The sequence below is a fragment of the Lates calcarifer genome, linkage group LG24 (assembly GCF_001640805.2).
Source record: "Lates calcarifer isolate ASB-BC8 linkage group LG24, TLL_Latcal_v3, whole genome shotgun sequence".
NCBI lineage: Eukaryota > Metazoa > Chordata > Actinopteri > Centropomidae > Lates > Lates calcarifer.
Window position 1 is genome coordinate 9860376 of NC_066856.1, and position 288358 is coordinate 10148733.

Consider the following 288358-nt stretch of genomic DNA (forward strand, 5'->3'; position numbering starts at 1 on the left):
TGGAGTGAACTATCTTGTCGTTACTACAAAATCTTTGTAAACAAACCGGACAGGTATTTTTACTGCAGCACTGTTCGTAGGACAGAATCATACCCGGATGTCTAAGTAACAATTGATTCATTAAAATTCACCGCTAATGTAGTTACACTGTGTGTTCCAGATTTTAAACGGCGTACATTTAACAAAAAATATCATTTTGAAGCAGGAATGTAAGGATACGCTAAGTGTTAATGTGCGCATTGAGCGTCAGAGTGTGTTACCTTTGTGTTACCTGCGGACAGGGTACAAAGTAACAAATTCCATTCAAAGTCAAAATATTCCGAAGTCACTCCACTTTTTATTTATTTATTTATTTTTAACAAAACAGCACTTGAATTACGTTTTGTCTGTAGTTGTATCTTTTAAAATAATGTATGTGAAAACGAGTTGAGTATAGTAGTGGGAAATAATATAGTAGTAGTCCACTGTTATAGTAGTCCATTAGTAGTGTAGTATAGTAGTCTAGTAATATGGTAGTGTAATATAGTAGTCTAGTATAGTAGTAGATTAATATATCTAGTAATATAGTAGTCTGTTGTTATGTATTATATTTAATATTGTTATTTTTTAAAATATAAAATTAATACAAATTTCAGTTGTTATTTTTTTCCTGTTTCATAACCCCTTGTTCATAACTCTCTGTTCCAGGCCCTGGTACTGCATGGGACTTGAACCAGACGCTGTACGTTCACATGTCAGTATGTGATTTGGGACTTACTGTCTCCGCTTATCTCATCACGCCACCAGAACCCTTCGCACTTGGAGAAGCTTTCAGAGAGCCTTTAAACCTTCACTTTGGTTGTTGTGCTTCAGAATTCTTCCTGTCTCAGGTAAGATTTGAACTTGTGTTTCCAGTCTGCCAAGTCGACATCTATCGGCTTGAACTAATCAGCTGGATGTTTTTTTTTTTGAGTATTTTCGCTTCTTTGTGTAACCTCAAAATTTACTACTAGAGGCAAGATTTGATGTTGCAGTCTCCAGTCTGCCAGGCCAACACCGATCAGCTTGAGCTAATCAGATAGCTGCACTTTCCTAATTTTTTAAAACTTTTGATTGTTTGGATTTGATTGTATAACCTCAAAATTTACTGCTGGAGGTTAAGTTTCAAACCTGTGGTCTTCTGTCTACCAAGCCGATAGACATTGGGCTAATTGACTATATGTAAATTCACTGAGTTTTTTAACATTTGACTGTTTGCTGCTGAACTGAATACTTCTTTACCACTGCTCAGAACAAAAGAAAAAACAAAACAATAATTTTAATGTTACACAAGGAAGGAAACGGTTACATAAACAGGGTTTGTTACCATGATCAAAGTGGTCATTACAAGCATTTGCATCTAACTGCAAATAAACTTTGGAAGCCATTTTGGACAGTGTTTTTTGGTCAATATCTTGCATTTTCAACCATATTAAGGACAACTTTTGGTACTTGACAAAAGCTTCTCTTGATCTGATCGATTTGTAGCATTTTGACAGGTTGTGATGGAACATCCCACGTTAATAAAATCACTTTCCTCTTTCCAGCTGCATTTCACAGACTTCATACACAAACAAAATATTGACTTTGAATCTGTAAACAAGATTATTTTAAATATTTTAGTGTTTTGTGAAATGTTTGGCCTTCAGGGCTATGCTAGAGAGCAGGTAAATCTCATACTGTGCCCTAAACAACATAAACAGATGATTCATAACAACACTGAAGAACTGCTTTTCCTTTTGAGGATGACAATAAATGGGATCCTGACTTTGTGGACGCAGAAATAATATCCACAGCGGTTTGCAGGCTCCTTTCCTACTTCACAACTGTCAGCTCTGTAGTGGGAAACAAGTCATTTGGATGTAAGAGCTCAAACAAACAGTTTCCACAAAGTCAATCTTTTGGTTTGTTTGAAATTTGGTTTAAAGGTATCTATTTTTATGTCTTCCATTGCTGTTTAGTTAAAAAAATGATTCCAATTTCCAATTTTTCAGGCATAAATTTTTGTTCAGGGCTATATTGTATATTTTCATTTCATCACCATCATTCATTTGATTTTGATACTTCTTACAACAGGTTGGATATTGTTGTGTATGTTGAATGGATCTGTAGAATGCATATTGGCAGCCTGTGTTTTTTCCTTCTTTGTAATTGTAATGCTATCAGCAACTGCCAGGTGTTGGACAGAAAGTGACAAAGACCTGGACAATCAGAGCAAAGAAGAGGCCACTCAAAGAGCAGCGCTGAGTACCACTGAGACTCAAGTGCAGCTCCATAAGATAATTGCTGAGGACCTAGAGAAAGCAAAAACAAGTGGCTTACCAAGAATTATCTCTGAAGCACATAATTTATTCCACTCCGAATGATTGACGATGCCTTAAGTTTCAGGTTAGATAATTACAAAATACCACCATAATTTTCTTATGACCAATGGGAGTTACATATTTCAAATTATATTACAGTATCTTACCAGATGAATTAAATCTTTGAATCTTGCTTTCATCAAAAAGCTCATTCTAACACAAACTTTCTGAACATTTCAGTTCTTCACTCATAAAGACTAAACTGCAAAACCTGCCAAACTTGTTTCTTTAAAATGAATGAATGAGAGATTCAGTGTGATCTTCATAATCTGTAAATCACTGTATTCATATTTGTTACAAATTAAAAAAGATCTATGTCTCCATGCTCAGAGAAGAAAGAAAAGAAGAAACCAGACTGAATGTTGAGGACTTGAGCCAATAAAAAAAAAAGAAGTATGTCACTCTAGTATCAAGCCAGACTTAGTCAGCATGGTGAGCTTGCAATATGGTGCCCAATAAAACCACACTGACAAACTAGCATTTTTTCTGTTCCTGTCAGCATTGTTGTTATACAAAAAATTGACATCTTTGCAGTGGTGATGCACTACATATGCAAAACACAGAGTCACAGTATACTGTAGTATGCAATTAGAACACATACTAATGAAGCAAAGCTAGATCAGGCAGAGGACTTGATGCTGTGATATTCTCTTCTCATTGCAGCATATATCCAGTTCACCTTGGTGACAAACTGAGGCTGCCACTGACACTCTTTTGTTTTACTGGACCTACTGCTGCACTGGTCATCTGAAAGCTATACTGTAACTGCTGCTGTTCATATATATTTCATAAATCCCACCTCTACCCCATGCTGGTGGGTTTTTCACCAGACAAAAAGTCTAGGTGAAAGGTGGTTATGGTTTAATCTGAGTTGTATGAACTACAAGTTAATTGAATTGAAAAGATTCCAATCTTGTTTATGAAGCACAATCTCATAGGAAAGCAATAAACAATGCTTTAATTAGTAGCAAATGGATACCTAAAGTCATCAGGATATATCGTCTGGGGTCCATGAATGTCTCCACAAATCCATAGTGGTGGACCAGCTGACAGACAGACATTGTCATCCCTAGAGACAGACTGCGAGTGTGCCTAAAAATGAATGAAAGTGCAGGTTACGCTGGTTATTATTGTTGTGCAGTTCACAGTAACATACAACTGCTCCAGTGATTAGTTGATAGACATACAATTGATAATCATTTTACTTTTTCCTAAATATTTGTTGGTTCTTCAGGTGGTGATGACAGTCAACTGTCCATTTTCTGAAACAGCCCTCTGATGTTTGTTAAATGTTGTGGTTCAGCTGTAATGTTGAATATTTCTCTGTGTTTTCATGGTGAAAGTGTTGATGAGGAATAGGTAGTAGTGTATTGATCATTTTCCTTTGAATTTTTCTCTGTGATTTCCTCCAGGTGTCAGCACTTCATCCACGACATCGTCCACGATCGCAGAGACATGGTCCATGATCGGAGAGACATTGTTGAGGATGAGGGAGACATCGTCCTCGATCAGAGACATTGTCCACGATCGCTGGAGACCTTGTCAAAGACGAGAGAGACGTTGTCCCATGATCAGAGACATTGTCCCATGCTTCGTAGAGACCTTGCGATAGAATCGGCGGAGACGGGGTCACCGATTTGACGGCATTGCCCGCGATCATGGAGACATTGTTGATGATCATAGAGGCGGCGTCTATGATCTCAGAGACATCGTCCACGATTGCAAAGACAGTGGCTAGGATCACGGAGACTTTGTCCATAATCTCAGAGACATTGTCCGCGATCACAGAGACGTAGTCCACGATCACAGAGTGTCTTCGTACAATGAAGAAGTCCTTTGAGACCAGGACAGAGGCCTCCAGGTAATTCACAAACACCTTTGCATCAACTGTAATGGTAAAAGTACTCTAATATTAGAGGTAACAGTAAAAAGTAATCTGTATGTAAAAATGTCACATTATATTAAGGTGTCAAAAATGTCAACTGTTATTGTTACGGATCAGTCAAAGTGGGACTGATAAATATCTTAACTTCAGTTTGATTGTACATGATCAGAAATTCTTAATTATGTGTATGTGCTAGGCACATTAGACTACAGTGTACAAAACAATGTCAAGTCGACAAATAAAATATTGGAGTGAGTTATTCATTAGTGTGTATTGTAAGTGTTGGTCAGAGAGGGATTTTAAAAATATCTTTACAGTTTATAACGACCAGTTCTACACTTAGTTACTCAAACGTTTTCACATAAGCTGCTGTTAAGACCTTTGTAAATTTGGTTGTTATTCATTAAATGAAAACAACACAAAACAAAGACATTTTAAATATGTGTTCATAAGAAGAAGGTTGAAATAATGATTCTGTATGTGACCATCTGTGGTGGAAGAAATACTCAGACTTTTTACTGAAGTATAATAAACAACACAAGTTAAAATCCTGCATTCTAAAATTGACTTAACTGTAGTGTTTATTATTGTTGTGCAGTTCACAGTAACATACAACTGCTTCAGTGATTAGTTGATGGACACACAATTAATAATCATTTTACTTTTTCCTAAACGTTTGTTGTTGTTGGTTCTTCAGGTGGTGATGACAGTCAACTGTCCATTTTCTGAAACAGCCCTCTAATGTTTGTTAAATGCTGTGGTTCAGTTGTAATGTTGAATATTTCTCTGTGTTTTCATGGTGAAAGTGTTGATGAGGAATAGGTAGTAGTGTATTGATCATTTTCCTTTGAATTTTTCCTCCAGGGGTCACCACTTCATCCACGACATCGTCCACGATCGCAGAGACATGGTCCATGATCGGAGAGACATTGTTGAGGATGAGGGAGACATCGTCCTCGATCAGAGACATTGTCCACGATCGCTGAGACCTTGTCAAAGACGAGAGAGACGTTGTCCATGATCAGAGACATTGTCCCATGCTTCGTAGAGACCTTGGCGATAGAATCGGCGGAGACGGGGGTCACCGATTTGACGGCATTGCCCGCGATCATGGAGACATTGTTGATGATCATAGAGGCGGCGTCTATGATCTCAGAGACATCGTCCACGATTGCAAAGACAGTGGCCAGGATCACGGAGACTTTGTCCATAATCTCAGAGACATTGTCCGCGATCACAGAGACGTAGTCCACGATCACAGAGTGTCTTTCGTACAATGAAGAAGTCCTTTGAGACCAGGACAGAGGCCTCCAGGTAATTCACAAACGCCTTTGCATCAAACTGTAATGGTAAAAGTACTCTAATATTAGAGGTAACAGTAAAAAGTAATCTGTATGTAAAAATGTCACATTATATTAAGGTGTCAAAAATGTCAACTGTTATTGTTAGGATCAGTCAAAGTGGGACTGATAAATATCTTAACTTCAGTTTGATTGTACATGATCAGAAATTCTTAATTATGTGTATGTGCTAGGCACATTAGACTACAGTGTACAAAACAATGTCAAGTCGACAAATAAAATATTGGAGTGAGTTATTCATTAGTGTGTTATTGTAAGTGTTGGTCAGAGAGGGATTTTAAAAATATCTTTACAGTTTATAACGACCAGTTCTACACTTAGTTACTCAAAAGTTTTCACATAAGCTGCTGTTAAGACCTTTGTAAATTTGGTTGTTATTCATTAAATGAAAACAACACAAAACAAAGACATTTTAAATATGTGTTCATAAGAAGAAGGTTGAAATAATGATTCTGTATGTGACCATCTGTGGTGGAAGAAATACTCAGACTTTTTACTGAAGTATAATACAACACAAGTTAAAATCCTGCATTCTAAAATTGACTTAACTGGTAGTGTTTATTATTGTTGTGCAGTTCACAGTAACATACAACTGCTTCAGTGATTAGTTGATGGACACACAATTAATAATCATTTTACTTTTTCCTAAACGTTTGTTGTTGTTGGTTCTTCAGGTGGTGATGACAGTCAACTGTCCATTTTCTGAAACAGCCCTCTAATGTTTGTTAAATGCTGTGGTTCAGTTGTAATGTTGAATATTTTCTCTGTGTTTTCATGGTGAAAGTGTTGATGAGGAATAGGTAGTAGTGTATTGATCATTTTCCTTTGAATTTTCCTCCAGGGGTCACCACTTCATCCACGACATCGTCCACGATCGCAGAGACATGGTCCATGATCGGAGAGACATTGTTGAGGATGAGGGAGACATCGTCCTCGATCAGAGACATTGTCCACGATCGCTGAGACCTTGTCAAAGACGAGAGAGACGTTGTCCATGATCAGAGACATTGTCCCATGCTTCGTAGAGACCTTGCGATAGAATCGGCGGAGACGGGGTCACCGATTTGACGGCATTGCCGCGATCATGGAGACATTGTTGATGATGATCATAGAGGCGGCGTCTATGATCTCAGAGACATCGTCCACGATTGCAAAGACAGTGGCCAGGATCACGGAGACTTTGTCCATAATCTCAGAGACATTGTCCGCGATCACAGAGACGTAGTCCACGATCACAGAGTGTCTTCGTACAATGAAGAAGTCCTTTGAGACCAGGACAGAGGCCTCCAGGTAATTCACAAACACCTTTGCATCAACTGTAATGGTAAAAGTACTCTAATATTAGAGGTAACAGTAAAAAGTAATCTGTATGTAAAAATGTCACATTATATTAAGGTGTCAAAAATGTCAACTGTTATGTTACGGATCAGTCAAAGTGGGACTGATAAATATCTTAACTTCAGTTTGATTGTACATGATCAGAAATTCTTAATTATGTGTATGTGCTAGGCACATTAGACTACAGTGTACAAAACAATGTCAAGTCGACAAATAAAATATTGGAGTGAGTTATTCATTAGTGTGTTATGGTAAGTGTTGGTCAGAGAGGGATTTTAAAAATATCTTTAGTTTATAACGACCAGTTCTACATTTAGTTACTCAAAAGTTTTCACATAAGCTGCTGTTAAGACCTTTGTAAATTTGGTTGTTATTCATTAAATGAAAACAACACAAAACAAAGATATTTTAAATGTGTGTTCATAAGAAGAAGGTTGAAATAATGATTCTGTATGTGACCATCTGTGGTGGAAGAAATACTCAGACTTTTTACTGAAGTATAATAAACAACACAAGTTAAAATCCTGCATTCTAAAATTGACTTAACTGGTAGCGTTTATTATTGTTGTGCAGTTCACAGTAACATACAACTGCTTCAGTGATTAGTTGATAGACACACAATTAATAATCATTTTACTTTTTCCTAAACGTTTGTTGTTGTTGGTTCTTCAGGTGGTGATGACAGTCAACTGTCCATTTTCTGAAACAGCCCTCTAATGTTTGTTAAATGCTGTGGTTCAGTTGTAATGTTGAATATTTCTCTGTGTTTTCATGGTGAAAGTGTTGATGAGGAATAGGTAGTAGTGTATTGATCATTTTCCTTTGAATTTTTCTCTGTGATTTCCTCCAGGTGTCAGCACTTCATCCACGACATGGTCCACGATCGGAGAGACATTGTTGAGGATGAGGGAGACATCGTCCTCGATCAGAGACATTGTCCACGATCGCTGAGACCTTGTCAAAGACGAGAGAGACGTTGTCCATGATCAGAGACATTGTCCCATGCTTCGTAGAGACCTTGCGATAGAATCGGCGGAGACGGGGGTCACCGATTTGACGGCATTGCCCGCGATCATGGAGACATTGTTGATGATCATAGAGGCGGCGTCTATGATCTCAGAGACATCGTCCACGATTGCAAAGACAGTGGCTAGGATCACGGAGACTTTGTCCATAATCTCAGAGACATTGTCCGCGATCACAGAGACGTAGTCCACGATCATAGAGGGTCTTCGTACAATGAAGAAGTTCTTTATGACCAGGACAGGGGCCTCCAGGTAATTCACAACAGATGTAAAAAATGTCAAAAAATCATGGTTGAGTATGGTATCAAAAATCATAAAAGTCATAAAACTATGATTGTATGGTAAAACATAAACATGTTTTAGAATATTAGGGATAATAGCATCTTAGTAAGACATTAAATATTGTAGTATAGTAATGCATAAAAATGTCAAAAGATGCCATAATATAATAAGGCGTCAGAAAGATGCAAAAAAGGTCACAGTAAATTGAGGCATAAACACGTCAAAAAATGTCAGTGTAGTAAAGTGTCAGAAATTGTCAAAAAATATCATAGCATAGTAAGGGGTCAAAATGGTCAAAAAATGTCATCTTATAGTATGGCATCAAAAACTGTTAAAAAATGTCATAGTAAGGGATCAAAAACTGTTAAAAAATGTCATAGTATAGTAAGGGGTCAAAAACCACCAAAAAGTCTTATAGTATAGTAAGGGGTCAAAATGGTCAAAAAATGTCATAGTATAGTATGCTGTCAAAAACAGTTAAAAAATCTCATAGTATAGTATGGCGTCAAAAACAGTTAAAAAATGTCATAGTTTAGTAAGGCATAAAAAATGTCATAATATAGTAAGGGGTCAAAAACCACCAAAAAATGTCATCTTATAGTATGGGGTCAAAAACCACCAAAAAATGTCATAGTATAGTAAGGGGTCAAAATGGTCAAAAAATGTCATCTTATAGTATGGCGTCAAAAACAGTTAAAAAATGTCATAGTATAGTAAGGGGTCAAAAACCACCAAAAAATGTCATAGTATAGTAAGGGGTCAAAATAGTCAAAAAATGTCATAGTATAGTATGCTGTCAAAAACAGTTAAAAAATCTCATAGTATAGTATGGCGTCAAAAACCACCAAAAAATGTCATCTTATAGTATGGGGTCAAAAACCAGCAAAAAATGTCATAGTATAGTAAGGGGTCAAAATAGTCAAAAAATGTCATAGTATAGTAAGGGGTCAAAAAATGTCATCTTATAGTATGGCGTCAAAAACTGTTAAAAAATGTCATAGTATAGTAAGGGGTCAAAATGGTCAAAAAATGTCATAGTATAGTATGGGGTCAAAAACCACCAAAAAAGGTCATAGTATAGTAAGGGGTCAAAATGGTCAAAAAATGTCATCTTATAGTATGGCGTCAAAAACTGTTAAAAAATGTCATAGTATAGTAAGGGGTCAAAAACCACGAAAAAATGTCATAGTATAGTATGGCGTCAAAAACAGTTAAAAAATGTCATAGTATAGTAAGGGGTCAAAATGGTCAAAAAATGTCATAGTATAGTAAGGGGTCAAAATAGTCAAAAAATGTCATAGTATAGTATGGGGTCAAAAATCACCAAAAAATGTCATAGTATAGTAAGGGGTCAAAATGGTCAAAAAATGTCATCTTATAGTATGGCGTCAAAAACCACCAAAAAATGTCATAGTATAGTAAGGGGTCAAAATAGTCAAAAAATGTCATAGTATAGTAAGGGGTCAAAATGGTCAAAAAATGTCATCTTATAGTATGGCGTCAAAAACTGTTAAAAAATGTCATAGTATAGTAAGGGGTCAAAAACCACGAAAAAATGTCATAGTATAGTAAGGGGTCAAAATGGTCAAAAAATGTCATCTTATAGTATGGGGTCAAAAACCACCAAAAAATGTCATAGTATAGTAAGGGGTCAAAAACCACGAAAAAATGTCATAGTATAGTATGGCGTCAAAAACAGTTAAAAAATGTCATAGTATAGTAAGGGGTCAAAATGGTCAAAAAATGTCATCTTATAGTATGGCGTCAAAAACAGTTAAAAAATGTCATAGTATAGTAAGGGGTCAAAATAGTCAAAAAATGTCATAGTATAGTATGGGGTCAAAAATCACCAAAAAATGTCATAGTATAGTAAGGGGTCAAAAACCACCAAAAAATGTCATCTTATAGTATGGGGTCAAAAACCACCAAAAAATGTCATAGTATAGTAAGGGGTCAAAATGGTCAAAAAATGTCATCTTATAGTATGGCGTCAAAAACAGTTAAAAAATGTCATAGTATAGTAAGGGGTCAAAATGGTCAAAAAATGTCATAGTATAGTAAGGGGTCAAAATAGTCAAAAAATGTCATAGTATAGTATGCTGTCAAAAACAGTTAAAAAATCTCATAGTATAGTATGGCGTCAAAAACAGTTAAAAAATGTCATAGTTTAGTAAAGCATAAAAAATGTCATAATATAGTAAGGGGTCAAAAACCACCAAAAAATGTCATCTTATAGTATGGGGTCAAAAACCACCAAAAAATGTCATAGTATAGTAAGGGGTCAAAATGGTCAAAAAATGTCATCTTATAGTATGGCGTCAAAAACAGTTAAAAAATGTCATAGTATAGTAAGGGGTCAAAAACCACCAAAAAATGTCATAGTATAGTAAGGGGTCAAAATGGTCAAAAAATGTCATAGTATAGTAAGGGGTCAAAATAGTCAAAAAATGTCATAGTATAGTATGCTGTCAAAAACAGTTAAAAAATCTCATAGTATAGTATGGCGTCAAAAACCACCAAAAAATGTCATCTTATACTATGGGGTCAAAAACCAGCAAAAAATGTCATAGTATAGTAAGGGGTCAAAATAGTCAAAAAATGTCATAGTATAGTAAGGGGTCAAAAAATGTCATCTTATAGTATGGCGTCAAAACTGTTAAAAATGTCATAGTATAGTAAGGGGTCAAAATGGTCAAAAAATGTCATAGTATAGTAGGGGTCAAAATGGTCAAAAAATGTCATCTTATAGTATGGCGTCAAAAACTGTTAAAAAAATGTCATAGTATAGTAAGGGGTCAAAAACTGTTAAAAAATGTCATAGTATAGTATGGCGTCAAAAACAGTTAAAAAATGTCATAGTATAGTAAGGGGTCAAAATGGTCAAAAAATGTCATAGTATAGTAAGGGGTCAAAATAGTCAAAAAATGTCATAGTATAGTATGGGGTCAAAAATCACCAAAAAATGTCATAGTATAGTAAGGGGTCAAAATGGTCAAAAAATGTCATCTTATAGTATGGCGTCAAAAACCACCAAAAAATGTCATAGTATAGTAAGGGTCAAAATGGTCAAAAAATGTCATCTTATAGTATGGTGTCAAAAACAGTTAAAAAATCTCATAGTATAGTATATGGGTCAAAATGTCAAAAAAGTCACATGTCAAAAAAATGTCATCTTATAGTATGGCGTCAAAAACCAGCAAAAAATGTCATAGTATAGTAAGGGGTCAAAATAGTCAAAAAATGTCATAGTATAGTAAGGGGGTCAATAAAAATGTCATCTTATAGTATGGCGTCAAAAACTGTTAAAAAATGTCATAGTATAGTAAGGGGTCAAAAACCACCAAAAAAATGTCATAGTATAGTATGGGCGTCAAAAACAGTTTAAAAAATGTCATAGTATAGTAAGGGGTCAAAATGGTCAAAAAATGTCATAGTATAGTAAGGGGTCAAAAACCACCAAAAAATCTCATAGTATAGTAAGAGGTCAAAATGGTCAAAAAATGTCATCTTATAGTATGGTGTCAAAAACAGTTAAAAAATGTCATAGTATAGTAAGGGGTCAAAAACCACCAAAAAATGTCATCTTATAGTATGGGGTCAAAAACCACCAAAAAATGTCATAGTTTCATGAAATGTCATAGGCATGAAAAATGTCATAGTATAGTAAGGGGTCAAAAACCACCAAAAAAACCATCATAAAATGTCATAGTAAGGCATCAAAAACTTTAACTTTTGAAATGAGTTTCTCCATTTTCAAATTAATGTCACAAAAGTGATTTTCTAATGCAGAAATGCCAAATATTCTCTACTTACAGCTTGCAATTAAAATGTAGAATTTAGGCTAAAAACTGTAATCTCTGGCTAAAAGTGATAACCCTAACACTGACCTCTGGTTAAAAAAATATTCCCTTTCATACAATATTAAACAGACCAGCAAAATAGTCAGTGTTCAGAAGTATTTATTTGAGTAAGATAATCCTTTATCTGTCCCACAACAGGGAAGTTCAGTATTGCAACAGTAAAAAAGGGCATTATATCTCCAAGACATAAAACAAGCTAATATACAACAATATATAAAAATGATGCACAGAATGAACAGGTTTACGTACAGAATAATAGATTGGATTTTGAGTACTGATATTGCACTGTTTGAAATAGCAAAATACAAAAATGAAAATCTGACCTAACCCACAAACACTGTGTAGAGGTGTGTGTGTGGAAAATGAAGGTAAGATGGCTACATTAGGATAAGAAGTTGTAAGGCATAAAAACTGTCAAAAAATGTCAGAATAGTATGTCATAAAAATATTTTGGTTTTCTTGTCTCTGCAGGAGGAGAAGACGACAGCAGCTGAAAACAAAAGTGTTACAAAGCTGTTAATTAGCTAAAAGACTCCCACCATCTAACTGCTGTCAACAGTGCTGGTTTCCTGGTTTTCAAGTGAACACTGTTTTTCTCTACCATCTGTAATGTAGTCATGGGCACATTTTCCAAAAACTTTATAAAGTACGTTTGAGAACATTCAACGGCTTATGATACAACTATTTATTAACCGTATCACAAAGATGCTTCGTAGACGTGTTTATCTTTGGAAAATGTGCAACACAACTACATTAACCCTAACCCTAACCAGCTCTAACAGTTGTTTCCTTGTGGTCAAATATCTGTCATTATCTTTGTTAAATGTTGTCTGGAATAAAATTATTAAGTGTCTTAATAAACTTTTGAGTTGCATTTCTCTAGTTTCTAACTAAAATTATAAAAATCATTTTATTCCCTTTTTAATTTTCAGACCTATTTTACCTATTTAAACTTTTAAACTTGAAAATATATTTCTTTAGGTTTTATATTTCACTTTTAAAAGGTTTTACACTCATTGTTCAGACATATATTTTTTAGACTTATTGCTTAAGGTTTTATTTATAGACATACTCTTAAAAGGTTATATATTTTCATATATATATATATAAATAAATAAAAATGTAAAAGTGGTGTGACTGCTACTTTACAGCAGCTTTAATTTGTTGCTATTCGTCAAACTGCAGCTGAGATAATGACTGAGTCAGACTGAAAAGAATAAACTAACACTGACCTTCTGAAAATGTCTTCGAGTCTGTGTCTCTGTGCTTTAATGGTTGTTTGAATCCTGTGGAGAAAAATGCAACAAACATTAATTCAAAGATGTGACTTTTAACACATCAAAATAAAAGCAGTGTTTCTGGGTACTGAACTTTAAACTTTCAAAAGATAGAGAAGTAAAAGACACAAAAAAAGCTAGTGTGTGGACCAACTGGTTCTGGAATAATCAGAATTTAGAGTTAAATTTGCTTTATACACAAAGACAGAAGAAGCTGCTCTGATATTCTCCTGATATTCACACAACAGCAGTGGATGGAAATGTTTTTTCTCCAAAGTCAGTTAAAATTTGAACTGAATTTGGTTGATAGAAGCCAAAATGAAGCAAAATGACAGTTTGTAATGTGACTCTGAACTGAATAAGTTCACATTTTTATGATTTAGTGTTCTAATGAGAAAGATATAAAACGTGTTCAATATTTATGATCGAAAATGCGGGGAGTACACAGAGGAAAGCTGAGCACACACTCTGTGGACTGTCACATGGAACAGGGCATTAGACAATCAGGTAGCAAACTGACTGAAGACAGAAACACAACAAACAAGAAACATCATTGTCTGCCATGTTTGAGAGTCCAGACTCTGGTTGCTGGTGGTGAATCTGTTAGTGTGCGGTGTGCTGTGTTGGTGTTGCACATCAAGCAATTATAAGAACAAAACTCTGAAATCTGACATTATTTTTTGTTGTGTGTGTGGTCTCTCACATTTTCTAAATCAGGTAAGACTTTGAAAATCTTATAGTCTGTGCCAGGCTTAAGAGGGCAAGGGAGAAAGAAAGAGACAGAGAGAGGGAGAGAGTGAGCTGATTAAATTCTTCATTTTCTTTGAACTGTACATTCATGAACTATGTAAATAAACTTTAATAATAAATGAAGTCTTTTTGTGACAAATCAAACTATTCAGACTTCAGATCAAATACTGAAGATATTTAGTCAGTGCTCTGTGTTGGTCAGCTTATGTAAAGGTGTTTGTGAATTACCTGGAGGCCTCAGTCCTGGTCTCAAAGAACTTCGCTGTACAAAGAGACTCTGTGATCATGGATGAAGTGGTGACACCTCTCACAAAAAAAGAAACATACAAAGGAAAATGATCAGTACACTGTGATCTATTATACAACAAGTAGTTCCGACTAAGCAATCTGATTGGTCAACAAGACATTTAGAATGTGCTCATATCATCATCATCATATGATGAACTGACTTGACTGGATGTAGTCTGAAGGCTCAAATTCAACAGAATTTGAATTAAATGTGGTTGTTTTAACCAAGATTATGCTGCAAGATGCAAATACATTTTAAGTTCCCTGTTACAGGTTAACCTGCAATTCAGCAAATTTCCAGTTTATTCACATTAATTCCCGTTAATTCCCATGGAAAGTTTCCAACTTTGAAAATTCACAGAATTTTGCAACCCTAGGCATTTTAAATTAGACTTCAGTCCACAGACAGAAAATTAACTGAGAACTATTTTGAGTTTTTAAAAATTATTACAACTAGTACTATTTTCTGACAATTTGTAGACACAGTTAATTAGTTGGTATTATAATACAAAACTCATTAAATACCAAGGATTTAAAAAATAGCACTGTTACTAACATTAATAATTCAGGTCATCAACACATTTTTTCAGACTGGGTAAATCTTTAGGACACATACCTGTTTGGTTTTTAAGGTGAGAGCTGGTGTTTCTGTCCAGGCCGCAGCAGCTGACCGAGTAAACCTGGAAAACACAAGTACAATGCTTGAAAAACAAATAACTTCATAGTTCACCTTTCACATTTGAACAGTGTAGAAGAGTAGGGATAGACTGATTATCTGTGCCGATACTTGGCATATTGATGCATATCAGCATCTGCCCTTTTTTTTTTTTTTTTTTTAAATCCGACAGCCGATAATAGATCAATTTAAAACTGGGTTATTTTGGCTCTGATGCAGCTGTGCCTCTGTCTGCAGTCACTACTCTGTCTCCAGCATTGTCCCACCCACAGCACTGATTGGTTACATGCAGAGCCACAGCACGGGTAACAGCCAATCAGCAGTGAACTGAATTTGGTTGATAGAAGCCAAAATGAAGCAAAATGACAGTTTGTAATGTGACTCTGAACTGAATAAGTTGTTCACATTTTTATGATTTAGTGTTCTAATGAGAAAGATATTAAACATGTTCAATATTTATGATCGAAAATGTGGGGAGTACACAGAGGAAAGCTGAGCACGCACAATGCTCATGCACACAGCGGAGAGGAGAAAAAGTTTTGCTGGGTGGAGAAGCTCCCGAGAGCAGATATATAAAATAACATTTCAGTAAACTTTATTTACTGTAGAAAATTTTAGGGAGCTATTTATTTGTATAAGTTTTCATTTAACTTCATAAGACATGCTGCTGAGCCTGGGAGCTCCCTGCACTTTTTGTTAGAATTTTAAAACAAAGATGTCTATTGTCTAAGATAAATAAAACCTTTAACTTGTTGCAAATCTGAAAAAGCTGTTTAATAAACATATGCTTAAAGGCATTTAAATTAAGTGTTGGAGTTTGTATTAATCAAAATTTTGATGCCAATATTTTTACTTTTACTGCATCTTATCGGCTCCAAATATCGGTTATTGGCCTCCTTGACTACTAATAATCGGTATCGGCCCTGAAAAACCATATCGGTCTATCTCTAGTTACTATGAAAATATGAAAAATACAGAAAGGTTAATTTACATAACAATATTACAAATAAAAAAAGAAGAACAGCAAGGTTAATCAGTGTCACTACGTTCTAAATGTTACAGATGTCTTTCAAATTTCGTTTTTTGGTTTTTTCACATGTCAACAGAAAAACACACTTGATTGCACCAAACATCATTATTGCAGATGGCTATAATGTTCTTCAGATGTTGAATGATCACAAATTTGGAAGAGAATATCTTTTTAAATCTGTTTTCATACTTCTATAATCATAGTAATCATAATCACCATGCTATTAAAAAATCTGATTACATCTCTGTGCTGGCTTATTGGACACGAGGAGCTGACACTTACATTGCACTTTGAGAAACACCTTCCCACTGTTGATAAGACTTTCTGTACGAAACGCCGCAGCAGTCATCAATAGCCCTTGTGAGTGAATCTAGCACTGACAGAGCCCTTCTGTTCTGAAAGGTCTCCCCCTGTACAGATATTGAGGAAGCGGAGCAGCGCCAGAGCAGCTGGGCACGCTGAGGAGAATCAGGGCTTGTGGGGATGCTGGCAAGGAAAGATGGAGGAGACATAGTGGGTAATTGGAGTGCAGTGATATCCGCCATCTTGGCTCGTTACCTAAATAACAGCTTTGATTGAGGTGAATAGGCCCATAAAGGGTTGTGGTGGAGCTGATAAGCTTCAGTGTGGCTTGGCTGGTGTTGCGAGGCTCTTGGCATCCACAAGGAGTCTTGGCTTCCTGCAGCTGAGACCTGGATCAGCAGGACGGGCACCTGGGATTCCAGATGTCTTGGGGTAGAATCTATGGTGGCATCTCTCAACTGGTATTAGCGCCTACGGTGACATTCATCCTTCAGTCTGGCATGTCGGAACTGGCAGCGTCGTGCCAGCTTCCTATCTACCCACACATATCTGTCTGAGGGAGCGCTGCTGGAAGTTGTGCTTCCTTCTGTCTGGGCTGAAGAAATAGCAGAGTTAGTGCAGGAAACAGAGACAACTGGACTGCTGTGCTATGTGGAAACTTGGAAAGTTACACTAACAGCAGATGCTAATGTAATGAGTATAGGAGTCATAGAAGAGTGGAAAAAACACAATTTTCCTCGAAGATGTCACTGAAATGAAAAATATTTTTCTTTAAGCACTGCAGCAAGGGCATTATGGAGATTAGAGGTGCTTTGAAAAATCTCTCTCATCTGTTTGCTTTGAATACATAGTAACGTTAATCTGGACTGAAGCTGCATTAAGGAATGTTTGCTTCCAAACATACAAGCTCAGAGAAAAAAATATACTTAAGGGGATGCTTAAACACACAGGGGAATAGTCAAAGAATCTTCTGTCTGAGTTGGTCTACTTAGAAAGTAACAACTAATAAAGTGCTAAATCCACAGAGCATCACCTTGGCCTCAGGTGGAAACAGATACAGAGTGAGGGTAAGGTGAAAAGTATCTAATTTAAAGTGTCTGTGTGTGTGTGTACAGATAAACCTGTACTAACTGTAAACCACCCCCCCACTCAAGGATTCCACTGCATGACAGGCGTTGGTAATCACTGTTATTTGCCCACTGCAAAAAACACAACATTTCATGACAGCTCATAAATTGTTCAGTAGTCTTCAGTCTTCCCTGGGGTTGTTTAGTCAACATCTACTTCCATCACTTCTCCCAGCTCATACAAACATAACGCAGCAGCATACATTCGTCACTGGGTTTTCTCCCTCAAAGCATTTTTCAGAATGTACTGTGCTGACTGCATGGGGTCTCGTCCCAGACTTAGATATAACTTCTTCTGATTCTCTTCACAGTAATAAATGACTAGACAGTTTTGGCTGAATTATCCACTGGCACAGAACGACATCAGCCACTGCACTTGTGCCCACTTGTAGTCTGGGGAGGTAATTTTGGGGCATTTGTATACTTAGTCCTGCTGATATTGCAGTGCCGACGGGGTGGTGGATCTGCTTGAGGAGGTGCTGAAAGGCCAGCATAAAGCACAGCGATCCATGTGAATGAGAGAAAATGTGGCCTCGAGAGGAAAAAGAGGTGTTTAATGGGATGTTCACGCTCTGTTACCTGCCTGACAGGAACAATCTCACTCACTCACCTTGTTTGCCACTCAGAGGCCTCTGTATACTGGCTGCTAATTAACACAACTCCTGAATGCCTCATGAGCAAAATAGTAACATGCACAGAGAAAAAAATATTTGGAAAAAGCTATTTATAGTAAATGTGTTTTGTATTCAAGTTCAAACATCGTATGGGCATCTATCAAACAGATATTAAGAAAATGGCCATAGCGGCAGAGCTCTCACACTAGACAGGATGATTATGAATTTAAAAATCTGGCTGTATTGTCATAGACTAAGAATAAATATTTGCACTTATTAAAATTACGGCTGTAGCACAGCAGTGCATTGAGCTACATGCTAACATAAGCATGTAAACAAGCTCTATGTTTAGCATGTACACGCTTACACTTATGTGGCCTACTGTGTCTAAAACAATAATATATGTAACTAATAAGAGAGTAACACTTCAATTTTGCAACGTTTATATTGTTAAATTGAGCCAATAAGTTTTGTTTGTGTTGAACAGCAGAGGGACATAATGCTATTAATACTATCCTGGATTCAGTGGACAGTACCTGCTCTTCTTCTCCTCTCAAATCCATCATCTTGTGTTTCTTTTTCTCTCAGTCTCCTTATCTTGTCCTGTGTCTCTTCCCTTCCCAAAGCTGAGCTTTGATTGATTCAGTCTTCTCAGTTTCCTCTGTGTCACTGAAGGAAGAAAACAGGGGACCAGTTGATAGATGTTGCCTGCCTCCACTAGAGAAGTCTTACAAAAATAAAAATGTATAGGGTAGCTCATTTTAACATGCATGTCAAATCTTTACATAAACTGAACTGAAACAAAAGCATTTCAACTGTAGTTGAAAGTTTATCAGTCTGACATTTGACGGACGGAATTAGTGTTAGCTAGCTAGCTAACGAGCTAATTAGCTCCCTCAAGTCATCATGACACCGGCTAGTTAGCCTGCTAGTGAAGTTTATTACAGTTAGCCTGCTAGTAAAGTTTACTATAGTGAGCCTGATGGTAAAGTTAACTATAGTGAGCGTGATGGTAAAGTTTACTAGTTACCTGTATCACGCTGAAACCTTCAGCTGCCTGAGCTTCCTGTCCGGTTTGTTAACATATTCAGAGAACCGCCATATTGAATAAAGATTTAGCACTGACGACAAGAAAGTTCACTCCACTCACCGACACACAAGCATCGACACTGGTGGTCAACAGTGCAGGGAGTCGGTGATCTTGGCGTTGTATAATATCTTTGCAGGGCCAAAGTAGAGTCATCTTCGCGATGTTTATTTTGTACACCTCGGAAAAATACAGAAGTTCAAATCTCGGTAACATGCGTACGGACACGTGTAAACGTAGGGGCGTGGTAATCTTCTCATCCTTCCTCAAATCACCTACTGCTGACGCATTTCACTCAAAACCACAGATGTGAACCTGGTGGTGGCGCTAGAGGAAAAAGCATATATTTCTGCATGGGCCAAAGTTGTGGGCAGACCAACATTGCCATTTTCATCCTGATAAAATGTTCACCATACACACTCACATAAACAATATGCAGACTGTGGTTCATCTAATCCTGTGTGTGACATCTCATGACACTTTGACTTCTTTATATACAGTACAAACACGCGCTCACAGTCAGTTTCTCTTGATGGCCAAAAGCCCTGCTCTTGTGACCTTTAGCTGTGACCTTTAGCGGTCCCTAAATGCCACTTTGAAAAAGTCATTTATTGTCCTCGGCCGTGCTGTCAGTGTAATGTCACATGTATCTGAGTGACTATGAGCTGCATAGCTCATGTTGCTGGCAAATTTATGGAAAGATGAAAGTGCTGAAGAGAGGTTTTTCACTACTCTACTTGGCCGTGGATGTGTGCATGTGGGCAGGAAATATATGTACATTATGTGCGCATCCGGTAATGATTCATCGATCAACATTTGGTGGGGTCAATGTGGAACAAATGGCTGTTTTATATCTCATGCACGTAGTCTAAAAATGCATTTTGAGGCGAACCAATATTGAAAGAAAAATGCACATACTTTCAGCTGCTCAAACTACTTTCCTAACCTCTAAAACACACTTACAAACACACTTTCACATACAGCAGCCTGAATCCTGAGGCAAACTGTGTGTCTGTTGCTGCATTTCTAAGCTAGTAAGAATGAAGTCAAGGTAAAGAGGAATTGATTCTATGGCGTCAGACAGAACTGGGGCTGTACTTTGGGCTGGATCCCCCCCCCCAACCTCACCCAACCAAACAGCGGAGTGATTAATAACACCCCCTCCATTACCCTCTGCACACAGATGGGATGTCAGGTTGAAGGTTGATGGAGAACAGCACGGTGTGTGGTGTTACACCCCATCATACAGATTAGAGTTTGGACATCAGACAGCGCCCCCTCCACCTTTACCCCGCCGCCTCGCGCGATTTGTATCCTTCAGGTATCCTTCCACCGCGGCCGATGCCATTTGTCACCGCGGGGCCCAGCTGAAGACTCCTTTAAAAATGGGTGGAGGGGAGTCTCTCATTCTGGTTCTGAGTGATTTATGAAGTGCTGGTGTGTGCTTACGGTGCTGTGGTTTTACAGTGTTGTGCTCGAGGAATATCAAAGTCTCCAAAGGTGTCAGAGAAAGCCACACTGGACAGAAGTGTCTCACAGTTACATCAAAGTGTGTCATATCACTTTCTGTTTTCATTCAAGTCTTCAGGTCATTCAGAAAAGCCAGAGACAAAATTAAAGTTTGTAATTCACACTCATTTGTGTACGAAGCAGTTTTTAATTTATGCACAGTAACACAAGCAAACATGTAAAAAGAGTTAGTTGCAACTGAACCATTGAATAACCTAATATTTGGTTATACACTCTGAACAGAAATATCTCAACTTGATGAATGGATTTCATCTTAGTAGTATATGGGTAGCACTCCAATTGGGGTTCAGGAGAATAGTGTTTGCTACGCTCCATCTGTACAGTAAATGCCTTTAACATCCTGCTCTCACAAATACATATATAACTCAGAAGCCAAAGGAATAGCGAACACTATCAAAATTCAAAAACATTATTTTTTTTTTTTTTACAAAAAATATAAAAAGTACGGTGACAAAGACTGAACTTGATGCAGGCTGATATGAGTACTCCTGATTACTTGCCAGAATTCACATGAACTTTTTTTTTCTTTTCAAAAGAAAATTTTTAATTCTTTAAACACTTGAGACATTGAATAAATGTATTTAGAAAAACTACAGACATAAGCTTTGAACTTAACTTTCTGTACAAAAAACATATGTACCTTTAAAAGCAAAAAAGAAAAAAAGCTCAGAAAACAACAAAAGGGTTTACACTGAGTTCAATCACTGCTAGCTGCTAGACCCTGCAAGAGCCTGTAACTGAAAAAAACAAAACAAAAGGAAAAAAAAAAAAAGGCAAACTTGACCACAGACTTCAAATATCTACATCCTGATTCAAGGACTGGAGGTGGATATTGATCCATCTGGAGATTGCTGCAGCAGTAAATGGTAAAAGCTGACAGGCACCACCGCAGCCTTTGTTTTTACATCTTCCAAGACCAGTCCCGAACCTATGACCAGCAAAGATGCTGTTCGCAAGTCCCCAAACCCTGGAATGCGATCACTCATGCAAAACAAAAAACAGAACGGCAGCGAAAACACGTCAGATGAAGTCATGCAAAGCGTTTTTTGTGGTTATTTCCCTCATTACAAATACAGGTCTGTTTTAGAGGTGTCACAGGAAAGTTAAAAGGGATTGCGTTTTTTCCCCCGCAGTCTCTTCGAGTTGAGTTCCTATTTTTCCCTTTTTGTCCATGTTGGGGAAATCCAGTTGTCCGTTTCTCAGCGAGAGTCAAGGCAAGATTGGCCCCCCCAAAAAATTTGAGCTTTCCAAGTGTACCCCAAGGCACCTGAGAGAAAGTGGGCATTTCCCTCTGTTAGCAACACTGTGTGTCTGTGTTTTCATTACATACCAGCTGCCATAGAGTCTCAGAGTGGGACTACCCCACGCATGGTGTCACGAATCTCAATACAAAGCACAAAGAAAAGAATACAGTCAAAATGGATGATAGGGTTGGTGTCCTCACTATGATATGGAGTGTGAAGTGCCGAATCAAAGGTTAATAGTCATCGTAGGTGTTGAGGTCGGCGAAGTATGCATTGGTATAGGTCTTCCCGGCAAGCTGTGGGTTGAAGTACTTATTTCTTTCCTCCAGAATCAGATTGTTTTTGTTGAAGGCCTGTGGATAAAAAAGGTAGAATAGGAGGGAAAGAGGAGAGAGGAGAGAGGAGAGAGGGATAGGAGTCAGCATGGACTTGTTTGCAACACATGGATCAAGTGATTATTCAGCCTAGATGGCAAGGTAAAAGCAAATCCATCTAGCCCCCCAAAAAAAGAAAAAGAAAGAGCAACACAAATCAATGGGAGGCCACTCAGTGAATGAAACATACATTTCACAGAGCAAGGTCAAAGCATTTGCAAACAGGCTGGAAAAAAAATGATAAGCCACCACAGGGCTAAATTATTTTGATGCAAGTCCGTATGTCCACCTCTGTCATCTCTAATACCCAGCATCAGCAGTTTTTATGGCCCTCGGCTTGTTGGTCCTCTAGGACAATCTAAGCCATAAAAATCGATCAGAATAGAGTCACTTTTCTGTTAAATAATAAGGAATTGCCATGGGGGCATCTTCTCTGTCCCTGCGTGACATGGTAAACATGGAATGAGCTTCTGATGTGGTGCTCAATACAACATCAGCAATTTGGCAAATGGCTGCATTCACATCCAGTCTGTTGTACAGAGTGAGTGTGTGTGTGTGTGCGCTCAGAGTCCCTTGGGGCAGCGTAATTGAACACTTGATGATGCTGCATTTGCAGTTGATGGATGTTTCCGACTGACACTGATAGGGAACGAGTGTGCTGGACAAAAAAAAATCATATATTTGCTTGTTTCCCATTATGTGATTTGCACACAAAGGGAATGTAATCAACACTCCCACAGCCCTGGAGACGGTTATGTGTCTCTGCAGGTGGCCCCATGGCTGCTTTTAAACAGATGTGCTACGCTACTTGTTTGCATCATCTACTTTGTCTTTTTGCCTTAAACCTCGTTAATTGGATGAAGAATGATTACTTTTGAGTTTTTGGAGCTATAAACAAAATTTGCTTAAACTATAAAGTGGCATTAGTGACAGAGAGGTGACAGAAGAGCATAATAAAAAGAGAATCGTACTGAATTTTCTTTATCAACCCATCAAATCAAGTAAAAATGTGGGACAAAACAAGAAAGACAAACATTAAAAAAAAACATGCGAATGGAGGCACTTGTTGAAAGAGAAAAACAAGGGAGGGATACACTGCCTTCTCACAAGCTGGGAGGGGGGAGGGAGTGGGGGTGGGGGGTGTCGAGATGGAGGGATGAAGGGATCTGAGCAGAGAAAGACAAACTCGAGTACTGTACTCCAACCTGCCACACACAGGAAGTGCCACAGGAAGTGGAAGGGCGGGGCACGGTGGGGAAGAGGAAGTAGTGGTGGTTGGGGGGGTCAAAGAGTTGTTGGGAAGGGGGGTCAAGAGGCGGGATGTTGTAGAGGTCAGAGGTCAGTGGTTAGTAGAAAATCTCCAGGCCACGCATGGACACCCCCATGTTAGCAGAGAGAGGCTGGTGCATGGCGGGGTCGTCCAAGGGCAAGAGTACCGACACGTCTGGCTGCAAGGAGGAGAGGAATGGGCAAAAGTCATCCTCAAAGAAACCCTACAGCCATATTCTGTCTTACAGGCCTGGTAATAAAGTGAACATAAAACTACAGCTAAATGTTGACTTGGGTTTATGATTATAAACTAGACTGCTGCAAATACCAGTATGAAGAGTATCTATGATACATTGTGCATAATAATAATGACTAATGTGTCATCAACATCAGGATTTCAGCCAAAACAGTCTAAAATATGGCATCAGGTGTTCATCATTCTTTCCTATAAACACTCAAAAGAGGCATATTATGGTTCTGCATGCTTAATGGTTGAAATTCACTGCAACATCAGAACCGTTTAGGCTCTGTGAGTGAGGGTTGGAGGCAGAATGTGCTTTAGGAAAATTAGATAGTGTTCATTTGTCATCCGGCTCCTTTTGTATTTTCACGTGGACTGTCTATTTTCATATCTGCCTCTATCTGCAACAGAGCTAACCGAATTATGCTCTATGTTCCTGACTCTAATTGCATGACAGATGAACGCTCCTCACACCTTTATTCTGCAATGAAATTACATTCTGAGAAATTTGCTCAGAGCCAAAGCCAAAGATCTGTTCTCCCTATGTCGCAGTTTTACAAAACACTTTCATATCTGTGAAGTAGTTCTGCAAACAGAGATCCAGGTATTCACTTCATTTATGATATATGTCTGACATGTAAGATTTCCTCTGACACTTTACAACAAAATGAAAAGAAAACCTGGATAAAAATGCTGATTCATCACCATTACCAAGCTGAGTGTGAGTTTTGTTGTAAAACTTGGAACTTTACTAACTGACTGCGTGCTTAATTTCCCTCCTGTGCAAAAGTGTAAGGAATGGTTTAAATAGTGCGCTTGTCTGCTCTAAAATAAGCTGCAAGTTTTAGCATGTCCGACTAACACGTAACCAAGTGTTATTTACTAGGCAAAGAGTTAGCATATTTAGACTGTCACATCCACTGTGTAGTATTTCCTAAGTGTTTGGAAACCTAATGAATGCTGTCAGAGTTAAGGGTATAATTAACATTAATGGTTCTGTCCTACCCTCAATTGGATTTGGTCAACTTTACACTTCAGTAACCCCAACTGGCGTTAACTCAAAATAGCGCTGCATTTGCCAGTCTCATTGCTTCTTATTCTAAGCCTTTTCTCATGTCAAGTTAAAAGTGAAATTAAATTATCTTGGGAAATATGAACAAGTAAGTAAGCAGCTAAACAGGGTTCTGGTGGATATAATAACCATCATATTACGTTTTTCCATACTATACTCATAATAATACCAGGACTTGCTGTGCACCGCAAACAAGAGGGTGTGTCTTTAGTTGACGAGGATGCTGGACTTTTTTGCCTCGGACATGTTAGCTTTTGCCTCAGTCTTGCACAATAGCCGTACAAACAACACATGAAGTCAAAGTTAGGTTAAATACTAGCTCCCTACAGCCACTAAAATCTACCAGTAATAGTTTTCATTTCAGTCAGTAAACTCAGTTGCCAGCTAGAAATGAGAAGCTTTTTTAGTCCACCTCTGTCTGAAAACATGGAGCTATTATTTCAAAACATACAATACAATACAGATCTGCCACTGTTGTCAGTGTAAAATGCATATAGAGCAAACATGGAAAGCTTGACAGGCATAGCAACAGTAAGTAGCTAGTTACTGTAAGCTAATGCTAATGCTAGAACTGGAAGTTGTTTAAAAACTGTAAAACTCTAAACTTTAATGTTTCCAGATGTTTTATTTAATGGGAACAAAAAAGGGTCTTTAATATGCATGATTCCTAAATATTTGACACCATGCTAAACAAGGCTAAAACTGCATAAAATGTCAGCATCCTCAGCAGGCGATCCATAAAGAAGATGTATATAAAGAAACAGCACTGAAAGATATGAGATTGTAAAACATATGTGACAGCAGCTAAGGGGGGCTGTGCTTAGCAGTTATTTTTATCTCCTCTAGGACTGTGAGTTAAACCAATGTCCTTGCATAGCATCTTCTAAAAAGTAAGGCTAATGGGTGCCACAGCTAATAATTTGCCAACTAGTGCCAGACTATCTTACAAATGTAATTTGTAAAAATATGTTGTGCAAATCTTGTCCTTAGTATAAAAACTACTAAATTCATTGCATCCAAACCTCCTTTTTCAGGGTAAAAAATGCACAGGGTGTTAAAGTGGATGAAACACCCTTTAATACAGAGCACTGGGAATCCTTGAAAAAAGCCCAGCTGGAGCATGGAGTAGCTGTGGACAAGCACTAATCACCAGCTCAGTCTGGCACTAAAGGCCTGATATATCGGTGGATAAGAGGCTGTTTGTATCATGAGAGTAGCTGGATCACTGTCATCAGATCTGGTGCATCCAACTATTTGCACTTTAGGATGCAATAATGACACGAAGACCCTGTCTAAGCAGGGAAATGTGCAGACGCAGAGCTGTTTAGCTGATTACCTACCCACACACCGATAAGTAATTGCATTAGTATGTTATGAGAAAGCAGTGTATGACCACTGACACAGAACAAAGTCACACACTGAGACACACAGCAGAGGAGCACACGGAGAGAGGATGTACGTACGCACAACTGCCTATCCGTTACATGACTAGAGTGTCAGTGCACGACAGGAGGTGGTGTGACAGTGAGACTCATGCAGAAAGAAGTGTATTTAATCACGACTGACACTGGAGGAAGAGGCAAACCGTTGCTCACTGACTCGGGAGTGGGAGTGTGACATCAATTGATTAAGTCAAACAGCAAGGAAATGTTATAAACTGCTGCTTTGCCTCTACACATCCCAGATATCTCTCAGGCGTGACCCGCAATGAACCCAGAACAAACCTATCCACAGACCTTAATGGCTTCCACGGAGTCGTATTTGTCTAGTTTGTTGATGTGGTTGGTGATGCTGGTGTTGAGCGGCGCGGCTGAGATGGGGTGGATGACGGTGGCATCGTGCGACTGCTGCTGGTAGCGCTGACAGTACGAGTAGACCAGCAGGGTAACCAGACAGCCGAGGATGGAGCTGCTGAGCCCCACGGCGATCATGTGGAAGAGGTTGAAGTCTGGAAGAAGAGAGAGAGGAGGACAGAGCGGGATGAGAGAGAAGCTGGGGGTGATTCTCTGTCAATTCATACAAGTGGAAGTGGTAATTCAATCTGCAATTCATATGGTAATGATAGAGTGTTCTGTAATAAAAAAGACCCTTCTGGACTGTTGAGGAAAATAAAAAATACTTGTCTCTTCTTCTTTCAGTCTTGTTCTTATTTTCATCTTACTCTGTCTTTCCTTCTGTTTGTTGTGTGCTATCACAGATCGAAATTTTGGAATCGTTCCAAAACCAGTCTTATACAAAATTTATGCCCAGTTTGTATCTGGTACAAGTGCACAATTTGGCTGTAATTACAGAAAGAATGGGTTTTCAGCCATCAAATATGCATTAATGTGTATGAATGATATGCACATATCATAATATGATTATTAGATTGAAAAAAATGAAACAAATGCATTAAAGCAAAGAATGTTATTGGTTGTATTTCTATATACATCAACATCAAGCAATTAATTCTATTAATTAACACATTATTCTTTAATTGTTTTTGTGCTTTTCTCTATTCTTCTATAATAATACTGTGGTGGCCTAACAAGAACGTATACTCTGCATTCATTAAACATAGATGATGTTTTATTTATTACTACAAGCATAAGACTAAACTAAAAGTAAAGACTTTAACCAAAGGCTATAAACATAGTTTGACCGGCTACAAACTCTTAATTACTGTTCTGTATCAAGAGAACTGTTCTCCACTGACTTAGCATCGAAAACATGTATAGGAGAGAGTGATAGTTTGGGTTTTATTGCTGTGAGCAGTGTGAGCATGCTGCACAGCTCTTTGCAGGCTGCATATAGCCTCCAACAAGCTAAATAATAATAGTAAGAGCACTCTGTAGCCTGTGTAAGAGGCAAACACTCAGGGCACAAAAGGTCCCTAAAGCCTTGCTTCTCCTTATGTAGCTTATTGCTTTGAGTGCAGCGCACCAGTCGAAGCAACTTACTGTAGATGAGTCTATCTGCAATTTTATCAACTCAGGGCATTCTTGTATCAGGATTGCTGCAGCTGGGCAGCAAGAGGAGACTGTTAAAAGTAATTTTATTGATTCAGTCAAACTCAGACTGTAACTGTTTAAATTACAGTGTTAAGTTTTCCAGCACTTAGATTTTACTGTTTAGATGAAGTAAATGAAAGTTGGACATAAATCATCCGCAGCACTACTTACAATCTAAAAGCTGGCAGAATAGGCAGAGCCACACCGCATTTCAGATGGCATTATTTCGAAATGAAAGCTGGTATTTATGGCTCGAAAGAGTGATACATTTTTAAAAAATTGATAAATTTCATACAATGCATCTTATACTTTCGCCAGATATGACTGAGTTATTGGGTCACTATTTTTCTTTAATGTGCCTTAGGATTGGGGAGCTATCTTACTGCTCAAGAGACTGTACATGTGCAGTACCAGGTGCTGTAATGCCCATGCCCATCTCTCTCTCTCTCTCTCTCTCTCTCTCTCTCTCTCTCTCACACACACACACACACACACACACACACACACACACACATAAATTACCTCCACAGCGCCTCTCCTCCTGACTGGAGCGTGCAATCGAGACTTCTGACAAAGGGAAGGAAATAGCAAAAGGCAGCGGAATTAGGGCCAAAAACCATACACCCTCCTGTTAGCATGACAAATTGTACCCTTGAAGGTGAGTGTGGAGATGAAAGCTGTACTCAATACAACCCAGATTATCGTACAAACTCTGTGAGCTAATCACGGCCGTGGCACCTGGAGTGGTTTATGAAAAGTATCAGCTCTCATTATAGGAAATGAAGTACAAGACGTTGCTAATGAACCTTAATGGACTACCTTTCCCATTAAAGGGGATGGATGATAAGGTATAAAGGCAAATGGGTAATTCTATAAAGACCTGTGAAGGGTTTTCATGAGTATTATATCCTGTCTAATTAAGACAGAAAGGTTACAAATTTATGTTTCAATCAAGTGTTTATTCTATCTCATAATGAATGATTCTTGAAGTTTAACAACTCCAGGACTCTGCCTTATAATATGCATAGGGTAGGCTAACATATACATACATACACAAGCACATACAAACATTTATAGTAGTTGCAGTGTTTGCAGTGATACAATGTGAATAACATAAGCATCCTTTGTTAAAGGTTTTAATGATCTCTGTGAAGCAGAGATCAATGCTCTTGGGTGTCTCGCATTACTGCCTGTCAATAGGGAGATGCCTGTCTAAGCAGATATCAATACTAATGGTGTGTGTGTGAGATATATATGTGTGTGCGCATGAATATTTAGGTTTTAGGACTTTCTCAACTTTCAGTCTTTCAAGAATAAGCAATTTTAAACAACTGTTCATTCATGGAGCTTTAGCCTCAGTCTTTTTACAAGGTTCTTGTTTTAAAACTGCAGCCTGAAACATTAAAAAGTCAGCTGAAGACGGAGCTAATGTCGCTTAATTAGCTAGATAGTTACAGCTCTGCCAGTAACAGTTGTCATCTTAGCTGGCAAAATTGAAGGTTATTGGCTAGAGATGAAAAGCCTGCTGACATTTAAGAATTTGTTGGGTTTGCCCTGTTAACAATTAACAGAAGTGTCCTAGATGCTATCTATTTAACACTGCAATAATCTTGTAGAAATAAAGTTTCATTATTAAAGGGGAAAACTGTAATTGAAACATAGATGCAAGAAAAAGTCAAAATGCTCGAATGAGCAGCTCCAGAAAACAGCATACAAAAGCCATTTCTCCCTCCAACATTTGAAAAAAGTGAAACTGCTGGCATAAGTGCTTTTTGCATGGCCTGACAAGACTATGAGACTCATAATGAAACTAATATAGCAGCAGGATTGCTGGAATGACTAGGGAGACTGCCCTTAAGTGTAGCACCTGGGTTCACGCCCCCGTGTAATCACCTGCTGCACTCAGGAGTCCTTGAGCAAGACACTAATATCAACCATCCCCAAAAGAGCTGCCCTGTCGCTGAACCTGACCCCTGACCTGAGACGAGTCCCTCCGAGGGATCAATAGTGTATTTCATTATCACAGGATTCTTGGAAATGAACCGAATTACCGCTGTGGGCATATGGTGGTGGGTGGTGCAGAATGTATATGTACTCAAACTTGTGTGTTGAGTCATGCATGAGTGAACAAGATATTACTAAAGAGAAGAGGCTTGCGTGTATGCACATAAGCAACAATATAAGTGTGTGTGTAATCACCTGGTATAAAATTGGAGTCAGGAGAGCACGGCCTGGTTTCGCTGCTGTTTCCTGAACACTGGTTTCCAGTGGGAAACAGGACATCACAGTGACGCACACGCAGCTGGGCTCCGTTGGAATCACAGTGGGACCACTCTGACCAGCTGGACCAGCTCTCTGGAAACAGCAATGACAGCACATCTCACAGCCTATCCAGTGTGTATCCATAATGTGTGTGTGTGTGTGTGTGCTGTATGAGTTTGTGTGTGCCCTCAGCTGCATATTAGTCATGCATGAGTGTCCTCCGAAGGGGCCAAGAGAGACTAAAGAAAATAAGCAATGAACCTGTGATGGATTGGTGGCCGAGTCGGGGACCTAAGCTGCTTATCACTGAGGTGTGTGTGTGTGTACCTGGACAGGGCTGTGTGTTGCACAGCGCCTCCTCAGTGTGCAGACCCAGGCATATGTCCCCTCCATAAGCTGGCGGGGGGTTGCTGCAGGTTCGTGTCCTCATGTAGTGTCCCCCTCCGCACGTCACAGAGCACTTGGACCATGAAGACCAGCACGACCAGCTGCCGTCCACTAAACATATCAATTGTAAAATAGTTAATGCTAATGCTAAAAAACCTGCATGATTATATTAGTATTAACTATTCAAATTTTTTAATTTAATAGTTCTTAGTTTTTAGAATATACCCCAAAATTTGTGCTTTCATGTTTTCTAGGATTTAGGTTCCAGGTCATATAAAAAGACAATTTTTTCTGAACATCAAGTGATTGAAATGGCTTGGAATGACTTCCAAACATGATGCATGACACAGAAATATGAGGCACTTTAAATATGTTTGTCTGTGTGTCTGTATGTGTGTGTGTGTGTGAAAGAGTATTGAAGTGACAGGAAGTGTGCTTCATCCAGCTGTTACAGCAAATGCCCGCCCCCCACCCCAACTCAATAGTTTCTTCTCTGATTAATAAAGATAAATGAAGCATTGCAATGTGCTGCTGTTGTTCCTCCCTTCATGTTGTGCCAAGTGGCAAACAATTGACAGTTAAAAACACGTGAAAATTCACGACAGTATTGGCGCACAAAGAAAACATAAATACATGAAACAGAGGGAGGGAGGGAGATGGGGGCGAAATAAAAAGAGAGGAGGAAAAGGAGCAATAAAATGGGGCAATCTTTGGCTGTGAATCACAACAGAGGTAAATACCTTTTGCCAATCATCTGGATAAAACCTCACTTCATTGTGGCACAGAGAAATTCCCTTTTCGGAACCACTTGAGAATTGCTTTTAAAGACCTGAGAATGGCTGGCAGCACTGTGCAGGTAATTGAAGTTGCCGATGCTTTTTGTCATCTCTATGTAATTTCTCTATCACAAAGTGACACATAAGTCGATTCCTGGCCCTCAATGACGGATCGTCTCATCTCAGGCACAGACGCAAGAAAAACACGGATTCATTTGTTTCCAAACCAGATGGATGGTAGGCACAACACCTTTTCTCTCATTCTCCTACACCAACGCTTTTAAAAAGCACTGGATTAGCCATAGGAGGATTACAATTGGTGTACCGGCACGGTCTGCATCCCTCGAAATAACATCTCACTTTCACAGGGCTGCTAATTGTGTATGCATTAGTTTTCATTGCTACTCAGGCTGGGTTTAGTCGGTTCCTTTGGGGGACAGGAGTGCAGAGTTGTTCATCAACCTACTGTATCTATGGTATTATTATAGTCAACATTCCCGAATGGGTGTACTACATGTATTAGCATAGTGATGCGGCACAGGAAAATCAAAGTGCATTCACTCAACATTTTACTCAAGGAGAACACTTCTGGCGCCCATACAGGCAGAGGCCTCTAGGATAAAGCAGATCTGATGCTCTCAGATCCATCCAAAGTCTTCATCTGAGCTCACAGCTGATAACAGCTTACCCTATTAGCGGCCGCGCTCAAGCTGCTGGGGAGCAGAATGGTGTGCTCTTTTCACTGAACGAATTAACAGGCTGTAAAAATAGTATTGATGGCTGTTCACTCTCTTGTCTCTTTCGCTTGCTTACAGCGTGGCACCATTTATGAAGATAGATCGCAGGGCGCTGAAGACAACGTGCAGATCCAGGGCTTTTAGAGAGATACCTAAGCCCTCCAGGGGGCTTGATTAATAATCATCTGAGACAACGTCCTGCTTGTCTGCTTGGCGTCTGTGCTGGATACCAGGTGTGCTTTATGCCAAACTAAGCACTGGATTTCCATTTAGACGGCTTACTTCCCCTGTCAGACAGAGTATTCTTTTAATTAGAAAGCTTCCTCTCGCCATCTTCCACTAGAGGAGTGTTGAAAATGCATTGTCTCAGGGCTTTTCACAACAGAATAAGGCCTCCCATAGCTGGCAGCATAATTACCCAGCAATGTAATTACATACTGGAGCACCACAGGGATTTTGTCTTTGATTCCTGGTGTAAATTGGGGTCTTTGTCACACCTCTTATCTGCAACTGATTTCTTTTGTGATTCCTGATGATTTGGTAAGTTATCTTGTCACTGTAATTCTTGGAGTAGCGTGTATTTATCTGTGTGTGTGTGTGAGTAAAAAAGAGAGCTGGTTGAGTAATCGACTCCTGGTCTTGTAAATGCTCTTATCTTGGTGTGTCATCGGTTTATTGTACAAATGGTGTTTGTAGACAGTAGGTGTATGTGTGTGCATTTCCTACCTGGACAAGGGGTGATGTTACACTCCTGATACTCCTGTGCTGGCCCCAGGCAGGTCTGACCTCCATACTTGGGCTCTGGGTTACTGCAGGTCCTCTTCCGGCTGCGGATTCCACGGCTGCAGTCTCGGCTGCACTGGGACCAGGAGCTCCAGGATGACCAGCCGCCGTTCACCGTGTGGCCTGAGATCCTCCCGAGCCGAAGCACCTCACCTGTTAGGTACAGAAGGAACAGACAATGCTAATAATGACACTCCACTCCTACGAACTCTGATGTGAATGCCTTTAGTCTTGCAGCTGGAAGATAACTCTAGAAGCCTCTTATTTTGTGTTGTTTTTAAACTATTTTGTGCTGTAAAGCAATTTGACATATCTAATTAAAAATGGTGTAACACTATCTGCATATAGTATACAGCTCATAGGCGCTGTCAATCTTTGAATAGATAAACAGACAGACATAGATACCACACTGATGGCGTCAGAAATCAGCTGCACAAATGCAATTCATCATTTAACTCTTCACAGACCTCTTGTCATTTTCTACAGATGGATTCAGTGAGAGCTGAGTGTGTCCTGTCAATACGCGAACATGCCCGCTCATCAAACAACATCAGTTGACTAATCTGTGTACCCTCATCTGGAATCAGTCGAATAGAGGATTCGTAATGAAATATGAAACCGTAATTTCTATTAAACTCTAATTACCGCATACATTAATCAGCAGTGTGGAAATGTGCCTTGTGGTGAGAGATAGAGAGCAGAATGAGCAGAGAGAGAAAAGCTTCTGGCCTTTCTGAATGAAAAGAATGAACTCATCTGTTTGAGAGAATAATAATCACCTCCAATGAAATTACAGTCACTGTCCAAGCACTTCTCTGATAATTCACTCATTCAACAAACTGGGCTATTATCTACTTTTTCTGATAACAGTGGAAGTCTTAATTTTGTGTCTGTGCTGTTTCTGCTTTGCGTCATCCTGCACTGTCTCATCCTGCTCTTTGTTGAAACAGACAGCAGAGGCACATCTGGATCCTGAGTCTTAACCACTCAACCATGTCACAGTAACCTTCCACTTTTGTCAACACTCCTGTTAATCTCCTGATTTTTTTTTTTTATCATTGTCACATCTCATCTACTTTGCTCACTGCCTCTTCCTATCCTTCTCTTCCTCTCTCTCTATCTCTCACATTAACCTTCTCTTGCTTTTTGTTTTGCTCCCTCTCTCTCTCCCTCTGTCCTCCAACCTGGCCTCGTTGTTTTGTCAGCGTACTCTTTTCACTGACAGTTATCGCGGCGTTGCTGCTTTGTATTCTCGGGGAGAGGACAGTGTGTTTACCTGGCGCAAATCCTCGACCTCTTCATAACTACGGCCGACCTTGGTGGTGCACAGGCCGACTTTACCCGGGCATCAAGCTGGCGTGAGCACTGACAGGCCCGTTGAGGCCCCTGCTCTTTATCGATTCTGAGCAGGCAAGTGGCGCGGACAGTCCCGCCTGCCACTGTGCACCGTACTCTTTATCAAGCCCTCTGTAAGCCCAGGAGACTGGACCTCTCCACTCTGACAGCAATGGAGATCCTCATAATCTTACTTCTCACACATGCAAACACAAACACATTACAAGAACCTTACACACACACATATGCTCAAATGTCCATGCTCACCCCAGTACAGATATGTACAAATGAAAACATCTACAGTTAATTAAGCTAGTTCCCACAATACACATACAACACTTTGCGCACTTTGCTTGCTCAAAGCTCTGGCCAGAGAGCGCTCTGATGTATTGTCCGTATTGTTAATGCTGCTTCACGGGGGCTGCCCTCCCGTCGCCAAAACAAACAGCATGGTACCCTCCCTCTGAAATAGGTAGCGAGTGGATCTATCGATCTGCGCAAGAACCACACGCAGCCGGAGAGAATTAATCCTCGCTCTCCCAATGAGACAGGGCCCAGCCAAAACTAAGAAGGACACAGCGCGACATCCAATAGTCCCCGCTGCAAAAGAAACTAGGACATGAAAAAGTTCCCTCCTTCCTTCCCCTTGCTCAACCCCACACCCTGCTCAAAGGCAAAACACACAGTAAACAAACTTATGAACTTTTGTGAGTGTGTGTGTGTGTTTGAGAGAGAGAGAGAGAGAGAGAATAAAGATGTATGAATGTGTGGGAAAGAGATGACTGGGGACTCAGACACGCAATGCTGTGCAATCTAATATACTGTAACGGCAAATGTAAAGTACTCGAAACAGTGAAAGAAATGAGAAGAGAGGACATAAGAGAGAGGAGGAGGCAGAGATGGAAACGAGATGACATCTGCAACCCGGAGAGATAACTCCGCTTTCAGACATACAGACGTGAGAGACAGAAAACTGCTAACCTTCAGCAGTGAGGAGAGATGCACTGTCATGTGTGAACAAAGTTTTATCGACACAAGAGGAATGCCGGACCACACTGAGAGAAAAGTGGAGAAGCGCCTCTGCAAGCCTGTCCTAGATTCTGAACTGCACATTTACTCCCCATTAATCTTCCTCCTCCCTCCTCCCTCTCCTTTACTTTTCTCTATCAGATCAGCAATGTCTCCCTGAGGAGGGACTGGTTTCTCTGAATGTGTGTGCGTTCACTCGTAAACTGCGTATGTGTATCTAAAAATGTATGGCTGTTTTTGCATATTGTACATAATACTCTATGAAGCTGCAAAATGAGGGGCTCTGGTTGCTTATAGGCATGATATGATAGTATTCCCTGAGCTGTCCTGAGGTCTGCCAAGCGATGGTTGACCCAGAAACCCTCCAGAGGGATGTTCTTTGGAAGAGCAGACTAAAAGTTTGTAAGGGTGCAATTAAAACCACATGGACAAAGAGCATGAGGGATCAATGCATGTACAGAAACACAGATGCACAAATAGCCAAGAAAAAGGATATACTGTACATGCTAACCTCATATGAGTACAGAGTGTTACTGAATGTTATGGGATGTTCTTGAATTCACTTAAAGTAAAGCTCGCAATTTTTGCAAAGAAGGGTTAACCCTCCTACTATGATGTCCTCTGCTGAAACACTGTCATTTCCCACTAACAGGTATGACTGCGGAGAGATTTACTGGACTGAAAGGGTTTTATTCGCTGTCTGTTGGTAATGTTTTGACTTAATAGGATACAAGGACTGAAAGCATTATATTAGACATACTGCTAGCAAGAGGCATATTTGTTTACTTCGCGGTGTTTACTGGTTGAATGATAAAATCGATTTCAACTAGGTAAACTCCACTTTACAGTTGTATTTCTACACAATTAACTTCAAATGACATACTGTTTCCATCACTGCCAACATCTGATGTCTAAAATTTCTGAGTCAGCTACCAAACACCAACCTTTCAAAGCAATAAACAGCCAAACTCCTGCTACTATCTCCACAACATCCGTTTACTTATTGTTTATCTTTGAGTTTGATTTTTGACAACATAACTCAACATCGCATGGTATGATTTTCAGCTTCCGACTGATAATTTCTCCTTGAATGCACCACCAAGCAGAGTGTAGAAAATGGTCCCCACTGCTCCAAACTGCAACAATAACACAGTTTTGACAAGAAAATTAAAGCAACTGAATGTTTACTCTGATGGATTGCTTTCCTCATGCAGGTTTCAAGTCTCTGTGACTTGATTTTTATACTGTGGAGAAAATGAACTGAAACCAGCAGCTGGTTGGAAAGAAAATCAGTCAGAAAGTTAATGGTATGCTTTAGAAAACTGTTGCGAACAATGTAAGTTACATGCAGTTTGACATTAATGGTTCTAAATATGCAAAGTAATTTAAGTAATTTATTAAACCAAATAACTTTAACAGGTACTTTTCTTATTCTATTCAAAATTCCTCAGTATGAACTGGCTGATGTTTAACTTGACCTTTGTAAACTTACATAAACTCTTGTCACCAGCTATTGGTGGATTTTGTTAAGGTGAACTCAGGAGAAAAAGTAAATATCAAGCAGGGAAATTCAAGACCAGTTTCTCTCCATTTATTCCTCTTGCCAATACAATCACAGGTAACACAAAATACCAGCTGGTACTGCTGGCTGTAGTGGTGGGCTTCAAGTGCATGTTTGTCGTAATTGTGGGTGCTTTCACGAGAATGAGCCAACTCCAACAACCTGAAATTGCCAACAAACAGTACAAACAGGATTGATTTTTTTCCACCTAAGGAAACTTGCCTCCATCAAAGTAACAGCCCTTTCCTTCTCCCTGGTAATTTGAAGTACCACAGAACAGCTCTCTACTCCGAGGTAGCATCCAGTCTGATTGGTCGAGAAAAAGCAACAAAGCGGAAAGCAAACCAATGTCAGAGAAGACAGGCGAAGACAAGTTCATAACATGTATGACCAGACACCTTTCTTGGGTATTGTTAATCTTTGTTGTTGAGACCTGATTAGGAGACAAAACCTTCACATGTCAAGACCTTCTATTATGATATTTTTAGGAGCTCAGAGCCATGATTTCATGCTGGCATGCTGAGCAAGGAGTGGCTTTGTGCCAATAAAAAGGATTTTCTCTGACCAGCGGTGTTGTTATTTTCATCGCCTACGCTGCCTTGCTAATTTGTTGACTCTATGTCACCAAAATCTGTGCCACTCTGTGAGTGTTTTACTGAGGGCGGAGGTGAAACAGGCAGTGTGTCATTGACATTGCAATGGTATCCTACAAATCTAGTGTCAAGGATAATTGCTATAAGGTTGTGAACTCCATCTGACAGTAATCTGAGAGAGGCCGTGGGTTATGTACTTAACTGAGGCATAACAGGCAGAGAGACACACATAGGTAAAGATCTTCTCATCAACAACTTAGTAAGAGGTACTATTCTATAAAAGATCCGGTAATATCACCATTTAAGCCATTCAACATCAAAAAGACTGGGTGACCGCGTGGGAACGAGTAATTAGATAAAAGAGACACACAGGCAGAGAGAGAAAAGAGGAGAATGACTCAACACATTCGACCTACTGTTCTTAATTCACTGTAATTATTACAATTTATATGGTTATTGGGTACATTATTATTTTATAAAAAAAAATCCACACCCTAACATGCACCCACTATTATGAAGATTTGGCAGAAGTTCAAAAAGTTTTTTTTTCTTTTTTTTGTCTGAGTCTGTCTGTCAGACTTACAATTACACAACACACCACCACCCCCTCTATCACTATGATCCTCAGATTTTTGGGAGATTCTCCTGACAGTTTCCATTTTCCACCTGCTGGTGATGCTCCACCTTCACCATTACCAGCATCTATCTATCTTCTAACTTCATGGGAGTTTATTTTAAGAGCAGGCTTCACAGTAATTGAGTCTTATCACCAAGGCCCCTCTCTAGCTCAGTAAATAATGTTAAATAACACTGTTGTGCATTACTCCTCCAGTTGATCTCTTCTTAAATACATAATGTGTGATAATGGAGTTCTCCAAATTCCTAAGTTTGGAAAAAGTACCTTTATGCTCTAAGCTTGATGCCAAAATAAAATACATATCAATCTCTTAATGTAAATATGTGTATAACCCCAACAATTTAGATGGCCAAAGCAACTCCAGAAAATTGCATATACATTTATTATTTTGTAACTGTACCAGACATGTGTTGAATAACTGAAATAAACTCAACTAGTTCTGCTTCTTTCTTGATAAACAGTCAGAGAGTGCTGACTATAGGGAGAGAGAGCGAGGCAGAAAAAGAGAAAGACAATAAGGATACTGGAATGGCTGTCATTCGTCAGAGGCATCCCTCAGCACTGTCCTGTGTCTACTCAGTGTCTGCTCATGACATCCACGCAGGAGAAACTAATCTGTAGCCCATGAGAAGGCCCTGGCCTTGATACCAGATCAGCTGAAGTGAAACACATCAGGCTGCTGACACGCCACCGTTTCTCCCTGGGAAAAAATGAAGCCATCACTCACCAGTAAAATTCCAAACTCACAACCCTCTACAGAAATGTTGTTCATCTTTCCAGTGCTTTGTTTTCTCTCAGTGTGTCTGCTTCTGTCTTTGTGAGATGCAAATGAAAAAAAAAAACAAACTGTGATGAATGCCTAATTTCAAAACCTTTTTAAGCTCAATGTTACTACTGCTGAATCATAAAACTAGTGTGGCTGAACTTTTAGCTTCTTCACATTATGTAGAGATATTGATTAAATCAGGCAGGCATATCTGTTTCATTGACATGTGGCTTTTCAGAAAATATAACTGAAATGGTCTATTGGTGCAGTGGGCTGGCCTATGGCAGCAGAAGGAGTGACTAATAACAGAGGTTTTTTGTTGCAGGCTGACTAATGATAGACAGGTAGCTGGTGTGAAGCCTGGAAGGTGGGTGAACTCCATCTATATTCAGGCTACAGCAGGCTGGTTAATACTTGACAATCCCTAAAACCAGTACCCCAAACAATGATTTTCCAGTCATAGCCTAGCAGTGATGTGCTGGGAGTCTGGGTTGGTAGTTTCAGCAGCTCTAACCCTCCAGCTCCCATCCTTAACAACATAACTTGTTTAATTTGAAGGTAATGTGGAATGTAACTATGTACACAAAGTATTGTACTTATATATAAATTAAATGTACTTGTACCTTACTTGGTTGGCTACAATTTAGTCATCTTTATACTTCAACAATTAAGATGGAAATAATATACTTTTTACTCCACTGTATTTATTTGACAGTTAAATAATATGCTATTGATTGCACTGCAGCAGCAACTGGCTCCAAGTTCGACCAACTACTACAACAGTAACAGTCATGGGGGGCACTTGTCTGAATTATGAGAAGCCTACTTTTATGTGTGTATTGCAAAACTGAAACTTTCAGGATCTAAATAAGCATTACTCCTGTGGTGCTGTGGTTAATACATTATTGAACCTTATGTTCGTCTCATTGTCTTCTTCTGGAGAAGCTTCTCCTTCCAGCTCTTAACTGTCATCGATGTAATCACTGCTAGCCAGTTTTCACTTGTTCGTTTCATATTTGTAGTTGTCTGAGCTGTGAAACTTGCGGATTATGGAATGTAAGGAGACAAATCATTTGTTCCCCAGGCAGAGCTTTTCCTCAGGCTTGGTGGAGATTTATCAGGGTACTTAGGTTGCCTGTGGGGAGGCTCTGCCCTTAAGGCTAAAGTTGGTGAACAAAAGTCTCCTGTTTGCAGTTAACACCACTGATTTTAGATTACTGTAATAAAAGACTATGATTGCCTGTAGTATGCAAGATGTGCACTGATATGTATCTACTTTTGGGCAGATATGTAGTAAATGCCTTATGCTGGCATATATGTGTGACACTGAAACTTAAACAGTCGTTAACATGATACCATGTACAGCATGAAGTCATAAAGTGCATATTTAAGATACCTTTGCAAGGTCATGAGTTAGCTAGAAGCATTAAAAATCAGCAGAAGATAGCACTTTCAACTATTTCATGGAGTGAACGTTGGTTTAATTAGCTATCTAATAATTAGCTAATAGCTAGCAATGGCTGATAAAAGCTTTCAGACAACAAAATTGCAGGTGACTGGCTAGAAATGAGAAGGCTGCTTTTGTCTACTTATGTGGGAAATCAGGGACCAGTTGTTTAAAAAATTAATTTCCAATGGTAAATCATCTTCTACAGTGATCACTGTGAAATGTGTATGTGCTGCTCGACAGGCATAGCAATTGTATCTAAGGGGGACAGGGTTTAACACAGCCATTTGCATTTATGATATGATTATTTCTGTTAAGGACTTAGGACTGTGCCACCATCTGCAGAGAAAGACATAAGTGAACAGGGCAGTGCGCAGTAGTGGAGAATATGCAAACACCAGTTGCCTTGTGTAAACTACCTTGTAATATTAATTGTGTATTAATGCATCAATAATTTATAAAGACATACTGTATTATTGAACGAAGAGAAGATACCGGTAAAAAAAGGAAAGGCCATGTTTTATAAATTGTCTATAAGATTTTGCTTCATGGACATTTAAAAATTCATGGCTGTACAGGCCAATTATGCAAATGATCAAATGTTTGGTTTTTCATTCAGGCATGTGAATTATGATAAAAAGGAAAAATGGCTACAACAGCTACAAGACTAATCACTGGGCATACATGACAAGGGAGGTCTTTAAATCACTACAGATCTTAGTAATTAACGCATCGCTATCATTAAGCCATGATCACTGAAACGAAACAAGTCAGTATGTTATTTAAAAGCTCGTTGTAAATGCTTGGTTAAATCATATATTCATAATTTATCTCTCATAATAAAGACAGATAGAGATCTTAATATGAGAGACACTGAAACGCAAAGAAAGAGAGAGGCTGGGGAGAGGTCTGGAAACTCACTAGTGTGTCTCAAACATCTATTTACTCTCCTCATTGATGGGGGATTAATTCTCTAAATCTCTGTGTCACAGATGAGGCTTCCAGGTGTGTGTCAATAGCATGTGCTGTGTCTCTGAATGCAATCCAAATTGTCAAATGTCAGGTATATCTGATCGCTCTGATGCTCAAAGCCACAAACATGTTGACATTCTGCCCGATCAGGGAGAAATGAAAAAGATCTCAGACAACGCGGCAGGATAGGCTTTTTACTGAGTAGCAGGGAGGCGACATCAGTGAGACAGGAAGACAGCAAAAGATTCTTTCAAAGTTCATGCACTGGTTTTAAATGAGAAAACAAAAAGAAAGACAGTTTAGGCTGAAGGAAGACTGTAATTTCACTTGAAACCCTCCTGATAGCTAGAGGTGTTTGGTGTTGGCATACAGAATCTCTGCACATATTTTTCCTTAATAATTTGTTGTATCTCATTGAGACATGAAAATACATACACACATGCACAGGAAATATACAGTACGGTGATAGCTTTGCCTGTATCCAGTCAGTAAGCCTTTAGTTGTGGATGAGACTTTTTTTCTACATGTGTTAATTACAGAAAATGTGACATGTGGATGTGGAGGATCTGCTGTGTGAGATGGGCTGAGTAGGTAAAGTAACAAATAATATACTAATTACATTTGCTGTTGAGTAATTAGCAAGGTGATGTTAATTACTTTTTCAGTTTGTAATATGCAATGAGTATCTGATTCAGATTTCCAGGTAGCTTCCCAACATTATTCATTTGGCAACCTGTTTTATAGTGGCTCTCCCAGGAAAAACCCTTGTTGCGCATGGAGCTCTGATCAATACTAAGCCGCCTGATGCAAATAGTAAATCTTTATCGGGTGACACACCATTCCTTTTTGGTCGCCCATCATCTCAGAGGGATCTTGGTGTCCTTTGCCCTGGTTATGGGCATCAATACACACCACCACTGTGGTGGTAATTATCCTGCAATGGCCTCTTGCTTTAAGAAAAGTTAAGTGTTGTCCCCCGGGCTCAGGAACCCCATGCATCTATGAGAGGTGGACAGTGGGAGGAGGATATATTGGAAAAATGTCATGTACACAAACACCTACGCGCGTGCACACACGCAAACAGACGCGCATATCCACCCACCAACAAAACTGGCAAACATGCACATCAACCCGCCCCCACACACACGCCCACAGATACACACACCAGTGCTCTCCAGATGGATGGCAAGTTTGATAATGGTTGAAATGAAGAAGTGGATCACTGGAGTCAGTCCTCTTTTTCGACAGTTATGACTTAAAACTCCTCCGAGAAGTGAATCATATTGAAGTCTGGAGATGAACAATCAACCTGGGACAACAGGAGGGTAGCACACAGAGGCCACGCACACCTCAATAGCTCTTGTTTTCATTCAAACTGTACACTACAACTGGAGGGAAACTGTCTTTTCTTTTTTTTCAGAGGATGAAGAAATTGACGTTTCTTCCCTCAAACGTGCACTGTTGAGCTTCTGATGAAAAGAAAAACCATGACTTTGAGTAAACCAGTTTTGATGTTGAAAAGAAATTTGTTTCACTGAACATTTACAAAAAGTGAATGGAGAAATACATTTTGATTTCATATTCAGTTTTATTTGCAAGGCCATGCTTTGAGGGAATATGGATCAGCAATATTGCCTGCAGTGATGCTTATTACTTATCTAGTTAAAACATCAATGTAAGTGGAATATAAAGTGCAATAGCATGATGACAAATTGTTGCTGTTGATAACCTTTGGCACTGAGTGTATAATGAAGTCTGTCTCTATTAACAGGCAAATTATAACCTCCAAAAAAGGGTCTAAATGTAACCTGCAGCACTGACAGTACATCATTTACACCTCAATAAGCTTAGTTAACAGTGTTTCCCATTTTCCCTCATAGCAGATTTGAGAAAACAACACCCATGTTTGTACACCGGCTGCTGAATGGATTTGAAGCTTGCACTGTGCAACTCATACATCATCATCTGCCTTCTGTAGCCTATAGGCTGCTTACACCCCACAACACAGATTGACAAGTTGCCAAAAGTAACTGCTGAAACCCCAGCCTATGCTTTTCAATTGGTGTAATTAACGCTGAAGCTAATCTGATGTCAGGCTTCTGGTGACAACCTCTAATGAAACACGTTGCGTCTGTTACTTCCTCCCACTAATCAGAAACAAGACAGACCTATTAAAGCTCAAGTCTTTGTTCGCTAATGTCTTGGATGTGTAGCTGTCATTCTCTTAAGGCTTTGAGTCTGCAGTCAGGTTTTCCTCTGCGCCTGCCAGCGCTCATTTAAAACCCTCCAGGAACATTTAAGCGTCGGCTTCAAAGTGTGAAGAGAACAACTTGTGCCAGCGACAGCACTGAAGGAAAAGACAGAGATTAATAATCAGAAATGAGGGAGAAGGGAGAGATCAAAAGAGAGAAAACCCCAGTGATAGTGTACATTAAGGCTAGCCTCTGTGATTACCGCAGCATGTGGCTTGTGAGTGGTGTAGCGACAGACCACCCAGAGACACAGATGAACTCAAAGTGATGGGAGGCCGCCACAGCTTAGCTGGGCGCTAACTCTAAAGCTCTACAAAATATCTGCTTTTCCCTCTGAGGCGGCGAGCTACGCCATAAACAAACATTAACTGATGCATGTGTATCTGAAGCCTGTTTGCTGTGGTGTGGTGCCACCTCGCCTGTCTCCCCTCTAATATGGATCCTTCCACTTGACAACATAAACAACTTGACAATTAGCAGCCTGCTCGTACAGACGTTTACAGCATTTAATTCACCAGGGGTGTGGCTGACTGAGACTGTGTGGTGCTGTGTAGTGAATAGCTGGGATCATGGATAAAGAGTGTGTGCTTGTGCTTCTTTGCAAAACTCTAATTGAACTTTGTGCATTCATCTGTGTGTTTGTGTATTCGCGTGTATGACTGTAGATAGCATGGAGAAGCTAAAAATAGCTGTAAACTGCTGATCGGCTTTGTGGATTGGAAGTTCATTAACATGTCTGATGCTTTGATCCACTGATAAAGTCAAGGAGGAGGATGGGACCATAAACACCAGAGCTGATTAAATAGTGCTTCTTTAACTTTTGCAGGACAGAGAGGGGAAAAGTTTGAGGAGGCAAGAAGAAAAGATCTAATGAACAACAGACACAGAGAAAGAAGGAATGGCTTGAGGCGAGGAGCCCAATAACTAGCCTGCAGAGATGCAGAAAGCCAGTTGGAGTGAGATAACAGAAACATCCAGAGGCTCTGAGATAGCTGGAAAAGACACCATCTGTCTCTTCCACTCTGCACTCACCGTCAGTGGAGCAGCCGGTGGATCCGTCGCTGGAACAGTAGCGCATTTCGATCCTCTGCCTGCCCACCTCTAGCAGGCTGGGGTCCGGGATGCGAGCTTTGCAAGTGTAGCGGAAACGCTGCTCGTAGTGGCCGCCGTTGTCAGAGATGTTGACGGGTGTCCAGGGAGTCCACGGCGTGGTCTTCTTCAGGTCGGGGCAGGGCAGGGTGTTGCATGACTGGTACTCCTGTGGACACGGAAACATTTCACTGCATTATTGTGAAGCTTCTGGTCTATTTAATTGCAAGCACGTTTGCAGACAGGTGAGATTTGCCACGTCTAGCGTAGGAAGAGATAATCACAAATCATTAAAGCAATAATTAAGCATGACAAGCTCAGACAGAAATTTCTGGTGTATTTCCCAAGCATAATAATGGACAGGACAATAGCTTTTGAAATTCTCAGCAGTGACTAATATGAAATGAAACTGCTTATTTTATGGGGAAATAAAAAACCCTTTTCAAAGCTTTCATTGCCGCTCATCCTTGAAAGCCTCTTGATTCCAGTTCTGGCTGGTTTACTGCATGTTGCCGAGTCCAGTACCACTCACCTCCCTCCTTCCAAACCAACCCGGCCCTGTTTGCCTGTCCCCAACATAGCCTGCCATTCTGCCAGCGCACACTGACTAAGGATAGATTCCCATTAGACCACTTGCTGAACATGGCAAGCAGCAAACAAGCCAGGCAGAAAAGGTCATTGGTCAAGTTTAATTTATTACCAAGGGGAAAGGATGGGGGAGGGGGGAGAGAGGGGGTGATGGTGGAGGGTGATGCCAGGGAGAAGTTAATAGAGAGAGGGGTGAAGAAGTGGAGGGGAAAGAAGAAAGAAAGTAATAATGGCAACTCTTTCTCCCATCTGCATCTGGCTTTGGGAGCCGGGCAGTAAAAATGAAAAACACAGCTCTGAAGCTCTAACAGTATGATATGTGAGTCTCATTCAGAAGTGCCATAAGTATATATTTTCCGTCCACTTCCCCCAGCCAATTTGGACTACAGTTCAAAAAAAAATATTCTGCTTCTTCTGTGGTGCTATATTTGATGATAGGATTCATGAAGATAATAGGTGGGTAATAGGCAGTCCGGACTTCTATTGTGCCCAGCTAAATAAATAAGGAGGTGGAGGTAGTGATACGTATGGAGAAAATGACACCACAGAAGAGAAGGTGAGATGGCTGCCATTTTCCTCACCACTTGTTTATTTATGCTGAATAGGCCTTGAGTGACTGCCAGACCTTGACAAAATAAGATAAGAGTTCCTTTCTGCACATCCGTCAGCCTGTCACATGGGATAGTCTGACAGGTCAGCTGAGGAAAGTACTATACATTATACAGTATGCAGGTCTATTTTTCACCATCTTGCTTCGTCTTTTACGCTCACTCTTGGTCTCACTTTCCATTCATCTATCTATCTTTATATTTCTTTCTCTGTCTTTTTCATGCACTGTTTATAACTTGGTGTCAGCTCCCTTTCTCCCTCTCCTTGTTTCTTTTTCCCTCTGCATCTCTGCACCATCTCTCTCTGTCTCTCTCTATACACCTTCTTTTCTGTCTCCTCCCCTCCCTCACTCTCTCTGCCTCTCTTCCCTGGGGTACCAAGGTTAAAAACACAGGGAGGATTTAGATTCTGTTAGGGCCCTGTGATGAATGAGGGTGTCACCGCTGCCGCACTTCCTGCCTCTCTCCATCTAGCTCTGTAATCATCTCCAGACATTAATATTTAACATCATCACGCATCACAGACCAGCCCCCAATCTATGATTATCAGCCAATAACAAAAAGGAAGAAGAAGGAAAAAAAAAGTCCACTTCAGTCTCTCGCTGCCGTCTACAGCGACAGAAAAGCAACACATGGCATGAATGGGGGGGGGAGGCAAACGATCTGTGGGTGTTTGTTGTGTGAGTTGTTGATGGTGGCCAAACACAGTAAATATTTAATGAGGCTTGTCTGGTAAGCGTTTCTGCCTGTACTCTCTGAGGATTAGTGTCGATGCAGAGGGCTAAGGAGATAATTACTGGGTTTAAAACTAAACCTCATTCAAGGTCTCAGAAGGCATCCACATCAACTACAGCATAAAGTATACGCAGCAAGGTGGTCAATGTATGTGTAATAAAGACGTATCACTGACTAAACAACCATCAAAATATCTGTGACTTATTTTGACAGAGAGGAGGGTGGGGTGGGGGCACTGATCCCATTTTATTTTCCTTGGTTAAATTTTTGCTTTTCGTACCTCAAAAATCCTTCAGATTAAACATTCTGAAAAGGAAAAATGGCCCTTTGGTTGACATGTTCAAAACTCATGTCAACACTGAGGCCATAACCTGTGATATGAAGCAACAAGTGGATGTTATTTCATTTTAAGGGGTCACAAGCTAAAAATGTTGGGAACTGCTGCCCTTAACAGGAATTGTCTGTCTTGTCTCTGAAGTGTTTGTTAAATCACAAAATTGAAATTAGTAATAGCATCAAATTTTCAGACTGCAGTTTATAATAAAAAGAAGAACACAATTATTTTATTATATAGTAAAATGAAGGATTTTTACCACATCATTCTGTCTGTCCATGCTGACTGGCAACCAATTTTTTAATAACCAGACAGTATAACCGTGAAGCTATCATCTATGTTTTTGTTCACAATTGTAAATCAGTGCATCAGTATGAAACCCTGGATAAGGACGCGAGCAGTGAAGTTTCGCTAAAGCTCTTCAACTAAGGAATATTTGTGCAACCAAGGAAAAAAACATCAGGCAGCAAGAACCATATAAATTTAATCTCAGACATGTTTGATCTTTGCAGGAATCTGGACATCCAAATCAATCATGGTAGGAGAAGGAAAAGACAATGGCAGGGGAGATAGGATGGGAACAGACATGTGACTGTGTTGGTTGAAATTATTTATATGAAAGGTTAGTTTGATGACTTCTATTTTGAAAATTAACTGAAAATAATTAAATAACAATAATAATTATGCTGGTTGCTGAGCTAATAGTCCAAATGTGTAAAATGGGATGGTGAGAATATAATATGGTGAGGTCCCCAGTATCAGCCCTGTACCACCTGGAGGTCCATGATATGAAAAAAAGACTGCAGACCCCTACTGTTGACTATATTACATTCAGTAACAATGTTGAAGGACGGTGGAGAGTTTATTGTCTTTTATTGCAATAATAACAGCCTTGTTATGGAAGCTACGCATGTGAATACAAAATCTGGACTAATAATAAAAACAAAAACAGTCCCCCCTGCTTTAAGAGTGGCAATTTTTATAACATGTTTTGAATAATGCATTAAAAATGGACCCACGGATGTGAAATAAACATTAAGTCCAGCTCTACCAAGAAAAATCCATAACCCCACACATACACCCACAAGCAAATGAAATAACTCCATTCAAATGACATTCAGTGAGCCAGAGCAGCGAATAGGTCATCTTAGGCATACATTACTTGTTGTCTGTGTAAATGTGGCTGTCTGAACAAAAGGAAGGAGCCATATTTGAATTAAACTTTGATTTGGTGTTGAAACATTTAGGCAAAATAAGCTGAGCAAAATGAGCTATTTAAATGTTCCATCTAATTTTTTCCAGTTGATATGGCGAGCTAATAAAAATACAAAAAAACAAACAAACAAAAAAAAAGAGGAAACATTTCCTGCACTCTTCACTCAGCCACATTCACACTTTACTCAATTTCAGAGAAATTAACCAAAAGTGAAAACACGGCGGAAAGCAGTCAAATGTGACAAGAGGCATGTGGAACACAAAATTGGATTCAATTAGTCCGCTGATTTCAACTCATATCTGCACCCCCCAGCAATATGCATTATGGGCAAATGGAGAGGAGCGATTTTATGCTGTGCAACACCTTTAACAGGCAGCTGCTCTGAGACTGGCAGCACTGTAATGTGTTTCTGGCTAGAGCTCAGGAGAGCTGGGTGGGAGGACGCTTGATAGCATCTTTACAGCCTCGCACAAACAAGCTGCCCGGATGGTCAGTTTAGGAGTGGTGGTCAGGCTGTTTGTGTGTTTATATGCAAGTGTGTGTGTGTATGTGTCAACCTGACAATGAGTGAAAGTTTGACTCTAGGCTGGCACTTTGGCACTGATTTGTGTATGTGTGTGTGTGTACAGAGTGTGCATGTTTATAAGTCTATGCATTTTATGCATGGCTGAGTTATGGATTCAGGCAGCTCCTATCTCATTCAGTCTCCAGCCACAGACCTTACTGCTTATTTTTTAGGTGTTATATGCTGAGGGGATACAAGTTGAGAGGGAAGAAGGGCATAAAAAAGGAAGAGGAAGAGAAAGAGAAAGAGAGAGAGAGAGAAAGAGAGGGAGGGAGAGAGAGAGAGAGAGTGTGTCAGCATAGTGTCTGAGTGTTGGGTGTTGAGAGGCAAAGTATAAACCCTTTGCCTCTCTCCTTTTATTGAAGAATGTATGAATGTGGAGTGGAAATGCATTGTATGTCTTTATTTCCGTGAGTGTGTGGATGTAAAGGAGAGTGTGTGTGTACGTGTGTGTAGGTACAAAAGGCTCTCTGTGGTGTCTGGCCAGCTGTGGGAGGTGAATAATAAGGAACCATGCCTCTCCAGCCTCCTACTATCATTACACTCATTATACTTCTTATTGGACTGGGCTAGCTGTGGGTGTGTGTGTGTGTGACATAGAGAAAGTGCGAGAGGAAAGGAAAGCATATGTGTGTTTGTGTATATACAGATGACTCTATATACACACAGCAGTATCCTGATGCTTAAATAAGTGGTCCAGATGTAAGATGTGAGAACGACTAGTCCTCTCCTGTGCCTACATCTTTATCTATTGTGGCTGAGTCTGTGGAGATTGAGGCCTAATGTTCCACAAGTCTCCATGACACATCAGTTCAATTAGCAGCGCCGACCAAACACACTTTGTCAAACACTGACTCCTCTCTCTCTCTGTCTCCCAACCAGTCTGACTCCATAATGAAGCCTGCTGTCGGCCAAGAGCAGGTCTCCTGGCTACACACCAGTGCACACACGCGCACACAGACACACACACACACACACATACACACTGAATAATAATACAAAAATACACAACTATGTTCACACATCAGTCTGCCTCCACAAACAGTGGGTTCTTAACTTTCATTTCACAGCCTGGCTGTACAACTGAACCCCACACAGGTAAATAGAACAGCTCTCAAAATCATTAAGCAGCTCTGTGCATCATCAGTTCTGCATGGCCCATATTTGACTTTTATTTAACTCTGAGAGGCAGAGTCAAGATGTGCCGTTCAACAGAGAAGAATGGTTCCTTTTCATGCCTGGATGTGAAAGATACTTGATGTACTTTACTATATAAAGTAGGAATTACCACAGTGAATGATATCCTCTTGAAGACTGCACATCTCTGAAGTGAGTCTTCTTTCATCTAATACTAAGAATTAAAAAAGGGTACCAGTGTGGCATTTTCAGTGCAGTTGTAGCTTTTACTTTTGGCCAGACTTAGTTTAAAGTTCTCTCTCAGATATTTTTACAATATATACTGTACTGTATTATTTAAACATAACATAAACAAACGTTTTATAATTTTTTGATGCATTTACTCAAAACTAAGTGCCTAAACCATTAGCAGATATCCAAAACATTAGGAAGATATGTCACACATATGACATTCAGTTTCACAGCTTAATGGTTTAATACATTGTTTCTGTCCAACCTCCACAGTCTGGATGTTAAGATGCTGTGTGGAGTAGCTAATTACATGGAGCAGGAACCACTTGCTAACTTATGTTTAAAAAAAAAAAAAAAAAACTCAGAACAAACTTCATGATTTATTGCATTGCAACCATCAGAAACCTGGTATCATGCTATGTAACTGCTCTGTATTTACTGCTCTCCGGTTGGTCCAGTGTCGGCATACTGCTCAGAATATGATAAAAACTTTTAGTGGAGATTTCTGAGTAAAACTTCATACAGCAGAGGCTTGTGGCTTAACTTTCTATTACTTAAGTTGGGGTTTACTGTTGAGGCAGCTGATAATGGCACAGAGCATAAAAATGTGTTAATAAATAGAATTAATTACAGAGGATTTTAAAAGTGTCATTCAACTGGCTGATTTTAAACTTTTCACTTCAAATCTATTCACTGATGTTCAGCTGCCACTGATGCTGTGATGTTTGTTTTTCTTCTCATTTCTGCTGTACTCAGGTCTGCCTTGCAATAGAGATCTTTATCTCAATGAGATTACCTGATTAAACAAAGATTATATATAAGGGATGTCTAGCTGCCTGTCTCTAATATCTGATAATTATATCAAGTGTACTATAAAAAACAAAAGTAAATTTACTTTTTCTTTTTTAATTCCTCGGTCAGACCTCAACATGATGTGTGAACTGCATCAAAAGGGTTGATATTTTAGCGACACTACAATTTGTTTTGTAATGTAATGAGTAATGTTTGTATTAATAGCCTCCCAGAATAACTAACTGTTAATGCTTGCTCAGTGCTTCAGGGTTTGGGGAAAAAGAAAGATCCAGTTTATCCATGTTTGTCCCCTGTGTCATCACACAGGGGAAGAGCACTGTAAGTACTGCGCTCGTGGTACAGTACTGTACATCACTGCTGGGCCACTGGAGCCTCGCTTGTTTATTTCCAGCCCAGGTTTTGACAATTTCTTGGGGGGATTCAAACCTGTAATGCAGATACAGTGAAACGAGAGAGACGGGGCAGAGCAGCCCTACGTGGACCAGAGCTCAGACTGATGAGGTTGCAGTCATGTGGCCTTTTACATCAGCAAAATGTGGCACCAAGCACCTCAGGACTAAATACTTCCCTGATGATAAGACTGTTGAGGCTTAAGGCAATGACACACAGGGCAACATTATAGCAGGTTTGATGGAATTAAAGCACCTTGAGAGTTAGTCCCTTTAATCACGCATGTGGCAACATTTTGTTTTCAGGGTAGCAGAGTTGCACAGTGAGTAGAGACACTTGTGTTTAAATTAAAGTGTCCTTGACCTGAATCCCTACCAGCTTCACTTTAGCTATTCTGTCCCTGGCTCTGCAGTGAGCTCCCTGTGGAGGGGTTTAAGTGTAAAAAATTTAGCTTAAGGGATCAATAGAGAATCACAAAAAAAGTGACAGAATAGATTTTTTACTCAGCGATTCACTTTACAGCATGTTAGGAATGTTGACCATCGACATTGCTGCAAGAGGCTTATATCACCAACTTTAGTGGATCTTCTGCACTTATTAAATTAAGTTCCAAAAGTTAGGATTTCTTGTGAATTCTCTCCCTGACATCTCTGTAAAACACCAAGCAGATGTTAGCTCATCGATGTCGATTAATGTCTGGCAAATGCCTGGAGCTGACCACAGGTGGCTGCTGCAATATCAGTCCTGACAGGTAAACATGAATGCACACGCGTATACACACACCTACATCTAAGACATACACAGCGTTCATCTCCTCAGATCTTGGTAGGGCGTCTGAGCTAAAAAAGTAGCTGTGATGACAGAAGCTGCAATGTGTGTGTTATTGTGTGTGTGTGGTCTCCTTCTGTTTAATTAAACATGGATCTGTCCGGGGGAAGAGAACACAGACAGATGGCACATAAAAAACAACCTCCATCACACTTTTCACTTTTCTGGGGGAGGGGTGTGTGATGAAATTAAAAGAACATATTCCCATCTTCCTTGATCCTTACATGTGAAATACAAATTAACTATTTAACTGGAAAGGAGGATGTCATTTGGAATTTTAAAGTTCCATCCCAAACACTTAAGCTGTACCTCTTAAGGAGCTTTAAGTGCATTGAGGCACTTGTTATACATTAACAGCTGTGCAATTAAGCACCTTATCAGAGCTGTAAATGAAAGGCGGCAAATGTTTCTTTGATCTGAGTAAATATGCAGCTATAATACAAGTTAGCCAAGCTGTCCAAATAAAGTCTTCCCCCGGAAAAAAGAGAAGGTGTCCGTGAAGTCTGCATATAATTACAACTCCGGTGGCTGAGATGAACCCAATTAAGTCCGTGTCACAATTCTGGAAGACAAGGAGCCGATGAGGAAACAAAACAAAGCAAAAAAGGGACAAAAAGTTTAACTCAGAGAGCACCAGTGAAAAGAGGGGTGTCAAAAAGGAGGAGGACAGGGATTGGGTGAAACAGATAGCGAGAGTACTGAGTTTACACGAGAGCCTCTTTTAACCTTTCCCACTGACCTGATTCAGCTCTCTCTAGAGTGTCACCTCCTTGTCTGTAATCACTACCAGACTGTCCCTTCCCCTGACACTAATAAAAAACTCTCTCTGTCATCTCCTGCTCACTCAGCCCTAGATTGTCTCCAAACTGAGGATAAATCAAAAATACCCACAGCTACAGACAGTCAAAGAGGGGCTTCCTCTTTTGGAAACGGGATTGACAAGACACTGAGATTCCCCTGTCCACACCGTCAGTTGCCTTGCGTGAACTGAGTTCCTCTAGGAATGCTGCTGTATTCCTGGGATGCTTCAGTGAGGATAATGGTCGCTGCACAGTGACAGAAATAAGACAGCTGCCATCTGATGGGCATGCGTGTCTATGTGTGTAAACTTAAACTGCTACTTAATGGGAGGTCAGTCTTTTCATTTGGGTGTTCAGCAGCTACCAATGTGTCATGGGCAATTACAACTATATATGCTCTTGAGGTTGCGAGGCCTCGTGTGGGATGTTTCATAATGCTGGCAGTGTTTTATTTGGCTTTATAACGGACCATTACACAACCTGTAGGATGTGCTTTTTCAGTTAAAACTGATTTGGGTAGCTGAATGCTTTTTCAGAATTTGGCAGAATTTATAAAAAAAACAAAAAAACAAAAATTAAACATCACTTAATTTAACACACTGAATGCCTGTGTCTAATCATTTATTCTATATGCATAAAGATACTGTGAGAATGCACATTTACATAAATGCACAGTATCAGAGACAATTTACGTATGTTTGATTCAGATTATAATTAATAACCCTAAATATAAACCAGCCATTTAAAAAGATGATGTAAAATATTCATCAATATTCATCTAATATTCATTGTCTTTAAGCTGTCCGGAGCTCAAATTCTGTCCAAATGGTAAAGAAAACTCATAAACAAACAAGCAAACAGACAATAAAAACACACTTCAAGGACCCTATGTATCCACAAGTCTCTGCCCCATATTCTTTAATCCATTTCCAAGAGGGACATAAGAAGCTACAGCTATCATGTTCATTCTCTTTTATTTTTACCAGAACCAGTGGATGAGAGAGTGTGAGTGTGAGTGTGAGTGTGTGAGTGTGTGTGTGTGTGTGTGTGTGTGTGTGTGAGAATAGCACCAGAAATAACAGGAGCATCACATCATTCTGTCAACAAGGAGAACGCTCGTATTTCAACACTTCCTTGCATCATCCTTGCTTTGGAGAGAGCTTTGTGGCAGAAAATAAGCCTATTCATATGTGGAGTGATTACTGTATGTGTGTGTGTGGTATTAAATAGGTCTTGGTAATAAATCTGATGGCTGCTGCCACTGTATAAATATAGCCAGGGGATTTGGTCATGTTAAGATGTTCCAATTTCATCACCACTGACTGCTCATCGCATCAAATGGCTTAGTCTGAGTTTCAACACAATGAAGAGACTGAGGGAAAGACGGATAGAAGGATGGTGCATGTTAGAGCTATTGTTTGTGTGACATACCTGACCACACCCGGGACAGTCATCGCCGTTCTCACAGGTTCTGCGTCGTGACTGAATGCCTCCGCCACAAGGCACAGTGCAGCGTTCCCATGCCGACCAGGCCGACCAGTAGACGTGAGGCGGGCAGGGCAGGTGTTCATTACAGTACCTGGGAAGGAAGAGCAATGACCACAGGGGATGAGTATGTAACTTTATTTAATCAGGTAGTCTTATTTTGATCAGGAGAAGAGAGAACTGAGAGCAAAAAACAAAAACAAAAACACAACCAACAGATAAGACAGACAGCTAAAAGTCTAGAGAGAAGGCAAAATAATGAAAACAACTACAAAAGTGATGAAGAGCATCAGATAATAAAGTTTTCAAATCTCTAAGAGAAATTAAAAACAGGTCCCAAGCTATTTGAAATGTATTCCAATTAGATGTTCTTTTGTATCTAAATGCATGGAGACTTACAGGAAATAGTTAAACATTTTGGGAAACACAATAGCCGGCTGCTGGCTGTAGCTTCATGTTTACTGTACAGACATGAGAGTAGTAAGAAAGCAAGCAAATAAGGGTATTTCCCAAAGTGTTGAACATTTTCTTAAACTTGTATTAACTGGTTATTTGGGTGATGACACAATAATAACATATCATTATATTATACAGTTGTTATAGGGGAACATGTCAGCAAACAGTCTGCGTATTTACATACCCAGCTTTGTTTTAGTGTCTCATGAGGGGGAATATCTGGCTCTGCTAAATGCTCCACTGTGTTCACCAGCTAGCAGCTAAATTTGTCTACCTGCTATTTGGTGCTAAGCAGGTGAGGTACAGTGGGTTTATTAGAGCCTTTTGGGTAAAAATAGGTGAAAGGTGGTTAATGAGAGCTGTGAGACTCAACCAACACGTTAAAGCTGTGAGATTAAAAACCAAAATAATGAGCTGAAAGGTGCTAAAAATACTTGCAAAGCTGAAGGGAGCTGTGGAGTTAGGTGATAATTACCTGTGGATTCATGACTATGAGTGACAACTTTCACATAACACATTGTCATCTGATATATTGGTAATTAAATAAATGATCAGTGCAGTTTTATGTAATTATTGGATCATGTCAGTAGAGTTTCACTTATACTGGGTACATAGTACAGTATAAGTCATTTATGACAGTATCTTTTGAGCTGCCATCGGACAGAACACTAAAATTATATGTGAAGAGCACTGAAGACGTCACCACACTTTTGAAACCTTGCCACTGGACTGAAATAGCTACAAAGAGCCTATACCACAAGACAAGGTCTGCAAAACCATGTAAACTTAACTTTAAGCAAACTTTTACAAACCCAACATATCTCTTTGATGTGGCCTTGGAGTGCAGAGAACACGGTGTACTGTGAGCTTGAACATCTGACTGAATCATGCCACCAGAGACAGGTCTGTGGTATATGTTTGTGCATTGTGTAATGGCCAGTATTGCATAAAAGCTACATCTAAGAAAATTCCCTCTCAAATCGTAATGAACGTGCATATGCATTTTGCATAATTCATTGACACAGCCTATTAAAAAAGCCACAAAGACGCATGCATCATCTCTAATTACATCGTTTTACAAGACAGGATTACTGCGATGTCTAAAATACTTAATTACTCCGTCCTCATTATACAATAACGGCAGACGATTGCCGGCCTTATTAGAGCCATATAATTTATTTTATAACTTTTACGCATACTATAAAATTGCTTTTATTGCTGTTTTGTTGTGCTTTGGCACATGACTGTCTTTTGAGGAAAACTCAGTCTTCTTGAGCTAAAATAGCTTTATCTTTAAACCCTTCCTCCGGAGGCTCAAACTGGATATTTCCATTGTACTATTTCCAAATACTCTACCATTGTTCATCGCAAATCAAAAGCTACATTCTGTATACCCTGGTTGTAAAAATCCTTAGAGTAGTGTGCTCTTTTCCACTTTTACTAATCTGCATGCTTGTAGTGGGATGTGGGGGGGGGCGGGAGTGTGGAGGTGAGGAAGAGTGTGGATTACAATCAAGCCAATGCCTAAGAGAAGGAGAAAGATGTATAAACACACTAATACAGACATTCATGAGCGCTGAATTGCATGCAGACACAAAATACCCCTGCTGCACCAAAGCTCAATAAAAAAACTGCTGTGATCAATATGGAGCAGATTTAGAGCTTCAAAATCATCATCGTATAGGCTGTAATCATTTCAGACAAGTCGGTGGCTTTGCTCCATCTTATCTTATCCTTTTCTCCTCTCGCTAAAAAGCACACAGAGCTGATCAGACTAAAACGCTGCTAATTACTCACTATAGGCTGACTAAGCAGTGTGGACCATGTCAATGTGCTGAGGGAAATACCAACAGAAGGTTCATAAATGCAGGCATTAACCAGCCAGATTTAAGCCCATAGCACTGCTGCGCACGGTCGGTTTCAGAACATTTGCTTTATCTTTAAAAGCCCTGCCTGCTGCAAACAATCAAGGCCAAACTTATGGGAAGCCTGTTGGCTAAAAAGGAAGAGGTGAGAGAGGAGGTTTAGTCTGGTCTTAGAATCTTTGTAAATGTGTGTCTGTGTACATGTGAGCTCACACCATAAGTATACATGTTTGAACATAAGGCCTGTGCATTGAGCTGAATAGGGTACTTGAGGCAACATAGGAAGAACAAAGTGTGTAGTGAGGCTTGCTGCAGACACCTAACACCTCTGAAAGGAGGCCTGTGCCCCATAAAATAAAAGCCTTTCACGGCATTAAAAGAATTATTCAGTGTGCGAAAGTTGATAAAGAGCCAGTCCTTTTCACGCCATGCGGATTAAAGCTCGCAGAAAATACTTTACCTATTTCACACATGGGCAACTATAAACAACAGATGTGGCAGAATGTTTTGGACACCGTTACACGAGCTGAACATCCAACAATAAGTTTTCTCCTATTTTTCAGTGGCGATAGACATTCCTGACACACCTGGATCTGCTCATATTGAACACACAAACATTTTGTAGCATCTCCATCTTATCTTTTTCTCCCTCAGGCAGGCTCAAACTGACATAGCATAATTCATCTGTTAACACATTTTTCTTTCTCTCTCTGCCTTACTGTTCAACTGACTCTCTATGTCTCTCCCTCTCTCTCACACTCACACACACACATAGACTCCTCTCCTCTCACTCCTCCCTCACAAAGATCCTTTTCCAGCCCTCACAGCTGGCCCCTAACTGGCCTAAGGTGTTTTAAATAGCTGAACAGAGCAAGTACTGAGAGCAGGAAGGGGAGATGAAACAAAGGAGATTAAAGCTCGGAGAGAGAAAAAAGAGGGGGTGGCAAAACCTGCTTCTGGCCTCCTGTGGTCTTTAGAACCAGCCAGCTTTTTTTTTTTTTTTTTTTTGGTGCAGCTCATGAGTAACTGTGCTGTGCCGGTCACTCCATATATTTCTCCTCAGAGCTCCTGGTGGAGTCCTTCTTTTTTCCAAGCATTGCTCCACCCGGAGCATCAGTGAGTAAAAGGGAAGGTGGGAGGTTAGAGGATGGAGAGAGGAAATGAAAACGTGCAGAGAAAGGAGGAAGGGAAAAAAAAGAATACAATATAAGGTTCATCCTTGAAGGCCGTATCCAATTACTTGTCTATTGCGTTGCTGTTACTGTTGCCGTGGTAACGATTGGTAACAATTTATTTCTCTCCTTGCCTTTCCTGTGCTCTTTGAACTGTATTTATTTGCACTTTTCCTGCCTCCATCCCTGGTTAATGGCAGTGGTTGGATGAAAAACAGCAGCATGGGTAGGAATGAGGAATGTCTGACTTCATTAGGAAACCCCAGTCTTTATTAAGAGGGAACTGAAATAATGTAATAGAATCATTGACACTGAGAGACGAATAAAACCTTAACTTTAAGATCACCAATTTCTTGACCGTTTCTACATGGACAGCTTTGTACAGTGCACCTCATAGTGCTTCTTCACATATTTTCTCCTTGAGAAACTGACTTTTTTTTTTTTTTTTTTTTTTTAGGCCTTGAAGGTTGCTTAGAAACCACACAAACATCTTTAAAAAGGCGATTATTCTACGCTAAAGCCTCCAAAGCTTCAAACCGTAGACTCAGTCTGTGTGTGAAAGCCAGATAATTACCCAAGCACAGGCCTATCCCACTCATTCCTTAATTGGCTGTCACAAAGTTGGACAGATGTGAGGAAAAAAAAAAGAAAAGAAAAAGTCACAGTCAAAGTCATACTTCCTAACTGCAGGTTGCATATTATGGAGCAAAATTTCGTTTTTCCCTTGTCTCTCACATGCACAGAAATCCAAACACACATGTACAGGATGTATTTGCTTTAATGAATACATGTGAATACATGTATAAAAATGGAGGTTGCGTAGGTGCATGTGTGTATACCTCTCTTCACGGTTCTGGCCCACACATACTCGTCCTCCATGGCGAGGGGTTGGGTTGCTGCAGGAGCGCTGACGGACCTGGAAGCCAATGCCGCAACTGGTGCTGCAGGGAGACCAGGCGGTCCAGGGAGTCCATGCTCCGTTTCTATGGAGACACAAAGTGCATCATCAGTTTAGGTTACTTAAGCCATTGATGGAGAGGTGGCCAGAAAACCACAACATCACAACAAGATTATAGCTGGAAGATACTCCATGCTCTCACTCCCTGATAAAAGTTTTAGTTTCTTTTTTAGAAGACTTTAATATGCTTTCAATTTAAGTTTTGGGAGATGAACCATGTCACATGTTTTTTAGAATTTGAGAGTATAAATTAATCTAATTAAAAGAAGAAGAAGAACATATAACTAGACTGAGGAAATACCATGCATCTTTAGAGTCAGAGAAGATGGTTTTGGTCTGTTTTCTGCCAGATCGGTATTGTTTGAGAATAAAGGCATGGGCTAAAACCCAGTCCTGACCTTCGTTACACACAGAAGGGGCAAGAACTCTAGATACTAGCAGTTGAAATCAAATTAGAAATGGTAAAAAAAAGTAGTCATAAAGAATAAGCTTTTAGGTCTTTAATTTGGTAACTTTCTAACTAATCAGTTGCTTCCGCTTACTAACAAAGCTTATCACTCAGGAAAGGAAACAGTCACATGCCCTGTTAAGCAAGCAAAAGACTGATGCACAGCATCAGCAGCTCAGTTAATTTTAACTTTGAGAGTGTTAAAATTAGTAATATGTCAGCTGAGGTAGTGAAAAAAACAACACCCAATCAACACTTGTTAGCCCCAAACAACTGACACTTACACAGAATGATTCACTGTGCGTGTATTTCTAATGAATAGCTGTGAGGATGCAGGAAATTACAAACAAATTTCCCTTTAAATCCCTTTAACACTTTATCTCTCCATCTGAACATACAGATGTATGATCACAGACCACTGATAAAGACAGAAGAAAGATTCACAGATGTGTGCTGGTGTATTACTGGTTTACCTTGAGCAGTTGGCAACCTCCACGCTGATCCCATGGCACTGCTGGCCACCACACTGAGGGGTGGGGTTATCGCAGGCTCGTGTCCGACACAGACACGAGCCCGCGCTGCCCCCATCATTATGACTACACGTGGACCAGCCTGACCAGGCTCCAAAGCCTCCATCGACCGTCACATTACGGACCTGTTGGGAACAAAAAGAGGCCAGAAATAAAACATTTGAGAGTAATAGCTTTTCTCCAAAACTCCCTATTGCATTAGACTGATGCTCTCAGGGATGTGTTGCTCTGGGAAACGCAGCCCATGGCTACGGTGGATGCAAACAGAAATCAATTTTCCTCAAATAGATGCAAAAATAACTGCATTGCATCATTTATAGCACATCCAAAATGGTGCAGTTATAGGGACAAAAATATGCTGTAAACACGAGGAAGATATATGAAAATTGTCTGTGGATATGATGAGATACCAGAGATTCAGAAAGGCAAATGAAAGCTGTGAATGGACACATTCAAATGACAAAATACGAGGAAATAAAAGTGGCCGCATAAATAGATATTTGAAGCAAAACAGAATGAAACAGGAGGGCTCCAATATTACAGGAGCTATGAATTACGAGTGATGTCCTGGGCATACGAGCTAAATACAAAAAAGCACTGGTGTGAGATTCCGAGCTGCAGATGATATGAGCCATGTCGCGACTATATTTCAGGGTGATTTAAAAATGCAAAGAACACTTTCACACGAGGAGAAGAGAGAGCGTGATCATCAGCTGCTTTGGCAGAAGCAGAAATAAAATCTACCCTCTGCTCTTATTGGCAATTGAACTCTGCCATGCGCCTAAATGGGGGACGCTTGGGCTGAGACAGACAACATTTGCATCAATGGGCTGTCTGGAGAGCAAACAACTTGAAAGAGACAGCTTACGTCACATCCCTTTCACTATCATCATAACTGAGACTATAAATTATATGGTACATGTAAATATTATCAATTTTATGCTGTGTATTTATTCCTAAAAAATAAAATATATTAATCATTTTACCAGTGAGCAAGGTAAATGCATGATTTATTTCACTGAAATGGAAGGACAGAAAGGAGAGGACATCAGAAACAGGATGATAGATCTGAAGTCTGAAGGATGATGAAAACCACTCATGTTTTCTGTGGATCATAAGAGAAATCATTTCTTTTTCACAGACGTAAAAATACAACAGCAGTGTCTTTTTTATTCTAAAGAGTTCTGTAACATCATGTTCTTAGAGTGGAGTTTGATTTAAATTACTTTGAGGCAAGCTGAGCCCCTTCCAAAAACATTTGAAACAGACAGACATTTGACTAGTTTAGCCTTTTTTTGCAAACTGTTAATAGACTCACGGGGAGTGAAACTGTAACTGTGATAAAGGACAACTTCTTCTTTTTCAGTTTTCACGTCTTGGCATCAGATTGCTGCAAAGCAGACAATTTTCCCATTCTGGTCTGGCTACAGAACTTGTACTGTACGGCCATTTCTCTCTGTCAGCATACAAAGTTATTACTGCCAAAGTTAATTCATGCTCACTCTAAATGGATGGACCTGGTTAGACCAAGGTTAAGTGAATAAATACATATTCCATCAGTGGTGTGGGCAGTGGTATGTGGCCACCTGAAAAATACATCAAAACTGAAGGATTAGTGGCTATACTGCTGCTGGAAACATGGATATCTTTGATCAGATCCTGCATTTAAAGTAATAGTTTGACATTTTTGGAGATGAACAGTTTTTGAGTTGGATCTCATATTTGTCTGTTCAACATAGACCCAGGAGATGGTTAATATAGTTAGAGGTGCTGGTAGGTGGATTTTCGTCGTCTTTATGCTAAGCTAAGCTAACAATTTCCTGCCTCCAGCTTCATATTTTCCTTACAGACACAAGTGGTATCATAACTTTAGTCAAGAATGTAAGTAAGTGCATTTTACAAAAATCTTTTAATATTCCTTTAAAATATGTACCATACGCAGTCAAACTAAGCTAATTAGTTTCAGGTTGAGATAGCTTAGATGAAAGTATGGCTGTGAATGATAACTGCTCTGACTGGCCGAAGGAGTTTTAGCCTCCAACATAAGACAATAAATGTTGAGTTGCAGCCAACAGTGACTTGACAAAATGATCATGTGTGTGTCTGTTTATGCACATATGCATAAACATGATTGTTTATGTTCATGTATATGTCTGAATGCATATGTGGATGCAGCATTGGCGAAGTTTCTGCCACGGCTCTGCTAACAGATGCCACTGGGTGCTCACTGGCTTCAGTGCCAAATATTCCTCTGAACATGAAGGCACATAAAAGGCTATGGCGGCACACAGCACTCTCTGCTGTGACTGGCTTGAAAATGACTTGTAAAACACTGAAAAAAAAGCTGAGCCATGCTGAAATTGATAGGCTCACCACCCCCTAATACTGCTCCCAAATTTGGTGCACATTAAAATAAATGGAAGAGCTGTTTTGCTAATGAACAAGCAGTCAGAGGTGAATGATTGAGGCAGCGTTCTTGATCATTCCCGGGGTACACGCCGCTCCCTTTAAGTCAAGTTGTTCAGTCCCAAGATGCTTTTCTCTGGCAAGGATGTGTTTCCAAGGCTGTTTTTAGGGGTTGGTGCTTGTAAGTTGTGAGTGTATGGAGAGAATACAGAGCAGGCTTTTGGAGGAGAGAAGCACAGATGAATGTCAGTATTAAATTCATATGGCGAGTACAGAGAGCATGGAGGCAGAGTGAGGATAATTGTGTTTTCTACCAAATTTAAAGTTTGAAAGCAGGGACAAAGAGGGAAGTGAGAGTAGTAACAAGAAAGTGAACTACAATGAACTACAATGTACAGATTAGGGAGCGGCTCAGTGATACTCACAGGGCATTTGCTGATGCTCTGCTCCCATTGGCTCATTCTGACACTTTCCTCCAGGGTGGTGCATTTCTTCAGCAACAGATCCCAGCCACAGTACGGGTCCCTGGCCCCCACACAGGCTCTGGAAAGAGAGAATAGAAATGTGTTTTTAATGGGCTTTTATTAACCTGTCATGTGTGAATGGAGATAGCTCTGCATTGTGGCAGATTGTGAAATCAAACATCAGGTTGAGGAGGGAGATTATGGAGAAAGGTAAACGATAAGGTGGTGGGACAAATGATAGATGGAAAAATAGGAAATGGGAGTGATAAGATGGGAGAGAAAGGTAGAGGAGAAAGTGGCAAAGGAGTGGAGAAGAGGAAAAGAAGGAACAGAGAAGCTACTTAAATGACAGAAGGGGAGAGAAATAAGAAAGGCGGGAGGAAAATGTTAATTTTGTTTACTTAGGAACATGGAGCACTGGGATGTTCTACAATGCTTAAATTGCATCAGCATAGTAAAATTATGTCTTAACACAATATGCTGACTGATTTTTCAGGTAATCTTCAGTGAAGCACCAGGATTACAGTCTTGCGTTTGCATACACACACATTCATTTCTGATTCAAAAAGCTTATCAGCCCAACAAATATTCACTGCGAGGATACTGTAGCAAAGATAGCCGTATCTGTCTTTGCCGTATCTGCCTCAGGTGGTTTATTGAGTGCAATAAAAAGCCTGATGTTACTCTTTTCATGCAAATACGAGTCTGCGGTGACAGCACAATGACATATCTCTGAGCCACAGGCATCAATGCGGCCTGACATGCCCCGAGTGAAATGTAACCAAAATTGTCTGTGGGTTTCATCACAATGAACCGCGCGGCAGACACAAACACAAGCACACTTATGCAAAGACACATGATCATATGTGTTCATCCATATGAAAATGTAGAAAGGAAACTGCTCCTGCATGCCTGCACAGAGAAAGTGGCTGACGTAGCGTCTGGGTGGCTAAGAGAAAGAGTTATGGTCTCTATCTACACGGTAAAGGATAGCAGAGGTGACGACAGTAGTACAAAACGAATAGGAGAAGAAACAGGCTAATACCTGTCTTCCACAGGGCCTTAAGAGCCTTGCAGATAGTACACCACCCATCAGTGAGCGGCACAGCCAAACAAAGACAGACAGCCTTCTAATATTTCAAACAGGTAAACCTCAAAGAAATGTCAATGATGAACTCAGCAACTCTCTCTGTAGCTGCCAGTCCCTGTGCATGGTTTTATTTCTTCTGTCTGTTGTTCCAAGTTTTTCTGACTCTCCTGCACTCTCTTAAAAAAAGAGTTGATGAAGGGCCATAACAGCTGCCACATATATCACAGACCCACCGCTGTAATATGAAGCCTTAACTCTTCTGCGTATTCCAATAACAGCTCATTGTGCGCGAGATAAGGAATGCAGGTGTGATTCCTTCCCTGTGTGTGAGATGATAGACAGGATCCCAATCTTGTGGTGAGTCTTCACACCTTGGCCTCTGTCTTGGGTTTTCTTTGGCAATATTTATGCCTTGACTGAGCATCTTCCAGACAGACAGAAACTCAATATATCTGATAAACACACACACAGCTGCAGCAGAACTGTGCGTGGGGCAGAAAATGCACGGTTTTGTGGATGGGTCAATGACAACTAGAGGAAGACAGTGAGACAGACAGAGGGCAGCCATGGGCACCTCCAGTGGCTCAGACAAAAGCTGATTTACAGGGTTTTAAATCTCAGCAAAGGCCCCTGACCAACAACACAGGCCTGGCCCTCTCAGATAAAAAGCATCTTATGAAAGAGGGAGCTTTAAAACTTCGTTGTGTGCATATTTGCTTTTGACAGTTTCCATTGAGATTAATGGTATTTGTGTGTGCAAGTACTCACTCTCTGCTCTTGTGGTAGCTGCATCTCTTGAGTGGGATCTTGATGACCTGGTCTCTTACACCCACATAAAGCTCGCTGCGGCTGTGCAGGATCAGCAGGCTTCGGATCGGCTGCCTCTTCCTGGGCGGGAACAGCTCGATCTCCTCCAATAGGCAGCTCCCCGTGGATTGATTAAGAGGTGAAAGCACTTTTCTGATAGTACCGTAATCTGGAAAAGAAAGAAGGGGGAAGAGAGGATTTGGTCACAAAGAGTTAGGAGAGTGTTTATCTGCACAAGAAAAGGTAAAGCAGAGGTGGAAGGAACAAAGGAGAGTTAGGTAAGAATAGCAGCGAGTTTGAAGGGGAGAAAAACAATAAAAATATGTCCTGGATGAGCAAAATTGAACACAAGCTGACATGAACTCATTGTGAACCACACAACAATCACTCCCTAACAGAGAGCCTCTGAAATAAGACTGTCAAAAAGACTGGTGGCGGCTTGTGCCAAGCTTGGTTATTCCATCAACATGCAGTGCTGTTAATGCAACCAGGGAATTGGTATGACACCTGAATACATGATTTCTGGCCTACTTTTCTTAAAGGGGATATTCCAAGGAAAGAGACCACTTTGTGGTTCTGATAGAGAAGTACGTGGAAATCCATGTCACTGTGAGTACGTCCTGACCTTTATTTTATGTAAGGTAGGCCCCGTGAGATAAAGTAAGTGGCAGATTTTCTTTTGGGAGAGCTAAAACAAACATCATCCATTATACATGCAGTCCCTTGGGTGAAGAAAAAGTAATTAGGTGCACAGTGATGCCAAAGGAAGAAGAGTGAATTGCTAATAAGTAGTTTCAAGGTAGGGAATGTAAAAGTTAAGTATTGCCCCAAGCAGTGTTGGGCAGTAACTCATTACATTACAAAGTACTTACTTACTCTGACTTTCAGAAATTATACAGTTACTAATGCCTGTTCGTTACCTCGACATTGTTGGGGTAGTTCTCTTTCCAAGAGTTATGGAGGGCTGATATCAAAACTCTCCGCATTCACTGAATAGACTGATCCATGACATACTAGCTTGGTGCAGGGACTGGAAGCATGGAGAGGCAACTAGATGCTAACAAACTTAACAGGCAAACTCTGATCCAGATCTGGACTAGAATTTAATTTGGAACCGGACTTGGACCACTTGCAAGTGACACATGACTATCATGTGGCCTCACTATCATACTACATTAATTCACTTGCTTCAAAACAGTACAGCGCTATTATTATTTTACCCCTGGCTATAGGTAGTATTAAGTGCCTTGCTTACCTTGTAATTTTGACCTGAGTTGCTCTTGTATTGCTATAGTTATTTCTATTATCATCATTTTATTTTACTTCTTATTTATTTATTATTTATTTTCTCTATTTATCTGTATTTTCTTCTCTGTCTTTGTACTGCTGCAACATCTAAATTTCCTCTCTGGGGATCAATAAAGGCTTTTTATATCTTATATTGTCTCCTTTTCCAATTCTCCTCTTTCTGTGTTCTTTTTTAAGACCTTTGGTGGGTTGAGTAACAAAAGAAACAAGAAATGTAATCACTAAAGTAATTACTTTTTCAATGAGGAATGTAAAAGATTTTTTTCCTTTACTAAGACTCAATTCTGCAACTACTTGACAATTTGATTCTTTGGTGAATCAGGATATTTTAAAATCTTTTGCTTTTAACTGAATTCTGTTCATGCTGACTGAAGGAGTAAAATGATGCTGCAGGACTAAAATTACTAACGAGGGCAGAATAACCTTTTAGATGAAACTATTGCATGTGTTCATAAGAACACTACACCTTGACTTCTGTGGACCCCCGAGTTGGTGCTATCAAGTTCTCCACAGCGACCCCAATCAGCAGGGTGCGTTTAAGCGTTAATAATAGCATATGATTAGGTACAGTACGTATGCTACCCAATGGCCTTGGCAGTGTTTCAGATGTTTTCATTAGTGTCTGGTTAGTGTCTAGGGAACTTGCAGCGTGGGCAGCTCTGGTCTGACGCTACATTGATCACAGTCCCATGCAAACAATGAGAGGGGAGGTTTTGAGGGGGGTGCCGAGCACAGAGGCACTGAACTGGAACAGGTTGTGTGTGTGAGTGTGTGTGCTTGTACTGCATGTGATATATCCTAAAATAACACTGATGCTATGACAGGAAGATCATGTTGACATTTCCCAGTGGGCCTATGGTACATTAACAAAACGAAGTGGGTCACTATGTTCAAATTCTGCTTGGTACATCCGTTCATAATCCATACAGTGTGTTGCACTATAATACTGAACAGACACCAGTGTGTATCTGGCATCTTGCTGATACTGTGTCCAGCGCTTTGCCAAGTCTAACAGCACATACTGTCACACCAATATGATCAAACAGTCTACTGATAAGGAGGCAGTGCCATGCAGTTCAGACAGGGAAAACGTGTATGGGTTAAATCAGAGCTGTGTGTGTGTATTATTAATTACCCGTCTGTCTGCTTTCGACACATGAATGTTGGTTGTTTCACGCTGTTTATGATCTCTTTGTGAACGACTGCATAAGAGTGATATGTGGTGTGATATATGAGAGTGTTCTGTCAGTGCATATGGAGAACATATGGAGGTCGAGTGATCAAACTTGTGTCAGTAGACTAAGCTTTGATGTCTCCTTGGAACTACAGATCTCTTGGTTTCATTATTATTCTTGCAGGCTTCATTTCATGTGCAGCGTGCATTTCAAGGGCTTAAAGCCCCTGAAGTATTTATCTATAACAATCAATATTCATGAATGTATAAGCAACAACCAATGCACATGTTTGTAAAAAAACATCCTTAAGTATCATTCACTAAGAGCTTCACACAAAAAACTCAGCTACTCTGCCTCACTCAAGGTGTGTGTTTTTATCGGCTTTGTTAACAGCAAACAACTATCATCATATTTTGATCCAATTTTTGCCAAATCCTGATTGGTATACAAAGTTTGTGACATCAGCTTTTTCCAACCATGATCCAACTAAACCCACGAGCACAGACAGACAAAAAAGGACTCGTGCGAAACAACCAAAACTGTTCTGACTTGAGCAGAAAATTGTGTGTTTATGTAGGAACACACTGCTCATATTAAGAAGCTGATTGAAAAAATATGTTTCTGGGTGCGTTTAAGAACAGTAATATGTACAATATGTGGACACAAACTACTATACATGCATGAAAAAAGTCCAAATTTTGCAAACCATACAGCGATGCCAGAAAAAATAAATCTAAAAAGTGGCAAACACACATATACACGCACACGCACAGAGAGATAGGAACCCACCAGTAGCCAAGTAAATGATGTGAAACAGCATGTCTTTCCCCTGCACCACATCCACTGCCACATGAGTGAAGCGCACATTGTCCTCCATGAAGTAGGGCACAGGAACCACGGGTTGGACCACCTCATGCATCAGCAAAAACTTCTGGGCGTCCTGCAGGTTTCTTTCGGTCAGGTTCACATAGGAGCCAGAGTCGATGGTGCCACACTGTGAAGGTGGAGAAGCCAGAAAGCAAAAGGTTTGACTGACTACATTAATAAAAGCTAAGCTCTTTAGGATATTAATAAGCTTATGATTATGTGGCTGAGAGTACGACCATAGATGGAAAATGTGAGGGATTGAATGATTAAATGAACAAGGCTTTAAAGTCAGTTGCTGCCTCTTTGCAATGGTTTGCTGTCCTCACAACCTTAAGGCTTTGTAGTCAATATGCTGCAGCTTATGGAGGGAGAATGAATGAATGTTTGACTGAGCAAGTAGTTATCTCTTTTATTAGATTCTTCCTCATATGCATATATATTGCTGGTGTGTTTTATTAGTAGCCCAATAATGATGTGTCTTGATTATTCTTTTTTTTTTTTTTTACCTCAAAAATAAGCTAAGATCTTAAAAAGGGTTTCATCTTTAGAGCTTTATTACTGCTGTTCATAACACTTCTGAAAAAATGCTCTCTCTATAAATGCAGCAATATCATTCAAACAAGGGAGTTCTCAAAAAATAAAGTATCAGAATGACTTTCACCCAAGATTTTAGGACCCTAGAAAGCACTACAGTTGCAATAACAGAAGAATCTCACATAAATAGGTAGATTTCATCGCATCATATTAATTTGGTTTTATCAGTTATTGTTGACTCCAAGTTCTCCATCTATGCCCCAGTAGAGTTTTGCTTCCGCAGCAGAGTCAGTATCATGGCACTTAGTTATAATGTGAAATATCTGGCATGATATATCTCCCATTGTTCATTTATTAAAAGGAGTTCAATAAAGTGAACTGTTTCCAAATGGGAGTTAAAAGAAGAGAATATTAAGGAGTTCAAAGTGTAGTTTATATTGTTGTGCTAGTGCAGGTTGAAAAGGTTCATATGTTTTTTAACACTAAAATGTTTTTTTTAACACTTAAATCACATTATTTTAACAGTATTTTGTTTTTCTAGGAGGCAAGATAACAAATGATCTTTGACATTTTGAAATATTGCTTTCCAAGTTGAGAGACGTTCCAACCAGCACTGTCTAGAACATAGTCTATTACATTTTACACTGCTATCAGAGGCAGGCTGTATTATCATGAGCCACTGTAGCACTAATAGCATACTAAAACTAACTGCAAGGAATATACAATATAAATCTTTGTAGCATATTGTCGCTGTCCAATGAAAACCATGCACCCCTGAAGATTATATGCTGACACCTGATTTTCACAGGACAGTGACAATTTAGTGTAGAGTAGAAATGTAATGCCTTTTTTCCACCAAGCAGAGCGGGACAAGGTGAAGCTTAAAGCCCTTCCAGCTGAGGCAGAGCCGGATGAGTAAAGCTAACCATGCATGTCCTTTTCAGTAAAAGAGGTCCCTGGCTGGGGTCAGGATTGTGGATTGAGGCCCTGTCCACAAAGAATAGGCCTACTCTAAGGCACAGAGCAGAGAAAGCAAAAATAAGCTGCGCTTGACAATTATACAAACCCAAATGACTGGTACTGTTTTCATTTTGAGCACAGTAAGCTCAGATGGACTGCAAAAATTCGCTCCAGGCTAATCATTCACAGCCTCGTCAAACAAGACTAGAAACTGGGCCTTGGATGGTGATTAGTTCCTGCTGACTAGCTACAGCAGCAACAGCACTGAGACTTTATACAGATCAATCCTTGGCCTTCCCTGGAATGACAGATGAGAAACATGGAGGACTTCCCCGGGATGGGCAACGGATCAGTGCCCTCGCCACATCAGGAGATGGGAAATTAAAGCCCTGAAGGACAGAGAAATGCAACACTGTGTGTGTCTGTGCTTGTGTGCCTTGAATGTGCCTCTTGCTTATGGCATAAATGTGTTGCGTGTGTGTATGGTGTGGGCTACATAATAACATATGTCTAAGGTTTCCTTTTGTGGTTTGTCCTTGCCATTGCATGTGAGCATATGACTCCTAAAGTGTCTGCTTGATCGTATTTCTGCCACAGCGAGACAAAGTTAGGCGCTGACCATTGAGGGTCTACGACATCTGTGAATGTACAGAGAGATGGATGTTGTGATTTCCACGGTACAGTCAAGGTGAGGGACATCATTTGGCTGAGGGCCCATCCAACACTCAGCTGTCCCGCTCATCATCAGCGCCCTGTGCTCTGCTAGGATGATAAGTGCCACTGAGAAATATGGTTGTTTTACAGCATGTTTTTAGCAAAATGGGCTAATTCAAAATTCGCGATAAGATCTGATAATAATATTTTGTCAGCGTTGGCTCCACATCTTATCAAATCGTTCATAATGTTGAAAGGTAAGCATGGAAAACTGATACCCCTTTAGTTCCTCTTGAAATGTATTAGATAACAAAACTTTCCATCAGCATGTGGCTCAGAGTCTTACTTAACATATTTTCCTACACATGGAGCTTAACAATGAATGCATTTTTACAGTAAGTAATTACAGTGTGACAGAAAACCTATACAACACAGAGACGGTATTAGCTCCTAATTCACAACGAACATGACTCATAGCCTGAATAAACCCAGCTGGATCAATCCGTGTGGTTCAAATAAATGGGGGGATTTTCTCTGCAGACAGACGGGGAATTAAGCTCTCAATCAATGACCAGTGTGTGTGTTGAGTGATGAGTTCACAGTCATAATTATCCCTATTTGGCAGCAATCTATAACCCTCTATTTTTGCGTGTGTATATGTGTACATAAGATACGGACGTGGTCAGTGGGTTTTATTGGCGCTGGTTTCCTGTAGGTTTATGTTTGTGCATGTACATGTGTGCTGGTGTGTGCGCACAAAAGGGATGAAAACAGACAGGCCATAAATCCTGAGCTCGTAAATCTAATCCCCCAACATTGACAAATGCTTGATGAAGATGTCACTGAAACCTAGATAAAGTGTGCATCGGTCCAGAGGTGAGGAGCAGCTATTGTACCGAGGCTTAAGCGGAGAGATGGGGATGGAGAGGAAGAACTGATCCTGGTTTATCCTTGAGGAACATAGTGTTATGAAAGCCTATGGTATATGGAAACCCCTCTGTGATGTACCTACAGTATGCTGAGCAGGATAAATCTGTGGTCAGTGTTGACCAGATAGAGAAAATTGGTTTTCTTGAAGCTAAGTGAATTTTACTCTGCCAGCTGCTGACATGTAGATATGTGAATGCACGACGGATGTGAGACGCTTCATATGTTACAGATTTGTATGTTTTTTAAGTAAACTGTCACAGCTAGCTCTTCCTCTGCATGAGCATTTCATCCACTTTTTCTGCACGAACATGCCATTATAGATAATGCGTGTGTAAGTTCTTGATAGCAGGCAATGCAACTGCTCATGCATCTGCCTGTTTGACGGAAAAATGATTGAGGACCCATGATTGGGAAACGTGTGGAAGTGAGGTGCGCATCAGCCATTGGCAACCAGACCTCAGAGGGAATTCAATCCCTTTCCTCTGTCTCATCAGTATCGAGCAGTTCCCCAGTGTTGCTTGGTTTGTCCCTATGGGTTTTAGGACGGCATATAAACATAAAGTGGCCACTTGTGCAAAACAAGGACAGTTTATTAAGAAGGACTACAGTTCAAACAACTAGGCTATGAGACATCTTAAAGGAACGACAGTGCCATTGTAAAAATCACTGGATTTTATAACGAGCGGTCGTAAAGTGTGTATTCATGAGCAGAGAGAGGGGTGATTGAAAGAGAGCAGAAATTAATGAGAGTGAAGCACTCATTGGGACTCTGAGGCAGGCTCATCAGGATGAACACACATTTATGAGGATACACACATACATACCACGTGCATAAATTTCCTAAGGCATGCACCCAGCTGCGAATATTGTTTAGCTGATTGGGCAGTGTGCTGGGTATAAATTACCTCAAGCTTGAGCAAATAATAATTTAAGATTAGCACTTAATTTAATAAACCACCTTATTTAGCATGTTTCAGCCATACAAGTAGCATGGCTCTAAAGAAGGAAATGTCTATCTGTCTGTCTATCTGTCTGGTTGGTCAGTTGGTCCAACAATATCTAACTATTAAATAACTATTAGATGGATTGCCATAGAATTTTGTACATTCATGTAGACTCTTTGTCCTGTGTCACAAAACTATTCTTCTGTATGATTTTGTTACCTGAAAGTCGGGGTTGGGGTTGGGGTAGGGCAGCCAAGCCGACCGTGAGTTCTCCTGATACTTGAAGGGCCCGTTAAAAACCTGTGATATGGCACTGAGGTTGAAGGCACACACCGCAGATGCAGCAATGCTGTTTCTGAATGTCAGGAAAGAAGGGAAGAGAGACCCAACAAAGGGGAATGAGAGAGAAGTATTTAAGGAAAGGAATTTAGAAAGGGACACCAAAGCACAAGCAGGAAACTATGTTCACAGACGTTCCTGGTATTTGTAAAGCTGACCTCTGTATGTTTGTATTACACTCAGCCAACAACACAAATCAAATGCTGGACAGTCGGACTCAGACGCTGGCGTAAGTGTTTGTCATTATTGAATTATAAATCCAGCAATGGGACACAATTAAACTGCTCAGCTTGTCTGATTAATTGTACAGATCTCAAGCCTGAAATACAGCTTTGACTTTTTGAGCTGTCAGTCTCAACAAGTACTGGTCTCCTCCCTCCGAAGAGAAAGTAAAGAATGAGAGTATTAACTCTCAACTCAAACTGTGAGACTTCAGCAATGTGAATTATAATCCAATGCGGCTGTTCATTAAACTCTGTGCCTGCAGGGGGAAATGTTTCCAATACCCTTCAAAAGACTTCTTTTTCAGCAATGTGAAGGCATTGACCATAAAGAATAGATTACTCAGCTTTTAATAATGGTGTGTTTGTGTGTGTGTGTTTGTGAGTATGAGAGAGAAAGATGGCGAGACAAAAAGAGGAAAAGGTTGTGATGTTTGTGAAAATAGAACATAATAGTTTTTTATCCATGGATACATCCCATCTCTTATATCCTCCATATGCGTGATACAGTATAGACTTTTAATAAGTGATAACAGGCTTCTTTCATGAGATGTAAATGTCAGATAGCTGCTGGAATACAAAATCATGTTTGTAGATGGCTTGGGTGTATGTGGAAGAAGATCTCTACTTTAAATTTAATTTACGATACACTTGGCCATGTAAACAACATTGTAATATGTCATTCAGTTTATATACTCTGTATACAGTACAAAAAGGTCACATGCCAAGTTAATGCAGATGCAGTCGAGGTGTGTACACTAACAAAGTAAACACTGAATGAAGCTATTCTCTGGCCGCATCACAAAAGAATAAAAGAATAGAAGAAAAAAAAGATGATAAGCGTTGGTATTTTTCACCTGATATCAGCACGCTGTGAGCTGTATCTCAATTTGATTCATCCTTCACAGAACAAATTCTACAGACAATCAAATACACCAACGGAACTAGAGTGATTGCAGAAAACAACTCTAAACTTAAACTTTTAAAAATTTGAATCAAACAACTTGATAATTGACTAAACATTATCATTTACAAAAGCTGGATTTCCTTCAAAGAAACTGTATGCAAATTACAACACAAAACAGCAAATAATAAAGACTAAGGAAAACAGAACAATTTGCGAAAAATAAAAGAAAAAGAAATCACTCATGCGGGGGGAGATAAAGCAATTTGTAAACAAAGAAATTATGTAAATGAAAAATGGAATGAAACTGAAAATGCATTTGTTGAACAACTAATAAAGTATGTAAAATCAAAACATACATACTGTTTAAAAGTTCGAACAAATAAATTTAACATATAAAATGCCTGACACTAAGTAGTCAACCTTCTTAGTTCTTAATTCTTACTTCTTACACTAAGTAAGAATAGACGCTTATATCACTAGGACCAACTAGGTTTACATTGCATGACTATGATCTTTCTTTATTTCTGCGTCCTCTACATGAATAATCACCTGCTGGTCTTTCTGACAGGGACACGTAGCTTTGGCCTCAAGTTTTTAGCATGATAAATGTTAAAATGCATGTAGCCATCATGTATATATTTGAGACAACTTTTCCAAATTCTTGTTTTAAAACTTCAGCTGAGAAAAGTCAGATACAGACAGTGTGAACTGCAGCTTATGTTGACTTAGTTTGCTAGCTAGCTATGGCTGATAAAATGTGCGAGGAACAGTTGGCATTTCAGCTGACAAAACTGATATTTAGCCAGCTAGAAATGAGAAGCTCTGTTGGAAATAAAGGACCAATATTATTGTTAAGTCAAGTTATTGATTTTGTAAAAATATTAAGAAATAAGTTATTTGTTGTCACTGTATTTTAGAATGTCTCATGTTACTCACACGTTGGTTGTAAAAATGCCATAGAGCAGCTCCAGCTCTGGCAGGTAAAATGTTCCCTGCAGCTCATTGTAGTTGAAGGGGATTTCTCCGGGTCGGGAGCAGTTCAACCTGGCCTTCATGAAGGTGGTCCACGTGTCCTCCAGGAGGAAGCGACCGCCAATGTCATTCTTACAGACACGCCCGGCACGAGAAAACACAGTGCGGCCGCAGTCGTGCTCCACTGCATTTTCCCGGAAGAAAAAGTAGGTGAAGTTGCCGATATCGTAGGAGGAGACAAAGTTTGGTTCTGTTGAAGGAGAGGAAATGGGAGAGGAGGAAAATGAGTGGGAGAAAGGATATCAGAAAGCGAGAGAATACACAGAAATAAAAAGTGAAGACAGCCAAGAGAGAGATGAAGTGCAGAGAGAGGAAGAAAAAATATCAAAAGAAAAATATTTAAAGTTGTGGGAGTAGAGAGTGGGAGAGTGAATGGGTATGTGCTATGACTGATTGACTCGCAGTGTGTGTGAGCATGCAGCCCACACAACAGCAGGTGATCAGGATTAATAACTACAGGCCATGTTATTAATGGCGTTATGTTGTAATAAGAAAACTAATTTTTCATTCCCCGAACCTAAAGGTTAGGATGAGAAATGACCAAAACAGGTGTAGCGTAATAACTCTCACCCTATCTGAAACATGCGACCTCCACGACACTGTCACGACTACGGCGTTCATCTTTATGTATGACATTATTGGATCTAAACCGCACACTTTATTCTCGCTGACAGTGATTTAATTCACCTTTAAATGAAAGTGTTTCCCCCCTCCTCCTCATTTCAACCCTCTTCTCCTCCGCACCTTTGCAGGGTAGTGCAAGGGGGGAGACAGAGGAGGAAAAAAATCAATTCGCCATAAAATTAGTTATTAAACCTTTTCCCAGAAGGTTGCTGCAAAGCAATGTATGTGGTGGCTTTTAATTTATTTTTTCAATTTGGCTTAAATGTGAATCAGATAAAAGTCACTTGCTGACAAGATACTGATTGACCTGCTCCTCTGTAGGCTGGACACCTTAAGCTGTCTGAAGTTCTCCAACATGCGCTGAGGAGGTTAGCGCTTGAAGTGGGTCTGAGCTTTCAGGGAAAAAGACATCGATTTCTGAAAAATTCACAATTTTATGCTCCTCAGCAAAAGGGTGAGATGAATGTAAAGATTTTCTGGTTGCTCAATAACTCAAGAAGTAATTGTTTTTACTGATAAAAGGCAACAGCCCAATTATGAAGAGAGGATCTTTTTTTCCCACCAATCGCTATACTACTTTGTGCAGCACACTGGTGATTTGAGAAGGAATACAATCCTTCAACCAAGAGAGGCAGATTCCAACTCCCATGTCAGATAAGCATCTGCTGTGCTTAAGTATCCTTGAGTAAATCATTGAATCTCCATCAGCACAGCTGCAGCCTTGACGTTCAATAGCTGTGCAAAAATAAAAGCATTGTGCTTCTTTCTATATGCCAAATGTAACAACTTGTACATACATTCATGAACACTAGATCATCTAACTGCATGGCAGCTCCCTACCGTTGAGCCACTTGGAGTTGTACTGGGCGGTGCGCAGCGGTGGAAGGCCGCCCAAGCTGCGGTAGATGGCGGGGTCTCGCCCAGAGAAGTCCATGGCCGTGGCGGCATAAAGCTCCCCGCTGGAGGTGATGAGAGCGGTGGAGTTGTGGAGGGGGTTGTAGGGACACCGAGCCATCCCGCTGATCTGATCGTGGATCTCTGTCAGATTGGTCAGCTGTAACACACAGAGAGAAGTAGACTGTTTATAATGATCACTTACAGGACCCAGGCACTGCCACAAAAAGAAAATGATTTTGATAGTTTGTAGAGGAAGTATCCCCTGAGTTACGAAACTGAAACAATAAGATGCAATATCCACGGGAATAAGATGCATTTTCTAAATAATGGATGATTGTGGAAAAGTTGCACAAAAATATAGGACAGAGTATCAAAGGGCAGCATTAAAATTCAAATCAGAGAAGTCTGGTAATGTTTTGTTTGCTCCTGCCAATATGCAAATGGTGCCGACTCAAAATAATACCTCATCTCATTATGTTTTGTTTGGTTTACATCTACTGCGAAACACACACAAAGATATATATATGAGCAACACCTTCAGGAGCAGGAAACATAATCAGAGAACACATTTAGAATCATTAGAGGCGTAAAACACACAAACAAAGCAGCTGCCTCAAGTCTATTGTTAAGAAACCACCTGTTAAGAAAGCAATAAAATTCCTAAAACAGGCTCCTTAAATCAAGTTACTCTTGACTGTAGTGTTTCCTTGGTTTGGTTTCTGATGTCTACGCAGGACAACCAGCTGCTACCCTGGGTATAACATTATTATACCACATCTTTAAGCAGCCTCTCTGAATTCAAAAGAGGCTTGATGTGAGATGCAGTCTTCCCTCGCATTCTGCCTTTGAATATGAAGCCAAATCCAGCTCCCCGCTTTTTAAAAATACTTTACAGCATGACCCAGGCTTAGTCCTGACACACTGCACTGGTTACTCCTTAGAAAAAAATACAGGCCATAGCTCAGTGACTCAGCTCTGAATACTAAAAAGGAGGAATGCATTTTTTAAATCCAAGATGTAATTATATTTTATGGTGCAAAAGTAAACACAGTATATAGGGATTAGCTCATGGTTTGTGCTTCCATCCAAGTTCATCTACGTTCTGTGGGCAAATGCATGATGCAAAGTAAAAAGATTTCACTAATCTCAGGTTTTTAAATCTGCAAAAGGTAATTAAAATGATTCCATTGGCAAATTTTCAGTCAGCCGGATTCCACGTTTTTGACTTGGTTGGAGAAGACCTCAGGTGACTCGCCGTTGCTCCTTGCACATTTTCAAATTTTACACTGACTGAATAATCTGTGGACGGCTCTTTCCACACAGGAGGCCAGACTCCATTCAGGGAATGGTGTTGGGGTGGGGGGGTGTTGTGGGCAGGCAACTTCTTTAGCCAATTTCCTGGAGCCGGGTCGATTTGGATCAAGGGTTCTGTTAACTCCTGCCACTCTCTGCTCCACCCAAACCACAACAAAACAGAGCAGCCCTGTCTGAGCTCTGCCGGCCTGAGATGAAAGCCTGGTATTGACTGGACTTGTTCTGTGGGCCGGAATAGCCCATTTGAGGTCAATTGGGTCATTTAGAAAAACAAGAGGAGGAGTGATAAATAGATAGACTGCAGCGCATCCGCTGCATTTTGAGGAAGTGGAGTGAAAGTCATCTCTATGTTGGCCCCAGCAGCTGTGCAAGTAGGATGCTGAAGTGACTGTGAATGCCTCTGATAGAGACTTTTTGGAAAGAGACAGCTCACCGTTTAGAAAGACAGCTGTGAGAGCCAACTGGATGCTATGTATAGTGCTACTGAGACGCTGTTGTGGCTATTGAGAGAATTTTGAGCTCCCCACTATGACAGGAAATCTAGCCACAAGCCCTATGTGTGACTAGCGTACAGGATTTTCACTGATATCCCATATCCCCGATGTAGATGACACAGCCTAGCATCCAGGTGTCATACACAATTTCCCTAATTGAGCCTACTCCTATTCCTGATTACAAATTACAACATTAACATGTGTAATGAAACAGGCAAATTGATATCTTGAGGATACCCTTTAATAGCAATAAGCACTATTACAAAACTAGACCAAATATAGTTCAAATTATTTTGTTCCATTATTTTGTTCCATCCTCGCAAATATTAGGAGTTGGTTCATTGAGATAAACAGTTGGTGTTACTAATTCTTCAGCTGGGTGCCATTAAACCACTGCAGACCAAGATGACAGTGCTGCAGTACTTCTGATGAACTAGTGTGTGTTGCATTTTATTTAATTGCCTAATTAATGCATGCATGTACAGAATGCGAGTATGTGCATGTAATGCTATTTTTACTGTTGTTTGTTGTGTTTAAATAAGTACATTCAATTGCTGTGGTATTTTTTCATGTTGCTGGTGATAGCTAATGAGAATTCAAACACATAAATAAACACTTATCAGCTTTATCATCACAAGATCCACTATCACTATCATCAGTGCTTTTTAAAACTATACATTAGTTTTCTCTGGCAAACCATTTTGAAGTCAAAGAATGGCCTCTGTGTAGATTGACCAAGTTGATTTTGATATCTTCCTTATTCTTACCACGGAAAGACATAATAAGAGGCATAACTCATGACATATTCTTTGAGCTTAAGCTGTATTTTTTATGTACTTTTTAGTTTAGACAACTGCAAAATACCATATCCACATATCCCATTATGTACTGTAAATTCGAAGCATTTATTGTTATTACTCTGATATCCCCTGACTAAGTCATCCCTGAATGACTTGTCATTACAACTAAGATCCCCGCCTGAAAAACTTTTCTCATCACAATGATCATTATAATTATCATCATCATGGTCATCCTCTTCAGTAACAAATGGCTAAAAGGCAGAGAAATTAACAGCTGTTTAATCTATAACCTCCAGCACTTATTAAACTAATAGAATATTCTGCTCCCTCTCTGTTCATCCATCACAGCTGATAGTAAATCTGTTTGAGCGTGATTCTTTTGCTGTTGCTGTGGCCGACCAGTGTTTCACATTAACAGACGTTCAGTGGGTAAATATGACAGCGCCTGATGAAATACTGCTATAATAATGTCATGACATTTCAACTATATGTATTTCCACAGTGGTAAACAGTCATTATGAGCCTGTGACCTTTGGATGCAGTGCTTTTGGACAAAAACAAATGTCATCATATTAGTAAGGTCCTCCTCCCTCCTCCTCTGAAATCCCACAGCACGGGACGCAGGTATATTTGATATGGCCCGATCACTGTTCTAAGGTAAGCACAAGACTCTGACATTTCAAATGTTGGTCTACACTTAACTTCAGTGGGTACTTGTCACCAACAATAGTGTGTAAAAAGTTAGCTGACACTTCAGTTCCAGAGAAACATGGTTTTTAGCACTGTGTGCTTTTGTAATAAAAATTAAGGAGTAGTAGCAAGTTAATAAGCAGTCGTTAATTTAAAAAGATCTTTCCTCACCGTGTCAAGAGCCTGCTGAAACACAATAGCAGCTTCAACTGAAAAGTCTGACTAAACATACCTTTAAAACATGGGATTAAGAGCTGCAGGGAATTTGTAGAAGCAAGAAATAGAGGAGTGAAAACATCATACAGCACTAATATTAAATATATAAGAAAAGGCTACGTGATTTGATAAAACAAAAAAAAAAAAAACTAAACTAAAAAAAAAACAGAAGCTTAAAAATTGCAATGACTCATGAAGGAGGGCAAGGCAGCACAGATGAGACAAGGAATGTGTTTACTTGTAGGCCAATGATAACCATGATTATTGGGAGTAATGAGCTTAAGGCAATATTTTGATTGCGGCGTTTAACAAGTTTGAGGTGACATGACTTCTCAAATAACCGAGCTTAATAAGATTCGTCTTATAATTAGTCTACATCCCTGACTGCACACCAGGAGGCAAGAACAGCTATGAGAGATTATACAGCAAATCCTGTGATATCAGGATCATGTCTCAATTACACCTTGATTAAATCTGTTGATCAACCTTGACCTTTCCTTCTGACATTGTCACTCCAATCAAAACACTTCAATCTTCATACCTGCAGTGTTATCAGACGTATCCTGCATAAAATCACTGTTATTCATGGATAATGACTTATTAAGGTGAGTAACAAGTGTTTATAGATTTTCAGCAAACACTGACTAATATCTGTGACGCATATTACAGAATATAAACGCACAGGGCAAAGGTCACATCACTAACATAAAACTAGTTTATGTCTATTTTTCTAGCTTGTGCTAATTGTGCTGTAAGAGGTTGATAAAAGAACACATTAATGTGTTTCTTTACTCTTTTTAATTTTGACAAAGCATTACCTTATCACTGTGATTTCATCATCTCAGAATTCTCCTTCTCTTTAAAGTGATACTATAACTTATGTTAAACAGCAACCACTCTGTGCCTACAAGTGCCCATAATGAGATCATGGTGAATTTTGCATGACAGTAGCACAACAGTATTCAATTCAGTAAAACGACTCAATGCCCATTCTAAAGGAATATCTATATGAGGTTTGCAAACATAAGCTACTGCTGATACCACACCAAGTAAGGCTGCACTGGCAAAGCTGCATTTTATTTCTCATAAGTTTACTAACTTTCATTTGTAAAATAAGATAACATAAGATAACATTACAGTAATAGCTTGCATGACTGGCAGCTAGCAGGTTAGCTTGCTAGCCCAGACATAACAGGTTGCAGGTTTCACAGTGACTTGATGACTTTACTTGGATCAAGACACAAGGTCAAAGCAAGATCAGGCAAGGGAGCTCACATAGTAATTTAAATAGTATAGTAACACTATTATAAACAAGAAACTTAGCTGTTGTTCATACCGTTCGGTTGGTGCAGATGGGGGTGAAGGCGTTGGTTCCACAGGTAAACAGCCTGTTCCCATTAACCAGCAGCACCCTGATGTAGTTCTGGCATTCCTCCTGTGGAAACACACCAGCAAACACACACATCATAGTTAGCAGTTAGCAGCAGCGCCATTATCTATCTATTGACAAGCAGCAGAGGGACAAAATTACACTTTATTCCAATAAATGAGACAAACACCTGCAACTGCGGGAGAGCTGCTCTAAAACGTGGCCAAGCTTGACAGAGTCAAATCAAGGCTAATGCCTGCACAGCTTAGCCATGTCACATCTTAATTCAACAGGGACCAGATTTGGAGAGAGATCTGAACGAGGTGGAGAACAGATAAATGCAGCAGGCGTAGGAGAGGACCACTCAGGATTAGTTTAGAAAATTGCCTTGGCTTTGTTGACTGGTCAAAAAGTGAAATGAAAGTGTAGCCTCATATACTTCATTCAATCATGTTTCTTTTTAGCCTGCTCTCTACATTAATCAATTCAAACCACTTTTCTCTAAATTATGGTGAAGTACATACTCACCACTCTTTTCTTGGCTCACTCTTCCTTTGAGGTTTTGGGTTTCTAGCAAACCACTCAACACTTGGTTAAAAGCGCCCGACAAATAAAGCGGGAGTGACGGAGTGAATGACTGACTGAATGAATGATTGATTGCCACTGAACGTCGTGAACTCTCAACATTGCCGTGAGGCTTTCATGCAGGTTTGCTGGGGATTTCCATCAACAAAACTCATAGTAAATGTAACAACAGCAGTCAGAATTCATGTCAGAGAGCAGCATTTGTTTTCGTCCCAGGACAAGGAAATAAACTTAGGGTCCCCTTCCATCTGAAAAGGGCCACGGCTAGGTTGACGAGGGGCCCTCGTAGAAATTTAAAACCTTGTAAATCTGCTATTGTCTGAGCCACTGGAGGTGCCCAGGGCGAACCCCCCAGCCCATCCACCCTCCTCCTCCTCACCCTCTCAAGGGTCTGATTTAGGAGTGGAGGGCACTGCAGCAGAGATGGCGGGAAGAGGAAAGGGAAGGGCTTTTATTTCCCCCTATCAAGATGGAGGTTGACTCGTAAAACAACTCGTTTCCTGGTGCTAAGCACATCCTAAGTATGTGTTCATGTGTATGCGGGTTCAAAACAGGAGGGGCATGAGTGTGTGTGTAGTTACACTTGTTATGTATGCCTATATATCTGCACTATGTATACAGCTTGTTATGTGCTGTATGCCTGTATATGTGTGTGTGTGTGTGTGTGTGCGTGGGTGCAGGAGAGGGGCTCTGTTGTGACGGAATCTGCATAGATCAATTCTTCTTTGCAGTTTGTTTCTACGGTGAATAACGGCATATTCAATATTTGCCCATCCTCACAGCCTTGACTTGTTTATGAAAACTTCCTGACAAATGTTCCACGTCCGTACTGTAATACAGAGGCTGTTAGGCTTGGCTCACGCATTATAAAACAAAACAGAGGCAGCAATCAAGTCCTGTCAAGTCAATTTAACTCTCCTTTCTTCTCCTGGTTTAAATAAATCAAATACACAAGAGAAAAGCGGATGCGTGCATTTGGAAAAAAAAACAAAAAAACAATCACTTGTAAATTCACTCAAAGTAGAGGCAAGGTATCTGTGTAATAGCTTAAGCGATGGTATATTGCTGCGTGCTGAGCTAGGTAATAAACCATCGAAAGTCCTGTCAACTGCAGGAGAATGAAGTCTTTTAATGCTATTCTTAGTGAACAGGAGCTGATCCTCAGAAGGGAACAGCGAACTAAACAATTCGACTCCACCAGACAGCAGTGACTCTCAAGGACTGAGGTAGCTTTGGTCTGTAATTCACAACTGCTATCTTGCGCTGGCCAGCCTGTGTATGCCTATTATGGGTCCCTAACCACCTTTCACAGGAGGATAAATACACAGCGGTGCACACTCACACACAGTGATCAAGGCTGGGCAGTTCACCTACAAGTCAAATTCAGCTCTAGACCAGCTGTTTGGTAGAAAGACCATGCCAGCTAACCACATACAAAAACATACACTTGAGTACAAAAAGAAACTACAAAAACAATAGGAACTCCCTCTAAACAGGGTCTATAAATAAGAGTTAAGGTGTGGTTGGGAATCTTTTTACTTCACAACAAGTTGATTTAAATCCTCTTTGAGGTCAATCCCACAGACAAAGCAGGGATTCCCAGTAAGTCTATATGTTAAGGCCGAATAAAGAGCTGCATGTTGCTTTCGGGCTTCATGATGTTTCATCATAACCTGACATTTTTTGATTTCAGTGAGCTAATTTGGTTGTGATGTGTTCTCTGGACACTGCCTGTAAAAAGGATTTAATTTTCTTTCTTCTCTCTTACTGTTATACAGTACTGATGTGCTGGTGAGAAAGTCCAACATCCGGGGCATCTTCAGTTCTACTGGTAAACACCATTCATCCGTGTGATATTTTTGAGGATAACCAAAGCCACAAGAAAACGCTAAACAATCGTCAGCTGTCTTGTCTGTGGTGGTGGTGGGAGGTGGTTATATTATTGCTTTACTATCAAAGGAAAATGGCATCAACTTTACACATGAATATCAGTTTATTAGTTGTCTTCTGGGGCTCTGGATCATGCTTTGTCAAGTCTGAGAAAATAACCCTTGTGATGTTATCAAGGTATTCCCTGGGTTAAGCTTGGACATTAAATATTTAGTCACACTAGTGGCATAGCTTGAAGAATGTCACCTCTGGATCTAAATACAGTCTCAACGAGCCACTAACATTGACTGTAGATTCTTGCATCCCAAACAGTGTGTGATGTTTGAAATATGTTGGCATTTATCGGACATGAGGGGTCTGATGAAGAGATGTTATTGAACTGCATCTGTCACACATCCACAAATGTAATGGCATGCAGTGTGTGGCATGCAAGTAGTTTTTTTCTTTACAATACCAGAACTGAAACTTGTTTTTCTCAACATAGTGACAAGTGTCTGATAAAGCAATATAACAGTGTGACATTTCTTCACATCATTTTAAACTCACCTCAGATTTTCCACGGCTGAAGCAGGCTCCCTTGGTGAACTCATCGCAGTGCCACTCAGCCTCCTGCGGGGAGAGAGAAAAACAGGGTAAGTCTCCCAATAAACCATCAAGAAGAAGCAAACATCAGAATCATTTGGCGCCATGTCACCATGAACCACTTTGAAAACCACTCAGGGAACCCAAACAAAACAATGCCTGGCTCTCACAAACTGTGGCAAAATTCCCACCTTTCTGAAGTCAATTTGATGTCTGGTGACTGTCTGAGATAGCCTGGCAATAAAAATGCCACAGAAGACATGAAAACACAGTTAGAAAACCATAACTGTGATGAGTTTGATAGGCTGGCTGCAGCACAGATTTGTTTTTTTGGGAGTCGACTATTCTTTGACTCGGGTGGGAGGAACAGATTAAGACAGAAGGGAACAGTAAATGAGTCTGACATTACATCTTCACTGTACTCTCAATCTTACCCATACACACTCACACATTCGTGCTTACAGTACACACAAGTTTATAAGCCATGTTAAATACAGACACAGAATCCAATTAAGGTGCATACCAAGCAGAGACCTAAAGGAACGAGAGGCAAGCGTGCACAGAGCTGAATGCCAATTTGATTTATGTTTGAGGGAAAAGGAGGGATCTGAAGACATAACAGGCAAGTCCCCAGAGTAGGATGTCAACGTGATTTACATGTGAGGAAGAAACAGATGGACGCCTTTTACATTTTTACTACAGCAGAGAGAGGAATAAGAAGATAAAACCTTGTCTCATCTCATCCCAGGGTGAAGACACCAGCATGCTCCAGTTTAATTTTCTCGTGACCCCTGGGGAGGGGAGGGGGAGGGTTGGCTTCCTCATTGATAAAACTCCTCTATTTATGAAATGAGTCTTGGCCTCGGGACAGCACCGGGCCACTAAGACAGTCGCGCTTGTGACAAGCAGAATTAGCCGTCACTCCCACAAGCTCTGTGTGACTGGCAGAGAGAGGAATACTTAACAGAAAAAACTGGCTGGTGCAATAATACGCTTAACGCCAAGTCACGAAAAGTCTCCAAAAGTAAAAACTATCCAACTTCTTTTCTGGCCACAGAGATACGACTTTCCGACAGCAATAACCTGGCCGGTGGCCAGAGGCAGGGGACTTCACTCAGTGGGAATATAGTAAATATCGCTAACTGAAAGAGAATATTAGATTCCACCTTGGTATCAGGACTGTTTTATGCCAGGACAAGAGGGGGAAAGAAAGCTGAACCCCCCTTAGCACTTAGGAGAACTTCTTTCATTTCCTCTTTGAGAAAGCTCTGGGAGTTTCCTCTGTGTGTTTTATGACAAGGCCTTTGCTTTTCGCCTCAGTAGCCTTTCTACTGGGAGGCATAGAAACACCCATATGTACACACTCACACATAAATGCACACATAGGCAGTAACAGGAGAGAGCTTAGAGAGAAGAGAGAGCTCAGGGTGTGTGGTTCTATTCAGGGAGGATAAGATATGGAGTATTAATGGGAGCTGGATTCTCTCTTTCCCTTCTGTGTGTGTGTGTCAGTTCACATTCCAGGCCAAAGCAGGCTATTCTGGGACCATGTGGCCACCACAGACATAAACCACACACATCAGCACAAGCAGCACAGCCCTGCACACACAGCACCACAGCCGGTCCCAGATGAATTGAATGTAGGCGCTGAAAAGTGCTTTCACTGATCTCATGGGGTGGGAGGATGGGGTGGGGGGGACCTGTTAATGGCCCAAATACTTACTCACTCATGTTCAGTGTAAAAATCAATCATAACGCAATGTGAAATTACAAGTTGAGATCACATTAATGGGAGCAAAGTGGTTGCTTTTATCGTTATGGGGCCGATTATGTTATTTATTCATCATTCAACCTAGTTTTAAGCGGATTTTCAGATTACTGCATATTCTTGTTACATCTCTACTTTACGGCTAGTGGAAAAGGTGATGCTCTGTAAGTGGGGGGATGTGCTGGCATCATTGACCACTAAAGCCTCCCTGTCTTGACTGCCCTGTCTCAAATGGTCCAGAGTAAAGAACAGAATCACAGCCATGCAAAGGCAAGCACCAGTGTCATTAAGAAACATTAAAACCTCATTAACATGCTATTGTTCAGCCACCGTGCTCCTGCGATGAATCTGCCTCGAACTGATGTCTGGAATGTGCTGTCTTTAATAATCGTTCTTGGCTTTATCAGAGGAAGCTGCGTTACAAAAACCTTTTTACTGTGGCTTTGTCACCTAGAAGAGACTGAAGCAGAGACTTGGAGGGGAAACAAAGATGATGAGAGACTAAGAGAGGACTGGGATCACATTCAGTGAGCCAATCACTGTGGTGAGTGTGTTGAATTGGCCCCAAAGAAAAAGAAAATATTCATAATAGCACTAGAATTGTAGAAAATCATCTACTGAAAATTGCTGAAAATGATAGTTGTTCATTACTAACTATTTATTTTCATGGTTTTGGCATCACCTCTTATCAGATATGACAAAATTGTACTCAATAAATAAATGCTGAAATCTGGGAGCACAGGAACCTTTTTCCAACATACACCACTTCACATGATGGCCATTTTACATGCAGGCATTATATATGAATAAGTGGCACTTTTACATAAAAGTAGCGACAACAGTTGTAAGTTGAACCTAGTAACATTTCCATAACATGTCAGAGCTCTGATTTGAATGCCATCAGATTAACATTAAAGTGGCAGAAGCAGCAGAGAAGCAGATTTAATGCACACCTTATTAGGAGCACTTCAATAAATGTGTCAGGTAAATACCATCTTTTACGCTCAAAGAAAATAAAATCTGTTTAATAAACTATGAAACTCTGAATGAGCCAATTTTACCTTGTTCAGGACATTATTCTCATGTCAGATCAGCCTATAAAAATCATTTTCTGTGACTGCCAGACTTTATAAAGCAGGCAGTAGAATTCTCTAATCTAATAAATGATGAAACTGATGAGAGCATTTATTTGAGGATCCACTGGGGAGAGGTGGTGGAGGGGGAGCGCAGCCTAATATTTCATGTCGCTAAATGATCAGGAATGATTGTGCGTACAACTACAGTAAGTAGAGTAGATCAAAACTGAACCAGGAAATTATTGTATAGACTGTGATGAATGTTTACAACTGACAGTGTCGGAAATAATCTCATCAATCGTCTCTGTTTTCTGTTTCAAATAATTTTGGCTAACCTGGCATTTTGTTTAGTTGATTGTCTAATTGCTCATGTTTTTTTTTTTTTTTTGCCCCGTAACACAACTTCTGAGTGATGCTCTTGATAGTCAGAATGTTAAAAACTACAAATATAAACCGCAAGTTGTAATACACCAGAATAGTCCTTTCAGCAGGATTAAGTGTGATTAAGATGCAGAAATGCAGAGAGAGGCAGAGGGAATTTGGCACAGTTGATAACAGTCATTTGTTGCTTCAGGGGAGCTGAAGAAAAAATCCAGAGATTTCTTATGTTCTGTGTGCCCGCCCTCCCTGCTGTCCCCTGCAATGAGGGGCAATCCTCAGAGATGAACCATTGTGCTCCAGCCTCTTGTCAGCCCTCACACTGAGGGGCTATTGTCAACATGAGGGTGGGTGTAGGAGAGATACCAAGGGAACCCGTGGGCAGGGAAGGAGATGGACAGAGACAGAAGAAAGGACAGAAAAGGGAAAATTAGGGACAAACAGACAAAAAAAAACAACAAAGAGAAAACAGAGTCCAACTGAGGAGTCAGCCAGAACAAGGGAGACAGTGTGGGCAGAGCGAAGTAGTCAGTAAGATGGAGAATGGAGTGAGGAGCTGAATTCCAAAACAGCACTGTTTCCAGACATGATATTGAATATATTTTGCATAAAGAGGGTCCAGAGAACACACGCGCTGCTGGCAGCTGTCTAGCTTTGTGAAACGACTGGCTGTGTGTCTCATTACAAGGGGACAGCGGGTTGAAAGTGAGACCTGGACAAATCCTGCCGGGGAAATCTAATCTGTCTTCTGAATAGCTGATATTACCTTTTGATGTGCTGGCACAATATTTACTATTTATGTGGACTGGTGTCTGCTGATGTAAGCTGCTGAAAGATTTACATTTGAAATTGGCCTTGATGTCATGTCTGAGCAAGTGTGTAGGTCTGAGTCACCACACATATCATCATAACACCATAAAAAGATAAGTCAGTGTTGAAGTGACCCTTTGCTATGCATCATATTACTTAAATTCACAACCCACTTGCTTAAACATGCCATCAAACTCCATGATATCATTGAGCAGGCTGATATCTGTATCTCCAATCCCATTGATGCTTTTTATTCTATGCATTTAAATGGCCAAGTTAGTGAGCTCTAGTAATTGAATTAGCAATGCTTCCAGAGCTATGGAGGACAGTTTCTGTGAGCTACTGATTAGCAGGGCTAATTGTCTGTCTGACGAAGTGTAATTGCAAGAGACAGGCCCATGAAATACAACATGTGAGACTTGAGGAAGCCTTTTGTTTTCTTTGGTGTCCCCCTCCTTCTTAACGACATGACAATACGAGGGGAGGAGAAGAAAAATGGAGGGACAATATACATCTCAACACCATACAGTGTCTGTTGCCAGGGGGAGCTGTTATGGATAGTGTTTTCATGTGCCAGTGCAGGAGGAGAGAGAGTGGCTGGAGTGAATATCCACCATTTTCTCCTCCTCTGGTGCTGCATTGAATGGTGAACAATACCACTGATCCTCCTCATCCCAGTGCTTATTGACTAATGCTGGGCCACAGTGTTTCTGTTGAAACTCGGCCCTATCATCTGCATCCTGTCTCGATTTAGCATGGAAACAGCAGGCTAATGCTGGATTCTTAAAGGGGGTGTTCATTTCTCTAACTTTCAGTGAATTCAACCAGCTCTTATCATGAATGTGCGTAGCCTATTATTAGACCAGGCCCATTGTTAGTTCCAAGACAGAGCTAAAAATGACGGTAAGGATCACTGTATTTGAATGTTCAACATCATCAAAGGACATTATTTGGGAAGCTCTCAGGCAGACAGAAACACAACAAGGTATATCGAGCCGACTTGGCCATTCATCAGCCCTGGCAACACAATGGGAAATTGAATACAATGCAAATGCAGAAGGGTCCAATTCATCAGTGTTTGTCCCCTCTCCACAACAGGGCCATGGAAGGTGGATAATGGCAATGGCAGTGTTGATTCGCCTGCCCAAGGTTGGCAGCAGCTGAAGGCAGAGAGCTGAATGAGGGACAGAGGGGGCAGGAGGACAATACTGAACAGATGTGAGATATAAAGTGGGATTCACCTGTAGATGGACGAAGGATATTGTGCTTTGTGGCTGCTGGTTTTTATAGCTAATTCTTTGGTTGCGGTAGCTCTGTATGTCTCATAAGTTGTCCATGCTGCAGAGTTAAGTCTTCCTTTTATTTCTATTTGAACTGCACAAGTTTGAAAGTGGAGCAAGGAGAAAAGCATCCACCTTTTTGTTCTTGACAGTGTTTTCCAGATCAGTGAGGATGAGGGTAGAGGTTGACAGGGAGAGGAAAGCCCTGTCAGGCTGTTGAGACACTGCAGAAAAAAAACCTTAAGTACCAGATATTAACTCCAATCAAGGCCATAGGGAGGGCTGACTCATCCCACTTCGAACCCCCAATTACCATTCAAGTCCATGTAATGTGGAGGATTTTCCACTTCTAGTGAGATTCTAGATTCTGAGAGTGTTGCCCTGTTGTGTAAACAGTTCATCAAACAAACCTTTATATCTCTCTTCAGTGACTGAACCTTTCTTCCCATAGGACACACTGAAAACCAAATCTGAGGGGTGTCCTCGAAAGGCAATGAAAACCAAAAATTTCTCAGATGTCTTAACACCAACTCTTTAAACAAAGGTCCTCTTTCTCTCCAACTTCTGGTGTTCATGGCTTTTTCTGTTTTTTATTACTTCCAAGCAAGGAAGGCATTTACTGAGGAGACTATGGTTGCTGGGGCTCAGACTCTATCGATCTCTGAGTCTCAACTCGATATGTGCAATACAGTGGGTTAGACCAGCGGTCTTTAGCTACCACCATAAGTGTCACCACTCTCTAAACCCTCCATAATACAACACTAAGACTACCCGGTATTTAGAGTCCATTTACTGCCTTGTAGAATGCTGCTTCATACTGCAACCAAGGGCAGAAAACGTAAGAGGGATTTATTTTTGCTTTCATGCAGCAGAAGACCATGGTGGTAGTTTTTTTTTCCATAAATGTTTCATGTATGTACATAAAAGATGAGATCAGTTCTTCATCGATCATATGGTAATTATAATCCACCTCTTTAGTGTATTATAGGCTGTTTGTATTACACCAGCTCTAAGCCTTGTGCTCTGTCAAACCATACACAGCCTTCCTCTAAGTGCTGCAAGCCATGCAAGAACAAATCACTGCCATCAGGCATTATCTGACAGGGCTGATGCATGGGGATGGGGTAAAATCACAAAGACAAGCGTAGGTGTAGATTTTAGCTTGTTTTCCTTCTGCGGGGAAAAAAAAAAAAAAAAAAGAAAAATCTTGGGCAACTCTTTTGAACATCGGTGCAATCGAAATAAAATGCACTGGACTACTAATGACAGTTTGTGCTCAAATTTTCTTTGTTTACTCTGACACTCTCCTCACCATATCCCTTTGATCAATCAGCAATTCATGTAATGTGAGAGGAGCAACAGTGCCACAGGGAAAATTCATTCAAGTCTTTCATATCCAACAACAATAAGAATGACAAATATATGTAAACCCAGCTACAGTGGCAACTGAATCTCCGTGTAATTTATCTGCTGAATGAATAAGGAGGAGGGAAAGAGAGATTTCAGAGGAAGGTGAATGGAAGAATAGCACTTATACTCCTCAAACTTCAGCAGTTGAACTTAGCCTTCCCCTTGACTCTATAGCCCTGGTCCAGTCAAATGCAAAGCAGGGACTAGTGCACAGGTCAGCTCAAATTGGCCCCAGGCCTTGGCAGGGATTACCAGGTCCTATTCTCTCAACAGACGATGTCTTGGAGATGAGGGGTTGACTGGGTTGGTGGAATCTCCTCGCTGATTCTGCAGCGCCAGCCGAGCACAGGATGAATTAAAGAAAGAGGGATGATTGGGTGCATGCATGGCACAGAGCATCTTTAAAAAGCATCTGTGTCCCAGTGAGCGGCAACAAAAGGCTGGCTTTGCATGAATCCTCATCTCTCTCCGTGGGGGGTTTCTCTGCTTTCTTCACTCTGTCTGTGTTGTCTCACTGCTCCCTGAATCCCTTTGTGTGTGCCGCCCTCCGCTCCTTCCTATCCAACAAATTCAGTCTCGCTTCTTATTTCATCTGACCATTTTTCTCATTTTCCCTTTACAGGCGGATTTATATCAACACCGTTCCCTCCATTCTCCCTTTTGTTCCATCCAGTCACTCTCCTCTTTCTCTCCCTCCTCATCCTCTCCCCTGGTTTTCCAGTGGTGTAAATGGCAAACATCAAGAGCTGTCTAACCATCAAAGAAGTCTTGCTGCTACCACCTAGAAATAAATCCCTCAATGTGTCAATGTTTGTATGGTAACTCAGCAGGTCGCAAAATGCTTAGCTCTACAGGGGAAGTGGGCTTGTACAAGAATCAAAAAAAGAAAAACTAGCATTACTGCCTCTCAGTCGTATACCTCTGCCAATGAGCCAAGTTGCAGTTTGCATCCATACCTGTCCAGACTCATACAATATATTTAGTGAAGACTTTGAAGGAAGATGGTAAAAGATATTAAGTGTATTTTTATTCCCTACATGTGTTCACATGCCTGGCCAATAAAGCTAATTCTGAACACAAAGTTATAGCAGTGAGAGTAAACAATGCTTAAAAAATGGATGTTGCTACAAAGCTCTAAATTCTAAAATACACATGCTTCACACACATCTTCAACCCAGCAGCACAAAAGCTGGCCACAATCTTCACTTCTGCCCCCGAGTTGTGGCATTGAATAAGAAAGGTGTTTTTGCAGAAGACTATGATGTCACAGTGAAGCTGACTTTTGACCTTTTGAATAATAAAGTGCCATCACTTAATCATTTTATCCTATTAAGTCATTTACGTTAAATTTTTGTCATAACTGATGTATGAGTTGTGGCCAAAAATGTGTTTTGTGAGGTCACAGTGACCTTGACTTTTGACCACCAGTGTCTAATCAACTCAACCTTGAGTTCAAGTGAATGTTTGTGCCAAATTTGAAGATGTTCCTTCAAGGCACTCCTGAGATATTGCATTCGCGAGAATGAGAAGGACAGATGGACGAGTTTACTGCAATTTATGTGCATTCTTGTGAATTTTACATGGCACCACAGGCAGACGGAAAATCCCTGAAGTTAGCGTACTTTCATTTCAGAACATTTGATTCTCTGTGTGTGGATTATTTGACCTTGCTACCTTGAGACGAGCAGAAGAGTTTAACCAAAATAGTGGCATCATATTAAAGAAATTGCAAGAGGCGTTAATACCCTGTGGAAAGGTAAGAACGCAGTATAGCTGCAGAGTATGTCATATACAGTTTCAAATTGGATTTAAACACGAAGGGTATTAACACTGACTAGACTTTACATAAACACACTTTCCCTCCCTCTGCGTATCAAACCATGATGCTGTCGACCAAACCCACTGTCACTCCACTGGATCGGAAGTTGTTGTGACATGTGATAGGCTAAACCATTTTACTGTAACAGCTTTAAGTTGTGGGAGCTGGCAGAACCGCGCTACAACTATAGCGTTGTGTTTGTTGGAGACAGGCAGCAGTCTGGGCGCCTGTGCCAGTGTGTGCCTGTGAGAGTCGTCTTGAGCAGACAGAGCGAGCACATATTCTCCCAGAACGGTGGGTGAGTCAGACTGAAGGAGAATCAGAAAGACAGACCAAGTAAGAACACTCACCTGGATCAGTGTCAGGTCTTCCAGATTGAGCCTGAAGAGGTGATTCCTGTAAAAAAAAAAAAAAAAAAAAAGAAGAAGGCAACATGTCAGGCGATGGAGCCATTTTCTGCAAATAAACAAAGGCAAAGATTTGTGGCTGTTACAGCATACTTGGTCCAATGCCAAAGCTGTGTACAGTGCTTATCTGTGTTCTCTCTATAGCTTTTTCATCTTCACTTTCCCTAGCCATAGAGGTACCAGTAAAATGTGATTTGCACCTTCAAAAATAGAGCACACAGACGTAAAGCTGCTGCTCTAATGACATTGTCTGACTCATGGACACTAAAAAAGAAACAGCAATAACACACATTCTTTTTCCCTGTCAAAAGCTGGTGTCTACAATACCCACAATGCAACTGTGAGTGTGTTATGACTAACGGCTACCTCAAGCCACAAGTCTCAAGCAGAGATGAGAAGCAGGCTACAGAGGTCAACTAACCTTCCTTTTTTCTAACCCCACAGCCCCAGATTTCTTTCATTTTCAAACCTGTAGACCTGTAGACAGACTTTGATTTGTATAATCTTTGGAGTTCCCATTTAAAACGGCTGCATCTGAAGCTTCTAAAGTTTTTCCCCTCTTAGAAGTTAAAGTAACCTTTCCATTGGTGGCATGAGGAGCTGTAAGAGTTAAATCAGGCTATTTTTTGGAACCGAATTCTATGGATAGTTGGATTCAGCCATTTCAGCAAATGATGGACCTCTAGGTTTCTCCAACCCATAATTAGGAGGCAAAAAAGATTTGATAAAGCAATGCTACTGTAAAAGGTTTATGCTTCTATCTAGTCTTGTGTGTATGAGAGACAGTGAGAGTAAGAGAGATTGAAAGAAATTCAAAACCTGGCGGTGAAACCTAACTCTAATAAGTACCTATCCTGTATTGCCTGAAGCTTCTCAAATTTGCAATGCCCAAACAAAACTGTTATATTGGCATTTCCAACTTTTCAAGAAACATTAACTTCTAATGAATGCCCTCTCAAGAGGAATATTCTGTCTATTGACTAACGATGTCTCAGACTGTCTACTGAAACCATTATGTACCATTACCAGAATGAGATCACATGAAACCTGACAATTAGGACTAAAAGCATTATTTATTTTGATTTTTTTCCCTTTGAGATTTTTGTATTACTGTATTTTATAGTTTTTGTTCCATGGACTATTAACAATCAAAGAATTGTCCATGCCACCAAACGGTCTTAAACATTTGCTAAATTTAGTGCAATTTCACAGCAAAATAATAAAAAAAACCTTTAGAGATTGACCTAAAATATATTTTAAACTAGTAATAGCTTTAACAATAACCCATATTGACCCTTTCTTTCATGTGAACAATCATTTTTAAAGAGCAAGCATTAAGTTGATATCTCATTTAAAGTCTTCAAAAATGATCACATACACACAAACACTTGTACCCACATACACACACATACAAAACACATCGGCAGAGATCTATCAATCTTCTGAAGAGTGGCTATCAGCCAGGTCTCGGTGTGGCCGCGGCCCCCCCTTTTACTGTATTGATATTTGCATCGATCCCTCTTTCCTTCCATTATCACTCATACTTCTAACCCAGCCTGCAGCCATCCATCCACCCACATCACCTTTCACAGTTAGACACTCAACACACGTTGACTTGGCACAGAGAATTGAACTAAATCTCTTATTTGATCTTTTGAGTGCTGCAAATACCATGTGTTGATAGGATTGGCTCAGTAGTTGTAGCTAAAAATAAGACATGGCCAACAAAAACACTATGTGCATAATATAATATAATGTAATGACAATTTTGCCATTATTTCAGATGAAATTTGCTAATCTTTTGACTTTGCTCTTAATCTGTCCACACACACTTCCTGATTAGCGTTTTCCATCTAAGTTCCTACAGTGCATTAGTAAAGTCCCTGGGCTCACTTTGTCTCTGTTTGTTTTGCCTCTCTCCTTCCTGCTGTTATCTCCTGCTCATGTTGTAGTCAGTGTTTCTTTCTATTGACAGCTGAAGCCATTAAGAGAAGTGCAGAGCACACTTCATCTGGAATCAGTCGGGGACTTGTACAGCACGAACATATACACGCATTCCCAACACACACATGTACATGAAACACACACAGAGAAGACATACGCATGGTTTCATTTTTACTCATGTATGCATGCACATAAACAAAAGCATACTGTGTAAAGAAGTGTGAGCAATCCCATTCACATTCAGTGTCTTTGAGAGAAATTGTACACACACACACACACACACACACACACACACACACCACACACACACACACACCACACACACACACTTGGCTGGGCTTGACAAAGACAATGGATTTGGAAACAATCTCCAAAGTAATTTTTCTCTGGCTTTTGAAGACATCTATAGAGAAACTGATCATTACTCATGCAATGCACCAACAAACACTGGGAAAAAAAGGAGAATAAAAGACAGGACAATAAAAGGACAGACAACAGAAGAAAAGAGACGGGAGGGAGGACAGAGAGAAAGAGAAGGAGAGTAAACAAACTCAGATATGAGATACCTGGCACCGACGATCAGTTCGTTCTGGCCCGGGTCAAAGGTCAGCTGTGAGTAATCCACCGTGCCCTCTGCCTTGAACCTGAAGATCCACGGCTCCATCTCTGCCAACGACACCACAGGACACAACAACAGTGAGCCAATCAGAGCAGAGAGTTTACGAACTGCAGATGACAGCTGTGCTGATGAATTAGCTGTGTTCAAAGGGCTGTTGTAACTTTTCTCAAGACACTCCAAGTGTGGGTTCTTTGTAGGTCAGATGTGTTATAGAGGCTAAAGGTTTGCTACTACTGATGTTAAGATACTTATTCATTAACTGAAGGTGTTTTTTTCTAGCTTTATTAACAAATCAAAGCAGGGTATGTTCACTCAATACTCAAAATTTATAAGACACAAAATGCTAATTCCAGTTAAAGACAAGGCAAGGAAGCAGTAGAGGTGTTTCAGACTACAAATGAGATTTTGGCCCATAGTTATAGGGCATGAGAGCTAAACATAATGTGCAGCTGGCTGTTGACACACATCAGCAAAGCCTGCAATAATGGACTGAAGAGGTGGAGCTAATTAAAAATAATTAGTTGCGTGGGGTGTCTGTGTGCTTGCCGTATACAGTAAGTTACTGATATCATGAGCCTTTAACGCAGCATGACATTCCATTATTTCAGATGTGTAAAGCTTCCGTTCACCATCAAGAACCAGGCGCCTTCAGACAAAGACAAATCACACCCGAGATAGTTGCAGGACATTAAATCTGAGAGGGAACACTGGGACCAACAGCGGCGGAGGGTAAGTTCATTTACTCAAGTGCTTAAGTACAATTTCAGAATACCTGTATTTCCATTTTACGCTACTTACAGTAATACTTCTCATCTATATCTCTGAAGGAAAAACTGCAATACATTTTTAATAGCTTTAGTCACTATAGGCACATTGCAGATTAAGATTTTACATATTTTAAATATTATAAATATCTAAAAATACTGTAAAATATGACGCATTGCTACAGATTAAACTACCTAACAGTATATAAAGTATATAAAAATGAGCTGCATGACATCAAATGCTGCTTTCACTTGAATATATCAGTAACAATAATTTAATACTATCATATATAATAATATAACATTCACAGGAGCCATTTTTCTGCATAATGAATACTTTTATGCATCATCTAATATCATCTTTAAAGAAAAAACATGTCTACTTCCCTTTTACAGTCTTATATATTGTAGTGAACCTGACTTGACTTGTCTCATTTGTAGTATTTTGTTTCTAGGGTGAAAAACATACACATGATTTCCTTTTGCTTAAGCTGGAGATCATTATATTTCAGTGTTTTGGAGGACACATTTGCCATTGTTGTGTAATGACAGTTCTGCAAATTTTGTTATCACGGTGCCTTAACAAATTTGTCAGGTCAAAGTCAAAGTCTTACCAGGGCCTTCCTAGTGAAGGAAATGAAGAGGAGATTAAATAAAGAACAAAAAAGCCTTAGAGCTGTCCTTGGTTGATAAGGTCACTCGTTCAAAAAATCATTTTGCACGGATCAGAGTACTCAGACGTTAGTGGTTCTCTGGCTCCTTGTCTTAAAACTCACAGAGAGACCAGAGCCAGGATGTCCATTCATGAGTAGAAGTTTACAAAATAGTGAAATATAGATGTGTTAAGACTCAGTGGGAAGTCTTTTGATTTCTAAATACTATTAAAAACTCCTGTTGATTGAGTGGCTTCATGGAAATATATACTCTGCATGGACCATGAAGATGGATTAAATTCTGTCCGACCTTGTCTCCTCTAGCATGGTATGGTGAACACATACATACACACATAAAGAGAGAGAGAGATTCCAGACAGACACTGACATCTTATCCACAACATGCCTGTTCTCGTGGCGCCCAACACATTAACCCCTGACCAATCGAATCACAGGCCCAGAGTGGTTGCCGAGTGATGAGGACGGCCTGTCTACCGTCTGGTTACCCGATAGGTTTAGTCAAGGGTGGTCAATCAGTCATTGTGGTGACGCGTGTTCTCCATCCCTCGTCACGTGCCTGATCCGTGGTCATAATAATTTATCTCAGTCATACTGTATACACAGGTTGGATTACACTTCAGCACCATATATGGGACATTTTCTCCAGATAGCCATAAACTTAAATTTTTGAGCAAGGTCCTAGAACTCCAGCAAGGCTGAGCTTTTAGCAGTGGTTGCTACAGTGATTTAAAATCATTCATCACTACATCTGTGAGCTATTTTCTGACAAAAAATTTTCAAAGGGACTTTTTTAATTTACCAGAGAGCTTTCCATCAGGGCCGGAACAGAGGGAAGGGACAGCTTGAATACCCTCCTCGAAACACATTATCTGCTTCTTCAGGCACACCTGTCAGACAGCGTTTCAAATGAAAGCACGTTCTCCCTTGACTGCATCAAAAGCAAGTGCTTCGAGTTTCTGTGACAAACGTGGGATTTCAGAATCATTCAAAAGGAAGACAAACAGAGCAGGAAAATGGGAGCTTCCAAAGAACATCTGCCTCCTCCGGCTCATGTAGAGGGACCAAACTCTGGCTCTTCTAACAAAACAATATCATCTGCTGCGAGACAGTGCCACTGTATGCAAAGACACTTTCCCTTGTTCTCTTTCAAGTCTCCAGTGATGAGTACAAGAGTTACGAGAGAAAAAGCAGCCTGGCTTCAGGTTTCACGGCGCTAATACATTTTCATTAGAAGCTGAGAAATAAATATCTCAGAGATCATGACCAACTTCACCCCAAAGATTTCATTTTGCTTAATGGCTGCTGCTGCTGCTTATTCTGCAGGGGTACAAAGTTTTGGATGTGCCAAGCCTTTGGCTCCACTGGGCTTGTTTTCTACGCCATCGAGAGGATCCCTGGCATACAAATGTGGCTGTGACACCCCCTGGGGGAGAAGATGGTGCTTGACGAACCCAGCTTCTCCCCATAAATCTCCCTGACTCACCAGGGGAGGCTCACTAACGGGGCGATAGAGTATATGTGAAACAGAAAGAGAGGGTATTTGTTGGAGTGTGCAAAAGGAGGCTAAAGGTTCTAATTGAACACAACAGCACTCAAAGGATTTATGGCCTTTTACGACGAGGCCAAGGACTATTCATAAACATTCATAACCAGCATAGATGGGCTTCCCAAGGCTGTACAGCTAAATATATAGAGCTTCCAAAAGTCAAACTCATGGGGGTTAGTAGATCATAGTTTGATGATGCAAGACTGTGGCACAGACTTTAAAAACAACTGCAGGGGTTAGCTTCACCATGGAGACTAATCAAAGTGATTTGAACCCTGATCTATTCTGTTATATTTATTTGTGCTTGGATGGGTTGTAATAGCTAATTTTAGGGGCACCCAGGGAGGTTTTTATGATCCCATATAGAGCCAACAAATCACCCTTATCGTTAACCTGGCAGAATAGGAAGCAGTGGGACAACCCCCAGCTAATAAATATTCTCTAAAAAAAAAAAACAAAACAAATCTTATCCCTCCATCTTACTTCCTAGATTTCAGTTCTGCTTCGCATGTTACATGGGCTCATATCGGCTGCACTTTAAACGCATGTGATAATGTAATCACATCACAGCCATGCTTGTTCAGCAGCTGCCTGAATCAGGAGACTGGCTGCCGATGACACAAAGGCGTAATCACACACACAAACACACTCACACACACTTGCATGGATTGGGATGAAAATTCAGAGCGTAGCCAGAGCTCTGAGCCAAGATGAAGCCAACAAACACACACACACACACACACACACACTTATACAACCCTCCCCCTCCTCTTCTACTCGGTCCCATCTTATCCCCTTAACCCCTGTCTCCCTCCTCCTCAAAATAGAACAGCCCATCACTCACATCCCGTTTGTTATTCCCCGCTCTGACACGGCGTAGTTGACACAAAGACAAAATGACAGGATATATAAATATTTACACCCAGCATCAGAGGCCACGCCAGTCTTGCCAGTGCTCAAACTTACTGCTCTACAGTATAGCGAGGCCAGCAACAATAGCAACATGTGGAACCAATTCTGAAACATGAATGGTTTTTCTGTGAGGGGTGTAAATAGAGGGTGGCAGTAGGCGCTCACATAAATGAAGCGGCAATTCACTCTAAAAGCCACCCTGCGGTAATGGGCAGCACAAGAATGGCAACTATTTGGTCAAGTCGCGATGTGAGGAAATGATTTGCACCGAGCAGTCGATAAACAAACACCTGCTGAGTTTGAGAAAACCTAAAGACAAAGGCAAGGTCAGTTAAGACCTTGGCACACAACTCTGTGCTCCAAGGTTTCTCTCTATTATGTTATTTGGAGCAAGAAAAACAAACACATTTTACAGCTGAAAGTCCTACAACTTAAATTACCGCGGCTGTGCTGCGGCCCCAGGGCAACGAGTGAATCATGCAAAACAAACCACCGTGAAGCCACAAATAAGTGTGCAATAAAATATTTAAATCTAATGTGTATTTAGGGGTGCAGGAAAAGGGACAACCTTTTAACACGATGACCAAGTCTCTCAGGCCACTTAAAGGATTAAAATATATTTATGTAGGGAAATAACATAGGACGGATAAATGAAAGACAGACAAATCCAAAAATATGGACAGGCTCTTCTTCATTTCAATGGCAGCTTGTCAGCCATTAAAATAAAACATGGCTAGTACATAGCTGACCTTAGACATGAATAGAGCGGAGTTAATGTTTTGGAATTTCAGCCTCAAAGACCATGGAGGGCTCTAAATTTGAAAGAATCAACCCCAAATGGCCAATTAAAAGATCTCTGATACTACTTGTAGCCTGTTCCATTTATGAATGCTATGAGGCCATTTGTTTATTTTCCTGCTTTCACTCCCCCTCTCTCTAACGATGTGTTAGCCGTTCAGGGATGATAAAAAACTGAGTTTGGTCTGTGGCTGTAAAACAAGTCTGCTGGTTCCACTCCTCTGAGACATGGCCCTCAGCTTGGCCTGTGAAGGCATTGTTTACACCACAGTTTATAACCTTTAAAAGCCTTCAAGCCTACACACAGGAACACTTGTTAAATACAACACTTTATTAATACAGTATATCTCTGGGGCTTTGAGCCACAATAACACTACAAATGCTCAATCAGAAGACTTCTGCTAAAACATATCCTCTGGAAATGGGGATAAAGTCTAAAAACACCCTCCTAAAATAATCCTATACATGGCACACATTTACATTGGACCTCTGCTGAAGCTATATTCAGACCTGTTTTTGTGAAAGCATAGCGAGAGTACCTTTTGGCTAAACATTTGGAGCACTGCCGCTGAACTGTACAGCGTACTTTCTTTCTGAAACCCTACATTTCTGAAACCACTGTACAAAGCAGAAAGCAGTCTTTAGACTATAGCATCCTTGCACCACAGTAGCAGTTCTGTCAGCCAAGTGTTGTGCCAAGTCAGAAAACCACTATCCCTTGTGGGGTCAGACCCATGTGGGGCACACCCTTCCACAGTCAGGCCACAATCACACAGAGAGAAAGAAACACTGTCACTGGAACGCTCTCAGTCAAACCTTGACCTTGGCTTCTCGTGACGGGTCATAACCGCTCTTTGGACTCTGTATTGTTTAACTCCTTCCTTACCAGACCAGCTGAGTCTGTGGGCTGTATCAGTGAGCTCAACAGCCTTGACAGAGCAGCTCAACTGGCTCTAGCTGCTAAAGGAAAGCAGGCTATCCAAATACCCTTTCATAACCTTCACCCTTCTGTTTCCCAACCTTGACCTGAAAAAAAAACAAACAAATTTCTTACCTTTGGATTCCCCCTGGTCCCAGTCTTTATGCTAAGATAAGCTAACCAGCTGCTTGCTGTAATTTCATATTTAGAGTACAGACAATCTTCTCATATTACTTTTGACAAGAAAATGAATAAGCATATTTCCCAAAATGTTAAACTATACCCTTAAACAACTGTACAACTGGAGCCTAGCTGTGAGACAAAGCTCCAAATGCATGTCTGTGTATGACCAAAGGGATAAGGTTTGCCCTGAGTAGAGTGGGTGTGTTGGGTTGTTGTGATCCACAGGGGTATATCTAATGTGTTTGTAGTCCTCCCAGCTTGGCTGAAGATGACATTCACATTCTCAACAACCAGGGATTACACTACATTACATGGAGCACAATGACTCACAAAAGAGAATGATAATAGGTTTAACGGGAGGTTTCTCTTCCCTCACACATGGTTTGTGTGTATATGTGACTGCATAGTCTGCAATGACTCATAGCTTTTTTGTGTTCATTGCAAAAAAAAGAAAAAAGAAAAAAAGCAAGGGCTATAATTTGGCAGTGTCTGAAAAAGCTTTGTATACTGTACAACTCTAAACAATTAGATGTGTTTGAACTGCACAAAGACTATCATCAGGCCATGACAGAAAAGTTATTTAAAAACTGAGCGAGAAACTCTTCATGAGACCATGGGAATTAGCACCTGCTCTGCAAAGGTGCTGATTGTTGCACAATGTGAGAAAAGACTAGGATGTAACTAAGTAAACAGTGTAATGATAAAAACATGGGGAAACTGAAACACAGTTGTTTTCTTCCCATTTTTAACATTAACAAGATACCAAGAAAGTTTTCTTCAGTATTAGGGAATCCAGTGGCAGCTGTCTGCACATCCATGGCTACACTGATAGCAACTGCTTGTGCAAGTTTGTGACCTAGGCAGTATTTGATTTTTGATGCACCCCTTTTAATTTCTTCAAATACATGCATATACTCATTTTAAGAAATCTGTCGAGTGGTCTATGAGTCTTTTCCCTTTGTGTCTCCTGTGCACTTTCTCCCAGCTTCTTTTCTGTCTCTACTTTTCATAACCTGCTCCTCTCTCACCTCCTCTTGCCTCTTTGTCTACAACACTACATTCCTTCTGCTCATTCCTCTCTCTGTCCTCTACTCTTTGTTCTCTCTCTCTTCCTCTGTATTGACTGTCCGTCTCTTTTGCAGTGACTCCTCACTTCTCTTCCACCAAAGTGTGTTAAAAATAATTTAGTAAAAATGATTACCCTTTCTGTATTTTCCTGTATTTAATCTGTGTTTGAGTTTGTGTCATTTTGGATTTGAATTATATAAATGTGCCTCAAACTGTATAATAACATATTATTGGATAAAATGAATTTTATTCAATAATGTGTTGTTGTTAAATTGAACCTACAGTTGCCACCTTGTGTACGTGGCAGGTTAACAAGGGGGATGGCATCCCCCCCCCCTCAAATCATCTACTGGGCCTGTGGTAGAAACAACTCTCATTACATGTATTTGCAGTCTAACTCTTAGAGTGATTATGCAGAAAGTGTGAAGTTAATAACTTTTGTGGTATTTCTGTTTCTGGTATTTGAAAGTTGCAACTCAGCACTGTCTGAGACAATGGTCCACAGCAACAATGACATCATTATCACAGTCAAAATGGCGACCACTGAGCTTTCTTCATTTTGGAGTGAACTGGGGGAATAGGGAGGGTATTGGAGGAGTTCAAATCCACATTTTGGCGGATGACTGCATGGAGACCAGTATTGTCAGCTTTTACAGACAGTGCTGACTCATAATTTTCAATTACCCGAAACAGAAATATAGAAGTTATTAACTTCAAACTTCCTGCATAATCACTCACAGAGTTGAGCTATACGTGCGAGTAACAAGAGCTGTTTAACTCATCTCCATCTACTTTAGCAGTGTCAGACTTTGAAAACCCATGCTCTAGGAAATGAATGACTTTGTCATGTGTTGGTATTGTAGCAACAGGAGAAAATAACTGCTATATCAGTATGTAAATTAGCTCGATGCTGAACGCACCCTCAAGCTTTACGTCTTCAGGAGACGTTAATGAAGACTTTTTCATTGTGGTGAGCACCACCAGTAAAATTTAGAGTACTTACCATATCATAATATTTCTTTATTGAAGCCACAGTCTCTCATGCACCTCTCTGCAGTAAGTAACCAGTATCTCACAGATGATCACTCAGACCAAAGACAATGAACCACAGACAGTGAAGCCTTTAAGTTCCTCTCTCTTTCTTTTCTTCCGTACAGTAGCCTTTGTGTTAGTGAACCATGTCTGATTGCTTACTGAAATGTCGACCCTCTTTATTAATGCTCCTATATTTCAACCAAAGCATTAAGCCACTGGAGCTTAATGGGCCATTCTGGTACATTAGGGAACACAAATGCATTGACCACAGCTGACCCAGTGGCTAGTGTGTGATCCCCCTCACGCAGAAAGCACAAGGCGGGAACGTAATACGTTAGCTGGGCAGTTAGTCATCATCATTGCACTCAATTGGCACAGAGGGAGGAGTGCCACCTCTACTAACAATGAAGTGACAAAGACAGGGAAGAATGACGGAGTAAGAGGGAGAGAGAGAGAGAGAGTTGTAGAGGAAGAGTGCTTTTGTCTGTGCTGGGCGGTTATAATGAAGATGAGGTTTTGAATGCACATGGATCTTTGTACACACGCAGTGACCTTGGTCCTGCAGTTAATTTTGTCTTAGACAGAATGCTATGTGATTATCTGACTCGGACTGGACTGAAAACAGCTCAATGACATTTGGCTGCTTCGCAGTGGGTAGACAGAACTGCATTGATTGCTATTGATACTTTCTTTCAAGCAAATTTCACAGCATCTCATTACAGTTGAGTTGTTCAATAGCAATGTAAGATAGAGGGTAAGGACAATGAAATCGGATGCAGTGTATACTGTATCTAAAAACTGCAGAGCCATAAAGGAATACAAAGAAGGCTGTGTCTGCTTTGTGTCTTGAGGGGAGGAACAAAGATGTGAAAAGGGAAAAGAAGGGATTAAAGGAAGGGAGGACAAAGTCTTTTATAGACAGCTTTAATTTAGATTTTTTTTTGGCAATAAAGAAGTAACCAGGAAAGTCTACAACTGATCATTTGAAAAGTTACTGTTACCATACCTGTCAATCTTCCAATTCTCTCACACCATATTTGCAGTTCAGGTTTTGCAGATTTTATCCCATGATTCCTACCCGCATCAGATGTTAAAACAATTGTTTCCAGAGGGTGACACTTTTACTCCAGATTAATGTAGTAACTTTTTACAAAATAAACTCATGACAATACTTAATTTTCATTTTGTACACAACAGCATGCAGTCCCTACATTCCAATCTGTAGCCACTGCTAGAGGTAATTTCATTAGTGATCCAAAAAACAGCTAACTAGCTACTCTATAAATACATCAAGGTTTTACTGCAGTACTTTTTTAAATTGGTCATCAATTTGCTTACAGCTAAAAATTGACAACATGTATCCAAGATTGTTTATGTCTCCTAGCAACAGTATAACGTCCTGATAAAACAGTCCAGACACTGTCCATATATGGTCTAAAAATCTAACCTTGTGAAGAGTAAGGGTACATGTTGATGGAGGAAAGAAGGTAATTAAGGTTAAAGTGAAGGACCAGATGGCGGGAGAAATGGATGGAGAATGAAAGGTTATAAATAACTACAAATAGCATGCAAACATGTTCACATAACTACGGAGGCAAATAAAAACTTGAAAATGACCTGTAGTGATGATCTCCAGATGAACTCCAGTGGATGCATGTGTGTTTGTGTGTATTTGTTTGAACACTTACCTGAGTGTGGAATAAGTGGGTGCTCTGTCTTGTGACAGGGTGATTCAGGCAGCAGCACTGGCCCTCTCCTACTGGCCACACCTGCAGGCCGCAGGACCAGCATGCACTGCAGCAGCAGCAGTGCATGCTGGGTAACAGGGCGTCCCATGGGGGCCTGAGCTTGGCTCACTTCTCCTCAGGCCTCAGGGGCCAAGTGCATTGGAAAGACACACCTGGAGAGATGGAAAGAGAAAGAGACAGATCTGGGTTTAAACAAAGGCTAATTTCACATTTGATTTAATCCAAGTGCTGAAAATCTTGATACACTGTAGCACCTCTATATCGCTACAATCACGAAGCGTTCATTCCTGGAGGTGAAAAGCAGCAAAAAATAAATCCTCACCAAAAGGAAACGAGGGAGAGAGGTGCAAAGAAAAGAGAGTGTGACAGATTGGGGGAAAAAAGTGTGGGGAGTTTTGCTGAGCAACAGCAGCATGTGTGTTCTTCACAGGCACCCAGAGACCTCACACCTCTCACCTCTGACACCCACTGCATGAATCAGACATACACCTAAAGTGTGTGTCAGCGCGTATGTGCCCTCTAATAACTGAGATTATGCGTCTTCGACTGTGTCTTTGTTCCCACTGTGAGGGGCTTTGCTGTATTTAATGATGAAGGGAGGTAATTGTTGCATGTGCTCTGTGCATTCATGTGTTTTTCATTATTAAGAAGCTGTTTCTTTATGGGTGACTGATATATGTATGCAGCTCTACAGCACTCCTCACAGGTCAATTAAATCCTATAGCTGCTGTAAATCTGATATGTTTTTATTCACACCCATACCCTCAAATTGCTGGATGTTATTATATAATGCTTACGGCAGATTCATTCTTCCCAGAAAAGTCATTCGCAGCAAGAAAAACAAAGCAGTTTGCACGACTCAATTGTTCATGATTCCTGTTCTTTTTTTGTGGGGGTGAATTGATGAGAAGTCTAGACCATCTACATCATTACTTTTTAATAATTTATGTCATGCTATTACCAGAAATGATTCACACTGAGCACAACAGCAGAATAAGCCTCCCTGACTGTATACCACATTACGGGCAGCATGTGTGGTAGAGTGAGCACAGATTCTGAAGATCTTATCTGCAAAGGGCTAGTAAATTTTGCTTTTGCTAAAGTGTTTTCACATTTGAAAATGTATTCTGTAGCTGAACCTGTGGAGCATTCTTATTATTTTATTGCATGTGAAATGGGCTTTTCATCTGTTGTCTGCCTGGTGTGAAAAAAATGAATTTTGTAGAGCAAGAACAAAGCAGTTCCCCTCCATGACAGAGTTGATTTAGTGTGAATGGTAGGTTGCAAATAAGCAAAAACTATTAATACCACATTTGTTGTGGGAAGACAGCAAATATAGAAAAATCAGCACACTGCAAAAACAGAAAAAAAGACAAACTGAACTACAAGAGAGAGAAGTGAACATTTGTTCTCCTCAGACAAACCTTGTCTCCACTTCTCTCTGAAGTATGAAAGCTCGGAGTGGCTCTGGGGTTGAATGTGAAGCACCTGGAATGGGAAGTTTACTCTGCCTTTAGTGTGCATGAATAAGCTTCATGACCTTGAGGCCTTTATGGAATTCATTCAAAGTCCAATGTATAAATGCAGAGGCAACGGGGATATGTGGTTCGCCTTCACCCACAGAGTAATGTAAAACACCTGTCATCCGCAGCATGGAAAGCAAGTGACAGCCACTGCCAGCTGCCTCTCTCTGTTCCTTTTCCCTTTCGTCTCGACGGTTCGCACGTCAGCTTCTATACTCTTTCGCATTTTCACTTTAGTCATTCTGTCGTTTTACATGTCACTTTTCTTTGTCTGCTAGTTTCCTTGACAGTTTTTTAACCTTTTTTCACACCAAAAAGCTATTTTACCTGTTACAGCTCAAAGCAAGCGATACATTTTCCCCAGGTAGTCTGTTAGCTAGGACGTTCTTCTTGTCATTTTTCATACAGTCTTATAAACTTTTATGTCTGCATTCACTTAGGGAAATATTTCATAATCTGCTGGGCACAGAGGTGAACTTGACATAGGAAATGAGATTATTGATGTTTTTACAGTTGTGTGTGTGTGTGTGTGTGTGTGTGTGCGCGCGCATGTGGTCAGAGATTTAAAAGGGCTCCAAAACACACAGACATTCCCACTTACACCCACACAAGTACATGCAGAGGGTTAGCTGACAGGAGCAGGAGCCGAGGCCAGTGAGTTGAGCGCTCTTTGCTGACCTCGCTCCCTCTGTTACAGCTCTGCACACGACCTCCTGTCAGCTCACACATGCCTCCACACGCATGTGCATACACACACACATGCATATTCAGAAAACAAAGTTTCATCCTTGTATATGTACAATATGTAATGCTATTTCAAGTTGCAGAGTGCTCATTTCTTATCATTATCCGTTTATGAATAACTCCTGCTCTCTCCTTGTTTCACAGATACATGTGGAATTTAAAGGGGCTGTTAGTTCATTTTCTCTGCCACCAATGTGGTTTCTTGCCAGGACTGAGCTGCGTTTACAATACAAGGGGTTAGAATATGCCCTCTGAGCAGCACTACCTTTTCAGGAAACTCATGTAGGAAACTAAATTATGTACAATAAGATTTTTAATTTTTCAAATGTAATTTCTTTTTTGTAACATAGCACTTTGCATATTTAATGTCAGAATCAAATTGCAAGCGAATCCTTGCTGCGTTTGCCTTACTTCAACATCTGGATTGAATGAATCTTAAAATGCTTCCAAAATGAACCCTAATGAAAACCTGTCACAACACAGTGAAACAATTAAGACCTCTACAATCTAAGACACTGTAAATATTTATAAGCTATAAATTTAAAAAATGCATGTGTCACTCTAAAGACCCACGGATAACCTGATTCATGCCCACACATGCATTTGCATCATCCTTTTTAATGTAAGTAACAGACAGCCATGACTTGATTTAAACCGAACCATCTGAGTTGTTTCATTCCCCTGAAGTGATCTCTGGTGGATCCTATTTTCTCTTTAACTCACCACAAGCCACCGACTGGTCCTGTGGGAGAAAACTGGAAGAGCTTTCTGTGCTGTTCGGTGGTCTGAACTCTAAATCATCTCCAGGGCATTAGTACAAGCCTCCACCACTACCTCTATCTCCTCCTCCTCTTGCTCCCACTCCTACTCCTTTCTCTGTTTCTCTCACACCTCCACAAATATGGACACACAAGAACTCTCGCACAGCACCAGTGCATTTAGAGCACATACACACACTGAAATCACCTTGGGACCAGGTGATGGATAACACCCCAGTACATTCAGGGCATGGTGCAGTGGGAGCCCAAGCCACACAAAAACTAAACATGGTGTAAACGATGTTGACATTTGAAATGCATGTACAGAGCAGATAATATGGTGTAATACAGTGTGCAGCCCAGGATAGTGTTAAGCTCTGATGTACTTTTCTGAACACACACAGACCATCATCAGTATACCTTGCCTATCGTGACTTCATCAGGGTCTTATCTCCTTTACACACAGCCAATCAGTCATATGACCTTCTAAGAGAAATATACATGACTGTGGATACAAGACATATAAAACAACCATCTTTTAAATTTCAAGAACAAATATGCACTATAACTGTCACAGAAACAGGTAAAAAAAAAAGAGAAGAGATTGAATTTTACTTCCAAATTCTATAGGCAACACTTTAAAGGTCTCCCTATTTAGCATTCATAGACAGTATGTAACATTTCATAAATAATTTCTAACACACCATAATGTAGTTGTAAGCACATTTTACTATTTGTCCATAACCATAACTCATCCTGCAGGTACCTGTAAGTGGAGGCTGGTGTATAAACAGATAACGAATGACAATATGGAGAAACATGTAGTAATATAAAATATATTTTATAAGTTGTATAAATATACACATTAATAAACACATTAAATTTGGTTTTATAGCTGCATGCTTTCATATTATAGTGCATTATAAAGCATTTATTTAATGTTTGCACACTGCTTATATATGCTAAATATGGGAACTTAATGTTAAGTGTTACCATTCAATACTTTTAATTCTATACTTTAGTTACAGGATATTCGACATTATCGGAAATGCATATTATTCTTGTTTTATGACAAATCTAATCGACTCAAATCTTATGCTGCTTGTTTAATTTTGAGGGTCTGATGTTCTCACAAAACCTACTGTTAACGACAGTATGTTATTTGTCAAACTCCCAAAAAAAACAGTAGAGGAATAATTATGCTAATGTATAGCCCACTTTCAGCAAAATGTATGCAGTTGAATAATAAATTGGCTCAGACAGTCAGTAGTTGTTTGCTTCATAGTTTTGGAAAGGTATATAACGATACATTCAGCTGTGTAGAGACAGTATTATACACAAACACACACGTGCACACACACACCTCTGCATCTTTGCATTTAGGGAGTTGAGGTGTCAGCTAACTAATCAATTCAAGACTTCCTGCAGTAACGAGTGGAGAGAGGATCATATTAACACCACTATTGATTTTGTCTGGGGGGGGACTTCATGATGGTTAAATTACACCATACATAATGAATAGACTCCCAAATAAACGCTGGCTATGTATTTGTCACGCTGACACATACATGCACACACACACACACACAGGCTCACATATAAATGCATTTGTCAAATGTGAGTGGTGCAGTGATGATCCATCTGTCCAAACACAGTCAGGGAAGTGTGAGATCGGGGTCACACCACAGTGCTGATAGATGCTTCTCTCTCACTGCTCTCTTGTTCTCTCTCTCTCTCTCTCTCTCTCTCTCTCTGGCCAGACAGGACACACACCAGTAAAATCAGCCCAGACTTTGCTTTACACCAGAGCACACAAAGACACTACTGAGCTGCTTTATATAGCTGTATGCTTGCAAGGCAGAACGCTTGGATGCGATTGACTGGGTGTTTGCCCGTTTATCACTCTGTCTATCAGGCGGGTTATTGCCAGTTTTTGTTTGTTGTTCTGTGTCTCTGTCTGCCAATTGTTATCTGTGATTTTGTTTTTAGACCAAAGCACACACAGAAATGATGGAGATGTTTGCTTTTTACTTTGCTGTCGGTCTGTCTGTAAAGGACAGCTGACTATCTGATTTTCTAAATGTCAGACTGACTCATTAGTTTCTGATTGAACTGAATTATTGATTGATAAAAGAATAAAATGATATCTGGCTCTACAAATGACTATCCAACAACAAATGCGTAGCCACAACTTACCAAATGGCTGACTGACTGGCCAAATGAACAACTGATTCACAGAGTGAGTGACCAGCAAACTAGATGACCGACTAACTGTAAGGCTGGCCGACTGAGTGACAGGTGATCTGACAAAATAATGACCTAGGTGACTGACTGACAGAGAGGACTGATGAGGCGCCTGACTGAGTGAATGACTGCTGCGTAAAACACAACATGACTGACAGACAAAGTGGCCAACTGACTTTTCCTCTTTTCTGGCTGTAATGAGGTTTTTTTTTTTTTTTACTGCCATCTGTCGGATTTTTCAAACTTCTATCATTTCCGTCCCCCGCCCCTCTCTGTCTCTGCCTTTCGTTGACCTTTTCCCTCACTGTTTATGCTCTCCATCCACCTTAGTCCGCTGTGTGTCTCATGGACTCAGCGGAGGATGACAGAGAGAATGACGGAGTGATGATATCGCCATCAAAGGCTCATTGCCGCACAGCAGGGTCCTTTCCGCTCGGTGACCCCTCCAGATCAGACGGCAGATTAATTCCATGTGAAGAAATGTCCTCTCTCTCTCTCTCTCTCTCCAAGAGTGGGATTGAAAAGCAAACTTGGATCAGATGCCTTGTTTGTCTCAAAACCTTATCTCTGGTTCACAGTGTGGCTTTTGAAGCACAAATCTAATGTGCACATGTGCAGCTTGTCTTTTTTGCTCTTTCACATTCTCTCTTTCTCTGTGTGTCACACACACACATACACACACTGCTGAATAAACAGCCTTTCCAGGTCTTTCTCCAGCCCAGAATGCATTTCACACTCCAGCTTCCTTATTCTGAACCAAAATTTCTCTGCAGTTAGATTGAATAAGTCATCCTTCTTGTGTGTGTATGAGAGGGAAAAAACCCACACATTAGGGCCTACTCAAGCATGTTACTGTGTTTTATATGCTATATATTTTATATATTCCCTTGCTATTAGAATCCTGAACTCTTATTTTCATTTTTCTACCACTGTTTCACCACATAACTGGCCCAAAATTTAGGAAGGTCATACATAAAAAAACTACATCAAATCAAAGGCCGCCATTAGAACACGTGTTATGCATTTTAACATCGTAATGATAATCGCTCAATGTTTTTTCCCCCCAAAAATGTGGATATCTCACGTTTTCTCTTTCCATATCTCGAATACTATACATGCTAAAAACATCAAATTTAAAACTCGGGTTCCCTAATTATAAACCCTTAACCTATTCAAAGAAACTGGCAGCAATAGTGCCACCATAGGCCAGGTGACTGTGAGGCTGTCAGGGTGCAAAATGGATGAAAACTGCTGCTGTGTCACCACACTAAATCCAAGAGCATCTTCGTTAGCTTCACTGAAAAGTGACTCTTGGGATGGTTTATAGCTGACAGTGACAGGGTATTCTTGTGCCTGTTTGCACCTGCGTATTTCTTTAGCGTAATGTTATATCTTTGCCTGTGCATAATCTGCCTCAGGCTGAATTTCAATCTGTTCCACAAACAGCTCAAAATTGGAATAAACATTAAATCGAACAAACAGTGGATCAGTTTTTCCCCTGTTGGAACAACGCTCTGAGATTCCAATCTGTTGTTGGATTTGGAAAGATTTGGAAAACAGAAAGGTGCGATTTTCTGTGTATAAAGAAGGGACACAGCTGATGAAACACAGGCGCTGGAGACAAGGAATAGGAGAGTTTTTTGTGGCGGCAGGCTGAAACACCGCAGGTACTCAACTTATTTCAAAGTTTGTTTCGACAAACTTTTGCAGGAACTTTTACAGTAGGTAGCCTCGGGGTCAATTTAAGATAATGTCACCTTCCCCTGCTCCTGAGTAATGGTTGTACACACCTATACCTCTGAGATTTTTTTTTTTTTTTTTTTTGTACAAGCTGAAAAACACTATGAATCTTAAACACACCAAAGGTTGTGTACTGTACTGAGGTGGAATGCTTTTTTTGACCAGCCCTGATGACTTGCCTGACCACAACCATAGCTTTGGTCCAGTTAAATCTGGGACGTACAGTACATCACACACATCTGCACATACTCGTCGAGCCACAGAGGCACACACACACACACACACACTGACTCTCTCCACTGTCTTGCTCAAAAACACACCCAGCAATTTGATCTGAGTCCCACCCTAACTCTCCAGAGGTTCCCAAATCCTGCTGTTATTTTTACTGAACTCGCTTATCCTCTAGCACTCGTGCTGATGCATTACCACGTGCCTGAGTGTGGTCTGTGTGAGTGTCTGCGCAACACAACTCCAGACTAGGGGAGGCTTCAACAACATGCAATATGTGGCAAAGAAGGTGACATCATTCCTGAAAAGAAAGAAACATCTGCATGAAAAGCTCTCACACGCCACTAGACAGCAATTACCAGCATGACCTGGCCAAGTTGTCCTGCTTCCATGATTGCTGGAGGTGGTTCAATATGACCTGTGACTTCAAACCATTACAGAAAGCTTGGCAGGGTAGCCCTTTGAATGGAGAGCAGAGCTTTCAAAACTGTTCACTTCCAAATTTAGGTCAAGGTACGGCAGAGTCAGGACTTGTAGCCTACATAGCCACCTTTATAATTACAGAGAATTAATCATCTCTGACGCTGTTTGGTTTCTTCTCAGCTTTTAGCAGCAGTCCAATAAAAATAGAGACACTGAGTAATCTTTTCTTTTACTATTCATTTCTTTTAGGAAGTACGTATTTTCTTTCTTGCACTGTAAATATGAAGATATGTCCAACAGCCAGCTAATTTAGCTCAGGTAACACAAAGTCTGAAAACAAATATGTTTGCAGTGTCCCAAGGTCACAAAACACAACCACCGCCTCTAAAGCTAAAGCTAATTAGCACATTAAAAGTACAAACTGTCATATTTACACATCAGGCTAAGCTAACCGACTGCTGGCAGTGGCAGCATTTTGCATGACAGAGGTATTGATCTGCTCATCTAACTCTCAGGAGGAAAGTTAATTATTCCTCTAAAGACAATGCTGATTTAACGATTAGCCAAATTACATAAATAATTCTGTTAAATATACTAAACAAATATGTGATGAAAAAAAATTGGTCCTAGTTTCTCAAATGTGAGGATTTTTCCTCTAAATCTCACAAATTAACACATACAACACATATCTCCTTTGTTTAATCCGTACAAAAACCAGTGTAAAAGGGTGTTACAGGGTGTTACGGGTCATTCTATTTCTTGGCTCTGAGCAGCTGCCAGACAAATAGCAGAGACTCCAGGAAGTAACTGGTCCCAAACAAGAAATTGTTCTACATATAAGTCCACGTAAAATCTAATTTTACATACATACAACGTGTTAATCATTGTCCTTCAAAGGTACTGGCAGGCTGATTTTGTTTGACTAGCTGTTACCACACTTGTGCTAAGCTAAGTTAGCTGGCTACTGGAAAAAGCTTTACATTTAGCATTTATCATGAGAGAGGTATCAATCATTTCATCTAATTCTCAGCAAATAAGCAAAGATATGTATTTCCATAAATGTTGAACTTTTCCTTTAAGGGTTTCTTAGAGAGAAAATCCCTGAAGAATTTCAACACATAAACAAACATGCAGTGCAGACAGGGGAATGACACTATCAGTTTCATCAGGATCGGTAGACAGCACACACTCTGCCTTTCAGTGCCAATTAACATTACTCCACGAGCTCTATCTCTTCCTCTAAAGCCAGGCGGCTGCTGATGCTGTTGAGGGATGTCTGTATAACAAAATGTCAACTTGTTAAAAAAAAAAAAAAAAATCCTGTGGCCGACCCAGGCACTGATCAGCTGTTGAGACAGCAGCTCTGACACGTAGTCCAGGCCCTCAGGCTACTGTCTGAGCTGCTCTCAGTGTCAAGAAAGCTCTGTTCACAGAGAGCAAGTTGTCACAACAACCTTGAACGCTGGAGTGGCTTAAATCTCAGAGAAGAAAACAAGAGTTTGTCACTGCTGTCCCAAAAACTACATCTCACTGAGAGACGATATTTCCATAACAACCTCAGCAAGGTACTACAAAGTTACCTCTCTGACAGGAAAGCAAATGTTTGCTTGCTGCCAGCCCCCTTATATAAAGTTTTGGGGGTACTTCTTCGGTTGCAAAGTCATCACTGATTTTGAGGTAGCACTGACATTAACACAGACCCCAAAAACCCTAAACTGATTTGCAAGCATTTTTTTTCACCCTAGAGATGATCAAAACAATCACCCCGTGGATGTTTGAAGAATTTTCTGTCATTTTCTCAACAGTTAACTGCTTGAGTAATGCACTGGCATCAAAGATTTCTTCAGCTTCAAAGCTTTTGTTCTCTGTGTGGTTTAATAGCAGGGCCAATCCACACTAGAGGAAAGATGTCATCTGACTGCCTGATCAAGACAGCGGATGACCCAAGACTTACAAGAAAATAACTACACACACGAAGGAAACACAAACATTAAACTCATGCACTCATACAGGCACATGCACACTCACCTGGGACTGCAGCGATAAGGGGCATAAAGCCCAGCACTGAGGAATGGTGACATTTTTAAAGCTTTAATTACATGCTTGGCTAACGGGTAGCCGACTGTCTCACTGGGAGCAAAATTACACTGTCACTGTCTACAGCTGTGCACAGACAAAGTCTGAAACTGACTTGCCATTCACACAAATACACAAGCACCTCTGAGGTGAAGAGAGCAGTGAGGGCACTTGCTGTTTTGCCAATATCAAGGGTAACTACTAACTATAGGGCCAGCTCATTGATCTGTGCTTCCAAAAGGGCACACACACGCCTCACAGAAGAATGAAATTCTACCTTGATGCTAACCAGACTCTAAATGAAAAGAAAATTACAGTCATCCAAGGGTAAATTCCTCTCATTCAGCTGACAATGTGAAATCAGTCAGTGGAGACTTTTTTTTTTTTTTAGTTCCACACAGAATCCTGCAGTTTTGATCCATCCAATTACTAATACCATAATCAATCATATCAACTTTAGTGGGGACAGAAGATGACTCAGGGAATGATGGATGAAATCTCTTACAGATAGATTCCACTGCAGGGGAGGTCAAGCCTTTTTGGTTACACTTGCTGTAAACGTACAGCGGTTTCGACAGTACAGTATGTACTGTTGAATCTACAACAGCAGAGACTGCAAGTTAAAAATGTACTTTTACTTATGACTGTACTTCAGCATAAATTCTGAATGCATTTTAATAGTTTTGTCCTTCACGACATTCAAAGGTAAATATTGTACATTTTACTATTGCACTCTTCATAGCCCAGTTACTTTAAAGCTACTATAATCAGTATTTTTGAACAATGGATCACAAGTATCCAAGAAATCAGTTATTGCAGGTTTAAGGCTTTTCATGCAATACATAAAATAAGCTGGTACCAAAGGATGATGGTTTATAGTTAAAGCAGACAGATAACTTTCTGGCTCCAAACAAATGTCAAGTTTACATTTGCAAATCTTTATTTTTCTATATATCTTGTGCTCAACGTGTACTGATCCCTTGAAAATCACGTAATTTGTAATGCTGTGGACTTCCATAGAAGGAAAAAAATATGGCAACCTTTCCTTATTCATAGTACTTGAGGACAGGTACTGTGTCTGCTTCTTGTCACTATGTTTTCCTTTTTAAAAGTGTATAACTCTTTTAAAGCACTGCAGAAAATACTCTAAGACACAAGTTCAGGACAGAAATATTATACATTTGTGTGCTGTAAAGCACTTTGCATCAACTGTGTTGTGTGTTTAGTGCTATATAATAAACTGAGGAAAAAGTTTAATTCAGCAGTTTTTCTCTAACGGAGTATTATTAAATGTGGATTTTATACTTTTACTTTACTAAAAGTGTTGATTACTTTCTTAACCAGTGGTCTTGATCTGACAATGTTGCTGACCTTCATAGTGAAACAGTTTTTTCAGCATTTCTTGTCCAATCTCCATGACAACATAAAGAGCTGCAGAAAACACATTTTATCACCTTTCTTCCCTCTTTTAAACTCCGGTCCATCACTGACAAAAGTCCCCATCGGTCAAAGCCAAAGGAAGGCAGGAGGCAGGGAGAAGTGTACTATAATCAATCTTCCTACGTTTCTTGCAATCAACATATCCAAGATAACAAGCCTAACAGACTGCCAACTCCTACAGCTCAGTAATTATATGCCTGAAAAACAACAACACACATATACTACACACATAAAGGACCTACAGATGGGGAGGGAGCCATAAGGAAGCTGCCTTGAGAAGACTCGTCTTACTGTATCTGAAGAAATGTGGCAGGAGGGATAGTAAATTAGCTCTCGGCTCCACTGGAACCAATTAATTACCCGGGCATGTGCATGTGTGCGTGTCTGCGTGTCTGGTGTGTGTCTGTTGAGTGCCTGGCCTTTGTAATTTGTCCCGTTAACACCAGAGACAGTCACAATAGCAGAATGTTATAGCATTAATGATAGGAAGAGATGGGTTTGGTTAACGGCAGCTGTTTTAACACAGAAAGGATGCAGCAGAAGTGGTCTTTGCGTGTGTGTGTGCATGTGTGTGCCTGCCTGAGTCTCCATCTCCCCTGAAGATGTCTCCCAAGGGTAAACTGGAACAACAGAGGAGCAGAGTCAGAGACGGAGCCCGCAGGCATCCGATGTGATCGTGTCTCTGCTAGACCAAGCAAACAGATGTAGGCCCATCTCCCTCTGTCTCGCCACTCTCTCTCTCTCTCTCTTTCTGTCTGTCACCCTCTTTTTCTTTTTCTGTGTGCTAGTGAGGAGTCTGAAGGATTGTGTTTCACCAAGAGCTGAATGGACTAGTCCACTCTGACAGGCTCCTCAAAAATAGAGACACCAGAGACTTGTAGCCACTTTCAGAACCAACCTGCACTCCTTAGCCCAAGGCAACTTGTGTCTCTGGATCTATTAAGGCCATGTTAAGGCAGCTAACACTAACTTCTGTCTAACTATGGAATGTACCACTTCAGTGATTCTTCTCCTGCAGCTGGAGTGCGGAAGAAAGGATTTATTAGTCAGTGGTACAATTAAGAGGTGTAGCACTTGTATTGAGTCTACATTCATATATATATTACCCACACTGTGAATATTTTATGTATAATAACAGATAGTGGCATTTAACAAGCACCTATGCATTAAGTAATATGTTGTGTCAACATTAAACCTAAAGTTTTAGGGTGCTGAGTTGGATAAGTTTGATGTTTGTTCAGGTGCACCGTGAAAACACACCCACACATACTCCAACCTGCTATCCACAATTGCACACCAACAGAATTTCTCACATTTTCTAAAAAAAAGTGTTGAATAAACACATTCACTCTAAATACATTAATTTCACTGGTGAGTCCTGCGAGACCTTATTTGAACGAAGTCAGTTGCTCCACATGAGGTCATAGGATGCACATATTAAAAATGGCTGGTTAATAAGCTTATTTACATCCTCTGAAGATGGGAGTGAGTAAATCAAATGATTTGTGCTGCGTCTTTGAAATTCAACACATTAAAGAGGCTAACTTTTAACATCAGGGCTCGGTGATTAGGATTCTGCTGGGAGCCGGTAATTGCATTTCCTTCTGTGTGATCCAGTGTATTTTCCCCATGAGAGAGGCCAGGCTGTTTTTGAAGAAGCACAACAACATACCCATCTCGCACAACACACCCTCGGAGGGGTAAAACCGCGAAAGCAGAGGAAGAGGAGGGGCAGTAATATTAATAGATGGGGAGATGTCCAGCATTACAGAGCTGCATCGTGAAGTCTGTGTAATGAGTTTTTCACTTGACGGTCATAACTGTCCCTTATGATATCCAACAAAATGGTGATAATGTCAATCAAACACATTCTCTTCATCACGGTCTCTACAGAGTGCCACACAAACTCTGCTTGGTGGCTTAAGCTCACATCTCTTATTAAGTTTTTTTTTGGTTGAAAATAGCGTACTAACCTTAATGCTGTCCTCTACTGTGCAGCATGAATATTCACCACTCACAATCTATTTATAAAACACTGCAGCTGATAGCTAGCTGAAGGCATTATCAACCCCTAGTTTCCCCCTGAACTCATTTAAGTCAACACAACTGTGTTACTGTAGGGTAAAGGCTTAAGATCACATCACGTAAGACCCCATCATTATCTCACCCACATCAATAGATGTCATTATCTACATGCTTAGGACCAAAGGTTTAATGACCAGGTTGTCCTTCACCATGTGCTCATTAACCACTGTGACAAAGCCTTTTGTGCAGGTAGATTTCCTCGGTAAATGCCAGTTGGAAGGTCATGAGAAGAAGTGAATTAGAGCACAAGTTGACAACATGCCAGGGAAGAAAAGCTGGTTAAATGAGGGCTTTTCCCTCATATAAGGAAATGCTCGTGGTGATATAAGTTGTAGTAGCGAACGTTAACCAAACTAAATGATAACTGCTAACATCGGTGTAGCTGTCAAATTTAAATTTGTCTTTGTAGCATTCATACAGGAAGCCATAAAATTCAGATTGTATGACGCAGTTTCATAGCAGCATTGAGGGGGGGGCTGATGCATTTGAGAAGCACTTGGTAGACAAGGACAGGAGGGGGGACATCAAACTTCTGAGGGAAATTTAAAAAAAACTAAGACTCGCACAGATTTTCTTCGGGTGTCATTATTGATGTTGATCCCTCGGCGCGTCACGCTACACTCTTACTAATCATGTCTCACTGTAATGTTTCCACACTGTCTCTCTCTCCCTGATCAATGACACTCTGCCCTCCTTCAAAAGCATGAAACTTCAGACAGAAAGCGTGAACGGCACAGTTAATCCACTCCACCAGTGTACTGCTAAATCATCAACATGCCACAATAGATGGACAGAGGGGCGAGAGGAATGTAAAGTAGGGAAAAAATTAAATCACAGGCACATGGACCATACACAGGTAAGTAAAGACACACACACACACACACACACACACATACAAGAGGGTTTGAGCAATTGTCTTTAGGCCTGATTCATGGGATCAATATTTGCCCAGATCCTGACCATACTAAACAGATCAAGTATCAGCTAGAAATGACAACTCCACATTACAGTAAATACAGTTTCAGCAAATCCTCTCTTCCTGAATGTGCTTTACAATACATGCATTTTAATATGAAAGTAATGGTAAGTCTTCACTGTGAAAGCAGAAGTGCTGACAATGCTATCTGGCAGAGCTAATGGAACAAATAATTGATTTTGTATTGTTTGTCTAAAAGTAGAATTTCATTTTGTCATAAAGTCATTTTGAAAGTAAATACAAGTGAAAACTTTGACCCGCAGGTGGCGCTACAGGAAATTTAGACAGGTTAGTTTTGGTTTATGAAGAGAAGGAAGAAGGCCATACATGGCTGTGCACAGGTGAATTGGTTCAATGAAGAAGCATGTGATTAAGATAAACAATGCATTTTCACATATTTTGCCAGATGTTGAATGCAGCATCAATTTAGTACTGTTTGGAAGGTCTACAGCACCAGTAATCCCACAGCATAAAGTGCATGTGTTATGTATACTAGACGAGGTGAAGGTGATGGTGTGCCTGCCCTCAGGTCAGGCTGTTGTAAATATTTATCCAAGGTTGATCCATTACAACAACATCATCTCACTGCAAGTGTGTTTCATGCAGTGAGGATACAGATTTTAGATTTGTGAAGAAGAGAGGACTGGTATCACAGGCACTGCAATCGATACTTGGAGAGAACATTTTGGATTTGTGCAAACCTTTTCAAAATTATGTATTCTGTTTCTATCAAAACAATTCAAGGCCACTAACTCATGTTTTTTACTTAGAAGTTATTTCCAGTTATAAGTCATATTTCACCAGCACAGAAAAGTGCTACGTACAAAATTTTAACATTTGTATTGAGACACTATCATTATTAGATCTGAGAAGATTAGTCGATTAATCCAGTAGCTGACAGACGGAAAATAACTGCTATTTTGATTAATGATTAGTGATGTGAATCATTGCTTTTTCAAAAACACTTTATGATAATGGAGATTTGCTCATTTTCTTTGTCTTATATTGATGTAAATTGAATTTCTTTGAGTCTTTTCACTGGTAGTCAGACAAACCAAGCAATCTTAAGATGTCAGCCTTGGGCTTAAAGAAACTGTTATTGGAATATTTTCACTATTTTCTGACAACAGACCAAACACCTTAGGGATTAAATAAGGAAATGGATGGCAGATTGTATTGTAGCATCACCAGGAAACTGACAGCTACAACCTATTTGCCTAAACTGGTCTAATACTTAACAGCAAAATTTAAATAAACTTTGAAAACAAATATTAGCGCCTGTGGTACTGCCAATTGTTTTAGTAATTTAGGATATTAATAACTAAATGTCACCATATAAAGCCGACCCATGGTGACTTTAAGAAATATAAAAATGCATTTACTGACATTGTAAAATGCTTTTGTACAATAAGCACACACACATACACACATACACACATGCCACATAGTCTTCAAAACAACAATGCTTTTTTCAGCTTATGTCATAACTGCCTTGTAGTGGACAACACAGCCTTTTAAGACCCTTTACGACAAACATTTGTGAATATATAAGGACATCACAATCAGGCATCTAATTGCCAGTCTTTGGGGTTCAGTGCCACTGTGCCCCCAAAACACTGACAACACAAACCAAGTTTCCTCTAATTGACCTAAATGAGCCATGAAATAAAATAGAAATCACTTTGATAATGTGTCATCACTTCCCTCAAAAAAACTCAGAGAGCGACAGGGATTAAAGGGCTACAAAGAGCGAGAATGCACATCCTGTCTGTCTGCCTGTGAGCCCGAAAAAATCAGACCGTGTGAGATCACAGACGCTATCTGTTGGGACAAATCACATATCAAACAGACGATGCAGTGTATCTTTAACATTTTTTCGTCTGGGTAAAACTATAAAGATAGAATTATCAAAAACCCATCCCCTCTTTTGCTAGGAGGCGGGTCGATGGTCTATAATTGTTATAAGAATGCATGTGTCAGCAGGTACACTGTAGGAGAGCAGGTGTGTGTATGTGTGTGTGTGTGTGTGTGTGTGTGTAAATGCACAGAGCGGCTTCAGGCTTCATGTTGGTGTTTAATGAGTTTTGTGGGGGGAAACTCCAAGGTTTCCGGCACAAAAGTGAGGAGCTGTAGTCTCTATTTGCGGCAGTATTAACTCTCTGAGCCTTCATAGCTGCAGGCTCCTCCACTAACTTGATAAGGCAGGTATGGGCCAGGTGCTTTGTGTCCTCCCTTCCCTGAAATGAAGGCTCAATACAAGGACAAACTGACACAAACGCACACATTACAGCGCAAACATACACTGGCAATCTTTGTCTTTCTTTATACTTTTCTCCTTTTGAATTTTTCTCTCCTTTTTTTCTCTCTTTTAATACATACATGCTTTTACAACCCCTCCCAGAGTGCCACCCAGTAGCAAAAACAATACCATCTAATCAGCAGCAACAGCTACATCAACTTCCCCCTGACAGATGAAGACGCACATGGGCTGGTATGGCATGTGTCTATAGCTGTGACAAGTCTAATTTAAGCTCACAGCTAAATATACAGCTCGGTGCAATGCTGCCCCTCTGAACCATGCAGTTTCACGACGCCTTTGATGGCACAACATCAAAGCTGAATATCATCACTTTTAACTCTATATATTAATTCACATTCTATGTTTAGGTTCTGTCTCAAATTACTGCAGAGATGAAATAAAAAAAAGGGAAAAAGTTCACTTGCCCTCACGATGCATATTCATGCAGCACACACACATTACAGCACCTAAGATCCACACAAGACACTGAGCTCTACGGATTTTGGTCGACTGACCTAAATTTCCCCAAAATTATGGCACATATTAATTTGGAAATACCTTCCTGTGTCATTATGATAACAATTACAGGCTGTGGTACTGATTAATACCCCCTCACCACTCTAAATCCCCAGGAGTCAGTCGCAAGAATAGTGGGCGCATATAATGTGTGGTCTCCACCGTTGTTGACGCACCAGCCCTGGGGTCTATCTGGGCTTGATTGTAGGCCAAAAACAGATGTTCCTGTCTGCATGTGTTTTTGTGTGTATGTGCACATGGCTTCTTCACCACCTTAAAATGTGTGTGTGTACAGCTGTCTACCTGACCCAAATGTATCTATTACTGCTGAAATGCCTCTTTGTTAGTGTGAGTGTATCTGACCCACTTGTATCAGTTTATGTTTACTTGCATGTTCCTCTGCGAGTTTACATCTGCGCTTCCTTATATTTATTTTTGTGTTACATTTGAACACTTCTAGGTGTGTTGTTAACAGATGTTTATCTCATCCTATTTATTCCTCAATGTGTAGAGATGGCATGTGCATATTTGTGATTCTTATGCAAGCAAATTACTCTTGCTTTTATAAGCCTGAAGAAAGAGAGTGTGCACGTTTTGTAGAGTTGAATTGAACAGAGTTAAATATCTGCAACAATTTTCATCACAGATTAATCATAAAGTATTGCTGTAGGCTGTAGGAATTCATAATGGACATTTCTCACTATTCTCTGACAGACTAGAAATAATCAGAACTTGAATTAATACTGAAAATAATCATTATTTACAGTGCTAGTATTTTGCAAGTCATATTTTTAGGTACTTTTACATGTACTGTGTTACTGACATATGAATCTGTACATAATAATGCTTCTCCAGGCTCTACAATGCAATTCAACATAAATGGATGAGACAATGACAATGGACAGCATTAAGTGCCTTGAACTATAGAGAAATTGATTTTCTTATTTCTTATATAGATCACTTGGGACACATTGTTATCATTTGGTAGGTGTGTGTGTCAGCTCCTCTGCAACCCACGGCTACCCATAACACCCTTCTCTGTGTAGGTAGGTACACAAAGACATTTATGCTTATCTGTGCAGAAGCATAATTCCCTCTTTCATAGGGTCTTAGGATCATTTGGATTTGACCAAATCATTGGTCTGTATTGTGTTCAACTAGTCAAGTTTGTTTTAAGGTGACAACTTCCCAAATCAAGTCATTATAATTGTACTTTTTATATAAGAGTTTAATTGGGCTTTTCATTTTTAATATAACTGGATAGTAACAAAACCCTCCTTACAATGTCAACATTAGCGGCAGATTAGCAGCAGTTTAGCATTATTCAGCACAAATCTGCTTATTTCTGATTACCCTCATATAATTCTGTAATCTCTACCATATTCCTAATTTTAAGAAAGTCTATTTTCTGAGACACAGTACAGAACCTAAATGTGTTTTATACAATAATATATTTGAACAATACAGTGACACTTTGATTCTGCTAGGTTTGTGTTGTTAAATTGAGTAAATAAGTTCCACTTTAACTACCAAAGAAGCTTTAGTTAGTGTTGAACAGCGCAGGGACATAATGCTTGTGTGTCTTGGGACACAGTGAACAGTACCTGCTCCTCCTCTCTTAGCTCCATCACCTCTCTTTATTTTTCTCTCAGTCTCCTCATCTTGTCCTGTATCTCTCCCCTTCGCAAAGCTGAGCTCTGATTGATTCAATCTTTTGAGTTTCGTCTGCGTCAGTGAAGAAAGTAAACAGAGGGTCAAATGATATTTACAGGTAAATGTTACCTGCCTCCACTGAAATAATCTTGCAATGAAAATAAAAGCAGAGGTAGCTTATTTTGACTTTATGCAAAGTGAAATGAAACAAATGCCTTTCAACGGTTGAAAGGCATTTGTTTTTGCTACCTAGTTAATCTTAGCTAGCTGGCGAACTAATTAATTAGTGAAACTAAGCGGCATCACGATGGACGACAGCTGTTAAAGGTAGCGTAACCACACAGGAGGATGAATTAGACTGAACTACAGTCTGGTAGTAAAGTTCTCTAGTTACCTGTGTCATGCCTCAATGGATTCAGCTTCCTGTCCATTTTGTCGACATATTCAAACAACCACGTGCTGAGCAAAGATTTTATAGTAACGACAAGATAGCTCACTCCACTACGTCGTTGTCTACGCAAATGATCAGACGGGAAAGTCGGTGATGTTGTGCCACGTGGGGGACGGCATCCCTCCTCATACCTCCTCATATCGCCTACTGGTTGTATTGTTCAGGTGTGTGCGGTCAGTGGACAAAGTCATAGTAAATTTAAATGTGTGCGTGCGTGACGGGGTCTTATAACTACACTGTGATTTATGCTCCAGCTGAACACTGCAGCGAATTTGCCTTGATGCCTGCATATATTATATATTTGCTGCGTATATTATTTTTCTTCAAGGGAGCATATGGTAGAATGTATATATGTGCGCATGTCCCTATGAGCATACATATGAGTGAATGTATTTCTGTGTCTGCCAATGGATTCCTGGAGGCTCCAGGCAGCTCGGCTGTCTGGGAAAGTCTGAAACATGACGAAGTAATGGTTTCAGTCTCACACTGACCTGCTCTTCAAAACGTAAAGAGAGGAGCAAAAGAGTGGAGAGGGAGAGGAGGCGAGAAAGTCGTTTAGGGTCACTTGAGGTATATTACTGGAGAGGGCCTGCCATAATGAGAGGAGTAGGGGAACAAAGAATGGAGAAGATGCAGGACAGGATGAGGAGTAGAGGTTGGATGAGATGAAATTAGGGTATGGCGCAAGGATAGAGGGGGTTGGAGAGGGGTGGTTAAAGAGGTTAGGCAGGAACAAAAGGAGCAGTGAGTGGGGAGGAGAATGGAGAGGATTAATAGAAGATGGGTTTAGATGGAAAGAAAGAAAAGGAGCGAGTTTAGAGGCGAGAGGCAAGAAGGGTTGGAAAGTGTGGCTTTGCTACGAAACGCTGGATTTCCATAAATAACACACACCACATGCCATAAAAGTAGCAATTCCTCACATCTCTCCGGTCCAGTCCAGTCCAGTATGTCATGTGTCAGGAGAGCGGTCCCACAGAGGTAATTGAATCAGGACATGAAAACAACAGGGGAGTAGGTGCAGGGGTGAGGGTGGTCAGGCACAGCTGGAAAAGCAACAGTTCCCCTCTCTTTTAAACTAAAAGGAAAGGAAACACCAGGGGAAACAGCGGTATTCAGAGTATCTGGGACTGCGGTGTCCAGAGAGCTGACTCTACATGGCCTTTCACAGGAGCCGCAGCTCCAGGTGGAACACAGTGCAGGTCTGTTTAACATCCAATTCTACTCCAATTCCCCCTGTCTTTTAGTCTCTTAGACCACCTCTACCCCATATGTCTCTGTTTCCACAAACACACCATGTTTTTTTTTTTTTCGTTTTGTTTTATGTAAACTGCAATCATATGACTATAATCATCCATCATAGTATGAAATGATGGCAGAATGGCTGAAAATTGATTCAAGCTTACCCCCTGACATGGCAAGACAGCCTGAAATAAACCAGCTTGCACAAAACTACCTACAACAACCCAGCTGCTTTTACAAGGTAGAACATGTTGCGGGGGGAGAAGAGGCCAAAACTGGTTGAGAGGCAGCTTAAAGCGCTCTGTTTGTGGTGTATTTTTATCCAGGCTTATCGAGCAAAAACTACTGTTATTGTAAAGAGGAAATTGCCTGTTAAAATTTCCCTTCTGCTACCTCATTCCTCAAACTGGAGAAAACCTGGGCGCGACGGTTCACTTTGGGAGCAGGGTGTAAATAAACATAAACAATACAAGGTGTAAATGAGCCTAACAGGAGAGAGAGGGAGGAAAAAAGTGACTTAGTCGTGTCTACAACTGGGCCAGACTGTTAATGTCTGCACTTTTTCTAGACGGGACCCCCTGGCTGCCTCATACAATTATGTTATTCTTCTGGGGCTGTGAGTGTGGGTGTCTGCATTGTGAGACTGTGTCTGGAGGTGATAAAACAGCAGAAAGCACATAAATAATGACTTAATGATCCCCTCCACCCTTAGTTATAATGATGACGACGGAGTTTTCCAGCCCAGGACGCTGGTGGGGGAGACAGACGGGGGAGTCCACATGTGGCCTCCAGGTGTGCTAAACTCCAACTTTTGTTACCTCTTAACCTCCCAGCTCGCCAAGTGTGTGTCCACTCTTACTTTGTCCATCTTTTATCATCCCACTATTGCTGTGCATCCATCTGTAAATGTATTCTTTCCCGTGTGAACATTCATCTTGTTGAAATTGTGGAGATATGTATCTAATGCGTGCGAAAGCTGCCTGTTCTCAGGAGAATGACACAGCTGGATGAACTTCATTAATCTCCCCGTCAAGTTGCATTCCCGTCTATACAGAGTGTATCAAAGGGGCTATGTGTGGAGGTGCGTGTGTTAGAAAAAGAGTGAGAAACAGGTAATTTCTGAGTGACACACTGTGTGGGACCAGACGCTGAATCAGACGTGTGGCTAAATTATAGTCCACCCGCTGTGGGCAGAAATAACAGTATGATCTGTGTAATTGTTTCTTTAGGTACCACTGCTTTACAACAATAGCTGTAAATCATGTGACTGTGCACTGCAATTAACATCCTTCACCTCCTTCACAGTAATCAGGCTCTGCAGCTAGATGTGGATGTAGATTATTTGTGTAATAAATATTTTAGCCTTTTCTGCTGGAGGTATTTCCTAATTATTTGGCAACACCTCACTGGCTCCTGCAGCCTCTGAAAGGCATCATTTTGACGCAGGAGTTCATCGATTCTGATTGCAAGAGAGGGGGAAAAGAGAACTAAGAAGCGCTAAAGAGTGTGAATCAGAGACGAAATAAAGTGACTGCAATCTGCCAATTACTATAATTGCATCAGTTAAAACTGATGAAGCCCAGATACACGAGAGGGTGAGAAATCACACAGGGAGCACGCACGTGTGCACATATGCAATTAACAAAAAAACACATTTTTAAAGGCAGGCAAGAGGAAACATATATTTGGAGTGAGAGAGTGTTAATTATAATACATGGGGCTCAGATTGGGGGGAGGGAGGGAGTCAGCGTGGGTGTGCAGAGCTCCGCTGATGACAATGGCAGGTTACAGTGGGTCTCATTGTGTGCAGAGAGACCTGCCACTGCCTGTGGGTGTTTTGGACTGAAATGGCTTCAAGAAGCCAAAAACCGCTGTTGTTTCACACCCGTTAACACACAACACTGACTTTAAAACCAAGGGTTGCTGGTGTCCTTGGGTAAGTTACTGCATCCCATCCCTGCACTATGACCTCCTATATCAGGAGGAGGGCGAGTGAAAAGGATTATTTGCCTCTGGGGATGAATAAAGTTTTCTATTAATATTATGGTTTTCAGTGCGGGGTGAGGAGGAGGTTTGCAGCTGTAATGTTCTTAAGGGAAAGGAGAAAAAAACATCCCCCTTTCTCTAAAAACAATTCAAAATAGTTTGTAGATCTCCAGCTACTAATGTCAGGGTTTTGTAACAGCAGCAGAGGCATTTAAAGGGGGGGGCTCAACAATCTTTACTCGCACAATTACCTCCCAAATATCAGCTTCTTGATCTCTAGCAACAGTTTCTTCTCTGCATTATGTGATACAACTCCTTCTTGCCTGCTTTTCTAAAGTCAATAAAAAAGACGTCAACCCTGCAGGAAAGAATCCCCTTTTGCCCTTAACTGTTGCAGAGAAGGGAGAACTTTTCTACCCAGAGAGCCTTAGGGGAGCAGCACGGAGCACAAAATAGATCAGGATGATACTGGGCCCTTGCTTCAGAGGGGCAGAGGTCTATTTTTAATGACAACAAGAGCACCGCTACAAAGAGTTACAGTATGGCAAGTCCAGAGGAAATTTATCCTCTGCGTAGGAGTTCCCTCCCTCACTGTTCTGCAACAGCTTAAGTCAAAGACAACTGCAAAGGTTTCCTGCAACAAAATCAATTTTTTCCTCCATTTACAATGATTTGACTGAGATGATCTTGGCTTATCCTCATTAAGGAAAATGATCATTTCTTTTCTTAGTCCCTGGCTTTCACGACAAGCTGTGAAAGAGCATGCGTTTTCGTGCATCTGCTAACCTTTCTCACACAGATACATGTACAGTATATCTATTTAAAAGGGCAGCAAAGGAGGGCACAGTCAGGGTTAGGGGTCATGTCTGGTCAAGCTGAGGTCAGCCAGCAGGAGCAGACTCATCTCTGAGAAAGTGAAATTGGAGCCTTATCTTTCAGCTACTCGGCGTCACCCTGCTGACCTCCGGGGGCCTGATACATGAACCTGAGAATGTGCGAAATAAACAGCAGAACTATTAAAACTCTTCATATTTATATGCAGGGATATTTTTGCTACCGCCCCGACTCACTCTGGTTTGCTTATTCTTAGAGATTTATTTGTTGATTTCATCTTGTCTATCTGGCCGCCTCTTTCTCTGTCAAATTTCGCTCTGCATTTTACGATGCTGCAGGGATTAACACTCGTCTCTTCTGTTAAGACAACACAACAGCGTACGGCACACCACCTCAAACTGTTGCCCTGGGTACGCTGGGATGTGTGTGTTTTTAGGCGCTTTGGTGTTTATTTGTATTTTCTTCTTTTCTATGCAAGAGCAAGGAGGAGAAGGGAAAAACACATTACATCTCAGAGAATCTTTAAGCAATCCACATCAGTCCCAACAGGGCAGCGCAGAGGAAGGAGCGCAGGCAGCAAGTCAGCACAACTCCTGAACGTAACTCACTTCTCGGGGGAATTCAGCAACACAATAGAGCCACAGCAGGAGAATAGAAACATTCTCTTGTTTCATGAACAGCATAATCAGACCACTGTATTAACCAACCAACACTGTTTTTGAAAAAAAAAAAAAGACACTCCTGGCAATACCTCTAGAATTACTTCACTGTCTTTTGCAGCAACTGATATCCTTATCGCTGAAGTCCAGTACCTGGCTAGACTATTAATAGACTTAATGTTCCATAACAAAATATCCCTGGAAACCAAACTCCCACTCTTGTACAATAGTATTCAACTCCAAATGACCACTTCACAGAGGTTAAAAAATAATCAAAGTCAAGCCAGCTTAGCAGATTGTAAATGTGTAGTCAACAAAATAAGGTGTTCACTGCTGGCAGACAGCCAGGCAGCCAAGTTTCTGACTGAGAGCTTATTCCTTCTTGATGGTTTATTCAGGGAAGAATGAAGTGTTATTCAGAAGAAATAATAAGTGGTTTGTTGTTCACTGCTGCTGGTTTTACATCAGACCACACATCCTCTGTGTGGTTTCATCTTCAGAACTGAGGCAGCATTGTATCTACAACCGGGGTAGACTACACATTCGCGTTCATGCTCTACGGGCAGACCACTAAAGGCTGTGACTCATGAGAGACTCATGTCTGGAGTGTGTGTGTAGTGACTGCAGACATTTTCGGAAAACAGATGCAGTAGGTGTGTGTGTGCAGGGAGCAGTCTGACATTAAGACCTGAAGACTGTGTTTTCTTACTTGCTTCTTGCTTATTACTCTGCCTTTCTTTCAAGGGCATAGGTTTGGTTTCAGACACAATGAAGTCAGAGGTCCCTCAGTGAAATGCTATGTAAATTGCTGCATTATTAATGTGCCAACCTTATTTAAAATCATGTTTAGTTCCTAGGGAGAAATCTGATGCTTTACAATAACTGACGCTGTATGTCCACCTTTGCTCCTCTTGATTGATGTTCAGTTCGACTGAATTTAAATTAAACATTTTCTTTTACATGAAAAACATGCAGAGAAGGTGCCAGCGTTTTTCTTTTTTTTTCCAGCCCTGAGTAGTGTCTGCACTGCAGTCTTCCTCTCAGGCTGCAAAAAGCCCCAATAACAGCTAAATGTCCTACAGGACTACAAGGGAAATACTTGCTCTTTTAGAAAAAAAGTTCTTGTGATGGATTTATTATTATTCATTACATTATTAGTGTGTGTAAGTTGCATTTTAGTGAGTAGCTGGTCAAAAGGTAGGTAGCTTATATTCTTTTTTATACAGTGAGGTAGTTAAGTCCAGTGGACCTCAACCAAGGGGTCATGTGCCCCCACAAGATAAAGCTGTGAAATATTGTATAGTGCAAACTCTTTTGGTCTAAAGCAGCTATTTAAATTAAATATTGTGAGAAGTTTAGAGTTGAAATGTCACTCTCTCAACTGCAATGTGAGAGAAAGAGAGACTAGACACTGATTTTCTTGAAAGTTGTCACAAGCCGAAAAAGTTGGGAACCATTTGTGTAATCTATAATAATGCATTCTATTTTTAAAGCCCATCACATTTTTTTAATGAAAAATCCTAATGTACACATTTATCTATGCTTATAAAGTAACATTAAAAAGAAAAAGTAGAGTAAGGTACAAGTACTTCAAAATTGCACAGGTACAGCACTTGAGTAAATACACTTTCCACCATTTTATATAGCCTGAGAGACGATACCCAGGGCATCACGTCCCCAACTCACCCACTGCCTCTCATAAGTGTTATTTGTTTGGAGTGCAAAGTGAAGTTTGAAGGCAGTTCAGGTGAGCATATTGACATTTTTGGATTTAAGTGGCGTCAACATTTGAATGTTAAAGTAAGAGGACACTGAACGGAGAGATTTTTGTGAGTAAGTAAAACTGAAACTGCAAAAGCGAGGAGTTTTTGAGGGAGACATCCCTTTCATCGCCTTTCCTTCCTTTCCTCTTCTGTTGTCTTGTTTTCCTCTGTCAGATCTTCCTTCTCCCTCTGTATCGTTCTCCTGTCTTTCCTCGCCTTGCTCCCTGCGCCTGCTTTCCTCTTTCTTGTCTTGTCCCGTCCTGTCCTGCCTGTCTCCCTGTCCTTCCCTCTCTGAGGACCTCTATCAGTGACAGACGAATCCAGCAGACAGATGCATCCGGGGACCGACTAGACCGCTTGTATATTTAACAATTTTGCTCAAACTCACTCAGCCTGTCTGTCTGCTTGTCAACTCTATCTCTTTATAATTCTTCCTCTTTTTTTTCTCTCTTTTGCCCTTTCTCTTTCTATTCAAAAACCAGGCACCTCCCTTCTTTGTCTGGGAAACTTTAGTTCTTATCTTTTCACCTCTATCTGCACTGTCCAATCTCTCTCTCTCTCTTCATATCTCTCCTTTAATCTCCCTCTGTATCTCTCTTTCGTTCCCATTTTTCCTGCTTGGCCGAACTACAAGTAGTGGGCCACTTTATCTTTTAGATGCTATCGCAAACTTTCACATAAGGTCGGATAAAAAGAATATAGCACGCTCTGTAATTTGGTTTTCTCATTCATCTGCTGAGGGAAGCATCGTCTTGCAACTTGAATATTTTTTTTCGAGGATATTGCTCTGATTACTCCTTCATAATGATTTCAAAGTAGAGATAAATGTTTTCATTTGCTAGAGATTAAAGGATTTTCTGTATTTATATCCTTTCACTGATCAAATTAGAGCTTCTCTGGTTGTTTGCGGGGCTGCGATAGATGAAGCTCAGATAGTCCCAAACACATCACATCAAAAGAGCTTCTTATCGTATAATGATATGCTCTATAAAGATAAGGCGCAGGGTTTGCGTCCCATGAGGAGTAAAAAAACTCAAATCCCGCGAAAGACTTGAGCTACATCACCTCCTCCTGCTGATATGAAAAACATGTGGCAAACACAACGTCACACGACACACAAATAAATAAAGCACATACCCATGCACTTGCTTTAGTAATAAGTGCAGGCTGCTAATTTAGCCGTGACTATACATAGAGAAGAGCGTCAAAGTCTCACAGGAGGCAGTCCAGTTTTGCTTTCACCTCAGAAGTACAAGCTGCAGCCTGAAAAGAAGAAGCTCCTATAAAAGAGAAATATACGAGCTGAGCGCTGCTATCAAATGATCCTCTCATTCATGCTTCACAGTCATTCATCTTCCAGAGAAATACAGCTGGGTGACAGCACAGAGACGGGAAAAAAGTATGCGTTACTCCCTGTGTGTGTGTATGTGTGCATCTCTGTGTGTGTTTTGGTGACAACTCATGACTCATTTCACCCTTCGAATGGCCCTGTGGCACTCAATCAGTCAATAAACAAAGACCAGCAAAGCCTCTTCACTCCTTCTTCCTCGATCTCTCATTTTAAAATCCTCTTTTCACCTCTTTTCCCCTGACTCATTACACCTCAACGCACTCTCTCTCTCCCCACTGCCGTCTTCTTCTCCTCCCCTCAATTGCTCGCTCTCGCTACATCCCCACACCCATACAAGTGCAAAAGAGAAAAGTACAAGAAACTCCAAACTTAAATAAGTTTACAATAATCGCTTCTCCTGTTGTCACAGAAGTTTGGATCCATCTCTGTTTAACCTTTCAAACATCCTCTTGGCTTGATCCCCAGTGAAAAAGAGGCTTTGGGGATTATTTAATCGTGACCCAAATAGAGTCTCCCTCTTCTTCCCGTGCTGGAATTGTGGTTAAAAGACAGATTCCTCTGCTATTTGAGTGGGGTTTGAGGTTGTAGTGGAGAGAGGGACAGAGCTAATGTAGTGTAACAGTGCTGGCGAGTGAGTGGCTGGTTTAGCAGTGCTAATTCCCTCTGACGTGCGGACATGAAACTAGATGTATCACTCAAACCACAGACATTCGTTCTTGGATCCAGGCAGCAGAAATAATAGAGCATCCAGGATCACATATCGCTTGCCTGTGCCGCACTGTGAACTCAAATTATTTCCTACACCTGCCCCTGTGCTGTTTCTGCTGTTTAGCATGCAGTGTGAAATTACCACAGCTTCCTGTGCCTGTTTTACAAGGATCTGTCCCACAAGAGAGCTGATGTGTGTGTGTGTGTGTTTTTCTACACAAGCACTTTTTACCACTTCATTTCCAGGTTTTCACTAATCAGTCCTCACTTTGAGTGCGCACTGTGCTTTCATTTTACCCCTGTGTACCCTTATTGTATAGAATTCTTAACATAAAGTAAAGTCACACTGTGTTTTTGAAATAATGGCATCACGCCTGTTTAATTTTTCAGAGCTGACCTTGGCAGGTAAGGGATGTGACTCCGCTCTGTATGGCAGCACGTAGCCATCATGCAGACTTTTTTGTGAGGATAAACAACAGATGCTACGGGGTTACATTGTGCATCCCACTTGATAGCTTCCTCACGATGTCTATGGCAACCGTCATGACACTTTGGCCTTTAAAGAAGACAAGTGGCATGGGTGATAAACTTTCATTTTGCCAACATTTTCTTTCCCTTTGTGATGGACGGGCACTCAAATCCCCTGCAGCAAACCTTGAAGTAGCCATAGCAACATCGCACCATCTCACTAAATGAGAGAGAATAGTGAGTAAAGAATAGGAAGAACTATTTACCTTCACCCTGGCAACTTTCTCTGTTATGTAGGGATAGGTCAGAAATGTATCTAAAATGTTGTTATGGTGGTAAATAAGCACAAAGCCCCAAAAAGCGAAAAAAAGGAATCCAAATATTTTGAATCGGTGTCTTCTAACATGTGGGATGCTTCTCTGGAACTACTACAGTCTTAAAATCAGAAGTGGCAGGAGGAACAGGGGAAGGATGTGATAATGGCAAAGTGGTTGTGATGTATAAATAGCCTGTGGTAGTGAGAGGACAAAGCACAGCAGGGAAGTACAACAAACCACTTCAGCTATTGTTTGAGTCTCCGAAGTTTACTTGCATAAGAGCAATAAATCATCCACTGAGGAGAATTTGTACAATCAGGGCTTCCATGCAATTCACAGCCAATAAAGCCAGATCTTTTGTGAGGCAGTGTGTACAGGGACAAACTATCCAAAAGCCCCATCTTGCTGGTGTCAGATAAATAAGTAACCAAAGGGCCTTAAAGAGCACAGAGGGGCCAGAGGGTAATGGCTGTTTAGTTTACATGTGCATGATAATGCCTTTCGCTTTCGCTCCCAACAGGGCTCGACCCCCGAGGGGATGCCGAATCACAAAGGTCGGCGACAATGGGCTTGTCATTCAATCGGTCTCCATAGCGACCACACAGCCTGCCGAGGCCACTAGGGTCATTTTCATCATGGAATTCTCCTGGCTGGGTCTAATTGCTGTGTTTGTGCTGGTGTTCTCTGTCAGTGCTCGGGCAAATTCCCAACACAGTGCAAATATCAATCACGCTAATCATATGCTGCTCTTCACTCAGCGCTGGAATGTGTTGCTGGTTTCCATGTTATGAGCTCATCTGGATCTGCTGCTCATCTCTATAATGACTCCACCGGACGGGAGTGGAAGTGTTAATGTGCTTTAGGGCTGTAAATACCAATTATTCCAATTATTGATTAATCTGCTGGTTATTTTCTCAATTAATCAGTTATTTTTATTGTCTACAAAGTGTCAGATAAAAGATAACATGAAAAATGCAAATCACATTTTCCCAGAACCCAAGCTGGCATATTCAGTTTTCTTACTTTATGCAACCAACAGTCCAAAACCCAAAGATAGTAAATCTGAGAAGACAGAACGTGTGAACCTGGTATTTTGCTTAAAAATTAATTTTACGATTAATCACTTATCAAAATTATGCCAGTTAATGAACTGATTCATAAATTAGTCTATAAATGTTGGAAACTAATCCATTTCAGTTTCACAGAGCACAAGGTGATGCCTTTAAATGTCTTGTTTTGTATGACTAAGAGTCCAAAATCCAAACATGTTCACTTTATGGTGAAATTATACTTTACAAAACAATATTATACAATATGATATGACGCAAGACAAGACAAGATAATAAACAATATGATGCAATACGATGCGATATGATGCGATACGATGCGATGCAATGCGATGCGATACGATGCAATACAATGCGATACGATAACCAGCCAGTCATTGCACTTTTAATGTTGTTTTTTCTCCATGGAGTGTTTCTCTAGCACTTCAGCTGCAATATAAATTATCATTTTTTGCCAAAAGGCAACATGTCACATGGTTTCTTCTTGATTTTGCACTTTCCCACCATCCCTCTCACTCTCATTTTAGCATTTCTTTCTCATCTCTTTTTCTCTTTTTTTCCTGGGGGATTTTGGCATCCGACATCCAATAAAGGCCCGGACACTGCGAGTCTAAAGTGATTCCACCATCTGGATGAGGGGCACTTTTTTTCCATTGGTAAGCACAGTGTGACAGGACGGTCGAGCCACAGCATCCTCATGGGTCTGAGGCCATACGATCAGAGAAAGCTGAACTGTGTTTATCAGAACGACGGCTTTCAAGTCCCAGAAGCCAGCATGACCAAAACAACCACAGACCTGTGTGAATACCAATGGAATGGAAAAGAGTTTGCTTCCTGCTTTACACCCTGGACACAACATCTGAGTAAAAATTTGCATGTTTTCTAAAAAAGATGCATGCCCCAGGCTTGAAGAGGAAAAAAACTGTGAATAAGTGACTTAGTTAACAATTATGTTTGGTTAATCGTGCACTTATAGGCGTGATCAAGATTGGAGATAAGCGTTCACCCAAACGTGCTGCAGGGATGGTTAGATCCAAGGACAGAGCCGCAAGCTAACTGAATTCATGCTGCACCTGAACCACATATATTATCTCCTTCCCAAAACCAATCATGTTTTCACCTGCAGCAGAAGTAGAGCTTTTACCACTGTCCTTTTCACTTGTGTAATCTTCTTGAACCTCCTCACCGACAAATAGTACACTGTCAGAGTGACTATAGCTAAAGCGAAATGTCACCTTATGTTTAATATTATAATTTGATGAGCGTAATAAAAGTTCAAATGAAGCTTTTATTCAAATAACTAACACAAAACCATGGGTAAAAACTTTCAAGGACTCAGCTCTGGCTCTACTATTGTATGGGCAGCCTGAAGTTTGACATGTTTGACTGAAGGGTCCGAAAACCTCCATTAGTAATGTGCAGAATAATAGAAGCTTAGCACATCTATTTACTTCCATTAAATGTAAAACTCTGTTACTACTGTATACAATCCAGGTGTCACATACAGGGCATGTACTCTATTCATATCCTTTGTAGACTTAACTCTGACATGAGTTTCACCTGAGTAAATGGAATGAAAATCTTAGGTTTAAAACATAATGCAGGGTTTAGACAGAAAGAAACACCTTAATAGCCACACACAGAAGCAGGGACAATAGCTCTACAGCCTTTTGTAAAACACAGCTTTGTTAGAAAACAGATATGAAAAAGCACAGGGGGGAAAAAAGACCAAAGCTAACCAGAAAACATCTGAATGTGAAAAAGCCCCAATTTGCATTTGGGCTGTCAAGGCACTGAGTGATTTTCAGGACTGGTGCACAGACATTTTCTGGACTATTTTCCTTTTTTTTTTATTAAAAAAAAACAGAGCCAGTGATATTTCGGGCTTCTCTGTCTTGCTGCAGTGAATACAGAGGATTTGTGCTTCTGAGGCTGCTGGCTATGACAGCAGATCTTAATCAGTTGTCATGAGATATTGAAAGAGGACAGAGAAGCCAAACAGCGCTGTGATTTTGTTGAATATAAAGATTTGATGAGAGCTCTACTCAAGACGGGGACCTGGTGAAAGGCTGCACTCTGCCAGCACCACCAAGTGGTCAGAAACGGCAAAGCAAAATGCAAAACTTCTAAAAACTGATTATTTACGCGGTGGGGTTTTGGATTTGTGGGTTAGTGTATGTTGCCTGCAAGATGCTGGCACGCTCCCATTCTGTAAGATGCTTTTAACGTCTTTAGACAGGGGATGTGACTGCACAGTATGGCACATGACAAGCAAGAGAAGTCACTGGTTTGTTTTCGGGAGAAACAAATACCTTGCGTTTGGATACGCACGGGCTGCAGAAGCCTGAGACACATCTTAATAAGCAAAGAAAAGCCAGTGCACAACCCATAATAAAATACGTTTCGTCTTACCAAGTGAGGTGCCCAACTCCCGTTCATCTAGCAGGGAGCGAAGCTGTGTGTCTTGTCCCGGTGAGAAGAGTAGTAGGAGGGGAAACACAAAATAAAGATGAGCTGAAGATGAAATATCCTCAGTTCTGCTGTGTCTCTTGCCAGAAATCGACCTCGGTAAAACTCCTTCTCCCTTTGCAGAGATTCCTCTGCGCTTCTCTCTCTCTCTCTCTTTCTCTCGTTCCCTCCGGAGCCCCCGTGTGCTATTTCTGCCCCCACAGAGGAGCGCTCTGTGCCCGGTGGCTCCTCGGCGCACGGTTTGTAATCGGACACCCGCACTGTCGCGCTGCGCCACAGACAATATGCCTCCGCTCTTTCGAGTGGGGAGGTGCGAAAAAAAAGCAGCGGCACCGAAAAACAACAACAACAAAAACACACAAAACTTTCCCTCAACTAAAACAGTCAGTGCTCGTGCACTGAAAAAAAGGCCAAGAGGAGTGGAGGTGGCTGATGTGTCCAATGCCGCTCTCAGTCACAGCTGCGCATCTCACGAGCAGGGTTTTTGATGAGCTGGAGGAGTGCGCCCCCACTTCGCGCGTCCACACTCCTCTAGCGGCGCGGGGGGAGAGAGACGTACGTGGCAGCGGCGCACAGCTGTCCTGCAGGTGGATGGGAGGAACACAGCCACACTGACCGCTGTACAGCTACAAGTGGGATGATTGAGATTTGGAGAGTTTAACCTCAGGGAAATATGGTGCTCTACAGATTCCAGCGGCAATTTTTTAAATGTCACCTACAAAATATCTGCTCTCTGTAACAGATCTAAGGACACTTCAGCAGAGAGGCTGCTTACTAAAAGTGGGGCTTGAACTCTAGTCATGCATATGTGCAACCACTGCGACCCAGCTGCTCAAAAATGTGGATGAAGTGAACTGAGAGCAAGTAGTTTTAAATGAGAAAACAGACATTTAAAAGAATCTTCACTCTACCAGTCAGCTGTACTCTGTGCAGCAAACAGATCTCTTTAGAAAGAAAGCATGTGTCATGTCTAATATGAGTGTGTGTGTGAGAGAGAAAGAGTGACAGCGTTGTGTTTCTGAGCCTTTGTGCATTTTAACAGTGACATACCCAGTTCAATTACCTATTTATCCCCCAGTGAATGAACGCAGCCTCTCTCAAGCTCCAAAAGCCCGAGCAGAGCCGTACACAGCTTTAGGGGGGACCACGACACAAAAAAAGTGTGTCTGTCTTTCTTTTTGACAGACACGGAGCGGAGTCAACAACAGCCTGTTAATACGCCTCTTCGTTAAAAGGGAACGTGCCTCAGCTCCCGTGCATATACCCGCACATCTAAATTCAAATCAGGTAATTTTCATAAAAATGTCGCTACCCACGATGGGGGAGAAGTAAAGCTGAGATTTACATTTCAAGTGGCCTCCGCGCAACTCTGGGAAATGCGTGGGTAACCTTTTTTTTTCTCCCTTCTCTCGGTGCGCACAGGGAGCAGATCTGTTTTCTTAAATGATCAGAACAGATTGGTTGGAGATATGCCAAAGGTGGCGACAGTACTTGACAAATAGGATGATGAGGAAACAAAAAGAAACAACAGACTTAAGTGGTGATACAATAAACTAAGTGGAACTGTTCTTCCTCTGAAAGTGCAGCGACCTGCAGAACCTATCCTCCTTGCTTCAGGAGTCTAAGACTCTCTTTTACTCTGCATGGTTTGCTCTCCTATACAATAGATGTTTTACTCGCTCAAGGCCAAAAAGCATAACCTGCTCAGAGCTCCAGTGACACTACAGAGAGGGGGGGGCTCTGCTGTATGAGCTGCGCCGCACGTTTCATCAGTAAAAACAATGCAGTGTCTTTGAACGCGCCATCGGAGTCTGTGATGGATGATTGTGAGTACATTAGTTGATGGGAGGCCTGAGACAGAATGAATCAAACTACACTGGCATTCAAGCCTCCTCTGGTTTGTGTGTGTGTGTGTGTGGCCACCTTTGTTGCTCAGCATTCCTGTTTTGATGTCAGGCAAACGAACTCAAGTTGCCAGGCAACCAGGAAAAAAAAAAATCAGTTTCAGATGGAGCCTCCTATATTTCACCTGGTTGTACATGATCTCAGCAGGGTGTATTTGTGTGTGTGTGCATGTGTGCTCATGTGTGTCGCCGTGTGTGTTTGTAGTGTTTCATCTCTTTGCTTTTTGAAGAAAAAGAGTTTTATATATATTTATTTTAGTCTACTAAATGCAGTGACCAAATGATATTTTCAAAGTAATGTCATGATGAAAGAAACTGAAGGCCAACTTTTATCTGAATGGAGAGAAAGGAATATGACAGGACAAAATACTAATTTGAAAATATTCCCTTGCATGTCTAGTCATTGTTGTGTTTCCTTCTCGAGAACATGTGCATGTGTAATGATTTGTGTGCATGTGATGTGTGTCTGTATACAGTGATGTGAAGGAAGGGGGTGATGCAAACAGCAGACCAAGCCCATATTTTCGTGCCAAACCTCAGTTGACCGGTGCTGAGCCCGCCCCCAAAATCTTTCTTTCAAACACGCCATCTGTCGTGCAGTTTCTCTGCTGTTTCAGGCCCCAGGTCAGCTCACACCTTGCAAATACAGCCAGCCAACCAGTTAACCACTGGGACATGCAAAACACACACACTGTTGCTGACACATAAATGCAATATTTTCATGTGTGGAAGGTTGGGATATGGGCATGACTGCAGGAGCGACTGCCCATTTGATGGACTCAGAGCTGGGGTGAGAGTACAGGTGAGCGAGAGAGAAGAGGTTGTTTTTGGTCATTTGGTCACAAGAGAAAAGTAGCTGGGGAATAAAAGTTGGGACAGACAGGGGTAGAGGGTGGGAGAGTGTGAAAAGATGGCAAAGGGTGAGAGAGAGAGAGTGAGAAGCTGGCCAGCTGTGAAAGACTGCAGTCATTCCTCACTCTGAGCTCCATACCTGCAGACTCAATGAGCCATCCCACGCTGCAGCAGGGCCAAAGCCGTGTGATTTCTCAGGCTTACTCAGCCTTACTGTTCCCCCAGCAGCAGCAGCAGCAGCAGCGGTGGCAGCGGCAGTGGCAGCATCCAGGGCCTTGTAGTGCCAGGACTCCACAACGCCTACTTTCACAGCCACGCTCCACAGGAGCAAGGATTGGACAATGATGCTGTAACTGTCACAGTGTCAGAGGAAGTATGTCTGCGACAGGGGGGGAACAGCACTTCTGGAGGTGACAGACTCAGCAAAACTATAAAGAGGTTGAAGTCTCTCTCTGGGTGCTAACTTATCAGCTAGAAATAAGAGATAATAGTTGGTGAAACTTCTTTTAGCCATGCTAGTGTCATGGGTGTAGGGATGGCAATGACACTCTGATGGTCAGTCCATACTGAAAAGTCTTGACAACTATTGGGTGGATTGAAATGTAAATTGGTACAGACATTTAAATCTACATATAGTGCCATCATTGGGTCAAACATTTTATTTATCCAGTACTTTGGGTTGTGACCAAATCAAAACTAAAGACATTCCCATGAGCCCCAGCTGCACTTTGTAATTAGCGTCAGTTAGCAAATCTTAGCATGCTAACAAGATGGTAAACATGGTAAACCCACACCCTGCTAAACATTAGCACGTTAGCATTGGCACTGTCATACTCCCTGTCCTTGCTTATAACATCATCATCGATGTTTCCTCCATCTTTATCTTTTTCTTATGGGTCTGTCCAGTCCACAGAAGTCTTAAGAAGTCCGGCACAATGCAGCATAGGGGTATGATAGAGTGTTTTGGGGGCTCAGTCCATCCAAAGGTACTGAATGGATGGACTGAGTGAGATAATGAAATGCAGCACCAGAGTCCAGGGGGGTCATCTTTCTCGCTTTCTGTCCAGATTCTGGCTGGCTGTATTTGTCTTTGTCCTCCCCTCTATGGCCCATGATGGATAGCAAAAAGAATACGGCTGATGGTGAGACTTTTTTTTTCTACTCTTCTTCTTCTTTATTGTCTTCTTCTTCCTCCTTTTTTTTCGATCACCATTAGCGAAGTGGCAAAGTTAAGGGCTGGAGAGATGAACTCTGTGAAATTCAATCATGGGAATTGAAGGTTTGGAGGCGTGAGGTCTTGGCCCCATGGGCAGTTTGGAGATTGCTTCAGATTAATTAATGTCAAAATGGAGAGGGTGAGGCTGTAGAGGACAATTATGTATGTGACTGCTGGGCATGGCATTCGCCATTCATAGTAAAGAGTGCAGTCTGCTGATTTTCATCTGTGTTAAGAAGATATTTTATTCCCAGTCAGTAATTTTGAGAAGCCAAAAGCAATTTAAGTGCAGATAGAGTAGGCAAAAGCTACCCATGGCTAAATGGATAGAAAAATAAAGCCACTTATGTAAGTACTCAAGGCGCATATAATCCAGAGAAGCCACAGTGGGGAAAACTACCACCATCTCCTGTGCACTGTAATCTTTTGAAGACAGACCCAGAGTTAAAAGGGGAAGACCATTCAATTAAAGATTCATATTTCATTTAAAAAGCTTGAAATTGTCCAGTGAGTACATAGGAATCACTATATGGTACCTACTGTGGGCATGCTTGGTTCTAAAAATGTATTTTTAAAGTGGACCTTGAATTGCTATGGCAATGCCATCACCTTAAAATATCATCTTATCTGGAGAAAATGTTCCCGCAGTCACGACCGCTTTCTCACCTCTTTCACTTCATCCTTAATGGAGGTTTCCATTGATGCAACATCACAGATTAAGCAGACAAATACACTGTACACTATTCCCCCTGGCCACAGGGGACCAAAGTCATTGTTCACCAACGCTCACCAGCAGAAGCAATTTGTTTCTTTCAACACCATCTTGTGTTTCAGGGTGACTTCACTGGCCTCTAACTGCACAGAACTGTCTGTTCTCAAGACATATATGCACAGGCCTAACCGAGGGCACAGATATCATATGCACTGTTTATTACATTCATAAACACTTGATTTTTCAGTGTACATGTGCAAAACCATGCACACACTCTCAGATGTGTATGACACACTTTGCTCCTTTGTCCTTCTGATACTCACACGTAGTCACTAAACACACCTACATCCTCAGACTGACCAGCGCAGAGAGGAGCTTGTATTTGCGTGAACCGTGATGCACCCTAAGCAGGTGTCGCACAGGAAATCAAGATTGGTCTTCTCGCTACGCTGCTTTTCCATCTCCAGAGTTTTTGGAAAACATTGATTTATGTTTGCTTCTCAGGTCTGTGGCGGAAAAGAAAAATGTCAAAAAATCGGAGGAGGCTTTCCACAGTTTGGCAGTTGAACAGATGCACACAAAGTGAGGAAACTGAACCGCACTGGAAAATATTTAACTTACATTGAAATATGTGTGCTATTAGTAAATGTTGCACAGTCTTTGTATATTACAGAGCTGATTTTTGTATCCTTAGATAACACTGACTTTTATAAACCACAAGCCACATTACAGAAAGGACAATAACCAGCAAGGCCGACAACAGCAACCAAAACTTGCATTAACTGATAATAAGCATACTCATTACCGGGATATTATCGTTTCTTATTATTCTCAGTAATGCAGATCCTGGCTTTTATAATGACCTGCAATATGGCAGAGGAACTCATTAGAAAGGAGGCACCGATTGGAAATACAGACATCCATCATCTCTGCACATCTCCTGTAGGGACCAACCGCAAAGGACTGTAACACACTACCCATTCTTCTCATGAGAAACGAGCTTTGTTGACAAGCAAGGGGGTGCTTGGGTAATTGTTTTTGCCTCACTTTGGACAAGTTAATTAATTTCAATTACTGGCAGCTCTCCAGTCGGAGGTTAGAAGTCAGAGCTGGACTGGGCTGTGTGGAGGAGGTACAGTCTGATTTCATTTTTCCATTTATCAAAGAAGACATAACTATACATCGGGGTGATGACAAGTGAATATATTTAGACAGACTTTTCTGAAGTTGCCTGAAGAGCTGCTCTGCCTACTGATGGAGAGAGCGAGCACACAGTGGAACGGGAACCATCAAAACGGCATTATAAGATGGAAGCACCTGCTTGTTTCTGGGAAATTTAGGCCATTTGGTGTAAAGGAAGAAACTCTTTTGCTTTGGCTTTGAACGTACCCTTTTTTCACCCCCCTCCCGGAGTCACTTTCACCTTTTCCCATCTTTGAGGAATACCTTTGGACAAGATGAAAGCAAACGTCTGAACACTTCAGTCAGGGTATGCTAGACAAACTATACACAGACAGCTCATGTGGAGTAAAGTGCCTCTAAAAGCAAGAATCCAAAGGAGAATAAGGGACTGCAGATAGTCTATAATGGTTTAATGGAATTGGCCAGATTGATTGCTTTTGCACTAGATTAAAAAAAAAAAAAAAAAACGCTGGAAGAAATTTTTTCCAAACAACACACTCTGGTGTGCAGAGGGGTGTGACTGTGTTAAATGGGGAGTATGCATTGCTTAATAATGAAGTAACCTAATTAATCAATTCTTGTAATTGGTCATAGACTTCAGAGGTGGTGACACAAGTAAACTGAACAACTCTCAGCTTATATATGAGGTGTCCTGTCTGTCATTTTCATTTAAAGCTTTTCCTAATGTCTAATTTAAATTCTACAATATCATAAACATATCAGTACAAACAAACAAACAAACAAATGTGGAACGGTTTGCTCAAAATCTAACAAGTCTACAGCCACACTAGCAGCTCTGTAGACATGTCTATTTTGGGCTATTTTGGTTCTGAAAGTAAAAATTCCATTCATTTTTCCAATAGACACTGGGATGTAACTCACAGTTCGAGCTCTCCTGCAGCTTGGATTTGCATGAAACTTTCCTGGTTGAATCAATAGTACAAATGATTAACAACTGTGTTAAAAATAAGAAAGAAAGAAAAAGTTAAAGATACAGCCCCGTGGACATAAAAAGTTTTTAGTTGCAAATTATCTATAACTCCCAGGATGCATTTTGGCAAGAAACATCATATCACCTGGCTTAAAACACTGTGACACGCACCACTAATGGTGGGTGGAAGCTCAAGATTACGGTGCTAAAAAATCGAAAAACACAACCCGCAGGTTAAATCGATTCATTTTTAATATCTGGGTCAGTTTGTAGTGAATTCAGTAATTATAGTTTTTACTGAGTACATTTTGGATGCATGCCTCTGACTGGTTTCTCCAAGGGAGCGCAGGCTGGGGCTCATGGGTATTGTAGTGTTTTGAGCAATCTGCTATGCCAAATTGAGGGACGAAACATGATTTCTCAGAAACAAAGCTAAAATAATTATCACTGGTGGCCACAACATGAACCTAAATAATTCTCCCATGTTTCTATTTTAAGTAATATTCATGATTCTATAGGCAGCTGTGATTTGTGTGTTTCCACTAAACACATAGTGCAGCTGAGGATAATGGGAATATGATTAGTTTTATATGTATATGGTTATAATCCAAAGATAAACTGAAATTTTGACCTGATGTTGACACTTGGAAAGTGAAGGATGAAGAGGGATGTAAATGTCAAATCTCAAGGCAATCAATTTGTCAACCTGTTGGTGGCACTAGAGGAAAAGACATGACATATTCAAAGCCATTAGAATTGGAACTGCAAACCGTGAATGTACAGAATTATGTGCCAATCCGTTAGTTAAGATATTTCACATGATAAGTGAAAACTTTGACCTGCTAGTGCCACAGAAGTAAAGTCAGGGGATCACAAAAGTGATTAGGATTCGTTCTAGGAACTTTACATATCTGTTGTAAAATTAATAACAATTCACCAAGTAGTTGTTGAGGTATTTAACCAAGAGCAAAAAAAAAGTCAATTTGCTGTTGCTGCTAAATGAATAGCTGTTAGGAATTATCCTCTGGGAACCATGAATGTCTGTGCAAAATGTCATGGCAATCCCTTCAATAGCTGTTGAGACATTTTAATCTGGACAAAATGGTGAGTGAAGCGCTGGCACGGCTGAACATTCTAATTAAATTCAGAGATCTTGATTTGAATGAGACTTTCTAAACTGTCTCTACAGTGTAGTTACAAAATATGACTAACCAGAGAGGAGACATTTCAATCTACAGTCTAGACTATGAAAAATCATAACCACTTTAAATCCTAGAGTGAGTTAAGCGACATCAGCCAGTGCAGGCGTCAATAGTTGTTAGTTAATATTTGCAGCTTGCAGTGAGCAGACCTGCTGTTATGTTTCAATATTCAATATTTGATTGTGGACAGGTTTTTGTGGCAGTAACAGCCTCAACAGCAATTAGTCATATATATCAGCTTCCTCAGCACTCTGCGGTGTTCAACACCTAACTGTGATGCCTCCATATGTGAGACATTTTGTTAACTGGTGCCAGAAGGGGAATGCTGCTTTGGTCAGAGGCGTATGTCCTTTTAAAGACATTATATTACTGTGCGAATCATGCTGGAGATAGATCAGTGAATATTACAAGCTGTTTGCAACAGATTTAACGAATTAAATATTTATTTCCTCTCGATCCATTATTAATTCAGGCGTTCATCAGAGAGATCAGGGAAAGTCAACAGCAGTAATGGAAGGATCCTAGAGACACTCATTCTCAAACCAGTCATGTTCAGAAATGTTCATTCGCTTTTATAAGACCAGAGTGTGTTCTATTGCCCTCTATGGTGATAACATAACACAATTTATGTGCAAGTCTACATTTTAAGCAGCAAAATGCTAATTATTTCTTAATTGTATACTTGAAAGCTCTCCCCCAGGAAGGGCCTTGATTTCCCAAGTGTGACCTCTTGGCTGCAATAGGCAACTAAATGAATAAACAACCAGAATTTGGTGCTTTGTCAAGCCAAGCGCACACTCCTCACTTCAGCACCACATGTAATACCATAATAGCTACACAGGGGTCCCATCAACCCCTTAATTGATTGGTTAATTGCTCAGAATCCCTCAACTGTACCCCAATGACCGAGTGGTGTCGCCGTAGGGACTGTGGGATTTGTGTCAACATTTCCCCATGCCATCTCATTCATTCCCTCTTTCTGCTACTCTTCTACAGAGCGTGAAGCATGAGATTGGATTTAGAGTGTAATGGAATAAAGCACATTGTTTCTCATCTGTGAGAGAGGGGGATAGAGCCGATAAAACCCCTGACTTGCCCAGCTGGAAAGTTGATCAAAAGCCGCACATACAGGAAGGAAGAATTGTGTTTTTCTTGCCCTCGTGTTAAGTTTACTTCCCCCCCAAAAATGTACTGTTTTTTTGGGGGGGGGTGCTGTTGCTATCGATTTGCTCTGCTGTCTTATGCTGGGTTTTAGAAGAAGAGTAGGAGTGAATAAAAGAGGTCATCATCAAGAGATCAAAGGCTGGGATGTGACAGGTGTAGTGTTTTCTCCAAGAAGCTTGTCGTGCAATTTGTATAGAAACAGACATGATGAAATTCATACTCGTTGGTTTAGGTCATTGTTGTGGCAGCTGTGATAAAGATTACTCAGCATTCTTGGCATTCATGCCATCCCAAAGTGAAACTTAATCAGGGGGAATAAAATTATCTGCTTTTCTCTGAGATCTACAGAACGACCATTTTTCTCTTTGACTCCCACCCTTTCATTTCTATTCACTGACTTTCATCTCAGTGAATAGAGTGCCATTATCAGTTAATTAACTCTTATCAGCTTTACTGTTACAATGATAACACTTTCCAGTGTCACGCCAAAGCATAATCTGCTTAAGTTACAATGTCGCTGCTACCACCTATTACCACAACTTTGTTTTTTATTTCCATATGCACATAAAAGCAGATAGAGGAACATTTATTTGTTTGGGTTGAGGCAATGAGAGTGGAAGGTCATACCTGATGTAATTAGTCAGAATCCTAATGGCTTCTTTCGGAAACGTCTGTCGCTCAATTTATGCTCTTGACTTTTCAGTTGCTCTTTATCAGTGTGGTAATGCAGCAGTTAATCACTATCTTGTTACAATGTACAGAGCTTGGATGAAGGCTGCAGGTACCACCGTCTGGGAAGAATGTAATAATAACAATTGAAATTAGCTTTTTAATTGCACTGTAATGGGTTCAGCCATCCATACTGGTGCGAATGAGACACAGAGGAAGTATAGCTCTTTACCTGGTTCCCACTGTTCCGTCTAAAAAAAGACAGAACAATATCTCTGAGATAGGAATAGCTAGTCAAAAGAGAAAATGTGAAGAGCATATGTTTTTTCAAACAGACAACTCTTGCTTGTCTTATGAGAACATGGGCAAGCAGAGTTTCTAGCAGCTTTATTCAAACTATTAATTCTTTAAATACTGTGATATTAGCTAATATTGAATGAGTTCATCTGCAAAATTATTATAACTTGATGTTTTCTTAATCATTCAAACAATATAAACAATTGAGTAAAAATGCCATAAATGAGCTTTTTAAAGCCTCTTAAATGTGAAAAGTTTCTGCTTTTCTTTTTCAAACTGTTAGTCGGACAAAGGAAGCTACTTTAAGACATTCCCTTAGGACTGTGGGAACTTCCAACTATTGTCCAATATTTTATAGAACAAATAATTAACTGACTGATCGAGAGAATAATAGGGAATAGATTATGACCAACACGAAAAAACAATCAGTAATTGTAGCCCCTACACTTCAGAGTTTACAAAGACGTAAAACAAAGTTGCATCCAGGAGGAATAAGAAAATATAAACACAAAATACAAACTTTAATAAACTTTACCAGATCTCTGCTAATGCAAAACAAGTATAATAATATAAACACCACAAACCCACAAAGCACTGCAAAATTAACTGTGGGCCCATAGCACGCGCCCCCATATTGTCTGATATAATATTCTAAAAAGATGTAAAAGGTGGACCAAACAAAGACAGGTGCTGACGAATCATATCGTTTTATCTCATATCTCATTAGACAGAATCTCTCACATCAGCAGAGTTGGCCAACATGATACATCAAAGACAGTGTAGGAGTGGATGTGTCCATCCTAATTAGTATGATAGAGCGCTGATCTGTGAGTGATCCGAGAATGCAGACAACACACAGACATAGACGTGCACACACACAAACACACACACACACACACACACACACACCTTGAGCCCAACTCTAATTCCCTGCTGTCTTTTCACACACATTCCAAGTATATCCCTGGCAATGGAAGCATGAAAACTCTTGGCACATTCAAACTAATCAAAATACAAACAAGCTGATGTGTAAATACGCACACACAAAGCCCCAGCTGTAGTTTTGTGATATTCCTACACACACACAATCTAAGAATATTCCTGGTGATGACAGCATGAGCAATCTTGGCACATGAAGTCGAATTCTGCATACTCAATGTGAGCAGCTCTGACTGGCTGTCATCTTCAGTGGACTCACATTTCAAGCCCGTAAGTTGCTTCTCTGAAGGGGCTCCAGTTACTCAGCAAGTATAGTTTGGCTCAAACATCAGGATTCAATTAAAATGTAAATTCTCACTAAGCTGATAAACGGGAACAACAGTTCTCTCAGTTCCTCGGGCATCAGACAGGAGGCGTCTTTTTTTTTTTTCCTTTAACAAAAGAGACTTGGAAGTTGTTGTTTAGGACAGCAGGTGAGCGATGGAGCCCAGCAGGGAACAGGGGAAAATTAACATAAGGTTGGAGGTCGGCAGGATTCAGGCCATTCAGAGGGATTTACTGACTGGTCTTGTCTCTGCTGTTTTCCCTGACTGCTTCTCTCACATCCTGCACAACACGTTTCTTCTGTGGATTGCAGGTCTTTGTCTGCTCTATTGACAGCTCCAAGAAAAACTCAATCTGCTCTGCACCTGCACCTTTGAAGTTTCTCTACAAACTGTGCAAGTGGAGAGACACTGTTTGCAAGGAGCTGACACACTTCTTCAACTCATGGTAGTTAAAAAAAACAACAACAACAACAAAAAAAAAACAGTCAGCAATGCACATCACGTCAAACCCTGTACGCTGAAGGGCAAATGCAACATTTTGGAACACTGAATCCAGATAGGAATTGCTACATTTCTGCAAGTCGGAGAGATATTTCCAGACTGCTTCTGCATCAACTCTCAGCTTATTTTTTTGACTGTGCAGAAGGAACGGCAGTGGGATAGATGACTGCTTTACTTTACAGGCCAACGCTGAGGAGAACTGCAGGTCCTCCAGGAGGAAGAGTTTTTAATTTTCACCTTTCATCATTCAGATGAAGCCAGTGCTGGATATGAGTCACAAACTCACTTGCCTGGATAACAACTTTTCCATTCGGGGGAAATTTTCTGGGATTAAAAATGCAAAACTTATCGACTCACAGTTATCAACAAATTGCCTCTGGGGAGAATGTGCTGCTTGCTGCTTGCACAAGTCTGTGCCATTTAGAGGGACTTGTAAGTACCAGAGCCATCAACAAGAAGTCTCAAGGAAAATGAATGATGATTATATCCAGAAGGTTATAATAAATTCATAAAATTAAACAACCTGCTATCTTGACTGCCACATCATTATGCCCAGACACATGCCTGTCTGCACCAGGTGCTCATCCTCCCTTCCTGACATTCAGACATCCTCACTTATCCTGTCATCATGCAGACACAGGAGCAGGCATGTCCCTGCCCTCTAGATTATATCTATAGCAGCGGGCCAAGGAGAAAAGATGAACCTGCTTATCATACTTTCGACACTTGATGTTAATGAAAGCGAGCACGGACAGCAGTGTTTTAGAAGCCTGTGTGAAGCAAACCACACACTTAGCCCTTTGCTGATGCAAAGAAAACCTACTATGACTGTCTTGTTTTCCTTCATATAACACTGCACTTTCTGATTTACCCCTTGAACAATCACTGATTATCCTTCCTCAGCACTTATCAATGCCTTTTTAATAAAAATGATTTAATCCCACATTAAATAGCTCATGCATGCCCACTGCTGGATGATGATACCTTTTAGTATAAAATGAAAAAGATAGACAACTTAGTGGCTTTCATCAGTGGTGGAGGAAGTACTCAGACCCTTTAGTTATGTAAAAGTACCAACCAACAATCTAAAAATACTACATTGCAAGTAAAGGAGCTTGAATCTAAATCCTATTTATGTAAATGCACAGAAGCAGCAGCTAAATGTACTTAAAGTATTAAAAGTATTTACCTAATATATTATTATATATGACATTATCAGACTGTTGATGCAGGTCCTTCACTGCATAAGCAGCATTTTAGTGTTGTGGCTGGCTCAAGTGGAGCTAGTTAAGTCCTGTAGTTTCCAACCCAAGGGTAGTGCCCTTCCAAAGGGACACAAGATAAATTTGAAGGGTCATGAGATGATTCATGATTCATATCCTAAAAGAAGAAAGGAACAAAGAAAAAAAAGAGTGCTGCTACACTAAAGAGTTACCTCTTTGCACCTCAAACAGTTATTCAAATGAAACCATCTGAGAAGTTCAGAGGGAAAACCTCTCTTTGGTGGAACTACTTTGGCATCTGCAACGTGACAAGGGCCCGAAACCAGACACAGCTTTTTTTTTGTGTTAGGGGTCATAAGCCAAAATCTTTAACAATGCATTGTATCTTATAAACTTAGCACCTCTATTTTCATGCAAAGTCTAGTAAGTAGACCTGTCAGATAATTGTAGAAACGAACAAAAGTGTGAGTTGAATATGATTACACATAAACTAAAGCTTATCAACAAGTGCAATTTCCCATATGTAATCACAATGGAAGTGGTTCAGGTGCTTTAATGTTTTATATAGTCTGAGTACATATTCACAACAGTAATTAAGTGGATATTTGACTAAATAAAAAGCCAAGAGAGACATTAGGACAAAAAGAGATGGAGGTGAGGAGACAGAGGAAAGAATCTGTTAGCAGTTAATGACCTGCAAAACTCATTAAGCTTCTCAGTGTTGCGATGTTGGAACTGTCGTTGCACAAGGTTGTGGTATGAATTTGAAGCAAAATAAAAATTTAAACAGTGTAAAAAGAAAAAAAAAAACACCTTTGGTCAGACTAGTGATGGGTATCCTCGTCTGAAATGACTTTGGGGTGGGAAATCAATAACATAAGTATTTTTTGACATCTTATCCACCCTCACCCATGCCTGGAATGTGCTTTCTCGCTGAATTCGAAAGGTGTGGCTTTTTTTTTTTGTTTCCACGGCCACTGCATGCATACCAGCCTCAAAATACTTGTCATTTGATATGTATTGCACCTATATGCGAGGCCGAGAGGTACAATACATCTTTGACAGACAACAAGCGGTAATTGAGCCGTCTCTTCTGTTGCTCAAACGGCCTTGAAGACCTCAATAATGTTGGAAAAGGTTCAGTGAATATCCTTGAGGAGAGCGTTTGGTACTGTATGTATTATACAGCTGTTTATGCCTAGATGTAATGATTAGTAAAGCTGTTTATATGATGGATTGTTGCCTCTATCCAAAAATGCAAATATTTCCCTTGGAAACATCAGTAACTCAAAGCGAAACCAGTGCCATGCATACAGGAATGACAGGCTGCTTATCTAACTATATTTAACAGTGACACAAAATATACATATACATGAATATATGAATCAGTGAATGAAGGCTGGTGGATTGTGGATTGGATTAACACTGTAATTCCTGATTAAAATACATATCAATTTTAATATTACATCACATTTTATCAAAGTTGCCTTCATGTTTAGTATTACTTTTTTGATGGCTTGTTTTTTGGGGTTTTCTGACAACTCTCCATTCATCAGGCGAGTGTCTCACCTCCAATATTTTGCTCACCACAAAGGTCTATAATCAAGAGTATACACAGCGTGAATTGTTCATGCTCTGCTTATTTGTATGCAGCTTAGTGACGCAGGAGCGGAGAAGCTAAGATATGAAAAATGAATGTCCTTGAGTATCTACTCTGCTATACATTCCACAAGAGGGCTGCACAATTGATCTTGATCGAGCCCAATTATTTTTTCCATCTAAAGTATAAAACTTTGGAGCAAAAGTCAATGCCATTTTCTGTCACTAAAGTGCATAATAAAAGACATCAATCTACACTGAGGTGATATAAGCCAGCAGCACTTCTTGTTTCAGGATTGACGCGCGGGGCTGAGCAACAGGTGCAGGCTGCTCAAAAACATATGGTTGGGGATCATCAGTGGTGCAACACTGCCCTCTAGTGGCGTGTCTTAGACTTGAAAAAAATTAAACATGTCTCAAGGCAATACATACAGTATGTACATTTCAAGATTGGTCACTGTAATCATCCTTCCTGTACATAGTGGCAGTGAAGAAATGGAGGGGACTAAATCTACAATCTCCAAAGGTCATCTTAAGCTGATTTAAGGCTTTAGCAGTCTCAGTCATACAATCAAGTGGATGTATTCAAAAGGAATGTTGGGTGTTGATGGATGACTGAATGGGAGTCAAAAAGAAAAATACAATAAAAATGCCAAAAAGGAGACGCAAAATGACCACGAAGAGACTCAAAATGACCACAGAGGCACTCACTATAGCCACAGACAGACAAAACCAAAAAAGACACAAACACATTTAAATCTGAAAATGATCTTCAGTGAAGGCAAAGAGTCATGGCTTAGATTTGTGTTCAACTGGAGAACAGATTTGCTGCTGCCAAGTCAGATGACCAGTCAGATGACCTAGATAACCTCTCATCCTCACACAGCAAGGTAAGGGCTGAGAGTATTTTTTGAAAGCAAAAGGATACAGAGGAAGCTAACTGACTGGGGGTGAATTTGCCATGAAAGATGTAAAAGGCATAAGCTATAAGAATACCAAAAATGTACTGCTTTCCCAAGGAAAGCCTGTGATTTGACAGAAAAAATCCAATTCAAAAGTTCTGGTTGCAGAATGCAGGAGATAAGTTTAGAGATTCAGCTGATTGTTAGCACTGAAATCTGGATTGTCACTGCATGTACCCTCCATACAGTACACTTTATTGACAATTTTAACAGCAGTCATCTTTTTAGGGCAGATGGAATTTGCCTCGACAAGCCAGGGGTAAAACTGTTTATCTCCAACCTGCTGTATGTCACTTCCCGCGTCACCCATCTACTCCCTCTGCCAAGGACAGTAGACAAGATGTATCAAAACAATGATAAGACGCAAAGCAACATGCCAGAAACCTTGAAGAAGAAGCCACCTCAGCCCCCGCCTGAAGACGGTTTAAAACACGAGGGACGTCAGAGCTGAGAGAGACACGCAAACTACTACAGCACACAAATACAATGTTGGATGGTACATCAGTGTTAACAACTGTTACCATTCCTACTTTACTCCCTCAGTTCCCCAGTTTACAAATCACAGGCCAAAATACATTTTTGATCTCCTTGAAGAATATGAACCCAACATGGCTCTTAGATCTTTAGAAAGCAGTCAGCTGTTAGTACCTCAAGTCAGAACCAAACTGAATTAAACGGCTTTTAGCTACTACGCTGCTCACAGCTTCCTGATGATCTCATACATCTCAACTTGAGAGACTTTCACATCTAAATTAAAATTCTGATGCTTTCCTGTACCGTTGATTGATTTGTTTCTCTTCCGCAATTTCATTTCCTTTCTCGCATTTGTGGCAACTTGCAACGCATGACTGTTCTGTAACTGCACTGTTACTGTAATCCTATTATTTATTGGTTTTGCTTGTCTGTATCTTATTGATTTCTAAATCTAATTTTATTCTATCTTGATTGATTGTTTTTGAATGCCATTCTGAAACACCCCGACCCCCGTGCATAGCAGTATAAATAAAGCTGATTTGCCTTTGTCTACAGTCTATAGATGTCTGCAGACAAACACACCCTTGCTGCCTTGGTTAAATGTAAACATTTACTGATATAGCCTCATACAATGCATTCTGAAGCACTCTAACTAACTTTTAACTCTAATGAACTTTTCAGTGCAGTTCAGTTTACTCATCAACTCAGCTTGTCGTACAATGTCTTCTGTGGCTCTGGAGGAGCTATTTAAAGTTTTAGGAAATAACCCTGACGAGGTTATCTCAGTTTGGGTTTGAGCCTTTAAAATTTAAGTCTGCATTACAAACCAAAAGTGTGAGGTGTTCAAAAGAAGTGAGCATTTAGGAGGCAGCATAAGTCTAATGAAAGGTGCCATCGAGTTACATTATGTGAAATGTAGGATCCAATGTTTTTAGAGCTTGACTCATACTGGAAACAAAAATGTTGGATTTTTCTGCCAACCAAAATAGTTAATCTAGAATTATGCAGCCAACATAAGTCTGAACTGTAACTGAATTGGTGTACCCCAAAGAGTGAGCACCAGCGAGTGAGCTGCTATGGTGAGTGTGAAATAAGTAAATAAGGTGTGACCGGTGTCGCTTTTGTCTAGAAATGACTTCATGCACAAGCCAAAGTAAGAAAATATCACTTGCAAGATTATGAACAACAGTTTAATACAGAAGACGTATTTCCCCCCGAACCAGACAAAAAAAAAAAAAAAAAAAGTAAATTCCCCTTAACTCACAAAGCTACTCACTGGAGAGATCTGATTGGCCACCCACCACAGGAATGAACATGAAGTTAACAAACAGGACGTACATTATAGTAGAAGCCTGTAATACTATAGTTTAGGTAGTCAATCATCATCATGCTGCTGCTGTTAGTGATGTCAACTGAGTTCAAAGCTGTATTCATATTTGTATCTTGCAGCTTCTCTGTTGCATCCCTCAGATTGTAAAACCACAGGTAAGATTTTGTGGAAGGCGTCAGTGATGGATGCTCCACGATTTGTCATCACAATACAGGATTATCATTATAACCCATTACATTTTAACATTTTGAATTCAGATTCCCCACTAAGACTCCTTTTTATATACTTTCCCATAGGTGGAAAAATACATTTACACAGCGTTCATAGTTTTTCTTTCCTTTCCATTTTTTTTTTTATCAGAAACTGTACACAGATTATATTTTTGCTGAACAAACATGAGAGGTGGATTACTTGAGAGTATCATTTTACAGTGCTATTTCTGAGTTATCTGAAATGCAGTGATGCAAGAAGCACAGTAATAACATTTCTCAAAGCAATACTATGACAGAAAATACACCAGAGGAAACATACACACTTGGCTGGCCTGTGGCTGATTAACATGAAGAAGAAGAAACAGAAGAGTGCTTGTTAAAGAAAAAAAAAAAAAGGTTAGTCTTCCTTTTGCAACAATTATGGGAAAAAAGCAATAAGTGAGTTTTGTTGATGACTTCTTAGTGACCACGTTGAATGCAGCTTTCAGCTCCAAAAAAATTTTAAGCTTGAGCTGTTTCCTGGATGTTAACCCTTTTTTCATTTTAAGATCATTTTTCATCTGAGCCTCCAGCTCAACATTACAATTCATAAAATCAAATCTGATTATCTTACAGCTGGGTCAACAACTACATGAAATGTGTTGTCGTATGAGTTTAGGGACTGAGCAACAAATATTCTTTTGTGGTTCTGAAGACTGTTGAACTCCATAACTTTTTAAAGACAGAGACGTAACAAAATAAATGTTTATACTGTTCACACAGAACCTTGCATCTTGGCATACAGGTAATGCAGAGCAGAAACTAATGCAGAGCAGAAACAGACAGAATCCAGCAGTAATGGTGATCATCAACAGATGAACAATCTCTCGTCTACTGCCGTCTACTGTGTTCATTTATTTCATCAACTTGTTCCCCCCTCTTCTGTTTGCCCTCGCTCACTTCCACTCACAGATGTTAATAGGCACTTGAATTGCCTGATGTCCCGGTATAATCACCATGATATATTAAGCAAGAGCACTGATGCTAATGAGGTCATTATTTAAGACAATTAGTACATTCGTTACCAAATAGTTCTTCATCAACATACTTTGTCTCCACATAACAAATGTGCGACATCGATGAAACACTGAGAGTAATAAAAGTTTGAAGAAGTTGATACAATTTATTTAATATGCACATGTACACAGCAAGATGCTCTGAAATCTAATTAGACACTATGAATTTTGCATCAGGGATCACGGTTACTGAGTTACTGTGATCATGACGATGTCTATAGACAGACACACAAAGATGAAGTGATGTCCCATATGTAGTTCCTGCTATTGTGTACAATGCATCACAGTAACAGGAAGTAAAACCTGTCATCTGCCCAATCATGCTTTTAAAATGAGTTAATCTGTGAAAGGAGGTGGCCTCAGACATACAGGGGGAGAAAGCCTTATTTGAAAAAAAAAAAAAAGCACACTTTGAAGTCTCTGTCTCTCTCTGCTTATCTGTATCTCACAGATTCCCTTTGAGCTTAGAGGTCAAGGGTATTATCCTCATCATAGCTGGGAGGCAGGTTCTGCGGTCCTGACTGAGGCACACAGGCTTGCTGATGTCATCTGTTATTGCCAAACTCATCAGATGACCACTTTTTTTTTAAACAATACAAAGTAGAAAAACAACTCGGTTCTAAAAATCACCAAACACACACATACACACAAACATGCACGCATACGCTCGCATCCAAATAAACATCTTGCTCTCATGTGATGAGAGTTAGGCTGGCAACGATCACTGAGGTTGAATGTAGGAAGGCAGTGCATGGAAAAGGCAAACTGGCATTAGGGGCTGATTAAGTGGACCTGCTCTCCGACTGGGACTCAATGTGGCTCGCAGGGCCTTCTTGTTGGCTGACTTGTGTGTGGGGAGATGGCGTGTAGGGCGGCGGGGCTTCGTTTATGCTAGTCAGGTCTCCTCCCTCAGAGATGAGAGGGGCGTGATGGGAGGGGCGAGGGGCGCCGGCCTCGTCACCGTGAGCGCATTCGCTGTAGGGAGGTGGCTTCAGATCATCCTCTAAAAGGAAAGAGTTAGGGTTAGATCCATTGCATCAAAACAAATACTGCAAATTTCTCTCGAAGGTGCATCAATAAGTGGTGAGTGTGTGCTACTCCATATGACAGCCTGTGCACAGGAAGAGGAAGAGGGAGACAAGATGTCAGTGCAAATAAGTCTCTAAAAATGTGGTGAAAGAAAAAAGTTTTGTGAAACCCAGAGGTGGGTTTTTAGGAAGAGCTAATAAATGTATCCACCCTTAAGTTTGACAGAACTGATCCCAGAGCAGTGAAATCACCTGAATCCTGCTGGATGTTCTCTTCAAAAACAGCTTGCAGCAACTCCTTGGTTTAGCAGCTTCTTCTTCTCACCAAGTGAAATTAAGTTCTAACGGTCATGGAATTTCAATCTGATAAAGATGGCGTGCAAAATTGTCAGCGCAGACATGTCAGGAAATGAAGCTGTGAATGACGCTGTACGGCTGCAAGACCCACCTACAGTGCTTAGAATATCTTTAAAATTAAAATAGTTCAACTGTTGCAAAGCCTGAAACGCTGTGATCGGAAAAAAGTGAGGGTGAAAACAAGGCAGTATGATGATGTAATACAATTAGTGGTAAAATGTCATCATTTCTACCCTGTCGGCCCACATCCTGCTGTCAGACTGTACGAGCACTTCAGATCAAGTGAGATGCCATTTGCAAAAGAGGAGACTCTGAAGCTTGAGTAGTAGTCAGTCATGCCAAAGACACAGAGGTTTGAGTATAATGGGAACACTATTTAGGTGGCGTAGGAGTATAGAATGAATAAACTGAGCAGGTGGGCAAGTTCTCACAGCTCCCAAAGCATTGGTATGATGCTAAGTGCGCGAGTCCCTCTTAAAGGACATAGATGACAGTTTCCTGCATTACTAGCTTTGCTTTTGTTCATACAGCTAAAAAAGGCAACAGAAATGTCTTCACTCTGGATTTGACTGACACATGAGTAGTACACATAAGGCAGTGGTACACAAGGAAAACCTGTTGGTTTCATTATGATTAAGTTACTGAAAAACAGTGCACTTTGTCTTTGTCAAGCAGACAATGCACTCTGTGTGCATACGTATGTGTGAGCTCACTTCATTCAGTTAACAGAAGAACTGTACTCTAGAATAGTGCTTTATTCTCCATCTGGTGTTAGTTTCCTGGTTCCGGCAATGACCCCTAAAATCAGTAAAGCCCAGGTTTTCCATAATGGCACTGGTTCTGATGGACTCTTGATGCGGGTGGTGTTTAGGAATGTGGTAGCTGGATTTTGTTATAGGTGATTCAGAGTGAATGCAACATGAGGCATTGAAAAAAAATTACTCAGTTATCTTCCCCTTTTCAGTATCACACATGAAATGAAACTGTAAACGCAGTCATCGTAGGGAATATTAACTTATGAAACAAGGCAGACTAACGTTGCGTGGAACACGAGCAGAATGAAACAATGTAAACGCAGTTACTATGGAGAGTCTAATTAAAACATGATTGGCATGATCATGTATGTTATATCTGGTTTAAACACTTTAGATAATCATTAATGAAAACACACGCCACAGGAATCTATGACAGCACTCCTGTTTACCCCTTGAATCAGGCAGAAATGTGGGTTTACTTTCTGAGTGCTGTGAACCAGAACGCATTTTGAAGTTACATCCAAGAGAGAATATACGAGTGGACAGCCGCCAAGAACTGCGGCTTACAGGAAGTGATGGATTAAGAAACAGAAGTGAAAAATAATAATGAAGAAGTCCTTCTGGCTCAACATCAGCTCGGCAAATGAGGAAACGGCAAAAATGTATGGTGTAGTGCTGTGTGTGTTATAGTGTTTAACTGTGTGTGTGTGTGTGTGTGTGTGTGTGTGTGTGCGCTACCTCCAGAGACTGCCTCATATGGTGGTGGCATGTCAAGGTGGGAGAAGGATGCAGCTGGTGGCAGGGCTGTAGAGGGCTCTTCTATTGACAGGTCATCCTGAACACCATACCAACTGGGCCAGACAGATGTTTGCTACAGAGGGAAGGAAACACAGAGAGAGTTAATGATGCACACAGAAATGCAGACGTATACGTGAGTAGACAAGTGCATACATACAGACCCACACACACAGCAAAAAGAGGCTGCTTTCACACTGTTGACACTATTGAGATACTAACAGGGCTGCCTTTACTGTACATGCCTCTTGAGAGGACTGCACTGCTAGTAGTTATGATAATATTGGATTTATGCATCTGCTCGTCCAGTGAGCCTCCCTTTAAACACTATGCTTCAGGCTATGACTGACAAGCACAGATGTAATTATTCTGAAGTACAAACGTCCCAAAACAAACAGCAGGTCCATCTTCTACCTCTTTTCTGTGTTTAATATGTGTTCCAATGCCAGGCTGACCAGCATGGAACGTTTTCACCTCAAACCTGGTGAACCGTTTTAACCTCCCAGAGAGCTGTTTACATAAAACAAAGGAGTAAGATGTTGGACAAATAATCACATAAATACACAGTGGCTGTATACTATATTAGGCTGCAAAACTCACTATGTTAATATCATTTTTACAGATACATTTTTAATTTAATTTAATAATTTAATATTTCTTAGCATAAAGGCTCTGAGTCTGAGCTGACAAGGAGAGCAAGCAGCCAAAGTCACTTGTCAGATCATCAGCTGACCAGTTACAGAGGCTAGGCTAGTATTACAACACGTGTGTTAGCTATTTTTTCTCCCCTAACTCTTCTGAAGGAGTTCTCAAGCCTTTTTACTTTTTTAAGCCAGCTAATTGCAACAGTAACAGGAAAAAGGCACATGCAGATTGAGGACGGAGTTCAGCAATGATAGACTGATGACCTTGCAGACTGATGTCTTAATTAGTTCAAAATTGGCATCCTGTTGTTGTGGGCGTGATAGGGAGTGATGAGGAAAGATGCAGCACAGACAGACCATGCAGAGTTCAAAGTAATTAGCACACAATTAACCTATAATAGTCTATGAAGTTACATAGCAATTGTGACACATTTCCAAATCACGTGGGCTCCTCAAGGCCAGGTAGCAAGTGTTCCATGGCCTAGTACCAGTCTGTGAACTTGGTACTGGAAACCATGTGTGAACATTTTTCCTTCTGACTCTAGACCAAAAAAAGACCAAAAGTAATTAAGATGAGTTCTTATAATCTATAAACTATCAATCTCTCCCATCTCTCTCCTGGGCCTAAATGTATCAAAAAGTTTTTTTTCCCCATGAACCCTTCTGGGTTCACTTTTCAGGTAGCCATGAATAGGACTGTCCAAGAGGCTTAGTGAGTGATGCTACATTGTGACCCCCCCCCCCCCCCACTGCCTTTAATTCATTTAAGCCCAAGACTCGAGTCGTTTTGGCGTCTCTCCAGAAAACTTTCAGGATGCTGGGTTATGGATGACCGTGGGGGCCTCCCTGCTGCACATTCCATTAAAATCTAAACAGGGAACATTATACACCAGAGATGGCAGAGGGAACAAGGGACAGAGGAAGAGGAGCAGGAGAAAAAAAAAACATGGAAGAGGGGAAAAGACAGGGCTGCAGGAGAGGAAGTGGGAGCAAGTTGCGGGACAAGGAGAATTAAGGACCTGGTGGAGGCTAAGGTGAAGTGAGAGGTAACAGAAGCAGAGAAAGTGCAAGAGGGAAGTGGGAAGGTCCTCTGGGCTGGTTACTGGACACGTAGCTAAACAGTGCATGTATGCCAAAAATGGCAATCTTAAGCTAGACTGGACATTCTCTAAAACAAAACACTTTAGATAGCACACAGGATGTCATAACTGGTCTGGGGAAACCCAAGGCCAAAAACCTAGACCTCTTGACTTTCAACTGCATCATTTATTTTTTTTAACAACTGGGGCATTTCCTGTTGCACAAATCTTCCAAACCAAGCTAAAAATATCACTTTCTGTGCCTCTCACAGTAAACTACCACTATAAAAAATAAGTGAAAAGCTGGGGTGGAATCAAGACAAATAGGAAATGACTAAATTGACTTTTGATGGAGGCTTGCATTTAAATGAATCAGTCCTCAGAAAAAACGTGATGATATCTTTGTCATCCATGCAACATCTTCTGCAAAAACTTATAAGAAGTGGGCCAAGTGGGCAAGAGTTAGAAATGAGTTCGAAAAACGTCAGAGAAATCTGTTTCATATGATTCACACGGCATATTTTGGGAAGGTTCTGAATCACGGAGAGATTGCTTCCAGGTGTTTTAGAGAGGCAGTAAAGCAGAAAGGCCCTGAAGGAAGCACGAACATGATGACTGTCTAAACCTGTGGCACAGCCCACAGAAAAAGACTGATATTGTGAAAAGGTATTGCTATTCTAGACATACCTCTGAAAGCATCAACACAAATAAAACTACACTCAACTGGCACTTGAGGGGGACAATAAAAGAGAAGCCTGCATTTTGTAGCTATTTTCAAAATACATATAAATAGCATGAGTTTCAGTAAAGTTTAAGAAAACCAAACAGAAAGACAACTATGAAGGTCATTTCAAAGATCATATGACTCTTAAAGAGCAGCCCAAACAAACCGCATAAACTATTCACAATGCCAAGCAAATTAAACATTAGAAGAGACTATCCTTTTTCTCCTATCTATCTTATGATTTACATGGGACAAGAGATAGAACTAATAATATTTCAGTTTTTAAAAAAGACGTGTACAACAGATTATATCAGCAACTGAAATTTTGTCTTTTTCAAATGTTGTGAAATAACGAGGCCGTCACAGGGGCATACACTGCTCTCTGTAAATCAGTGTACTCTTGTCTTGCTGTCTGTGTCTTTACTGAATATATTTGCACAAAAAAATCTAACACACACAGTTAAAATTTTACAAACTTGCTTAAAAAGGTTTCACTCTCACACTCGCGGCTTCTTTCTAACTGATGAACTGTCTTAGCTGTGACGTGCCCTACCAGACCTCTGATGTCAACAGGGTCAAACAAACTTCACAGAAAAATGTCAATGTGCAAGTACATGCATACCAGAAGCTCCAGAATCTCACTCAGTTTGTCACTGAAACTGAAATGTAGTCTGTCTTGTCATTCTATTCAAAGTGATAGCAACTGACTGAAAACCACAAGCCCTCTCAGGAGAGCAAACAACTCCTCTGCAAAAATGTAACACAACTGTGGCCTAATTTGACTTTCTCTTACTCACTCTTCTTATTCAGTGTGCTATACTCAAGTCTCTCAGCCTACAAAAGAAATTATCTTCTTGTTCCTGAAAACCTATGTACTTACACCTAACCCACAATAAAGATATAACCTGGGGGCGCAAAACCACTTCAGCAGTTGACAGCTAGATTGGGTGTTTCATAGAGGAAATGTTTGTGTTTGTGTGAATGTGGGGGTCTACACTTACACTTTGTCTCTCACACATCTGATGAAGGTAGGCCCTTCCTCCAACAATAACTATCTGGGCATTGCGTGGGTTGCTCAGGTATGCTGCCAGTTGCCTCTGTCTTGATCGATACCAGCACACATAGAAAAATATCTTGATGATGATGAATATGATGACAACTCTGCAAAAAAAGAGAGGGATAAAAATGGGGAACAGGAAAGCAATGGTTAGCTCTATGCATCACTTTTCAACTCCCCTGTCATAAAAAAAATGTGAGAAAAAATGAGATGTAATTATAATAGTTATATGTTATACTCACATGTACCAGTACAGCTCCATTTCTGTGAGATGTCACTGTGTACAGGCTCTCATAGCTGAGGAATAACTCGCTGATCCTTGGCCAGAAACACAACTTGCCCTGAAAACAGTGACAATTTTCAGTAATTTTTTACTGAAGTGGCAACATCCATTATCCAGCTTAATGTAATCATTACCTATATTACTATAATTGATTAACACTAACTCACGTTTAAAAAACAGAAGCTTTGAGCATCTAACCACTTGAGCTAATCAGAGTTAAATGTGCAAGCACTTTCTGTAACTTAAAACAGATGACAAGTTTAGCACGACGACTCTATCGCTAACTTAGCTATCTAACTTAGCTAAAGGCAAACATATGAACAGGATTTTAAACTTACTTTAAAGCGACGCCTTCTGAGTTAGGTGGATAGGTGTGCCATTTCCCTTGTCGTTTCTGGGATGTGATGCGAGTAGAGAGCTCCAGGAACCAGCTGAGGCTACCGCTAGTTTAGCTCGTCTATCGTGTAGCAGGCCACAACGACAACAACAGCCGTTACTCTATTTACCCACGCGGAGAACAAAAACAACAACTGAAATTAAACTGCTTTATGAACATACCTTCTTGGTATTATATACAAGGCGACTCGGTAGTTGCTCGGAAAACTGGTCGTTAACTCAACACTGAAAAAACAACTACACTAGTCTTACAGTTTAAGCTAGCGTTAACTGACTTAGCTCATCCCTGTGCGTTCAATGCTGCCTTTGGTCTCACAGTGGGCGGCGTTCACGAGACTGTTGCCTTCGGTGCTTCCCGTAAACTGCTCCCCAGTTACAATTAATCTGATATTTTACGTTCAAGTGCTATTGTTGCAGTCAGGAAATTATATCTCCAAATAGCCCCATGGTGCCCGATGTATTACACGTATGCAGCACGGAATTAGTTAATACCACACTAGAATAAATGAAAATGAGAAATCCCGTTTCATTTGGGATCATAGTTGATGTTTCAATTATCAAAAAGTGTGGCCCCTAGATGAAAAATACCTCAAACAATACAACCGTTAAATTATTCACCATAGTAATAAAGTTCCCTGTCCCTACGGAGGTCACATCTCAGCGTCAGTGCTGACACAAGTAATAAAAAAGTGATTTGTCCGAGTTATAGCTGGGGCGTTTCGTAGAGGTCCATCATAAATTTTAATATTTCCGAGGGTCATGGAAGGCAGCACAGCATTTGTCGGACAAAGGAATAATAAAGAGACAAAATATGAACATACAAATACACTCTCACAATATTGTATATGAACGGTATCAACGAATGAAAAACAAGAATAAACTATTTTATTAAGAAGCGAAACCACTCCAAGAATAACTTGAGTGTTCATTGTTTAAAATCAGACGCTCAGTTACTGTAGAATCTTCAATGTCTGTTTTCCCCTTCATACCTTCCAAAATATACTGAAAGCTATTCAAAATACCCAGTCAAATACATACACATGAAACTGTAAATGAATGAAAAATATTTAAATAATTTAAAAGGTCGTTTGAGGTTGCTCCATCTCGATTCTTTGCCGCCATCTAGTGGTCATTGTTTTACAATGCGAGTTTCAAGATCTCTAAAATAACAGACTTGCCACAGTATTTTAACGTTTTTAGGACTAAACGCTTTTGCTAAAATTACTGCTAATGCCCCAATTAAACCATACATACAATTCTATAAAGCTAAAAGATCAATCACATGGTTTCAACACTGTCAGAAAAAATAAAACACTGATATTTTTGTTGTATATGTGTCTCTGTGCACAAACATTTTCATTACAATTTAACAGCATTTTTGATTTCATATTACGTCAAGATTCACAACCTGTCTTTAGCCAAAAATAAAAACCAAGACAGTGGCATGTGTATGATTAATAAAACAGAAACCACATAAGAGTCAGATGATCATTTTATATCTGTGAAAAAGACTGTGCTTTGCAAAGCCCTTCACCAAATGCTGACCGGTGCATTACTGTAGAAAAGTTTAAACTGTTGATGTTTAACACAACAACGTAAAATAGTAAATTAAAGTTTACATCCTCAGCTATTTGTCTGCCTTGTCTGCCACAATCTGACACACATTATTCACTTATTTTCAGTGAAGTCCATCATCTTTTCTTATCGGTTATCTTCCACAATGATGGTCCGTCTTGGGTAGGTGTCTATCTCCACAAATATATAACGAAACTCATATTTTCCAGTTTCATTATTCTGTAAAATAAAAGCAAGTTATTAGGTTTTTTTAAATGAGGAAACAGTATCTTTACTTGGTGGATATCTGACAATCTGTCACTGAACAAAGAATTTGAAAAATACCAACCTCTTTTGACTCTGAATGTACAGTTCCCTTGAGGCCTGGTTCTGAACCTTCGATGTAAAACTTAAGTCTCATATGCTTCAGTCCATCCTTCAGATACTCCAAGTGACTAACGTGGAAACAAACACACACACGTGCATGATAATACCTCAGTGCTACAACTACACACACATTTGCTTTGTAATCAACAGCCATTAAATTCCTACCTGACTTGCTGCCTCCTTCCTCGGCGGGTGGTCTCACCATAACATTTGATTGGCTCCCCAAATGCACCAATCACCTGCATTTTCAATAGAGAAAAATGTTAGGTATCCACAGCACAGGGAGATACTGTTTGGCCTTCGCAGTCAGTGATCTCATTCTTACTTCTGGGTGTGACTTGACTTTGTCGAATGCTTTTCCATAGATTTTATTCGGACTGGAGGAAGAAAACAGCTCCTGGAACACCACATATAACAGCCCACCTGAGACACACACAGGACAAAACATTTAAACTTTATTTGACCTGAAATGAGGTGAGAAATCTGCTTGTCATAGAGTAGTGTAGTTTTAGTCACCTGTAACTCCAAGCCCGATGAGGACAACTATCAAGTAGGTGAAGTCTCTGCCGGCGTCCTTCACTGTAGATTGGGGATGGAAGTAGTTAAAAGTTACATTTTTATGAAACTCTGGAATACATTTACTTTACAAAAAATCATGTGTAAATCAAATGTCTTGCATGTTATATCAGATTACATATATACACAGTAGTTGCTTTGACAGTGTGAAAACCCTTATCATGCAATTAAGTCTAATTCAAAGAGGACGCTATCATCTTGCTTACCTTTCTGTGCAGCTGAAGGCTTTGGGCTCCCACTCTGATACCTGGAAACTGACTTGTCTCTGTTCTCGGGGCTGCTCTGATTTCTGGCTGTGAAGGCGAGAGAAATACCCCGCCGCCTCTGTGATTCAATGAAGCAGCTCAGTGCTGGGAGAACAGACGAAGGAGCCCTTCTGTGGAGGGTCGGTCTGGACACAGTTGACAGTGTCCTGTGTGTGTGGATGAGCAGGCTGACCTGTGTGAGTTTACATGTCTGCACGGCGTACGGTGTCGCTGCATGCTGCAAACTTCGATGCAGGGCTTTCAGTATCTGTGTGTAAGCCATGAGTGTGTCCTCTGTGGGTTAGCTTAAACTCTGTTATCAGCACAGCCAGCTAGCAAGCAGAGTTAGCACGGTCGACAGCTAGCTACAAGAGAAAGTGACCTACCGTAGGAAGTAATAATATAAAAGTAACTTACTTTAAGACATGAATGCACAACTTATAACGATAACAACTAACACACTCGGACATATTATGCTACTGAGCTGGTGTGTGTCAAACCAGTTGTGGTGTGTATTCGTGAGGCGCATACTTTTGTCGTCACTCATAATGTAGTGGGTGCATGGGAGACTGAGTTTTAAATGTAACACTAGCTGTCACTCGCTCTTATATTTACAGAAAACAGTCTGCACACCCTCACTGATTGGTAAGAATAGATTCATTGCATTATTAATAGTTGGTAAAAGGTTAAAGAAACAGAATCAGATCTGAAAGCATTTGTCTTTTTTAAATGTCAGCTTTCTACCTCACTGAGAAAACTATTGGAAAATGGACCTGGAGCTATTTTCATCTACAACAGCTGCAGAAGATTTTTGCCCAGAAACTAATAATAAAGTATTTTGTATCACTGTAAATCTGCAATTGTATGATAGGGGGTAGTTGAAATAAACTGAGGACACAACATTCACATGATTTCATAAACACACATTGTTTAGAATTCTCGTGAGGAAATATTAAATCCTTTATTCTGTTATTTCTTATTGAGGATGTGTCCTCAGTATCCTCAGTGGCAGCTGAAGCCCTGAACAGAACAGAACATTAGACACAACAAAAATAAATCATCACATTAAAATCAGTAAACATTAGTTTATTGAAAACATTCTGTCCAGCATATTTTTAATATGTTATCAAATAAATATGCCAATGGATAAAAAACAAAACAAAACACCACAATGCAATGAAATTTGACAAGGAGAATGGCAGAGAAACATAGAAATAAGTATAATGTTCAGACATCAGTAAAAGTGGGAATAAATAAAGGTTAACTGATGGGTCAGTAGAATCACGTTTGCACCAATTTATGAAGTTTCACATCACTTAATTTCATACATCCTGTTCTTTCGTCTTCTTAACAGGGCTTTCATTAAGTCTTTAAATATAAAAACAGCCTGATACTCTAGTGTAAAGACATGACATGAAAATAAGAAATATAATGTAAAGTCAGCAGCTCAAATATGCAGTTTCATATTTTGATGGTTACATGAAAATGATTTAAAAAACCTGATTTTTTTTTCTCCATGAACAATTTTACATTAAAGGTACTCTATTTCTCAAAAAACAAAAACTTTCCAGTCCCGTGTCTGAAATTATCAGTGTTCCATGGCTCGTCAATTCCAGCCAGTTGCGGAGCACAGGTAGGGGAAAATGCACCTCTGCAGTCCAAAGCAAAGAGGAAAAACTTGATGCATACACCACAAACCTTTTTATTTTTTAAATTTTCTCATCACAAAACTCTACACTGGGAAAGTTGCTCAGGGCAACAGTTCGCTCGAGATGCACAAGGGAGAGAAACCTTAGTTCCGAATGCTGTCAAACTTGGCAAGATGCAGAGGAATGATGCATCTGTCTGATGTATCTGCAGAGAAATGAAAACACTATTACTTGAAGTCTCTTCTGGGCCCTACACTTTTCTCATCTGCCGCCTGGGCTGCTTGTGATCGAATTGGTTCACTTACTTAATTACTGAGGTGTCTTCCTCCATCTATATAGTGGCAGATGATTTGTGACTGTGTGTGTGTGTGTGTGTGTGTGTGTGTGTAAGAGAGAGTGACAAACACAGTCAGAGAAAGTAAAGCAAATGTGAGTAAATGTGAGCTTTTTTAAAAAAAAATCTTCTGTGTTGACACATTGTGAAACAGAGAGACACAGAACAATGCATAGAAAAGAAAAAATACTTTATTCAGTATCTGCAGGAACATGAGTCTGTGTATGACTGTGTGTAAATGGAGGGAAAAGAAAGTGGAAAGCATGGATGTAAAGAATACATATATCACACTGAATACAGAAAATAATGTACACAGAATGGAAAATACCATAACACTGACATAGTAAGAAGAAAAAATAGGTATTTGGACAATGACAGCGTATGAAAAAAAAATCACCATATGCATATGCAAGTGTGTATGAATTGTATGTGTTTTGTCATTGTGCTCAGAGCTGATCTACATTTCTAGCTTTCCACATAATGCAGGTGGGTTTTTTTAAAAATTTTTATTTCATCCTACACAACCAGTCTGCCAACGCTGAGTGTTAATGGAGTGTGAAGCTAACTCGGGTTAATCTCATCAGGACAAACACAAGAAGTCAATTAACTTGTCAGATACCTGTGATTACCTGGGATTATTCGAAACTGTTTTATTGTTCCGTTTGGTGAAACAATTCCCTTTGATTTGTTTCCTCTAAAGCAAATCAGCCACAACGAATAGACCAACATTTAAGAACATGATAGTGAGACGTGGATGGCGTGTGCTGACAGTCTGAGGACACACTAAAGGGACAGAGACACTACTGACCAAAAGCCAAGAAAACAAAAAAAGAAGGTGAAGCTTTATTGTTATTTATTTTTACAAAGCATCAGTAAAATCAGCCCTGAAAGATAATTTGAGTACCTGTAAAAACCGTCATCCTTTCAACTGGCCCTGGTATAAAAGTCTGTCTTAATACAAAGATATTAAGCTCTTACAGTAGAAGAGAGTTAGAAGACAAACAGACTTTAAGTAAATATGTTTGCCAAATAAAAAAAACTACATCAAAGAAACAAAAAAGTATTCTTTGCCATAATAAAGCTGCTTGTCAAAAAAGTTAGTCAACATGTTTAATAGGGAGTTTGAGTTAAAATGAAAAAGATGATATTTATTTGCATAATTCCCTTCATCTAATGATTTAGCTAAGCAACTGCATGCAATGCAATCAATAAATTTCGAGGATGCTGTTTTAATCACTTCTTATGCCCATATGACTTATGTATTAGTGGATGGGGGCCTTTCATATTTTAATGTTAGTATGATGAAGTTTTAATGGGTATAAAAGAAGCATGCACAAGCCATACAACTGGACTTTGAATTATTATTCAAATTAAACTGCTTCTGGTTACTCCAACAGTCATTAGGTTAGTAATTAATTGAGTCTAATTCCAATTTTTACTAATAACATAAATCTTTCCAAATCTGACAAACTGCAAGCATTTATAATTTGCTATTAAAATCATAATATGTATGCCACTAATTTGAAAAATACATGCGTAAAAATTAACTTGATGATGTTTGATCACAGTAATTTTGTTATCAGCGAGGAATCTATGACAATGACAGATATGTTTCTGACTAATATCCCATATTTAAAGTTCAATAATCAATAATCAGGCTCATTTTAAAGGTCCATCTCTTTCCAGTGAGAGAAAAGATCTGGACTGACTAGAGTACGTAGAGCGCAGAGCTGACTGAAAACCTTTTTCTGCTTAATGGCATCGCAGCTGTCCTTTGTGTTCAGCACATTATTACATATTCAATATCCTTTCGTCAAAGCGTCCCTTCATCATCATCATCATCAGCATCATGCTGGTGTAAATCTCCGCTCCGCTTTTTCATATGTCAGTGACGCCCGTTCGTACTGATCCAGGATTTCACTATTCTCAAGAAGTCTACATGATGGAGACAATGCAACATAATGTAGAACATAAGCAGACACACACACACACAACGGGACAGCACATTTTTCACACTAAAAGACAGAACAATGGGTAGCACTTTATGTGACTGCTCCATTATACAGTATGCAGCCATAAAGCTGCAAGCAGGACCTGTTAAAGCTCTGCACTGAATTTGCTTTTTACTAAGTTTAACTTTATAATGAATAATTAAAACAAAAGGTTCTCATCAGTTCTTTGCGTCTCAAATTTATGCAAAATTAATGTATTATATTGTGCTTATAGCGAACTTCATGAAAGCAGGGTGGTGGAGCATACACATGAAATGTTACACACAGGCATAAATACTATGCTTCACAATTAACCAAACACAAAATCAAATACTACAAGTGACATAAATCATGCAAAACTACAGAGGAATTCTGTATATGTGTGTGATCAATCAAAGATTACAAAGAGGTGAATAAGGTATTTAAATGATCTCGATGTGCTTTCTTTAATGTGTGCAAAAATCCCACTGATGTAATTGAATGAAAACATCTGGGATTGTATTTCAGATTTGTGCTTTTACTTTTACATTGTTGATATATATAATTTGCTGTAGGCCTACTGGGAGAAAAAGAGGTTAGACACATTAAATGATAACAGATTCAACTAAGGAATGCCTGAAAAAGTCCATGCTAATGAATATCCACTGAGTGATAAAATGTATGTCCTCAAGAGGACATACAGTAAACTTGAGCATCACAAAGACTTCAAACAAACTCACTAGGAGGGCAAGATGGCTGCAAGCAAGAAAACCATCTTGGTGAAAATGAACAATTAAAAAAAACATAAAAAATGAAATAAAAACTTGTGCAAAAGTCACAGAAAAGGAAAAAGAACTTACATAAAAGTATATACTGACTGGGCAAATGATGACTACACAACAACATATAAAGATGTTGATTGTTGGATAAGGGTGCTTACCTTGAGATTGTCTCTTAGACCCTAGTTGTGTTGTACTCTGATTCATGTTTGCTCAAAGAGCCAATGAGGCAGAACCTGAAATGTCATGGCTCTTGCATTTAATATCAGATTCCTTTTGCATAGAGATGTCAGAATGCATACTGTGCTACATAACAGCAATAAACTTCATTAGTGCTTTGCTAGTCTCCAGGAGCCTTGCATGCAGATTTGTAGAAAATTAATAAACAGTAGGTAACACTCTGGAAAGAGCACATGGAAAGTGCATGCAGGAGAAAGTTGCATGTTCAAAGTATTTTCTTCAAAAATGTACTCTGATACCTTCACATGTAGTTTTTGTAAACATATACAGTTACTTTTCAAGCAGTCAAGGTGCAAGTACACAGTAAAACACTCCTTATTTTTTAATAGAAAATCTTATTCATGCCAAAATATTAAGCTGTATAGAATATAAGTCAAATATTTTCAAAATCACAGATTGGAACACAAATGCATATTTACGATAATTTGCATTCATGTCAATGAAATTAGTAATCTCTATGAATATCAGGCACCAATTCAAGCCCTTATGTTAACAGTCAAAATTGGACTGATTGCAGAATTAACATCTGCTACAATGAGGTCTGTGTTTTAAAGATCTCTGACAAACCTCAAAGTATATTAGAGTTGATAAGTAATAAATCACCAATTGAGGGAAGCTAGCAGGGAGCGCTTGACATGTTCAAGGATGAGCATGCAAGAGGGGGCAAATTTGTCTGTTGTAATTTAGCCCTTTGTGAAAAATTGAAAAGGTTTTTAATGATAGAAAGGAGACAAAGAGCAAGGGTCAATGCATAAAAGAAGCTTATCATAATCTTAAAAAAGTAATGAGAGGGAGAGGAAGAACGAAGCTAAAATAAGAGGAAAACAAAAATAAATGTAAGTATCCCACACACATTTCAAACATCCCCATAGTTAACTCTAAGGTTGCTGTTCTTCCCTCATCAGAAATCTATGGATACTGACCGCTGTACTGCCTTTTCGTGGCGTGAAAGCCGGTGGCTGGTGGTAGGAACTTCTTCCAGGTCATCGTCCAGGTCACATCCAGTGTCTGCAGCCTCTTGTGAATAGCTGTGCTTCATGACCAAGATGCTCCTGCGGTTTCCTGTGGCCGGCAGCAAGGGCCGCACCGCCATGGGCGGCTGCGGAAGGTCTGTGAGCAGGGTGGCGGCCGCCCCATCGCGAGCACTCAGGTTTCCGCGGCTTCCACGTCCACTGAGTGACAGCTGGGATAGGTGGGCAGAGCCGGGGTTGGAGGAGGACCCGCAGTGGTGATCGTGGACGCAGCGCGAGGAGGCGCGTCGAAGGGCGTGGTAGTTCTCAAAGTCTTCTGCCAGGTCGACTAAGTCTGCTGAGGCCGCCGCGGCTGTGGTGGCACTCCGTAAAGTACACAGCTCATAGTGAGGCGGCTCAAAAACCTCCTGAAACATGGTGGGGTCAAAGTCCTCACGCCGGAGGATGTACTTTTTACGTGGCTGCTTGATCTGGACGATGACAGAGACGATGAGGAGGATGAGGACGATGCAACATGTGACACCAATTATGGTCCCGTTTGTGTTGTTTAGGTTGTCCAGGATGTTGGCTTTCCTCTTCTCTGTACAGTGGTAGAGAAACAGCAGAATAGAGATAGAATATTTATGAGAATATAACCTATATGGCCCTATAAGATGATGATGAAAACTTGTGAGGATGTTAGAAAACAAGTGTGCTATTAACTGTCTTTACCAACAGTATTACCTGTTCACTGACAGCTAGTTCGTTGCAGGTTTGCAACCAGAACTAAGCACAGCAAGTTTGCCAAGCTCTGGATTTTTCTGCATTTTTCAGCAGTGTGCACAGGGCTCTATAAAAAATACTCAGTATACAAAGAGTTTGGATAGTGGGCTGTAATTTGCCATCTGAAAACCAAAAATACAAGAACAAACGTTTAAGGAATGGATTGAACAGTATGCCTTATCTGCTCCAATGTAAACAAATCTTACCATGTCTGGTTAACTCTGTGGGGGCATTTCACCTTTCATCATTTTATGGGGTTACAGATGACGTCACAGATGTATTCACAGTGTAATATTTCTTCACTGTGTGGATTAGCATTAGCACCTCTGTTCTGCTCAGTTGGATTTTACAAAGTTTACACTCAAGCAAGTGCAGCCAAACCTGTTGCCCAAGATAGTGCTGTTGAAAATACCACCATTAAAACATCTGTCCTTTGTTTTGTTAACTCAAGTATGCATGCAACACGTCACCGGCAAGAGGTGAGAGACCTAGCCTTCCTCCGTCGAAAGTCAAAGTAGTCACTAAAGTAGTAATCTACCACTGTTGCAAATGTGGCAAGCGCTTGCCAGGCATAGCAACAGTAACTAAGCTGGTGGAGCTTAGCGAATGATAATAAAGATGTCCTTAGAAATAGCTCAAAGAAAGAGAATCTGTAGCTCACATGTACAGATATTTCCTAACAAATGGATCTTCATGAGGTATCAAACAGGACAAAGGGGTCATACTGGGTCACAACTATAGTCTTTTTATCACAAGGGAAACCACAAAGAGTAGCACAGACTAACTGTGTGTAGAGAGGCAATCTGTGGGGAGATCTGTGACATTTAAATGCTGGATGAACTTGTAGCACAGCACACTGAGCTTCAATGACAGTAAATGGTTACATTCAGAGGCGTAAAGGAGAACCTGACATTTTACCACTAATGAGGACAAATGTGGGCACTGCGGTGAACCTATGCATTACTAGAGCGGAAGGCGGAGTAACAGGCTGAGAAACATGGCCTCCTTGCTGAGTTCTGCACAATTTCAAACTCAGACTGTAGGGTGGAAAGGTGTCTTAGTCTCGAGTGAGGAATAGGCTGTGCAGGATTTACTTAATTGATGCAATTTGTCACTGGCTCTACTTAAAGCTCCAGGGGGAGAGGAACAGTACATAAAGAATACAGAGGCATCTTTGCTGTATATTTATATCTGATTCAAAGAGACAGGGTTAACTGTGCAGCTGAAGGTTTAAAAAGAAATAAAAAAGAAACTTCTTGTATGTATGTGTTTGAAGGAAAAACAAAGAAGAACAAATCTTAACCACAAACCAAGCACAACAGTGTACATTAATGATAATCAGAAACGTTGCTTCCATTGACGTAGGAGTTTCAATGCAAGAGGGCTCAGGGGAGCTATAGTATAGATCGCAACTTATGTACTTGGATTACAGTGATGGGGTTATGAAAGGTCAAGGAACAGAGGACCGATTAATTGGCAATATAATGCAGAGAAAAACTAGCTTATCCCCAGAGTCTTCACAACTCAGTTAATTATTGGAACGGCATCATATACAAAGATGCTGCAATAAGGAAATCTCAAGTCAGGGGTGTAGATAAATTATGGAGCTGCCAGCACTGTGGCAAGACACTGGGGATCAATGTATAGATCCGACAGCTTTATAATTCTGAGCGGAGAAGGAGAAACTGATAGTATCACAATAGAAGGGAGTGCACAGGAACCTGGCTTGCAATGAGGAATGAAAACAAGGCAAAATAAGGGCACCTTCAGAGAGCAAAACAAAGACAGTGGTGCATGACATTTTCATGAAAGTTCTTGGGCATCAACCTGGACCAAGACTAGTTTGAGGATTAATTCAAACTGCAACATGTCTCATAAAGTCAGTTAATCATAGTTAGGGCTCTATAACTTGTATGATTGTATTTATATTGTTGTTTATAAAAAATATAGTCATATATATAAATACTATAGTATAATATACACTTCATTAGTATATTTAATATTGGATTATATGAACCAAATAATTCAACCAACAAATTCTGACTAAGTTAATTTGCTTTACAATCCTTGCATTGCCAATCCAGAATGTTAAAAAACAATCATTAAAGCATCTGAAAGCTTTATTTAAGATATTACGTATTTCTCTGGATGAAAAGACTGAAAAATTAGGACAGTTAAATAAAAAAAAAAACGCTAAATGGTAGAAAAATAAAATTATATTCAACTGTGCTAAATGCCAATTATCAAAAATCAAGTGGGTGAACAAGTGTCACCACTTGTTGTTGCTAGTTAGCATCTTGTAGTGCTAACAGCAGACCCTTTCTATTGCTTAATGTCGCTGTCCATGGTGCTGAAACATTCAAATGTATTCTCTCACATTTCTTCCCTGAGTTACTGCGCCTTTCTATCATAAACCTACAAATGTTGGTTTGTGTGGAACAAAGGGGTGAAATGAGCTGAGATGTAACGTCTCACCTTTACATTGGTTCTCATCCCAGGGGTAGACACAGTTCTGCATGCCGTTACACACCAGCGTGTTGTTTATGCACATGTTACTGTGACAGAAGAAGGCATCTGCATCACATGGAGCTGGAAAAGAAGAGCGCAAATTAACACAATAGTAATGAGAGATTATTATGTTTTAATTATTGAGAAATTACAGAAATCGGTGTACCATCTTCTCTTAACAGAAACATTATCCTGTACTTACTCAAGTACAGTCTAATCAGAAGCCACAGAAACAGTTCAGTGAAAAGTTTGACTACTTTTTGGTGAATTTCTCATCATTAACATCAGCAAATGTGTAGGATACTTGCTGCAGCACAGATCAGTATTTGAAATACAGCTGAAGAGGAGTTCCAGTGTGCCAGATTTTGAAGAAATAAATTTGGATGGGCATTACTCAAATCAGACCTGTTCCCCCTGAACCCATCTGTTCTTCATGAATTTTCATCCTCATCCTCCTCTTCAAACATTTGCAGAGACAACTTGTGGATATGAATGAATTTCCTGGAATATGTGCATATGTGTGTATGTCCTCTGATGTGTGCATGTGTGTGTGTGTCGTGTCTGGAGAGACAGCCATGACATTTCACAATCAGCCGCATGCATAACAAAACAAAACAAATCCTTTGTATTTATGGAAGATGTTGTTTATTTGTCCTCGGTGCACAGCCCTTGTCAACGCAAATATAAACCAGGCAATAAACATGAGCATGTCCTCAAACACATGATCCATCATGACACCTGCCCTCACAGCGCGGGCCTGTCTGATGCACAACATTACCATCGTCTACAACCTGTGTGAGAGGTAGAGCCACCCATCAGCAGGACATGGTCATAAAATCCGCGTGATAATGTTACAGGCTCCATTGCCATATAGTCACATAATTTAAAGCCAAGGTGCCCTTGCTCTCAGCAACCAATCGTACTAATGCATAAGCCATCTGATTGGCCAATTCATTGCTTCCTACTGTGAATCACAGTAATACAGTGGCATGACAAGTTAACCACAGGGTAGAAGAGTTTGTTTTACTGAACCTACAGTGTATAGTACAATGTAATTTCACTTGTAGAGATTTTGGATTATTATATGATTTATACAGAAGTAGTTATTTCTTTAATTAATCTGGTTGTGTTGCCAGAGGCCGTTGCAGACAATGGCGCCATCATGACAATACTGGATTTAGAAGATTTTCGCATCAGTAGATTAGTTCAAAAACCATTTTCACTTCTGGTTGTATTTGTCTTTAAAGTTCAGTGCAAGCACCTATTGTGTTTCAGTGCTGCACTTGAGTAAATGTATTTGGTTTAGATTTCCACCGCTGCAGAATAGTATCAAAGAATCAACCATGTACCATCCGCCAGGGAGGAAGTATGTGGTAGTATTCTGAAACTACTTTCATTTACCAGATGTTCTGAAAGTTACTTATTTTGCCACTGACATGAATATAATGGATGGCTCTATTTTGTTGCTAGCTGTTTGGTAGTGGAGGAGACGTCCTTCCCTCTCTCTCTTTCTTCCTTTGTGTATGTCTCTCATTCACTCTCTTTATCTCCCACCCTCCCTTCTCTCACACACTCACTGGCACTGCGTACTAAAGCAGCTTGCCAGTGGTATGGCAGAGCTGGGGACTATTTGACAGTGTTACCACTGTGATGTATGGCTGTTTTCATCCCAGCACTCATCCCAAGTGAATAATAACACACCAAATTAGAGTGACTTATCTCTATCTCTCTCTTTATCCCATCCTGTCTGGGCTTTTGCCAGCATTTCCTGAGCCATATTGGCTCTCTGTGTGTGTTCTGATACTCCTCTCCTCATTTTCTCCCCCCACTTCTGTTTCTCTTCTTTTCATCTTTTTACTTTCATACTGTATACTGTATGCCAAAACTGCAACAATATTTTTTGTGAATAACCACCAGAGGGAGCCCACTCCCTCTCGTTCTCGTGCTGAGTCCTCCTGCCTCCTCCACACACCACAGGGCGAGACCAGACGTTATAAAGAGCGTGATCCACACTAATCTCCTGCAAAATTAATTTCAAGACATTCCGTAATAAAAGTGCCCTTTTGCCCACACAGAAACATTCACAGCCACTGCTGGAAGCATAAATTAACTCCTAAATGAGTGGCTGATGAAAATAGTCTGGGTGTCTCTGCAGAGGGGGGCTCCAAGAGCAGAGAGGCTTCTGTAGTGAAGCGCTGGAAGCCACACATGGTTATCATGAATTTTTCAACTCAAATAATCATCAATCGATTTGTGTTTTGTGTGATTTTGTTTTATGGGAGTGTAGTTAGGCTATTTCTAGGAGATGGTGATGATGTGTCTTTGCCTGATTTTGTCTGAGGTTATCAGTGTTGTTTTCATTTTGGAATAATGATCTTTAATCAGCACTTACATCTGCAGTCATCAATACTATATTTTTATTTTCTTGCCATTATTGTCTAAATTAATTAACAAGTAATGTGGCTGATAAAATAATAATGCATGAGTCTGTCATCTATCACTTTCTTGCCTGAAGCAAGTTAAAAATGCTCCTCATTGGTACCAAGAAGACAGATCACCAAGTGCTGGTGTCCTCTCACTGGTTATCAGTGAAATACACTGTAGAATAGATTTAAAAGCTACTTCGAATAGAAACAGTTTATTTCTTCTTCTTCCCCATTTATTTCCACAGATCCAACCACCTTTTTACAACTGTCCCTTACTGGTACTTAATATAACAATAACATTGCCTCAATTTTTGTCCATTATAGTTATTTTCATCTGAAATTGTATTTTAAAACTTTATGCAAAGTACCTTGTTAAATACTTGTTTTGTAAATGTGCCTTATAAATAAACTGGTTTGCCTTGACTAATATGACTACTCTGCTTGACTTCATACATGTAGCAGAGAAATTTAATATACAAGTATTGCTATGCGCTATGGATTACACTGTATGCAGTATAAATACACTAGCCAAACTTTACTGTTTACCGTTAACTGATAACTAGTAGACAGTGTTCTTCTTAATCCCAAAGCAATCAAGATAACAAGTGTGTAGAGATGATGTAATCTGATCTAAGACGTAGCAAAGATCCATATGTTAGCAGACATCAGTGTATTATGTTGGTCTCAAGTGCTTTCATGCGTACAATAAGGAAGCTTTACAAGAAATGAGAAGTGATGTGTGTAGTGAAGCCAGAGCAAATTTCCATTTGCAACCCCAGAGACGGGTATCTGTTGATGAGGCGTAACAATGCTGACAGCTGAGATGACACACAAGCAAATTTATCACCTAAGACATAATTGCTTCTTGGGTAAAGATAGGTTTTACTTTCTTATACTTCAACTGTGTAATCTTACACTGGAGGTCTGAATTAGACTGTGTGTAAGTGTGTGTGTGTGTGTGTCTGAGCCTGGAAACAGAGAAAGATCAGCAGGTGTGAACACAGCACAGACGATAAAAGTGGATGTTTGCGTTTGGGAACATTGCTTTCCCATTGGAGCAACTCGCTGGGAGTCAGCAGCTGTGAATGGTTCTCTAAAAGCTGCGAGTCACACTGGGAACCAGCAGCTGTGAAAAAATATATAAAGGCTTAGGATCTACTGTGGCAAGGGAACACTTGTTGTAAAAACCACCCTATAAGCTACAAATCCAGCTAGTGCACCTGTAACAGACTACCCACACACTAACTTGTAGTATTAAGTAACTTCCCACAGTGCTTTTGTAGTACAGGTAGTAGTCATGGGCATGTTTGCACCACAAATCCAGATTTTGACAAAACATTTAACTGAAGGTGCCCTTACTAGCTTTTTCCAGAGCTTTCAACCACATCTCACAATTTTAAAACACTCACTATCCAAAAACACTATAATGATGATTGTGGTTTTCTCTCCTGAGTAACTGACATCGGTATAGAAGGCTTTTGCCTAATTTAATTCTCACTAGAACATTTAGTTGGCGAGCGTCATGGCTGTTTTAAATCTGCTCATTAATACTTGCTATACATGCCAAAAATTGGTACATTTTTACATAACAGATATAGGTAGTCTTAGGGTATGAAAGGGCTATTTAGGGTGGATTATTCCTTTAAAATCCTGATCACATAATGTCCATAAATTTCAGATGGAATCTTATTCACTTACTCAAGTTGGTACAATACTTTTTGTGCATACAAATGCAAACAACTAAAAATAAGTAAAATCATACATAAACATAATATAAAGGTGTATATGAAATTTAATTGTCATTAAATCTTATACATATGTAATTAAATAGAGATTAAATATTTTAAAAAGTATGAAATGTAATTAATATTCCCAGTTTTTCTTTAAACAAATGCTACTGCATTTGAAAAAAGCTGCATCACTCCAGTAGTGAAGTACCAATGTATAGCGTTCTACTTTTTCAGAAAGTTGATCAGCACTAAAAAGAAGTTAAGAGTGCACACTAGACTGAATTATTTGTTCTACTGGGTCTGCCTGTCAGGGCTCTGATACACCTGTTCATTGACTGTTGACAGGTTTGGTGCAGTGCTGCTGAGCTGTGGTGGATGTTGCTCTAAAGGCTGAGGTCTGGCAAGGGGATCGCCTGAGTGACTTAGGCAGAAGCGTTGCCCCGGCAACAGCACATCCTGGCTCTGCTTGGTGAAAAGGTCTCACAAAAGGGACACTGACTTCACAACACAAACAACTCAGCTGCTCACACCTATTCCAAAGAAGCTAGCTACTAAACTATTTTATCTTATCACTACAACACACACATACAACCAATATAGACATATTGTAGATATAAAAGGCACACCAACTGATTGTCCTTCAGGGTTAGATGGTTTCTTATTGTTGTGGTTGTACTATATGACATTCAATAAATCCAATCAACCATGCTGTATGGTGGAAAAGCAAATTCAACTCCCTTTTAAACAACCATTCTACGTACATTCCTTTATCTTAGATGCATTATTTCTCTCTTTCAATAACCATAATCCCAATATGACGCACTGTTGCATTAATAGAGCATTCTGAAAAGAAGCATCTGGCATGGAGTTTCCTTTTTCCATAACAAAAATAAAGACCAAAGCCCCTCTTTGAAATTTTACTGGAACTGTAAACATTATTTTTGGGGAATTGATTGAATAAATTTTACATAATTCTAGTATTTGAATGATTCTATAATTATTTTTTTAGCAGCCGGTTATTGTTTTCATTTTTTATCTCAGTCTGTTTGCTTTGAGAGAGATTCCTCCTCAAGCCTCAAAAATGCAACACTCAACAGTGCGGTATGAGTTTGTGTGTTTAACTATGTGCTTGTATCTGTGGCATTAAAAGGCCTTGAATGACACTGACATACTGTGTGCTCATAAGCCTCAGACCCTCTTCATTCACCTCACTAGTACAAAGACTGCCCTCTGTAACCCCTGTCAAACTACAGGCTCCCTCACTGAAAAGCCAGCGAATGAGAGAGAAGGAAGCTCTCTCTCTGTGTGTGTGTGTGTGAATTTTAATCTCTTCCAGGTGTTTGGCTCAAAGAAAATGGGTAGATGCAAACATACTGTAGCTCTCCCTGGTATTTCTCTGTCTCAGGCTCTGTCGCTCTCTTTCAATCTCTCTTTATCTTGGTCTCTTTACCTTTTTACAATAAGGGAATTAACTGGTGCAGATGAACCACCTGTGGTAGCTGTGCAGAGTTGAGCTAAAATCCACCAATAATATCACCCAAAGGCAATATTCCTTGTAATGGAAATCATGTTCCTTGGTTTCCTGCTTGGTGCTGTTTAAATGGTCATAAAACTAAATGGAAACCTCTGACAGCACCTTTCCAATGAATGGCATCTGATATAACTCACCATAAACGTGGTCACTGTGCCTCCATCTTACTTTAATGGCTACTACTAAAATAAAACCGGGACTAGTCTAGTCCCGGTTTTATTTTATTTTGGCGTCAATGTCGCTGTCATGGAGTGGTGGTCTGATTAATAACGTTTCTCTCATTAGGTGAGTCATGTTGCATCACTGTAAACAACAGCCTGTGAGTGAGAGGAGGTATTAGTAGCATCTTACGTTCTTGGTAGGTTGTGAAAAGGATGCGGAAGCGGCTTTTGCGACTGGCCTCGTCCGCCCACATGCGGATGACACCCAGCGTGGAAACCAGCATGATGTCGTTGGCCACCGTGGAGCAGAACTTGCTCTTCAGGTCTTCCACCGAACTGAAGCAAGACAGGATGAGATAAGATTGCAGTTTATTATCAAGTAGCACAGGCAATTTGCTATGCATCTCAATAATCAACATTATTTAACAGAAATTCAAAGCTGCCATGGCTGCTTAGAACGTATTAGTCCCATTATCCTGTGATTATCTCAAGATAACAAATCAGATTGTTCGGGAGCTCATATTTGTCGTTAATGATTCCATTGTATCCTTATCTGAACATATCAGATACTGTCATCATTTTTATATATGAGTCTCTTGAGATAAAAAATTATTGTTTTTCAAGTAGTTGCCTATGAAGTTGTATTCTGCCTATTCTATTAAAGAGACAGTTTGGGAAATACCCTTGTTTGCTTTCTTGTTGAGCATTACATGAAAAGATGGATACCACTCTCTTATTTGCAATACCAGCTCTTTAGCTTAGCTTAGCATAAAGACTGGAAACAGAAAGAAACAGCTAGCCTGCTTTATCAAAAGGTAATGCAATTCACCTACCAATGCCTCTAAATCTCATTACTTAACACATGTTACTTTTTTTTATTAGCACAAAAAGTGTAAAAGTGACAAGCTGTTGTATTTCTTGAGTATTTCTTGGCCGGGTGCAGTGACTGTCTGAGAGCTTTGCACACTGACAACAAAACTCCCTGTTTGCTTTCTGTCTTTGTGCTAGGCTAAGCTACCCAGCTGCTGGCTGTAGCTGCATATCTCCTGTACAAATGTCAGGGTGGTATCGATCTAACACACCTAACATGGACATACTATGTCAAAGGACTGTATCTTATCAAAGGCATTAATTTATTGCCTTGACATGATTAAATATTTAAGTCTTGTTCACATGAAAAGCATACAATGTAATTTGTTATCTCAAGATAAAGAGACAATTAAGCCATGATTATGAGATAGGGGGCCTAAAAAAATTAATTATGGCGGCTTTGAGCTTCTGTATGATATATTAAAATGAGAGATTCAACATGTCAGAAAGTCACACCTGCCACCATCATACACTGCCACAAAGTTGCGCTTGCATTCATTGGAATTGGCCATCTCATAGTCAAGAAAACGCAGGTAGATCTGTCCAGTGCAAGGAGGTGGAGTGGAGGGAAGATATGAAGAGAAAAAGAAGAGATTAAGTGAGGAAAATTAAAGGACGCTACAACATTTGGACATGACTTTGGAAAGAGGTGAATAAAAACAGAGGAAAGAGATTTCAGCTCTTTCCTATTATTGCCTGTGCATCTTACTCATTATCCCAGTGCCTGATATAGCAGTCCTGTAATGAAATAAGACTGACAGACTGCAGCTTGTGCAAAGTCATTACATATGCATATCAAATGAGGACTCAGAGACAGACAGAGTCTATTAGCTTTAGACTCATTATCCAAATCTGTTGAGATAAAACATTACACAAAAACCTACACCCTTGTTAAACTTTAAGGAGACCTTGGACATTTTGCCACAAGCTTTGGATGTTCAAAAAAAGAAAATGTCATCCACTTACAGTTCATTTCACACAGAGACTATTTCTTTGAAATTCAAATAACTTTTAGCTCAACTGGCTCCAAACATATACAGTATATAACAAAGACTTTTAAACCATGACAGATGTGTCCACTATATGGACTATCTTATTATCCTAACAATCCCTTGTTGAGTGAAATATCCACCTTGCTATCCACCTTGACTCTTCACAACAGCTTCCTGATTGCCTCCGCATCATTGTCTGTCAGTCATTCATCAGGGCGAGATCACCCAATCACAGCTATGGTTCTGGTCGGCTGCGCACAGCACTTGCCATCATTACGGTTAATGAGTGGACCACTCCCGAACTGTGACAGGGGAATGTGATGCTTTAAATGCCCAAAGACGAAAGCCGCAGATGGAGCAGGATAATGGACCATGGAATGTCAACTCGGCTTCAACAACATGACAAGTGAAATGGATCGAAGGTCGAAAACAAGCTAGCCAATTTCCCTGAGGTCTGATACTGGTGTCAATAATCTTCCATCTAATAAAAATTTGTCATATTCTGCCACTTTGTTGGCTAAATTGGCTTTGTCACAAGAATCAGGGCAGTTTTTGTCTTGCTGTGATAGTGGAATGAAATACTGCTCAATGTCACTACTGGCTTCACAATGCAAAGATGGATGTATCTATGCATATACTACGCGGGGGGAGCATCTGCCTTTTCTAAACTTAATTTGTCCCACAGAATATATGGCCTTGTATTGATATAAATGTCTTAATCCCTGCAGGCTGGAGGATGGAAGAGGCTTTGAAGACATTTTTTACCAGGCATCATTTGGGAGTGCTGTTGTAGTCTCTTGAGTATTGCATGGGTTTCCAGTACAGTGCCTTGAAATGTGAAAGCTTGAGATGGTAGATATCTAAGTGTCCATAATTTATTTATTAATTTTTTGTCAGTAGGGTGAAAAAAAAAAAAAAAAAAAAAAATATAATATAAAAAATAATAATATATAATATATATATATATATATATAGTCAAATCACTTTGACTATATATAATATATATACTATATATACTATAGTCAAATCACTTTGACTAAGTGGGTGGATAGCTGTTTAAAAATGGCTCTATTCCATGTGGCACATTGCCAAATAAGTCAGACTTAATGTGTAATTGTTAAGGTTATAGTCAAGGTTAAGGTTATGGTTACGTGCTCTCGGCCAAATTTGTCTCCATTTGTTTTAGAGTTCAAGAGGCAAATAATTGGAAAAAGTACCAATAAGCATGTTAATTAGGACATTTGGCCCAGTCATTCCATCGTCAGCTAGTAGCAGCCAAATTAGACATGCAGTTTTCTACACACAGCACAAAGAATGCATTAAATGCAGCAGTCTGTAACCAATAAAAGTTAATTCAATCAGGGGAGACTAATTACAAACACAAAACATTGTTGATAAAGTGCACATTAAGTTTTTTTGAATAGACTTCATTTAGTGCTGATTGCTGATTAAAGCAATGAACTTAGCATCATTAAAGAGCATAATCCCCCATTTTGACTATCATAACTGATTCTAGATGGAGTCATGAAGGGAGGTGGTGGCTGAATTTCTGCTGTGCATCCTCAGATGGATGGCTTGCCATGAACTTTTGTACAGACATTCATGGCCCCCTGAGTAGGGATCATATTGACCGGTTTTGAATCTTCTGCCACTAGTAGGTCAGAGAATGTTCACTTATCCTGTCCCAACATCTACTGGATGAATTGGCACAACATTTTTGTACATTCATGGATCTGAGACAATTAACACTTTATGAGTCCCCTGACTCATCTAGTAGCATCATCAGTTCAACACTTTAATTTCTCCAGTACACTGGTTAATGGGAAAACTAATGACAATGCTATGAATGCTATGCTTTGTGTTTTGTCCTTAGTACCAAATGTTAGCATGCTAATAAGCTAAATTAAGCACTAAGGCCTGGAACACACTGCCTGTGTGGTGGTTGTGGAAGATCCTCTTATTCATTTTGGCATCCATTTTAATGGGTTAGAGTGGCCACACAGCTCGTGTGAGACACACCTTATCTGCTATCTGTTGATAATCATATTGACATCATACCAGCAACATTACATAAAAGTTCACTGTCACTGAAGGTGAGGGGCAGTGGTATTCTGGTGTGCTTCGTCTCTCTCTCTCTTTCTCTGTGTGCCTCTTGCTTTCTTGTCCCCTGAACACAGATAAATTGAATTTATAATAGAATGAAATCAAACACTATATTATTGATGGCCACTGTCAAAGGCAAACTAAAAGTAGAAAGCTAGGGCTGGCAGCAGACATGCTACTGGTGTGGACAAACACACACACACATGCGAGCCATAGCAGTTAGGTGAGTTAGCTGTCACCCACACACAAAGCATACAGTGTGTAGTGATGAACATAGTGAGAATTATACCTGCTTAACAACAACATGGGCTGACATTGTGAGTGTGTTAGCATGCTGATGCTTTGAGCTAAATGCTAACACACACTAGCATTTAGCTCAAAGCACTACAGTGCCTAAATGCAACCTTACATAGCCGTAGAACTGTACTTGAAACATTTAACTCAATGCACTGGTGAATCACTTGTTTATTTTCAGGCCATACATGGTCTGTATGACTAAACATAAGGTCTTTGTCAGCTTTTCACAACTTAAATGAGAGTAGCATTAACATCAAAGATGAGTGCAGCTGTTCCTGACTTCTGATGCAGTTTCACAAGAAGGTAGTAGGTAATAATTATTCTCAAAGTAGATGAGAATAATTAGGACTCTCATATTAATGCCCCTAGGTGTTGCTGTATCCCTTATGCTACAGCTACAGCTCATGGGTTTGTTCTCACATGAGGACAGTTTCCAAGTTTCCTGGATGTTTTTAGGTAGAATAGGGGTTGTGGTGCAGTAGGATCCACAGGACAGATGTTTTTGATGTACTGATGCAAAATAAACCAATCCAGCAAAGCTGACTAAATCTATTTACTGGATGTACACTTAAGACACCATAGATGTACTAAAAATCCAACTACTCTTGCCCCACTGCCAGTGTGAACTGTAAAATCTCAAACACTAGTGCAGGACAGTGGCTTCTGGACATGGCCTAAAGTGCTGATAGGTGCTATCAGCACTTTAAGCATTTTCAATTATTGCTACATTGGCGGAGTGGGTTAACCCAGTGATAAAAGGAAAAAGACATTACACCATGCTGCAACATGCACCATTTATGATGCAAAAGATGGAAAATGTATTGTTTTTATTACATGAAATGGTGTAAATGGTTTCACAGACGTCAATTGTTTCCATTCCGTGGATGGATTTGTGCATCCTGCTGAGTTTAAACATGAAAACGAATAATTGTGATTTATCATGCCTGTGATATCTTGGTTCAACTTTTACATTCACTAAAGTTATGTCTGACAGATGCCAGTTACTGGATTTGACTGGAAAGTCAATGATGAAGCCCTCACTGTACATAAGAGAGACCAACAAATACACAAATAAAAGCTATTTGAGGTTGTTTTTTGGGGCTTCTGTTGCTGAACTCTTCTAACTGACCAATGATGAAGAAAAATCAGAGTGCAGATGGCATCACAAAGCCAAATGATGGCAATGGATCAGATAGATACAATCACCAATTTGTAAGGCGAGAGATTGGCTGCAGCAGGAAAACAGGCTACCTCTTCATTGATTCTGCAGCGCCCAATAATGGCGCAGAATCCATCACTGACTGGGAAGAATATGTTCGCACTGCTTTTTAAAAGGCGCCTGTAACGGTGTTTGTACTGTTCATTACAGTCAGAATGAATGTCCATATTTTGGCCATTATCGTCATGAAAAGAAACAGACGGTGTCAGACACTGCAGGCAGGTGTGGGGGGAAAAAATCTGTAAAACAGACAGGACACAAATGATGCCTGTGGAAAACGCATTAACTTTTACGGGTCAAAATAAGGCAAGTAAAAATACTCCTCTACAACTAACAACTGTCAGCTGAATCTGGACAGCTGTCTAAACAAACACACCAACAGGAAGAAATGTAATGAGAGAAACAGACTGCAGTTGAGGAGAGTTGTTATTTTGACAAACTTAGTATCCAATTAGGTTTTTACATTACACACACATATTAAAAAGGTGACATTGTGCTGTTCAGGATTGCTACTGACTACATCCCGGTTTCTTTTTTACATTAATTTGGTTTGTCAAGGAAGTTTCTGAGAAATTGATTTATAACAAAAGCTGTAATTAAAATGACACATGGCAATGTAAAGCAATCACATTATGGCATTAAAGCTGGTGCAGTGCTGTCACTTCTGGCAACAACACATGGTCATTATTGCTTACTTGCAGGTATATCTTTCAGTCAGTCTCTCCCCTTTATCCTCAACCTATACGCCATCCCTCCCTCTGCCATCTGCCTCTTCACCTCCATCCCTATACATTTAGATCTTCGATGAAATGCATTATTAAGTATATCTTTCACATTTTTCCTCCTCCTCTGTCCCCCCTCAACCCCTCCCACTCCTCCTCTCTCTCTCTCTCTCTGGAGCACTCCGGTGCAGTCTAATTAGAGCCTCCGGTATAGGATGTCATTATCTCTGCTGTTTCTGGCACACTGGGTACAGTGCAGTACTGTATCAGCATAGGGAAATGAAAGCCCTGCCCTGCATGCAGCGCAACCTCATGCATGCACACACACACAGCGATAGATGGGGGTGGAGGGGGGGGTGGCATCTTCTGCATCTCCTTAACTGCGGTAGCATGTGAGCACAAATGTGTGTGTTTTAGACAGAGATGAAGTGAGAAACCAAAGGAGACAAAAGGAGATACTGTAAGTTTTATATATTTTATGTGTAACTGAGCGCGAGCAGCAGCGACGGAGGTGAGAGCTTCAGGACTGTGTGATAGATCTGTGCTAAAAATTTTATTTGCTGCCTTGTCCATCAGTGCCAATGACTGTCAGCCTCTGGCCCCTGATTCGCCTTGTGAGACGCCCCTGCAGGGCGAAATATGACACAGATTCCGACCAGGTAAAATACATCATACTGCCAGGCTCTCTAACTCTGTCGCCTCAGCTTCATGCACACGGATGCATGCATGTGATGCACACAGAACTGACTTATGGCCCTCTTTGGTAGCCATGATGTACTTGGTGACTTATGCAATCCACTTAGAGGGACTGAGGAATCAATGCTACTTTTTTTTTTGAATGAACATGTAACCTGGGCCAGGTCCTCTCAGGTGCTTTGTTTTCAATGTTACACTTATTGTGTAGCTCCACACAACTGCTAATGATGAAGAGAATAGCTCTAGGTTGGGTGACGCAGGCGTATAGTTCCTGTGGCCTTGGGGCTTAAAGTAGCTGAATTTGAAGGACATTTCTGAAAGGAAATGAGTGCATTAGCTAGAAAATATGCAACCCAAAGAATATGCCAGATAAGAGCAACTGCTGTGGCCATAAATCACAGTCACACAAATATTATCAGCCAGTCATATCGTAAACCAGTGTGTGTGTGTGTGTGTGTGTACAGTACAAGCGCCTGCAGCACAGAATGAAAAATCTGTGTGAAAAAGCACTATGAAGCAAATAAAAGTTTTCATCAGGGATGGAACACAGCCTAATATGCATGACTGTATGATTAAAAAAAACAGGAAAGGATCACATCTTGTAATATTAACAGGCACTGAGTGAGTCAAACAAATAGTAACACGGTTAAGCTGACATTGCAGCTGCCTAATCTCACTCCTGGGAGTAATGGTAGAGCGCACTCACTTTGACAAATAAGTTCTACTAATCAAAACTTATACATTAAGTCACTATTTCATACTGACTTCATTCTTTGCAGTAACATATGGCAGTCTTATGGTTAGAGGAGGGTTCTCTGGTCTGAATTTAGATACATTTACATTTACATTTATCTCACCATTTAAAATTACAGTATCATAAATGTGACCAAGCCTTTTAAATCTTCAAATTGCCGCCTGATAATACTTCCTGTTCTTGAAACAATTGCTCTAACCATAAAAGTCAAAGTAAAAATGTGGTCTTATTTTGTTAAATTAAATGCACCCAGAGGAGGGCCAACACTATTTCAGTGGTGGATTTACTGCAGTCACAGACTGGACTGTGTATGTGCGTATATGATCAGGCTGTATAGACTCATATGAGAAGTTATAGCATTTATAAAATGTGGCCTTTTCCTGCACTGCTGCTCTACCCTTGGGAAACTTTTAATCCCATAGCATTAATGTAGCATGGGTACCTCTGGTAGATAAGGAGGCATGTCTAGTGTGTATTAGATGTAGGAAAGGTGTGTGTGCGTATATATGTGTATGCATGCCTGTATTTGTGTATGCATGCAGGGCAGCCTGGAAAACACTGGCAGAGAAAACAAATATAGGCTGTTGCAGGCCTTAGGGTCAAACTGCATGGCAACACTATTTCATCAGCCGTAACGCTCCCTCCCTCTCTCTGTCTGTCCGGTCTCCCCTCACTCCCCTCCTCTCCTTCTCCCTCTATCTCTCTCTCGTTCTCCTGCCATCCCTCGATTCCTCTTGGCAATGGCTTGCTGATTAAAAAAATGGGCCTGACCCCAAGTAAACCCTTCTGCCTATCTGTCTGACCCTAGCAGGGGAACAAGTCCCCCCGCAGCCACGAACACTCACATTGCGATACTGCTGACAGCTGCAGACAAACCCACATGCAATATCAAAGCTTCCTGATGCAACCACTGATCTTGCTGCATGTGCAGATGGATGCTGAATGGAGACAGCAAATTAATAAGAAAAAATACTCAACATTTCAATAGAAGCTGAAGGTAAAAATTTCACAATCAATAGTGAGGAAGATATACAATATAACAGTCTCGCAGCACCTATTTTTCTTGTTGATTTGTTGTCTGACGTAACTTTGCTCTGCTGTCATCAATCCAGCTGATGGGAATACAATTTCATTTCCATTTTATTTTATGTGACATTTCAGAATTTGGCTTTAAATCTAATTCACAGTTGGATGCGAGCGTAGGTTGTGTCACTAACCTTGGAGCGCGGTGGAGCGCGGATGTACCATTTACAGTCGACGGCCTCGCCGGCGCCAGCCTTCCCGTCTCTGGTGATCTGATGGGACTCAACGATACCTTCTGGACCAACCATGTCATACTGACAGGCTGAAACACACACAGATGCATAAACACATACAGACATGCACACATGTATGCATGTGTGGTTTGAGCAAACACGCAGTGGCTCACAAATATGACACACGTGCATACATTACACAACTAATGGAAAAAATATAACTGGCGGAAACACAGTGTAGGCGTTAGTGAGATAAAGAGAGTGCTGAGAAAGAGAGTGAGACAAAGACATTGAGATAGAAAGAGAGAAAGGAAGAAACACAGGCAGAAAGAGAGAGAGAAGGAGTATACCTACAGGGCAGAGGTGGGGGTACTCCCAAGTCTGCAAAGTCTGGATCTGAGGAGAGAGCAGAAGAGGGGGCATTCATTTTTAATACATGATTACAAAATCAAGGATCTTCACAGAGGCGAAAACAACAAGGTGTAACAATGTACTGAGCGACTTCCTGCCAAGAAAAACTACAAATAGCCACCATCCCTCCTAAATTATTTTGGGATCCTTAAATGCTTTGCTCCTCTCTCCTCTTTGTAGTCACTTAAATGAAAGCTGTTGGCATTTTAGCTGTCACACATATCATCTGTCACAAGTCAAAAACTTTTGCTCAAAGGCCATGGGCTCCTGAGAGTGTGGCTCCTCGTTTGAACCTGCACTTGTGATGCATTTTTGAAGACATCTTTGCAAAACACTTTTTCAAAATCTCACAAAGTGTAGTTTTTGTTTTTGTTTTTAACCCAAGAACTAAATCTGAATTCTTAATTAATATTTGTAAACAATGACGAGAATGAGTTCATCACAACATCCCCACACTTCTAAAATAATGTAAAAAGCCTCCATTAGAGTTGTACTGGTGAAAAATATGGAATCAACCAAACTTACTGACAATTAAGGCTCTGCAAGCAAAACTTAAAGGACCAAAGTCAGACCTCTACAGTATGCAGCAGATGTTCTCTTGGAGATTCATTTGACATGTTAATGAGTAAAATTTGCAGCTGTGTGTTAGAGCAACACTGACAGTAATTTGGTTTAATTAGGATTGGTAGATTGGGAAAAGTAGCTGTAAAAATCACTGGTATATGGATCAAATCCATGCAAACCTGTTGTTTTGCCTACATATTAATTATTCAGGCATGGGTCCTGACAATAAGGTCACTGTCATGTTACTACTACTACTACTTGCTGACTTACAGTACTGATGACACTGTAGGTCACAATAAGAACACAACAGGGATTATGTTTTTGGACTGTAACACTAAATGTGAGTAAGAACTCCTCTGAGCTCACCCACTAAGTTGAAGTCTTATCATTGCTCTATTTTGCAGTGTCAGAGCAAAACAGAGCTGAAGCTTAACAGAGATAAATGAAAGAGCAAAAACATTAAAAATGTCCTTAAGAAAGGCTTCAGAAATTTTTTGCAGACCGCTGGGGACTATGAATTTGATCCAAACTTTTCCACATTGAGAACAAAAAATACTCAAACAAAGCCAAGCTAAGGCCATACATTTTGTCAAGTGAATAAGATAAGGGGGAGCGGAAGTTTTGAAAGTCAGCTTGAAGCGAAAAAGGTTTTTTAAACAGTTTTTCTGTATAATGTTGCAATAAATTACATCAACAAGCCCGGCCTCGCTGAGGTGTGTTACCTCCTCTTGCTGGTGCAACATCACAGTCTCGTCTCTTATTCCCAAAGATTCAATATCAGTCCTCAGATGACTTCACACCAGACAGAAACTGACTCTTGAACAGTCTGCGCTGTTCTTTCACGTCATCATTTCGGTACATGTGCTGTGCAAGGACATACTGTGTGTGTGTGTGTGTGTGGTGTGTGTGTGTGTGTTGTGTGTGTGTGTGTTTTGCCTACCAAACTCAAGCTGGATTTTATATCACTTCTACAAAGACAAGGAAAAGGATTTCATTGTTAGGAGCATTCCCGTCACTTATGAAAAAGTTACTGCAAATAAGTCACACTTCTTAATATGATAAAGGAAAAAAAAGAAAAGAAAACCATTGAAGCAGTAAAAGGATTATTGTCCTAAGACTTTTTCAGCTAATGTTCCACAATAATGGCACCACATGTCACCTTATCGCCATGCTATGACATACAGCACTGACTTTGAAAAAGAAAATATAAAAAATTCTCCACAGCATTAAATACATTCCCACTGATTCCTTTTTATTCCATAGTGACAGAGCAGTTGTGCTTTCAAAGATATGCCGTTAGCTGAGAGCTCCAGGCTGCATTCATTTGAGGACAGACCCTGCGGAAATAGGAAACACAAAAAAGGTTTCACATTAAATCTGAGCCCAGATTGAGACATTGGCGACCACTGACTGAGCTCAGTGTGGAAAATGAGCTCTGATTGCACAGCGTGAACACCTTGCCTAAATGTCACACTTTTTTTTTGTCTGTATGTATGCCCTAATTTTTCTGTCTAGACATGAATCAGAACTTCACTGTGTGGACATGAGGAGCAAGTTCTATATACCTGGCAAGGCTGTACACCTGGGGACAGAACACCAGGTGAAAAAAAAGGTGAATGAAATGGTGGGTGAGGGAGGATGAGCATTTACTGTGTTTGATGATGACATTTGCTGGATAAAACCTATAATCAAAGGAGAGAGATTCTCGGCCCGATTTCAGCGGTGGTCTGGTGGGGATTCAGAGGAGATGAACCTCCCCTTATGGTGAAAAGAAGAAGACAACGTTGAATACCTGTGACAAATCCAGCAAGGCCGCAAAAAACCCTCTCTCCTTGGTGCTTTCAATACCAACCGGGACATAGTAAAACATTCATGTGAACACAAAAGCAGTCAGGAGAGGTGCTTAGTGTCTCCTCAAGAGCTTCTCCTGAGGCTTTTGCTACATTTCCCTCTGGATTAATTGTTGCTTTCAGCTAAAGCTCAAGTGATTCGATCAAAAGTACAAGTGGCTCCTCTGGCCTTGGACAGCTAAGTGGTAGTGAAAACATTTTTCTTTTTTTTTTGTCTTTTGGGGAAGATAATTCTTGGTTTGTACAGTTGAAAGTAATCCACCCACACAACCTCTCTACATCTAGAGGGGTGGTAAGTTGCATTTTCTTTCTTTCAAGAGCAAAACACAGGCATTTACTGTAATTCCTCCTCTATTAGTTCCCACAGAAGGGAATCAAAGCTGTCAAGCCTCTTTCTTTATTCAGACAAATGCACAGACTGTATTGATTTCACTCACTCAAATATGACTCATTGCGTTGGATACATGTGACTGTATATTTCAGCAAGAAAACACATAATCCACCACTGTTATAACCGTTGTATGACTGCAACTAACAATTATTTTCATTATTGTGTCATCAGTTGATTATTTTTCCATTAATGAATAAATGTCTTGATCTATAAAGTGTAAAGAAATTGTATAAAAGAGCAAATGATTGTTTCTTGAAACCTGGCGATTTGTACAGGGTGTACCCTGCCTCTCGCCCAATGACAGCTGGGATAAGCTCCAGCCCCTCCGTGACCCTTAACGGATAAGCAATATAGATAATGGATGGATGGATGGATGTTTCCTGAGACTCAAACTAATGGTGAAAAAAAAGACATTAACAAGAAAACAAAGGATTATCTGTCTGGCCAAGAAATAGTCAGTGCTTAACTGCCACATAGCCACAACTTGTTTTTATGCAGATGAAACATTATTATTTTTTGAGTGTGAAAGGTGCTGTTGATTTTCTTTTTAAACCTTTATAGCCAAGCTAGCTGTTTCCTCCTGTTCCCAGTCTTTATGCTAAGTTAAACTACCTGTTTTTGACTCCAGCTTCACATCTAACATACAGATATGACAGTGGTATCAAACTTCTCATTTAACTTCTGACAAGAAAGTTAGTCAGTGTACAGTATTTCCCAAAATGTCAAACTATTCATTGAAGCACATATGTTTGTACCATGTACAAAAGCCTCCATCCTCTTTATCCTTGCCTATCCATGTTGCCTTCCACAGGATGTTTAGGTGTGCGTAGCGAGAAGGTCGGCGGTTGGGGAAGCAGACAGGCACGAAGGATGAGAAAATCAAAGTGGAAGTCACTTAATGAAACAGTGACCTTCGGGTCATCAGCGCCGGTTGCACCAGAGATTTATTATTGGGCTTTGGCATCACTTAACCCTCCACAATCACAAGGCCAAGCAACCTCAGAGGAATAGATGCATGTATCTACAGAGGGATGCACACACACAGGCACCTTGTGATAAAGGCTATTCTTAACATGGCAACAAAGGTCCCGCCAAGAGGCTGCTGTGACTGTAAATGCCTCTGGTGCGACCCTTGACCTTTTTTAGACTCTGGCTCCTGAATTTCAATCAGGTCGGTTCCATCCCTGTCACCATCAATCACCTCCTATCCTTCTCTGCCCTCCTTGATTAATCGATTCAATCAATTACATGGATTGATACAATGATTGATGAACTATATAAAATACAGACACTCTTTCCACAGCAGGTGATTTAACCCTGCTATTTATAAGCTGAATGCGTCAGTTCCGTTGTAATACTTGATCACAGGGTGAACGTAACCCCTCAAAAGCATCGCTGTATGTTGCATGAATAATAATAAATACCTAACACACACACAGTGAGCACAGATAGAAATTTCAACACAGCATACTGTGCAGTATGTTTCCTGTATTGCTACTGTATTCATACCTCAGATTCTCTATGGTGCCTGCTTTCTCCACTGCATTGTATAAATGCCTATGCTTGAGCTGAGGCTGAATTCAGAGCACATCCACACATGGCCACACCCTCTCCTCTCGTCATAAAGCTTTGCTAAGAGCGTAATCTTCTGGGGCTTACTGTATTTACCCTCCGCAACAGAGAAAATGCTCACTTTAAAGCTCGGTACACAGACTTTAAGTTGCCCTACAGCGCTGTTCATGCACATATTGAGCTACTTGAAGAGCAAAGCACTGTAAAAAAGAATATATATATATATATATATATAAAGGTATATACCTACTTCCACATCATCGTGGAAGTAGGCATATATCTGAATATGAAAGCATTGCCAGCAAAGACCAGCGAGATTTCACAGTGACAGAGCTGAATTTGGAGAAATTATGTGCAAAATGCCCCCCAGAAGCAAACACAAGCAGCTTGCAAATGCCAGCTCAAATTTGCTCATCACACTGCTTCAAAAACATGTTTATAATACTAGCAGCGCGGCAGTGGTAATTCAGTTTGGCTGACAGACACAAAAATGATCATTAAGAATTTGTTCAAGTAAAAAATTCTGAAACAAATGGTGAGGAGGTCCTGATTAGCCCTGTTAGCTGTGCAGTGGGAAATGTCCTTTATTGAGAAAGAATATGCACACACACAGAAATGAGCACACACGCAAATGAAACAGAGCATTGCACAACTGTCAGGAGATGCAAATTTCTAATAGCTGTACAATCCCATAAGTATTGTATTGCTCTTTGTAATACAGGCACAACACTATGTTTTATTAATGAGACACAATACATCTCATTTGCAATTGAACATTAGGCTCCATTGCTACATATCCCTTCAGTATTAGCTGCTGAGCCCAATGTATGTGAAACAGCATGTGAATGATGCTCATGGTTATCACTGTGTGGCAATATTCCAGGTACCAAAGGACAAAAAACATGAAGAGTGCACACACACACACACAGAAAAGCAGCCCACACGCAAAAACTCAATTTCCCAGTGGCCTCATTTCCTCTCAGCTGCTCAGCGGTGACATTTAAATAAGCATCTGATTAATAATCTCTGCTAAAGTGGTTGATCAAGCTAATGAATGGCTGCCATTAATCACACCAGGCACAGCTGTGGATGGAGTTCAGGAGACAGACAGAAGTAAAAAGGTAGAAAGAGAGACAGAGAAGGAAAAGGAAAGATTTTCCTCAGTTTGATTACTTCCAGCCCTTTCAATCACAGCAAAAGACCAATTTTGGCAGAGGTGATTGTCTCTGTCATGCTTTCACGTTGTTTCCTGTACTGAGTGTCTATCTGCAGTTTTCAATCAAGCAGTTAACCCAACTTTCAACTCCCAAAACAAACATACACATTACATTGTGGACTATTCAAAAACATTGCCTGAGCAAACAAAAGGCCATTGTGAAAACCCTCTTTGATCAAACGGTGCCATAAAGATTAGCCATATAGCTAATACCCACTCTACAGTGCTTTGTTGACCCCGCGGATGACAGCCCAACTATACAGATCGCTGGCTGTGAAAAGAGGAGGCCACAGGATCTGCCGAGGACTGATAGGATTCACCACACCCTGGGTGTCATGGCCAGTGAGCTGGGCCTGTGCCCTGAACGGCGATTAGTAGCGATGTGTACCCCAATGCCACACCACGAACAGTACCAGCTTCACACCAATGAGCCTGCTAAGAACTGCACTGAACTAGTCTGCAGGGGAAAAGAGAGAGAATAAAAGGGAATGTGCCTTGTGCTTATGGTGCAAAAAGTGACATGAATTTTTCTTTTATTTATCAAGGCAAGCTTAACTCAGTCTGCTTCACATTCATTCAGGCAACCTGCCCTTGACCTCTATTTATCGCAGAAGCCACCAAAACTAAACACACTGAATTCAAAGTATTGTCTCTGATGCAGTGAGGTGAACCTGTGACTGGGAAATCCTCAGTGGAAAAAAAAAGCTACTACGTAATCCCTATATTTCAAACATCAACAGTTCAAGTGCCCTTGAGCAAAGCACTTAACCCCAATACATTCTAGCTGAGGTGTTCAGTATCCAGAAATATCATTAAGAAAAAAAAAGAGAGATCATCTGTCAGGTCTGTCAGTGCTTGGAGGACGGGCTGTCACAGCATTTCAGAGGCATATAATTACAAGAACTGTGTGATCTCTGCCCTTGTGTGTGAACTAATGATTCATGTGATACATTATTGATCTCCATAAGGGAAGCAGCTATAGAAAAGCTCTTGAAGCAGATAGGGATACAGTGTCTTATTCAAGGACACCTCTGCAGGGCTAACGCATGATTCTCAGGGTCATCTGGTTCATTTCTCACCTGTACACCAGTGGTTCCCAACCTTTTTTGTCTAACATACCCCCACAGCCCATTCAGCTGAACTAAAGTAGTTTAGTCAGCTGAAATATTGAAATTCAGGAAGCTTTTTCAACTGATTATCCATTACTTTACCTATCTATTAAAAAAAATAGCAAAAATTTTGAACTGTTTATTATTGTTCAGCTATGTAACTGTTTCAGCTTCTCTGTTTGCTAGCCAGCTAGTTTTAACATACCTTCTGTTGCAACATGCTCAGGGGTTACATCTGACTGGATATATGGATTTTTTAAAAATTAAATAGTTGAACTACTGTACAACTGCTAAAGTATCACCTGGGGTACAAGTACCCCTTGCTGGCAATTACTGCTCTAAGCTACTGCAAATAGCATACAATATATTGTGGCCAATTATGAAAATACACTGACATGGTGTAATGTCTTTAATTGCGTGTTTTGTTCATTTGCTTTCTAAATTAGTTTAGATTTCATTGACTAAAATGTCACTCTTGTCTCCAGCCCATTGAGCATATTGGCGCTCAAAGAGAAAACATCTAATTTGTTAATTAATGTGTTCATTTGCCCATTCATGCATCTCTCTGTCTATAAATCCCCCTATATATATATATATTATGCTCCTGTATACCTAATACTTGCTAACACAGGAGCTTGGTTCATACTGCAGTAATAGTGCCACATTGAATAAAAGTGTGCATTAAGATTTTTTGCTTTGAGGAGACAGCAGGAAATCTGGTCACTGGGATGGAGTTTCACTTCATTTTGCACCTTTATTCACAGTGATGGATTTGAGAAATCTGTTTATGGGTTTGTGTCTGTGTGCACCCACAGCTGTGCGTGTATGTGTCTCTGTGTGTGTGCATGTCTGTGTATGTGAATGTGTGTTCTTCCATCTCTTCCATTGATCAAGCTGTTAACTGCTCTCCTTCTCTCCTCCTTCCTTCCTCCCAGAGTGCCCCTGGGAAACAATGACAAGGACACAAAGCTGGTACTGAAACAACGCTACTTCAGCACCTTGTGAACAATGTCCCCAGTCTTGTGCGTATAACGTATGAGCATTCATGGTTAAGCACTGGTATACTGCAGTGGTGTCTTGGTAGCAGGGTGTACTGTGGTACTTTTTATTACTTTACTGTTAGGTCTGTTTTGTCTACATTAACTAAAAACTGTCACTGTTTGGCAAGTTATATGAAAATTTTAATCAATTAATCATTCACGTTATTCATAGAAAGAGTAATTATATTACTAATTACTTGTCACTATGCTACAATTCCTCCAAACCCATACATCTTTTGTATTTAACAGCAGTAGAAATAGATAACGGGGCTTGGTGGTTTCACAGGCAGCTACTGGAGGGATTTACTAGACCATCCAGGAGCTGGTTTAGCCTTGGCAACTCACAGCTCACCACAAGTTCTAGCCTCAGAGGATTATACACCCTCCAACTCTACCCAACCTCCAAATGTCAAAGTAACTCAGTGGGAGCGTCACTGTAATGTAATAAGGGAATTTCAAATTGTAATCCTACAGATTACTTGTTACTGAACATGGTCATCACATTATTATAACATTTTAAGTAAGGTGTACTGCCCATCACTGTTAAAGCAAGATTATGTAACTTTAAAATGACAGCTTCAGAATCATCCTGATGGTACACTGACTTGTAATAGGGATACCAGAATGGTGCTGGGTATGATCTTCCACGAGAAGTGCATAAGTGAGGGAGAGTCAAATGGTCAAGCTGCTGGAATCAAGCCCAGCAAGTTCAAAAGTAAAGCTGAACTGCAGATCAGTTAAAAAGACTTGAAAGTCACTAAAAACTAGTGTTCATCTCCAATATCCAGCGAGGAAACTTCAGGAAATATCTAAACAGAGTTTGGCGTGTTTGTTACAGCAACGGTACATCCTGCTCCAGAAGCCAGGCATCATGAGGAATATACGGAATCTGACAGGCTTTGTTTTCTGTGCATGAAAAACGCTTAACTGTTCGTAGTTACCGTCATGGCTGCAGAGGCCCCTGTTGCTCAGCAAAGTTACATTTCGTTGCTATAACTGTAGCTGTTGAATAAATGCAGTGGAGTAAAAACTACAATATTTCCTTCAAGTGTGAAGTACTTTAGCAAATGGAAATGGAAATACTAAAGTTAAGTAAGTTCCTAAAAATGGTACTTATAGTACTTGACTGCCATGACTGGCATTTTGATAGATGAAAACTACATAATATACACAGTATACATTGCTTTGTTTTGTTTTGCTTGTGCTTTCAAATGTGTATCCGTGTGTGTGTGTGTGTGTGTGTGTGTGTGTGTGTGTGCCACTGTGCATGTATGGCAGATGTACCGAGGGCTCAGATGGGAACCCATTCCTGACGGAGCAGTTAGTTGTCCCTAGGCATCGCAGGTGTTTCTTTCTAAGTGACGCCCCAATGACAGACACATTCCATCCAAGTTCCATTTGGGCAACCATGCAATAAATCAACACAACATCACCACGCTGCCACTCATTACTGCGCAGAGCGTCTGAGAGGCAGAGAGAGATACAGTGATATAAAGGGGCAGAGCAAGGATAGTTCTGCTGATCTGCAAACAATGCCCCCCCACCAAAGGTAATTTGAGAGTCTGATTGCTTTCTTGAGATAGTGTTTCATTTCACTGTCATGGAATTATGAGAGGTAGCAGACTCCTGTTTCAATTTTCACTGCCACTCTGCATCTGTTGCAGAGGGCCCAGGGGGGAATCAATGGCTCACAGACTTTTCTAAGCCAACAACAGGCTACAATTTGACCCAGTGGGGTGATAAACTGCAGCCAAACACACTTCAGCTAGTAGCCAATACAAACAGAAGTGGATTTAAAGGAGGAATCCCAAACAAACTGCTTTTTGTGTTAGCGCAGTAACAGTTACGGTGTTAGGTTTATGGTTTAAGATTAGAAAAAAATGTGATTTCAAGGTGAAATTGTGCGCAGTATTAGCCTTTAAATAAACTCTGAATCAGTGTGAAGAGGAAAAATACAGCAGAGAACTGGAGCAAACATTCAAATATATGGCTGTGGAGAGAGATGGAGAGACTGACAGAAGCAGAGAGAGATTATAAGAGATTAAGAAACAGAAAGATTCAGATAGAGATTTTGGCTGCTGAGCACCATAGTTTCTTCCACTTTTCCATCACCAAAGTGATTGACAAATTGTTGAAAAGAAGGGTAATAGGATTTACAGCTACATTAAGAATATTACACCACCAGTGCTGCTGTGTAGCACAACAAGGGCTCTGAGGGGAACTGGTCATTAGACCAGAGGCAGAGCAAGCTATAAAACCTACATTTCTGGTAACAATCACAACTGTCAGCTGTGCTGGATACATTCCTAACATTCATGTTCCCTTCGAGAACATAATCCCTACAACACATGGACTGCTTCACATCTATTTCAAATATCTGTTTCTTGAAAACAAAGCTGGCAGCATGAAGTGCAGCTCACTGGTCCACAAGTGGAGCATTTACAGAAAGACACATTTGAGGAGTAATCAGAAAGAGATTTTCAACACTGTACACTTGAGAAAACAGCAGACTGACATTTTTGCATAATAAAGAATGCGATAATTTAATAGGCACTAGCTTTGGAGAATGGCTGTTAAAATCCTATTTTATGACTTTAAACAATGCATTACTAAGTGTTTTGCACCAGTATTCTACATTAATGATTGAGACCAGCAGCAGAATTCATTTTACCACACATGCTACTGAAATTTACAATCAGCTGTAACATTTAAATGAGAACACCACTGATAATAAACATCAAAGTCAGTCTACAAGTCAAGAGGAGTACTACACAGCCTGCGAAAAGAGTGATATAATGTCTCTGATGCCTCTGAAGGGAGCTTTGTCATGTCTAAGAAAAAGACCCCAGTGATGTCACCAGATTTACTTCATTTTGGAGTCTACTCAACTTTACTGGACAGCCTGCATACAAAATTACAAGGTGGGGTTAGAAGATGTGTAAATTGACCAGGCAGGGAAGAACTATGGAAAATATGCTCTTAAATTGCATCATGGGGACTGTAGGATTGGAGCTTTACCTACAATTAAGCCTAAAAGTCTCCACTGCATCATTTTTAAGTCCCCCAATTTTGCAATGCACTCTTAGCACTCTTTTACCCACCTGGACCATTTGCTTTATATGACACTACATCAAAATGGGGCTAACATCTTGTCTGTAGCTTGCAGCCTGGCAGGTGAACTAACAGCCCCTAGTTCTAAGAAGACACAGCAGCCTCAGAGTCACCTGAGTTCAAAAGTCCTATATGCTATAATATTAGTCCCACTTCTCCCTATAGCTTCCTCCCACCTGATTTGATGATACGCTTTGCCAAGACTTCTTAGGGACATTTTTCCCCTCGGCAACGTCTCTTATGGCTCACAACTAATAATCACCACGCTTTCCTCACACATGTCAGCAAGCTGCTGCTTTCTGTTGTCGCCAAGGAGATGCAGCTTGTTTTTACGCCCCAACACTGGCTTCTCTGACCACACAAACACTATGGGCAACCAGGGTCCAAGTGAGCATGTCATGGAGAAAGATGAAGTGAAGCTGCCGGACCCTGACATGCACAAACCCACAAGCTTCGATCTTCTGTCCTCTTTATTTTGACCCCCGACTGTTAGGATACACCAGGTGTTAAATTGGCTGAATCACAATGGAAATATTCAGTGTGCTGGGCTACCTGTGTTTGGGCTGACTGAGTCTCTTTCTCCACTGAGCCCAGAGGATAATCCATGCAGGGCTTGGTGTCTCTTCAACTAGCAACTGTATGGGGACACATAAGGCCTTTTTTGACCCTCTTGTTAATCCAATCCAGTGTTCAAATTTGATCAAACTGAGCTGGATTAATTTCCTCTTTTATGTACAGTATTTTTACATAATCCTTGCTTCCTAACCAGTAGAAGTAGGTTTGATCAGTTTGAATTGGATTCAGTTGGATTAATTTCCTCTCCACAAAATCATAACCTCATAATAAAAGTAATATACCGTACTCATTGTTCTAGGACGAAACCATGTGGCACTTGTCTCGCTCTCCGTCTTGCTCTCACCCTCCCTGACTCTCTTTACACAGCCTATTTCCAAAACACTGAAGCCTGCTAAATTTAGACAATCAATCGTGATTGTGCATTAAGTCCATAACAAGCAGAAACTATTTACATTAGTCAGCAAATTATTCTTGGAGAGTCTACTCGATGGAGTGACTGGCAGCGAACTGCCAAATCTGGCTTCATATTCACTGGAATGCTCATTTCATTGGATGCTATTTAGAGAAAGAGAGAATTCACTTTGCGTACATCAAAGATCATGTCAATGCTCCCAAAATGTCACATTAAGTATGAAATTGCATGAAATTGCCAGGTAGGTAATCACCCTGTGTGGTTAAACATAACGATGGCAAATATCCAGGCTGTGTGCTTTTCCCTGCTCCACAGCATATTTTCAAACCATGGCCATTACATCCAAATAAGTAAATGCAATCAACACAGGCAGAGGAGAGGGAGGGATGCTGGAGGAGGGAAGAGGGTGGTACTGTAGTCACATACTAATAGAAATTAAATTTCTATCTGCACACTGAAGACTGCATTTACACTTGCAACCTCAGGTTTTACTATTCCAAACAACTCCCAGCAGAGCAGACTAGAAGGTAATGGAGGGTGACCGCGGGGTTGGACTTCATTTTGCCAGCGATTTGGGAACAATGAAACAGCTGAAATGTCTGAACAGTAAATTGAAATGAGGCTTGCTTTAGAAATTCACACCCTTAAGTATTTCAGTAATTTGAACCCCCTTATTATTTGCATTTTATTCCTTTTTAAGGATAATAATGGTGTTGACAGGTTGACAAAAGAAAAAGAAGTCTGAGTGCAAGAAAAGGAGGGGAACTTTTCTTGTTTTCACCTTACTTTAAACATCCTGTGCCCCTGAAAGACGGCTCAGAGCAACAGCAAATGCTCAAGCATGCAACCATCACATCATAAATTCAGTTGAGATAAATACTGTATGTTCACTGAGAGCTGCTCCACAGACACACAACAGCTATCAGATGAGGAGGCCACTGCAAAGATCCCACATTTTACATGCTTTCTTAACTGTTGCTCTATCCTCAAGAGGACCTATTTGGAAAATCCAGGTGGTCCTTGAGGAAAAAAAACTGCAGAGAGGGATGTGTTCTATAGCAGGTACCACTCACTTAAAAAAAGGCTGACTAAAGCAGTTCCTACAAGGACTCACAGTGGAGCAGAGCAGGTCAGAATGTTTGAGTATCTGTCAGTTCCTCTGTCATAATGATCTAGGTCTAAAAGCTCAGCACTTCTGTACTTTTACAGTCATGGTTACTCTGCTTTTATCTACCTGAGACTGCAGTCTCACTTATTGATCGTAGTGGAAGCCAATAATCAGTGACACAGTAGTAAGATTTCAGCACAGTTCAAAGCCATCAATGCCCACATGCACAAGAGCATACAGTGTAGAGATACTACTGTGTCATGACAACTACAAACATTTGGGGTTTTATGCAATGAGCGAGTATTTCATTTGTTTTATAGCTTTGTAAGCTACAGAATGTGTAAAGGTAAATTAACATTTACCAGACGTGAGTAAGGTAGGTAGCAGATCTAGCTCCAAAGCCTAAAAGAATACTTTGACATTTTGGGAAAATTGCTGTTTCACATTCTTGCCTAGAGGTAGATGTAAAGATCAATACCATTCTCATACTGTATATGTCAAATAAATAAATCCAATAAACTACCGCCTGCAGCTGGCTATCTTAGCTTAGTGTAAAGGCTGGAAAGAGCTAGCCTAACAGCACCTCCTAAGCTCAAGGGTTTTTGTAATATATCATGTGTTTATTACTAAGCATTAGAGATGCTGTTAGTCGGATTTTATGACCTATAGACAAAGCTAGCTGCTTACTCTCATTTCTGGTCTTGTTTATGCTAAACTAAGTTAACCAGCTACTGTCTTCAGCTTTATATATTTACATGAGAGTGGTATTGATTTCCTCACCTAACTGTCAGCAAGAAAGCAATAAGCGTATTTCCTAAAATGTCGAACTGTTCCTTTAAATCAACACCCTCACAGTAGAGAAAGACTTAGGAGATTTATTCACAGCAACTAAACACAATGTTAAATCCCTCCACTTTCTCACACAGACACAAATAGGTCCACACACATAAATACACTTCCACTCTCTGCAGTGACACTTGATTAAGTCCCTGTTGGCACAGCAACAAATATCAGCATGCACATTGTGCTACTGATGAACTATCAGCTGAAAGCCACCCACACACCACTGTGTCCATCATTTATCCTCAAACACCAGTCTCATCATCATCGCACTACTGGGGGTAGGGATGCACTCACCAGATTTCATTACATCCTCATCCCAACACATGACTGATCACTGTCAGCACTGATGGATTTCACTCAAAGGTGGGTGAGATATGAGGTTGTTATGGTGTTGTGGTCAATCAAACTCTAGGTAACAGATCCTGGAGGGAGAGCAAATCCATGAAGGAACATGTATTTACCTATATGTGCCTACACAGTATGTGTGCATATGTTAGTACCCACATCCAATTATGTGGTTGCACGTGTGCATTCAAGATTTGCATGCATGCCTGGCTTTGAGTGCCCAGATGTTCCATTTTGTCGCACTGCGTTCTGTGATTGCTTTTTATGACTGCTCTGACATGCTCCCATATGGACACACCTTTAGTGACGGGCTCATCATTTCTGTTAGTGAAGGCCACTGAAATGTCTTCTAATGAGACTGGACTGCTGCCAGAGTCCACACTTTAGCCACTCTGTTCAGTGTTATCAGTCTGACATCTGAGCACATACAAAGCAAAGATGCCTCACTAGATTTTATCTTCTCAAGTAGTGAGAGATTGCTAGTGTTATGAAGAAAGTTCAAACTTTTTTAATGAGTAGTTATCAGCTACAATGCAGGGGTTTAAAGTCATCCGCAATAATCAAGGCTTTGATTCAAGCTTCTTTAGACGGTCTGTTCTGCACTCTGACCTCCATGTAGAAGAGGAAAAAGAACAAAAGACTAAAACGTTATTGGAATAAGCAAGTGAGCAATAAATCATAATATATACAACACTGATACCATTAGTCATGGATGTTCTTGGTTGGCCAGTACACCACCATGGTCCAGACTAATATATCTTAACAGCTGTTGGCAGCTAATTTGGTACAGATATTCATGGCAACCAGACGATGAAACTTGACAACTTGATTCTCTGACTTTTCCTGTAGCGCCACCATTAGTTTGATATTTGTGGCTTTGATTGAAATGTCTCTACAGCTATTGGATGGATATTCATGAAATCTTACAACACCTTCAGGATGAACTATTTTGTGAACCCATAACTTTACATTTACAGTAATCAAATGTTTTGTCCAATATTTTCCTTAAATACCTGCAAAACTGAAGACATAACCATCTGCTCTGCTAGCATGCAGATGTTAGCTTGCTAGTGCTCTAAACTAAGATGATGAACATGCTAACATTACTCCTGTTAGCATGCTGATGTTAGGACTGCGCTCAAAGCACTGTTATACAGTCTCAAAGAGCCACTAGCAAGGCTGTAGACTTTTGTCTTGCTTCTACATGGGAAGCAGTGTCAAGACATAAAGTAAAAAAGGTGGTCTAAAGGTTAGAGAAGCACAGTTGAGGGATGCTTGTTGAAATCTGAGAAAAGAAAGTGAATAACTAACACTCTCTTCACCTCACTGACTGCTTACAGTGAGGAGTTCCCAGGCAGGAAGAAAACTTTACAACTGAATATGTTACTGAAAAAGAAAAAACAAATCCTGAAGGTAGGACACCAGTGATAGCATTTGGTGAAATATTTACTATAAACTTTACTGTGACCATAGGAAACCAAGTATCCAGTGCTATTGAGCACTCCTTTAACTGATACCCTTAGTCGAAGCAGGAGCAGAACAGTCAAGCTGAATCCATAATCAGTCAACACCAAGGGATCAGTGTGGGACTGCCCTTGAGGGCTAATCTATATGTGTCCCTTGTGCTTAGGATGTCCATGAAATATAGCAGAGCTGGGTCTGGACTTGAGGGGCTTGAGAGTAAAGGGGAAAGGTCTAATGACTGAATTGTGGTGCTGCCTCTTTTGGACTTTATTCATATCCTGTTTCTTTTTTTCATTTATCCCCCCTTCAATATCTGTCTATTTTCAATCTCTATTGTAAGCCACTGCACTCAACCCCTCTGCACCCGACTGAAATATCCGCTTCTTGTATGGACAAGAGGGAAAAAAAACAGGGTATCAGTTCAGAAATCTTTTTGGGCAGCTATATTAAGATTGAAGAATTTTTACTGTAGCCTACACTGAGAAGGCAGTTTATAACAGGAAAATACATAATTATTTGAAACTGAAAAGGCTGTGTTTTTTGTTTTTATATGTTTTTGATTTCTTTAAAACCCCTATCAGCAACAAAACAGCACAGACTGCTTCTTTATCAGCCATACTTTGTAGCAAAGGTTTGGTTGATTTAAATCTGGAAAACAATGAAAAAGAAGATAATAATCCTTGCTAGATCCTCTCTATGGGCTCTGTGTACTTTTCGTTTTGATAGCTTTGCCCTCTATCAGATCCTGCAGTACACTTTTAATATTATCTTCCTAAAATATTTTAACAATAGTCTTCAGGGAGCTGCTGGCACACTTTGCATCCTAAAACCTAACTTCATAGTTCACTTGTCAAGGTGATAGTGTTGACAGGGCACCTACTTTTTTAAAACAAATTACGCTGAGAGGAGCTGTAAGCCTGACCTGAAGAGAGTTAGATAGTACAAATAGAGTGAAATCCCACACATCTATGTTGTTCTTGTATTAAATCAGCCCCTTTTGTGTTTATGCATATATACATATGTGAGTGTGAGGGAGGGAGAGCAAGAGAGAGATTGCAGCTGTCAACATGCCAACCTTTCCCTCTCCTGTCCTGTCAACCTCTGCCCACTTGTGCTTTCTATCCCATGGTGCAGAACAGAGAGGGGTCAGAAAAGCCTCTCTTTTCCCCCTTCATCTCTCTGGCTTTGCCCATCACACTGTGTGTCAAACAGTGTCAAACAGACAGTCATTGTACCGTTGTATGACACACTGTCGACACACACCCATCAAACTGAGTGCCCAACGCACACATGGTATTGGTTTCTGTTTAACATCCAAGCTCTATAGTGTGGAGTTCATGTGTTTGACATCAACAGTTTCAGCATAGGTTTCTGGGGCTGTGGTCTCTGTGCTCCACTGTCACTTTGAAGGTCTAAGGTCACCAGCCTTGGCCTTGTGAGAGCGACAGCAGCCCAGAATCAAAGATACCATACACAGACCCTGAGGTCTGCATCATTTCAACATGTCACACACATTTCTAACATCACTTTGCATCAGGGCCGTTGAGCGTTGTCCTGTTAGTAATGTGACATCTGTGTCAAGGCACCCGACTTGATGAGCAGCAGTGTCAGTGTGATATACAAGGTTGCAACGGCTGGTTTTCTAAATGTCACATTCACTCACACATCAGGTGTTATATGTACTTGAGCCTGAGAGCATATATACTGTAAATATCCACATTCAAAATTTGGGTACTGCAAAGTACTGTACATTTTCCACATTAAAGATATAATAATGATACAATAATAGCAAACTTTATTTGTATAGCTTTACATCAAACTGTATAATATACATTCATGCTGTATATCTTAAATATATGCTGTAACCATAAACTATATGTTAAGTGTTGTAAAAGCAGCTTTAAATATTACGTTATAATGAGCTCATCTTCTTCCTTTTCATAGAATTATCGCTATCTCTCAATAGCTTCTTCCTAAACCAAAACTACTTATCTTCATCTTAAAACAGAGGAATAACGTTACTTTTTAATTTTTATTTTAAAACAATAAAATAAAAAGTAATGTTTCAGAAATTGCTTGTAAACACTAGATTAGAAAATATATTGTACAATGGGAGACAGATACCATACAAGAACCAAAAGGATGTGTCTCAGAGAGGAAAAGCAGAATCTAAATTTTTTATAGGTTTTCCAGAGATAGTAGACTGGAACATGATCAGCCATTCACCCCAAAACAATGTGATATTTACCAATTGGCAAAAAACCACAAACTTCCCACAAATTAAACAGACTCATCACCTTCTGTCCAGCTACTGTACATAAACCCAAAATGACATACAGGCACAAAGTGTTCAAGAGTACTTTTCACAGTAACACCACAGTATGATTTAAACTCCCTGTGGACTTTTCATGTAAACAAACATCTGGTGTATCCTTGAGCTCAACTAACATGTTCCTCCTCATAAACGTGCAAGCTGATTTTCTAATACTCACTGTGCATTGTTTACATCCATGTTTGCTTACTAGCATTCCTCTTTCTCACTGCCTTTGATACCACATTACTGCCACCAACTGTTGATCAGTGAAACACAGTATAAATAATGTCAGGATGTGAATCTCTCATGTGCACGTGTGTCCCGCAAATGGGTGAATTGCAGGCCATTGCAATATAATCATTTTCCGTAATTACCCAAACCTAGAAATGAAGTTTTCATGATGTGATAACAATGCATGCACTCTGTGACCCTTCATAAATACTTAACTTGCAGCTCAACTGTAAGGGGCTAACGGTTAGAATGTAAGTCACATGCTCTATAAGTTTCCTGCTATATTCAACTCTACCATCAGCTTACACAGTAGCGTTAAGATGTATTGTGCTCATAGTACTGGTCCAAATGAGCCGCACAGACCAATAAAGTCCAACAAGGCATGTAAATGTGACAAAGATATGAGCACCCTTTTATTTCATAAAATTTTCATCACAGACTGGTGCGCAGTGTAAATCAACAACTTTTTATTAGTGTTTGTTTATGAGTTTTCATCATGAGCTTTATAAGGGTGCATTTGGAAGCACTGTTGCATGACATGAATGTGAGCGTATATGTGTCTGAGCACCTGTATGTATTTTACAGTACATATGGTATGCACATGCTAAGGATGTATAAATAAAGAGTTTAGTACATAAATTTACTCTAATTTAGTGTGTGTGTGTGTATGAAATGTACCCCCAGCTCCCTTTGCCTGCACTGGGGAGATCAATGGTAGCTTTAAGTTTAAAGTTCCCTCTTTGAGTTTGCTGCAACCACACAAAAGAACACCTTGTTCACACTGCAGGACCTCCACTGGAGTCGGGTAAAATCATTTGAAGCTAAAAACATTTATAACCTCCTCCAGTGAGAGAAACACACACTTTATCACTGCTAACACAAACTCTGCGAATATCTGCCTTCTGTCAGTGCAGATTCTGATGCAGTTTCTGTGACAGGCTCTCCTCCCTGTGTGTGTTTTCCTGCAAGTGTGTGTGCATCAGTGCATGCTTGTTTATGAGACATAGCAGGATATATAAGAGACAAAAAAGTACAGCTATTTGCCAGTTGGGAAAAGCTAAAATGTAAGTATAGCTGAAGTGTTTTTTGCTCCTTAGGCTCTCTTGAAGATTTGGCTAACAAGATTCATAAATTCAAATTTTACTTATTTTCCTCTTACTGTGATTGGAAATTCTAATTTGTAAGCAGTCACTATTTGAAGTAGGAGGTGTTGATTTCTTGGATTGCAGCTTTTTTAAATTAGAGTTCATCAGAGCTTGGAGAATATACACAAGTAAGCTTTACTTGTGGCCTTTACAAGCATATATATATATATATATATGTGTACACAAGTAAGAAGAAAGAAGAGTCAAAAAATCCTCTAACCTCATTTATCAGCAGTGATGGTGCTTTTTTTTTCTTCCAAATAATACTTGCAGCTTTAAGTAAGGATAAGGCCTACTTGGCAGTCGGACTCTCGCCTGCCACTAGCACAATAAGAAGGCAACAGGAAGCTAGCCAAGCACTAGCTCTCAGCACTAGCTGTGAGGGCCTAAGCAGTAGGGAAGCTGCACCACAACATAGCTTTTGCTACATGTCTGCCAGATTCGGGCATAAATAAATAACCACAGCAAGATCTGTCCAATTTTCCCTCTGGCCTGAGGCTTTAAACCAGAATACTTCTGACACCTGCTATGATCATTCATTATCCTTTCCTCACATGCATTATTTCACAGGTGCCAAGTTAAAAATAGTTCTTTCTATCTTTGATGGGTGCCAACGAATAAGTGAAATAAAGCACACTTTGCTTGACACAGCACATAGTGCCAGATGAGGAGATTAGTGCTGGTTAAGCTGTTCCAACTGTGATTCCCACAACCAAATTACTCAACAGGTCACAGTTCACTTGTTAGAAAACAAGGAAGTCTTCTGGGGATAAGAAGTATACCTAAAACATCATTTACTATCACATCAGTGGGCAGAGTTTTCAAAATGTGATTTTTTTTCTTATGTGATATAGAGTTTTTCTGTGACTTTGAAACAACTTTCTTGCATCAAGCTCTAATTTGAAAAGGACAGTGGTCAAATTGCCAAATTCAATATTCATTTGAGTCAATTACGCAAGCCTCATTGACCTCTACTGCTTATTTCTCTGAAAGCAAAAATTAGCAGCGTAAAAAAAAAAAGCTGTTTTCATTCAAATACTCCTACAGCCCAGCCAGCTCTGGCACTAAAATATGCCTCTGTGCTGTGTATTTATTAACCCAACAAAAAGCTACATATGGCGTAGTCGCCATAAGTTATGGGGCTGGTTGAGCTGAATATAACAAGAAAATGTCAAAGACACAGTAGTTCTCAGTAACACCTTGCTGAAGCGAGTGAAGGCTTCACCTAAGTCTGTATGTGCTTGTCAAAAGCATGCCAAGCAATCAGCAATTCACATCCTAGTGGGATGTCTTTCCAAGGAACTACTGTGACATGCAATACAGGAAAGTGTAGAACTACTGAGTACAACTCTGGATTAAACAGAAGTTCTTCACTGTATCCTACTGAACAATATATGGATTCTCTACAGTCCAATGGTGCATAATGGAAATAAAATGAAAGCAGGTTATTTAAATAATCATATGAGAATATGCTATTAAGGCTGATCCTTCCTTGCTGAAGTCTTTACAAATTACCGTTTTTAGTGATCAGAAACAAATTGTCTAAGTGGTGCACACACTTAGTTAGCAATATGCTCAGGATGAAAACTGTTCATAGTCAAGTCTGTGAATTACACTAAGTAAGCAGAATAGACACTGATTCTTCCATAATAATCCAATCATTTGTTAGCCGATCACCAGAAAATTAATTGGCAACAATTTTCATTGTTTAATTCTGTATAAATATAAATATGCCGAACATTTCTAAACTCATATTTCTCAAGAGTGAGGATTTACTGCTTTTCTCTGCTCTGTGTGTTGTAAATTCAATGACAATTCAATGGCAGTTGCTCAGACAAAACAAGCAACTTGAACATGTCTTGTGAGTATAAACTAAGCATGGGGAATTTTCTGCCACTTCATAGACTACGCAATTAATCAGTTAATCAAAAAAAAAATATTAACAGATTCATCAATAACGAAAATAACTGTCACTTGAAGTTTATTTAGATAATTATCAGTACATATCAGTCGTAATTTGTAGGAAAAAAAAATTCTAAAGTGCTAAAACTGTAATGAAGTTTGGCAGTGAAGCATTAAAAAGGAAGACAAACAATGCAGCAGCTTAGTAACTCATCTGGTGTGACAGACAATATCAACCAAGGGTGAGTGGGAAGTCAGCGAGATGCCCAGCATGGTGCTAAGAGATGGAGGCAGGGTACAACTTGTGCACTGCAAAATGGCAGGAATAACAGGCTGACACACAAAGACTGACATGGGTGAAAAAATTGGTCCTGGGTGTTGAGAAAGTGAGAGGAAAAAGACAAAGACACAGAGGGGTTTTGGAGTAGAAAGAGAGAATAAGGAAGGAAGGGAGGAGGAGAGTGAAAGAATACATGGTATTGAGCAATGGGAAAGCGAGTGATGGGGAATGGGTAAAACAGAGCCTGACAGAAGCAGACAAGGATGGGAATAATAGACAAATGTGAAGAACTGCATGGTGTCTAAACTCAGAGGAGAGAGGCAGGTGATTAGTAGTGATGTGATGACTTGAGGTAAGGTGTGTGTATGTGGTTGTGTGTGGCTGCTGATGAAGGATAGCTATCTAGCAAAAAAGGAAGAGAGGCAAAGGGGAGAGAGAAAGGCCACCAGCCAAGTGGTCTAGTACCATCCTGGGAGAAACAGCATCTGTCTCAGCAAAATAGAGAGGAGCAATCAATAACTATACAGTTAAGGTGTGTGTGCACGCTTGTGTGCATGTGTATGTGTGTTACTGGTGCCTTGGCCATTGCAGTTTGCTTACACTGCATCTATTGGGCAGACAGAAACATATGGCATGTGAATGATAGGGGAATGTGTGCATGAGCATGTTAGCATGTTAGATAGCCAGACTAACACTGGATTTTTGTGGCCAATACTGATATTGACTTTGGGATTTTACCAACTCAATCTTGATATGGATTACTGTTTTTGGTTTTTAAACTGTCACCAAGCTAGACATTTTACAGTTGTAATGGAAGTTAGTTTCTAAATTCTGTCAAATCTATTAGCATTTCTGTATTGATATTTATTCTTACTTACTGGCTGACCTATAGGCTTTTGCCTATTGTAGGGAGGTGTCGCACAAGTTATGCCGTGAATGGCCACAAGCAATTGAGCTGCCCTGACAGTCTTTGTGTTTTTCCGTTGCACAGCAAAACAATATAAAGTTGTTTAAACATGTTACATTTCCTATAGTTTCTTCACAATAAAAGCATGTCAGTTCAGTTTGTATTAGCAGTAATCAATCAATAAGCAATCAATGAACAGTGAAATAAAGCCGATAGCAGAAAGTACAAACAGAAACAACAACAACCAACTTTTGTAAACATTAGTGTGTTAGCATTGTCATTGTGAGAAAATTAGCTTACCTACTTAGCTTACAGGTAAATTAACTTTTTAATTATGAGGTATTGTTGCTAATGCTACTCTCTGGATATAATGAATAGTAAACTCTTTCTAGAAATTCTTTGAATTGGTGAGGACAGATTTTTTTTTCTCCTCAAGATTGTGCAGCTTCTTGCTACACTCAGCTACAAACTGAAGCACGTGGTCAATACGGTCCCTTTATCTCATCTCTAACCTCTCCTTTCAATACTACAGCCATAAAAAAACCCAAGAAGGGAGGCTGTAATCACACTGAGCAGCAGCATAATACTAAAATCCATTTCTATTTGGTGACCAACCCTAACTAGAAAGCTCCATTTAAGAGTGGTAAAATATGGCTGCCAAGAAGATGATCTGTCACTGTGCAATTTGAAGTGCAGCATGATCAGCTTTATGCAAATATGTTGTAGTTTTATGTAAAGCACAGTTCACATGATGGATTTTCATCTGTCACTTGGATTGACTCAATGTTTTTTTTTTTTATAGAAGCAGTTTCATTTATCACTGCCAGGAAAGTATACAAACATCACTCTACATCCAACTGGTCACATGCACACACAGATTCATGATGAATTAAAGTGTGTCCACAGCTATCAAAAAGATGGATATATATATATATATATATACTGTATACACACTGCATGTATTTCTGTATGTAACCTTTGAAGTCTAATAAAAATGGGGAGAAACACTCTGATCTCCCAGAGAGAATAACCCTGTTGGTCAGATTCACTGCAATCAAAAGGACCGTCTGTTTCTCAATGCGTGTCAGGGGGAATTAAGACCCCTGAATGAGAAATCAAATCACACAGCATTTCCTTTCATCTTCTCTTGAATCGATAGCATGTCATAAAGTATGTTGGAGCAGACCTCGCAGCATTCTGGCATAATCTTTCGACTGAGGATCACTGCTCCTTCATTTTTTTCCACGCAGTTGCAAAAAGAAAGGAGCTTCTTGTGACACCTTCGAGCCAACTCCCTAAAATGTCAGGTTCATTCACAGTCACGCTGATACGCTGGGATCAGACCTTCATCAGAGTATCTGTCCTTACAATACAAACATTTCCGTCATCCAATTTAGTCTATTTAGGCTTTCCCTCTGCCTGGGTGTTTGATGGATGTCCAGAGTAGTTGGCAGAGGAGTGGAGAGTAGGCTTTGATGTTCAGGCCCAGACTGTTAGAGTATTCAGGTTGACTTTGATAAACCCCATTAGAGTGTCGCTATCTCTCCCTCTCTCCCCCTCTCTCTCTTGCTCTCTCACTTTCTCGCACACACTTACAGGCTATGAGCCTCAGAGGAATGGGTGTGAGGGCAAAAATACAAGGTTGCTCCGACACTGCATAAAGCCTGTGTGAGTGAGTGAAGAAGTGGATGAAGTAGAAGATAAATAACCAGCATCTGCTTCAAGAAAGGAAAGGCAAATTGATTGAGATGATGGAGAATGAGTGAAAAAAATCAGATAGTGTCACAGGGTCATGTTACAAAAAGATTTACATACGCAATTTCAGGCTTTAGTCGCCTTAACAGATTGAGAGATGTCTATCTCCACATCACTGGAGACAGCTGGGTGCTCAAATGTGCAGGCAGAGCTGCAGTAGTAGGTGAATATCAGCTCAATCAAAAAAGAATGAATGATTCGCCAAGAAGTCTGGCGGAGGTCGGTACTCTACATGCACGGCAAAGCAACGCCCCATTCACCACTCGCCACTATCTAAATTGAAAAGAGTATTTATACCAACTTAGGGATCAGAAGTTAATGGAGGCAGTCATGCATCAATTGAGTTACATAAAAATGTCCGTTGGAAAAGGGTGAGATAACTACATCCTTTTAAAAGATTTTTAATTTTCTCAAATTGGCTTTTTGTGTCTGATGGAGGGGATGTGCATGTGTGAGCGTATGCGTGCATACATGTGGGTGGGGGTTGTAGGCACATTACTGTGAGAGTTTTAATCAGACATCAGAAAGGGTATTAACAGGGAAATGTGCTAAAGGAGTAGGATCAAATAAAGATCTCTTTCCAATGTAATGAAACGCTGCTCTTTTGTGTGTTGGCTAATCATGCTGGCCAAGTTGGAGCGCAGATTGCTAAAGGAAAAAAATGCTCAATGACAGAAGTGGGAAAGTCATTAAGACCTCACTGTCCCTCTGTTATAATACATGTAATGAAACCACTGGCACAAAAGAAGCGCTCATTGTTTCTTTTGCTTTGCCCTCATGTAAACTCTTTTGTTACTCAGTATCTAATGCTTCATAATCCCATCTGTTAGTTTAGAGGAAAATACTATCATTTCTGTTGCTTCACACATCTGAACCCTAGGCAACCCGTTGCCTCTAGCTGATGAAATCCCTCTCATATTTAATGAAATGAAAAACCCAATCCCAATCATGATTGCACTGAGAACACCCAAAAGAGATTTTGAAGTGTGTTGACAAAACAGAAGCTGTGACAAAAAATTAACACTAGATTCACTGATGAAAAGCAAAGCCCTCTTACATTATTCTACAGTTTCTCATGGTTGGGACATACTGAGCCACAATACCTTTAGGACTGGTATGTCAAATGTTCGTTAATGAGACTTTCCTGTAAAAAACAAGCCCAGAGGTCGTCTGGGCAAGCAGCTTATTAAGATCCATTGTTACGTTCTACTGTTAGATGACTTCAAGCGGTCATAGTAATTATGACCGGAGCAAAGGAGCGTAAGTATGTAGAGTGACAAAGTCTGCGTTGGGAGAAGGTTGGGGTGGCTGAATGGGCCAAGAAAACAAAGAGACCACTATTTGCCAGTGTGAAGCTGATAGTCAGTGTTGCTCATTTAATCCACAACCACTCCACAGCCATTTTATTTTGGTAGCCATGACAACAAAGGTCTTCTAATTTCAAGGAAGTACTTAACCAAACCATGATCTTTTCCTAAGCCTAACCAAGTAGTTTTGTGAACCTAAACAAATCATGACTGCTTCACAACCTTAATTGTGTTCATAATTGTTACCATGGATGATGAAAGTCCTTTACACCTGCCACTGGCACACTCCTATGGGTCACATCCGAAGAACTCATATGGTCGTTAAAGTAGAAGGACTTACTCTGCTATGAGTATTAGTACTCTGGTATGAAAAATTGTTTTAATACACTTTCCTGGCTGACACACCTGCAGCAACATCCTAAAAACAATGGCAACAACTCATCTGCCCGCACAACCACTGCATTAAATCATGCAGTATCATAGCAGCATCATTGCAATTACCCTTGCTGCTGAACAGGGCAACAATGAGTGGAAAGTTATGGGTTCCACCTTCAAATAAAGATTTATAAGGGGTGCATGAAAGGCACACGGGACGGTTCTTACCACCACAGATCCACAGAAAACAGATCTTTACATCTTTGCATTTGGCTTTACACAGGTTGGGAAACCAGTGAGGGATCATGTCTTTGCATCATTGTAAACATAACTATAATTTAGAGTTTAAATAACAAAATGCATTGAAATCAATTGTGCCAATTATAGATGCAAAACAATGCATTTTACACATTAGAATGCATCCCCCTTTACTCACGGTGGTTTGGGCCACTGCCTACCATTTTTTCTTACTGCATGTAAAATAGCTGCCATGATGCAATTTTGTTCATTATTTTGGAAATAAATGAAGACTTAATTAACAAAAAAGACATAATTACAACAAACTCTATTTTAAAATATTAAGCAAGTTTCTGGCAGCAAACTGACAGCAAAACATAGAGATCTGCAACAAAATCTTATTGTAATGTTTTATATTCAGTTTATTGGTGTTGCTTTTCTCCTACCACTGTAAATAATTTTTTAGTGCACTGAAATGGGAAGTAACTAGAGAGACCCCAGTAATATCAAAAGCGATTTGATAAAATCTTAATAAGAATGGAACAAAGTGCTTATGGAAATGTTTCATAATGGTGTCATTAGGCAAAGGCAACACAGAGAACAGTACTGGGCACAGAGAGGCAGGGACAGTCAGACAGAGGCATAGAGTCTCAGATTCTGCTAGATGAGACCACACCTGTTGTAATTAGGAAAACTGCATCCACATAAGGTCTACCATTGCAACCTACTGGCCATTCTTGGTATCGCTGGTTGGACATACAGAAACCTAAGTTATTTACCTATCAATTATCCAGTATAAAGTAGCAGTAAGGGTTTCCTCTATATTCACTTCATACAACAGTAGTTGTGGTTTAGGTGACACCTTCGGTGTCCCCTTAAGGAAGTTTTCTTTGACATGTTTTTCTGTTTATTGTCCCCATCAACAGTGAAATGAAATATCTGCCATTGGCGAAATCCCAGATGTTTGACAAGCAGTGTGTCAAGAGATCCACTGCTAGGAGCTAAAACCTCACTCCAGAGTTAGTGCCACCAGCAAATGAATATTTAAGCCACACCAAAGCTCTCCTCTCCACACACTCAGTTTAAGTGTTTTCACTGAGCTCTTTCTACCACAATCTAAGTTTCCACAAAGCATTGCCTCTTCAGAGGCAGAGCTTGATAAAAATCAATGACTCAGACTTCCCTCCTGATCACAGTCAATCTCTCTTATAAGCTACAAACACACAATGAGGTTTTTTCAGGGGGTTTAAACATAATCCCACCACCATCTCCCACCCCCCAGTTTTCTTTATTTCTCTATCTGATGTATGATCATGTGATTCTGTTTCAGGCCCCCTTACCTTGCTCTGTGCTGTGGTGAAATGAAGTCTGTAGCTGTAGAGATTAACTCACAGATGTGTGATTACAAACACAAGAAATTATGCTCCATGCATGTGGTGGAATGGACTTTTACATGTGGTTTTAGATGGAATTTGTAGCTGTTTTTGTGAGATTGGACTGTTTTACTACAGTATTTTGCTCCATGTCAAATAATAGACTCAAGGAAGTCAGGGGTCTTTGAAATGATAAGTGAAGTTCATTTCACACAAAGACAGAATTACTTTCCTCTGTTATGAATCACCAGTACAGTTGGCAACCCACACACATATTTTGCCCCTCTATAACAAAGAGACAGAGACTTAGAGAGAAAGAGTGTGAAATATCAACTAAATCAGAAGGTGAAGTTGGAAGACTTTTGAAATACTAGGAAATAAAGTGTTGCCCAGAGGGCGACAAAATTCTTAGCTGAGCCTCCCAGATTCAACCTAATCTTTTCTTATTTAAGAAAAAGAAAATTATGTCCTTGTGGCACACAGCTATCTAGGGAAGGGATGGTGATTTCAATCTCACTTGAATTCTACATCTTACCAGAAAAGCCCCAAAAGGATTATGCCTGAATATTTAAGATTGCTGTACATGGCGCGGGTGGTTATGAATAAGTCTTTTGATGGAAATGGACAAAATGTGCACAGCATTGTACTTTACTGTCTGTATATTCCATATCCACATGAAGATAAATCTCTGCTGTTCACCTTATTTTCCCCTCTTTACATACATGGCCGCTTTCACTTCTGGCACACAAACCGAGAACCGATGTGACCCATCCCGAACTCCCAAACAAACGGGAGTACAAAATGAAAAGGATTTTTTGATCTGAGGGTTCAGATGTAGCCGCTCAGTGGAGGTCCGGTGTGTATGTCTGTGTTTGTGCGGAGGGATTAGGAGTAGCATACAGATTTGAGTGGTTTTCCCCAGCTAAAATCCAGCTCGACTCAAGCCTCAGATGAGTAATGTCTTTTCCCACACATTAGGACACAGAAATAAGAGAAACCCTCTGTTTTTGCATGTGCACAGTGAGCATGTATCAAAAAAAAAAAAAAAACTATATCTTCAAATAAAGACAACTGTTACTCCTCCTGTTTACACAGACTCAGCACAAGTGATCATTGCAGGGTGTTTTTTTCTGCAGAGTGCAGATTTTTCCAGAAAACAGATTCAGGCTCAGTATTGTCAGCAAAGATTTCCTCTGTCCGGTGCAATATTTGAATTTTATAAAAGTTTCTGTACTATAAACTTGACTATCCAGGATCATATAACTGAATAAAAAATTATATAAATGTGCTGAATGGATGAATAATCTACTTCTTGACAAACTGAAGGATTTCCCAAAACAATTTTATCTCCCTGCAGCAGATCAGATATTTCATTATACAGAATGAATAAACAATCATAGTGCATGCATGAAAGAAGATAAAGTCAGCAAGTCTCAATTTCAGTCCTGGAGATATGAAGCCAAACAACTGTCACAGAAAACCTGTTATCTAGTAATGTGTTTTGTTGTGTACAACTCAAACGTACAGAGAGCAAACTGTTAAAGCACTTTAAAGCTGTTTATATGGAAGTGCAGGAACCCAAATGTGCGTCTGTGTATTATGAAGAGTCGTTTGTATGCATGTTAGGCCCTGAGGCTTATTAGAAGCCACAAGGTAAAAGCCAATTGGCATGCTTTTATAGACGGTGGCGAGAAAAGCCAGTGTCAGCTCAATGAATATTCAGATAGAAGCAGAGCCTTGAGGGGACATAGAGCAGCCCCAATCTTTTATCAGTCCTCTTCACAGCATGGCTGTAACCTATTCACAGCAAACCAAATCTTTCTCTCTGTTGCTGAATCCCTCTTTTCTTTCTTCCTTCCTTTGTCCCTTGTTCTGTTTTTTCTGTTACATTTATGGCTCATATATATACAGTATATGCAGTAGCGTAGCTGTGGTGTTCCTCTTACTCTTTCTCTGCCTCACTTTGCTCTAGCTGTACATTTTCACACGTAGGGGAATAATGAGAGCCAGCCTCGGTGTGTGGCCATGTGCGTCGCATTGTATAGGAGTGCTGTGATTAATCGAGCTTGCCAAATGGAAAATGAAATGCCAGCAAGGCCATGCTGTTCAGCAGGCTGTTAGTGTTTGTTTGAGAGAGAAACAGAGATGAACACACATGATCGACTTCCTAACTTTTCCAGGTCCCTGCTCTCGGCAATCTGCCAGAAAGACTTCAGTCGTCCAATGGAAGAGGATGGTCTTAATTGACTCACTGGACTACACTGGTGTACAGTCAGTGGATTGAGGAGGGAATAAAAATGTTCCCTCACACCCTCCCGCACCTCAATAATCACAGATGGATGAGCAATTTGAGCTTTGACAGGGATGAAAGAGGACGAAATGTGCGAGAAAAGCTGACGGAAACCGACACCTTGCTAAGAACGTGTTTATGTCAGATACACCGTCATCCTGACAGTTCTTTTCAGCCTTTCTGGCTCAAGGTCTCGGAGCTGAGCAGCTAATGCTCGACACCTTCAGCAAAAATGGCTGAATGTGTGCTGAAACAACTGAATGGAACATCGCGCAATCTGTTTCACGCCTCGGGGAACATCAAATGTCACGCGCACCTTTAGGACGCCAAACAGTAAACATTCAAAATTTAACCTGGTCTTTCCTGTAGGAACTATTTAGTAGCCTGCAAGCTGGAATTATGGATCCTCTGGGTGCAATAGCAATCTTTCACACAGAGAGAGAGAGGAAACAGGGGGAGGCAGGAGAACTGAGCAGGTCTTTTTGTGGAAAATTTTTGCCTTGGTCTGCTTGGAAAATTTGCCATTATGGTTATGAATGAGCTGAAAAATCAGGCATCACTTCAACCACCTCTCCAAAACCCAGCACATTCTGTCCTGCTTTGTGTACAAATTTTACTCCATTATTATTACACTGAATATTTCCTCCTTGGTTGAACCTAGGAGACCCTAGAATAAATAAAATATGATGGACTGAGAGAAGCTGGAGAATTACAGTCAGCTGTAAACCATAAACCACTTGCCATGGCTATCCTATAAGCCTATCAAATGGTAATGATATGCATTAACCCTCCAACACAGTCCCAACAGTATATAGAGCGGGACAGGCGTTGATGATATGACCCATGCTGCACTTTCATCTCATGAAATGCACCATCAACTCATTTTATTGGCATTTCCTACAAGGGAGTAATATATATTGTTGTTGGCGTCCACTTGAACCCACAACTGTTTTATCATTCTGAAATGCTGTGAGGATTACTCAAATTCCACATTCCATAATCCCATCATGGTCTTTGCCCTCCTCCATTGTTAAACGTTGAATCACTCGCCCAGAGGCAAAACAAAAGCTTGGCATTACCTATTAGATTACTGTGATGCCAAATGTGATTTAGGTCCCTTTGGAATCAGACATTTGCTCTTAGATGACAAGATAGGAGTCCTATCCGCTGCCAGAGAGGATGTAAAAAAATGTGCGAGCAATGTGTGTATGATGAAAACAGGACATTCATCGTTCATACTCCTTTTGAGCCAGTTATTAGACTTTTTATCCCTGCATGTTAATACACCAACTCCCTAAGGAAGTATCCCACTGATGAGAGGATGGCAACAAACGCAAAACTCATCAAGCATGGAAAGCAATCTGCTCTGTGATGTCCTTCGAAAATCAGAGGTACAAATCAGAAGCGATGAGCAAACAAAACTCATTCACCTTCCAAAAATAAAAAGACCTTTTCAATCAACCCTTCAGAGAATAATTCTCAGAGACGTTTTCGATGGGTTGAGGCCTTAATGTGTGCAGAGATAAAACACACAGCTCAATCTCATTGCTGCCTAATACAGCATAATGGAGAGAGTCAGGCTCCCAGCATGACAGCCAAGGATCCACCATGGTGATAGGATAATGAAACAAAGAGCCCTAGGCGAGCTGTTATGCCTACAGAGGAAGGGGAACCGAAGAAAAAAAAATGCACTTACAACAACCCAGCTAATTTCCAATGCAGTTCAGGGAGCAAAGACCATATGCATCATGTGTACAATGTAGCAAACAGCGTGAATACACAATGGGTCGCTCTATTGTGTTTGTAGCACAGGAAGGACACAGGGGTGAGAATAGGAATGCAGCCAAGATTCTGTAACTGATTGGGGAGACGCATGATGTAGACAAACACATACACAAATACACATTTTCCAGCATACTGTATGTCCACATGGGTATTGATACATATGGTGTGTGTGTATACAATAGATACACACATACGCACACAACCCCTCCACTCCAATCCCCAAACCAGGCCACAAACAAACCCCCACACCCGCTGTGGTTTACATTACTGCAGACCTACAGTTACAACAGAGCAGTGCCCTGACCTGCACAGCATCTGTAGCTGAACAGCAGGCCTGGCTAACAAACTGCCACAGAGGATGGAAGCGGGAGGCAGGCTGAGCCACTGATTGATCTGCAGGGTAATTGGCTAGGAGCGGCTGAAACAGCCAAAGGACGTAAATATCAGCCATACTACTGGATAGTGAGTTAGGTTTCATGGGGCGATAAACTCTGACTGCTTGTCCCCCGAGCAAAGGCTCGTTGTCTGATAAGCCGGTGAACGTTCTGTGCTTAGCTGGAAGGAGCAAGGTGAGATATCAGAGCGAAGGATGGGAGAGGTGGGGTAGAACTGGGACACAAAGAGTGAAAGTATGAAGGCCCAGTTACACCAGCATCAGCAAAGGCCAATGAAAACCATCCACATGTTTTTGTAAAGTAAATATTTCTGGAAACTTGGTGATGTACCGACAACTCACAAGTCTAGTTGGTGACTAGCCAGTTTCTTTACTGATGCTTAGCAACCTACTTAATCTGGTTGCTAATGGAACAGTAAATTCACAGTTTCCAGAGATGTTTGTACTGTCGATTCCTGTCTGATAACTGTCTACAAACCATACTCTAACATATGTTTTAGACTCCTGCTCTACATTCCTAAAGGTCCTGCAATCAATTCAGTGTTCAACAAAGTTGACTCTTACAGATTAACTTTACCTTTTCCTTGTCCAACTTGTGGTCTCATAGTTTTATCAGTTATGATAACACTGAACTCACCAAGTAATTGCTAAGATCTGGGAGCATGGTTACATCACTAAGACAAAGTCTGACAATGCAAAAGACATGAGATTTTTGTAAACAAGCCCATAGTTTAGCCAAATGATCTTAACCACTTTATTTAGAGGTTAAACCAAAAATAAACATATCAGTGTTGGTAATGATAACGTGCACAATAACACTAAGTACGGTGTGTCAAAGTTAAACCGTGAAGGTCTGTAAGCTATGTTGGATCTTTATAATGGAAAGTTTGGATAATAACTTTACCATTAATCTGTGTCTGGATAGTCTGAAGTTTAAATCCTGTATGATCACACAGCTTTTTTAGCAATGTCATCACATTACCAGATCTCTGCTAATAACTTTATGAGCACACTGTCATTATTATCATATAGTATATAATGGAAAGGTTGCAATAATTGGATTTATCTAAGGTGTGCAAATGATATCTCTGCCTTCATATGGATCTAACGTGCATCACATAGAAAGCATGAACCAGGCATGGCAGTAAGAGAGCATAAGAGAGATAAAAAGAGGTAGTGTTAGCTGGGAAAAAAGCGAGAAACAGAGAGATGAGTGAGGGGGGTGAGGGTGTGACCGACCTCTTCCACAGCTGCAAGCGGTGTGCCTGCAATGCTAACTCGCTCCATCCATCTCGTTTTGCTAAAACAGAGGCAGTGTGAGGGGAAGGGAGTCTTCGGCTGAGCTCAGACGTAGCAACTGTTATTCTTCCTCACCACATACAAGCAGAGGAGATTCTCTTTGAAATGAGACTGGTGTGGGAAGCCAGAACACACAGGGCTAGATGAGGGACTCCACAGGAAAACCAAAAGAGAGAGCCAGCTCTCCAAACACAGGTCTGCTTCTTATTCTAGACTGCTATCGGCTTTTTTACATTGATATGAGTCATCTGAAAAATAAACACAAACAAAGACGCAGTTATTTTCTCTTTGGCAAAGCCCTTCAGCTGATAGCATTTCTTTGGGGAAATTGCATTACACATGAGAAGCATACCTACGCTGTGAGAAACGTACACCTACATGTTTTCCCAGTGGAGGAAAGACAGACCCAGAACAATCAGAGAAACAGTAGGCGGCACTGAACAATCAGGAAGAAAACTCCCAGAGAATGTGGCCTGCACTAAAGGGAGCACTAATGACAATAAGCATTAGAGTAAAACATTGGAAGGAAGAATTTTTATTTTTTTTTTTTGGTTTCATTATTTATTAAAAGTGACTATATGCAAGCAGCTCATTCAGGCAAACACACTCTTCACTGAGATCTTGGGAGAACACCAGAAAATGCACCACAGGAGAATATTCTCTCTCCATTGCTACTCATGAATTTCATCTTTTGTCTGTGCTCCACAGTGAATCTGAGCCACTACCTGTGCTGGGCCATGGAAAAATGAAATTTTACTCCCAGCGCCTTAGGTGCTATGTCAGTGTGGGACAACGTTTTGACAGTGTTTTTATTGGATTTAGGTTGAGAGGTAATGCAATAGAAAAAGCCAGATCATATCTCATGATCTCAGTGGTATCTATGAGAATTAAATCCATTTAAACTATGTGACACGATTCAGTGACTACATGGCATGTATCACACATAAATATTATTAAGATTTTAGTGAGTAAAAGCAAAGTTCTTTCTTTTTGAAAATCAAAAGCAAAGAGCAATGACAGAACATCTCCAGAATAAGAGCCCTACTTCCAACTCTCACCATCTCCTCTGCTGTTTTGGCCAAATTCCCTAAAACTTCTGTCTAGTCATATTACTTAAATTGAGACTACGTTCAGTTAAACACAGTAAATGACAACTATCATAAATTATTATATGCCTCTCTCTGGCAATCTCATAAATGTCAGTGATTTGGAAACTTCTACCCAAGAGTTTAGCAAATGCAACTGAACAAAATGGACTCAAACATTTAAATGTCGGGTGTTGCCACCAGCAAATGACTTTGGAGACAGATGTGAAACAGGGAAGTTGCTGAACTTTCTGTCCAACCCAGCAATACTGCTGCCACGGTCAGTTCCTTCTAAGAGCAAAGAGTCAATCTCTTTGGTTCAATTTCCCAGTTTGAGCTCATTTAGGTTCAATCTCATGACCCTGCCTCCTTTATAATAGGTCCATATATCATATTCCAGCTATAATCTTAAATGCCATTTGACTCATTTTATACCAAAATTATCCTCAGGTTCAGTTGGAGCTTGGTTGGGCTACAAGGCACTTAGAACATTTGGTGTCATCTTGATTATGTATTCATCAGTCAAGGCCTGAATTCTTTTAGTTTTTTTTTTTTTTTTTTTTGGCATTTTTGCCCTTTATGTGACAATCAGGAGTGGAGAAGCTGACAGGAAACATGAGGGAGAGAGAAGGGGTGTGACTTACAACCAAGGCCTCTGCCCTGTATTGAACCAGAGACGTTGCAGTAATATGGCATGCGCTATAATCATTCAGCTACCAGAATGCTCCAACTTGAATTCTTAATTGTAGAAAACATACAGTAGAAGTGCCTACTGAAGACAACATATGAGGCTGTATGGCATTTCACATTTAAATTGCAAATGTTAAAAGTCCAAGGAATTTTATCAAGCATTTTCCACAGTCCCCACTTGACAACCACATCATTTTAACGGATACATTCAAACAAAATACATAAAACTAACTGTATTAGTGCAAAAATGAATGCAAAAATACAATCTTTGAATCAAGGAAATGCACATTTTCTCAATATAGCAGCACCTGCCTCAGGACCAGGTGTTGGCTCTGCAAACACCGTGTTCAATGATCAGAGCGAAGGAAGCAAGAGGGGGCGAACTTGCAGCTTTTATTTGCTCTGGCTTTGGCTTAAGGTGCTGAAACACCACTTAATCTACCGGTCCATGGGGTTCTAAGGTCACAGTGCCCTAGGAAGACCTGAATAGCAGAATGCTGCTCAAATCCCCCAACAGCCCTGCACACACACATACACACAAAAATATATACACCATAGTTCTTCTACTCAGTAATGTCCCCTGCTGCTCATGCTCTACCCAATGTAAAAATGCAAGTAGTATTCCACTTGCAGTTTTATATTATATGTCATTACTACAGTACAGGGCTGTCTGTCACAATCTAACCCTTTTAATTTGTCACTGACCTCAAGAGATGGAGTGAATTTAAGGGAGGCAACATGTGCTATGAAAAATAAAAAGCTTGTTACTGTAGTGGCTTTTTTGACAGATAGTAGAATTTTACTCATTATGCTTTGGTTTCATATGTATCACCACACCACACAGACAATAGCTCACTGTCACACTTTCACAAGTTGCCAGTATTTCAAAACAAAATGATTGCCTCCACTATGAATATATTTGGGTAGAATAATGAGAGGGATAGAAAGGATAAAACAATAAAAATAAAAATGATCTCAGGAATTATTCTGCAAATTCAAACACAGTCTTGCCTCACTGGCCTGAGGCCTCCAGTCCTTTCCTAAACACTGTTCTCGTGGGTGGTTTACAGCTTACTCCTTTGTCCCAGGCTTCCCTATCTTAATTTACTGAACTGTCTTTTATATTGGGACTTGATTGTTGAGCAATAGAATGTGATGACTTCTGGGATACACTCACAGAAGCTCTGCATGCCGCTTCAAAGTGGTATTAGGATAATGTGTTGCGGTTAAGTCTACTGCATCTTGGCATTTTTGAGACACTCACTCAATAAACACTTGACATTTTTTCATAATATCTGGTTTCTGGCTTAGAAGTAGATGTGGAGAAGCCAGTACCGCCAACAGCTGGTTATCTTAGTGTAAAGACTGGAGATGGGGGAAACAACCAGCCTTTAACACACTATATCTTATTTATTTAATACATATAAAAAGTATCAAAACAATGGGTGGGGGTTATTAGCTTGGCCTATAACTTGACTGTAACTCTTGAATTCATTGTGACTTTGCCATGGACACCAGTGGAGACATAATCCCTCTTAGACCACAACATGCTGGTTTTACATAGTTTTTGTATGGATTAACAATGAGATATATCAAGCCAGGCTAGCTTTTTCCCTGTTTCCAGTCTTTGTGCTAACCTAAGCTAACCAGCAGCTGGCTGTACCTTTATATTTCTGGTAAAGACACAAGGGTGGTTTCGACCTTTACATAAGTGCATTTTCCGGACTGTTGAATTGTTCCTCTAAGTATTCTACAGTGAACACTAGTACTACTATTGAGTCAGGATCTACAGCATATAATGGGCAGCATCAGTGGTGATTCAGCTGGGAGCCCACATGTATTAGGTGGGCAGAGGTATTTCCTGACTACAGTGCAAGGCGTACTTCATTCAGTCAGGTAACTATAGTGAGTCACACATGCAGCTTTCCAGATGGACTCCACAGCCTGGTAAACCTTTGTGTGCTGATGCCTATACAGGTGCTACACAGCCTCATCACTGAAAGTGTGTCTTTGTAGCTGAGTTGATTCAATAGGAAATAGCTGTGTGTGTGATTTTCACTCCTCATGTACTTGTCATACCCTAGCAAAAACTAGCAACAGTGTATTTTGCAGAGGTGAAAAAAAAAGACTGCTGACTTTGTTCTGTGACGTAAGAGGAGACCAAGCATGAGGCATCTGGGTGTAATTTGTTTGACAAATAAATTGCGCATCACATCACTGTGGCAGCCAAGTTTATTTAGTCACTGTTCAGAGTGAATCTCCAGTGTGTGTTACACCAGCAGTTTCCTACTTCCTCTGATGCCACATTTAAATTGAATACATAGCATTTGCAGACTTGAACAGCTTCACTGAAAGTACTTTAACATATAATATGACGCTGGATATTGTGAGATCCCAGCTGCCACCTCTTCATTCACTGCTGCTGTGCTAACTGCATTAGTCATCAGGAGCACAAGGCTCTGAAAGGACACTGGCAGAATGTGAAGGAGAGGCAGAGGAGTTTTTATCTCTTTGCTTCTAAAATGACTGAGGAAAGAGCGTAAGAGGAGCCAATTCATGTTACCTTTGTTGCATCTTTTTTTCCTGCTCCCATTCATCAGAGGAGGGCTGTGTGAATTAGCATGGTTAGCAGAGCAGCTGCAGATGTGAGACACTATTCACACTGCCAGATTTCAGAGTATCAAGCTGAGTGAATTCAGGACTTTTATCTTCTTTAATTATGTAAATCATATGCCAGAGATATTTCCTATCAAGTCGGGAGGCAGAGCTTTTTTTTTTTTCCTCTCAGCAAAATTTCAATGAAACTCTCAAGAGAAGCAGGAAGAAGAAACGATACTTGAATAGCACATTACAGAAGATTTAGTCTGGATTCTTTCTATCAGGGCTGGAAACAACAATTTATCCTTCCTGTGTAGTTCAGGGTTTTTGTTTTGTTTTGTTTTTTTTTTTTTTTTTGCATATTTGAGGTCACAGTGGGGTTTCTACTGTACATCAGTTTTTTACTCACTTCAATAAGAGAAGACAATTTTGTAGAATATCACACATTACACCAGAAACTAAGTTGTAGGCTCATTTGGAATCAAACCTTTAAACTTTGACAAGTGTAGATGTCAACAGTGAAATACTGTTATATTATTATTTAGTTTGGCATTTTTGGAAAATGTGCTTATTTACTTTCTTGTTCAAAGATGAGAAGACTGATACTGTGTGTATGGTAAATATGAAGCTACTGACAGAAGCTGGTTGGCTTAGCCAGTGAGTTGTATAAAAGTAAAAGTTCAATTCATATACTGATTAAACAGGCAAGATATGATGCATTAATCAGTTGGCTACACTTAGACACAACCCGAGGCACCTTTTAGAAACACCACAATTGCACTTTAGGCTAAGATCCATCGCGTTAAATGTAATTCACCTTGAGCAAAACAAAAAGTGTTCATCCTTGGTCTACTTCATAACCATACAGAAATAAAAAAGAAAGAGGAGAGAAACTGGAGGAAAATAACAGAAATACCTGGAGTTCTAGGATCAGTCAGAGGCTGAACTAACACACACAAACTGTCATACTCAGGGTGGGTGCATAGTGTACATTCCTAGCTAACATAGCTTAAAGCTGACATCAAATCAAAACAAATTGCACAAACCGTCCAATGGTCAGATTTGAAAGAACGATGGAAGGTGAAATTTCTGTTCGCTTTCTGTCAGAGCACATCTTCAGAGGTGCTGGAAGACAGATTTTATTACCTTTTATTACCTGACAGAGCCTGACTAGAAGTTTCTCCCTGGTTCTAGTCTTTAGCTAAGCTAAAGGCTTCTGGAGGGCTTCTGTTAAACAGATATGACCCCAGTGCCAGCATTACATGATAACCATAGTTCATTCCTTTGATGGTAGCAGAGTTACCATGTGCTTAACACCATCCACTTGCATTGTCTGGCAAATGCTTAGTTACTCAACTACCCATACTGATGAAATAACAAATCTGCAATTTCACAAGTGCATTTCCAAAGACTAAAACTTAAATCAGAATTGATAGAGCAGTTGAAGTGTACAACACAGCTGCAGGATAAGAGATTCGTGCCTCAGCAGACAGCAATCTCTCTAGCAAAGAACATAACCATGGCTGACATTCTCTTGAAATTTGTGTCTATTCATGTTTTACTTTTCTTGCGCTGTTTTTTTTCCTCTTCAACTCCTTTCTGAATTGTATGGAAAATATTATATTTGACAGTGTAACACTCTGTAACTCTTACTGTGATTACACTGAATACATCTGAGCTACAGCAGGTCTCCCTCAGTATATTTTTACATCTCAGAAATGTACTGTGGCAGTACTTCTGCTTAACAATGCATGGTATGAAGTCCTTCACTTTATTCCTCAGCAGATTTCATTGCTACTGACTGCACCTTTTCACCATGATTTCCACTGAAGAGCTTACACTGTTCTGAATTCTCAATAACAACAGACATAAAGCCACTAGAGATAAATCTATACCCCCACTTCACCTCAATACATTTGTTTTAAAATACCTGTAGCTAGTAGCATGCTTCTTGGGCGAAAGGCTGATACTGCATAAGTGTTCATCATATAAACAATGACACACTCAAATCTCTAATGGCAAAATGCCCCTGAAGGTGCAGTGGATGTGGAGACACATTGGCATACCGTGCGTGTCTCCTGGCACAGTGCCTTTCAGGTCTCAAACACACTAAAAAAGTTGACAGTGTTATTAAATGCAGTCAAGTGTAGGTGAAGGAATATTAAATCATGGTTATGCCCTGATTCCTTGTCATCAATCCTACCAGTGCTTCAGTAATGGGATCTCAACCACAGATGAGGCAAATGAAAAAAGCCAAGGTTTTACACCACAACCGTAACTGCCACGATTGTGTTCGACAATGCAGATCACTTTGCTGTGCTCTCTCAGCTTCTTCCAGGCCTGTAAACCAAGGAGTAGTGCTGCTGTACTGAATTAAAATCTGACACCTTTACCCCCCATCACTCCATATACAGATAGAAAAGAAATAACAGCCCTAGCCAGTCACAGGAGTGTCCCAGCCAGTGACAGTATATTGCCAATGGAAATACTGAGTGTGTGCAGACAGACAATCAATAAAACTGCAAGAGGCTCGCACAAGGCCGAGTTCCCTGGATGATGTTTGCTATTCATTTGGAGCCTTGCTGTTAGAGCTATAAAGCATGGATATGCTTACAAAGGAAGAAACAATTTGACAGGAGCAGTAAGGCAAAACAACTGCCGAAAAAATTTACCTGCAGTGAAGTTGTAACTTGCTGAAAATCCCACCGCTTCCAGTTCACCATCCGTAACAAATTTTATCCACAGATATCGGCCGCTACTCCTGATATCGGGTGGGCTGTGCTGACCGCAGTACCGTCCGAGCATTGGGGAGAAGCCAAACGGTCCATCCCGGACCTCGATGTTGTCAAATTTACATTCCCAAGAGGACTCGATTGAATAATTCTCCTCAAAGTGCAGATCGATACACTGCCTCGGGGGGGCTGGAAGACACAATGAAAATAATTACCACCTTGCAGAAAGCGGAGAGTAGAATATTAGTCATGCTTTCATTGATGAATGTTCAACCTGTTTCATTATTAGCACACCCACATGGTCAATACACACCACCAGTCCTGGCTGTTAGCCAGTTCTTCTCAAAAACACCAGAGCTGTGATAGTCTTTAGCTTCCATATTCACTTTGTTGATATTTTAACCTGATTATCTGTGCTGGTTAATCAAATATCATCTCCTAATGTGAAAAATAACAGCCTGAAGTAGCTACTTGCTGTCTAATAAACCAATACATCTCATCATTCTCTGAGCAGTTACTGTCACCCCTCCCTCCCCTCCGTTTCCCTTTCAAGATAACCCCGGGAATGCTTCAGCTGAGAATAAATAGCTGGATCACCTTGCTTTCTTACTGCTGCTGAGCTTAAACAGAACATTTACCTTCAAGGATGTAAACACACTCTGTGTCTGGGGGGTATTTGTTTGGGTAATTGGGGGAAGTGAAGAGCCCTCCTTCTGGTTCCTTCACCCACGTTCCACATTGACCTGCAGGCTTCACTCCAGAATTGTTTTTCACTTAAATAATACAGAGCAGAGAGAGAGAGAAAAAAGTCAAGAGATTAAAAGCTTGGAGTAGGAAAAGGATATCTGAGCTTTTAAAGATGCACAGTTGTGGCGATGGAGATTACCTGCTGTATCCTTCTTTGTTGCCCCAGACAACCCAAGTATGAGGAGACTTGCAACAACTGCAAGAACAGAGAGAGAGAAATAAATACATTTTTGATGGCAGGCTGTGACATGAGCATCTGTTATTTTCTTTATGCGCACAGCTTGATTTCAGCTGAGAAAAGGGTTGAGTCAGCGATGAACACATATCAGGTTTTGGATTTCATGTACTGTACATCAGCACTATGCTAAGGCTAAACCTGCCCTGTGTGTAACCTTATAAAGAATGCCCTAATAGCAACCTATAGTAATGATCATAATAAGCAACTACACTATCAATTAGGAGGATTCAAATGATCTGTAATGTAAAAAAAAAAAATGAAACTGAGTCCAATTGGCACAGAACATAATCTCTAGGTCTATACACAACTTTGTGAAAACACATCATTTGATGGAGCCTTAAATCTTCACAAACCAAACCCATTAAAAATAATGGAGCTTTAAAAAAAAACTAAAAATGATTTAAGAATGTTGAAAAAAAAAAACACCTACAAGTTGTCACTGTTTTCCTAATGAGAATTTTCTTCCAAAAATAAAAAAAATAGTAAATTTAAAGAAAAAGAATTCCTACAAGAACTTACAATGTGACCTTCAGCAGTGAGTTTACAGGTTGTAGGATGCAGTGTGTCTGTGTACCAGCTCATGATGTTTGATTTATTCCAAGAAATCACCATCAGGCCGTTCCTACTTTCAGTTTAATCTGTTGCTCCGATATTTAGAGTCCTTTAAGGCTGATTAAAGGATTACTATACTTCTTTTTCAGAAGGGTATAAGCAAGCAAGTAAGAGATTGGAACCAAGTGTGCTTCAGCTGATGAATACGGATGTCTTACCGTGATGGAAGCTGTGCCCATGTACCATGTCTGTTCCTTTCACAAACGGCTTCAGACTCAACTAATTCCATTTAGATTTAGGAATACTTGAAAAGAAAAAAAAGACGAGAGTTTCTGAAAATTCACACCGGGAAACCGCTCATACCATACAACCTTTCGGTGGAGGGGGAAAAAAAACAAGGCAAATTTACTCCTTAGCAAAATCTTCAGTGGGAAAAAAATCCTTGCAGATGTGTCACAACAACATCTAATCACCAGTTTCATATAAAACCAGAAATAGTTCTAAACACTCGCCCGATTTCCATCCAAACGTTTCTAATACCCTTTGGTGCTTTTGATGCACTGAAAGGATTAATAGTCCCGTCATCAGCCCTTCTCTAATCGCTCCACCTTTGCGATCTTCTTTTGGAAAATGTCATGGACAGGCTTGGTTTTGTCCTCTTTGGTCCCTTTATCAGGAGAGGGGATCCTTAAGGAGCATGTAAAACCACGCAACACTCATCTCTGCGGCGTTTTCTTTACTCTTTTACGGTGCGTAAAAATCCCCTGGAAAACACAGGGTGGCCAAAAAATAAAAATTAAATAAATTAAGTGGGTTTTCCTTTGGGTTTCATTTGTCGCCTTTGTGTTCCTTTAAGAAAAAGCTGTCAGTGTTGCTCTGAGTGCGTCCCTCTGTCTTGGCTTCTATCAACTGAAGAGTCCCCGCAGCCAGCAGGAGTTAATGTATGATCACCCTCCTCCCTCCGCTCATTCAACAACACTGACTACAGCCGTCCAATGCGCCACTATTCTCACGTACTTTTGACGCACGCGTTGAAAACTTCTCCAGGACACGACTTCGTCCACGCATTACATTTAACACACACGCACACACGCCAGGAGAAAAAAAAAGTAGAGAAGGAAGCGCTGATGTGCACGTGTCCGCGCGCGCTATGCGTGTTTGAACAGTGTAAGCACGCGCTGCAGATTTCATTTCAGCTCGTGGGTTCGCCGCGCAGAGGAAATGGAAAGGTAAGCAGAAAAAGGGGAATGAAAAAGGAAATGGAATAAACAAGCGAAAACGCGTGCAAGTCAACGAGTCCATCAGCGTGATCAAACATGGAAAACCTGCAGAATGAAATAGGCTGGAGAATTACAGCACTGTTATGAATAAACAACAAGAAGCATCAAATCATGCCTGACATTTTGCTTTGGGTCATCAGCAGTCACAGCTTTGTTTCTGGTGAAAAGCATAAAAAAGTTTTGCTTTTACTGGTTCAAAAGAAGCTTTATAATGCTCCTGCTGTAACAGGGATGTAGCCTAAAATACAGTAAATGCCCTATATGGTACAACTACCTGCCAACCACTTCAAGGTTATCATGGCTGGCATCTTCAGATTCTCTCCTCACCTCTCCATGTTTCCAATTTCTACAAGACCTGGAGAGGTAAAGTGAAGTTGGCAGATAAGCTGCAATTTTTTTTTTTTTTACTTTTCCCTCTTCACTTTTCTTTTCTCAGAGAAGTGACAAAGACCCATTAGTTTCCTGAGGTGTGAGTGTCGAGGTGTATCCACGTTCATCCCACTGTGTGTGTGTGTGTGTAGCCGCCCTCACACCTGATGACAAAGCTGATCAGAGGGTGCACCAGGGACGAGTCAGGGGCTCAGGCTCCCAAAAATAGTCTTGGCACCCAGCAGACAATATCCATCTTCAGATACTCCTGCTGCAGAGGCAGTCTTGGACTCGGTCCCTCTGCGCGTATGTTAATGTCTCTGGTTAGAATTCGCTGGACAATTTGGATCAGCTTAAAAATAAACTGTTAATGATAGTCGATGCCTGTGTAAACTGCTTTGTAGTGTGGTTATGCCCATGACAGACTTGAGTACAATGACTGTCTGTTCTCTCTCTCCCTCTGTGTGCTCTTTGTAGTGCATAAACCCTCTTGAGATTTCAAAGATAAAGACTTACTATCGTCTCTAACGCCCTCCTCTTAATTACATCCTGTCCCACCGATTGGCCTGTTACTCACCACTGTAAAAGTGTTTGGTTTTATAGCAGGTAATGCAGACTTTGCAGGTGCCACGCTGACTTTGAGAATACGTGTGGGAGTGGGAAACCTCAGAACTCTTTTCAACTAATAGGCTCCTGCTAATCTGTTATACAGAATGATTTAATGGACTTGGGATTTAGAGCCACCCCCACCCCACCCCTTCCACCCCAACACAAGAGCTGAAGCTAAGTCAGTCACTTTCTTGCTACTGTACAGCAAACTCCCATGAAGCCTGAAACTCACAGTGTAGCGTAGCTCGCTCTGCTTTCTCCAAAATTTCACAAACACAACAAAGACGTGGCTGAAAAGAATTTAAAATGTCAATTTCCTCTGCAAAGGCAAAGCTTATTATAGATCTTATAGTCTGAGGGGATGTCAATAATATCTGAGCCAAAATACAATGCAGTGCCTGAAGCTTGTTATTGATTAACAGTGGTGCTGCTTTGTCTGACAACTTTATAAGCGCAGCGCCACACATTTCTGATGGGTAAACTCTGAGATAAAGCAGCATGGCTATATGGGAATTATTCAAATGAGCCTTATCTGGCCCACTGTATGCAACAGTAGCCCTGGTGAATTTAACAGCAGCCTACGATTTAGCTTGCATGTATAAACTGGCTGTTTGACTGAACAGCACTGAGGCAGTGGGAAAATAATTCATTCGACAGCAGTCTCAAAGTCTGCCATTTTTAATTAAGGAAGTCTATCATTTGGCCGTAGATAACTATTGTGCTGTCGGCCTCACCTAAATTTGTAATTGTAATCAGTCTGGGGAAATGGGGTATTCGGGCCAGGAAGCATACATTCTACATACATAACTATACAGACAGATGAAAAAATAAATCGCACATGTACTGCTGCACATGTATCCTCCAGTTTTCACACATCAGTACTTGAGTTTTACTTAAAAAATTGAAAGCACAGTCACAGCAGGTATATAATGTTTAGCATATACAAATCAGCAAGTAATTCATGATTGCATCCTGTTCATTTGTCTCAAACCTGATGAGTAAATTGGGCATTCACCTTCTACTTAGTGTCATTCTAATGGCACTGCAAGCACCGTTTCTTTTTGTCAGTCTAACAGGGGACAGCGCTGAGGCGGATAAACACTTAGGCTAATGCCTCCTGTCCAGTGGGACTCAAATTAACCTTATTAGTGATGCATTGAGCAGTTTGTTGGCCTAAAAAAAACACCATTTATTTGTCATTCATGGCGCCTTGTAGTTCATTAAGCAGGACCCAGTTACAAGAAAGGGTTGCTCCGACCACAGGCAAATTTTTTTGAGCCATTCTTTATGCTACATTAGCTGTCTGGGTCTCTGGTGATAGGCTGCCTTTATCCTGGCCCTGCACCTGGAGCCAGTGGGAAAATAATTCCATCAAATGATAGCCCATAAACTACCTGTGGTGTCATTTATGTTGAGGTGCCTTTGTTAGTTTGGAATACAGCATGCCTTTTTAAACCCTGTATGCTCTCAATTGCTCAAAAAAGTATTACACCATCTTATATTATGCAAACTGAGGAAAAATCAGGTACACACATGGTTAAAGGAAATTATATTTGACACAAAAACTTCTCAAAGTAGAAGATATATTTGCCACTTGTGCAACTACTATGTAGAAGAAGAATCTGAATATAGTGGAATTATAGGATGCTTCAGTAACAGTTATTTTATTCATCTGTCAAATACTTTCTTGATTAATCAACTAATTATTTGGTCTATGAAATAACAGAGAAAAATCCCCATCACACTTTCCAAAGCTCAAAGTGATGTCTTTAAATTGGTTGTTTTGTCTGACAAACCATTGAAAAGCTCAATATATCCAATTTACTGTGATAGAGGACTACAAAAAACAGCAAATAGTCAGATTTTAAATGTCAGATCCAGTGAATTTTTGGCACTAACGCTTAAAAAGTAAGCATAATGCACGATTATCGAAATACTTCATTTAATTCAATTTAGATGTATGAAGGTAACATATATGCAAAGCATCATAACTTATGCCAAATTAAACATAACAACAGAGGATCACTAACAACAGTTAAAGCTGAAATGTTGGTTGTAATTACTATACAGTCACTGTAACCTTGTGATGAAAATTAAGTGCAGCTGCTGCTTTATTTCACTCTTCTTTTCAAATGACATTGATTTCATTATATGCTCAAACAGTCCATATGTTTTAGAACATCAAGCAGATCAAATGCGCTTTGTTAGACAAAGTTAGACCAATAGCATCGATAGAATGTTTAGTAGGGCATGACTGCATAGTTCTCTGTGTACTTATTCTGTTTCAGGGTTGTCAAATATGAGACCTTTTAAAACTGGTTTTCAATAGTGTCTGCAGTCAGAAAAAGGGTCTGAGCACCTGTAACATATATAACTCACCCAGTGTTGGTTGATGACTTCTCACGAGCTAAATTCTAATTTTTCTGGATAAACTGATTCCAGCAAACTTTCTTTTGAGGAATCCAAAGCACTCAACACTAATTTCACTTTGAACTGCTCCACATTCATCTCTCTCATGTCTCCTCAATGCTGCAACTCATCTGTCAATCACAGTGGCTTTATCCATCCAGCAATTAATCTCAGCCCTTGAGAGGCAGCTGCACTGTCTATGAACCTAAATGTCTGCTGAATTGCTACGCCTGGTCTGCAGATTTCTGCTCTGGTAGTAGAGCAGAAATCTGTAGAGTAGTTAGATGAGAGAGCTGCGTTTTAGCACTTTTCAGCAGATCTTTTGTTTTCGTGTTTTCTCTGCAGGCCCTTCACGCTGCCTTCCTGTTCATATGATCAGACTTGAAGAAAGAAGTGACTTGCTGCATCACAGGTGTCCTGGATTTGGGCTAACTTACCCTCTGCAATCTGTCCTGTGTATGCAGTCCCAAGCCTCTGGGTTAAACTGACTGTGTAATTCGTCATTTGACCTCATTAGCCACTTGGTAGGGGGCTGCCATGGACACTGTGGAGTGACACTCTGTGGGCTATAACACCCCCGATGGGGGCGTTAGTCACCAATGTCATACAATCACCAAAACACTTTTTTTCAGATATACCCCTTGTTTATATACAGCATCCAAGAAACTATGGTTAAAATCAGATACAATCAATAACACATTTATCTACAGTTATTAGAAATGCCGTCACAATGCAGCGTTCACTAAACCCAATGTCCAGCAGTTTACTAATCGTAACTAGGCTCATCAGGTCTGTCAAGCTTTTGACTTCACCATATGAGCTGTTACGTGGGCTGATTGCTGTACTGATCAAAATATGTGTTCCATCAGACACACACAAGACGGATAGCTGAAAAACTGCTGAAGTGCATAATGAATACAATCAGTCTTTTAGCATTATATCATGTATGTAGCCATTAAGTGCATATTTACTTATTTTGAAAGGGGATAGTGGGGATAGTGAGTTTTAGCGTTGGCATTAGCTTACACTAGATCTTCTTCAAAAATGACTACAAATTTCTGGTGGTGAATCTGCCACCATTACAGCATAGTGCTGTGTGCTAGAAGGGAGTGTGTAGCAACAATGACAAAAGGAGGGCAGAGCTGTTAACAGTTAATTGCAAACAAAATATTGAGGTCATTCTGTTAATGACCATGACAAATTTGTATTTGGGTGTTTTTCTTTTGTTTTTTTTTAAATTCACACTCCTCTGTGGAAGTGTAAAAATGTTATTCGTCCTCATCCTGTGTTCATGAATCCCGCTGCACGCTGGCAGGGAGAGAGATCACTTCTGCTGAAATGCCAGGTGGGCTCTGTATAGTGGGTAGAGATGACCTTTAAAAGTGGCCTCAGTGTTTGAAGACAGAGCCTGGCAGCTGAGATCCTCTCACCCTTAAACATCTCTGCTTCCACACTGTCAGATATCTCAGTGTTTGTCCACGGTACATTACATTCAGTTGAACTGCAGTCAATGATGGTGCTTTTGAAAATGTCACAGTAAAGTATATGTTCACTTTGGGGAAATAAGTCAGGATTATATAGATGTTCGTTTTGAAGAATATAAGTCGTATAAGACCAGAAATAAAAAAGAAATCCCACCAATCATTATCTAGCACGGTTCATTTCTTACAGCACTGTAACATACACACTGTCTGTCTGTTTTTTGTTTTTTTTTAGAGTTTTGTAACATGACTTTCCAACAAGAAAAATTTTTCATCTTCCTTCTAGGAACAGCCATAGTAGAAGCTGTATGATCTGAAAAAGTCCTAACCTCCTGATTGAAATGTGAAGTCAAACCACTGATGTGTGACAAATTCAGTTTTCTGGGGCACAGGGCAGCAGTTAATGTCTGTAATGGAAGAAATGATTTTGTCTAAGTGAAAAAGTAGTTTATACAAACTTTCAAGTTTCACTTCACAAGTTTGATCTTGTAGGTACTTATATCTAACCCCATACAGTAGAAGGAGATGTGTTTAAAAAAAAAAAAAAACATTTAGCTGTTATTATTGTGGATGTTATGTCAATCTTTAATGTTATCTGCATTTTAAAGAAGCAAAATTCTTTCGAAAATGCCAAATGCTGCCACTGACATTACAGTTTTTGTGTTCATCCTACTATTTAAGTATTCAATACAAATACTGCATATTGTTACTGTATACAATAATTGATCAGTGGTTACTTTCATGCAGTTGGGAAGCCTTAGTCAAAACAATCAACATCCAGTAATAGCTAAATTAACTATTAGCACCTAAACATTATGCTTCTTTGAAAATCAGACACACAACAATAATAAATAATAAATATAAACTTAGGACATATCAGACAAATGTAAAATCAGCAGTCAGTTTCTCTTGCATTCTTGGTGGTGCTGACTGGATCTTTTACTGCAGTTTATCATTAAAGAGAGTTTCTAACTCCCTGTTGCCACACACTCTGTCTCCTAAAAATTACATTTTTATGTGACTACATTTTTCCGAATGCGTTTTAAGGCTTTAAAAGAACTGCTGCCTTGATTATGTTCAGTCGAAACTGACTGAAAGAAATGATACATTTTTTTACTGCATGCAAATCATAGGAAGGTGGTTGGGGTAGGCTGTGGCATACAAAGCACAGGACTCTGACACCTAATACTGCTTAATTCTCATCCTGAGTCAAGCAGTCAGTGAGTCAATGTTGTATTAGCAATGCCTTAGCCTCAAACAGCTAATTTTCTACCTAACTTGGTTAGCAATAAATTAATCACAGAAACACTAACATTAACAAATTACAATTAAACAGTCACAAACCAGCTGCAATAAAAGATAAGTTACAGATACTGCAGCAGTGCCCTTTGCTATGTAGATAAAATATGCCTGTCAATATTTGTTTGGTCACAGATCCTAACATTTCCTGTCTGAGCATAATTCAGGTGGCATTACATTTCCCTCAAAAAATATTTGCTGTTGTAAATTAGTATCATATTAGCATAGTTTCACACACAGCTTGTACCTTAGCTGGCAGCATGTGATGTAGTAATAGTGAATGTAGACTTGACAGTTTGGTAAATTCCACAGCAAGTTTCCACTGAGCAAAAAGTGGACTTCATTAATGCAGTTATTTTCAACAAAAAACAAAAGAACACAGTGGCATATGGATTCATGAGTGAATCATAGGCAAGTCCAAATGTTGCAATATGGTAGTTAAATAATTCATCTCAGCGGTGGGCTCTTGCCATATTGCCCTAATCTCACACCATACACTTTATGAGATCCTGGTAAGTATTTTTCTGTGATCTCTCATTTGAATAGGCTTATTCTATCTATTTTCTTCACTGTGTCATTCTTTATATCTAGGTTTCTGTCCTACACACCAGTCTTGTTTCGGTTTTCTGTTTCGTGCGAGAGCTGACCTCTACAATTCAAGAACATTAAATGAAAAAACCATTGGTGTTGGTGAATAATGAAAAGGCTGGAGGCTTTTGTGTGTTCTGAACATTTCACTATGCAGCCCCTTTTTTAAAGACCTGCATCATAAAAATGTAATAAAAAAATAAATGTTATGTTCTTAGTGTAGATTGTTTATAGCACTTTCTAGTTAACAGTGTTCCACAACAGTGTAGCAGAACATTATCTATCTCTCATTTGTATGTACTAGGTTCTTTGTTAACTTTACTGCATTCTTGCTATTAGGTCTGTTGGTGTTATCTCATCACTGCAGCTCTTACACACATGCTGGAGCACTAGGCAGCAGAAGAGAGGAGAAAAATACTGTAGGAGAGGAAAATAAAGGAGAGGATGTGGGGGAAGGGTGGAGAGTAAAGTAGAGGAGAGAGCAGAAAAGGAAGGAGAGGAGAGGAGAGGAGAGGAGAGAGGAGAGGAGAGAAATGATTAATGATGACTGTAGAGAAGATGGCCAAGGTGGTTAGTGAAATTAACAGAGGCTTAGCCAGCAGCAGACCACAGGGAGTAGAAGACACTTCACAGGCCCATACCAACTCAGATCCAACTTATGTGCATATGTGTGTGTATGTGAGAGACAGAGTGCATATTTGTGCATTCATAAACACAGATGCAGACATAGGTGCTGGAAAATAGACTGTGTATAAAGTACAACAAAGGGTTGATCATTTTTAAGGCTCCCATTTGCACACAGGACATATGCAGTTTACAGAGATAAAAATGTCAGATTTACCACAGATTTTTTTTTTGGAATCTTTGAAAAAATAATGCTTGATTTGACACAGAGATAGACAAAAGCATGGTTCTCAGTTTTCCCAGTAGACTGTTGATCATGAGCTGAAAACTCTGTGTTTAGCCAAACTGATTTGAAACAGTACTCTGTAAAATGTATTAATTGTGGACTTGATGACTGAGGACAGGTGCTAAAGCTGTAAGACCAAGGCAAAAATTCAGCAACCTCACCAAGACTTAAAAATAAACAAGCAGCATCTTTAACAGTGGGATGCACCCATGTGTTTGGTGCTAAGGGGTGGGGGATGGATACCTGCTCTTTTTCTCTCAGTCTCCTCATCTTGTCCTGTATCTCTTCCCTTCCCAAAGCTGAGCTTTGATTGATTCAGTCTTCTCAGTTTTGTCTGTGTCAGTGAAGAAAGTAAACACAGGGTGAATTGATATTTATATGTAAATGTCACCTGCCTCCACAGAACAGTTTTGCAATGAAAAGAAAAATATTAAGGGGTAGCTCATTTCAACATGCATTTCAACCCTTGATAGAAACTGAACTGAAAGAATAGCATTTTAACTTTATTTGAAAGTCTGATATTGGAATTAATGTTAGCTAGCTAGCAGGCTAATTAATTCACTCAGGTGAAAGTAACATCATGATGGACGGCAGCTGTCTAATGGTGCATAACAAGAGCTGTTGGTCAGTGATGTCTGGGGATAAATGAGCTGTCTGTTAGTAAAGTTCTCTAGTTACTTGTGTCACGGTTCAGCTGACTCAGCTTCCTGTCCAGTGTGTTGACATATTTAAAGAACCGCCATACTGAGTAAAGATTTGTATTAACAACAAGATAGCTCACTCCATGGGACTCAGTGATCTTGGCATTGTACAATATCTTTGCAGCAACAAAGAAGAGCTATTTTAAGCAGTTATTTCACAACTTCTATTATTTGTGTGTACATAGGAGATGGCAGGTTAACAGTGTCATCCCCTCTCAAATCACCCACTGCTTACACTTGTGCTTTTGTATTTTTGGTCTAAGAATAATATGTATGACAGTTCTTGGTTTTTCCTGTAAAGCTTTGGTGAGCCTAATGTATGAACTGCACTTACCGTGTTGAGGTATCATCACACCACAGCTTCAAATCAATTGAAATAATCAAGAAATTGGAATGGACAAGCAATCAATAAGGACAGAAATCCCTGTAAGCCGCCCTCTGGAAAATCAATGATTTTAATTGTGCTGTGAGACACATAATTCTGGTGTTTTAATCAATCTTTTCAGCATTCAGTGGAAAGCTCATCATGAAAGCAGCTGAACCCCCTTGGACTGGAGGAGGATACTGCTGTGTCAGTAGCAGATACGATTTTTGCTCGCTAATAGAAGACATTAATTGCTCAGAGGTTACTCTAATGTTAGACAAAACGTTTATGTTGGAAAACCCTAATGTCAGACAACTAATGAATATCTGAGCAGTTAAGTGGAAAACATTTGTAATTATGCTTTTAAGATAATAAGGGAATCCTATTACTCTTTCAGAAAAGGGCAGGATGAATCTCTGATAAATTAACAATAAATGTTTTTATTCCTAAAAATAAACTATATACATAAAGATTGTTATTTCAGATTTAAAAAACCCTTTAAGTCAGTGAAACTGGCCGAACAGCTCCTGCATGCTGAGAGGGATCTAGTCTGTATCACTCCAGTCTACTGATACAGATCTGACCAAAGTAGCACTGGATAAAGATCCACACATAGGCAGCATTACTTCACATCTATAATGCTAAAGGCTTACATAGTAAGCTTATCACTTTTCATCCTCACTCACTATACTGATTATCATATCACTGTAGAATTCCTTCTGGTTTGAAGAAGAAGTAGAATTCATTAACCCAATGCCCCAGTGCTACAAGTAACAGTAAATTTCACACTCATGAGAGCAATACAGTGTAAGGTATTTACTATTCCAGTTTGATTTAAGAGCTGGCACTAAATTAATGTAAAAGGTTATTTGTTAATTACTGATTGGGCTGAGTGCTGCTGTTTCTCTGTCAACAGCTCAGGACCCAGGAGACAGCAGCAGAGGCCTCAGTGTTCCCTGTAGTACTCCCTGTCTGTAATGAATTGGTGTCACTTAAGACTGAATGTTTCCAGTAGTTGAATACTGATAGACAGGTCAGGCCACAGGCCTGCACAGGCGTTGGGGGACATTGTGTGATTATTTGGAGGCATCCAGTCAGAAGTTTCTAATTAAATGTTTAGGCATGGACAAACAACCTGTTTACTGCTTAATTCATTGCCTTCAGTGGTACGGGCACACAGAGGGAACAAGTACATGACATTGTTAGCTGCCACTCATGGCCCCACTGTTCACAGTCACTGACTCCAGCAGTGACAGGAAATAAACACAATAGAACATGTGGAAATATACACAGCCATAAATACATACAAATACATGCATATACACAAAGATAAGCAGGAAAGCACACACAATATCCCACCATGACTTCAAAGAATATTCTGATTACTGCGGCCCACTGAATTTACCATAGCTTTTCTGTAATATTTTGCCAGCTGTTTTTTTTTCTGCCATAACAAAAATGAGGCAAGGTTTAAAACATTAAAGTTTGCAGCAAAAATAATCAAATAATTCCAATGTACTTTCACTCCCAAAAGTAAAAAATACTGTTATTGCAGAATGTTATATCTTGTTACTGTTTGAGACTTTTTTTTGGCCCTAGACTGAATTAAGCCAACAGGGTAGCTCACATTTCCAGACTTTGTACTGCTTCAAATAATCTCTATGAATAAAATAGGGACTTTTAGATGTTATGGTGGAGTTAGGGAGTGCAGGTGTATGTTTACATCTAGTTTCCTGACATCTTAATTGGTGGAGGTTGCTGGGAGTTGTACTCAGTGAGTAAGCATTGCCTGAGAAGCCTACTTTCTGAGAAATTAAGTCACCAAATGCAGGAAGGCTGGTTTGCTGGATGTTTTTGTTTGACCTGAGCCCTTGACAGTGTTTCTGGATTGGCTCATTTTATACAGAAAATTGTGATAATTTGCACAAATCTTCCCAACATTTTTGACCATCTCTTGCAGAAACGTCTTAATTACAGGACAAAACTGCAAACTTCTGCCATTAATGCACACATTTCAAGACCTGGAAATTACATGACTTGATGTTCAGCTACTTTTCTTGCACTTCCTGTGTATCATGATTGACTTTAAGACACCCTTGAGCAAAGTCTTGAGCAAAATTCATAACATTTCTACTTTCTACGTGCCAGACCTTACCCAGTCTCTCCACACACAGGTTAAAGTACAGACCAAAGGTGACCAGACCTTATTTAGCTACAGAAGGAGCCCGGGTCCATTTCTGTCTTGATTATGTTTATTCAGTTCTGGAGACTCTTTGGCTGTAATCAGCTTGCATAAATCTCTTTGATGATAGCCACTAGAACATCTGCTGGAGCAATAAAAAAAATCCAGGGAGGCAATAAAATGTCTGGCTGAACATATGCTAATGGAAATGTGAGTTGTTCTGAAAGGTTTGTCCCAAAGTAATTGCCACAATGTGACTGTGTCATTTATGAATTCATATGAGCATCATATTAAATGTAGCAACGCTGATATTGTTATTCCTGTTTCAGCAGTGTGATGATCACCCTAACGCATGATGAGGTTACCCAGTTGTTGGAGTTACAGTGCTGAGCAAGCTTTGTCCTTTACTGAATATTTCTCTCTCTTTGTCTTTCCCTCTCCTCCAGCACATTCTCCTTCCTATCATTACCTTCACACAGTCACAAACACACACACACAAGAAAACACAAGTTCACAACGGGCTACACGATGGATGACTGCACACTCTTTACCTTTACCTGCAAAATCAGGGTTGAAAGGTACAACCATTTATCAGAGGTGTATGTGTGTGCATGCGTCTGTGGGTGAGAGTGTGTATTCTCAGTGCTGTGCAAGTTACTTGAAAAGTGTTATTTTTATTACAATAGTTCACAAATTACTCAAAAGCAAAAGTAAGCAACTACTCATTCATTTACTTACATTACTCAGCAACACTGTTTTAAAGGTGCTTTTGAACAACAAAGCTTTCATAACCACGTCACATCTCCTGATTTTAACGTGCAGAAATAAAAACAAAACATTATGGTTTAACATTTAACACAATGGTGCTAACCATTAACAGCGAGCTTAAAGTTTTCAGCCTCCAACTCTGAACAAAACCAGCTGACCCCTGAGTGCAAACAAAACAGTAGTGAATGACATATAGCCAATAATCATTAAAAAAAAAAAAAAAAACCTCAAGCACAGTTTAATTTAGGCCAAGCTGGACAATTTAAATATGTCAAACATTTTGACACTGTCTAAGCACTGGTCTGTGAAATGTCTCCCTGCCTCAGTGTGTCCTTTGCATCTCAGCACAGAACAAAGCAGCAATTAAAGCAACATCGTGTTCTCTGTCAACCACATGAGTAGAACCACGGGGAGCATTCACATTTAGAGCATATCGCTTTGTAACGAATATGACTTTGCCAACTGGGTCAGTGCTTGAGACTGTGCAAACAACTGTGCCTCTCAGTCTTGGAGCTTTACTCATGTCTAATTAAGTCCAAACAGCTCAGTTGTCACATTCCTACATATGCCACACTTAAGTGAGCACTGCTTTTACTGTTACAACATGAGGCAATCACAGATGGGCTCTGTTGTGATTGAGGGAGAGCTGGAGTAAAACAGAAAAAATGAAAGCTTTGTTATTTTTGGTAAAGGTTGAGAGGGTATGCATTTACATCGATTTTACGACTGGGGAAGCTGTTCCCAAATCATCCAGTCCTCTTGTCATGTGTCAGGCTGAGTTAATTGTGTGAGAGTGGTGTGGATGGGTGTCTGTGACTGGATAATTGATCCATTTTGTGGGTGTGAAAACCACCCGCGGAGCAGGGTGAGGATTCGGCTTCGGAAAAGCATGCACAATGCTGTAATCTCCCCCACTGCTAGCCACGGTGCTGCACGGAGCTGTGGAATTTCTGCCATGTAGCAGCAGAAACCCTGCTGAGGGCTGAGGAACAATTTGGACGCCTTGCTTTCAATTTCAGCCTGACCTCTCTAGGGAATTGCCAGTGCATCTTCGTACAAGACCCCCACAAAAAGAAAGTTTGTTCCATCATTAACTAATGCGGCACAATGCTTATGCAAAGGGGATGTGTAAATTGTAGATTATGTTTATATTTTGTGTGAATTACTAATTTGCTTTGTATTTCACAAACACAATGCAATCACCTCCTCCCACAACACAGGGCAGCCTCTGAATGTGCAGTATTTTTTTTGCTGAAATGTATTTTCTAAATTTCAGCTGGGCATTCATCAAAGGGTATAGCTGCAGTGTTGTGTCAGTCTGCCCCGGCTCAAACAGGATATTTTGTTTCCATGTGTTTAATGTCTCCACCACAGCAAGCTCCCATGGTGCCTTTGGAGAGTGCTAGAGAGAGGGTGTGTGTATTTACTTTTGTGTGTGTGTGTGTGTTGCTGTATGAGAGACAGCAAAAGAAACAAAAGTACTGAGGGGGGTGTGCAGCCTTAGTGTGCGAATGAAGACATGTCGGAGGGAAAGACACGGACAGATAAATAATTACATGTGCAGAGAGAGGGTGTGATGTACATGTGAGCTGTGGCTGTGTTTTCCTGGAGAGCTGCAGACAGCTGTGTAATAGATGGCTGATTAGAGAGGCAAGAGGGGAGACTTCAGATTACTCACTGACACTGGGTGACAGTGTGCTAGGCATCCTCCCAGGTCGATGTCCTGGTGCCAGCTTTGAAGGAGTAACAGCATGAGAACCAAAAGCAGAACCAAAATTACCAATTTGATCTGCCAATTGACATTACAATTTTCTCTGGGCATGTTCATCTCTGGTGCATTTCAACTCAGTATGCCATAAATCTGCCTTATCTGTTTGGATCTCTCTTCTGTTATGCTAACATCTCCACAGCTACACACAGACTTTATTTCATTCTTTTTTTTTTATCTTTGTTTATGGGCTTGTGTTATATTTTATCTGTTATGGCATATGTGCTATTGCAACCTACGCACCGCCATCTCCAATTTCCACTAACATGCTGATTTGCTCAAGGGGGTTCCTCAGATTGATTCAAACTTAGCCAGACTGGGTGTTTTAGTGACTTGAGTGCGTGGGTGTGTGTGTGTGTGAGAAAGAGACCAAACGTGTGTGTACATGCATGCATATTTGAGCCCATTCCTCTGCATGGCAGTCTCAAGGCCACATCATTAGAGTAAAGAGGGCTGTAATTAGTGAGTCCATGCATATTAAACAGCACCCTGCATCTCCAGACCCGGCAGCCTCAAAAAACAGCACTCTGCTGTCACTTGCAGCCAATAAGCCACTGATAATGTCCAGAAGGTTGCACATATTGCACACAGAGCACTAAGAGTGATTAGCTACCAAAGTCAGTAGTGAGGGATTCTTCCTTTTGCCTTTCACCCTTTATATGTAATGTGGAATATCTGATTATAGTAAGATTAAAAGAAAGGGAAGAAGGTCCTTGATCCACCAAGCAGAATAGACTGCTATCTAAATAAAAGCACAGGTAAGACAGCTGAAACAGCAATCAGAAGGGGCTGTCAAGTTATGACAGAGGTGCATCCATCTATGCTCTGTTTTTCTGTCTGCAGTTGCAACAGAATGGAGAGGAACTGAAGAGGCTCTGCTTTTGACTTGATGTGTTTCAAATAACAAGGTGACACACCAGCTCCCATTTACAGGTGCTTGACTATAGGAGACAAGAGAAAATCTGAAAAAAGTGCTGGTGCACTACAGTTGGGGGAGACAAATTAAAGCTGAAATTGAGCTGCTGAGTGCTTGCTCTTTCAGACATTCATGTTCGAGTGTCCCCATCCACATTTCCTTCCTTCCATATTTATTACCTCCACAGACCTCTGTGTTGAGCGAAACAGCCACATAATCAAACTCAAATTATTGGGGCCAAAGGACCTGGAGTGGTGGCACTGACATTTACACACACGTGGGTACATATGACACACACATGCGCATACACACACACACACACAAGCCACTTGGTCTTATTTATACATATGAACTAACACACACACAACACCAAGTTGTGGCAGACAGTACAGCAGCTGTGTGACTAAGACAGAGACTGTCATATCGGTCCTCATTTTGCAGTTATTTAGGACTTTACACCTGCTAGACCACAACATGGATTTCAGAACATTCATTCAGAGCATCTCTGCATCCAAGATCTTACCATATCTCCAACACACTACTTTTGTGTTCCTACAGCATGTGTAATTTACTGCATCAATGATATTTTTTTAGAGATAAATAATTATATTAGGCTTTTTCACAGATATTACATTTGCAATTATATGTGCATATGCTTGTGTTTTTGTGTACGTACTGTATGTGTGTACTTAACAAGTTGCTTTGACTTTTGTGTAACTTGCATATAAAGACACTGTATTGGCTATTGCTATAGATGGTAGCAAAATATGATACTTTATAACACGGATGATAATCACATGAGCACTAAATGAATGAACTACAGTCAGCTAATATTTATATTAACAATATTTCTAATATGATGTAGTGCTGCCACTTAAAAAAAGTTTGTACACATTTGAACTAATACATGATTAATTAAAGCTAATTAAAACATAACCCTTAGTGACTATTGTGTAACTTTGCTTTTGCCACCTCTGTTTCAGAGATATGGGGAAACAAGGACAGTGTATATTGGGGCAATTGGTGCATTTCAAATACTTGTTTCTGAATTTGACTAAAAGCAAATACAGATTGTAGCCGTTCTGCTAACAGCAGGTTGAAATATAATGGAAATGTCCTTTAATCCATGATTTTTCCATTCATGCTGTTAATTCTAAAACGCTTTCTTACACTGCTTCTCAGATGGTTTGGTCATTATTATTTATTCAGCATGGCCCACTAGCTTTCTCCATTTCTTGTTTGCAAAGACAACAATAACAATAGCCTAATTTACTCTTAACTCTCTGTTAATAGGGCATGCAGTGTGTCAGATGGATAGTGCTCATACATGGCACAATCTGTTGCACTTACATACTTACAGATCAGAATGTAAAATTTTTCTACACATTCAGACCAGCAGTTTTGGACAAATGACACTATGCCTCCGTTAGTAACTAGGTTACAAACACAAACACCCCTGCACCGTAGAGGTTTGAGGGTCTGAAGTCATTATGATGGCTGACTCATAGCTGATGCTGGAGCTGTCTGCTAAAACAAGACACAAATGTCTGTGTGGCTAATAGTACATTTGAGGTTACCTCTCCATCTTCTTCCTGTCATCACTCTTTCATCTACTTACTTTCTCCTCAATGCGCACGCACACACACACACACACACACACACACACACTCTAAAACAAAAATGGTCTGCAGTGAAACTGAATCAGAGTGCAGATGTAAAGCTTTTCTTGGTGAGTCACCATTTTATCTTGAAGTAAGAGCTCATTACCAACAAAAATCTCCAGAGAATATCAAACTGCAGACAGAGAAAAGAAGAAAACAACGTGAAAGCACTGTAATTTAATGTCTAATGAGAAATCAATAGGATAAATAGGTTTCACAGAAAGAAGAGCTACTGGAGAGATGGACAGAGGAGATGGATGATGCTGATAATTTAAAAAGAAGCCCAGTCCACTTCAATATTGTACGACATCACATTATAATAATAGTATTTACCAACTCAATCAATCATTTAACCACAATCCTTGTTGAAACAACCATTAAATTGGAGTTAGTAGAGGTGACGACAGGCTGAAATGAGCTGGACACGCATTACCTTCCTCAGTGAGTTTTAAGATGAATGGGTATTTCCATTATTACCTACAGAGTTGTTGTAGTTCTAAATGATGAATAGCTTTCTATATCTTTATGCTGCTCATTCAAATGTTCCTGTAATTGGCTAACTAATAGAACTCATCACTCAACATGCTAACAGTATCTAACCATGCTCTCACAACCACACTTTAAGCTTTAACACCCCCTCCTACATTGCCACTAATCCTGCGTCGTTGTGCTTAGGTTGCTAAAAATAATGAAAGCATAAAAGTCATGAATTCAGATTATTCATTGGAATAATGATGATTGTTTTCTAATAATGCTCCATCCAAAAATGACCCTTGAAAAGAAGCAAATAAGTATTTTTTGTTAAAGAAATTGTCAACTGTAAGTATAATTTGTGAGCCTATAATGAGCTCATTGTTGATATTGTTCAAATGCTTTCTAATTAAATATGGCTTCAAAGAAAACACAACAGCCATGAAATTGCGACAAGTTTTTTGCAATCTCCTGAAAAGTTCTCATGAATTTATTGGGTTAAATGTTGTGTGAATGTAACACATTATAGTTTTAAAACAGTGAAGCACCAAAAGTAGTAGTAGTATTATAATGGTGGTTGTTGGACAAGAGTGTCCTCCCAAGAAAAATGGACCTTAACACAAGATGTCACCGTTAGTATCCTGTTTTCAACAGAGTCATTATAAGTTTCTTTTAGTCATGATTAACCATCAGTCATTCTCAAACCTTGTGCTTAAACTTAATGAAACCCTAGCCACCTTTATGACCTCAATTCAGGAGCAAGGCAACTTTGCTTAGTTCAGAAAACAACTATAAAACAACCAGTAATTATTATCTAGCAGCTATAATCAATATTTTTATATTAATAGTGGATTACATGATCACTTGTACATGAAAGGAGTCACTTGTACTGACTAAACCACAAAGAAGTGAAACCTGATTCTCTAGTGCATTGCTAGTTTATTGGCCATATTTAGCATTTCAGCTATTTTTTTTTAGCTCATTGTTTTGGTTTTCCGGTCCGCAATTTTGCTTCACCCTATAAGATCTTAGCAGTGTCATTTTTGATCAAAGTAGGTGGCTTTTTTCAGCGAAAAAGACTCAGGTGCTTGGACTCTGAGTACTATGACTAAAGCTTTGCCAATTGATTTCTTCATCATATTACTTGATTTGACTGTCCAATTTGTTCTTTTATAACAGACTTAGGACTAATACATGGTACACAGGAGATGGCTGTTTCAATTCTATCCACCTTTTTCAATTATAAATTAATTATTTAGGAAGCTATCTCAGTTAACTGTCAAACCTTGCCACTCAGACATCTTTCATTGCCCATTTGATTAGTGACCATTTGTTCATCGGCTTGATAACGTTTAATAGAGAGTGTCCACAGACAGCTGAGTCTGCGATTCAGAAGTGAGCCTTCTGAGAGAGAAAAGCCCCCTGGGTAATGATTATGACACAAGTTATTGCTCTTTTCTTCTTTCTCTCTTTTCTTCTGCCCTTCTCCAGCTGAACTGAGCTTGCCAGCGCAACATCAGTGATTTGGCCCAGAAGTTCAAAAATTTCATCTCCCAGTGAGGAAGAGGAGCAAGCAATTAGACCCATAAATAAGAGAGCAGCCCAAAACCAAAGGGAGCCAGGCAGCCCGTTTTGTCATTGCGCCGGGTTCACAACAAGGTCGAGAGTTAAATATGATCCATCATCCCAAAACAGCAGAACTGTGGTGAGGAACAGGAGTTTGTACACCAAACAGTTTGGACAGGACACACATGCCACAGCCTGCAAATATAATCTTTAATGATTTATGTTTCATTTCCCATGACAGCATGTTTCTCGCTGTTTGAGTTGACCTATTTATCATGCCCACTGTAGGCAATAAATGATGTCTTGTATTATTAACGCTGTCTCCAATGAACAATCGCCACCCGTTGTAACCCACCATGGAACGTTGTTCCCAATACATAATTTATGCTGTGTAATTAAGTGGGATCAAGCAAACTAGCTTGGCTTTTCCAACTGCCTGCGATATTTGGGTCTACATCCTCCATAGAGACCATATATCAGCATCAGATATGATAATCTGGACGATGACTTGACTTCTTAAAAACGTCATATTTTCATCCCAGATCTAGTGTCCAGGTTAAAAGTGAAGATTTTTCTGTATCTAATTTCAATCTCTACAGCTGAACTTGCTACATTTCTCATATCAAAACCAATTTATTTTACAACTTCCAAGACTAATCAACTGAACTACTCTTTTGTAATTTGTTTCCAAGTCTTCTGAATCAAATCAGTTTCTGCACTTACAACCCCCCTACATTGGCTCAGACCAGTGTGACAGTGCGAGATGGGATTTAACAATGACCTGAGAATAAAGGTGAACTGAAGAAGAAAGTTAAGGTCAGTGAATGTTGAGAACAGGTACAGCTTTAATTTGGCCTACTTCTGCCTGACCTTTGTTGCCAGTGTGTATGTGTCTGTAAAGCATGTGCTTGACTGTGAGCTGCAACAAAGCAAAGACAGTGGCCCTTGGGATACAGATACAGTATCATAAGGGTCACAGTGGACCAGGAGGAATTCAGCAACTCTTTATCACCAGGGAAGGGAAAGGACAGACAGGGCGGTCACACGGCTTAAAGCACTGTTTTTCTCTTTTGCTAACAGCCATTCAGGAATGAGTCTCAGGTGCCTGTATTTCTTGTTTAATTTACTGAGGCTGACTACTGCAGTGTTTTATTCAACAATCAGGCAACAAGTCTTCATACCTATACAGGTAGTTAGTGCCTTTGAAGTTGATTTGTTAACCGCTTATCCTTAAGGGTTGTGAGGGGGCTGGAGCCAATCCCAGCTGACACTGGGTAAGAGGCAGAATATGCCCCGGACAGGTTGTCAGTCTATCACAGGGCTGACATACAGACACATTCACGCCTGAAGGCAATTTAGAGTCACCAACTAACCTGCATGTCTTTGGACTGCGGAAGGAAGCCAAAGTTACACCGTCTCAAAAATGATCTGAGCATTTACTGGTCTGTAATTTGTACCTTTGACTTTTTATCAAAGATCTGGATATTTTCTAATGCAGTGGTTAATCTTTTGGACTGACTGATTCTTTTTTTTATATATACTCAGCCTGGAGTTTGATACTGATTAAACCATAGCAGCGCTCCAACTGTGAGTGATGTAACATTTTCTCTTGAAAAAATAGACAACTTTAACTTTCAGAACCAGAGGTGTCCGAAAATAGCTCCTAAACCACTCTCTCTTTGCAGCTCTATGGTTTAAGGAAACCTGCTGTTGGTGACAGATGGGACGCAAACAGTGGTCTCTGGTATCAAACTCAACCGGTTTGCGTGTCCAACCATCCAATTCTGACCTCACAGCAGTATAGCAACATCTGTCCCAATGTTGCTATAGTCCCACCTTTGTATTTGAGGCATAAATACAATCCAAAATCAATGTGGATACAGATGGTGGGCACAGTGGTGGTGATTATACTGCAGTGGGTGGACGAGGTCATTCATGTTTGTATGCATATGATCCGCATGTACAGTCGGTGCTGTGTTGGGTATTCATTCATTCTATGCAGCTCACGGGGATAAAAGCTGGCCTGACTATTACTGTGATTGCACAAGGGTATCTGACATGACAAAAATCGTGTCATTCACAATGTGAGAAGGTTATTACTGTGATCTGTATCTGGGTGAACATGATGCTTAATTTCTCTCTCTGTGTTTAACCTTGTGCTGCTGTCTCTATGTTAATCTGAGGACATTCAGTGCAATTACTAGGTGCGACCTAGTAACATTGCCGTTATGACTTTTATATGGAAGTGACTTAGGCACTTCAAAGAGGAGACCCACATGTAAAATATCCTTCACATTTACGTAAAGTGGTGCATGTCTGAAAGGGGCTATAGGTAAATTATTTCAGAAATTATGAAGAGTTTTCACCATGCCGCAGAAAGATCTTTTCTAATGCGTCCATGAAAGGCAACTTTGAACATGCAACTGCCAATAGTGCTTTGCATAGTTTAATTAGAAAGACAATATTGGGCTCCAAAACAAATTTTACAATCCATTCATAAATTGTGAAATGTATTCAGTGCTTAAAGTCAGAGTAATGAATAATTAATTGACTGATTAATTAATAGATGTTTTGCTAATTTTGTTTATGAACTGCTTTATTGATTGTGCTATGTGAATATGCACTTACTCACATTGTAAATTGTTTTTATATACCTATTAATCTGTTGTAATTAACCACTGAGCAAGTAATTAATAATGAGGCTGGCACACTCTGCCCTGCACGCTAGATGAAAGCAGTGATCTGCAAATGTAAAATGGCAATTGAATGCAAGAAATGAGCAAAAGCTCCCATCACACTGGAAATGTCAATGTCTCTCAAGGATATGGAGATGAGGACTGACTGACTGACAGGCTCATCTCCTTCTGGCAATCACTGTCTCTGTACTCAGAACACAATACAGTTGATTTTTTCAAGGCCCAACAGAAGATGTTGTTCCTCGTCTCCCTCCGCCCACCACTGAAAAAAAAAAAACAAACAAAAAACATGTCATTTGAATGGCCCGGGATGGTTGTTGGCTGATGGTTGTGTTCAGTGTCAAAGTAAGCCAGAAGGAAAAGAGGATTCCTTTTGACCTCTTCCGTCTGAACAAATGCCTCTTTGACACAGAAGCCATTTCTGGTGCATTAATGTCAGTGGCACCACCTGCAAGTTCAAACGATGCTTTCACCCTTATCAACCAGCCCTCCATAGACACTAACCTTCCCCACCCTGCAGAGCAAAGAGTCACAGTCTTTGTTACACACATACACACTCATTCACACACACATCCATCAGCTGCTCTGCTTTTGTCTTGCAAGAAAGTGTGTCCATGATGTTCTGTGGAGCTCTCTCATAACACTAGCACTTCTTACTCAAGTCAAATTCCTTGCAACTGTTGTACTGGATGAAAGTTCTTTTTTTGCCTATAATATCCATGATTTTACCATAGGCACAGTGGCACACTGAGCTAAATGCTAACGTGAAAATGACATTGCTAACATCATGATGTTTTAGGCAATGTTTTTTTTTACCATGTTCTCCAGCATAGTGTAGTGTGCCATCTTAGTTTTGCAGGTATTTGGCCATCAACCAAAATATGATTGCATTAAATAAAAAGTCAGAGGATCACCAAAGTTCTTGTGATGACCTTGAATGTCTGTACTGAACATAATGGCAAATCCAATAGTTCTCAACCTCATGGTGGCACTGGAAGAAAACTCAGGAGATGATTAAAGGAATTAGGAGTCTTCTTTTGGGAAAAAGGTTGACAAGCTGTTTCAGACTAACTTTGTCACTAGAACCATGTCACTGCCATTGCTAAAAAAAATTGTTGTTTAATGTATTTGGGGGTTTTGCAGAATCATTCAATATCAGCATTCTTGTCCAGCAATAGAGTTGTATTATGATGTGAGGAAACAATGACATATTTCACCAATTATGCACAAAATGTAGAATACAGAATACAAATCAGCAGCACCATATTCATATCCAGAAAAATGTGCTCATTTAGTTGATGGTTAGAGATATTATCATGCAAACTCCTTCATGTTTATCAGAGTATATTGGAATTTGTATATGACTGCAGTCCATGTATTCAACCATCAATGAATGAGGGACTCATCCTTTATTGTGCTTTATCTACTTAAAGGTCTTTGCATATGCCTACCTAAGGCAGAAGTTGTGTAGTTTGATGATTCAGAAATGTTGCCTGAAGTTGTGCTTTGCAGTGATTATCTGAGTGCAACCACTAATCGCAACACTGAAATATAAGTTGTCTTTGTTGTTGTTTTTTTATATACCAGAATATAACAAAAGCTTGATGTTACTGCAAGCTGTTGACATAACCCTCAAATACAGTAGCTATTCCATACTTGTTTTGGCTGTTACTGGAATAATTTTGTTACAACTACTAAGATACCGAATTGAATCTACTGTATATGCTGCTATTCATCTGAGAATAACTGCCATATTTCTCCACTAAGGACAAAAGTGATGAAAAATGCCCAGATTTTAAATTAAAAGAGTGATTTTCTGGTGTAATACAGGAAAATCCACCTCTATCCCCCTTCTGTCCCCCTGTTGAGGGAGGAAAGCCTGCTGCAAATGAAAGAATCCTCTCTTGAAACCAGGCACTGAGCCAAACACAATGTCTGTTGGCAGTGCCAGCCCTAAGGATTCTAGCTATTTATTTTTTCTTCTTTTTATGTTTGGCACAGAGGAGACAAAGAAACGATTCATTCAAGACCGGCAAAAGGGGTTGACTTTTCAAACGTGGCAATTAACCTGCGGCGAAAGATTTTTGGTGCGGATTTTGGATGTGTCAAAGAGAAGCTAAACTCCTTAGCTGCTAGTTGCTCAGGTTTGCTTTTATGGAGAAAAGCAGAAAACCTAATTATAGAGCAGATACAAATAGCTTTAACAACAAAGAGGGCTTAAATGAAGTTAAACAACACATTAGTAACAAGAGGGAAAGTTATGCCGAGTAGTAACAGTAAATCAAACAGGGTAAGCAATTAATTTGAGCTGTGTTAAAGACATTTCAAGTGCACTGCTGAGGTGATGCTGCTGCCACTACATACTTTAACAATCACTTGATTATCATATTGCCAGCAGCAATGCATCTCTACACAAAAATGCTACATAATAGAAAATAATAAGCTGTACAATCCTGGGATGTACTCACCTAGTGTGAGACCGTGTCGTAAATTACAGTCTAGCAAGGTGTTCAATTTAAAACAACCTAAGGCACATTTGAGTCAGCCTGTCTCTCCTCAGCTTCTTGGGTGCATTAGCCTTGACTGCTAGCTAATTTACTGTATGACAACCGGCCTGGCTGCTTGGTGTACATTATTGTAATAAACAACCCATGCACGCCATGGAAGTGAAAAGTAAACTAAGGACACCTTTACCTGCCCTGATTAATGATGTTGTTTCTGTTTAGCATGGAGCATCTGGCGTCCACCTGTTCTCACAGATCACGCGCCTCTGGGAGTCAGAACCCAGGTGAGAGACAGGTGACACGTGCAGGTCAGAGGGCACATGTATATCATTGGGCGTCATGCTTGGCAGAGCCCCCCACCCCCACCCCACTGCCACTTCCCAATTGAACAACACTGTCATTAACCTTCAGTCACGGCTATCTGATGGTCAAAGCCCACTGGAGCAGCAACTCATTTGCTTAATAACAGACCCTATCTAAGAATGAGGGATGGAAATAGGAAGTCAATCAGTAAAGAACAGAGAGTGAGCATATCCCTGCCTCATTAACACAGGGGATGGTGTGTGTATAGAGTGGACTACCAGCACCATTCATTGCTATAGATACATAAAATGTTTAGGAATACAGTTTTTAAAAGGCTTGGTTGGAAGTGTTGTATGTGACTGGAAAATGCACACAGAGTAGCTAAACTTCAAGACTCTGGTTTGGGCTACTTTTACTTTTTGAATGTCAGAAGGGTTAGGCACTTCAAACTATTTCGTTCCCTTTATATCATTATTTGATGCCAGGTTTCAAGAGGTTGGACTGTCACCTCACTAATAAGCCAGATTTGCGAGTAGCGTGCTGTCTGGCTGCAGCAAGAAAGTGTATAGCTGTGGTTTGTCACAGACAGGCGCAGACATTAGTCATCAGCCCAATCTGCCTCTGATGCCTGATGAATTGGCAAGCCACAGTAGAGATGGCAGCCGGGCAGCCACAGTACAGCAATTATCAATCACACACGCTGTTGGACCGTGCTCATTTTTCATGCCACCATTGTCAAACGGGATGGATGTCGCACACATGGATTGATACCTTGAAAAAAAAACTGTGTTTATTGTCTGATTCATCTTCAAAAGAAAATCTCTGCGGTCAGTATCTTTGCATTTAAAAGAGCCTCTTCTTTTTTCTAAACAAATGTCATCTGAAACATTGACAGTGGTCCATTAAGTATGACAGTGTCAGTTATATTGACCACATCTCACCAAACAATTTATCAACCAGCCACCACACAAGACCTACACTTAAATGTCTCCCCAAGGCACTCTATCTGACTGAAAGGTACTCAATGTCACTTGTCTTCCTGGCTCAACTGTTAAGTCTGACAGTCAGTAGATAACTATATTACAGTACACTACAAGCAGAGGGCGGTGAATACTTCAAGGGTAAATTGCTGCCTTCATATAAAGTAATGTGAGCCTCATTTCAATTAGCAGAGTTACATTTGGTTGTGCATGAGAAGCTAATTGTGTCTGTGAATCTAACATACATAATGAAGGCAGAATGAGCAATCAGAGGTGACATGGCAAACAGCTCAAAGTATAACTGAAATCAAACAAGAGAGAGTGAAATAAATAGGATGAGAGCAGGTACAGGAGTGGGAGAGGGCTTTGATTATATTTAATAGGAAAGAGGTGGCACTGAAAGCACAATTTGAAGTATATTATGAACCTATAAATGGGTTGGACAGCATGTTTGAGAGTCTATATAACAGTCACCAAGCACTTTATTAGGAAGCTCTGTGCACCTGCTTACTCATGTACAGTAAATAGCCAATAAGCCAATCAAGTAGCTGCAGTGCAATGCAAAAAATCATGTAGATACAGGCTAGGCTGGTTTGCAGTTCATGCACTGGAGTTGGTGCAAAAACAAAAACCATCCAGTGAGCGACAGCTGTTCAGACGGAAACGCTGATGATGAGAGAGTTTGGAGGAGAAAAGTCAGACTGGTTAGAAAGAAAAGCTGTGGTAACTCATAAATACACTCTTTACATCTGCGGTGAGCAAAAAAGCATCTCCGAATGAACAACACATCGAAACTTGACGAGGATGGGCCACAAGAACTGAGGACCATGTTGGGTTTCACTCTTGTCAGCCAAGAACAGAAATCTCAGCAGTGGGCACAGACTCACCAAAACTGGACAACTGAAGAATGGAAAAACATTGCCTGGTCCGATGAAACTAAATTTCTGCTGAGGCAGGCTGGTGGTGGTGGTGGCATAATGGTGTTGGTGTTGGGTTTGAATGCTACAGTCTGCCAGAGTATTGTTGCTGACCATGTGCCTCCCTTTATGGCCATAATTTACACTTCTTCTAATGGCTGCTTCTAACCTGATAATGCAGCCTATCATAAAGTCATCTCAAACTGGTTTCACAAACCTGACAATGATCAGTGTACTTCAGTGGCCTCGCCAGTCACCAGATCTAAATCCAATAGAACGCCTTTGGGGATATGGCAGAATGGGAGATTTGCAGCTGACCAATCTGCACAAATTATGTGATGCCGTCATGTCAACATGGACCAGTTTTCAAATTTGCAGTTTTCAACCAATTTGCAGTTTTCAACCACCTTGTGGAATCTATGCCAAGAAGACCTGCAGCTCTGTTGACAGCAAAAGGAGGCTCTATCCAGTATTATTATTGTGTTCCTAATAAAGTGTTGAGCTACATAAGAGACACTAGCTTTAACAACCACATTCCTTTTATGCTTACACTATGGATATCTCCTCTGTCCTTACATGACATTGAATGAACTAAATATAGACGTACAAGAAACCTGATTATTGCTGGGGAACATGAGAAAACTTAAGTGATAGATGTGGGCATCAGGAAAGGTGTCAGAAGCCCTCATAAAAAATAATAGGATGGCTGTGAACTGGGAATAACTGACAAATAGTCCTTATCATTTGTCTGCTACTTTCTCCTTGTTACACTGGTCTGGGAATAAAATAGAAAGGTATTCAAAGGTTATACAACAAGTGTACACAGGCAAAAATACATGAACCCACTTTGAGGTTTACTGGAGAAAGACAGACCTGAGGCAGATTGGAAATTAAGCTGAGAAAGTGGCAACAAAATAATTCAGCAGTGCTATTTAATGATAATAATCAGCGTAATTTAGTTATACTTCAGAGTGAATTCAAACACACTTCAGGGCAAGTTATTGAACCACAGCAAAGAATCTTCAGTGGAGAAGAAATTCAAAAGAAAACACACAGGAAAGAGCTCACCACTTCTCTGATGTCCCCTTACATTAATTACCCTTTGTTCCTCAGGCCAATGGCAGATTATGAACATTATGGTTTCCTTTAATACTGTCAAATACAGTAATGTGCAGAACAATTACTATGTGATTTTTGTTCCATTCCTGATTTGATCTCCTTTATTTCTAACTCAATAGAACTTGATTACATTGAGTCATAATTGATTTGATATGATAGATCTAAGTCCACTTCTATTTGAGGATCAAACTTTATACAATACTGAAGTCCCCCGGGTTGTTAAGTTCTTATGACCTTTTAATAATTAGCAGATTGAATGAATTATATAAAAGTGGTGAAGATTTCAATAGATTCTGGACATTTAGCATTTCTCAGCCATGCTGGGGAAACCTTAAACTTTTTGTCTTCACTTTAATATTTTAATATCTCATTTGAGGCACTGTTTGAGTTGGATCATTCCTTACACTCTCTGTGACATTTCAGATATGCTCTGTGCACAGTGAGATGAAAGAACCAGTGTTCTAATGGTTATACAATCAAAGAATAAGAGTCAGCCAAGAGGACTACATGTAGGTTCATCACAACACTTGATGAACCTACAGAAAATTATCACCTGGACCAGCAGCTCCTTTCAGCTTTGTGGAGGTTCAGCTCATTGTAACAATGAATTATACAACAGTACAATGAAACTTCTAGTGCTTGTGTAAGAATGTAGTATATACAAGACTGAAGTGTCTCACTTTCACACTGCCACAGTGACTGACTTTGACCTGTGGTTGAACCAGACAATGGTATATTTCTGTTGTCAGACAGTACTAGAAGCTGGCTTGCAAACAATAGACAAACACGATTATGTAAGGGTAACACTGTACTCTACTGCTGTCTCAAGACTGAAAAATAGTGTCACATACTGTATTTGTGTTTGCTGAAATCTAACTATAAAAAGGCTATGCAAAAAATGTATTTGATACAGAAAGAAAGTTTACCTCAAAGTAAATTTTGTGCAAAAGCATTGCTGGAGTATTTGTCTAGCTGACAAAGACATAAACACAGTAAGAATGTGTTTAAGAAAAAACGTTGAGGAGGTCCTAGACCTTTAGTCCCAACAACTAGATGCAAAGCTTGCCCATTGTTTTAATATTCTGGCATGTAGATAATGGCACAATGAGGATTAATGAGGATTAATTTGGTATTGTTATGTAGTTTTTAGATTACTGATTTTAGATTATTGATTTAGTCATCTTATTGTTGTTGTACTACAGATTAGGAAGTTTCTTTTCTTTACCTCCATGCTTTCCATCCTATCCTCATTCCCCTATCAGTGACACTGCTTCAACGCCAACATAATTTAAAATGGCACTGGACCATCTTTCACATTAGGGTTAAATCATCCATTTGATTGCAACTGACATAATTGGAAATGATTCCAATAATGTCTTTCCAAAATAGCAATTAAGAGCAGTGAAGCCACAGGCAACTAGAGAGAACCAAACTGAGGAGGAAGGCAGAAAATGATGAGGAGAAGAAGGAGGGGGAAAAGAAAAGAGAAAGCTTTCTGCGGGGCCAGCCAAGCAGCAATTGCTCTGCACAGTTGAGCAGTGGAGATAAGCCACAAAGCAGATGCCTGCATATCAAGTGCTTGCCTTAGTTGCCACATTTCCAATAGCTGACTCACAGCTCTGATTTGCCAGAGGACAGGGGTGTATGTTTGGAAATGTACTGTATTTCTTTCCTGTGTGTGTGTGTGTGTGTAAAACTGTCATTGTGCTGCAGTCTGGATGTTTGTGGGATTGGGAGGTGGTCAAGACAAAGGGAAACGTCTTTGAGGGGGTCATGGTCTGGTTATTACCTTTGCTCAGACTCTGCGACAGGAACAGAGCAGGAGGCATCGATCATGTGTGGCCCCATGACCGCAGGAACCTTTCAAGATGCTCAGAGAGACAGAGCAGTGGTCCTCTGCTTAATTTAATGACTAAGAGCTAATTGAAAACTGAAATATAGTGGCTCCTTGTGCTGACATCTGTGAAAGGCCTGAAGCTGATGGTAACATGACAAACAGATCAGAAGATATAGATGTGATATATAAATAGAGATCAGCCAGGAAAACTGTAAATCATATTTCATACAGATGTGCCTTTATAGCTCCACAACATTTTTGTGTTTTCTATACTTGGGAGCACAGACAGTTCTGCAGAATCACTCTCAATAATGGTTTTTGTTTGTCTGTCTGCAGCATTGATGCTTCCAATCATGTTTTCATCCTTGTTCAATTTCGCCAGTTGTCAACAAGTCCAAGTAAAGCTGGTTCCTCTGATACTTCCCTTTAAAATGCATGGTGTAGCCAATTTTCATGGAAGACATGCAGTGGAGAAAATTAAGAACACAATTTTTTCTCTGGATTATATGTGTTCTATGCAAATGTTCCTTTTAAAACACCTGTCCGGTGTGAAATAATAGCTAGAAAGAGGAGGATGTAGGTAGGAAATGTATGATTCCTGGAAGCCCATTTTTCATACACTACACAAAGTAATTACCAAATACATGACTTGTGCACTACAGCGTAAATTAATATAAAGATATAAACTGCATATGTGTGAATATACATAAATAAAGGTAAAGTGGCTGCACAAAGAGCTGAGACCAGTAATTATTCCTAGGTCAGACACCGAATTCCCAGTGGCTGTACTTTACAGAAACAGATAGAAATTGAATTGACGATTGCCTAAAATGCTCATAACTGCGCTGTGTGAATATGCTAATAATGGGCTGTGTTAGATGCTTTGTGTGAATTAAAGAAATGAAGATGAGACAGAAGACTGAAACTATAGCTTTAAAAAGCAAACATCAGGGAAGCACGGCCAATTAACAGGCACTCCTCAGTAGAAAATGCCAGAGCACATGAGATAACAGATTAGCATTAGCACACAGTATTATTACTGAGAGGCCTGCGAGAGTTGAACAGAGTGTCAGTGATTTTTCTATTGCTGATTAGGCAAACACCAAGATGAATGTTGTGTGAAAACTGGTTATTGATTTTGCCCATCAAGACAGACGCTCTCAGAGGGACTATTGAACCACTTCTAAGCATCGGAGATGCTGGAGGATTTGTCTTTAAAGGTCAATGAAGATGATGCATGCTTAGTCGAGTCAACATTTAGACATTTCAAAGAGTTATTCCAAACTTTGGAGGAAGTTAGGACATTACAGAGAAAAATGGAGCAATAATTAGAGAGGAAGTGGATTGAAATGGTGACCATATGTTATTTCACTTGTTTATCTACACGGACGATGACTGAGCATGCTTGTTTTTCTTCCAGGAGCATCCTGCTTCGTTGTCATAAATAACCCCACTTATTTAGCTTTCATAAGCAGTTGATAAACGTTTTTTTAAATCATATATATGGTTTTGCTGTTGTATTTTTTTATGTTTATTAATGCACCTGTTAACAACTATAGCTCTTGTTCTTGTTGTATAAATCAATGACCAATGAACGGCAACATAAAAGTTGTAATTAGATGTCTTCATATTTCATTCTTATTAATCACATATTCATTTATTTATGTTTCATGGGAGAAGTGATTTTTTTTTTACAAATACCAGTGAAGATATGTCACACGTAATCTTTGTTTGGGACTTGTTCAGGAGGAAACACCTCAGTCCTGAGACTGAAAGAGGGCTAACCTCAAGGGAAAGATTCAGCTTGCATACGTAAGTGAGATAGAGCAGATAGGAGAGATGGTCCATCTCCTGAATAATGCATGCTGGTGCCTGTCCACAGTGCTGTACACGTCGTTTGCCTAATAAAGACTGGCCTTTCACCCAATACGTACGGCAGTTAAGTAAGGGCATTAAATTACAGATCAGACCTCAACAAAACAAATGCCAGGTGCAATCACTGAGCCTGCACTTTATTGCTTCTGGTTGTGGACGTCACTGCCAATTACCCACTGCTTTCTACGAGAATTTTATTTTTACCATCATCCTTGGATCTCTATGTTGTGAAATATTTTATCAGGCTCTTTATTATAACCAGCATAAATTATTTCCATATGCTGTCCACATGAAAGAGAAAAGTGATTACCAGTAGTTGTGATATAGTGATGAACAATGAATAGTGATATTTCATCTACTAAAATGAAGAGGAGAATCAAACTCTGAGCCAAACAGAAGTGAAAACCATCTTGTAACAGTATGCTTTGCTGGTTTAAAAAAGTGTTATGTATGGTGTACATAAGGTAATTTATCAGTTTAGAAATTAGTGTGCCTAAATAGATACACAGTGGGTGAGGGCAACATTGCAATTAACAAAATACCAAAAACTATCCATAACAAATCTATTGAACTGACCAAACATTTGGTCTACTTAAAGGACCCACACAGAAGACGCTTAACTTTCCTACTGCCTGTGTCCTTCTCTAATCTAAAGCTGAATAATAAAGTTTTAAAGATATATCAAGCAGCATGCGATGTACATCACTTTGACGTTATCTCTCACTGTGATTTATGAGCATATCCACGAGCAGACAATTTGTAAACAAGTGAAGGCAGCATGGATTTAGCCTTTTGATCTGACAGATCATTAAATGTATGACTTTGAGCAGAATTTGTACACAGCTGTCAGGTTATGGACAGATTAATAAATGATAACAGCACAGGGTGGAGCCTTCATTCAAAGGAACAAAAGAGAGGAAGTATTACAAAAATACCAATGTACATCAGACATTGTGCACAGCATACCAGAGATTTCCACAGCTGGGTTTTTGCTGTCTGCTCATTCATGGAGAACAACAAAGATTTCACTGATCTTTATGGAAGAGGATTATATAAAAATCCTAAACTGTTCACATATCAGGTTCAAGTTCAGTTTTTATCACTTGTGTGTAAATTCTGTTGCAGGTGCACACACAGACATTAAAATCTACTATGCTGGCAAATAGAAGCATAAATATTGTGGTATGATTCAGCATGACATGTATAATAAAATCTTTATTTCCGTACAGTAAATCAAGTTAACAGTGAACAATGTCTCAAGCAAGTGTTTTTGTGGCCATAGCACAAAGCATTTAATGGTATAATTTAAATGTATTTTTGAGCACATATACAAAGGTACAGCCGATATTGTCCTGTTTCAAAGTTTTAATTCCACAGTTCCACAGCTCCCAAAATAAAATTGGGGTATTTGCATAGACACAGGTTTGTTATCTTTCTATTGGACAAGTTTATTTGGCAAGGAATGGAACACGATATGCTAATGAGCTGCAACAGACCGCTGCCAGCAAAATTAATTTGGAGGTTGCTCCTGACTGATTTGAAATGATTAATCATCAGATTAATGACCGACACGATAATCAAGAGGAACTTTAAAATGTGCACCTTGGTCACATAACATCCAATGGGGCACAAACACAACCCTGTCCATCTGAGTTATGACTCTAATTTCTGCTTCTTTTTCTTCCTCTTTTTCTTCTTTTTGACAACCAAAACCAAACTTGTCTCCTCTGAGGTGTGGGTAATACATTGTACAGAAACTATTTCCAAACATGTAGGCATAAAATTGTTAATTGGTCCTTCGTTAAAATTCCGGAATAGTAGAAGCATCTTTTTCTTTTTTTTCCATGTTAATCTGTCAGGTATTTACCACAAAAAATCACTGCAATCCTTTCAAATGATGGTTTATTACTGTATTTTAGTCTTAAATTAAATAATACACAACGGTGTGAAGCTCTGTTATTTGATTCTGGAACATTTTGTTGCTTTTAGTCAGACTGTGTGAGTGACAGCGGCAGGGAATCAGAGAGGATTAACTCAGTCTTTAATGTTTCCACCCTGCATGCAAAACAGTCGAGCTTGTCAGTTAAGATAAGCACAAAATGCTACAAGGGAGGTCATGAGAGAGAGATCAGTGGATTTTGAGCATAGAGGAGGATGCATGTGAAGCTTCTTTATACATGCATTGTAATGATAACGTTATGTATGTAATATTACAGATGCAACATCAGGCAACATTTGATATGGATTGTGTCATTAGGCTAAATTAAATATCCTGTCTTAATACAATCCTTTACATCCCATGTGCCGCACCAATACAATTTGCAAATTAATAAAAGACAAAGCTTTGAAAGTTTTACACAAAAGAGCGAACAGAGACGGTATTTATTCTGTCTTTGTTTTTAGTGAGTGCTGAACCTGTTTAGATTGTAAAAACGGAGGAGATGACAGAGACTCAAGGGAGGAAACAGCAGTGACTCATCATGTTTAGTCACTGACAGATAAACAAATAAAGTCTGACTAAAAGATGAAGTCTTTGAACAAATGTTGAACTTCTGTTACTATATGTGTACATTATTTTTAGTACAAAAGCATCTCCACAGTTGGAGATTCAGCTCCACTGAACCAAGAAAAGCTTAACTTTTCGCTTCTGCTTAGCCTCTTTTGTTGTGAGTGAAAGTGCAATATGAGGAAAGTGTTTTTGCATTGTGTGCTGTTCTATTGTATTGTAGAAAATCTAACATTTAGGTAACACTTTACAGGGTATAAGACACATGCTAAAGTAATGCATATCTAAAGCATTGCTCATTATTATTTAGTGCATGACTTAATGCAGACTTATTCAGTATGTATTCATATTCACGTTAAGTGAATCTACATTAAGTAATTGTTTGTAAATTTATATCACGGCATCTTTTAACTGTAGGGCACATTAGTAAAACAGGTACCTGAATTAATGATGCACCTGCTTCTTCTAACAACAAATAAATAATAATACATACAGCGTCTCGAGATAACTTCTGTTGTGAATTGGCGCTATATAAATAAAATTTGACTTGACTTGACATAAAAAAAGGCCTTATGTTCTGCCCTGTAGCTTCTAAATGTGATATAAACAAATAACTATGTAGCTGAATTCCAGATAAATTGATAGCATACAAATTACTGTAGGCATATGAGGTAGCTGTGATTTAACATTAATTAATTTGGGATCCATTTAAGGTTTATTGATCACAAAAACTCATAGTGACTTGATCATTAATTCTTGATACATCCTGCATTAATTCATGCATTAAAACATTATACGTCATGCATTACTCAAGCATGTGTTTTGTAGCTTTATTATAAAGTGCTATAATAAGGATACAGTGCTTTGCATGTTGTGGCACACTTCTTACTTTCACAATATTAGTACTAAAGCTGTTGAAAACAGCAGCCATGTCACATTAATGCAGTAATCTTATTTGATTTTTTTAATCACTGTATCTTTGAAGAAAAATGCTTGTCTACATTAAAAAATCTAATTAAACTGTGATAAACAGAAGACAAGCATATGATATAATATCAAATGTGTCTTAAATTATATCTTATCAAGCATCAACTGCTTTAGCTGCTATACTATGCATGGAAAGTATAATGAATTAAAACAGAAAGAATATATATTACATTTTCTAGTCTACTTTTTCTCTCTACTTGCTTATCAGTGTTGCAAGGTATGTGAACTGCACACTCTGTATTAACTATGCCATACCAGCAAGGTAACATTATTAAATAATCAGACGATCAATATCAATCACATTTTATCATTACAGAACCAGCAGAGGAGTATGAACAGGGGGTTATCTTTGCTTTCGTTTTGTAGAATAAAAATCATCTAATCCTGCTTATATTTCAAACTGTTCAATTTCACTGTCAGTCATCTGAAATTCAAAGAGCGCCCCAGAGGTGCTGGAAAATGTTTAGGGCTGCAGTAGGCAGCCATACAGCTTAGTCAGGCATTAAAGGTAATCAGTCAGTCAAGCAGCAGCACAGCCCTTTAGATACAAATAAACTCAGGCAGATTTCATGCAGACACAGCCAGTTGTATGTTCAGTTTACCAGGAGTCCTGGTGTCAGGGCTTTGCAGAGCATGCGCTGCATTAAACTTGTGACAAATTTAAAGTCTCTCCACCTCTGTCTCTGCATTTGAATATCATGACTGTCTTCTAGTACATCTGCAGACTGCATCCTCCCAAAGAGGCTGACAGATTCACACTCTGTAGTGATTTGCTGACAGTAATTCTCACACTTTTACCAACCTGCTGCTGGCAGAACAAAACATTGAATTTTTTATTGTTTCACAAAAACAAACAGATACTAGAGTGAAAAGGTATGCTGTCATATAGTATGCTCACCACACACTAATGCTGCAGCAAAAGCTCTGAGAAACAAAATGTATATATATACATTGATGTAAGTTTAATGACCTGACTTGTGCTTTACTCTGTGCAGAAATACTATACAACAGTGCTTACGTGTCCCTTATTTCAGCAAACACTTTATTTTAAAGATGATGGCTGGTGTTTTACTTGATTGAATAACACACTTTAATTATTTAATTGCCTATTATTTCCAATCAACACTTATTAGCCTTCCTAAAATCAGATCAGTGTAATACAGACTCTTATTTTGCTATACTGACTGTGGACCTGGAGAACTGAGCTATCCTTGACTTTTACTTTATTTCAGTAATATGTCATATTTGAGGGCGATATAATCAAAGTCTGAGGGACTGTGTGAAGTGAGTCAGTACAGACAGACAAGTTAACAAATAGTTAGTGACCACAGTGAAGCATTTAGAGGTTTTAGAGTTGGTTATGTACCTCAGGAGTTAGTGGAGACCAAAAACAGCGCTAGAAGAGACTAAATATTAGATTTACATTGACCAGGGAGCCAGAGACACAACTACAAATAACTTCTAATGTTGCTCCGTAAGTGTTGAATGTGTAAAGACGCAACAGTTTGCTGAGTTAATATGTTAAACATATTAACATAAAAGGTGATAACATGCCAGTGTTGCATTCACAACTTGTTTTTGCTACCCCCAAGTGGCCAAAAAACTTCCAAGTTTAAGTAAATGAGTGCTCTTACTCCAGTAGCTTGGTAAATAAAGCCAAAAAAACTGTCCTGGCACCTGTTCCCCAGTGGGATTTAAAGGAGTCGTAATAATGTGAATACTGAATTGCCTTTTATTTACCCATGAAGGGAAATTTCCACTTCCATTTCTGGGGGGAGATTAAGGACAGGTTCAACTATAGGACACACACTTAGGCTGAAGGTACACTTCAGCAGCTTAAAAGTGCTCAATGCTGCCAAAAAGCAACTGAAACCTCATCTTTACCATATACAGTATAACAAAAGCGATATTTGTTGCTTTAGTATAGCCCTGCGTGTGACAGTTAATGGAAACTATTAAGAAGAATCGAGCAGACCATCTGGAAACAAAATAATTGCGTTTGTCTGATTCTGCACAGCTTTTTAACATGTATTTTGATGGACATCTGTTTCATTTTACTTAAGTTATACATTGACAGTGTCTTTTGCTTCTTCTTTGGACTGAGGTGTATCCAAGTGTAAATCCTTTGTCTCCTTGTCAACAACATTCAACATTCATACATGACTTTTTTTTCCAGTCTGACAAAACTGAATTTGAAACATCCGAACAACACATGCAGTTAAAGTGGTATTTTACCTATTCTCAAGGCTTTTTCTTTTGTCTTTGTACCATTTTCCTTTGTCCCTGCCAGAATTAGACTGATTATGAAATGCATTCATCATTAGAGGCAAAACAAATGCACTTGACAGATGTGTTTTATGACTGAAGGTTAAAGCACTTTATCATCTAATCCAGCTCAGATGGCCCTCACAGGATGGAGGGAGAGTAATAGCTTCCCCTTCAGCACAGCTCACTCTTAATACTCCCCAAACAGGAAAAAAAAAGACTTACACTAAATCTTGTTAATAATTTAGCTTGGGGGAAAGCTGAGGCACAATGTGTTCTACATTTCAAAGTGAAATACTTTTATGGATTCAATTAACAACAACAGGTTAAAATAATGTACCTTTGTAGCAGCAAGAGATAACACTTTGCATTTGTAAGGTGTCATGTAAAATGAAAAACTGTGCTTTTGCAATATTAGAGGCTGTTTGTCAAGTCTGTGTCATCATTTACCCCGTGCATTTGCTGAGAACTGAAAAGCCGATGGAAGGGAACAAGTGAGAGGACAGTGGGATGCCAAAAGATGATTTAAACCCTAAATGAGGGTCTCACTGTTACAGGCTATATTTTTTGCCATAAACGTAATACATTACAAAACCCAGGAGGTCAACAAAATATACTGTGTAAGTTATGACCAGCAACAATGCACAAGAATATAACTCGTGTTAATTCCTTGAGATCTCCTGAACTTTACTGGCTATAATTTAGAGGCAAACAAGGTTGGAAAGTTGCCCATATAGCCATTCTGTATAGAAAACACCAAATTCATCCACTTATCTGAGGGAGGTCTTTTGCTCTTGTGTCTCATGCTTACATTTTCCCATATCTAAAAAGAAAGTTTATGAGAGTAACCAATCATCACATTATGGAAGCCCATTTCTACAAATATGATGAAAAAAAGATCCTTTAAGTCATTATAATGATAATTGTTCTCAAAGTAATGACATGATTTCTCAAAAATAATGAAACTTTTTCTCAAAATGATGATTTAGTGTATCAAGATAACGACAAACTCTTTTCAAAATGATGAGACATTCTCTCAAAAATAATGACCTAGTACTACTAAAGTTTCTCATTATTTTGAGGTACTGAGTCATTATTTCAATGACTTACAGGATCTTTCAGGATTTTGTGAAACTGTTGAATTTTATCTTGGTGAGTATTTCCAGGTTGTCATCTAGGACATGAACTTCTTGAGGTAAATTGTCTGACTTTGTGCCATCAGTTTAGCTCTTCATCTAACAGCTCACTGTGGTTGTCCCTTCTTTTTCCATGGTTCTTTGCAATATATTCACTGATACGGATTTGAAAAAATGCACAAAATGACTGCTGTCATTTTTATGAAAACCACCCTGTGTTTCTCCAATTCAACACTTACAATGTGAAGTGGCAGCACTCCAAAAATATTTGGTTAGTATTAGCAATTCATTAACAGCAACATAATACAGCTAATAAATGGCATTAGGAGAGTGAACAGTGAGGCAGATATCATTTAGATAAAATTAAAAATAGTAACTCTGAATCCATGAATGGCAGACCCTGTCACTAACAGTGAAAACTACTATGAAAAGAAGTAATTACTGAATGCGACTGCATTTAATTTAGGTACTGGTGAAAAAATATTTGAAAACAATCTCTTTATGGTAAGAGAATAAAGGAAATTGACAAAAAATTCTTTAACTGCTCAAATGACCAGTACTGTTTATTTTCTGTGACCCATATTTTCTTTCACTGTGTTTCTGTGTTAGCCTCCTTTATATTCTCAAACCTCCTTCCCTACATGTTTCAGGTTCTTTGGTCCAAGGTCAGTGTATTACACAAACCCTGTCAGCTTCCTAAATTCCAATTATGGTTTTGACCTCTGCTCTAAGCGTGTTGTGAGGAGTCCTTGACAGACTCAACACAATCAACCTGGGAGTCATTATCGTATATCAAACACATTGCAGCATTAGTGACAGTGTCAGTGCCTAGAGGCAAAAACCTTCATCTTGTGAATGGTCTTCCTGACAAGTACCACATTATTGTGAATACAAATTTAGCCATATCTACCAAATGAATAGGTGTTCACAAATGGGCTGTAATAGAATAATGAGAACACAATATGGGAGACATAACCATGTTATGTCTTCTTAAAATTAAATTTTGCGTGCAAATGACACACACATGCCATAAATGAGTGATCCAATTTCGCAGCTATGTGTTCACCATGAAACACTGCTATGAATGCCTTCAGCTATCAGTGGGCTATGCCATCTTTATTTTTATATATTACCATTAGTAGCCTTTAGTCTTGTAAAGAGGCTGTGCAGACAGCTTGGCAAGCTCTGAATGGAAACACAGGATGCTTTCCTTCTTATTTACTTCTTTTCTCTAGGCTTGTATTCATTCATCTCAAAGCAGGTCTCACCTTTGGGTACCTGCTCTGATCTGCGTTTTAGTTAAAGAGTCATGTTTGAGTTGTTAATGTTGCCGGTTGGCAGTTTCAATTAAGCATTCTGAATGGTTGTGATTTACAAGAACTGAAAAGAAGCACAAGTGAAAAGCAGAGTACTTTTACAGACATGGTTTTGTTGTTGTGCCTTATTACCCAATACATGAATGGTTTGTAGAGTAAAAGACCATCACCCATGTGTTTAAAGGTAATATTTTAATCTAAATGACATCATGTCCACAGGGTTAAGTGCAATGTATATTTATATAGGAGTGAGCACATTTTTATCATTGGTTTGCTGAGAGTCTCAGGGAGTGTGCAACACAGGAGAATCAGGCCTGATAGGGACAGGGTCTATAGGCAGACTCTGTTAATGCTAAGTCTGGGACACAATAAACAAGGAGTTTATGTTTTCACTTTTTTATGGCACAACCAATAATACAATTAATATCCCTAAGAGTTTGCTGTTTGTTGGTGCTGAGATAGAAAAAATATCTTATGACCTTCATGCCTGTGAATTCTTGCATAGTAGCCAATGACAGATTTGTGGATATGTTTTGAATTTGTTGCTCTGGTTTGTTGTCATCCTGATATATTATGCCTTAATATATACCTCACTTTTTCAAGGACAGAACAGGTCATAGACATAAAACTGTACTATACCAACTTACTGCTGGTATAGTGCATGTGAGTCATTCAGAGTCTGACACACAAAGACACCCACACAATGAAATATAGTCCATATAAAGACTCACAGAACATGTAACCTGCGTAGATTCTATTTTTGTTCTCTTACTTGTTTGTCAAAATGGGAATGAAATTGCCTCTGTTATTGATTCTATTTCTTGAAATCAATGTCTTGCATCAGCAAAGACTCTCTTTGAAGTAACACACTTGAACAAACAGAACATCAGTGAATACATGACAAACTACAGAATAAACACATGACTGGCACATTTGCTGAACACTAAGTAGACCTTCCACCTTTCAGGTTTGTAGTTCATAACATCATCTACAGTACAATATGTCTGAATTGTACAGGGTACAATGTAGCAAGAGATTTTTATGCATTTGCATTTGCTCACACAAGACACAAGGTTCACTCAATATACATGTTGTCCTAAGGTCACACCTTACTCCTGGGTTTACTTGAGTTTATAATAAACAGCATGAAAAATTAAGCAACCACCAGGTGTATTTGGTTTGCTGCTGTTGGGTGTGCTCCTGAGAAATTACCAGGAAGTGACAGTTTTTGCCAAGTGGGCTTCATGATGGATGATTTAGTAGACTCACTGCTCTAAGTCATTATCTCCAGCACCAAATTTCATAAAATTGCAGTTGGTTTCATGGAGGGATGCATCCTGACACTCGTCTCCAGGGCTTCATAAAATGCAGCAAACACTCCCAGTCTTGCTCTACCAATAACTGTACAAGGCACAAGATGTACTTAGGGCAACAGGTTGGAGGAGTACAAATGTGTGTGTGATTTCTAGTGTGTTGAGCATGTTGTCAAGTGTTTACAAAATCTCATCCTGGGAAGCTGGACAGGTATGTATACTGTGATTATCCACGGCTTTGGGAAAGTGCCCTCGGCAGTGACAGTACTCCATTGATTTCTGTAATCACTTTGAGGTAATTATGCAGAAATACGCTGAATGAGCTCCTCGGGGGATGACGCAGAATGCTTTCTGTAGTGCGACTGTGTGATCGCAGTTCCCCAGTGACACCCGCCGTGTTCTGCAGCAACCCTCTGACACAGAAAAGCTCCAACTCGACACATTAAATATGGGCATTGAGGGATGGATCTTTATGCAACAGAGCAGCATCAAATAAAGAGGGAACCGCATACATTACTGTACTCTTTAAAGTTTACTTTGTGCTTGTCTCTCTAACCCTCTTCTTTTATGTCAGGGGAGTGACTTCAGTATAGATAGTACACACTCAGCCTGAGGTCTGGGGGGTACTGTCAGGCTCCAATTACACTGACAAGTTTTATTTCAATGATCCCAGAACACAGTATTAAACAAGGAGGTGAAGCAATACGCAAAATGTTGTTAAGCTTTGGTGGAGGAGGTGAAGCTAATGAGTACCCTTCGCATCCATCTAAAAGCAGGCAAGAGACAAAAATACAACAAGCCAATTTTCATAGGCTAATTTGCTGCTGTATTATGGGGGGTTAAACTGCATTCACTAAACCCATCCCACAAACAACAACAATCATAGCTTTAGCATCAGTACATAGGCAAGGCAGGCCTGTTTTTCCACATGTTCAAGTAGTGTGCAAGGGGCTGTAGGAGCTGTAAGCTGCACTGGGGCATTGAAGGAGAAAAACACAAACTCAAAATTGTAACAAATGGATTGATTGGATTTGATTGGATTTGTCTAACATAGGCTGCAATGTAGTACACATTTTATCCTCATTTTAAAACTAGTTTGGTGAAAACTTTAAAAAGTCAGCCAAAAATGGCATTTTCAATCAACTCATTGTGCTAATGTTAGGTTAATTAGTCAGCAAGCCAAAGCTGATAAAATCTGCCAGCATCAGTCTTTATTTCAGGAAGAAAAACTGACAGTCGCAAGCTAGAAGTGAGAAGCCTGTTTTTGTCTACTGCTCTCTGAAATGAAGGACCCATTGTCTGAGCTTGACAGGCATCGCAACAATAAGTTGCTAAGCTAGAATGCTGAGGCTAAAACTTTGATTTGGTTGAAAACTCAGCCCCCACGTTTCCAGATGTGTGGGCCATAAAAGACTAAATCTGCTTGTATTAGGCAAAAAGTCAGCATCTTCTTGACAATCCATGTAGAAGAAATAAAATAATATAAAGAAACACCAATGAACGATACAGATAGAGCATTATAAAATATACAACAGCAACTAAGGAGGGCAAGGCTCAAGGGACAGTCAATTAAATCACAGAGGAGAATATGCATGTTTTTGTATAATAATAGTAATAATGCTAATAATAATGATATAATAAATATAAAGGATGTGTGCTGACAGGGCTTGACAGAGCATTTCAGGCATATGTGATGAACTGTTTCCGCTTGGTAAGCAGAGGTGATTTTGAGATGAAGACTGCGGCTGTTCCACTCAAGCTGTCACAAGAAGCTGGCAGCATCAGTTCCACTGACACATCTGAAATTGGCTTTGGTCTACCTGTGTGTATACACCAGGTTCCTGGTCGACCTTTTGCCGCACTGATCAGCCAGAAGAAAGGGCAAAGTAGTGAAGAACAGGAAGGGAGAGGAGTTGTAGCGGAAAATAACATGCTTTGTCATGGTGGCTCACGACAAAGAACTCTTAGTCATCTGTCATTGTAATAAAGTATAACATTTAAGTCATAAATGTGATGAACAGAGGTAATTATACTCCACATGCAACCTGAGTTAATAGTTGCTTTGTTCATTCTTGATTCTCTCATGGAAAATCAAGTCCCTGGTTTATATATGACTGTCTTACAGTTATAGTTATAGAATTTTTAATGTATTATTCTATCTGTATCTTTCATGTGGTTTCAAAAGAAGCACCATGCAACTCATTTACATAGGCTGAGACGCTTTCTTGAATATCTTAGTCATACTTAAGCTCCCTCCGTTTATCAAGGCCCAAACACTTTCTTCGCCTTTTGTTCAAAACACTTAGATTCAAGATTTACACCTACAGTGTTCAAAATGCCAAGGACGAAGCTCACTAGTTAAATTTCAAACAATAAATCAGATGCCATGATTTGTGCATGCATGCCATCCTCCTCGACAGGGCTTATGTGTTTGTGCCTCTTAAATCAAAAGGCTTTCTAGTAGCTAATGTGATTTTCCCTGCATTTGTGTGTTGGCTGTAGCTCTTACGTGACTCCCTAAGATAGTGGGATCATTGTAAATTCCTGAGGGTGTTTTTGGACGACTGTTGTTCTTAAGAGGCTCTAAATAACATACAGCCCCCAGAGCTGTGCTTATGCCATGCCTGCCTATGCACTGATATAATAAGTGATGCAATGCTTGCAAACTAAGTGGACTTTTAAACTAAGTGGACTTTTAAACTAAGCGGACTTGCCATTCAAAGTTATGGAGATGTTACAGTATGTCTGCTCATTAAAGTTTAATGTGTAAGTGTAACCTGCTTTCAGGCATGTTTGATGTTGTGTTAAGTGTAGTCTGTGTATGGAGGGGAAAAAAGCTCTGGGAAACATTTACACTGAAGGTGTGCTTGATGCAGATTTTCCATCTGGAAGGTGGTGATAGTGGCAGCCTGCCTCTTTGTAAGCAAGACCTCTGAAAATGAAAACATACAGTATTTGGCTTTGGCAGTATTTGGGAGATTTGGGGATCAGGGTGTACCTATAGGGACTAATTCATTCAATTAATTCAGGTATTTAGGGATCTGGTATCAAATTGGGTTTTGCATTTATAACATGGTTTTTGGACTGTGTTCATAACTGTTTTCCTTTATGTGCATGCTGATAGGAAGGCCTAGCTTTCCATCAGCTGTACAGATAAACTGGATTCAGTTGGGTTTTTGTCAGAAAACAGCAAATGCTAAACAAATCTAATTCCTGAATGGAGCCTGACTGCAGCTTAGCAGGTTAGGAAACTATTGTTGTCTTACTGGAGGTTTGTGTTTTAGCCAGCATAGTGCCGTCCAGTTTCCTAATTTCATTATAGTAGCCTATCAGCTCAATAAATGCTGACAGCATACTGGTTGAGACGATTTAGTCTTCATTATTTCAGAACTGACTTTCAACTGTGAATCTGAAAAATATGTTCAAGATTTTTTTAAACTTCAGTCAAACCTAGTGTATTTAATGTATCAGCCAAGGCTATCCTCACACAAAAGGTGGATACACAGAGAGATATTAGCTGAGTTAAACTAATACCAGGACATGGAAGAATTTGAGATATATTTAGTTCATATCAGCAGAAACTAAAGACAGAAGCACCTTGAAAGAGATACTGTGCGTGTGCTCCTGATGTGGCACAGGTCACACAAGGTACCCTGCGGTGCTGGTGGAACAACTGAAATGGACTTGGGGGCAACCACAGAAAGAAATGCACTGTTGGCAAAAGCCCTGTGACGTTGATGAATGCTGTCCTCCGAGTGTTAGGTAATATTCTCTGATGAGATGCAGCATGTGCTCTGGCCCACAAGGTTGCGAGTACAGCAAAAAACTGAGGATGCAAGGGTGTGGGGGCCAGTACGAGCAAGGCCACAGGAGGAGGATGGAGGAGTCACGAGAGCACTGAGAGAAACGATTTGTGCTGTCACACTGGGACATCATAGATGAAGAAACAGTCACCTAAAATGACTTTTCCATAGGCAGATCCATTTTGGGTGTTTTCTTCTCCACCCCGTACTCACTGCCAATTTGGATGAGTAAACAAACCAAGAGTACATACAAGTATATAGTATACTAGTACATTCTTACTGTGGCACACTCCCTAACACTGATGTTACCTCACAATAGACTTGGGCAACAAACATTTAGATAAGCTCCTTATACTCTACAGTGTGGGTGCATTCCCCATTGAATTCTTGCAGCAGTGCCACTGTCTTAATTAATTCCTTGTTCTGCCTTCTTGAAGTTAGTGCAAACAAAATTTGACAAATCCATTGTGTAAAGTGAACTGATTAAAACAACCAATGGCGGTAGATTAACTAGTATTATTCCCCAAATCAGCATTTTGGCACACACAATGTCAGAGCAACAGCCTAATTCTTCACTTGATATCTGCTACAGAAAAATAGAAAGGAACATTTGGCAGATGCTGAAAGAACAAAAGATTAAATTGAGCTTTATTTGCAAATAAAATCTGAGTAGAATCATTGGGAAACAATACAGGCTGGCTTTAGCCTTAAGTTGCTTGGCAAGCAAAGCAATTTTCCTGAAGACTGAAGTGCTGTTTCAATGTTCATCCCAAGCACTGGGTCAATATTAGGGTGGTTTTATTGAGCATGACCAGCAAATCACTCAAAAGAGGCTTTGAGGGAAAACAACAAAAACGATCGTCAAGCAAACTTTTACAGACCAAAAAATACTGAGATTTTTTTATTCTGCCAAACGAGTTGGGTTAAGACCTGTTCAATAAATCCAACAATCCATGCAAATAATCTGCATGGTACTTTATTAAGAAAATATGCAGTGGATACACTATAGATAAAAAAAGAAAGATCTTGTTACTAGAAAGCCCTCTTGCCATGGCTGTTCTCTGTCTGTCAGGCAGAAAAGGTTGAAAGAGTCACGAGGCGCTTCAGTGCCTTCTTGTGGCCACTCTACATTTCTTCCTCTTCCTCCAAGGCTCTCTAGTATATCACTGTCAGTAGCCATGGCACATTAAATATTAAAGACTGAGAAATCCTAAGAAACATACAGTTAGAGGTTATTTTAAACAAATAGGCAAATCCAGTAGGGTTTTTTTTCCTGTAATGTCCATGACTTTCTCTGTGATTAAAGATAAAGCCTCTTATCTTAATGCAAAGTCTACATACAGCTTCATGAGCTATAGGGGATGTTTACAGGGTGACAAGTTATACAAACATGAAAAATGATCCCTACCATTTCCAGCAATCACTATTAAGCTGTGTTTCCTCTGTGTCAATTTTTTCCCCCTTTTTTTTCTACAACTGCTTTCACGTGAGCGCAAGAGAAAATTACCTCTTCGGTTCTAGACAAGGGAAGCCCATTCATCTTACTAATACCAGAGGTGAATGATCATGAAGTGTGGAGACTCCAGTGGAAAAAGTTGGGACCTAATAGTATCAATCATCATCATGCTTGCAAATGGAGAGCTCTCATCACACACCACAGAAGGTAAGAGGGAGACAAACGAAAGCTCTCACCTCAGCTGCTACTAACTGCACTCATTAGTCAGATATGTTGGTCATTATTTAACACAGCACCAGAGGGATTGTTGCTGCAGGAAAATAACATTCATCAATCCCATACAGATCTGACACATTCAATCATGGAGTGGGCAAGTAAGTAAGGGAACTGCATTTGATTAAGATGAAAGCATAATGAAGTGATGTGCACCATACTTGACCTTTCACATTCATTCCACTTTGGTAGCGTGTGAGTTAGTATTGAATTAATCTAGGCACTATGTAAGATACTCACTGCAATACTACCAACTATGACTCACATGTTGCACTGCTGGGTTTATCCTTTTACATAACAAGACTAATACTTTATAGTCATGCTAACTGCTCCGTGAGACTTTAAACACAAAGCGGCTTTAAGCTAAATGCTAATGTCAGCACACTAACATGCTCTTAGTGACGATTATTCTACAATTTTACTTTCACATGATAGCAGTTTCGTCATTTTATTATACGAGCCTATCAGCTTGATAGCATAGCACATTAGCATGCTATCATGCCATAACATGTTAATGACAGTTAAGTGATCACTAAGGTTTTTTGTTTTTTTTTTTGGGGGGGGGGGCATGACTGTCTGAACCGAATAATTTCACTCATAACCACAAATGTGAATGTCATAGAGGTCAAGGTCAGGGAAAAGTCAGGGATCACCAAGTCATTATGCTTCGTCCTCTGGAAACCATGAATGTTGCACTGACCCATCCAACAGATCTTGAGATATTTTACAGAATGACAGAAAATGTTTACTTGTCTCATCAAGTGGATGGCCAACTTGGTGGACCAGCCAACAGACAAACAATGCCATCCCCAGAGCCATGCCAATAATGCTACAATGGTTAAAAACCAGTTGAGCTTCTCTTTCCCTCTTTCAGCTAGTGGGCATAATGTACACCTATTTCCAGGCATTTGGCTGTAAGAGAATGGTATATGCGCCTCAAGCTGCCGTATCCAGCAGACAGTATTCTTGAGCAATAGCCAGTGGCCAGTGAGGTCAGGAATACTCAGTCAAGGGTCACTGCCATAGTAACAGCAGAGGTGAATCTCATCAATTTAATATGCTCCATAAAACCAGGTCCTGGCAGCAACATAAAACATGAAGACAGATGCAGAGCAAATCATTAAAAGCAAATACATAGAGTAGCAAAAGCATATAAACATTATTATGGTGCCATGAGAGGTAATAGGACTTTCATACTGTACATAGGCCATAGTGATGAAAGCTCACACCCTGTGTGGTACAGTGTAGTTAAGCGGAATGAAAATGTTATGACTCAGCGACATTTGGATGATTTGGCAGGTTTCCGAGGAAAGGCCCAGGTATCACTGTGGCAGGCTGCCTGACATATCTGTCTTAATTTGCTTTTGTGACAGGTGCAAGTATGTGGAAATGTTATCCCGGCCACACTGACTGCCATCATCTTTAATGGATGTCACACACAGGTGACTCCACAACAGAGATGTGATTAAAAGGTAATCATACCCTACCACACTGCCTCACTTGAATGTGTGTAACAGTAGAAGTAGCAGCAGCAACTGTATTGTTCCCACGGGGAAATCTGGATTGTGGTATGTGACAAATGAAAGGTTAAAACACAAAATAACACAAAACTGAAAAATAAATAGAAATAAATAAAACAGAACATCAATCAGTGCACATTTTTAATGTGACCACCCACTCAACTGCCTGATGCTGCATTTCCTAAGCCGCACTGCCAGATCTACAGCAGTGTCCTCATATGACCCCAAACCATCTCTGTTTAATTTTTCATTTCAGTCAGAGCTGTAAGCCAGCAATGAAGAACTCAATGTGGCACTTCACAGTAACAAGTCAGACACAAGCGATGAGTAATGGTCCCTTGGGAGTCTCTCCAGTGTCAAAAGTCTAAACAACACACTGCTATGACAGAGATATAACTAACCACTGGGTTTTCAATAATTCATGGCCTTGTAGAGAGAGTTTATAGAGGAAACAAACAGTGCTTGGTTGAGTGTAATTGACCAAAAATATCACTGACACTTCAGATACATACATAAATTCTGCACCACAACACTGGATGCCAACAATACACCCAACTGCAGGTGTTTCCACTCTAAAGACCTCAGTGTTCCAGTTCACACATAACGAGTAAGGCTTTCTTTGTGCGTCTAAAAATTCTGCCTCTGTGTATTTCTCTCGCTCTTTGGTTTTCTCTCTCTCGCCCCCTCTGTCTATCCCTCTTAATAGTGGTTCAGATCAATAGAGTTAGCCTCAGGCACAGACCTTTGCACTAAAACCAATTGTTCCAGGAACTCTATCCTAGCAAAGCCCAGGCTGTTTTCTGTGAAGCCTGCCTGATTTTTGCATCTCACAAAATGTGCTGCATTTGACATTTGCTTTAGGTAAGAAGAAAACATGTTTATTTTGCTCAGTGTCACAATCTTAATGTCACAATCTTGTCATGGGTACGCAATGACTGCAGTAACAGCAAGCTTTTTAGATATAGCAGCTAGATAAATATAAACAGTTTGACCTCTGGGAATATACTTAATACTTAGCTTAACCTAATACTTAGCTTTGCCACTTTTTCTCGCTGAGAGTTAGATGAGAAGATCAATAACATTGTCATGAAATACAAGGCCACAGCCAGCAGTTGGTTAGCTTAGTCCCTGCAACAAACAGTCATGCAAATAACTCCCAATAAAACAACCACTTGTCATTTTACAGTTTATAGTTTTTCATTCAATATTTAGATGGTTAGCTTAGCTAAGCACAAAGACTGGAAATGGGTTAACAGCTACCCTGGCTCTGTTCGAATTAAGCTAACAAAATCCACCTACCGGCACCTGTAAAACCACAACTTCTCATCTATAAACTTAATTTTTGTGCAGATTAAAAAAGTGAGATATAATGTGTTAATAAGTATGCCTATGAGGTGCTGGTAGGTGGATTTTGTTACATTCGGACAGAGCCAGGTAAGCTGTTTTCTGTCTTTACACTAAGCTAATTGGCTGCTGGGTCCAGCTTCGTATTTACTGTTCAGACACGAGAATGGTATCAATCCTCTAATCGAACTTTCAGCAAGACAGCGAATAATCGTATTTTCCAAACTGTCGAACATTTCCTTTAAAGTTTGCCCCTGAAAATAGAGCTCAGTGTTTAGATAACCAGGCAACCCTTTTTGAACCCACATTAGGCTGCAGCAGGATCAGAAAGCAGTTTGGACTGTACCTGCCTACCAAACATCTGCTCTGAGACCAGACAGCCACAGGATGTTACTGTGAGGGTAATACAAACTAGTGAACCATGTGAAATTGTGGAAAGTGCTTCTACAGTATACTGGATAATGCGCTGACTCATGCCACCCCTCTCACTCTCTGGCACACACACTGAGGAAGTGAGAGAGAGAGAGAGAGAGAGAGAGAGAGAGAGAGAAATAGTAGCGAGTAATTTATTTTTTGACACAAAGAACATTCACCATCCAGTTATCCAAAATTATACATAATTGAGAGAGGAGTAAAGGACATGGAGACTCCTGGGAGCAGACATTGTTCAAGGCTAGATGCCAAGTATGTGCCAATCTAGTTGCCTCAAAATAAATGTACTGTAAGTGGTGATGTGGCGATTCAGGGTCAGTTCCCTTTTAATTTTAGCAATTTAGACAGTGTATTTTCCTTAACATGCCAGACTCTTTTCTTGAGAAAAAGCATACCACAATGTATTGCAACTGTTTTACAAGTAAAAGTCCTGCTTTAAAAAATGTACGCAAGTAAAATCAGAGATGTCTTAGCAAAATGTACTCTAATATATCAAGAGTTAAGGTATTTATAATCAAAAATTGCCCATTTCTGAGTAGTTTATTATTGACACATTAACACAGCAGCATTTTAATCTTGCAGTTGGACGAGGTACAGCTAACTTTATATATTCTTGGCTGGTTTAAGCTATAAAAAGAACCATACTTTTTTGTGTATCATATGTTAAAGTAACTACAGCTATCAGATAAATATAGTGGAGTAAAACATACACTATTTACCCATGAAATACAGAGTAGTGAAGTACAAATATGGAATTACTCAAGAGAAGTACAAATCACTCAGTACTGTACTGAAGTACAGTTTTTGAATAAGTGTTTTAAGGTACTTTCTACCATAATAACACCTCTAGTTGAGGGAGAGTTACATCATTCTCTACCTGGGATATTCAGTAGTACTACATTTGTTCTACTGTATATAGTCATTGCAGACTGATGCAACCCTGAACCATGCAGCAGGAATGGCACTCCTCTCATACTGCTCATTGAGCTCTTGGAGCATAGGACAGGCAGCAGCTTTGAAATAAATGGATTTCTCCACAAGCCGGCTGGTCTTGATGCACCATTTTAAGGGGAGAATAAACCAAGGATCTTATTGGGCATCGCAAACCTATTATAATACTGCCACCCCTTGAAGCTCACCATCCAGCTCCACGTCTGCTGGGTGACCAAAAAAGTATGAGATGTAAAGTAGATCAGGTAGGTGTCTGCTGGTCAATGGTAGCAGAGTTCACTTCCAACAACGTGAATCCCTGACCATCTGTTATTTTGTGGCATCAACAAAACACTTTTTGCTTGATTATGCAGCTTCTAATGGGGCTTTGGCATTCATGTTTTGGACTGTTGTGGTCGATGTTTTTCTGATCATTACAAGCATAATTAACTTTTCTGGCCTCACCTACTCACCAAACTGGGTAATAAATGTGGAATGTTAGGGAATAGGAAATGTGAAGGCTTTGCACTCATCAGTGTGGAGAAAGGCTATGATTATCTCCCAGGCGGGGGGGGGGGGGGTCAATTAAATTCTGATATTCTTTTAAGGCAGCAACTTCATTTAAGAAGGCTGCTGTAAATAAAAACAAAAGAAGCCTGTATGAATGTGTGTACCCAGACACAAAATACCCACACACACAATCAAGCTCTCTCCTGGTGCATTTCATTAGTTGTCTATTTTCCTCCAATGAGAGGACTAAATAAGGACTGTGTCATTGGCTTCTGAGGCTGAATAGTTTGCAGACCCAGCTGGTCACTCACATGGGAGAGAATTAAAGGCTAAAAATGGAAGCAATTTTCTTCCAAGATTAGCCTGTGAGGAAACTAAGAAAGATGAGTTTAATGAAGCTTTATGTCACTAAATTTACCCATTCAGTGGTTTGGCTGTGGGTTCTTTCTTAATCGTTATTTGGTGTTCAAGTCTTTATAAGTTGTGATTAACATACAGGCTTGTAATTACTTTGCACAAGAGCAGAAAAAGAGATAGAAAAACAGCATGAAGAAGAGGAAAGGACAACACATTCACTGAAAAGAGCAGAAATCATTCACAGAAAAGACACTCATATTGTGCTGAAATTACATTGCTGTAAGACATTTATAAGTTTCTCTGCAATTGCCTTTGGACAGATTGAAAGAATGGAGAAAATCAAAACCACTGCGCTGTTTACTGATGCTTTCATTGTTTACTAAAGAGAGCCATCTGCTGGAGAACTGCTTATATTAAACTATATTCAAATAACTGTGAACCAGCATGCTTGTATAGCTTGATTTTAGGAATTCTTAATTCTTTAAAAATCACAGCAGGAGCATTAAGTTAATACTCTCTGCACCAGTAGAGGTAGATCATGCAGTGTGCTCAGTCAAGGCTCCATGGTCCCCTTTGTTTAGACGTTACGGTGACTAACTGGCTTTATGTTCCTATGAGTCCATCACTAGCCCGCAATACCCTTGGCTCCTGGTTTTTCTAATAAAATGGCAATGAGGGATTGGCAGTTTGCAACAGTTGATGTGACAGCAAACAGGAGTATGAAGGTCACTGTAATGGAAATGTATTGTAACACACTTGAAAGTCATACATGGTGCACATCATTCAGTCCAACTAATGGTCAATATCAGGTAATTTTTCAGTGTATTATGTGTCCAAGTCAACTATCCAATGTAGTTGTATATGGCTCTCATTCTTACATTTGGTCAGTCTGACATGATGGAGCTCAGCCTTGGATGCAGTCAATTCAATTGTGAAGCTCTTGACAAAAAACAATTCATCACACATACTGTTTTTTTTCCCTCTGGCTCATTTCCCCAAATGATTTTGGATCTAGTGCCAATGTAGTTGGTGATGTGTTTGGAAAAATAAGCATCTTTTCAAGGTGATGATGACCCTCGCTGGGAAAAAGAAGGGAAGCCTCTAAATCCTATTATCTAGAGACCTGCCTTATTTTATTGCCATCAGCAGTGCTGGCCCATCAGCAGCATGGCAACTGTTTCCAACAATTGCTCCCACACTAATTCTATCACTGTAGCCAGACTTGCCCAGGGTGTGGACATTAAACTCAATTTTCATCTAAAAGTAACTGCATAATGTCTGACAATGCAATTGAGGTAATGTGGTTGTTAAGGTATAAATGCCATGATATAGGGAAGCATAACTTGGTTTGCGTGAATCATACAAAAACAACAAACCTTTCATTACATTAATACATTTAAAGCATGTCTTAATTTTGCTTCAATCTTGTAAAAACACATCTTATTGTGTATGTAAAAATTAACTTTGTCAGTTAGTCATAGAGGAATAGTAATACAGTATAAGGCTGGGGAAAATGACCTGAATCACCTCCAAGCTTAGGTTTCTATTTAAATACGGAGTAGAAAAATGCTTACATATTCAACATGCATTCCTTTAGGGCTAGAGAGGGTCAAGGCAGTTGTCACCATGATAAACATCCACATCTGCAACTATCTGCCTCTGTCTTAAATTCCAACAAAATGATGGCTTCTTTTAACTTATGAAGCTTTTGTCCATATAATTTAATTTCAACAGATTGCATAGACACAAAAACAAGTAGTATTCCTTTGTAAGAAAAGATGTAGAAAACCACAGAATATTTACAGCATTACCAACTCAATTATAAATGATGAAGTATTCTGTAAAAAGTATAAGGATGTTTGAATATTAGTTTTAGTAACTGATAGTCAAAACACCTTGAACAGTGCATCTGAAGTGTGTAACTAGAATAATTACAGACTAATTATTATTAAATTAATTAACTGATCCAAAATGATCAATGAAGTATTCATTAAAATTACATTTATATTATGCAATTCAAAAAGGCAATAAGTAATAATGTTATAAAATAATAATTAAACGTCCAATTAGCATTTGCTTTAATATAACAGTATAGAGAGAGACAGAAAACAACGGCAGAGAGACATGTAACAAAGGTTCCCCAACAGGGAATTAAACTGTGGATGTTGCAGCTATGTGGTATGTGCCTTTATCATTACGCTACTAGATGTCCCAAGATATATTATTGTTTCATTAAAATACTGTAAGAACTAGCAGCCAGGGTGCTAGCCAGAGTCAACTTGGATAAAGTTTGTTTTAGTTTAGATTACAGGTTCAGCTTCCCCAGATAACCCCTGAGATCTATTACATGACCTTTAGCTATATAACAACCAGCAAACTCAAAAAGCCACGAGCAGATGACAAAACACAGAGCATACAGCAAATCAGTTTTCTCCACAGCGCATTATACACAGATGGACTTCACCAGGAGCTGGTGAACTCAGCAGCGGACACACTGGTCCACTGTGACGAACTGGGCATCTTCCTTTAGTGAGTGGATGCACATGGCGTGCTAGCTGTGAGTCGTCGCAGGAAAGTTAGAGTGTCTATGTGTCACCCAGGCTTAAAGGTGCAGGTTGCCACAAAAAAATTAAAAAAGTAAAGTCACAGTATCCAGGTGTAATGATTGAAAACCTCAAAACTTGTCCCAGAAATACAGCAGGTTCAGTAATCTCTACCGAAATACTTGTTGACGTTAGAAACACTCACATAGACGACTAAACTGATGACGACAAACTGCTTCTCTTCCTCCATCCATACAAGTTCCATCCTTACCTGACCGTCTGAGTCCAGATAGTGGATCAGGAAGTGCTCACCATCATAGTCATAGGAGACGGTTGTCTTTTCCAACTTCATGGAAACAGGAGAGCTGACACACCAAAAGGGTTTCTTGAATTCATCCAGCAGAGTCAGACTCATGATGCAGCAATTCTGGCAAGAAGTAGAAAAGTAAACATATGTCAAAACCTCTTTTCTGTGTGGACTATCAGTGCTGTGACTTGATTGTGGTTTCACTACACTACAGTATGTCAGCTTGAAAATCTTTATCCATGAACACATCTATTACATTAAGTCAAAAGTGTCACAATTTATGATGAAATGTGAGATTTTAGCTGTATTCTCCTTATCTCAGAGAACCAGAGCAGTGATTTGGGCCCCACTCTGGGTTGTTATTCTAAAATTAACTTTTTAATAGGTCTGTGATCATCACTATGAAAACAGGACATAGTTTCTTTTTGTTTTTTTAGCACTTTTTACCACTTGTCAGCAACATACTTAGGATGCTTCAGGCATTCATTTCCTTCCTCCAATAGCACAAAGCGGAACAGTGTGTGAGTAGCCAACAGAATATGTAGTACCTCTGTATTGCCCTGCAGGGCCTCACACTTCCAGGGTAGGGTGATGTTGCCTGACAGAGGTGTGTGCTGAGACAGGTTTGTCCTGCTAATGGCATTCAGCTGGATCAGTCCATCACAGATCTGAGCTGGTCAAAGGCAACATCACACAGCATGTAATTCAAAATATAAATATAAATTATAAAGATTTGAAGATAAAAATATTAATATATAAAAGTAATATAAGTATTAAAATGCTAAAGTGTGTATTGTGCCAGTGTGTTGGTAGATTGTGCAGGTTTTCCACAAATACAAATGAAAAATGTACCTGTCTCACAGCTGTAAGGTAAATTATACAATAAGATTTTGAACATGAGGAGTCATTACTACTATAAGTCAAGTAACTTATAGTAGTAATGACTATACTATACTTATACTTCTTGTTATTATTAACCATGCTCTGTATTTAGCCCTGCGATGGACTGGCGATCAGTACAGGGTGTACCCCGCCTCTTGCCCAATGTCAGCTAAGATAGGCTCCTGCTCCCCTGCAACCCATAATGGATAAGCCTTTATAGATAATGAATGAATGAATGAATGCTCTGTATTTATTGAAAAGTTATGTCAAATCACACCCACTCTTATCAGAGAGACTAGATTTTTAAATCTCATACAGCACTGTACATACCTCATATTTTGTCAGCATAATTTGTACAACATAACTTAGTATACGTAGATACATTATATAGGTGAATAAATAAATTACTTTTGCGGCAGAAGAGCTGGGAAAAGCTTCCGGACATCAGCTTGCATGCAGTGTTGTGGAGAACAATGTGTAATTGGTAACCATGGAGACCAAATTCGGGGTCTATGTCATCAAAAGGGGGTTTGACCAGTGGCTCCACGTAGGGGCTGGAGGAGGAAAAAAGTAAAAAGGTAAATTACCTTCAGACTGCGGTGTGTGTAGAGAACATTAAGAAAAAGGTGTTTCATTAGGAGTCATTTCAGATTTTTTTACTCTTGTGGACCATAATCCTGTTGTGCTGTAGTTGTACTGTGCTCTCACAAGAAACCAGAAGAGGGGGCTAGGTCCACATTTTGTTGTAGAGCGACACTCTCAATAGATGTAGCTGTATTAAGAATGCTGTTCAGGCCTGGTGCTTTGTCTCTGCTCATGGATGATCAGTGAGGCACTTTCAAAGACAGCACAGCAACTCCAGTGCTGAATATCCCCTAACCTGAATTACTTTTTATTTTCAGATGCATAGAAGATAAAATTTGAACACTGTATGGTTTGGGCCAGTGGCTCATGACATTTTAAAATAATGTCTACTTGGCTCCTGACCTCCAGG

General features: G+C 40.0%; 4 protein-coding genes and 2 long non-coding RNA genes across 13 annotated transcripts in view; 1 reads left to right on the plus strand and 5 right to left on the minus strand.

Moving 5' to 3' along the window:
* Positions 1–6733: 6733 nt before the first annotated feature.
* Positions 6734–13167, plus strand: LOC127139268 (uncharacterized). The gene is made up of 3 exons (XR_007809440.1): positions 6734–6917; positions 7816–8242; positions 12604–13167. It is a non-coding gene; the product is annotated as an uncharacterized LOC127139268 (long non-coding RNA).
* On the minus strand, positions 11963–19350 carry LOC108881609 (uncharacterized). Its single transcript, XR_001960649.2, has 7 exons — positions 19228–19350; positions 18734–18866; positions 16436–17051; positions 15064–15127; positions 14388–14465; positions 13365–13418; positions 11963–12622 (listed from the first exon to the last, which is right to left on the minus strand). It is a non-coding gene; the product is annotated as an uncharacterized LOC108881609 (long non-coding RNA).
* Positions 19351–20921: 1571 nt separating this feature from the next.
* sema5a (sema domain, seven thrombospondin repeats (type 1 and type 1-like), transmembrane domain (TM) and short cytoplasmic domain, (semaphorin) 5A) lies at positions 20922–137596 on the minus strand. 3 transcript variants are annotated; one of them, XR_001960688.2, is made up of 23 exons: positions 137007–137596; positions 104987–105198; positions 95347–95446; positions 92780–92825; positions 83853–83915; positions 80799–80897; positions 75892–76105; positions 74332–74617; positions 72148–72283; positions 67829–68033; positions 64518–64725; positions 62621–62738; positions 59733–59914; positions 58693–58836; positions 54307–54454; positions 44574–44799; positions 32893–33102; positions 30594–30764; positions 30204–30359; positions 28527–28571; positions 26751–26962; positions 23638–23880; positions 22325–22411 (listed from the first exon to the last, which is right to left on the minus strand). XR_001960688.2 is itself a non-coding variant. In XM_018674026.2 (22 exons), the coding sequence occupies exons 2-22, from the start codon at positions 105132–105134 to the stop codon at positions 22292–22294; spliced, it is 3237 nt and encodes a 1078-aa protein (XP_018529542.1). In that variant the 5' UTR covers positions 105135–105198; positions 137007–137594; the 3' UTR covers positions 20922–22291. The 3 variants fall into 3 exon arrangements, 2 of the variants coding, with proteins under 2 accessions (XP_018529542.1, XP_050922544.1); XM_018674026.2 differs by lacking the exon at positions 23638–23880 and having other exon boundaries at positions 20922–22411; positions 137007–137594; XM_051066587.1 differs by lacking the exons at positions 23638–23880; positions 28527–28571 and having other exon boundaries at positions 20922–22411; positions 137007–137595.
* A 16796-nt stretch (positions 137597–154392) lies between these two features.
* Positions 154393–166241, minus strand: timm21 (translocase of inner mitochondrial membrane 21). The gene is made up of 10 exons (XM_018674025.2): positions 165655–166241; positions 165389–165451; positions 165198–165295; positions 165038–165111; positions 164835–164940; positions 162874–164725; positions 162495–162593; positions 162197–162356; positions 158692–158824; positions 154393–156816 (listed from the first exon to the last, which is right to left on the minus strand). The coding sequence occupies exons 1-6, from the start codon at positions 165974–165976 to the stop codon at positions 164633–164635; spliced, it is 756 nt and encodes a 251-aa protein (XP_018529541.1). The 5' UTR covers positions 165977–166241; the 3' UTR covers positions 154393–156816; positions 158692–158824; positions 162197–162356; positions 162495–162593; positions 162874–164632.
* A 351-nt stretch (positions 166242–166592) lies between these two features.
* Positions 166593–234274, minus strand: neto1l (neuropilin (NRP) and tolloid (TLL)-like 1, like). 5 transcript variants are annotated; one of them, XM_051066588.1, is made up of 12 exons: positions 232130–234274; positions 231261–231317; positions 231013–231147; positions 230315–230563; positions 190018–190059; positions 189625–189752; positions 182081–182163; positions 180945–181090; positions 174874–174987; positions 171589–172216; positions 170587–170661; positions 166593–167547 (listed from the first exon to the last, which is right to left on the minus strand). In XM_051066588.1, the coding sequence occupies exons 1-11, from the start codon at positions 232155–232157 to the stop codon at positions 170601–170603; spliced, it is 1671 nt and encodes a 556-aa protein (XP_050922545.1). In that variant the 5' UTR covers positions 232158–234274; the 3' UTR covers positions 166593–167547; positions 170587–170600. The 5 variants fall into 5 exon arrangements, with proteins under 5 accessions (XP_050922545.1, XP_018529536.1, XP_018529540.1 ...); XM_051066589.1 differs by lacking the exon at positions 166593–167547 and adding an exon at positions 169536–169611; XM_018674020.2 differs by lacking the exons at positions 166593–167547; positions 170587–170661 and adding an exon at positions 167850–169611.
* Positions 234275–282717: 48443 nt separating this feature from the next.
* fbxo15 (F-box protein 15) overlaps positions 282718–288358 on the minus strand; it is a 12824-nt gene continuing 7183 nt past the window's right edge. For both annotated transcript variants that reach the window (XM_018674018.2, XM_018674008.2), the window contains exons 8-10: positions 287773–287918; positions 287031–287155; positions 282718–286602 (exon numbers count right to left, since the gene is read on the minus strand). In XM_018674018.2, the coding sequence (XP_018529534.2) occupies positions 286336–286602; positions 287031–287155; positions 287773–287918 (538 nt within the window). In that variant the 3' untranslated portion in view covers positions 282718–286335. The remainder of the gene's footprint in view (positions 286603–287030; positions 287156–287772; positions 287919–288358) is intronic.

What these genes read in the sequence shown, in the direction of transcription:
- sema5a (XM_018674026.2), bottom strand. Translation starts at nt 105,134, where the DNA reads ATGGGACGCCCTGTTACCCAGCATGCACTGCTGCTGCTGCAGTGCATG. An exon ending in AGAGCATCAGCAAATGCCCT is followed by an intron (nt 59,915 to 62,620) that starts GTGAGTATCACT and finishes TGTTCCCAACAG; the next exon opens with GTCCGTAATGTGACGGTCGA. An exon ending in TAACATCACCCCTTGTCCAG is followed by an intron (nt 30,765 to 32,892) that starts GTAGGAAATGCA and finishes TGATATGTTTAG; the next exon opens with TGGACGGCAGCTGGTCGTGC.
- timm21 (XM_018674025.2), bottom strand. Translation starts at nt 165,976, where the DNA reads ATGGCTTACACACAGATACTGAAAGCCCTGCATCGAAGTTTGCAGCAT. An exon ending in GCCTTCAGCTGCACAGAAAG is followed by an intron (nt 165,452 to 165,654) that starts GTAAGCAAGATG and finishes CCCAATCTACAG; the next exon opens with TGAAGGACGCCGGCAGAGAC. An exon ending in AAGTCAAGTCACACCCAGAA is followed by an intron (nt 165,112 to 165,197) that starts GTAAGAATGAGA and finishes TTGAAAATGCAG; the next exon opens with GTGATTGGTGCATTTGGGGA.
- neto1l (XM_018674020.2), bottom strand. Translation starts at nt 232,157, where the DNA reads ATGGTACATGGGCACAGCTTCCATCACG. An exon ending in GCGCTCCACCGCGCTCCAAG is followed by an intron (nt 182,164 to 189,624) that starts GTTAGTGACACA and finishes TGCACTGGACAG; the next exon opens with ATCTACCTGCGTTTTCTTGA. An exon ending in TTTCACAACCTACCAAGAAC is followed by an intron (nt 174,988 to 180,944) that starts GTAAGATGCTAC and finishes CTTCTTTTCCAG; the next exon opens with CTCCATGTGATGCAGATGCC.